The sequence below is a fragment of the Megalobrama amblycephala genome, linkage group LG19, assembly GCF_018812025.1.
Source record: "Megalobrama amblycephala isolate DHTTF-2021 linkage group LG19, ASM1881202v1, whole genome shotgun sequence".
Taxonomy (NCBI): domain Eukaryota; kingdom Metazoa; phylum Chordata; class Actinopteri; order Cypriniformes; family Xenocyprididae; genus Megalobrama; species Megalobrama amblycephala.
The window spans coordinates 39,634,196-39,922,553 of NC_063062.1; the positions used below are offsets into that span (position 1 = coordinate 39,634,196).

General features: G+C 39.5%; 4 protein-coding genes and 1 long non-coding RNA gene across 5 annotated transcripts; 3 read left to right on the plus strand and 2 right to left on the minus strand.

The window, feature by feature from the left end:
- The first annotated feature begins 12,394 nt into the window (after positions 1-12,394).
- LOC125254181 (NACHT, LRR and PYD domains-containing protein 12-like) lies at positions 12,395-60,035 on the plus strand. Its single transcript, XM_048168654.1, has 8 exons — positions 12,395-12,619; positions 12,697-12,834; positions 12,998-13,048; positions 14,333-16,127; positions 16,504-16,671; positions 21,167-21,340; positions 28,604-28,650; positions 59,031-60,035. The coding sequence occupies exons 1-8, from the start codon at positions 12,550-12,552 to the stop codon at positions 59,555-59,557; spliced, it is 2,970 nt and encodes a 989-aa protein (XP_048024611.1). The 5' UTR covers positions 12,395-12,549; the 3' UTR covers positions 59,558-60,035.
- Positions 60,036-79,544: 19,509 nt separating this feature from the next.
- LOC125254180 (NACHT, LRR and PYD domains-containing protein 12-like) lies at positions 79,545-124,809 on the plus strand. Its single transcript, XM_048168653.1, has 8 exons — positions 79,545-80,024; positions 80,170-80,232; positions 80,438-82,247; positions 82,517-82,690; positions 82,788-82,961; positions 90,741-90,914; positions 122,993-123,039; positions 123,184-124,809. The coding sequence occupies exons 1-8, from the start codon at positions 79,769-79,771 to the stop codon at positions 123,711-123,713; spliced, it is 3,228 nt and encodes a 1,075-aa protein (XP_048024610.1). The 5' UTR covers positions 79,545-79,768; the 3' UTR covers positions 123,714-124,809.
- Positions 124,810-132,791: 7,982 nt separating this feature from the next.
- Positions 132,792-139,203, plus strand: LOC125254862. The gene is made up of 10 exons (XM_048169705.1): positions 132,792-132,869; positions 133,208-133,479; positions 133,567-133,716; positions 134,361-134,440; positions 134,556-134,914; positions 135,547-135,649; positions 136,604-136,766; positions 136,851-136,948; positions 137,134-137,287; positions 138,389-139,203. The coding sequence occupies exons 5-10, from the start codon at positions 134,803-134,805 to the stop codon at positions 138,419-138,421; spliced, it is 663 nt and encodes a 220-aa protein (XP_048025662.1). The 5' UTR covers positions 132,792-132,869; positions 133,208-133,479; positions 133,567-133,716; positions 134,361-134,440; positions 134,556-134,802; the 3' UTR covers positions 138,422-139,203.
- On the minus strand, positions 139,064-140,759 carry LOC125254863. The gene is made up of 5 exons (XR_007181771.1): positions 140,712-140,759; positions 140,191-140,282; positions 139,728-139,838; positions 139,310-139,584; positions 139,064-139,201 (listed from the first exon to the last, which is right to left on the minus strand). It is a non-coding gene; the product is annotated as an uncharacterized LOC125254863 (long non-coding RNA).
- An 18,145-nt stretch (positions 140,760-158,904) lies between these two features.
- Positions 158,905-238,424, minus strand: LOC125254787 (MAP3K epsilon protein kinase 2-like). Its single transcript, XM_048169610.1, has 11 exons — positions 238,411-238,424; positions 238,212-238,263; positions 195,548-195,619; positions 192,183-192,307; positions 191,987-192,083; positions 190,243-190,349; positions 173,573-173,656; positions 173,402-173,469; positions 173,213-173,296; positions 173,024-173,078; positions 158,905-160,153 (listed from the first exon to the last, which is right to left on the minus strand). The coding sequence occupies exons 3-11, from the start codon at positions 195,609-195,611 to the stop codon at positions 159,110-159,112; spliced, it is 1,728 nt and encodes a 575-aa protein (XP_048025567.1). The 5' UTR covers positions 195,612-195,619; positions 238,212-238,263; positions 238,411-238,424; the 3' UTR covers positions 158,905-159,109.
- Positions 238,425-288,358: the final 49,934 nt, after the last annotated feature.

The window sequence follows — 288,358 nt, forward strand, 5'->3', positions numbered from 1 at the left end:
TGTTTAGTTGGTAATGAAGTTGAAAGACTGAATGTATTTTGTGTCAAAGCAATGATAAATGATCCACAGTTTATCCACATAGATTCTGTTGTGATCGTTGTGATTTATAAAAAGCTTATAAATCATACTAAGTAATGTTTTAAAATATAAATATGCAGAAAGTTTTCTGTGATGGGTAGTTTTAGGAATAGAGTTAAGAGACAAAGTGTCTATCGGTTCATCAGTCAATCATGAAAGCAAGTGATGAGCAGTGCTGATTGAAAACGTCTCGGGTTACTTGTGTAACCCTGGTTCCCTGAATAAGGGAACGAGACACTACGTCATATGACGTTGTGGGAACCCTCTGCGTATTGCGTCGTGAAGCACTCTTGTATCTAACCAATGATGAGACGAGACGTCAGAGGCGGGTGACGTCACGGACCAGGAAACTATAAAGCATACCCAGAACAAAGAATGCTAGCTTCTGGATTATGGCTGAAGCAAGATGCTCACAGGTATGCCGGGGGTACGGAAATGTTTCCAAATGAGCTCCACCACCTCGGGGTGGAGTCTCCACTCTCCAGGCCTTGGCCCCTGCCTCGACAGGGCAGTCCTGGTGGCCACAGAGAGGCATTTGTGGCTAAATCTTTCCGATCTGAGAGACAGAGACAAAACTGCTCTCATGGATTCTCCACTCTCTCGTACGGGCCTCTTCGGCGTCGCCGTAACATCGGTCATAGAGAGGTTCCAGGAGATGAAAAAGCAATCAGCGGCATTCCAGAGATTTCTTCCCCGCCGCATCATACATCCCCCCCGAGGTTGCTGATTGGGAGCAGCCTCAGCCGTCCACGAGCTCCTCAGTGCGCAGAGAAAACAAAAAGCCAGTGTGGCCACCCACACTCCCCCGCAGAAAGCTTGGGGATTGGGGCGGTCAGCACAGGCGAAGCCTTCGAGGGGTAAAACTGATCTGAGGACCGTTATTATCGCCAAGAAGGCTTCAAAGAGGTCCTGACGCCTGTGGTCCACGACCTACGAGGGCAGCCTCCTCCGGAGAGGGTCCTGTATTAAAATATCAAACACCCGTCCCTCTTCGGCGCCCTCAGGGGGCCGTTATGCCAACCCTGCCACCCAGTGTGCGTCAGGGCGCAGCGGTCTCCACGACCCTCCGAGGAGGGCCGGTCATCACTTGATTCGTCTGTTCTCTGCCGGTGCGCCGTTTCAGAGCGTCGAATCAAGTGCTCAAAAAACACCAGAGGCCAGTCTCAAGAGACTGGTTCCCTTAGTAAATTTTCTGGCGGAATGGAAACTTCTACCGAACATATCGAAATGGGTGCTGCTCACTATAGAAAAGGGTTACAGAATACAGTTCGGGTCTCGCCCGCCCCAGGTTCAATGGGGTCCTTCCCACAGTGGTGACCCCCGAGCAGTCTTTGGTGATGGAACAAGAGGTTATGACGCTCTTGCAAAAAGGAGCAATAGAAAGGGTTTCTCCTCCCAGCAAGCTGTCAGGGTTTTACAGCTGTTACTTCATTGTTCCAAAGAAGGATGGAGGACTATGTCCTATCGTAGATTTACGTGTGCTAAATCGATCTATACAAAAGCTCAAGTTCAAGATGCTAACACTCAAACAGATTATCCCACAGATCAGGTCCGAGGACTGGTTTGTGGCGATAGACCTGAAAGATGCTTACTTTCATGTGTCCATCCATCCTCAGCACAGGAAGTTCCTCAGGTTTGCTTTCGGGGGCGAAGCTTACCAATACAGGGTTCTTCCTTTCGGCCTATCCCTATCACCCCGCACATTTACGAAGTGCTTGGATGCAGCTCTGGCTCCACTGAGACTCCAGGGCATCTGCGTACTGAATTATATCGATGATTGAGCTATAATCAACCAATCGGAGCATCTAGCAGCTCAACATTGAGATGTTGTTCTGTCTCACATTAAGAGGCTTTGGCTGAGGCTCAGTGCCAAGAAAAGTGTTACTGGCACATAAATCGTCTGGAAATGATGCTTTAATTAAATGCTTTAAATGATTGCTTTAAAATACTTCCTCCCAGACCTGAGGGGCCATCACGTGTTGGTTCGCACAGACAACACGTCGGTGGTCTCATACATCAACCACCAGAGGGGTCTGCGGTCTCGCCAACTTTGCGACTTGGCCCGTTGGATCCCTCTGTGGGCCCAAGGGAAGCTTCTCTCACTGAGAGCAGCATATATCACCCTGTTGCCCTGTCGAGGCAGGGGCCAAGGCCTGGGGAGTGGAGACTCCACCCCGAGGTGGTGGAGCTCATTTGGAAAAATTTCGGTCAAGCGAAAGTCGACCTGTTTGCTTCGGGAGAGTCAATCCAGTGTCCACTGTGGTTCTCCCTGACACATCCAGCACCACTGGGTCTGGATGCCATGGTGCAGACGTGGCCGAGGCTACGCCTGTACGCATTTCCCCTGTTCGCTCTGCTCCCGGGAGTTCTGGAGAAAGGACGAAAGGAAAGGGGTCAGTCTAATATTGATAACCCCGTACTGGCCAACCAGGATATGGTTTTCAGACCTAGTGTCACTCTTAGACGGCTCCCCAATGGAGCTTCCTCTCAGGTAGGACCTCCTCTCAAGCGGGCGGCACGATAATTCATCCTCACCCAGAACTGTGGAAGCTGTGGGCCTGGCCTCTGAGGGGGCCAGACTCATAGATGCTGGTCTCCCAACTGAGGTTGTGGAGACCATTCTTCGGCCTATTGACTTGGCCGTCTCCTTGGTGGCCTGGAGAGCTAGATCAGTTGCCTTCCTAATCTCTTGAATACATTCAAATGTGGCTTCCCTGCTCTCATCTCTCTCCCCCAGCAGGTTGGCTTGATATGCCTGGAGGATCGACATGGTATGGAGACATGCCTTCGCCTGACCTGCCGCCGAACTGGTCACTACCTCCAAGACCTCCTCATATGCTGGAGATGAGGATGGTGGGTCCTCATCCCCAGTCTCAACGCTCATCACATCAACCTCCTCGAAGGAGGATAGATGAAGCGCTGGTGTCTCTCTCTGGGGGGAAGAAACCGCAGCGCATGCTTCTGCCACCAGAGGAGAGACACTGGATCTGGCAGGTGAGGGCTGAGATAAGGTTGGGCCCGTCTTAAACCCCTCTACCAGATCCATCTGTGAACCCTACGAATGGAGCCGCCACTGTGCCTCGGCAGCGGGGGGGCCCTATCCGCAGGGAACACTGGCCGCGGCACCCTCTTTTTTATCAAAAAGTGCCCGGCGTGATCTCAAAGTTCTGAGAGTGAGCTTCTCACAATGCATGCAGACAGCTCCCTCGAGAGCTGCCTGGGCATGCTCAACTCCCAGACAAACAACACACATCTCATGTGTATCCCCACCCGTTATGAATCAAGTGCAGGGATGAACACACTTGACTGTGGCAGGAGGGGCGTGGTTCAGCGGAGTCTGCAGCGGGAGAGAGAGGCAGGAGAGCCGCGGTGCGTGAGTGGGTTAAGCGCAAATAATGAACACCTGTCTCATTTCAGTAATTGGTGTGGATAGAGTATTTAACGCCAGGAGAAGCAGGAGCGTGTGTGAGAGAGAAGGACTACTGACTGCTGCACTCCCGGATGAAGAACGGAGATTATTGTTTATGTCGTTTGATCACACTGTGCCTGTTTGCACACCTTTTTGTTGTTTTGAAGCCTAATAAAGCAGTCGGTAGTCAAGCCGACCCTGTCCTCTTCCTTCCTTACATCGAACATTGTTACACTGGTGCCGAAACCTGGGAAGGAAGACGGAGGCCGTTGTTGTTTTGAAGCCTAATAAAGCAGTCGGTAGTCAAGCCGACCCTGTCCTCTTCCTTCCTTACATCGAACATTGTTACACTGGTGCCGAAACCTGGGAAGGAAGATGGAGGCCGCCGCCATGCAAGCGTCCTTAGGTGCGCCATTTGCGGAGTTAATCCAGTCCCTCGCGGTCCTACAACAGGATCAACATCAGACCCTGCTGGACTTACGCCAAGACCAAGAACGGAGGTTCCACGCGGTCCTACAAGCCCAGCAGGAGGACTGCGAGAGGTTCCGGAGCTGGATGGACCGGGGGATTTGGCCGGAAGCCACGGAACATCAAGCTGTGCCGGCCCACCTGCCACTCAATAAAATGGGCCCTGCGGACGACCCGGAGGCATTCCTTGACTTGTTTGAAAAGACGGCCAAAGTCTGTGGGTGGCCGAGGGACCAGTGGCCCATGCGCCTGGTCCCGCTGCTCTCCGGGGAGTCCCAGGTTGCGGCACAGCAGCTTCCGGTTCAGAATCTCCTGGTCTTTGACAACCTGAAGAGGGCCATCATCCAGCGGGTCGGCCGGAGCCCTGAACAACACCGCCAGAGTTTCCGATCTCTGGAGCTGAGCGAATCCGGCCGGCCCTTCCTGATGGCCCAACAGCTCCAGGACTCCTGCCGCAAATGGCTGCTGGCTGAGGGAAGAGACGTGGAGGGAATCATCGACAGTCATCGGCCGGGTTGGACCCCGCTCCTGTTTCTCTGCTCCCTCCACATCAACCGCTTGGCCACTCTCTGCCACGGGAGCGGCGGGGAGGTCTGGGCCGGCCTGCTGGCGTTGCGGGGACCTGGATCATTTTGTGGATAGGTGCCCTGTTATGGAGGTGGGGACATTAGTCCGGGTCCCGGATGTCCCGGAGGGTAATGCAAGTGTGCAGGCGGGAGAGACTGAACCGGGACCGCTGGGTACTGCCTCAGGGGAGCAGAGCGAAATCGGAAGACTCATTCTTTCGGAGCGCGATGATTTTCCCCTGGAGCAGTCTCAGGATGAGACGCTGAAACGCGCATTTGAACAGGTCAGCACTATCGACGGTCAGCCTCTCCATCCTGGACAACCGCTTACTTATCCATATTTTGCAATTATAAAAAATAGGTTGTATCGAGTGACCCAAGACGCTCAGACAAAAGAAGATACAACCCAGTTGTTAGTTCCAAGGAGCCGCAGGGAAATGCTTTTTCAAGCAGCTCATTCTAATCCAATGGCTGGTCATTTAGGACAGGGATCAACACTAAATCGCCTCATGACCCGATTTTTTTGGCCGGGCATTCACGAGAATGTGCGCAGGTGGTGCCGCGGCTTGTCGTGAATGTCAGTTGGTAAACCCACCGGCCACCCCAAAAGCGCCTTTGCGCCCCCTCCCATTAATGCAGGTCCCCTTCGAGAGAATTGGCATGGACCTCATCGGGCCATTAGAGCGATCAGCAAGAGGACATCGTTTTGCATTAGTCATTGTGGATTATGCAACACGATATCCAGAAGCAGTGGCTCTCCGCAACATTTCCGCTAAGAGTGTTGCGGACGCACTGTTTTCTTTAATCTCCCGAGTGGGGATTCCCAAGGAAATCCTCACTGATCAGCGTTTATGTCACGGACGTTACGCGAACTTTATGAATTATTGGGCATTAAATCGATTCGTACCAGCGTCTTTCACCCACAAACAGACAGGCTGGTCGAACGTTTTAATCGCACGCTTAAAACAATGATTCGTAAATTCGTACAGGAAGACGCCAAAAATTGGGATAGATGGTTGGAACCCCTGTTGTTCGCTGTGCGAGAGGTCCCGCAAGCCTCCACGGGGTTTTCCCCCTTCGAGTTACTTTATGGTCGTCAGCCCAGGGGGGTGTTAGACGTCATAAGGGAAGCTTGGGAGGACGGACCTTCTCAGTCAAAAAACGAAATTCAGTATGTGCTGGACCTGAGAACAAAACTCCACACTTTGGGGCGGCTCTCTACGGAGAATTTGTTAGAGACTGCCATAAAAATTCCTCGGGACCTTAGCAGCAATGGGTGAAACAAAGAGAGATCACAAAGATCCATCCGAATCCATTCAAAACTATGTTTGAAAACCTTAGAACTGATGCAAACTACACATCCATTTCATACTTATTCACAGAAATAAGTATTCTCAGTGACAGCTATTTGTAGTGCAACCTCTGATGCAAATGCAGCTGTTAATGTACAATTGAATGACAGTTCAATCTTTTTCCATCATGTTTATTCTCTATTTGTTTAGAATATTGCCAAAGGTATTCTGGTGGTGGTTTGGAAAGTGAGAAATGCATTGGTAAACTTTAAAGACACTGTAAAGACTTCCAACTTTGTGCTTTATGCAAATGAGTTCCACAGGGGAGAGAAGGGTGGGCCACACTGTGTGTGTCCCCTCTGATGCCAGCAGCCAATCACAGCAATTGAATGGAGAAGCGCCAAAATGCAATCTCCTCCTCATCGGAAAGGGATAAAGGTACCCTTTCAACAGACACTCCTTGTTCTGAGTCTGTCCTGCACGAGGATAGACACAACAGATACACCGTTCTGAGTCTGCCCTTCAAACAGGGAAAGACATAACAGATATTGTTCTGAGTCTGCCCGTCAAAGGGGAAAGACACAACAGATACACCTTTCTGAGTCTGTCCTGCATGGGGACAGACATTAACAGACACAACACCGTTCTGAGCCTCTGGTCCATCCAGAGAGACAACAACAGATCCCGTGATCTGAGCCTACAGCTTGTGAGGCAGCAACAGAGACGACCACGTTCTGAGCCTCTAGCTTGTGAGGAAAGAGAAATCAACTAACACTACGTTCAGAGTTTCCGTCCAGCGAGACAGTAACGACATCTGCAACAAGGTTAAGCTCAGGAGAGCAAACCTTCACTTCAAGGTACCTTCATCTGCGTGTTCCAGATTGTTAAGGACCTTCTGCACCTACACCAGGGCCTCATCTGCGTGTTCCAGATTTTAGGACCCTTTGGTGCTCCAGGAGATCAGCATCCCACAGAGCTTCGTGTTCAAGACTGTTGAAACAGATTCTGGCTCCTCTCCCCACTGCATTGTCACCCAGCACAACCAGTGGAAGACGTCACCGTCATCGGACTCAACCAAGTGGAACGTAAATATCACTTAACCAAACCTCTTTCCAGAGACCTTGGCATTGTTGTATATTATCAGTATATAATTTCCTAATTTCCATTAGATGTAATATAGCTGATGTTAGTTAATAACAAATAATCTTTCGTTTATTTGTTTGGTGCATAATAAGGTTCTCCACCTTATTATTTTCAGAGAAACAGTTTATCTTTCCATAAGATAGTGTAACTCTTCCATAGCCACACCCAACTTAATCACTTGTTTTCTATGTATCTTATGCACTTTATTCCTTTATCATTCATGGTATTCATTTAGTAGTTGTGTTAGTTATTCTTGTTTATCTTTTTGTTAATAAAATGTATTTTATTACACTTGTGTCTTCCTTGTGCTGATAATACAGAAAAGGTTCTACAAGTTAGCAATATCACCAATCTTTCAGATAAATCAGCTGACCACTTTACGTTAATTCTAAATGAATGAAGACCCCTTTTGGGAGTGTTCTCATACTGCCAAGGTAACAGACCTTGACTGGTGCCCTGAACTAGGGAAAAAGGGGGAAGTGGTCATCTGATGTACTCATAACCACACCTTAAGAGACGTGTGATCCAAAAATCACAACGTCAGCGGTGACTTGAGTACCAATCCCTATTTTACTTTGTGTCCTTTGATGGACAAAGTAAAAATCACTACATAGGAGGGGAGCACGTCAAATTTACCGCCTCAATCTCCTTAAAAAATGGAATGAGGGAGAATCAGTGATGCTGGCGACGGTGATTAGCGGAGAGGATGATCTCGGGCCAGAGGCGAATAAAAAAAAAAGAATCTCTCACGCTGGCCCCAGGAGGAGATCATCTCTCGCCCTCGCAGCTCATTGATTTAACCAAATTACAAGCAGAGTTTGCGGACGTGTTTTCTCCCCTACCTGGACGTACAAATCTCATTCAGCATCATATCGAGCCGGCCATATCGCTTACCTGAACATAAGAAAAAAGTAGTTCAGGAAGAATTAGGTGCGATGCTTGAAATGGGGGTAATAGAAGAATCCAACAGTAACTGGGCGAGCCCGATAGTTTTGGTTCCTAAAACAGACGGCTCAGTTCGGTTCTGTGTGGATTTTCGCAAGGTGAATGCTGTGTCAAAATTCGACGCATATCCAATGCCACGGGTTGACGAATTGCTTGACCGGCTCGGTACGGCTCGTTTTTATTCGACATTGGACTTAACAAAGGGTTATTGGCAGATCCCCTTGTCTCCATTATACCGAGAAAAAACAGCTTTCACGACGCCGTTTGGATTACACCAATTTGTTACACTTCCCTTCGGGCTGTTTGGGGCACCGGCTACCTTTCAGCGACTGATGGACAGGGTGTTACGGCCCCATGCTGCGTATGCTGCTGCCTATCTGGATGATATCATTATATTTAGTAATGATTGGCAGCGGCATATGCAGCATTTGAGGGCTATCTTAAGGTCGCTGAGGGGAGCCGGGCTCACGGCCAACCCGAAGAAGTGTGCAATTGGGTGCGTGGAAGTAAAGTATCTGGGCTTCCACTTGGGGCATGGACAGGTGTGTCCCCAAATTGATAAGACTGCAGCTGTTGCGACCTGTCCGAGGCTGACCACTGACGTCTCATCTCATCATTGGTTGCTTTACAACGCAATATGCAGAGGGTTCCCACAACGTCATATGATGTAGCGTCGACAGTTCCCATGAAAGGGAACTGCATTTAACTGAATATTGTCACAGGTGGTTGCAGCAATGAGTCATAACCCTTAAATAAGCAGTAATTAGGGTTTTTTTTAAAGCAAAAGTCATAGTTAATAGTGAGAATTGGACCCTAATCTAAATTGTGACCCAATAATCTCATAACATTATTTATGAAGTCAGAACTGCAGAGAAAATGTTTTCATAGTACATCTGAGCTTCATTAAAATGACTTTAAATACATCTAAATGCACTTCAGATGCTGCAGTGCAAATATAGATTCTTATTTGATTGATAACAAATCAACGTCTTGTTATTCTAATTGCATTTATTGAATACATTTAATAATTGGCATGAAAGGGACTCATATTATAAAAGGTTCAAACATTTGCCAACAACAACAAATCATTTATCACTTTGAGAAGGGCAGTTTCGGTGCTACGCAGACCTATAACCAGACTGAAATTTGTCATGAATCGACACATGATGATAGTGGGATACGAGACTGGAGCAGGAGCTGAATCTAGAGGCTGAAGACAAACAGATGATGTTAGTGGAGAGAGATTTATGTTTTACAGTGCAGAGTTACGGTGTAATTCAGTCCTGACTACAAGGTTAAGACATAAGTTAGGTGTATGCCAGGCTAAAGACACAAGTCTATATTCAAGACTTAAACTGTGAGAGTGTGTCTCAGTCCTGAACATTGCCAGAAAGCCAATAACATGTAATATTATAATATTGTAATGTCATTACAAATGCAGGAAGACACTAGTTAATGTGAAGATGTTCATTCATCAGGTGTTAATTTCATAAGAAGGGGTCAGGTGGCTGGAGAGAGTTGAAAGCTAGGAGAGTGAGTTCAAGAGCCAGAGCAACAAGCTATATTCTCTTGTGTTTTCTGTGTGTACAGTGTGGGTTATGGCCATAACAGTAACTCTGCAGGGCTGGATTTCCCGAAACCTTCTTAACTCTATGTCTTTCTTAAATTATTCCTTAAGCTGTACCTTAAAGGTCCCATTTTTCGTGTTTTTTTGAAGCTTTGATTGTGTTCATAGTGTGCAATATAACGTGGTCATGTTTCGCGTGTAAAAAAACACAGTATTTTTCACATAATTTACTTATCTGTATACCGCTGTTTCCACTGTCATAAAAACGGGCTGATGACTTCCTTGTTCTATGAAGTCCCTCCTTCAGAAATACGTAACGACTTCTGATTGTGCCAGCGGTTCCTGTGTTGTGATTCGACAGCAGCTTAGCGAACCTTGCCCGGAAAGGTCACGCCTCTTACCATAACGTGGAGATGCACGCGCTCAGTGTTATTGTAAACATGTCTTTAATTTTACCCTATCAATTTGAGCCGGAATCAGACCCGGTGATTGGACTGCGGGATGAAAATAACAGCGTTTCGACGACATGGCGACAAACACACTCTACAAACGCAACTCTTGTGTATTCCTGTGGGCGGAGGTTAGTCAAAAAACTGTTTTAGTGACGTCATTAAAGAAGGAAGTAGAGGGATGTAGTCCAAACTGGCTGTTCGATGTAGGCGACTTCTGTTAAATAAAATATCTCGCTTGGCATTGAACTTTGAGCTTTAAAATTTTACAGATTTTATTTATACTCTAACAACAACATTAAACACTAACTAAAGTTTGAAACATGGGATCACGAAGAATGGGACCTTTAACGTTAATACGTGTGTCCCAAAACGTTCTTAGTTAAGTATACCTTCTGTAAGTCATACTTTCGTGAGGATGGTCTGAAGCACTCTTAGCTATACCTTATCACTGTTGACAGTCAATGTGAATATAATTCTGAAGCTATAATACACCCAGTGTTTGATTAGGATTATGGCAAAGAATAAAATGCAAAGATTCACTGCTAAATTCAAATGTGTTTTAGCGCTGATCCAGAGACAGACGCACACTCCGCGCTTGTCGTGCATCACAACTATTCAGTGTTTTAAACCTCATTAGGTTTATTTTAGGTTTCAGACATTTAAATACACATTTGAATTAAGTAGGCTACTGCATAAAAAAGACATTTATAGTTTGTTAAAATCAAATTCCATACACTGATGTCTACAGAAGCTGCAACAATAACCCTTTCAATTATATAATTTGAGTGTTTTATTTATATCAGATAAACATTGTTTATGAAACAATAAAGTTTACTCTATTCTTCTCCCAGTTCACCGGCCACATACTTTATGTATTTTGGGGAAGATTTCGTAAATCCGACAGCTGTGAATTGCCGTGCAAACTCATTGCGCGACAAAACACATTCACTTCCACATATTTTACAATTGGAATATATCATAAATTCATGATATAGTTAACAAGTTTTGAATATTTTCAATAAAAAATTACAATATAAACACGATACCTACATGTCTGCCAGCTGACGCGTCTCCAAGGAATTAAAACGTTGTTCTAAATAACGGCCGCCTTAAATTCACGCTGATGGAGGCTCCGCACCCCCAGAAGATAAATTACAATATAGATTTAGTTTCCAATGTGGATTACTTTTATAATATCCCATGAGTCCTGATAAATGCAATTTCTACTTCTGAAGTGCTTCTTTTTATAAAGAACACTGATTTCTCACATAACGCAGTGAAGTAGCCCCTGTATAGAGTGAATTATTGATTCTCGAGCCATCGATATCAACCAATTTAGCACCGCCGCCATGGACAGCACCTGGTAATGTCACACTTAAAGTACACATGAAATCAAAATCGACCCTATTAACTTTACTAGTGCATATTACTAGTCTTGTGGTAAGCAATTAATCCATGCAAGTTAAAACACAGAAAAAAATAGTTTGTCGCGGTAATCTTTAATCAAAATCTGAAAAGGTACTTCCGGTCTGGAATGGCGTTCCTTCTCAGATGACGTCAGTTTGACGGCTTGGGCTGAAAACACGTAAATCACTCCCCTGCAACCATGTGTCTGCTATGAGGGAGATATGGAGAGGAGGAGCGCGAGATATGGAGAGGAGGAGCGTAAAACTCTGCCCTCTATTCAATATTCTGTTTCACTTGGAAATACGTCACAACACTGGAGAAAAGTCGTTTGCAACTTCTGGTTCACGTGGACTTTAAGAAGATGTAAACTCCTAAGGGATAGTTCGGGGAACACGCCTAGAGACGGTATATCTTCAGTTAAGGTCTACCTTTAGGGCCGTTACATAGTCAACGCGAGAAACGCGAGCAAGCAACGCGAGCAACGCGCTCCCTTTCATAGTCTAAACAGTGGACGCAAGCGTCACGGGCGATGCGTGTATGCAATACACCGCTCACGCAACAGGGGGTAGTAGAGTCGGGTGATATTAGTAGAGCGGGTCACGTGATATTCAGATCAAAATGGCAACTGAAGAGGAGTGTATTCTGTTGCTGATTTTACATCGGCGGCAACAAAGGCAACGCAGAGATAGACGGTGGTATGTTCGCCCTTAAAAGTTCGCATATTTTTTCCTCTTCGCCCGCCATTGTATTCAAACCTTCTTCTTCTGTAAACACAATATACTTGAATTAATGTACAATACTTGCAATGTCGCCCCCACCGACAACGCATAGTATTGCGTGCATCGGCGCGTTGCGTATCAAAAACTAGGACAACACATTTGGCTACGCACCGACGCATAATGGCGGCCGAAGCGTAACGATGCGTAGCCTCGGGGACGCGTATGCGTACAGATGCGTTGACTATGAAATGGCCCTTAGAGTAGAACTGAGTTTAATTTTCACCTGGTCTCGATGAAAAATGGAGTTGTGTATATAATAATACTCCAACTAAATATTTAGTTTGACCTGTACAAGTAGTCAACATTTTCAGTAGGTTCAACACCTTCTTTTACTATTTTAAAAAATATTATTTATTTATTTATTTTCAAATAGTACCTTTATTTTTTGAAAGTGCCTGGTAAAAGTGGACCTTTTTCTTTGTGTCCAACAGCAGTAAAGGACGATGGCTTCCGCTGAACCGCACTATGACACACCAGATGAGCAGGAAGAAGAAAAGCTGAAACACAAGGAAGGTAATAAAGGAAAGAATATCAGTGAATAATATTAAAGTTGTCATTTAAGAAATATCATTAATCTCTCTCTATTCTAGTCCAGATGAGCAGCAGCGCTAACTGTGGAGTCGGTGTTGATGTGAACGCTGAAACAGGAGCAACTGTAAATGCTCCTTTACTCACTGGAAACACCATGACAGGCCCAGTGACCTTCATCTACAACTCTGCAGGAAATGGTATCAATATAACAGTGCTTACTGAGACACAACTAATGAAGTTTGTTTTATGGCATTATCGCTCATGGGCAGACATGCTTTAGTTACATGACAGTCTTTTTATTTATCTCTATATTTTGTCTTTCATTTTTGACTCCTCTCCTCCTTATTTTTCTCCACACAGAGACACAAAAAGCCTCAGAGAGAGAGCCAGAGAAGAACACAGTAGATCAAGGTACAACAGTCATATCTTCTCACACTGCACTGACAGATTCTGACCGACACCAACAGACACGTTTGTTGGGTCTGGTTGGATCATTATGTTTTCCCCTGTTGACAGTGGCTGGTGTTGGTTTTCATCAACTGAACATGTTCAATCAGTGTTTATCAGGATGTGGAATGTTTGAGCAGGGACATAATGTTATGCAGCTCACACACAGTGTTGAAGTATACATTACTAGAATAAGTACTTACAAATTATTAACTATTCGTTTATAATTTGTGTATTGGGCAGTGGACATTTACACTGAAGTCTCACAGCAGACACGCCCCTCAAAACAGAGTGTTCAAATCAGAGGGCTATATTCAGGAAAGGAAAAATGCCTTTTATGTGCACCCCAGGAAACATTATAAAACAATAAAACACCGCAGTTCATGACCCCTTCAATCAGGACAAATCATGCTGGAACTACAGCTTCATGTCCTGATTGGTGTGCTAGCTGTCAATGGCTTGATATATCAAAAAACTTTTAATAACTTATTGGCTTAACAATTATCTGAGTCTGATGGAGACAATGTACTGAATGCTCTGGAAGGAATTAAAAAATAATTTAGAAACTTTTAAATGGAAACCGAGGTGTTAGGGGTTGGAGATATACCAGCAGACATGGTTAACCATAGAACTTAGTCAAGCAGTAGAGATTTTGAGGTTATCTATTGGAGTTACACTCAGATGAAATTTTAGTGAGCCAAGAACTTTTTTTAAAAAAACAATTATGTTAGGCTAGTAGCAATATTGGTTGCAATTGGTGTTGAAAATTAAATTAAACGGTTAAATTAATCTCTATAATTTAATGTAATTTAAATGTAATTGAAATATTTCAATCAAAACAACCTTATCTTAAACAAAAATAACTAGATTGTCATACATATTGGTAGCGAGAAATAAAATGACTCATATTGTGATATGATATGATGTAAGATTTTGATTGCTCACCCCTACAAGGTGTGTATGTAAGTTGACATAAGTTAAGGCATTTCCATGACCACAAATGTAGTCAACTTAATCATAATCTGTGTAAAACTGCATTTAAACACTGTTACAGTATAAGAATGATTAATTTGAATATAGTACAAAACACATTTTACAAGTTACCACACATGTGCAGAAGTTATTTTTGTAATGGGAATCACAAATATAGAATTAGAATTCAATATAAAATTAGAATTCAAATATAGTTTTTATTATTTATTGAAAATGTGATAACTTCATGGGGATTTTTTCCCCTTTTTTGTGCAGAGGACAGTAAAGCTGCTCATCATGATTACACAGCGACCAGCCGCAGACTGAAGATCAAATTAAAACAGGAGTGTGAGCGAATATTGGTTGGTAATTCTCAGACGGGTCATCAGAAATACCTAAACGATATTTACACTGATCTATATGTGGTGGAGAATGAGACTGGAGGAATTGTGAGTGAGCATGAGGTGAGACAGATCGAATTCAAACAATTTGATGCCAAGGACACACCGATCCAGTGCAATAATATTTTTAAAGTCAATAATGGTCGACGAAACAGAAAAGTGCTGACAATGGGCATCGCAGGGATAGGAAAAACGGTGTCGGTCAATAAATTAATCCTTGATTGGGCTGAAGGAAAAGAAAATCAGGATATTGCCTTAATTTTTCCTCTTCCGTTCCGTCAGCTAAATTTGATCAGAAATAATTTCAGTCTAATGGGACTGCTTCACAAATACTTCTTTAATGATCCTAAAGAACTGCCCTGTCTTCCTGAAGGTGATGGAAAAATCATGTTCATCTTAGATGGGCTGGATGAATGTCGCTTCCCTTTGAGCTTTATACAGGATGACAGATTTACAGATGTTCACAAAAAAACAACAGTGAGTAAAATGATTACAAGCCTAATCAAGAAACATCTTGTTCCCTCTGCTCTCATCTGGATCACATCCAGACCAGCAGCAGCCAGTCTGATACCCCGAAACTACATTGATCAGGTGACTGAAGTGCGCGGATTTAACGATGAACAGAAAGAGCAATACTTTAACAGAAACAGCAGTCCCGAGGTTGCTGGAAACATCATCAGTCACATCAAGAAATCCAGGAGCCTGTACATCATGTGCCATATCCCCGTCTTCTGCTGGATCTCTCTCACTGTTCTTAAGCCTCTATTGGCTCGAAAGAGTGATGACAAAACACCAACAACTCTCACAAGGATGTACACAAACTTCTTACTTACTCAGCAGCAACAGATGGAAGAAAAATACAGTTATAATCCTGAACCTAAAGCCAACGGCAGGTCTTTTGATCAGGTTATTCTGAAGCTTGGGAAACTGGCCTTTCAACAGCTGGAGAAAGGAAACCTGATTTTCTACAAAGAAGATCTTGCGAAATGTGGACTAGATGTCAATGAAAAGACGATATTCTCTGGGTTATGCACTCAGATCTTTCAGGAAGAAAAGGCTATTTCAGCAAGAAACGTTTACAGCTTCATACATCTCAGCATCCAGGAATTCCTTGCTGCTCTTTATGTGTTTTTGATTAGCCAAGAAAAGAAAATGAACCCATTTCTTGAATCCTGGAGAGAAAAACTGAAATGGAATTTCTCCAAAAAGCCACTGTTCAAACTTCATAAGGCTGCAGTCAACAAGGCTGTACAAAGTGAGAACGGACACCTGGACCTTTTCCTCCGGTTTCTTCTGGGTCTCTCACTGGAGTCCAATCAGAGTGACCTGAAGGAACTCCTGCCAAAACTGAAACTGAAATCAGAGAACGTTGAAGACACAGTTGACTATATCAAACAAACAATAGAGTTGGAGAAATCAGTAGAGAGGACCATCAATCTCTTCCACTGTCTGAGTGAACTGGAAGATGACTATGTGGAGGAAATCCAGAAGAATCTTAGCTCAGGAAATCTTTCAGCACAGAATCTCTCCTCTGCTCAGTGGTCTGGTCTGGTGTTTGTGCTCCTCATGTCAGAAGAGACGCAAGAGAAGTTTGAACTGCAGAAGTACAGAAGATCTGATGAAGCACTGATGAGACTACTGCCAGTGATCAAAAACACCAGAAAAGCACTGTAAGAGTCTTCTTTAAATTCATTTATGCGAAATTAACATGGAAAAGATACCTTTTATCGCGTGTTGCAGCATCGTGTCTGGTTATGAAAGGGTTTTTTCAAGTTATCTATGCTCTAGATCAGTGGTTCTCAAACCTGTCCTGGGGACCCCCCACCACTGCACATTTTGCATGTCTCCCTCATCTAACACATCAAATTCAACTCTTGCAGTCTCTACTAATTAGCTGATGACTTGAATCAGGTGTGTTAGATGAGGGAGACATGCAAAATGTGCAGTGGTGGGGGGTCCCCAGGACAGGTTTGAGAACCACTGCTCTAGATTGTAAACACTAACTAATAAGCATCAATATTGCTGTTTGTTTTGTTCTCTACACAGGCTGCAGTGGTGCAATCTGACTGTTCAGTGTTGTAAGAGTTTATCTTCAGCTCTACAAAACTCTGCCCTGAGAGAGCTGGACCTGAGTAACAATGATCTGCAGGATTCGGGAGTGAGGCTGCTCTCTGATGGATTGAAGAGTTCAAACTGTCAGCTGGAGATACTGAGGTAAATTGTTTTACATATGCAATTAAAAATATGCACACATTCGCTCTTATTTGTATGATTAATATGCTGAAATCATTTCATCATATTCAATTACAAATTACATGAATAAATAATCACATAAGTATATATTTTTCAATTCAAAACAATGACATTTTAACTCCCTCGGGTCGGCGGTCACGCCGGCGTGATCACCGCGTTTTTTTTCTAACCAGTGTGAAAGAGACTCAAAATACTCCGTCAATGTTGCACATACAATTAAGAGCTATACACCATTTTAATCTGTGGAATATCTTCTTTTATTTGTGTACACTCAGAGTAAAAACACAATGTTGTGCTTTTTGTTAAATAAAGAAAACTAACATGATGCGTGATCTCTCGTCTCCCTCTGAATGAAGTCCAATCTGATAGTTCTCAGAAAATGAACTGTAACTTAGTGAATACTAATCACAAAAAAATTAGACTTGTGTCTAAAGAAACGTTGAAATGTCAGGTTTTAAATCGTGTAAGTCAAATCGAAGACAAACCTTCTGTGTTTATGTAATCTGTATGAAAAGAGAGCCGTGTCAGAAGTCCTTGATTCAGCTCATTATCCGCTAATGCGGCCACGCCCACAGAGTCAGCGCTATTCAGAGGCAAATTCAGTCAATACATGCATACATCGTCTCAATCGTGTATTTATTGTCTTGAAAAGTGTTTTGAATAGCCATAGTTAGCAATCTCTGGCCTCTGTTAGTTCAGTTATTTCCTGGATTGCCAATTCTTCTTTAGCATTGGCATTTGTGGATTAAAAGTGCACAGAGTGCCCTCCGGCTGCAAGTATGAATTGTAAACACAGTATCCAGCGTTCACAGTGATGACAATAAATAATGAATAAATACTCCTCTGTATAGAAAATTGACATAAACATGAGAATCCATCAATACTTCTCCAAATGTGCATGCTTTTAAGCTAAAAGCCTATATGAAATGCCATAGAGGTAACATAACTGTTCAGACACTTTGTATCATAGAAATGCATTATATTTTAATAATAGAATACCATTATTTTAAATTGTAATAATATTTCACAGTATTGTTGTTTTTTCTGTATGTTTGATCTACATTATGATGGGCTTAAGACATGATTAACAGAGGGTTTTTTCACAGTCTATCTGACTGAAAGGCCTCATTATTTATGCAGGTCATTAGAGCTCTTTTATGCGATTCTTTTGTCTTCTCAGGTGAGAATCACCCATTATTCATGAGGATTCACGCCTCCACGCATACTGTGTTTCTTGACCAAAGATGTTTTAGAAAATTTAAATCTCTCTATTGTTTTATATGAAGGAGTAGGAATGATAATTTTTACATAATTTTGAAGCAAAAACTCTAGTCTACAACCTCCAATACCCAGAAGTCTTGTGAACACAGATTTAATATATATTTTTTGGCTTTATTTCAGTGACTTAAGTTTTTTGTTTTTTCAATAACCACGCATAAACATTATTCCTTCAAAAATACAAACATGTACATACATGTTCCTCGCATATTATTGTAGCCTAGTTTGTGCTGAATACAGTGTAATGACACTTTTTCCATTAACACTCTGAGGTCTGAAAACGCGCCGGTGCGTTTTGCAGGTTTTTTTTCACATTGCAACAAAACAGACTTAAAATACTCCGTCATTTTTTGTCATAGAGACATAAGTAATATATAAATTGAAACTATAGAATATCTTCTTTTATTTGTATACACTCAGAGTAAAAACACAATGTTATGCTTTTTGTAAAATAAAGAAAACTAACATGATGCGTGATTTCTCCTCTCCCTCTGAACGAAGTCCAATCTGATAGTTCTCAGAAAATAAACTGTAACTTAGTGAATACTAATCACAGAAAAATTAAACTTATGTCTAAAAAAACGTTAAGATGTCAGGTTTTAAATCATGTAAGTCAAATCGAAAACAAACCTTCTGTGTTTATGTAATCTGTATGAAAAGAGAGCCATGTCAGAAGTCCGTGATTCAGCTCATTATCCGCTAATGCGGCCACGCCCACGGAGCCAGCGCTATTCAGAGGCAAATTCAGAGGCAATACATGCATTCATCGTCTCAATCGTGTATTTATTGTCTTGAAAAGTGTTTATCTGGATGTAAAAGTCATGGTTAGCGAGCTCTAGAAGACATGCAGTTAGTTCCTGTTTTCTTTTCTTCTATAGATGAATTTTAGATGAGTTTTTGTTTCTTTAGCGCCCTCCGGCTGCAGTATGAATTGGAAACTCCATTCATGGAATAGCCTCTTCTTCTTTTAGATGAATTTGTGGACTAAAAATGCACAGAGAGCGCCCTCCGACTTCAAGGATGAATTGAAAACACCAGCGCTCATAGTAATGACAATGAATATTAAATAAATATAACTCCTCTGTATAGAAAATTGACATAAGCATATGAGAATCCAATATTTCTCCAAATGTGCATGCTTTTAAACTAAAAGCCTATATTCAGACTCTTTGCATCACAGAAATACATTATATTTTAAAGTATAATATAAAACCATTACTTTATATTGTAATAATATTTTTCTGTATGTTTCATATATCATGATGAACTTGAGACATCACAGAAGGTTTTTTTCACAGCCTACCTGACTGAAATGCCTCATTAATATGCAAGTCATTTCAGCTCATTACTATCCAATTCTTTTGTCTTCTCAGGTGAGAATGGCCCATTATTCAGTGGTGATTCACGCTAGAGGGCTGCATTGGGTTTGGGCTCCCGCGGGACCCGCGGGACCCAACGCAAATCTCGCGGGAGCGGGCGGTTTTACCTTTGCTGCGGGCGGGAGTGGGCGGTCAGAAAACTTTGCGGGAGACCCGCGGGAAACGGTGGGATTTGGCGTGTAATAGAAACGGAGACAAATGAAGTTGAGAAGAAAATTAAAGCGGCTCTTTACTTGACAAAAGCAAAGCAAGACAAAGCAGACACTTGGAAACAATTCTTAAAATTCGCGCGTTTTATTTTGAGCATTCTCGCATGATCTAGTGCACCGTCGGAGAGGGCATTCAGTGTGTGTGGGCGGATCATGGAAGAAAGACGCACCGCAGACAGTCAGCAATATACTTTCCCTTCATAGTAATATGGAGTAAGCAATGCAAATCCCAGTGATCATTCATTTGTTTAAGTAGGCTACGTTATTTTTATTTATTTATTAGTATTATTTATTTTCTTTGCAATAGCCTGTTAAGCAAGGCATTCTATTTATTTTATTTATTTCGTTTTGTATTTAATTTGTTTAAAGTATATTATGTGTTTATTTAATAAGTAAAAGTTATTTCGTATTGTGCTTTGGCTTATTTACTTAAACTGTTATTTAAACTGCTTGTTTAGTTAATCGTTCGGTGAGTGTGTATGCAGTAGCCTGCGTTTAAAAACTGAGGTGCCGCTAGTTGTGGTTTTGTTAACGGTTAATGTTTTATAACGCTAATAAAAAAATACCCAATGTTTTTTATCACGTGTGGTGCTTTGGTTTTGAGGCTACTTCATCTTATTTAAATGCAATCATGTTTAAAGTCTGTTATTCTGGATGTTAACTTGAACGAATTTAATCTGAGAGTATTTGTTTAGGCCTTTTTTTACAAGTTCTGAGAGAAAGTCCGCGGGAGCGGGCGGGTTTGGACACAAACTTTGCGGGCGCGGACGGGAGTGGAACACGCGGGTTGCGGGAGCGGGCGGTCCTGGTCAGATATTCAGCGGGAGCGGGCGGGTGCGGGTTAAGGAAATCAGTCCCGCGCAGGGCTCTAATTCACGCCTCCACGCATACTGTGTTTCTTGGCAAAAAGTGTCTTACAAAAACTAAATCAATATATTGTTTTATATGAAGGAGTAGGCAGCATAATTTTTACATAATTTTGAAGCAAAAACTCTAGTTTACAACCTCCAATACCCTAAAGTATTGTAAACACAGATTTACTATACTTTTTTTGTCCTTATTTCAGTGACTTAAGTTTTTTGTTTTTTCAATAACCACGCATAAATGTTATTCCTTCAAAAACACAAACATGTACATACATGTTCCTCACATATTATTGTAGCCTAGTTTGTGCTGAATACAGTGTAATGACACTTTTTCCATTAATATGTTTATGAACAACTGAAAAAAGCACAAATGTCAGGGCAAATCTTCTCCAGGCCCCAAATCAGCCTCAGACCCCTGAGGGTTATAAAAGTAGTCACTGGAAATTAGTGACTAATTAAGTTTTTTACACAGGTAAAAATAAATAATGAATAGATGAAATAGGTATAAATGTTCAAATAATTTTTATAATGCAAATAAGTATAAATGTCTGACAACTTAACTACATTTAGAAAAGTAAATTAATACTTTTACTCTTTTACATTTCTACAGACACTTTTATGACTAAATCAATAGAAAATAACAAAACTGCACAGGTCAGTGTGTGATAGTAATGTCTGATTGTCAAACTAATGTCATGTGGACTGTTGCTCTATGTCTTTGTAGATTGTCTGGCTGCATGGTGACAGAGGAAGGCTGTGGTTATGTGTCTTCAGCACTGAGTTCAAACCCCACACACCTGAGAGAGCTGGATCTGAGCTACAATCACCCAGGAGATTCAGGAGTCAAGCTGCTCACTGATAAACTTAACCATCAAAACTGCACACTGGATAAACTCAAGTATGTAGAGCAGGAAAAGTTTGACTTTATTTCTTTAATACTTTTACAGTTCTTATTGAGAAAAAAACAGGTTTAGCTGTAGTTATACTACAGGGCTGAATGCTTGATTCTGATTGTTTAACAAACATTCTAAGGTCTCAACTGCATTATAGCACCATACAGGGCTTAAAAAAAAAAAAATTCAATCGTTCCACTATGAGCAGAATCAATATTTTAACGTTTCTGTTCAAGCGTTCCTTCTATATTATAAACGTTCCGAAACCGGTTTGATTAGGAAAAATAATGGTTAATAACGTTATTTTTATTGAATTTTTTTTTATTTTACAAAGTTAATCCATATTCACCAAAGGAGTGTGTGTGTACAAATCATCATCATCATCATCAGTCCCATGACCTGGTGTGGTCGTCGGGTCGCTGCACTGTTGAACATCTGATCAGGTCCCTCCATTTGTCTCGGTCATGTGCTAGTGCCTGTGTCTCTGCAAAGCTTTTCATGGTCCATTCTGTAATGTTGTCCGCCCACTTCTTTCTCTGTCTACCTCGTCTTCTGCCACCTGGGACACTACCTTGGAGGACTGTTGTGGACAGGTTATTGGCTCTGACAACATGTCCGTACCATTTCAGCTTTTTCTTTCTAACTATAGTAAGGAGGTCCTCATACTGGCCTGCTTCACGCCTGATGACGTTTCTCACTATTTCATTTGTGATGTGGTCCTTGTAAGAGATGCCAAGGATGATTCTATAGCATCTCATTTCAAGTGCCTGGATTCTTCGTTGCAACTCTGCTGTAAGGGTCCAGGACTCACAGGCATATAAGAAGACTGAAAGGACAACTGCATGCAGAAGTCTAATTTTTGTTTTTAGAGAGATATTTTTGTCTCTCCATACAGGTTTCAGCTTTGACATAGCTGCTGTTGTTTGCGCTGTCCTCACTAAAACTTCTGGTTTTGACCCCTCTTCACTGATGATAGAGCCCAAATATTTGAAATGACTCACAGTTTCCAGTTCTTGTCCTCTAACTTCGATCTTGGTAGTGATCTGCTTGTCACTATTTGTCATCAGCTTTGTTTTTTCAGCACTTATCTCCATGCCAAACCTAGTAGATGTTTCATCCAGGTTCTTCACTAAGATGGCCAGCTCAGCTTCACTACCAGCTAGTCCATCAATGTCGTCTGCAAATCGGAGATTGGAGATTGGAGATTGGTGATGATTCAACAACCTGGAGCTCAACACGCTCAAGACAGTGGAGATGATCGTGGACTTCAGGAAAAACCCACCTGCTCTCCCCCCACTCACCATCATGAACAGCACTGTGACTGCAGTGGAGTCATTCAGGTTCCTGGGCACCACCATCTCCCAGGACCTGAAGTGGGACAACCACATCGAGTCCATTGTGAAAAAGGCCCAGCAGAGGTTGTACTTCCTTCGCCAGCTGAGGAAGTTCAACCTACCACAGGAGCTGCTGAAACAGTTCTACTCTGCCATCATTGAATCCATCCTCTGCACTTCAATTACCGTCTGGTTCAGCTCAGCTACCAAATCTGACCTCAGAAGACTACAGAGGGTAGTCCGGTCTGCTGAGCGAATCATTGGCACAACCCTCCCCACTCTCCAAGAACTGTACTTATCCAGAGTGAGAAAAAAGGCAAAGAAGATCACTCTGGACCCCTCACATCCAGCACACTCCCTCTTTGAACTGTTGCCATCCGGTCGACGCTACAGAGCCCTGAGCACCAGAACGACCAGACACAGGAACAGTTTCTTCCCTCAAGCAATCCATCTCATGAACACTTGACAAACACGGAACACACAACACTATTACATATTATTTACTTAAAACACTTATTTATATCTCAATTTGCACACATAATTGTACATACAATTGTCTATAATATATATTGTCTTTTGCTTTTTTTGCACTTTGTCTATCTTGTAAATTTGTATATTATTATTTTATTCTTTTTATTATGTGTCTTGTCTTGTCGCTGTTACTCTGTTGCACTGTGGAGCTTCTGTCACTAAAACAAATTCCTAGTATGTGTAAACAACATACCTGGCAATAAAGCTCTTTCTGATTCTGATTCTGATTCTGATTCTTCCTCCAATGCTGACAGTGGTTCTCTAAGGCCTCACTCATGATGCGCTCTAAGTATATGTTGAAGAGTGTGGGTGACAGAAGGCAACCTTGCCGTACACCTACTGTTGTGCGGAACCACTGTCCCATAGTGCCCTGGGTGATTACTGCACTGCTGGCCTTCTCATACAGCTGTCTGATGGTGTTAGTTATCTTTTGTCCCATGTAGTACTTCTTCATGGTTGCCCATAAAGCATCATGCCAGACTCTGTCAAAAGCCTTTTTAAAATCTATAAAGACATGATACAGGTCTTGTTGGTGTTGCGAGTACTTTCACACAGGACTCTAAGATTGAATATTTGATCTATGGTACTTCTCCCTCTGCGGAAACCAGCCTGTTCTTCCGCAATAATTTCTTCTGCCTGAGGCTGTAGCCTATTCAAGATAATCTTGAGCATCACTTTACTAGCATGGCTGATCAGGCTGATAGTTCTGTAGTTCTGGCACAACTGAAGATTACCTTTCTTGGGTATGGTTATAATTAGTGATTGTGTCCATGTTTCTGGCCATTCACCTGTCTGCCAGATCTTATTGCAGATTTTAGTTAGTATCTCTATCACTGGATCCCCTCCCTTCTTGATGAGTTCAGCTGGAATGTTGTCAACTCCAGCTGTCTTCCCACTCTTCAGTGATCTTATTGCTGCCTCAACCTCTTCTTGGAGAATGGGAAAATTGTCATAATTTAAGGACTCTGGAACCTCAATCACTTCTGGGTCTCCTTTTATCTGATGGTTATAGAGTTCTTGACAGTACTCAGTCCATCTGCTTGTAATGTCACTTGCTTCTGTGAGGCATTTCCCTTCTTTACCTAGTATGGTGCAGACTTTTGATTGTTTTTGTTTGGTTAGGTCTTTCACAATCTGAAATGCTTTTCTGCTGTTGTTCTTTATCAAAGTATTCTCTATTTCTGTGCACTGTTGTCCTATCCAGTCTTCTTTAGCCTTCTTCATGCTTTTTCTGATCTTTTTATTGATTTCGTGGTATTCTGATGCCCCAGTTGTGTGCCTGCAGTTTTTGAGATTTCTCCGAATGTCACACATTTCAAGAATCTCTTCTGTAACCCAAGGTTTGTTCTTTGAGCTATGGAGGCCCATGATGTCTTTGGCCGTTTCATTCATGACTGTGTTGAATGTAGTTGTCATAACTTCAGCATCCTCATCAATCATTAGGAGAGGTGCAAGTCTTCCTTCAATTGTGGCTCGAAAAGACTCACAGATTTTTGGGTCGGTAAGTCGTTCAAGGTTGAACTTAATCCTGCCGTTCTTTGGTTTAGAGATTTTCTTCAACCTCACTCGGAAGTTCATTATCACCAGGTCGTGGTCACTCCCCACATCAGCCCCTGGGAATGTCCTTGTTTTTGCTCTGTTAATGCCAGAACGGAAACGATTTTGGACCAGTATATAGTCAATCTGGTTGTGATGAACTCCATCCGGTGCGTGCCATGTCCAGCGTCGAGAAGCTTTATGTTCACCTAGGGTATTAGCTAATACCAGGTTGTTATAGCTGACAAACTCCAGCAGTCGTCTCCCTCTTTCGTTTGTAATTTCGTTGCAAGAAGGACCACAATGATCTTTCCAGACTTTCCTTGCCTCTTTGCCTACCTTTGCATTCCAGTCTCCTTGGATGATGAGGATATCTGTCTTGCTAACGGTGTATATGATATTCTGGAGCTGCGTATAGAACTTCTCTATTTCTTCATCATCATGATCACTTGTTGGTGCATAAACTTGAATAATTGTGATATTAAAGGGGGATGCTTTTAGTCTGATGGAAAGGAGTCTACTAGAAATGGGGCGGCACTCAAGCACAGATCCCTTGATGGCTTTGTTTATCAAGACGCCTACTCCATATATGGATTTGTTAAGCTCTCCACTATAATATAGTACATGCCCATCCTCGGTTTGATGTTCTCCTATTCCCTTCCATCTGACTTCACAAAGTCCTACAATGTGCCACATGTAATTGTTGAGCTCATGTGTCAACTCCTGGAGTCTTCCTAGCTGTGCCAACGTTCTGACGTTCCAAGTTGCGATGGCAATGTTGTCTCTTGCTCTAATCTTCTTAGAGGTTTCATCAGTAGCACATTTGTCGCCTCCATCCTGATGGACAATGGTAGGTGCGGCCCTTGTTAACCCGGGCGAAGACCGATCCGGTATGGTACTCAGAAAATTGTTCAACATGTTCAGCGTGTCTTGGGCAAAAGTCACCTGGCGGAGCCCATCCCTCTCCAGGCCAAGGAGCTGCCAGAAGGGGATGTAGTACATCATCCAACTGCCTTAGGGGCTCCACTCCGGATTGCATTTCAGGGTTTACTCCCTTAGCCTTTGGCTTACCAAAGCCAACCTGCAAGGCAGCAGGAGACTTGTGGAGGGCGGGAGCGTCCACTTCCCGTGCAGATGAGACAGATAAGACATCTGCCCATCTGCCCACTGCCCACAAATACAGAAATATAAATGGTGCGTGTGTGTGTGTGTGGTTTACAATAGAAAGAGAATAAATGTATAAATAAACGTACAAGTCCCAAGTATAAGACTTTTTTTTTTACAAGTCCCAAGTATAAGACTTTTTTTTTTATGTCGGTTTACATAATCTTTGAAAAAATTATCAAGTTAAATGTTATGAAAGAAATAAAGCATTTAAAGAACAATGGAATCTTATACCATCACCTATTGATTAGAAATGGTAAACTTATTCAAACCCATAACTGCTTGAGGTAATTTACATAAACGCCATGATAGCATAAACATCTAATATATAAACTTCAAATAAAGACATATTTAGTTATTAAAATTATAGTAACATATAGGTACATGCAAAAATCCAGTACAATACAGAATATCAACGCAAGACATTCAAATGCATGGCTCTAATACTAATAAAGGACATAATGACATATGGTATTGAAGACTGTAGTATGCACTGATAACTATTACAGTTCAAAATCACCTTAGAAGACTATTTACCCAATTAATGTCCAGTGACTAGAAGAGGAGTAAAGACGCCAGAGTCATGGATCTGATTTACTCAATGTATTGATTGGTAAAATGAAAGAATTAATTATTTGCTCACAATTTTAACAAAGTGTAAATATGTCTCAAATAAGGGTGTACTTACACTAGGCACGTTGTCTTGAACCAAGCCCGAGCACGATTGTCCCAGAATATAGTAGCCTATATCTATGCAATACATTTGTACGGATTATTACAGAGTTTATTGCTACTACATTTAATCTCATTCTCATCAAACAGCCAGACTAATAAATGGCTCGACACAACCCGTGCCAGGGCAGAGCCTAGACAGAGCTTTCTTCTGTACACGCATAAATTTGTGTGCTGTGAAATACTAATTTATCGTATTAAATATTAATTTACATGGCATCTACTCTAACAACTACTCCTAGCCTATGTATTTGGCACACCGCTGTTTTATTTAGCTGACCAACTCTAAAAATACCTGCTGGAGCTGCGCGACGCACTGGACAGTGTGGAGAGAATGTATTTACAGTGAAGATCAAAGCTGCTGTCAGCAGCTCTTTCTCAGTTCCATGCAACAGAATTGTTCATCAGTTACAATTGTATGGATTCTTAACTTGGACATTTCATCTAGGTCTATTTCTCACCAAACAACCAGATTGACACAAACCCTACAGGCCATTACTTTCTTCTGCCTACACATACATTTGAGTGTGGTGGAATTAGTTTATCATATTAAATATTAATTAATTTACATTGCATCTACTGTCAAAACTACCACTAGCCTATTTGGCACACAGCCTTTTTTTTTTTTTAGCTGATCAACTCTTGAAATCTGTGTGCCAAAAATACGTGACTCACTGAACAGCGCAGAGAGAATGTATTTACATTGTAGTGAAGTTCAAGTGCAGATCAGCAATACACCGAGATTATTTCATTAACACTAAGTATTAATTGATGTCCCTCAAACAATGTTTTATTTTTTCTGCCAGCTAAATTTCTAAAGCAAAGTCACAGATCATTGTGCGGCTCACAACATAAGGTGCAGAGTAGCCTATAGTAGTTAACTGAATTTAATGAAGTGAATGAATCTGAGTTTGAACAAATCGGTTGAGTGATTCACCAGCCATACAGTCTTTTTATTACCGAATGAATCAGTGTTTCGAGTGAATCGATTGGATAAAATGACTCATTCATTAACACAGTGACTTGCTACCACCTACTAGCGATATTTCATTTTGCGTTTCATCTTGTAATTTATTTCGTATTTCTGTATTGAAAGCATTTTGTATAAAACATAAAATTAATGTCATTGCATAATTTGCTCTGCTGTGAGAATGTATTTATGGACCTCTCTGAGCAGCATTAAATTGTGTAAATACATCTAAAAGCAACTTCCGCACAGCAGAATAATAGTCCTCCTCTACTGAAGTTGTACCGATTCTTAAAGGGATAGTTCACTTACCCCCAGGGCATCCAAGATGTAGGTGACTTTGTTTCTTTAGTAGAACACAAATGAGGATTTTTAACTCCAACTGTTGCCATCTGGCAGTCAAATAATGTGAGTGAATGGTAACGCAATTTATGAGTCAAAAAATATGCATAGACAAATCCAAATTAAACCCTGTGGCTCGTGATGACACATTGATGTCCTAAGACACGAAACGATCGGTTTGTGTGAGAAAACGAACAGTATTTATATCATGTTTTACCTCTAAAACACCACTATGTCCAACTGCGTTCAGCACTCGTTTAGTGAGGTCTGATCGCACTCTGACTACGGCAGTGATGTCTCGCGCATATACTTCAATGAGTGCTAGACATCACTGCCATTGTCGCTCAAACGCCACTTTATCTGAGGCCACCGCCATCGCTGGTGTTGAAGACTCCTGGCCAGCAAATGCTGACAGCCAGCTTTCTCAACTTATAAACTTCCAAAAAGACTTTCTTTCCTACACAGCTGAAACTTTAAAATTCCTTCCAAAAACACTTATAAACGATCACAAAGAAAGGAAAGTTTTAGAGAAAAAAGACAGAAACTCACTCATTCCGCAACACACTTTCACGCCACCTCCGCCCCTCCACTCCCAAAATCTGCGCAGAGAGAGAGAGTGTGTGTGTTTACTGATTAACTGTGTCACTGTGTGTGTTTTCTAGTGTGGATCATGGAGGAGAGATCAGGATTACAGCAGGAGTACGCAAATGTACGTCTACACACACACAAAAACTCACACACACACATTCACACTCTGTCTCTCTCTTCAAAACTGAATATTTAACACTTACAGGTCTTTCCCTCAGTAACACATAAAATAACACTTACCCCCAGTTTCTCAGACAAGGCTTAAGCTAGTCCTAGACTAAAATGCATGTTTAAGCTGTTTTAAATGAAAGCAACTAGTCCTGACATATCTTAAGTGCCTTTGATTTGTCTCAAGTTGCACACCAGTAATGTGTTTTCTACTGAACATTTATAAAAGCTACTTAATTACTCTAATTGAACTAAGGCCTTATCCTGGCTTAGGCTAAACCCTGTCTGTGAAACCGGGCCTGTACTCTTCGGCATATTACAGAAAGATCTTAACTTTAGAATCCTATCTTATCTGTTTGGCAATTTCAGTCAGAAATTCATATAGGACAAAAGCTTTTACAGAATCTCTTAAGTGCATTATCTTATCTTAATTTAATTTTCAACACCAGTTGCAACCAATATTGCTACTAGCCTAACTAACATAATAAAAAAAAAAGTTCTTGGCTCACTACAAATTCACGTGAATGTAACTCCAATAGATAACCACAAAATCTCTACTGCTTGACTAATTTCTATGGTTAACCATGTCTGCTGGTATATCTCCCACCCCTAACACCTCGGTTTCCATTTAAAAGTTTCTAAATTATTAATATCTAATTATTAATATCTAGTATCTAATTCCTTCCAGAGCATTCAGTACATTGTCTCCATCAGACTCAGATAATCGTTAAGCCAATAAGTTTTTAAAAGCTTTTTGATATATCAAGCCATTGACAGCTAGCACACCATTCAGGACGTGAAGCTGTAGTTCCAGCATGATTTGTCCTGCTTAACTATGGATAGGAAAAGGGTATTACAGAAGCATCCTAACTGAACAAAAACACTTGAAAACTGTCTTAACTTTAGGACAACCCAACTGATGTCCTAACTTCAAAATTATTTGAAAGCCAACTGTAAAAATCACATAACAATAGTATAAATAACCCTCCGTTATTTAAATAGTTTAATTCTTAGTTTTTAAAAAAAAAATATATATATATATATATTTTTCCTTCATTTGAGTTTATTTAATAGTCACAGAGTTTTAATGTAAAATTAGTACATGTAGTTTTTGTTTTTGTATCTGGTTTTTGTATTGTTTAGTATCTGGTTGATAAGGGCACAAGGTCAGTAATGTTAATTTTATGTGTTTATATTTTGTATATAATTGCCATCGTTATGCTGATTCAGTTGATCTAATTTGATTCATGAGTAAATTGAGGTTGTTTTGTCATATAATCAGTGTTGGGGAGTAGTTAACTACATGTAGCGGCGCTACTAGTTTAACTACATTTTTCAGTAGCTTGTATGTAGTTCAGCTACTTCTAAAACAGTGTAGCTTTTCCAGTAGTTACTACATTTTCCAGCAAGTAGCGGTGTAGCGCAACCAAAAGCTACAAGCTACATTCCGTTTTGTGTTGCGTTCTAATGAGCTCATTCATGAAGCAGCACAGCGTCTTCAGATCACGAACTAAAATCATGCATTACTGCCATCTATTGTTATATAACACATCTTGCGGCTTTATAAGTTCGTCAGCAGTTCATCGAGAAGAGATCGCCTGATTATGTAAAGGACAGGAGTGGGTTCACACTGCACGAATCGATTATTAAAGGTTATAAACATGATTAAAATGCTGTCTGTGCCGAAGACTTCAAGCACATACAGGTGAATAATAGCCTTTTTAAATGGATTATTCTGCTTTATTGCAGTCTATATCAAATGTATGCAAACTATATTATTGCAGTGGTGACCCGCCATAGCCTAATATGTCCCGCCAGTTTTATAATGAACATAAGATCACTAACGCGGTGTTATGAGTCATTGCATTGGCAAAGCATTCGTCAACTGAACAGAAAACAACAACATAGCTTAGTGCGCTGATCTAATAAAATCGGTTGCTCGGAATGTTCACGCGAGAAGCGCATGATTCGCGTAGAGACATTTAAGATGTTAAGTCATTTTACAAATAATTGGAATAAATAATAAAAAAAATATTGATACAAAAATTCTAATATTTTTCTAGTCTGCATTTATGCTTATTTTTATTATTACACATTTTTGTCCCGTGTTATAGTTATGGTAGCAATTTTGAGCGTGAATCCTGCATTTCTAGGCTAGAAATCACTTCTGAAACTGCAGAGTGCAATTGGTCGTCGGTCCTCTCGCATGAAAAACAAAACTTATAATACATTCAGAATTTTAATATATATAAAGCGTGCAAAGAGAGTCAGTGTGAGATATAGGAGTATTGACATTTGAGTAGCCTATAAACATTTGAGTATTGTATTTTTTTATATAGTTTACAAAATAAAACACTATGCTTTGAAATCATAATTGTAGTGCATTGCTTTGTTTAAACCCCAAACATCTTACTTAAACATTCTTCATTAACAGTTATCCAGTTATTTGTAATATGGTATGTCATTTAAAAAAAATAAAAAAACATAAAAAAGTAGTTTCAATGTAGCTAGCTACTTTTTGATAGTAAGTTGTAGAGTATCTAACTACTTTTTCAAAGGGGTAGCTTGACTGTAGTTTAACTACTTTAATTCATGAGTAGCTTGTAGCTTGTCAAACTACAGTTTCAGAGTAGCTTCCCCAACACTGCATATAATAGCAAATTGTTTTGTTTCATTGTCAAATCTATTGAATTTGTTCGTTTTAGCTGTTACGGTGTATTGAGAGTCAATGAACAGAAAAGACCTAAAAAGGAAGACATTCACAGGCATTTCTTTTATTCAAGTGGGCTGCTATAAAGAGCCCTGTCAGAGAATGATGTCACATTTATTAACCCTCTGGAGTCTGAGGCTGATTTGGGGCCTGGAGAAGTTTTGACATGCCCTGACATTTGTGCTTTTTTCAGTTGTTCATAAACATATTAATGACAAAAGTGTCATTACACTGTATTCAACACAAACTAGGCTACCATAATATGTGAGGAACATGTATGCACATGTTTGTGTTTTTGAAAAAATAATGTTTATGCATGGTTATTGAAAAAAAAAACTTAAGTCACTGAAATAAGGCCAAAAAAAATATTAAACCTGTGTTCACAAGACTTCTGGGTATTGGAGGTTGTAGACTAGAGTTTTTGCTTCAAAGTGAAAAATGATCCTGCCTACTTGTTCATATAAAACAATATATTGATTTTGTTTTTGTAAGACACTTTTTGTCAAGAAACACAGTATGTGTGGAGGCGTGAATCTTCATGAATAATGCTGTGATTCGCACCTGAGAAGACAAAGACCTGCATAATGACCTGCATAATAATAAGGCCTTTCAGTCAGGTAGGCTGTGAAAAAACCTTCTGTGATCATGTCTCAAGCTCATCATGGTGTATATCAAACATACAGAAAAAACAGCAATACTGTGAAATATTATTACAATTTAAAATAGTGGTTTTCTATTATATACTTTAAAATATAATGTATTTCTGTGATGCAAAGTGTCTGAACAATAATGTTACTTCTATGGTATTTCATATAGGCTTTTAGCTTAAAAGCATGCACATTTGAAGAAATATTGATGGATTCTCATATGTTTATGTCAATATTTATTAATATTCATTGTCATCACTATGAGCACTGGTGTTTTCAATTCATACTTGCAGCCGGAGGGCGCTCTGTGCACCTTTAGTCCACAAATTCGTCTAAAGAAGAACAGGACATTCCAGGAACTAACGGCATGTCTTCCAGAGGTCGCTAACCATGGCTTTAACATACAGATAAACACTTTTCAAGACAATAAATACATGATTGCGACGATGTATGCATGTATTGCCTCAGAATTTGCGTCTGAATAGCGCTCTCTCCGTGGGCGTGTCCGAATTAGCGGATAATGAGCTGAATCACAGACGTCTGACATGTGTCTCTTTTCATACAGATTACATAAACACAGAATGTTTGTTTTCGATTTGACTTACACGATTTAAAACCTGACATTTCAACGTTTCTTTAGACATAAGTCTAATTTTTTTCTGATTAGTATTCACTAAGTTACAGTTAATTTTCTGAGAACTATCATATTGGACTTCGTTCAGAGGGAGATGACAGATCACGCATCATGTTAGTTTTCTTTATTTTGCAAAAAGCACAACATTTTATGTTATACAAATAAAAGAAGATATTCTATAGTTTCAATTGATATATTAATTATGTCTCTATGACAAAAAATGACTGAGTATTTTAAGTCTGTTTTGCTGCAATGTGAAAAAAATCCTGCAAAATGCGGCGGCGCGTTTCTCGAGTTAAAGTGTTATTTCATCCAAAAATGAAAATCAGCACGTATCAAACTGCCAAAATGAGCGCGTATCAAACTGCCAAAGTCACGTGAACCATTGAAATTTCGACACACTTATGATGTAGTGAAGTTTACTGAAATCGCATGACTTTGGCGCTCCAAACCACTGATTCAAAACAAAAGATTTGTAAAGCTTTCAAGCTTCATGAAGCAGTGTTTTGAAATCGCTCATCACTAGTGTGACAAGCAGGGTGGAAGAGAGCCGTGAGGGAATGGTGTGAGGCCGGTGACATGAGTGATAATGAGCATCAGCTGCGTGTTGCATCGGCCTCGAATCTCTCACGGAGGAGCTCTGGAAGCATAAAAGGAGGAGCGATGACCGTGAAGGACGAGAGAGGACCAGGCCTGGATTTTACTTTTACGGTTTTTATGTTTGTGTGGCCAGCAGACTTCCGTGAGGGTTTGCCAGTATTACTTTAGTTTTGTTATTTTTATATATTAAAGTTATGTTAAACATTCGCCGGTTCCCACCTCCTTCTTCCCATACATAAATGAAATACAGCATGAAATATGAACTAAAATGTGCTTTTAATATACTATCTCTGTATTTAAAAAATGTATTTAGATACCACTTATAGGACATTTGAACTCATAGTGTACTATAAGTGATATCTAAATATATAAACAGTAAAATATTAAAACAGTAATATTGTGAAATATAACTAAATCCAAAATAATGGTTTTCTATTTTAATATACATTAACATTTAATTTATTTCTGTGATGCAAAGCTGGATTTTCAGCATAATTTCTCCAGTCTTCAGTGTCACGTGATCATTATGTGACATTTTTTATGCCGTGGTTTGCTGGGGTGGGGGGATTTCTGTGAAGGACAAAAACAGACTTGACAAACTGATAAGAAAGTCAAGCTCAGTTATATGGTGCTCTTTGCCCTCGGTGGATGAAATTGTGCAAACAAGGATGGTAGGGAAATTGTCTTATATCATGAAGTGTGTATCTCAGCCCCTCCATGATACAGTGCAGGCTATGTGAAGTTCATTTAGTAACAGATTTATCTATCCACGTTGCTCTAAGGAGCATTATAGAAGGTCTTTTTTCCCAACTGCTGTGAGATTATTTAATCAATTGTGATCATGACTTGTGTTTGATATGTTGTGCTTGGTACGGTTTTTGGGGGCAGTTTTTGTATCTATTGTATTTATTGTAGTATGTTGTGCTGCTGTGACAAGTTAATTTCCCCTCTAGGGATTAATAAAGTAATCAATCAATCAATCAATTCAGAAGTCATTCTAATATGCTAATTTAACAATCAATTATCAATGTTGGGAACAGTTGTGCTGCTTAATATTTTTTATAACTTGTGATACTTTTTTCAGGATTCTTTGATGAATGCAAATATTAAGAACAGCATTTAATTAAATTAAAAATCTTTTGTAACAATATACACTACTATTCAAAATTGTGGGGTCAGTCATTTTTTTTTCTTTTTTTGAAAGCAATTAATACTTTTATTCATCAACTATGTGTGAAATTGATAAAAAGTTATATTAAAGTGGAATTGTTAGAAAAGATTAGAGAAGATTTATTTTGAATAAATGCTGTTGTTTTTTTTTTTTTTTTTTTTTTTTACTTTTTATTCATCAATGAATCCTGAAAAAAGTATTACAGGTTCCAAAAAAAAAAAAAAAAATTAAATTAAGCAGGACAACAATGTTTCCAACATTGATAATAACTGAGTATCAAATCATATTATTTATTATTTTACATATTAATTTACATATTACTAAATTAAAATTAATTGAATGTGAAAAATAAATGTTTTTCATGTTATGACCAAACAAAATGTTTATATTTATGTTTGTATTGATACATTTTATATAAATATTTTACATTTATATACATTTCCCAAAATTTCCAGTTAATTCCCATAAAATCTCCTAAATTCCCATAAATTCCTATTAAGTTTCTAAATTGGAATATTTCCAAAATTCCCCAGGTTATAGGGTTAGTTCACCCAAAAATGAAAATTCTGCCATTAATTACTCACCCTCATGTTGTTCTACACCCGTAAGACCTTCGTTCATCTTTGGAACACAAATTAAGATATTTTTGATGAAATCCGATGGCTCAGTGAGGCCTGCATTCAAAGCAATGACATTTCCTCTCTGAAGATCCATAAAGGTACTAAAAACAATATAGTGATGGGCCGATTTCAAAACACTGCTTCGGAGGTTTGCGAATCGAATCAGTGACTTGGATCTCCTATCAAACAGCTAAACTGCTGAAATCATGTGACTTTGGCACTCCGAGTCACACTGATTCAATTTGCAAAGCTCCAAAGCAGTGTTTTGAAATTGCCCATTGCTATATTGTTGAAAAGTCATTATTTTGTTCTTTTGGTGCACAAAAACTATTCTCGTTGCTTTACAATATTAAGGTAGAACCACTGAACTCACATGAACTGATTTAAATATGTTTTAGTAGCTTATGGTTTAGACACTATTACAAGAGAGGTATAAACAGAAAATCACAACATACAGTATGTTGGACATGATCATTACATTATAAAGAGGAGCAATTTTTCTACTGAATTGGGATATTTACTTCTCCAGTGCCCAGTTGTGTAAAACACCTCAAGTTTTTCCCTTAAGTATGAGACTTAAGGCATGGTTTCCCCTTACCTATGGGCATGACTTAAGGGTGTTGCATATAAAGTCTTTGATATAACAAAGACTGTAGAATAACACAAGATGCATCACTCGTATTGTTTTGAATGGGAGAAAGCACATTAGTTTGATCCAGCCTGAAAAATACATTTTTTTTTTTGTCATGATTTGAGCATTTAGAAACAACATTTATGAGACAGTTGTTGTCAGACTTCATTGGTGGTTTCAAATATTAAATTTAATCGAAAGCTTGGCAAACAGCTTTGGAGAATTTGATGTTTCCCCATTCAAAGAGATAGGAGCTGCACTTGAATGTCTGAGAGGCATTTCAGTATTACAGATACAATGTTTATTTTAAGCTTAGTTTCAAATGTTGTTTACTCATTTTGATCGCGGCTACCGCAGCATCTGTATAAAGTTAACTTTCACATAAAACACACACACACACACACACACACACATATATATATATATATATATATATATATATATAGAGGCCCCCTCATTTTTATATGGGGCCCCCCAAACATAAAATTCTGGCTATGCCACTGCTATGAGAAGGGGCAAAGAAAAACAAATTCAAAATTTGAATAACAAATAACAGAAGAACTTAACACTTTAATTTAAAAAAAACACTCTGTCAGAAGATGAAAATACTAAAATACATAAACTCAATCTAGAAATAGATCATCTGTATTCAGATTTAGCTATAGGAGCCTATGTGAGGTCAAGGGCCAAATGGTTTGAGGAAGGAGAAAAAAATACTAGTTATTTTTTTTCTCTAGAAAGAAGAAATTATGCAAGAAACTCTATCTCATCTTTAAAAATAAATGAAAAGATTTCCAGTAACCCTTCAGATGTAGCATCCTTTGTATATTCTTTTTATGAAAAACTATATACTTCACATACTGATGATGGAAAAATAAGTACATTTTTACATACAGTTGAATAATTTGTTCCAGTAGCTTCTAATGATTATAGAGATTTATGTGAGGAAGATATTTTTAAAGCTGAAATTTCTAAAGCTCTTTTTTCCATAAAAAAAAGGCAAAGCCCCAGGAACAGATGGGTTAACTGTTGAATTTTACTGTGCCTTTTGGGAACTGATAGAAAATGCTTTATATGGCATGTATAAAGAGTGCTTAGAAAATAAAGAAATGAGCACAACAATGAAACAAGGTGTTATTAGCTTAATTCTAAAACCTGATAAAGATCCCTTACTTACTGATAATTGGAGACCAATTACTTTATTAAATGTTGACCTTAAAATCTTAGCTTTAGTATATGCAACCAGACTGAAAAGGTTTACAAAACATAATTAGTGAATTTCAAACAGGATTTATGGCTAAACGTCACATTAGTTCCAACATTAGGCTTGTATTAGACTTGTTAGATTATAATCACTTTGTTAATCCAGATGCACTCATTTTGTTTCTCGACTTTTATAAGGCGTTTGACACAATAGAGCACAATTTTTTATTGCTTTCAGCTTTGGTAGCAAATTCATTCAAACGGTTCAAATGTTTTATGGAGGCATTAATAGTTCAATTATTAAACAAACTAATACTTCTAGAAGATTTTTTATTAAGAGAGGGGTAAGACAGGGTTGCCCAATTTCCCCCTTTTTTTATTTTGATTGTAGTGGAGCTGTTATCAATCAGTATAGTTAAAAACCCAGGTTTTTGTGGTATAACATTATTTAATAAAGAAATAAAAATTTCACAATTAGCTGATGATACAACTTTTTTTTTAAAAAGAGTCAAATCAGTTGGTCACAGTTCCCTCTGTTCCTGGACTCCATCTTCCATGATCCTCCTGTTGCCACACCTGCACTCACTTCCTTGTCATCTCCCATCATCATGGATTTCCTGCACCTGTTCCTGGTCATCTGCACTCCCTTTATAATGGACTCACTCCCTTCATTCCCGGTCTGTTCTTATTGTTAGTTAGAAGTGTTTGGTTGTATGTCTGCTCCTTTGTGTATTAAAATACCCATTATTGTGGATTTCCGTGAATGCCTCGTCTTTACTACAGCCTCACGTAACGTCAGTAAGGCAATTAAATTAGTTCAGACTTTTTCTGATGCCTCAGGTCTCTGTTTAAACCTCACTAAATGTGAAATTCTTCCTGTACACGACTCATCTGAACAATCAATGTTTAACATTCCAGTAAAGGATTGTGTCAAGTATTTAGGTATTTATATATCTAAAGACTTGTCAGTTAGGCAGCAATTTAATTTTAACAACAAAATTAAGAAAACAAAATTGATTTTTGATAATTGGTTACGGAGAGATTTGTCAACTTTAGGAAGAGTTCTGTTATCGAAGGCAGAAGGTTTGTCTAGGTTTATTTTTCCTGGCCTTTCTTTATTCGCTCAGGATTCTACCTGTAAAGAAATTAATAGGTTGCTGGTTAATTTTTGTTGGAAAAACAAACACCACCATGTTAAATCTATATTAGCAGGGAAGAAACCTGAAGGAGGTTTTGAAATGTTGGACTATGTGGATATAAATAATAATTTTAAGATCAATTGGATCAAAAAGTGTATTGGTGATCCTGATTCTATTTGGTTTTTCATTCCTCATAATGTTTTTAAGAAAGTGGGTGGTCTTAATTTTCTTTTATCCTGTAATTTTTTGCCTGCCAAATTACCCATAAAATTGTCTAAATTTCATGACCAAGCCCTCTTAGCATGTGTTTTGTACATAATTTCTCCTCACAGAATGAAAATTTTGAATAACGAATTTATTACAATTAAAGGCAAGAGTATATATTTGGAGAAATTGTTGGATCATGGTTTATATTACTTGGGTGAGCTCGTTGGGAAGTTTGAGAGAATTGTATTCTCTCTAGGCTTCCCCAGGGCCGATGAAGATGAGTGGCTGGATGACGTTCGTATTTGACGTCACTGCGTCCGATTGCGAGCGCTCCTCTGGCCGCTGGGTATGTGGAGCTGCTGTGTTTTTGGGACGCGCTTTTTGGCGGGCTGCAGCTGCCGTGAGTGCGCGTTAAGAAAGGGGCCGCGCGCTGACGGCTTGACGAACGGTTCCTTTCTGTCCATGAATATTGCAGCTCCCATAGACTTTCCATTCTCTCCTGATCTCCGCGTTTGAGATCGGGAGGGCATGGAAAATCCCCTGGCTCTTCAAATTTGGATCTGAGCCAGACAGACGGGAGGAGGAAGAAGGGAGAGTAATGGGTGATCGATTGTAAACACCGTTGCGTTTGTAATCGATCCCCCAGCTATTTTAAGGGCGATTTATATCTATCCCTCTCCTCTTCTTCTTTCACCTCCCATATATATATATATATATATATATATATATATTATTGTGTGTGTGTGTGTGTATATATATATATATATATATATATATATATATATATATATATATATATAGTATGTATTTATATGCATGTGTATATATATATTTTATATCATGCTCAGATATTTCTTATGATCAGACTGATGGCTGGGCCCATAGTTATTATTTCTGTCGGCCCACTTTTTCGGTTTGATAATGAGAGGATCTTTTAGGCTTAAAAGAATCCTAGATTCTATCCTTTTTCTAGAATCTTCGGATCTTCCGTCTTTTAGCCGCAGGAATATGAGATGGGTCTATTTTATGTTTTTAAAATAAGACCTTGTTTTCCTGTATAGTTTTTCTGAGCATGTAGTTTTTCAGGAGGCTGGCCCATCTTGAGCAAGGCTCTGAGACAGGACCAGAGGTCCAGTATGGCCGCTCAGGCACCTCCTCTTTTCAGAGCAGGTGCAGAGATGGCTGGACTCGAGGAGGAAGAAGCAGGTCTGAGGAGGTTATTGATCACGTACACCAATAGCATCTGTGATCAATTCCCTCTCGTTGCGGGGTCAACATTGCATTTGTCCTCGCCCCTTCTTCCTCCGCCTCCTGAGTTTGAGATCTTTCTGCTTGCTCAGGCGGTTCTTTTACCGTTAGGCTGTCGGCTGGCCTTTTGATAATATTTTTTCTAAAGGCCGCCTTCTGGCTTCATAGTGAAAGTGCTTTTAGGCTTAATCCTCTGGAGTCTGAGGCTGATTTGGGGCCTGGAGAAGTTTTGACATGCCCTAACATTTGTGCTTTTTTCAGTTGTTCATAAACATATTAATGGAAAAAGTCATTACACTGTATTCAGCACAAACTAGGCTACAATAATATGTGAGGAACATGTATGTACATGTTTGTGTTTTTGAAGGAATAACATTTATGCGTGGTTATTGAAAAAACAAAAAACTTAAGTCACTGAAATAAGGCCAAAAAAAGTATAGTAAATCTGTGTTTACAATACTTTAGGGTATTGGAGGTTGTAGACTAGAGTTTTTGCTTCAAAATTATGTAAAAATTATGCTGCCTACTCCTTCATATAAAACAATATATTGATTTAGTTTTTGTAAGACACTTTTTGCCAAGAAACACAGTATGCATGGAGGCGTGAATCACCACTGAATAATGGGCCATTCTCACCTGAGAAGACAAAAGAATTGCATAGTAATGAGCTGAAATGACTTGCATATTAATGAGGCATTTCAGTCAGGTAGGCTGTGAAAAAAACCTTCTGTGATGTCTCAAGCTCATCATGATATATGAAACATACAGAAAAATATTATTACAATATAAAGTAATGGTTTTATATTATACTTTAAAATATAATGTATTTCTGTGATGCAAAGAGTCTGAATATAGGCTTTTAGTTTAAAAGCATGCACATTTGGAGAAATATTGGATTCTCATATGCTTATGTCAATTTTCTATACAGAGGAGTTATATTTATTTAATATTCATTGTCATTACTATGAGCGCTGGTGTTTTCAATTCATACTTGAAGTCAGAGGGCGCTCTCTGTGCATTTTTAGTCCACAAATTCATCTAAAAGAAGAAGAGGCTATTCCATGAATAGAGTTTCCAATTCATACTGCAGCCGGAGGGCGCTAAAGAAACAAAAACTCATCTAAAATTCATCTATAGAAGAAAAGAAAAAAAGGAACTAACTGCATGTCTTCTAGAGCTCCCTAACCATGACTTTTACATCCAGATAAACACTTTTCAAGACAATAAATACACGATTGAGACGATGAATGCATGTATTGCCTCTGAATTTGCGTCTGAATAGCGCTGGCTCCGTGGGCGTGGCCGCATTAGCGGATAATGAGCTGAATCACGGACTTCTGACATGGCTCTCTTTTCATACAGATTACATAAACACAGAAGGTTTGTTTTTGATTTGACTTACATGATTTAATACCTGACATCTTAAATTTTTTTTAGACATAAGTGTAATTTTTCTGTGATTAGTATTCACTAAGTTACAGTTCATTTTCTGAGAACTATCAGATTGGACTTCGTTCAGAGGGAGAGGACAGATCATACATCATTTTAGTTTTCTTTATTTTGCAAAAAGCACAACATTTTGTTTTTACTCTGAGTGTATACAAATAAAAGAAGATATTCTATAGTTTAAATTGATATATTACTTATGTCTCTATGACAAAAAATGACAGAGTATTTTAAGTCTGTTTTGCTGCAATGTGAAAAAAACCCTGCAAAACGCGCCGGCGTGTTTTCAGACCTCAGAGAGTTAAAAGAACTTTTGATTTCATCCTTCTTCATGCATTAAATTAAGGAGGGAAAATCTTTGTTCTACAAGCCGCAGGAAGGTTTATAAAAAGTGTAGACCTTGTTTTTCCTGTATAGCTTTCCTGAGCATGTAGACAGTAAAGTTAGAAGGGGTTCTTTTGGGCAAAATAACTTTAGCATTAGGTTGGCTAGTTCTCAAAACATGCAGGCTGCTTTATGGCCGCTATTTTGTAGCCTCCTATGTTAGAGTAGCTTCTCAGCTAATACTTTAGTTTGGTTTGAGTTAGCACTCGTCGCTTCAGTTATTTGTGTGCAGGATGGCTTATTGGCCGCCTGACACTGTTTGCTTGCAGTGCTTCATTTTCTCCTCATATTTGAAGGATTCAAAATGAAGCCCAAGCTTTGCTTGGCCCGGTAGGCCTTAGCTAGCAGCTAGGCTAGAGCTAGGTTTAGGTGTTTGTTTGCTACATTACCCTTATTATTGCTATACCCATGAGGTTGTAAAGTTCCTAGTTCTGGCCTCCTCCTGAGGGAGTTGCGGGCCATATGCCCATTTCCCCTTCGATGTGAAGATGTAGGTGCTATGGCTGAGGTTAACAGCTAAGGTTATAGGCTGTTATTAGCCTTCCTGGTGCTGTTTTTCCCAGGTGGTAGGCCCTTATCTTTGAGGAGATAAGTTATGCAGTGGTGATAGGCCCCACTTTTAAGAACTTTTATCATGCTTATAATGTCTTCACATGAGCCCCTTGAATTATATTCAAGTTTGAGCATACGGTGCTAAATGTTTTTAGCTTTCGGTCTCAAGGGTTCAATACAGATCTCAGATCTGTTTTTTGAAATCATTTATCCTGTTTGGATGGCATGTATTACAAAGCATTTGCATTTGCTTTGGGTTCTAAGCTTTAGCCCTACATACTTTCAATATATGCAGGGGCGGACTGGCCATCTGTGTGATCTGGAGAATCACAGAACTGCCGGGGCGGGCCGGCCCACCACTCGCCACGCACGCAGTCATCATCTGTTTTTTTCCCCCACTAATCTGTTTCACACTCCAGTACTGTAGGTGGCAGCAATGCACCTTTAAGTTGGATGCCAGCTGCACTGGCCGTGGCCACCAAGTAAGCAGCAAAGACGTTAGCCCACCCCCTCTAACCGGCCCGCAACTGATCTCAAAAATAAAACATAATCCGGCCCGCTAAATTATTATTATTATTATTATTCTCTAGTTGCTACCTGTCTGATATGCAAAGAAAAAGTCGTCGTTCTAAGGGGTCATTCACATATCGCGTCACATAAGCGGCCGCGCCGCATTCTCCTTCTTTCCAATGCGCTTTCGCTCCAGTGGCGTCTGTTGTTGCTATGCAACCATGAGCCGCGCTCTCAATCGCTTCTATTATGAGCGCGCTTGCCTAAATTACAGTAAAAGCACTCGACTTTAAGTCATGAGCGCCGATTTAAACCACCGAAACGCGTCCGATGCAGCCATTAAACGTTACCGATGCTCAAACGGCATCTTGGACAAATGTCTCTCAGCTGTGTGAGCACAAGCGCTGTCAGGTGTCTGTCAAGAAACAGAAGAGTGTACAAATGTATTCAGGGATTGTATTTGTTCAGTACAGTGTTGTTCAGTACAAGATTTTAATGTTATTTAAGCTAACATAAAGTAAGGGAAAATACTTCCACTAGATGTTAAAAACTAATAATGTATGTAACAATGAAAGATTTTTATTTTTTTGGCAAAATAAAGTTGATATATAGCTCCAGTTTTTTTGTTTATTTCTGACCCCTCCACGCCACAAGTGTTGCTGGTTTTGTTCCTAAATTACAGATTTTTTATTCTATATATCTTGTTGGATGTGAGAAGTCGCACCAGACTATTTCAATTAATAGTATTATATTAGTAATAGTATTATATAATTATATTACACTCTGTAACAATGAGAGAGACACTGCTGTTTACATTTAGTATGGTAAATAAGATATTTATAGTATAGGTATAAAAAATATTTTAGTAGGCCTAATGAAATTTGAAGTAAATGAGAAATAATGCAAAGGAAGTACATTTTCTGAAATGTTGAAGGATAATATGGCCCTCCTATGAGGTGGCAATCACAGAAACGGCAATTTGAGTTTGAGACCCCTGCTATATGAGTATTCAAGTTAATCTAATATGCTTTTAACACAACATCTAGTCAACATCAGTGCTATTGCTATAATTTGGATGGTATAGTATCATGAGCCACAATTAAAGTCTTGTGACACTCATGCCAGGCGTTATTGTTGTTGTTGTCGAGTTTCCGCACGCCGATTGCTTTGGGCCGGGCCTAGTCAAAGTCCAGGGCCGTTTCTTAGTCCCAGTCCGTCCCTGAATATATGTGAGCTTACTCTAGTGCTGCCACAGGTTAGCGCCTGTTTCTGTGATAGCAGGCTGTGATTAGCCTCTATCTATGAACGTGGTGTTTTGTTGTATTCCCAGGTTAGGGTTTGTGTTTCACTGAGTGCATCACCTGTTGGATTGCACACTCAGGTTGAGTGTAGAGAGACTTATTCTGGTTAGAATAGTATGATCTCTGCTAGCTCCCAGTCGATCATGACCACAGCAGCTGTTTTACATATGCTGTTAGATTGTTGGCTCTCTTTTGGTAGTCTCTCTCTTGATACAGCTTGTTTCTGGGCGCTGTTGGTTTATGATCGTGAGTTTGCCCACTTAGTTTAGCACTGCCTCAGGCTTATGCTCATGTTGTTTGAGGTAGCAGGCCTTGCAGGCCTTCCTTAGACCATGATAGCATATTATGTGTACTGGGTACATTGCCTGTTGGAATGTGTACACCTAAGCTCAGATTGTGTAAGCTAGTTACCCTCAGTAAACTTTAGGGTTTAGTGCTGGTCCCTTTTTTGAGCTCGGGTCTTGTATATGACCACTGGCTGGAGCCACATGGTGCTAAAAGTAGTAGGCCTTGCCAGGCCTCCTTTGTAGCCTCTGTGTTGGCCCAGCCGGGTTGGTTTTGTCTTTTGTTGGTTTTTCCATAGTTGAGTCTTGTCTTATGACTCACGCCACCATCGCCCACGCCCACGCCCACCTCTGTATGAGTAGGCCCTAGGTCAGGCCTCTCGTAGAGTTCTGCGGTGCAGTGTGTACTTCTCTTACCTAAGGGTTTTCTCAAGTACTTGGCCTGCTGGCTGGTTTTAATCATGAAGCTACCACTGGCTGATGCCATGTGTTCATGGAGGTCGAAGGCCCCAACAGGGCCTCCTTTCAGTCTGCATGCTGGCACAGCGTTGTGTGAGCTTCTATGTGACTCATCACCATGAATGGGTCATGACTGCCACTAGCTGACACCACGTGTGTACAGGTTGTAGCCTTCGCAGGCCTCCTATGTATCACGCTGGAGTTTGGCTTTGTACTCCTCTTGCTTAGAGAGTAAAAGGTGCTTTTACTGAGTACATTTTCTGAGTGGCTTGCCTCTCAAGGTGAGTTTTTGTGTTAAAACCAACTGTTTGTCTGATTTTATGCATTTGCTTCCTTGAGCTTGGTTTCCTTTAGCTCTAGTTGAGCTAAGTAGCTATCTTATTTATGATGATATGATATGATATGATATTATACTTGTCTGAAATTTTTCTTACATCACAGTATTTTCCATGTTTGCAACAACCATCTTTTACACAACATCACTTAATCCACACAGACAAAAAAAAAAAAAACATCGACCCTTACTGCATCCCACTACACAACACAGCACATTTACAGTACTCTTGATTTATGATTAAGTGTCTTATTTAGCTCAAGGATCGCCTGATGCACAAACAAATGTTTCAGTTTAAATTTTTTGAATCTTGGGATTCTGTACCTCCGATTTGATGGTAATAATTCAAACTCATTATGCAGGACATGATTAGGATCAGAAATTATATTATTAACCAATCTTAACAGATTATTATAAGTTGTATCATATAACTTCTCTAAAGGCTGGCCAACAATCCTTGAGCAGATTTTTAATTGATTAAACAACTGTGTTTTTAACTCCCTGAGGTCTGAAAACGCGCCGGCGCGTTTTGCAGGATTTTTTTCACATTGCAGCAAAACAGACTTAAAATACTCTGTCATTTCTTGTCATAGAGACATAAGTAATATATCAATTGAAACTATAGAATGTCTTCTTTTATTTGTGTACACTCAGAGTAAAAACACAATGTTATGCTTTTTGTAAAATAAAGAAAACTAACATGCGTGATTTCTCCTCTCCCTCTGAACGAAGTCCAATCTGATAGTTCTCAGAAAATGAACTGTAACTTATGAATACTAATGACAAAAAAATGACACTTATGTCTAAAGAAACGTTGAAATGTCAGGTTTTAAATCGTGCAAGTCAAATCGAAAACAAACATTCTGTGTTTATGTAATCTGTATGAAAAGAGAGCCATGTCAGAAGTCTGTGATTCAGCTCATTATCCACTAATGCAGCCACGCCCACGGAGCCAAGGCTATTCAGACGCAAATTCAGAGGCAATACATGCATTCATCGTCTCAATCGTGTATTTATTGTCTTGAAAAGTGTTTATTTGGATGTTAAAGCCATGGTTAGCGATCTCTAGAAGACATGCCGTTAGTTCCTAGTTCCTTTTCTTCTTTATATGAATTTGTGGCCTATAGGTGTACAGAGAGCGCCCTCCGGCTGCAAGTATGAATTGAAAACACCATTCCTGAAATGTCCTCTTCTTCTTTAGAATAATTTGTGGACTAAATGTGCACAGAGAGCGCCCACCGGCTGCAAGTATGAATTGAAAACACAGTATCCAACACTCAAAGCGATGACGATAAATATTACTTCTCAGTATAGAAAATTGACATATATATATATATATATATATATATATATATATATATATATATATATATATATATATATATATATATATATATATATATATATATATATATATATATATATATATATAAGAATCCATCAATATTTCCCCAAATGTGCATGCTTTTAAGCTAAAAGCCTATATGAAATGCCATAGAGGTAACATAATTGTTCAGACACTTTGCATCACAGAAATACATTATATTTTAAAGAATATAATAGAATACCATTATTTTAAATTGAGCTGAGACATGATTAAAGAGGGTTTTTTCACAGCCTACCTGACTGAAAGGCCTCATTAATATGCAAGTCATTTCAGGTCATTATTATGTGATTATTTTGTCTTCTCAGGTGTAAATGGCCCATTATTCATGCAGATTCACGCCTCCACGCATACTGTGTTTCTTGACAAAAAGTGTCTTACAAAGACTAAATCAATATATTGTTTTATATGAAGGAGTAGGCAGCATAATTTTTACATAATTCTGAAGCAAAAACTTATAAAACTTACTTTTTGGCCTTATTTCAGTGACTTAAGTTTTTTGTTTTTTCAATAACCACGCATAAACATTATTCCTTCAAAAATACAAACATGTACATACATGTTCCTCACATATTATTGTAGCCTAGTTTGTGCTGAATACAGTGTAATGACTCTTTTGTCATTTATATGTTTATGAACAACTGAAAAAAGCACAAATGTCAGGACATGTCAAAACTTCTCCAAGCCCCAAATCAGCCTCAGACTCCAGAGGGTTAACTTAACAGACAGACTTTTATACCAAATAGAGTTGCAATTGTTACGGTACACAGGAGGCAGACACAGATGTAACAGGTATTGGTAGTTTTATTGACCACAGTAGAGCAGAGGATAACACACAGGTGAGTGAACTGGTTGAAGATGATGCAGAACTAATAGTATGAGGGATAGTTACTGTCCTTTCCGTTGCAGGTAGAGATACGTTGGAGATTAGAGATCGCTGGAGTAACTTGGAGCTGGCTGGAGTAACTTGGAGCTGGCTGGAACACACCCACACAGCAGACGAGGCACACAGAGGGAAGGAGACACGCTGGAGACAGGTGAGTATACGAAGAGGAGTCCTTGAGGTAAGCATTACAGGATGTATATGCGAACGAGACCGGACATAGAGTGCTGTGTGCGTGTGTGCTTTATAGTGCTGTTGATGAGTGGAGTGATGAGGTGCAGGTGGCGGTGATCAGTACTCTGGAGATGGTGCGCGCTGTGATTGGGTGATGTTGGAACCTGACGTGTCTGTGACAGTACCCCCCCCCCTCCACAGCCCGCTCCAGAGGGCCGAGGACCCCGACGCCGTGGTGGTCGTCCTCTTCCCCGCGGTGCTGGTTTCTCAGGGTGACTGTCGTGGAACGTCTGGAGTAAGCTGGGGTCCAGGATGTCGTTTCTTGGGACCCAGGAGCGTTCCTCGGGACCGTATCCTTCCCAGTCCACTAAATATTCCAGCTGACCACCACGACGCCGGGAGTCCAAAATCTCATGAACCTCATACGCAGCTCCGTCCTCCAGGATGAGTGGAAGGGGGGGTTTGGCGGGAGCCACGTCAGGTCCTGTGGGAAGAACAGAAGGGTGGTGAGCTTTCAGCAGTGACACGTGGAAAGTGGGGTGTATACGATACCCTTGTGGGAGTTGGAGTTGGTAGGTGACAGGGTTGACCTGCTTGAAGATGGGGAATGGGCCAATGAACCTGGGACTCAGCTTTCTGCAGGGCAGACACAGTCTGATATCCCGGGTGGACAGCCAAACCATCTGACCAGGCTGGAAGACCGGAGTGTTGGAGCGTCGAAGGTCGGCTGCCATCCTGCGTCTGCGCAGGGCTCGTTGCAGTTGATGGTGTGCTGAGTCCCAGACCCTCTCGCTCTCTCGGAACCAGTAATCCACTGCCGGAACGTTGGAGGGTTCCCCGGTCCAGGGGAACAGTGGGGGTTGGTAGCCGAGTACGCACTGGAATGGTGTGAGTCCTGTAGTCGACTGCCGGAGAGAGTTTTGGGCGTACTCGGCCCAACCCAGGAACTGGTTCCAAGAGTCCTGGTGGTCATGACAGAAGGTACGGAGGAAGCGGCCAATCTCCTGCACCTTCCTTTCCGTCTGCCCGTTCGACTGCGGGTGGTATCCGGAAGTCAGGCTGATGGCCACACCTAGGAGGGAGTAGAACGATCTCCATACTCTGGATATGAACTGGGGTCCTCGGTCAGAGACTATGTCTTCTGGTATTCCGAAATATCTGAAGACTTGGTTGAAGAGTATTTCGGCGGTCTCCATGGCAGTGGGTAATCCTGGGAGTGGAATCAGACGGCAAGACTTTGAGAAACGATCCACAACGACTAGGATGGTGGTATTTCCTTCTGAGACAGGGAGATCAGTGATGAACTCCACCCCTAGGTGTGACCATGGGTGATCTGGAACGGGCAGTGGAAGGAGTTTCCCAGCTGGCAGATGACGAGGACTTTTGGAGATGGCGCACTCCCGACAGCCCTGCACGTACCTTCTGACATCCGAAACCATCCCTGGCCACCAGAAGCGTTCTTTTAGCAACGAGAGGGTTTCATTGACCCCCGGGTGACCAGTGCCAAGTGACGTGTGAGCTGAGTGAATGGTGGGAGTGCGTCGTGTCCGAGGGATGTACAGCAAGCCGGGTTCGTGGAGGCATTGGAGGAGGGGATGGTCTATTCTGACCAGGTAATAGGACTCACGATGAGAGAGCTTGGGATGATAGGTTCAGGTTCTTCGGTCTTTTCCTCAGGAGCATGGAGACGGGAGAGAGCGTCCGCTTTAACGTTTTTGGTACCTGGACGGTAGGAGATGGTGTAATTGAATCGGGAGAAGAACATGGCCCAGCGAGCTTGTCTTGGGTTCAGCCTCTTTGCTGACCGAAGATATTCAAGGTTCTTATGGTCTGTCAGCACCAGGAATGCATGTTTGGCTCCCTCCAGCCAATGCCTCCACTCTTCCAAGGCAAGCTTAACAGCAAGAAGTTCCCTGTCACCGATGGAGTAGTTGACTTCCGCCGGGCTGAGCTTGCGGGAGAAGAAGGCGCATGGATGGAGTCTACTTGGCGTCCCCTGCTGCTGCGACAACACCGCTCCCACTCCAGTGATCGAGGCGTCCACTTCAACGACGAACTGTTTCTCTGGATCTGGATGGACGAGTAAGGGAGCAGTGGTGAAGGCTTCTTTAAGGTGGTTGAAGGCGTTGGTGGCTGCCGGGTTCCAGGACAGAGACTTGGGCTTATTACGGAGCAGGCTGGTAAGTGGATGGGTGATGGAACTGTAACCTTTGATAAACCGTCTGTAGAAGTTGGAGAATCCGAGAAAGCGCTGTAGTTCTTTTATGGTGGTGGGTTCTGGCCAGTTGGTGATGGACTCCACCTTCCTCTCGTCCATCTGGATGCCACTGTGATCTATGTTGTAACCAAGGAATGAGACGGAGGGTTGGTGGAAGGAGCACTTCTCTGCCTTGAGGAACAGGTTGTGTTGTCGAAGACGGGTGAGGACCTCCGCAACGTGTTGGCGATGTTCGGCCTGGCTCCGGGAGTATATGAGTATGTCGTCAATGTAGACTAGGACGAAGCGGTGGAGAAACTCCCGGAGCACCTCATGTATGAAATCCTGGAATACGGAGGGGGCGTTGACCAGACCATGCGGCATTACCAGATATTCGTAGTGGCCAGTAGGGGTGATGAAGGCGGTCTTCCACTCGTCCCCCTCACGTATCCGGATGAGGTTGTACGCACTGCGGTCCAGCTTCGTAAACACAGTGGCACCACGGAGATGTTCCAGGGCCGCTGGGACGAGAGGAAGGGGATACCTAAACTTGACGGTTATCTTGTTGAGTGAGCGATAGTCGATGCATGGCCGCAAGCCTCTGTCCTTTTTAGCCATGAAGAAGAAGCTGGAAGCAGCAGGGGAAGTAGACGGCCTGATGTAACCTTGAGCGAGGGCTTCCTTGATGTAATCCTCCATGGCCTTCTCCTCCGGGATGGAAAGTGGGTATATCTTACCCTTTGGCACTGGTTCACCCGGAAGCAGGTCGATGGCACAGTCCCATGGCCGGTGTGGAGGCAGCTTGGAAGCCCGTTGCGGGCAGAAGACATCGCTGAAGGGGGCGTAACACTTGGGGATGTCGACGGAGCGTTGTTCGACTGGACTTTCGATGGATGTGGCGCAGAGAGAGAGGTCAGGCGAAGGAGATGGTGGAACAGGAAGTTCAGCCAGACAGCGAGAGAAGCATGTGTCGCCCCACTTCAGGATTTCGCCCGTTTTCCAGGAGATGGTGGGGTTATGCTGCTCCAACCAGGGGCGCCTTAGAACCACGTCAGCGGTGGAATCCTCCAGAACCAGCAGATGTATCTCCTCTTGGTGTAGTAAACCAACTTGGAGTGTTACTGGTCCAGCCACGGTGCGGACGCGCTTACAACTCGGGTTTGCCGGTTATTGAGTTGATCTTGTAGATGGTCGGAGACGGAGAGGTCTTGAGACGTAGCTGCCGGCAGATGGCGCCGGAGACGAAGTTGCCGGCTGACCCTGAGTCGAGGAGCGCGACCACTGAAAGGGAGACAGTAGCGGCAGTAAGATTGACGACAGTGGTGAGTGGTTTCATTTTATGAGTAGCAGGAATAATGGCACTCACCAGGGGTCGAGGTGGTCGCGTGGGGCACGCTGCAATCACATGCCCAGGACCTCCACAGTACAGACAGAGATGCAGGGTCAGCCGACGGCGGCGCTCTTCAGAGGATAGACGAGAGTTTTCTACTTCCATGGGTTCTTGGACTGGTTCTGGAGTGCTGACGGGTTCGGATCGGCAGAGGAGCATGTTGGAGAGGGACTGGTCCTGGTGCTCTTGGATGCACGCCTGCATGCGAGTGGCGCAGCGAATGGAGAGCTGGATAAATTTTTCGAGGCCGATGGAATCCTCGCATGCAGCGAGATGCAGCCGTACCCGAGGATCTAATCCTTGACGATAAGTTGTTATCAGGGCTTGTTCATTCCATCCGCTGAGTGCTGCAAGCGTTCTGAAGTGCAAAGCATAATCGTAAATAGACATTGACCCTTGTTTCAAATTATAGAGCTTCTCACCAGCTGAAGAATCTGTGATCGGTTTCCCGAACACTTCCCGGAAGTGGGAAATAAACGCCGAGTAGGATTGGGTTACAGCGCCCTGCTGGGACCAGATGGAATCGGCCCATTTCAATGCTTTGCCGCTGAGCTGAGAAATGATGAATGCAATCTTGGATGTGTCACTCGGGTACAGGTGCGGCTGCATCTCCAGGACCAGTGTGCATTGCAGCAGGAATCCGCTGCAATCCTCTGCCGATCCTGAGAAGGGTGCCGGTTTGGCCATGGGACTGGCGTACGGCGGTAGAGAAGGAGAACTGCTGGCATTGGAAGTGGTGTTCGCTGGTGCAGGTGAAGGGACAGTGACTGGAAATGGCGGTGGTGGATTGATGGTAAATGTACGCCGAAGCGCATCCACCAGTTCCTGAAATGGATCCGGCTGGCTCATACTGGGTCTGCGGTGTTGGTCCGGTCTTCTGTTACGGTACACAGGAGGCAGACACAGATGTAACAGGTATTGGTAGTTTTATTGACCACAGTAGAGCAGAGGATAACACACAGGTGAGTGAACTGGTTGAAGATGATGCAGAACTAATAGTATGAGGGATAGTTACTGTCCTTTCCGTTGCAGGTAGAGATACGTTGGAGATTGGAGATCGCTGGAGTAACTTGGAGCTGGCTGGAACACACCCACACAGCAGACGAAGCACACAGAGGGAAGGAGACACGCTGGAGACAGGTGAGTATACGAAGAGGAGTCCTTGAGGTAAGCATTACAGGATGTATATGCGAACGAGACCGGACATAGAGTGCTGTGTGCGTGTGTGCTTTATAGTGCTGTTGATGAGTGGGGTGATGAGGTGCAGGTGGCGGTGATCAGTACTCTGGAGATGGCGTGCGTTGTGATTGGGTGATGTTGGAACCTGACGTGTCTGTGACAGCAATATTGCAGTACACTCATTATTACAGACATAAAGAACAACAGAAGAATCTGTTTGCTTACGCCAAAAGACCTAAGATGGCGAAGAAAATAGATTCTCTGCTTTGTTCTTCTACAGAGAGCATCAATGTGATCTTTCCATGTTAACATATCATCGATCAATAAACCTAAATACTTATAAGTTTTAACTTGCCTGATTTTACTTTCATGAATAAAAACAGGCATTATATGAGTATCCGATGTAGACCCAAATATAATCTCTTCTGTTTTACTTGTGTTAATGACAAGATCATTGTTCTCACACCACTCATGTAAACTAGTCACACCCTGTTGATGGAACCCAGCACTGTCCGAAACGTTCAACGCAGATATTAACACGGTGTCATCAGAATACTTTAAAATATACTGATTTAACTTGTCAGTTCGACAGTCATCTGTATACAAGGTGAAAAGTATGGCAGAGCTAACACAACCTTGAGGTACTCCGACATTTGTTATGATAGTAGATGACAACGTTTTATTCACTTTAACTCTCTGAACTAACTTTTACCATCTGAACTAAGTGCGGAAGTATCAGACTTTCAAGACATTTCACAATTACTGAAGTAAGGGCTATTGGTCTAAAATCTTTGTATTCTCTTGGACATGGAACTTTAGGTAATGGTTTTATATATGCGGTCTTCCATAACACAGGGACAGTATGTGTGTCAACTGAAGCTTGAAATACAGGTTGCCACACCGGAGCCAATTCATGTGCAAAGTTCTTTAAAAGGCTTGCACTACATCCATCTGGACCAACGGATTTTTTTGTATTTACAGATTGAAACATTTTCCTAACATCCTCAACCTCAATAACAATTCTATTCAAAGATGATGGAACCAAAGTATCTATTATTTCATTATATTTAGCATGTTTACCTATTGATTCAAATCTTGTAAAGAAGGTGTTTAATTCATTCCCAAAATAAAATTCATTATCAATTACAATAGATTTATTTGAAGATGCCAATCCAGTCATTGTTTTCATAATGTCCCAGACCTTTTTAGTATTATTAGACTTAAAGGCTCCCTCTAGACGTCTCTTGTGAACTTCTTTTGTTTCCTTTAATTTCTTAACTCTCTTTCTGTTTGTTTAAGTACCCTAATATCTTTATTCCTAAATGCTACTTTCCTCAGATTTATAATATCTTTAATATCCTTAGTCACATATGGCTTGTTATTTGGATAAACTTTAATCTCCTTTGTAGGTATGACCAACTCTACACAGAAATTGATATAGTAATTTAACACTGTAGTTCTTTCATCAAGTGAACCTTCCTGAAAAATGTCCCAATTTGTCCAGTCAAAACAAGCTTTCAGTTGTTGTGTACTTTCGTTTGACCACAGTCTAATCAGTTTCTTTTCTGGTTTACTTCTTTTCAATTTAGACCTGTACACAGGAATCATATATATTACATTATGGTCAGAGTTTAGAATTGGAGGCATACTCTGACACATAACATTCACATAACATGTCATTCACATAACACTTATCAAGAATAGTATTATTTCTTGTTTGAGTCTTTACACACTGTTTGAATCCTGGCAACAAAGTCTCCAGTTTGCACTGGTTTAAATCACCCAGCACAATCACGGGCGCATTCTGAGTGGCTGATCTGTAGTGAACATAGTCCGCAATCAGGCTGGCTGCCTAAGATGATTTACCACTGGGCGGAAAATAAACCACGAACAGCAAAATACAACCGAATTCTCTAGGCAGATAAAATGGTCTTAAAGTCATGCCGAGAATTTCCACATTGGGATCACACATCTTGTATTTAACTGAATAAGCTTGACACCATTTCTCGTTTATATATACACAGATGCCGCCTCCTTTACTTTTACCTGAAACTTTGTCTCTATCAGCTCGTACCAATGTAAATCCAGGGACTTCAAAGAGCGAGTCAGGCATTGAGGACTGCAACCAACTTTCTGTAAAGCAGAGCAAGGATGCCTCACGAAATTCATTACAGTACCTTGTGTGTGATCGTATCATATCCACTTTGTTGTTTAGAGAATGTAGATTACTGAAGACGATAGACGGCAGAGGTGGCCGATTGAATCTCCTTCGCAATCGACTCCGAATACCACCTCTTCTTCCTCTTTTCTTTCGTTTTGTCCTCACTAACTCGGGAGGAATATCTTCAAATAAATCTCTGACTTGAGCTGTTCTCATTTCTTGAGTCATCGTAAAGTTTAGCTCCAGCAATCTTTCCCGGCTGTATGGGCGTGCAGACGGCATTGTGACGCCGCATGTTGTCAAAATTCCACGTGCAGTTGGAGATTACATCGCCAAACATAGTCCAAAGAGGCCTATCATCCACAGAATCCAGATCAAGAGTACATTTCTTCCAACCTTCATCTTTTTACTTTTACAGGGCCACAACCAAAACCAAACACTTAACAAACCACAAATAAACATTAGACAACCAAACAAACTGCAAACATAGCATACTGAGACGCAGTGCAAGTTTGTTACTTGGTTCTATTTTGCTCCTAGAACTTCAGTGGCCGCTAGCTGACGCCACATATCACGGGTAGGCCTTAAGGGCCTCCTTTGGGTGCATGCTGGCATGTACCTTTTTGAGTGTTTTCTCTGACAATTTTACTGAAAACAGTAAAAAAGGGATTTGTGTCGCTGGCTGGCCAGGGCCTGGGCTGACTGATGACCTCCTTTGTAGTTGGTCTGTTTAGTCTGAACCTTGATAACACTGCCACGAGCTGATGCCACGTGTCTGCTGAGGTTATAGGCCCATGTCAAGTCAAGTCACCTTTATTTATATAGCACTTTTTACTAATGCAGATTGTGTCAAAGCAGCTTTACATTGATAACTGGTACATAATTTTGGCTGCACAGCAGCTCTTAAAGAATAGTGTCAATGCAGGCAGATCAAAGCACTGTTGAATAAATGTAAAGAATACTGTTGAATATCAAATGTCAAGTCAAATGTAAAGTGTCCCCAACTAAGCAAGCCAAAGGCGACAACGGCAAGGAACCCAAACTCCAACAGGTGACATCAGGTGGCAAACAAGTGGCAAATAGGTGTTAAAATAGAGAAAAAAAACCTTGGGAGAAACCAGGCTTAGTCGGGGGGGCAGTTCTCCTCTGGCGAACAGTGCTTTGTTACGAATCAGGTTGCTATCATAAGTCTGATAGGATCGCAACCCCCATGGGGTCTTCTTTAGCGTGTGATGGCATACGCTGTACTCCTCTTGCTTAAAGAGTAGAAAGGTGCTTTTACCGAGTACACTGCTTGTTGGATTGTGTTGGACGGGCTGTTTCATGGGCACTCACAGCTACCTAATTACTTGGTTGGTCGTGCGCTTAGCATGCTATGTTTTCAGTCGAATAGCCTTATGGGCCATCCTGAATACCACCATATGAATTGGGTTCTTGGTGTGATATTAGTTCATTTGTAAGAACTTTAGTTATGTTGTAGGCCCCTTCCGGTCGGCCTCCATGACTATGTGCCTACAGTATGGTCTGTCTGTTAGGTTGAGCTTCGTACTTCCCTTTGGGTTGATTGCGTAATTGTGCTTAGCTCCCTAAGCTGGTCATTGGTTGTAGACTTCTATGAAGTCTCCCATTCAGACTAGCCCTAGGCTGGTTTGTACTCCCCTGTATCAGGGTTTTTCTAGCGCACAGCCTCCTCAGTGCTTTAATCAGACACTGAGTAGATCCTAGGACGAGTGGACTATACTCCCCTCAATACGAGGGTTTATAGCGCTCAGCTGAGTTCCGCTTTTCAGGATGCCCGTCTCTGATTGTGGGTTTGAGTTGCTTACTGCTCTTTCGCAGTCGCTCTTATCTGCTCTCTTCTTTGAAGAATGTGCTTTGGAGATTCAGACAGGGCTGGCCCAGACTATATTTGGCTTTCGTTAGATTAGTACGGCCTCCTTGGTGGCGTTGTGGGTGACTTCATTCCCCTCTAGTGACTGGCTGGGGTTCAGTTTGGTTTCCTGGCCACACTCCCTTTAAGGGACCATTTCCCATGGATTGCTGGTCCCAGATGCCTTGAGCAGCCTTGGAAGGCCTCTTTTAGGCTCAGCTTGGACTGTTGACCATGGGGAATGTTGTCACTGACAGCCTTGGGGAGAGTTGCTCCCGGGTTTTCTCTCGAACTGCCGGATGTTTGTCCAGACATTTGGCATGCACTCTCCTCCAGCATGGGTATATTGTTCCCCATAGCGGTAAACGCAGAGTTCAGTTCCCTTTCGAAAGGGAACGTCTCAGGTTGCGCATGTAACCATGGTTCTCTGAGAAAAGGGAACGAGACTCTGTGTTACACTGCCATGCTTCGGGTTGCCTGCTGAACAGTCCCTCAAAGACGAGTAGGTGTTGACTGCTTCCTCAGGTGCTCCCTTTATACGTCATGGTTCGCGCCGTAATGACGTCATAGGCTGTCGCCAGCCAATAGGATTGGAGTGGTGTGATTCTTGGCATTTTGAACACCTGTCACGAGTGACAGTTCCCCATAGCATATGCAACCTGAGACGTTTTCTGTAATGAACTCATTCTTTTAATGAAGTCTCTTAAACTTGTGAAAAATGTAAAAGGTAATTCTACTGTTACATATTATGAGTCTGTATTTGGCGTCTTGTGAATGTCTTTTTTTTCCCCTCTTCCATTTATCTTTGGAGCTTTGTCGTTAGTGCCTGTTTTTTTGTACTGTTTACAAGTTCTTAATTAAAAAAAAAGTGAGAAACAATGCTGTGTTGTTGCAAAGTGCCGAACGAGCAGAAGTTAGCAATAGGCCGGCGGATATGACAGGATGGAATAAAGCCGCTCATACCAGCCTCCTGTGTTTCTGCTGTTGCCTCATAACGCAGTAGTCCAGTGCCGGAAGCTACACACTGTCAATGATCAAGACATGTCAAGACAACATCTGTTTTGCAAACCCTTCCATGTTGCGGTTGTTGTTGTTTTTGGCGTATTCCTACGAACGCAACGTCATTGCCATAGAGATCAATGCAGATATTCCAGAAAACGAAAAAGCGCCATAGACACAAAAATCAGATCTGAACACTTGCGATACACAGTGTGGACATTAAAATGTTTATATCAGATTCCAATCGGATACACAAGTAATCAGATTTGGACGGACAGTCTGAACAAGGCTTAAGTGTTTCAGGACAGCGAACCGGGTTTTTCCGTTATAAAATTTGTTAATACATGTTTATGTGCATTAATATGTTAATCAAGGTTCAAGGTTGTTTTATTTATATAGCACATTTAAAAACAGCAAGCATGGCTGACCAAAGTGCTGAACAATAAAGCGAAGGGAAAAAAAAGAAAGTACAAAGTGAAGCATACATTCACACAGTATACTCAAACTGAATTAAAAGCTAAAGAAAAAAAGTAAGTTTTAAGAGAAGATTTAAAAATAGTTAGAGACTGTGCCGATCTGATAAAGGCATGTAGACTGTTCCACAGCCTTGGACCAGCGATAGCAAAGGCTCTATAACCTCTCTGCTTTAATCGTGATCTAGGGACACAGAGAACTCTCTTATCACCAGATCTCAGATTTTGTGTGGGATTGTAGGGGTGGAGTAGCTCAGACAGATAGCTTGGTGACTGGTTATTTAGGGATGAAAAAATAAAAAGAATTTTAAACTCAATTCTAAAATGTACAGGTAACCAGTGCAACGATTTAAAAATTGGGGTAACATGAACAAATTTGCATTTTCTTTTGAGAAATTTTGCAGCGCCATTTTGCACTAGTTGAAGGTGGGCAATAGAGGATATGGACATTCCATAATAAAGAGAATTGCAGTAATCCAAGTGAGATGTAATAAGTGCATGGATCGCAATCTCTAAGGTTTTTTCGGAGAGCGCGGATCTAATCTTAGAGAGGAGACGTAGCTGAAAAAAAAAAGAGCTAATCACAGAGTTTATTTGTTTTTCAAAAGTGAAGTTCTGGTCCCAAAAAACAGTCTTTAATGCAGGATGAGGTAAAAGAAGTAAGGTAGTCCAGGTAGTCCGATGTTTTTGCTCCCAGAGCTATGATGGGGGCCAAAGAGTATAACCTCAGTTTTTGATTCGTTCACAAACAAGAAATTTTGAGAGAACCACAATTTCAATTCATCTAGGCATACAAAAAGAGATTCCAGAGCAGCATTTGAGTTACGTTTCAGGGTTAAATAGATTTGGGTATCATCTGCATAGCAGTGAAATGATACACCATGTTTTCTGAAGATGGAGCCCAGATGAAGTAAATACAGAGAAAAAAGAATAGGTGCAAGAATTGAGCCCTGTGGTACTCCACAAGAGAGTTGAGTATAAACACTTAAAATTAAAATGTTTTTCATATAAAGCGGTCAATCGTGTCTCGTTAGAAGACTTGGATTGAACCTGCTCGCTCCTTGTAACACTAAAGGTGAAGTTTTCCAAAAGCTTATAAGTTTTCCTATATTAAGGAAAATTGCACTTAAGGTGCTTTATGCAACCGAGCACAGACATCCTTCTACTCCAGAAAACAAGTGAAACAAAACTATGAAGGCATACTACTTTTTTATTAGTGGCTGCATATGCAAGTTGTTTTAACTTCTGACAAAGGGGTCACTGCGCACACACACACACAGACATTCACATTATCTGCCACTTTTCCCTGTGTTTTTCAGTCAATTTCTTTTTTTGTAAGAAAATTATCTATATTTAAAACTGTATAATCTAAAATAACTAGATTCTGGATTTTACACTATAAAATTAGGACAACATTTTCAGTATTTTTTTTTTATATATACTCATTTTAATTAAATACAAGCAGCAAAAAAACTTTACAGTATAGCTTGAAAGATCTGACACATTGATAATTCCTGATTGTGATGTGTTTTATCTCCATCAGATTCCCATCAGTTCACTCTGGATCTGAACACGGTGAATAAACGCCTCCGTCTGTCTGAAAATAACAGAGTGATTACTGACACTGGCACACTCCATTCGTATCCTGATCATCCAGACAGATTTGATCATCTGTTTCAGGTGTTATGTAGAGAGAGTGTGTGTGGACGCTGTTACTGGGAGATTGAGAGGAGTGGAGATGATGTGTATATATCAGTGTCATATAAGAGCATCAGCAGGAAGGGATCGGGTGATGAGTGTGTGTTTGGATATAATAATCAGTCATGGAGTTTGTTCTGTTCTTCAGACAGTTGTGTATTCACACACAATAACAGAGGGACTAAACTCCCTGTAAACTCCATCATCAGCAGGAGAATAGGAGTGTATGTGGATCACAGTGCAGGAACTCTGTCCTTCTACAGCGTCAAGAGAAACACAATGATCCTCATCCACACAGTCCAGACCACATTCACTCAACCACTCTATCCTGGGTTTGGGGTTGGTTATAAATCATCAGTGAAACTGTGTTGATGAATCAGATCAGTGGTAGAAACTGTCTACAGTCTATTCTATCTAAATGACTGAATCGCTCATGACATAAACAAGTCAGTATTTTTAAAGCTAAAGTCTTCCTGTACATGTATACAACACAAACATCCCAAACATTTAAATTTTTTTAAATTTAAATTAAATTCAGCAATTTCCCCTGCTTATTAAAAGTTATGTTCCTCTTCAGTACAGTAGCCGTGGGTGAACTTTATCATTCAACTGAACGGTGCACATCCATTTCAGACACAGCCGACATTATGTTCTTTCTCCATCCATGCAGTAAATGCACATCCCTGAACTTCTCAGGTAATATCTATGGTTTGACCCATTTGAGAGGCGCCCAAAATCAGAGTTTAAATGCACTGATTAAAAGTGTGACGTGCGATGCCGTGCTCACTGACATGAATGCGTGAGAATTATGGTCACCCTTGACTCAATAAACACTGTATTTATATACAGTGGCATGAAAAAGTATGTGAACCCCTTGCAGAATCTGTGAAAATGAGAATTATTTTAATAAAATAAGAGGGATAATAAAAAATGCATGTTATTTTTTGTTTAGTACTGTCCTGTAATATTATGTAAATATTTTACATAAAAGATATTTACATATAGTCCACAAGACAGCAGTGACTGTATGATTTTGAGATTCATCTTTTCACACTGAGGACGACTGAGGGACTCAAACTCAACTATTAAAAAAGGTTCAAACATTCACTGATGCTCCAGAAGGAAACACGATGCATTAAGAGTCGGGGGTGAAAACTTTTGAACAGGATAAAGATGTCCTCATTTTTCTTATTTTGTTTAAATATTGTTGTTTTTCATTTAGTACTGCCCTTCGGAAGCAACAGAAGATACTTGCATGTTTCCCGGCAGAAAAATTAAGTACAATTTACCTTGATATTTGAAATCAAAAGTTTTCACCCCTCGACTCTTAATGCATCGTGTTTCCTTCTGGAGCATCAGTGAATGTTTGAACCTTTTTTAATAGTTGAGTTTGAGTCCCTCAATTGTCCTCAGTATGAAAAGACGGATCTCAAAATCATTCAGTCACTGCTGGAAAGGGTTCAAATATGCAAAAAATGTTTGAAAACTGATGAATCTGCAGGAGCTGGAGGATTTTTCTGAAGAACAGCTCAGTTTAACTGCTCAGAACAAACAAGAGACTCATGAACAACCATCACAAAACACAAAAACAGTCGTGGATCATCAGGTGACCACACACAGTATTGAGAATCAATGCTTCACATACTTATGAATGGGGTTATTTTAATAAATTCAGCTATTTTTTTATAGTCTTGTGGACTATATGTAAATATCTTTTATGTAAAATATCTTACTCAGGACAGTACTAAACAAAAAATAACATGCATTTTTTATTATCCCTTTTATTTTATTAAAATAATTCTCATTTTCACAGATTCTGCAAGGGGTTCACATACTTTTTCATGCCACTGTATAATGGTTAAGGTTCTGTGTATTTGAGGAGCGAAGAGTTCAGCATTTGTCATCGAGTCATAGCAAGTACTAAATAGTCTTAAATATCCTGTGTCTCGCACTTCTGTCTTTAATAACATGAAATGTGGTCAAATAAAAACACCCACATAGCTTCAAAAAACTTCATAATCTGTAAGTTGATAAAAATGTAATGTGATGCACTTCCTGCCTCAGATTCGGCCGTTCCAATGATGGACAAAACACACACGTCCAACATTTGCTGGTGAAACACCTCGTAACTCGCATGCAAGTGTTTGACCACATATAAAGCCACAATATCAACTTAAGCCCTATTCGGACGGGATTAGTGCTAAGTGCCTATTACCATCATAATCCAATCAGAATTTAATTAATAAATCAAACCTGTTATTTATAGTTTATATATTTATATTAGGCCTATATGTGTTTTCGCACATTGTATCAGAAAGCAACACATACCCACATAACGACAGGGAGGCGACGGCGGTGTGTAAATCGAGTTACCCCTCTCGCTTCTGCTAGTTTTACTGAGATGTCTTGTCCCGTGCGAATTAGCCAATTAATATTACAGACGTCCTGAGGTAAAATTGCATTACTGCACATCTCCATGTAAAACTAATCCTGTCCGAATAGGGCTTTTGACAACACAGTGTTTTTCTATTTTCCTGTGTTTTGGATTTTGATGTTGATATTGCTATTTACCTGTTCAAAGATGATATTTACTTGGTTTTGAGTTACTGCCGTATAATAATAATTGCTATGTTTTTACTTATGTTATTTACTTCTGAGTTAATACCATATATGCTTGCATGAAATGCTATGATGTGCAAACTGCAACTCAGAATGATGTTGCATCTTGTGTGTAATTGAAATAAGATGAGCTGTGCATAAAGTTGTGAAAGTTCATGTAACCAACCACAAAGGTTAACAAGAGGGTACATGAGGGTGAAGAGAGCATGTTACAACCTTAAGTGGAGGTGATCCAGATAACAGTGTAAACGACAGAGGAAGAACATCTGGCAGATTAATTATGAGTTACAGAGACTGGTAAGATTGCAACAGGAGGTGTTGATCAATTGATCAGTAATATATAGAGCTTTTTAGCTTAAGATGATTTAAGTTTTATTTAGTTTTTTTGTGTTAACTGCTTTGTATTGTAATCAATAAAAGAGATATTTTATTTGTACAACTGCCTTGAGTGAGACTTTACTACAAACTGAGCCTCGATAAAGATCAACCACAAGGGAGTCTTCTGTGTCATTCCTGAAGGAGTTCAACCTGCCGGCGGGCGAGTATCTTATGGTTTAGACTAGATTGGACTAACCTTACCCTACCTGAACAATCCTAGGGTTAAAGGTCACACCGACTAACACCTGAAGTAGCTTTTTTTTATTCATAAAGTAACTGTAAATGATTCAACAGTGTTTTTGATAGCAGCATGTATTTCTAAGCAGTAAAAATAATGACTAAACAATGGTTAAATTAATAATCAGCTCAACAATATATTAGGGCTGGACGATATGGACAAAAAAAAAATCTCATGTCTCTATTTTTTGGCTGAATGGTGATATACAGTATATAATACGATCTATATTTTACTATTTTGATTTAGAAAAAAAAATCTCTATTTAAAAAAAAATCTTATTTCACATCCTGCCCAATGTCCTACAAACAATGTTCATATTGAAGACTATAACAAATATAGTGAATATAACCATGTAGTCTACTTATTATGTGCAAAAAAAAGGTCAAATCACATTACATTCTAACATTGTAACATTACAGTCTAAAAATAAACATGCTTTATAAAGCAGAAGTTACATTCACTACACTAAAAATGATAATAAATAAAAACAAAAGCACATACTAATTATATAGGGCTATTTTTTTATTACTCCATTACAACAGTCACTTTACAGTTACTGCTATCAAAAATATACTCATTTGTAGTTTTAAAATTCTACATATGGCACATTTATTGTTCAAAAAATATTTTAGCAAAATGAATATTTACGCTTCTATTGCACGCTTAAGCGTTTTCCGCTGACCCGTCGAGGCATGGACTCCTCTAGACCCCTGAAGGTTGTGCTGTGGTATCTGCACCAAGATGTTAGCAGCAGATCCTTTAAGTCCTGTAAGTTGTGAGGTGGAGCCCACGTGTTTCCCAGGTAAGCAACACAAACGGTCATCCACGTGATGTAAAAGAAAACGTGATTCATCAGACCAGGCCACCTTCTTCCGTTGCTCCGTGGTCCAGTTCTGATGCTCACGTGTCACTGTTGGCTCTTTCAGCGGTGAACAGGGGTCAGCATGGGCACCCTGACTGGTCTGCAGCTATGCAGCTCCATACGCAACAAACTGCGATCACTGTGTATTCTGACACCTTTCTATCAGAACCAGCATTAACTTCTTAAACAGTTTGAGCGACAGTAGCTCGTCTGTTGGATCGGACCACACGGGCCAGCCTTCGCTCCCCACGTGCATCAATGAGCCTCGGCCGCCCATGACCCTGTCGCCGGTTCACCGCTGTTCCTTCCTCGGAGCACTTTTGATAGATACTGACCACTGCCATTGGTTTTGGTGTGTGATATACTTATTATTCCAAATAAAAAAGGAGTTAGGAGAGAAGTTATGTTTGAAAGCCAAACACCACGTCAAAAGGACTTGCCTGTGAAAATTAGATAATCAAAGAGGTTTTTTGTTAAGATCAACTGCATTTAAGAAAATGAATACCACCAAGTTGTTTAAATAAATAGTTGAGGGAAATATTCCACATAGAGCAATTATTTTTAATATTTTTTTTGACCAATTTATTTTAAATGTGCTATTCAAACCATTCAAACCACCCTGATCATATGGATAGAATAATATGCTTTTCTTTAAATAACAACTCTTTAGTAAATGTCTTGGGTACAAATAGAGTTTGGGAGATATGCAGATCTTGACAAATCTTCAGATTTAGACAATAAGACAAGACCATAAATGGACAAATCTCTCTGCAACCAAGAGTTAAACCTTTTTGTCTTTCTGTTGAGAATCTGATTAATGTGAAGAGATCACAATAAGATTCATCTTCAGAAAGTTTTACACTAAGATATGTGACTACTTTTGATATAATATCCAGTTATAATATGCCTTCTGAAGCGATGCATGTTTGTGCAGTTTCGTTGTTTTAGTGCAGTGGTGTGCTGTGGGATTTTTTTTCTTGCCCTGACAAGAAAAAGGTTGGGAAACAGTGACTTAACCACTATATCACTATAGCATGCAGAGTTTGTCTTACATGCCCAAAGCCCTGCGTAAATTACAAAGCTCTTTGAAGCTTCCAGACAACACAGTGCATTAGTGGAGTAAGAGTTTGGTTTTGCTGTTAATGGTTTTCATTGTGTGGACTGATTTCTCTTCATTGTGTTTTAGAAACCCTCATCGAAAACAAAACCAGGGTGAGTTTGGATCACTTCTGTGGGGTTCTCAGGGGGTTGTTGGTTGGCACAGGCTCTGGACTCAAACCAAAAATAAGCTATATAATCTTGTTTTCAGTTTGGACTAAGATTTTTACTTACCCCACTGGCAGATTATTTTGCTTGTTTTAAGGAAAAACACCTAATTTTAACTTATTTTTCCTAAAAACAAGAAAATAATTTATATTTGTCAAGAAAATGCTTCTTCATCTAAGAATTTGTAGATATTTAGACTGGAAACAAGACAAAAATTCTAAGTAAGAACAGCATTTTTTGCAGTGTAATACACTGAAGAAACTCTTGCGCAGCTACCGAGACTTTTATTGTTTTTCCCAGCAATATATAGGACACAAAAAATCTACAATACACCCCCAAATTCCTATAATATATGCATGATTCTTACTTTAAAAGGTGTTGTTTTTTTGCCCCGCAGATGAGTCGTTTGAATTTGATGACACAAGGCGTCATTCATGGCAACGCTGTATCAGACCTGCGCTCACAGAAACCAATTTTTAAAATTATTATTATTATATTTCTTTAATTCAGTCTAAAACAGGTCCACACAGGCCGATTCTAATTTAAAGAAATATTTTAAAAAATATATAAAAGTATTTCAGTAATTCAGACCTTTAAATGTGCACTGGCACTGCATTTTTACCTATTGTTTTTCAAAGAAATCTAAGAAACCAAATGTAAAATAACACGGCATACAGTGTTATAAATGAATAGATCGATGCTTATTAAAGCTAACAATATTCAGATTTAGAGCTGTGACTGATTTTCTCTTTTCATTTTGTTGCTTGATTAACATTGATGGCACAATCGTCAGAAGGTGACTGCTGTCACTGAAAGATATTACACATTGGATTTTCTCCCAGCGGTTCATGTCCACTTAAGATATAAACTGTGTTTAAGTAAACACACCCCAAGCTGGTCATTTCGACACATTTGTGTGTGTATTTGATTGTTTGGAAGTGAACCCGAAGCCAAAAGTGTAATTTGTTTGTATGTTTGCGAATGGTTTTGGTGTGCGCACACATTTAGCCTGAGGAACAGAACAGGATTATTGTGCTTTCAACGTTTTAAAGCCTTGATAATAATAATAATTATCAAACATGTCCAGCAATAAAGACTGCATTTTACAACAATCACTGGTTGTGCTGATTCTGACATTAAATTTGGGGTTATGGAGGAAGGAAGATGTAGATGTGGTACATGACCTATACCAGAGGTGTCCAACCCTGCTCCTGGAGATCTCCCATCCTGCAGACTCCACTTCCAACCCTACTCCAACACACCTGTCTGTAATTATCAAGCAACCCTGAACACCTTGATTATCTGGTTCAGGTGTGTTTGATTGAGGCTGGAGATGAACTATACAAACAATAAACTCGTTTGAGATCCGCCTCGTCTGAAATGTAGTCGAGAGTAAAGCCGAGTTCAGACTGCACGATTTTAGCCCGCCGACAGGTTTTGAGAAATCGCCGACAAATGCCCGAAATCACAGGCAAATCGGTGCTCGTTCACGTGAGTGACAATCACGCAGTGTGAATGAGCAAAGACGCAATCTGAGAGAATCGCCGACGAGTCGCCGACACCCGTGAGATATTTGGCATGCTAAATATCTGGACCTGTCGGCGATTCAAAATCCTGCTGTGTGAAAAGTGTTCTGACTGAAAACTACATCGGCGATGACCGACAGCCAATGAGAGAGCAAGATACATAGCAGCGGGGAGTTCGGGGAGGAGTTATAGCATGGCTTCGTTTCAGATAAACATTACAATTCTATCAAACAGAAACAAAGCACAAACATTTGCTTGACCATCCAACAGCAGCACATTGAAAAGTTATGTATTTACCTCCAACTCTCATTGCAGAACACACAATCCAGTTTCCCCAACCATTTCCTCCTCCATATTTTTCTTTTCTTTTTGTTGTTTTCGCTGCAAAACAGCGCACCGGCAATTCATATTGCAAGCTTCTTGCAGGCTACCGTTTTTAATAATAATAATAATAATAATAATAATAACTCCGGTCTTGCACGCGTGATATCACGTTGTTTCCTTGTCACATCTCACGTGGGTTTGGTTGTGAAACAGTTTGTGTGCCAGACAGAGTTGTCGGCGATTCTTCCTATTGTAAAGTCATGCAGTGTGAAACCTTCTGTCGCCGACCCATCGTGCAGTTTGAACACAGCAGCGACTGAATGCTGGCCAAGATAGTCATGCAGTGTGAAAAGAACTGTGACCCGACTGCTTTGGAAATCGTGCAGTCTGAACTCGGCTTAAGAGACTGAAGTGAAGGGAGGAGTGAAAAAAGTAGCTCTTGTCTGTTTCTTTTTTTCTCATCCATGTCAAATTAGTCGAATGTTTTCCCAGCAGGTAAATACTCATGTGACCATCAGCACAAGTTAATGTCATTACATGAATAATCTCACACTTTACATTCAAATAAATGATCGGGGCGTTATTGTTACATTTAAAATTTAGCAGTATCTCATTTAATGTAGTTATTATACTACTGTCATTTTCTTCTTAAGAAACAAAAAGATGCTTAAGATGCAGCTTAACTCAATGGGTTGTGAAGCATCTGCACGTGTATTTTCTTTCTTCTTTTTTTTTTAAAGGTGAAAGGTCACGCAGGCTACCATTAACATGAAAAGTGCATTCAGGATGGTGTGCACATGGAGAACAGAATGACATTCCTCTTAAAAATAATGAGCGTTTTAGAAATAAAACCGATGAACCTTGTGTCCCTCATGAGACGACTTCTTCATCTGTGTCTTCGGCTGAGTCCTCTAACTTGAAGACTGTCAGGATTTTAGTCACTCTGCTGACAGAAAGGTTGTTGCTGCCCAGAAAAATGTGCTCATGGAACTTGTCAGCAAACCAAAGGGAAGTACAGGAAAATATCTATAGAGGGAAATAAATCGATGGATGGTGACCGGGTTTAGACAGATTTTATACACAGATTCTGTTTTGCTGAGAGATATACTCAGGTGAGAAGTACAAAAACTTCATGCTGTTTTCAGGTGGCTTAATGCTGTGCGATAACCTAATTGGAGTTCACATTGACTTTGCCAATGATATTCTGTGACTATTTGTCACTCATTTTGGACAACTACATGGCTCAAAATAATTGTTCTTACTATATTCACTGCAGAAGATGTAAAACATCATGGCATCTTTGACAACTTTAGTGCTTTAAGGACGAGGATCACCTGAATAAACTGAAGAAACTCCTGTTTAAACACACGTCCACTGAACCAAATTGTAAAGTCTCACCAAAATGCAAAATTGCAGAAAAGAAAAACCACAGTTGTTCAAAAAAACAAGAAAACCTAACCAGAGTTCCAGATGTATGTTATGTTCGCAGCCTCATACACTGAAAGATCAAAGAACAAAGAACCTCTCAGTCCAAGCAAGCCATAGCGAGACCAAAGCAAGTCTAATCTGGGATCAGCACAGCATGATCGTCAAGCACAGCGCTCAGATCCAACAAATCATCTTTCTGCCCACATTTCAGGATAACTTCTACATTGGGACCAACATCGATCTCTGAAAAGCACCTCTCTAATGATACAACACAAAGCTCTAGTCATCTGATCATCACCTTCATTCTGGCCGTGTGATTGATATTAGCCTTCTGAACTGTTTCTGGGACACAAACTCTTTAAACAGCACTGTTGGAAAAACACACAGTTTTTAACTTTGCATGTGCAACATCACTGAACATCAAATGTATTATGTCCTTCAGCATAAGAGGTTATCAGTGTGACATTCAACAATTAACCCCGTCTGTCCACATTAACCTGAGTGTACCCAAAACAATTGTGAAGAGCGGACAGAGCTTTTGTCCAGTACTTGTGCAGTTTCGCATGCTTTTTCAAGAAGCTTTTTGTATATATTATTATGTCAGTGCTGTCTGTCTCTGTTTATCCGTCTCTTCAGTGTTTGTCTCTTTTTACCTGTAATATCAGAGATGTCATGTGAGGGTGTTTTGAAGACAGACAGTGATTCTCCGCATAGTTTCACTCTTATGTCACGAGTGCTTTTGAGAGAAAGATCTGTTATAACATGTTTAAGTTCTGAAGTAAACTCCTCCTCCACAGTCTTTTATGAAAAAACAGAATTGAAAGGAGTTTCATGATAACTTCTGCTCAAGACACAAGTTCAGTGGAGGAACAAGAAAGATCCACATCATCATCATTCATGGTTAGTAAATACTATTTCAAGTGTTTTGTGGTTGTCAAAACATTTGATAACTCAACAGAATTTCATTAAGTTTAGAGAAAACATGTTAGCATGTTTATATGGTACAGCGTCTGGTGGCTACTGTTATTATTAGTGCTTTACACATTTCATGATTTCAATTCATAAGCTTGATATTTGATTCTTGATTTAATATCGATTCATTTGGATGAATATCATACATGTTAATTTCCTCAAGGAAAAAATCTCTCAACTAATGCTATAAACATACAGTGAGCCTGTCAGCTGGTATTATTATTAAAGGTTAAAATGATCAACTTAACTAACTAATATGTGGTTTTAATAATAATATAATGTTTTTAATGCTATGAGTAAAAATATAATATAGTGCACATATTTATCCTCTCTAGGGTTCATTTTTCTAACTAACTAACATGCTGGTCATTAACAGGCTTTCCTGAGGTAAATGTAACGTTATCTGACATTATTTACAAGCTGTATTATTGACATCTTTCTGAGGTTGAAACATCGATTCATAGATTACATGAGACGTGATACATTTCAGTAAGTTTTTCTGTGTCATTCAACATATTTTCTGATATTTGTTTAACATGCCGCTTGATCCGTCGCGTCACATTTACAGTAAGAGGAAATAAACAGTATTTACAGTTGGAGATTTGTAATTTTGAAAGCTGAGACTTTATTTCATATCATAGTAACCTGCTCTGTCTTGTCTGTCGGTGTCAGTCTCCTCTTTGCTTTGCAAGTTTTCACTGTGTGAGAATATGGTTGTGTGGCGTGAGAACAGTGTCAGTTGTGTGAGTCTCACTGAATGCCTGAGAGTCGGCAGCCCTGGCTCTAGTGATGACTGCATGCTTTCGAAGCATCTGCTTTGTGAAGCTTTGAAACCTTTGCGAATCATTTGTTTCGAAGCAGTGGTCAGGAGCACGTATCAAACTGCCAAACTCAGATGATTTCAGTAAACAGGGTGTTGGATTTGAGGGTGAAACAGACACAAATGAATCTCGCAGATAATTTGTTCAAACACAATATTTCATATAATTCTGAATCAACACTTGATTTCTAATAACTCAAAGGATGGCATGAATGAAATCTGTAAAATGTATCATATTACTAGTATTTTTAAAGAAAGCATGTCTAATCTGTACTCTCTGAAAGTTAAGAGACCACAGATAATGTAATTTATGATGGGGGAGGAGAAAAGCCACCTCTGAAACAAAGATGATACCTAATGATGCCTGATTGGTCAGAACTCCTCAAAGAGGTTAAACAAACTCCTCAGTTTAAAAAATTCAGGATAGATGAGCAGACAGGACCATGAAAAAAGATAATGAAGAGTAGACGACCTGATCAAGACAGATCAAGTTCAGGGCCCGTATGTATAAAACTTCTCAGAAATGCTCTTAAGGATAGTCTTAAGTTTTGACTTAAAGTGTCAAAAATGTCTTAGTAAAGAGTAGGACTTTTCTAAGAGTAGGAGACTTTTATAAAGAAGCTAAAAGCAACTTTCAGTAAAGTATAAGACGGATTCTTAAGTGCTGACTTAAGTGTTGTGAACTAAGGACTACAATGATGTCAACTCAAAATGGCTCTCAACCTCTGAATCAGCCAATAGCGAGTCTGGAAGGGTGAAGTCACAGCAGCACAGCACCAATAATTCCATGTTATTATGAAAAAAAAATAATTGAAAATGACACTGAAATGTTTTAATATTTTAATTTCTTTTTAAAAATAGCTTTGCATTGTGCAAAATTATCACAAATGAGTATTGATGGTGTGGACTCTTTTTCTATTGATATATGTCTTCTCATTTACAGTTAGAGCAATGATGTGTCATGAGTTCATCAACGGCTCCAACAACTGCAGGGAAGCCCACAGTCAACATAAAAGTGGCTTTCTTTTGCTGAATGGTTTGATGATCAGTTGGAAAGTCAATGAACTGCCATAGAGTAGAGGCCAAATGTGATGTCCAGCCATATGAAACTGACATCTTCAACCTTAATTCAAATATTTAAAAAAAAATGTGTTAAAAGATGTAAGCATATTGTGTAGCTGTGCTTGGAGTCAATTGTTTATGTGTGATAATGAAATGAATTTTCAAATTATATTTTAAATTATTTTTGGCCAGGCTGTCATGCAAAGTAATTATAGTTCTGATTGGTTGTTCATGGTCATGTGTTTCTGAGTTCTGTTCTGTCATTGGTTCTCTTGTTCCTTGTGTCACTTGCTCATTGGTTGTCTTAGTCATGTGTTCTTTAAGTTCTTGTATTTAAAGCCATTGTCTTCCCCATGTTAGTGATGGGAAGTTCGGATCATTTTACCGACTCGGACTTTTGAGTCTCGTTCAGCAAAATGAACGAATCTTTTTTCGAGTCATTTCGTTCATTTTAGCAAAATGTAATTAAAATGTTACGTGTTACTTCCCCAACACATCTACTACTTATGCAAACGTTGATCATACTACAAACAATATAAAACTACTATGCTATAAGATTCAGAAATGATTAATTAATTCTTTACCTGGGTCTTCATTAAGATTTAAGCTCACCTCACCTCTTGTCTGACAAGTCTTCGGGGTAAGTCATTCCTTAATGACATAACAGGCAGCCCCATACACTAAACCAATGCAGTCTGAGATGGAAAGAGAATTGATTAGTTCGTTTCACGAGTCTTTCAGGTTTTGAGTCGTTCCTTAATCACGTGACAGGCCCATACCCATGATTAAGGAACGACTCAAAAACCCGAAAGACTCATGAAATGAACTAATCAATTCTCTTTCCGGCTCAGATTGCATTAGTTTAGCGTATGGGTCTGTCACGTGATTAAGGAACGACTCAAAAACCCGAAAGACCCATGAATGAACTAATCAATTTCTTTCCGGCTCAGACTGCATTGGTTTAGTGTATGGGTCTGTCACGTGATTAAGGAACGACTCAAAACCCGAAAGACTCATGAAGAGAACTAATCAATTCTCTTTCCGGCTCAGACTGCATTGGTTTAGTGTATGGGTCTGTCACATGATTAAGGAACGACTCAAAAACCCGAAAGACCCATGAATGAACTAATCAATTTCTTTCCGGCTCAGACTGCATTGGTTTAGTGTATGGGTCTGTCACGTGATTAAGGAACGACTCAAAACCCGAAAGACTCATGAAGAGAACTAATCAATTCTCTTTCTGGCTCAGACTGCATTGGTTTAGTGTATGGGTCTGTCACATGATTAAGGAACGACTCAAAACCCGAAAGACTCATGAAGAGAACTAATCAATTCTCTTTCCGGCTCAGACTGCATTGGTTTAGTGTATGGGTCTGTCACGTGATTAAGGAACGACTCAAAAACCCGACAGACTCATGAAATTAACTAATCAATTCCCTTTTTTTGGCTCAGACTGCATTGGTTTAGCGTATGGGTCTGTCACGTGATTAAGGAACGACTCAAAAACCCGAAAGACTCATGAAATGAACTAATCAATTCTCTTTCCGGACGAATCACCCCCCCGAGACGACTCGTTCTTCCTGAGTCACATTAAAGATTCGTTCAAAGTGAACGAATCGTTCAAGAACGACACATCACTACCCCATGTTCCTTTGTCGTGTATTGTGTTAATGTAACCCTGCTGTCGGTGAGTCAAGTCAAGTAGTCTGTTCAAGTTCAAGTCTGCTCATTATCAAGTCTGTTCATGTCAAGTGGTTGCTCTGTTTGTTTGTTCACTCTTTTACAATAAACTGCACTTGGGTTCATCATCTCACCTTCAGTTGGACTGGATCATTACATTCATTTTTTGTGCTCCCTTGTCATTCGTTCATCAACTGCGCTTTATTTTTCGTGAAGTATTTTGTTGCGCATCAGCTGTGATAAACAAACATCCGCTCTCATTACATGTGTAACAGAGGCCAGACAGTGAGAGTTTTTCAGGTAAACTACTGCACACTGACGACTGCTAGAGAATGAGGTGTTTAGCGTCATTGTTAGTGCATTCGCCTCACATGACAGCAGTGATCGGGTTGGGGTTTGAGACCAACTCGGAGCAGGGTGGTTAGTATTGGAGTGTGAGTTTTGGAGGCGGAGGAATGAAGAGAGGTGTGTGTTTGTTTGGGTTGATTTCAAATAATCAACAGTGTTCAACAACAAATTTGAGAAATCGCATATAGCACCTTTACATGTATTAAAATGCATTAAACATATTAATTATTGTTTTACTAATATTTAATACATTTATTTAAAGTTATTACATTTCTTATTAGGTCAGTTACAAAAATAATTTCAAGAAAATCAATTTTATATAACTTTATCTCCTCTTCTCTGCTGCCCTCTTGTTACTGTGTAAGATTGAAAATATCCAAAGATATTTTAAAATGAACAAAGATATTTACTTTACTGTTTCAGCCCCCTCTCTCTTGCTACAAGGTCCATTTGGAAGACACAAATGTGCTGATAGTGATCAAGCCCTATAGGCCAAAATGAATGTACATCGGGGATCTACAAATGGTCACACCTTTAGTACAGTGGGGGAAGTTATAATCTTCTGATTGGTCAGTTTGAATGTCTCACATTTGGGTTTCAGTCACATGGTCAAGGAAGGGATAAAAGAAGATTGTAACTGTTGCTCTCTCTCTTCTTTCTTTGATTCTTGGCTTTTCTTGGGCACTCTCTGGCCCTCTCTCTCTCTCTCTTTCTCTCTCTCAGGTAACTTTTTTCATACATGTTGTGTACGATTAATGGTATATGATTTTATCATCTCATACATCTATTTTGTAATTATTTTAAGTGTAACCATAATCAGATATTCTCATTAAACCCTTTCAATTACAAATGATGTGCTAACAAGTTTTGATTTAGTATTAAAGGTTTAGTTCACTTTTAAATAAACTTTTGCTGATAATTTACTCACCCCCATGTCATCCAAGATGTTCATGTCTTTCTTTCTTCAGTCGAAAAGAAATTAAGGTTTTTGATGAAAACATTCCAGGATTTTTCTCCTTATAGTGGACTTCACTGGGCACCAGACGGTTCAAGGTCCAAATGACAGTTTCAGTGCAGCTTCAAAGGGCTTTAAATGATACCAGACGATGAATAAGGGTCTTATCTGGAGAAACGATTGGTCATTAAAAAAAAAAAAATTAAAAAGTTTAAGTTTTATAAGCACAAATGCTCACCTTGCTCTGTTCTGCGTTTGTGACATCACGTAATGTTGAAAAGGTCACGCTTGACGTAGGCGAAAGTACAGACTCAATGTTTGAGTTGAACTAAGTCAAACGCCATTTACAAAAAAAGGTAAAACAAATAATGGTTCTTCCATTCTGTGTTGTCAGTGCCATCAGACTGTCATACCCTTCTCCATCAGAACAAAAACACCTCTAAAGGGGGTCGCACAACGGTGGAAATCCATTTTGTCCAGTAATGCAGCGAGATGGAAACAGGGACTCACCGACTGATTCTAATGGCGGGATTGAAATGGTCCAGTCGTGGCAGCATTGAGATTCTTCCTCTGTTGGCAATGGTTGGCATTTGCCACGTGCACCACCACGTCTCGTTAGATCTTCGTCTGCTCGATGCTTGAGAGGTGTGTGTCGCCGCAGCAGTCTCTTCCTCTTGTGTATTCCGGTTCAAAAAGGTAGGGCAGGGCGAAAAACTCATCTTCTCCTCATCCGACATTGTTGTTTTACTTTTTTTTGTAAATGGTGTTTGACTTAGTATTTGCACGTTCAAGTTGTAAACACTGAGTCGGTACTTCCACCTATGTCAAGCGTGACCTTTTCAACGTAATTGCGTGATGTCACGAACGTGCATCACAGAACGGAGCAAGGTGAGCAGTTGTGCTTATAAAACTTAAACTTTTTAATTTTTTTTTAAATGACCGATCATTTTGCTAGATAAGACCCTTATTCATCATCTGGTATCATTTAAAGCCCTTTGAAGCTGCACTGAAACTGTGATTTGGACCTTGAACCGTCTGGTGCCCATTGAAGTCCATTATAAGGAGAAAAATCCTGGAATGTTTTTATCAAAAACTTTAATTTCTTTTCGACTGAAGAAAGAAAGACATGGACATCTTGGATGACATGGGGGTGAGTAAATTATCAGCAGAAATTTATTTAAAAGTGAACTAATCCTTTAACATTAATGTGCTCCCTATTGCAATACAATATTGTCACACTATAACAACGCTCTCCCACATATTTTGCTATTGTAACTGCGCTTATTTCCGTCTTTGGTATAAGTTGCAGTGGGTGGTAATAGACAAGAAACGTACAGTTTCCTACTATCTTGCTGATAAAGTTTCTTTAGTCGCTCAGCAAACCTTACAGCCTGAACCCCTGTAGGAGTTCCACCCTTACAACTGTCTGACTGACAATCAAACCATGCGGCAAAAGAAAGCCACTTTTATGTTGACTGTGGGCTTCCCTGGAGTTATTGGAGCCGTTGATGAACTCATGACACATCATTGCTCGAACTGTAAATGAGGAGACATATATCAATAAAAAAAGAGTCCATACCATCAATACTCATTTGTGATAATTTTGAACAATGCAACGCTATTTTTTAAAAAATAAATTAAAATATTAAAACGTTTCAGTCGTTGTCTTTTACAATTATTTTTTTTATTATTACATTAAATGATTGGTGCTGTGCTGCTGTGACTTCACCCTTTCAATGCTCGCTATTGGCTGATTCAGAGGTTAAAGGCGGCCATTTTGAGTTGACATCATTGTAGTCCTTAGTTCACAACACTTAAGTCAGCAATTAAGAATCCGTCTTACACTTTACTAAAAGTTGCTTTTAGCTTCTTTATAAAAGTCTCCTACTCTTAGAAAACTCCTACTCTTTACTAAGAATTTTTTTACACTTAAGTCAAAACTTAAGACTATTGTTAAGAGCATTTCTGAGGCCCTTATGTATAAAGCTGCTCAGAGTAAAATTTTAGTCTTAACCTGTTATCCTGCACCCCCGCTTTTGGAAAATCCCAAGAAATGACATACCCAAACTAAAACAGATACAGTTCATGAACCCTTTGCACTAAAAGCATAAGTAAGGTCTCATCTGAAAGCAGACACTTTGCAGTTTATAGTAAAGTCATAATTATTTTCACAATGAAGAAAATAATTAAATAGCTTCAAAGTTTTGAAAAGTTATTAGAAATATATTTTTTAAATAAAAGTGAAGTTGGCCTTTTAGCAATCTATAGAAATGCACTGCAGCTAAAGCCAAATGTCTGTCCATGTTATATTTCAAATCTGAAGATGATAAGTTTAAAACTCTGAGTTTTATTAAATGTTTTTCAAGACCATGTCATGTGATTTTATTTAGAAAAGACTCTAAAATGTTAACTGATGTTTATTGTCATCTATTCAAGTGTATGGTCTATATTGTGTTTGTGGTGCTAACTGCCCCATTCAGTTTCAGTCTCCCCTAAACACATTCACACCTCTCCAGCCTGCTCATGGCTCTAATTATTCTTTTCTTTTGTCTATATTATAATTAGACTGACAGTGTACTATTCAAGATTTAATCCCTCATTTCTTTCACCAAACTTCTCACTTCACCTTCTTTGAAACTGTATCTAATGCCCTTCTTGAAAAAAAGAGAAAAAAAAAAAATCAGTGAGCTGTACAATTCAAAATTATTTATTTGCATTAGCTCAAAACAGGTGCATCTCTGGGCTCGTTAGCATTCTATCTTAGCACACCAACAGAACACGAAAATGTATAAGATTAAAACCACGTTTTGCTACAAATGTACAAGTCAAGTGTTTTAAATAACCTTCTGTGATGTGATGTGCCTTCGGATCAAAAATCAGACAGAATATATATAATTTTAGGCTATTCTGCACAATGAGAAAAGCTATCTCGATTAGCATTGCATTATAGATATAATATACTATTACGAATACCTGACATGGCATGAAGAACACAGATAAACCACATATCGTCACAATTGTGTATTTATTACTTTCAAAAGTGTCGCTCTGCACATAATATCCATGATTATAGCATAGGATTATAGAGACAGAGCGACACGCGTCATAATCTGAAAACCACGCAACACGCAAAACAATCCAACCATCTCCATTGACTTTGTATTGCGTGAGGCTGCCTCTTTGTCATTTCTGCCTTATAACAAAAAACAACAATGTCTAAAAGCTGCTGTGTGACATGGTGTACAGCAAACAAGCTAAAAAACCCAGAAATAAGTTTTTATAAGCTGTCGACCCAAAAAAAACCAAATGTTTAAGGACACAAAAGTGTATACAGGCAGTGAGACAGAGCGCAACAGGGCATATTACTATAAGAAATACACTGGAGGGGAACGTAATCGGCGACAGGTGAAATAATTATTTGACATGGTTAAAAATAATGAATGGTTTGTTTTTGTTTGTTTGTTTAGCATATGTTGTCGCCGATTACATTCCCCTCCAGTGTATTTCTTATAGTAATATGACCCGTTGTGATAATTGTGATAGTTGTAATCATAACGGTGATAATCGTAACTGTGATAATTTTGCACAATGCATAGCTATTTTTAAAAATAAATTAAAATATTAAAATGTTTCAGTGTTTCCTACTTTTTAGTTTTCTAAGAGCAGGAGACTTTTATAAAGAGGCTAAAAGCAACTTTTAGTAAAGTATAAGACGGATTCTTAAGTGCTGACTTAAGTGTTGTGAACTAAGGACTACAATGATGTCAACTCAAAATGGCTGCCTTTAACCTCTTATTAACCACTTATTCTTAAAAATATTTTTTCTCATATTTTGATAGTTTAAGCAAAATTGTTTGCGATTAACAAGAAACTCTTGTTTGTATTTACTCTTGTGTACTGTATGTTCATTTTTTGTGCTTCCTTGTCATTCGTTCATCATCTGCGCTTTATTTTTCGTGAAGCATTTTGTTACGTGTCAGCAGTTGCTAGACATCCACTCACGCATGTGTAACAGAGGCCAGACAATGAGAGTTTTGCAGGTAAACTACTGCACACTGATGACTGCTAGAGAATGAGGTGTTTAACATCATTGGTAGTGCATTCGCCTCACATGACAGCAGTGATCGGGTTGGGGTTCTAGACTGACTCAGAGCAGGGTGGCAACTCAGAGGTTAGTATTGGAGTGTGAGTTTTGGTGGCAGTGCAATGAAGAGAGGGGTGTGTTTGTTTGGGTTGATTTCAAATATCAACAGTGTCCAACAACGAATTTGAGAAATCGCATATAGCACCTTTAAATGTGCTAAAATGCATTAAACATATTAATTATTGTAGTTATTACATTTCTTATTAGGTCAGTTACAAAACGAATTGACAATCAAGTTTATATAATTTTATCAACTCCATGTCATTGTTACACTTTTAAAGAATGAGGCGGTGCTCTTCCTTTGTGCAACACATTTATTTCTGTATAAAAGTATGAAAAAGACAGGTTAGATCAGGAACACTCTATGTAGCGTGTACACTCGAACTCACTCATTACATACTGAGCGCTCTTTCACTCTACTAGCGTCAGCTTTTCTAACAGTATCAAAAATAATGTCTCAAAGTGCAAGTATTTATGCATATTCATGACACTGACTGGACATACCATCACGCTATCCTTAAAATGACCTTTTCTAAACCCATTAACACCATAACACAATAAACCTAAACATGTTCAATACTCACTTTTACGCTGTGCAGAGGCAAGTATAGTGAATAACATCATTATTAGTGAATAAAGTATCACATTACACTCGGTTAACATAAATACAGGCGAGTTACGTGCAAACTCTATACTCAAACATTGAAAACTACAACTCAGTATATAGCTATATTACTCCAGCATTTTTAATTGTATAAACCTTTCTTATTGCTCTTTTTATCATTTTATGAATTACTTTAATCACAGTTTTAACCCAATACCAGTTTCTACATTTTAACATTACATCTTCAGCACATAGATAATAAATTCATTAACACACTGAGTCTGATTTCTTATTAATAATACACCCTGAAATGCTCTTTTTTCAGTTAATGGCTGATGGAATGACTCTCCATAAAGTTAACACGTGAGTGGGGTGATTATAGGCCTATTCACACGTGTGCGTTTTAGCTTCACTTTTTTAACACTACACACAACCATTTCAGGTTCTTAAACATCGATTTAGTACATCACCCATCACTTGTCTCACATTTTTTGTGTGAATCATGGTATTTTTAAACACTAACTATACTCATTTTCACTCCTGCAGAAAGTTACGATCTTTTATCAGGATTGTTAATATGATGGTTCGCCATTTTAGGTGCAAAAACTCTGAACCACCGTAACATTGAACATCTCAATATATTTCTCGCAAGAACTACAGTTTTATACGCACATAATACTGTTGTGATTTGCTAGAGGGTGAATTTTCGTCAGCTTACCTGTATAAAAGTATGAAAAAGACAGGTTAGATCAGGAACACTCTATGTAGCGTGTACACTCGAACTCACTCATTACATACTGAGCGCTCTTTCACTCTATTACCGTCAGTGACCAATCCTCAGCCTAGTGTAATGCTTAGGGTGCCCTCTATTGGTGAAGCTGAGTTTCACAACAATAACACTTTTTCTAAAAATACATCGCAGCAGTATTATCATCAATTGTCACCGTAATTCTTATTATCAGAACTCCATTACCGAAATCAAAATTTAAAGGGGGCAATATTTATGTGTGTCTCTTAAAGGCGCAATAAACACTCAGGGCTACATCATCATATAACTCCAATACATCATATCTTCATTGGAAAGTGTGTGTCTCCTCTTCTCTGCTGCCCTCTTGTTAATCTTAACTTGGTTAAGACACCTCTCCAGCTCTCTTAAATAATTTAAGAGCTATGATCTAGTCTTGACACTTAGCAACCTTTATGAATCACACTTATTCTTAAGTCTAAGAATAAGAGTAAAATTACGTCATTCTTAGAATTTTGACACACTTAAGACTAAAATTTTACTCTGAGCAGCTTTATACATACGGGCCCAGATCTTTTTTTTCATCCTGCAGCTGTGAATCGGTGAAGGGAGATGGCGCCTGTTGAAGAGCTGCTTGAGAAATCGCTGAATGAACTGCTAGAAGCTGAACTGAAGACGTTTCAGTGGCACTTAAAAAATCATGAGCATATATCAAATTCTGATATGGAGAATGCAGATAGGTTAAAAACTGTGGATAAGATGGTGGCATGTTTTGGACAAGAAGAAGCTGTGAAGATCACGGTGGAGATCCTGAGGAAGATGAACCAGAATAATCTGGCTGAGCAGCTGGAGAACAAACACAAGCCAGGTAACGTTTAATTCTCTGTGACTGTAATGTGATTGACTGTTTACCAATGTGATGGTTTGACTTAACTTTTCTCTTTACTCTGCTGATGTGTTTTTGTGATTTATGTTTCCCAGTGTGTAATACTCTCTCTCTCTCTCACTAACAGGTCAGGCTGAAGGCAATATAAAGACATCTGCCGCTGTTGGAGCTCATTCAAAAGAGAAATGGGGTAAATAACAATCACTGCCTGTACATGGAAACAAGAGAAAATATAACAGCAAGCAACAATTGCAGGGCCAGAATTTATTCAAGTACTTATAAGATGTGTGTGTAAATACTGTTGCAGGAAGATTAATTTGAATATAGTAGATGCATGAATTTATGAAAAGCACATTCACTTAGTCTTTGCTGTTTTTTCTCCCTCTTTCTTAAAGGCTCCACTGCAGATGCCAGTCAAGCTACTCCCCATGATTACACAGAGACCAGCCGTAGACTGAAGAACAAATTAAAACAGGACCACGAGAAGATATTAGTTGGTAATTCACAGACGGGTCATCGGGAATACCTGAACGATATCTACACCGATTTATATGTTGTGGAGAATGAAACTGGAGGAAGAGTGAACGACCATGAAGTGATACAGATCGAATCAAATCACAACCGATTGACTGCCAAAGAGACGCAAATCAAGTGTAATGACATGTTTAAAGTCCAGTGTAATACAGGTCAACGAAACAGAAAAGTGCTGACAATGGGGATCGCAGGAGTGGGAAAAACTGTCTCTGTGAATAAATTCATTTTTGACTGGGCTGAAGGAACAGAAAATCAGGATATAGTCTTCATATTTCCACTTCCATTCCGTAGATTGAATTTGATTAAAGAAGAGTACAGTCTCATGGGACTGCTAAACAAATACTTCTTTAGGTGTCCTGAAGAACTGCCCTCTCTTCCTGAAGTTGATGGTAAAGTTATGTTCATCTTTGATGGGCTGGATGAATGTCGCTTTCCTTTGAGCTTTAAAGAAGATGACATATTTACAAATGCAAATGAAAAAACAACAGTGAGTAAGATAATAATAAACCTTATCAAAAGACATCTGGTTCCCTCTGCTCTCATCTGGATCACATCCAGACCAGCAGCATCCAGTCTGATACCTCGTGATTACATTGATCAGGTGACTGAAGTGCGTGGATTCAACGATGAACAGAAAGAGCAATACTTCATCAAAAACAGTCCTGAGGTTTCTGAAAAAATCATCAGTCATATCAAGAAATCTAGGAGTCTGTACATCATGTGCCATATCCCTGTCTTCTGCTGGATCTCTCTCACTGTTCTTCAGCCTCTACTGGCTAGAGAGAGCATTGACAAAACACCAACAACTCTCACAGAGATGTACACAAGCTTTTTAATTTCTCAGCAGCAACAGATGGAAAAAAAATACTGTGACCCTAAATCGAAAGCCAATGCCAGGTCTTTTGATCAGATTATTCTGAAGCTTGGGAAACTGGCCTTTCAACAGCTGAAGAAAGGAAATCTGATTTTCTACAAAGAAGATCTTGAGGAATGTGGACTAGATGTCAGCGAAGGGTCTGTGTACTCTGGTTTATGCACTCGACTGTTTCAGGAGGAAAAGGTTTCAACAAGAAATGTGTACAGCTTCGTACATCTCAGTGTACAGGAATTCCTTGCTGCTCTTTATGTGTTTTTGATTAGCAAACACAAGAAAACGAACCCATTTCTTGAATCCTGGATAGAAAAACTGAAATGGTATTTCTCCAAAAAGCCACTGTTCAAACTTCATAAGGCTGCAATCAACAAGGCTGTACAAAGCGAGAATGGACACCTGGACCTTTTCCTCCGGTTCCTTCTGGGTCTCTCACTGGAGTCCAATCAGAGTGACCTGAAGGAGCTACTGCCAAAACTGAAACTGAAAGCAGGGTACATTGAAGACACTGTTGACTATATCAAAAAGACAATACAGATGGAGAAATCAGTGGAAAGAATCATCAATCTCTTCCACTGTCTGAGTGAACTGGAAGATGATTCTGTGGAGGAAATCCAGAAGAATTTTATCTCAGGAAATCTTTCAGCACAGAATCTCTCCTCTGCTCAGTGGTCTGGTCTGGTGTTTGTGCTCCTCATGTCAGAAGAGACTCAAGAGACATTTGAACTGCAGAAATACAGAAGATCTGATGAAGCACTGATAAAACTGCTGCCAGTGATCAAAAACACCAGAAGAGCACTGTGAGGATCTTCTTTGCATTAATTTATATACACTTTTAGTTTTTTGTATTTGGGCCTTCTTTTTACATGGGTGGCTTGTTGGACTAGACTGTTCAGAAATATTCATAAATGCAATGTGTGTGATAATATAAATACTGGTTTGATGTTTTATGAAGAGAAATTTGTTTTAGTTTGCTTTCATCATTACAGTCAAAAGTTTTGTCAAGCTCTAGTTTATAAATGCTACCAAGTAAGCATTACTGTTGCCATTTGTTTTGTTCTTTACACAGGCTACAGTGCTGTAATCTCACTGCTCAGTCCTGTGAAAGTTTATCTTCAGCTCTACAATCCTCAAACTCTGTCCTAGTAGAGCTGGACCTCAGTAACAATGACCTGCAGGATTCTGGAGTGAATCTTCTTTTTGATGGACTGAGGAGTCCAATCTGTCGGCTGGAGATATTGAGGTTTAAGTTCAAATATTTATTTATTTGCAATAAGTTAATAATTAAAAATGACCCTAAAATGTATTCTGTATGCAATAACATTGTTTTAATTCTTCAGATTTCCAACATGTAATCTCACTGCTCAGTGTTGTGAGAGTTTGTCTTCAGCTCTACAATCCTCAAACTCTGTCCTGAAAGAGCTGGACCTGAGTAACAATGACCTGCAGGATTCTGGAGTGAAGCTTCTTTCTGATGGACTGAAGAGTTCAAACTGTCAGCTGGAGATAATGAGGTGAATGGTTTTAAAATGATTAACTATGCTATAATCAGAGATGGACCTAACCAATAAACGAAGTGGCCGCTTAGGGCCTCAGGGAATCAGAGGGCCCCATCTGATTTGGCAAAACATATTTAGCAAATGATCCAGGGCAGATTTGTGTTTGCACTCTGAAAACTGTCAAAGTCAACATATCTGTTGATTTGTTGAACACAATGGCTGATCAGGGGCATTTAAGTTCATCAGAATCCACTCGCAGTTCAAAATGCCAGAGTTTTTAATCAGTGCTTACCTTCAGTGCTTACCTCCTCACTCCTAACTATACTTGGGGACAGTACTCTGGGTTTGGGCCAAATTCCAAACTCGGAGCCCTCCCCCTGGACAGCACATTAAATATATATATCCTTTACTTTATCTGATTATATGCAAGTGTCAAGTAGTGAATTATGAGACAGCAAATTGAAAATATTTTATTTCAGCAAATTATATGCTTACAAAAGTAAAAGAACTGGTATTTGCTTACTAAGTTTGCCCTGGCTATAAAAGTGCTATCACAACGTTTACACTTGAGCATATATACACAAACATTTGTAAGTGACATTGTAATATTGGCAATTGGCAATAATAAGTTTTATATTATTATTAATAATAATATAATATTATAATATAATAATATTTATATTATTATTATATTATCACCATGCACAACAAAGACAATACTGTTTTCTGTAATTTCAAACAGGTAAATATACGTTTTGCATTAAGATGATGTACAGTTGTCTATGCACTTATGCTGATAACACAACTATTATATATATAGCTATTATATTATCATTATCAATCAATAATGCCCATACATAACAAAGACAGCAGATGTTGCTGATGTAAACACAATTACATCTGTAAAATATTACGTCTGTGCACTTGGTATGAGTAAGTGTGCCCTTGTGTGAGGTGCCAGTAAAGGCGAGCATGATGCAGCCACATTCCTAAACAAACTGTCCAAAGTAAACTGATAAATTAGTGGGTATGGACGCACAATGTATGTATATGTCTGTTGAGGATGTGCCATAGGATGGACAAATATTTATTGATTGGCCGTAGACCTTGAGTATCTGTTGATTAGCCATATAGAGTACACTCATTTAGTGCATTTAAAACATTAGGCATAAGGCTGTATTTTAGCATAAGCAGTGTCATAGGCTAACCCAAACCGAACATTTATATATAAAAATATAATGTCTACTGTTTAGATGGTATCATATTATTTTGCCGTAGGCTAAAATATATTTGCACTAAATCAGATCATATTTACACTTAATCAGATATTTACAAACAAGCTACACACGCAGTGTCATAAGCTTACCAGAAATTAGAGAAATACATTACAAATAAGTTTAGATATTTGTAAGGCAATATTTCCTGTAAGCTGAAAAAAGCAAGACAAAACTAGGCAAAATATAGTATGAAATTTATATGAGTTTTATATTATCAGAAAAAAGATTTATATAACACCAAACAATATCCTCGTCAGGATCAATTCGGTGTTCAAAATGCAACTGTTCGTTGTCTGAGTTGCAATCTTCCTCTGAGGAAAAAGTAAGTTCTTCCTCATTGTCTGGAAAGTGGGGTTGGGGGTTGGGGTTGGGGGTTGGGGGCTTGTGCGATGCATATAGTTCAGCCAAACTATTGACCATGTGAATGGTGCCGGGGTGTGTAACATAATGAAGGGAGAAGTAAAAGACCTCTCCTTGGTTTCGAATAAACCGAGAATATTTATTTTTGGTTTGACTTAATTTAAAAGTAGACATTCAAAGCATAATGTAGAAGTATCTCTCGTGTCTGTGTGGCAAGTATTTGCTGAGTTTGTTCATTTTCAGACGTATTTCAGAATTTACCTCACTGAGAGAGAAACATCTGATTGCGCATCATGTTTTTTCCCTTTATTTTATGAAAAGCACTACGTTTTTTGTGTGTACACAAATAAAAGTAGATACTTAACAGTTTCAAATGATGTATAACACTGGTATGTATGACCAAATTCGACGTAGTATTTTCAATCTCTTTCACACTGATGAGAAAAAAGCGACGTGGTATCACCGGCGCGACCGCTGACCCCCCTACATTCACTCTTATTTGTATGACTCTGTCAATGTTTCTTGTCTAAATGTAAGTATATTTTTAATTCAAAATGACATTTGAAGAAAAAAGTAACAGTGGTGTAATGTAACGAAATAATAATACTTCGATACAGTATTTAAGTATTTTTAGGGAGAATCTGTACATCTGCATTTTCGTTACTTATTACAAAATAAAGTCGAAAGAACACAGACTGCAAGCATGTGCAAACAAGTGCTCGCACAACCGCGGTTGATTTAATTTTCTGGGTTGCGGCCATTGCTGGAGTGCGCTGCCATTATACAGTACGAGAGCGACCTCTAGAGGCAAAATAAAAACTATCACTCATGCCTCGTAGAGTTAGTCTTGACACATGACGTGAGGCTGTTGCTCTACACAGAGCAGGACACTTCAAAAACGGATTGAAACAGACAACAACCAAACGGTATGTTATACAGTTTACACTACAGTACATATTTTCATATCATTATAAAGTAATTAGTTTGTTGACTAGATGCTGCATTAGTGGAGAACAGTGATATGTTTGCCGTCGAGGTTGAGAGGATGTTAACTTTAGTAGTACCTCAAGCGGTTAAAACAATGTGACAAAAACGGTAACGCTTTAGATTACAGCCCGGAAAGTACTGCGTAATTACAATGAATTTACAGCATAACTATCGATAATTATAGTGTAACTATACAGTAAGTATGTGTAAGTATAGGGGAACAATATGTAAAGTATTGGGAATAAAGGGGTAACAACCAGGAAAATAACAAATTATTTATACTGTAAATATTTTATAACTAAGGGGTATGTATGACATATAACTAAGGGGTAAGTATGACATTACGGGCTGTAAATTAAAGTGGAGCTTGTTACCCTCTTATTTCATGTAGTTATAGGGTAAATATGACATTACGGTCCGTAAATTAAAGTGGAGCTTGTTACCCTCTTATTTCATGTAGTTACAGGGTAAATATGACATTACGGGCTGTAAATTAAAGTAGAGCTTGTTACCCTCTTATTTCAAGTAGTTACAGGGTAAATATGACATTACGGGCTGTAAATTAAAGTGGAGCTTGTTACCCTCGTATTTCATGTAGTTACAGGGTAAATATGACATTACGGGCTGTAAATTAAAGTGGAGCTTGTTACCCTCTTATTTCATGTACAGTAGTTACAGGGTAAGTAATTAATAAAATGCAAAAAATCTGATATCACTGACTCCAAAACTTTATTTGAAAAACAACTTTATTAAAAACAGGTCTACAACACTTATTATTCATTTTTTTAAATCAACTTCATTTCAAACTCTAAAGAGTTACTTTCCTGACAGAAAGTAACAAGTTTTGTCCGTTTTTTGGTTGTTGTTTCTCGCTTGGCTTCCTCCTCCTCTTGTTTCTCAGCTGATGAATCTTAAGAAGGAATCTCATTGCTGTTCTGTATTATAAGAAAATATAGCACACCCCGAAATTTTCTCATGGTTTAGGCTATTCATCTTTTCGCTTCTGACCAACTGTCACCAGCGCCTGCATGAGAGTCGACTTTGCGTTTGACGAAGCACATTGAAATGAGCAACGTGAAGCTTTCATGACGTTCTCGCGGGATATTCGTGTGAAACTCGCACAAGAACTGCCGTCTCTGTTATTCTGTCTTGTTTGTTTCTCATTCTCATTATCTGTTATTCTGTGTATTTTGTTGTGAGCATTACTAAAAAAAAAAAAAAAAAAAAAAAAAAAAAAATGACGGCATCCAACATCTGCGTGAGTTTCTCGGCACACTTACGTCACGCTTCAAGTTACGTCAAGCATGAACTCTCAACCCTTGCATGCACGCGCAGGAGACAGTTGGTCGAAAGTTTTAAAAATATTCAAATATTTGGTATTTTTTCTTACAAATATGTATCGTTTCACTTAAGAAGACATCGATTCATCCATTAGGGTCGTATGGATTACTGTAGTTATTGCTGTATGTGCTGTTTGATGCTTCGACTTTTAGGAACACGTGAGCTTGCATTATAAAGCGTTCCCAGATGATTTATTTTTTTTCCTAAAATCCTTTTTGTGTTCATCTTAAGAAGGAAAGTCGTATACATCTCAGATGGCATGAGGGTAAAAGATGAGTAAACGGTGAGCACATTTCCGGGTGTACTGTATTTTCTTATAATACAGAATAGCAAATAGGATTCCCTCTTAAGATTCATCAGTGGAAAGAAAGAAAAAGAGGAACAAGAGGAGGAGAAAGCCAAGCAAGAGAAACAAATAAGAAGTGTTACAACTTTAAATCTGTTTTGAAATAAGTTGTTTTTCAAATAAAGTTTTCCAAGTGATATGACTGTTTGCGTTTTTATTTATTTATTTATTTTTTATTAATTACTTACCCTGTAACTACATGAAACAAGAGTGTAACAAGCTCCACTTTAATTTACGGCCCGTAATGTCATATTTACCCTATAACTACATGAAATAAGAGGGTAACAAGCTCCACTTTAATTTACGGCCCGTAATGTCATATTTACCCTATAACTACATGAAATAAGAGTGTAACAAGTTCCACTTTAATTTACGGCCCGTAATGTCATACTTACCCCTTAGTTATATGTCATATGTACCCCTTAGTTATAAAATATTTACAGTATAAATAATTTGTTATTTTCCTGGTTGTTACCCCTTTATTCCCAATACTTTACATATTGTTCCCCTATACTTACACATACTTACTGTATAGTTACACTATAATTATTGAAAGTTACGCTGTAAATTTGTTGTAATTACACAGTACTTTCCGGGCTGTAATCTAAAGCGTTACCACAAAAACATATGTCACGATTTAATGTCACGATTGTTAGCATTCATTTGCATTAGTTTATATCCATTTGTTCGTTGTTATGCATTCATTATCCAGTGAAGTTGAATATTTAAAATGTATTCTCATCATACAGCGACAGAAGCATAACAAATCAGAAATGTATTAGATTTCAGTTCTTTTATCGGCACTGTGACACATATTTTGATTAGACAATCAAGTTTTCTAAAATAGAGCCAAAGAATGGGCGAAAGAATACATATAATAGACCCATGCTATGTCTTTGTGTGTAAAGATGGTAATTTTTAAGCATGACTGTTTGGATTTATATGTAATGGTAACACTTTACAATAAAAGTCCATTTGTAACATTAAATAAGGTTAATAAAACTATTGTTCATCTTTAATTTCAACATTTACATTTTAACTTTTTAAAGTTGTCTTACATTAGTTATAATGCACTATGAATTAACATGAACGATCAATGTATAATTAATATTTTAGTATTTTTTATATTTAAAAATTACAATAAACATTTAGCCTTTTTTTTAATTCAAATAAACAAAATGTAAGAGAGTTAAAACTTAACACAATCTTCCTGCTCAAACTGTGTATAGAATAATTTAAGATTTTTTTTTTCTCCTTTTGTATTTTAAATTTACTTGTACTTTTACTTTCAATACTTAAAGATGCCCAAGAATGATTTTTCACAAGATGTAATATAAGTCTAAGGTGTCTCCTGAATGTGTCTGTGAAGTTTCAGCTCAAAATACCCCATAGATTTTTTTAAATTAATTTTTTTAACTGCCTATTTTGGGGCATCATTAACAATGCACTGATTTACACTAGGCGCCGCCCCTTTAAATCGCGTGCTCCCTGCCAAACGAGCTCTCGACTATTACAGTGCATTTACAAAGTTCACACAGCTAATATAACCCTCAAATGGATCTTTACAAGATGTTCGTCATGCATGCTGTATGCATGCTTCGAATTATGTGAGTAAAGTATTTATTTGGATGTTAACGTTTTATTCTGAGTGAATTTGAGGCAGTGCTCCGTGGCTAAAGCTAACATTACACACTGTTGGAGAGATTTATAAAGAATGAAGTTTTTATGCATTATACAGACTGCAAGTGTTTAAAAATGAAAATAGCGATGGCTCTCTTGTCTCCGTGAATACAGTAAGAAACGATGGTAACTTTAACCACATTTAACAGTAAATTAGCAACATGCTAACGAAACATTTAGAAAGACAATTTACAAATATCAGTAAAAATATCATGATATCATGGATCATGTCAGTTATTATTGCTCCAACTGCCATTTTTCGCTGTTGTTCTTGCTTGCTTACCTAGTCTGATGCTTCGTCTGTGCACAGATCCAGACGTTAATACTGGCTTGTGTAATCCCTTGAACATGGGCTGGCATTATGCAAATATTGGGGGCGTACACCCCGACTGTTACGTAACAGTCGGTGTTATGTTGAGATTCGCCTGTTCTTCGGAGGTCTTTTAAACAAATGAGATTTATATAAGAAGGAGGAAACAATGGAGTTTGAGACTCACTGTATGTCTTTTCCATGTACTGAACTCTTGTTATTTAACTATGCCGAGGTAAATTCAATTTTTGAATCTAGGGCACCTTTAAGTATGTTTAATTTTGTGATAAATTATTTCCCGCTGGACACGCACGCGCACACACACACACACACACACACCTGGATACATACCCCATTCACTCTCCATTTCCCTCTCCTTAACTGCTGTTTCTGCCGTCGGCAAAGCGGGTGCACACGCCGGGCTGATGGCTCACGGACATTCCTCCACAACACATTTTCCCTCAGCCCAGTCTCATGCCCGATCATTTTACACACACACACTGTCCATGTCTTATCTTCGTTCAATTGATTGTTTGCCTGGGTTTAGTCGGTTTTTCGGTGGGTAAAGGCTGATTTATACTTCAGCGTCGGACCTACGCCGGAGCACCATAGGCTATGCGTCTGTTTTCATTTATACTTCTGCGTTGTTGTCTGCGCCGACGTGCATGCAGACCACTAGGAGGCGGTGTCCGCGGTCATGTTGAGTATCAAAACAAAAGCCAAAGAAGAAGCAGCTCGTCAGAAGTATAAACCAGCCTTAAATGCTGCATCGGACAAACAGAGCACACGGAGGGTGCCTGCTTATGACGTAACGGTTGGTCGTGCCAGCGCAGCACAACCGGACGCCGGCTAAACCATTGTCTTGTGTGTGGTGGGGCGAGATTATGTGTAAAATATGTGTTGAAAATGTACATGTTTCTGTGTTATTGAGGACGATGAATATATTTATTTGAATTGTGAGAACTATTGCTTAAGGTTGATTTAATGAGTGAAATGCCTCATTTACTGGCACTGTAAATAAAGTACACCCTGCACGGAAGTCTTTTTTTATCATTATTTTTTTTTCCATCCCTCACGGACTCCTGTTACTGTTCCCCTCCCTGAAGCGAGTAGTGCCGCTCGCTTTACTACAAATAAAAAAAAAAAACTTTTCATACTCAAGTACAAGAAACATCACAAACTTTTACTCAAATAACATTCTAAACAGTGACTTTAACTTCTACCAAAGTCATTTTCTGGTAAGATCTCTATACTTTAACTCAAGTATGGTTTTCGAGTACTTTGTACACCACTGAAAAGTAATGACTTGAAATTACTGCTGGTTACTCGTCAGTGTTTTTAAACAATTAAAAGAAATTAATACCCAATAAAAGGCTAAAATAGAGAATGAATCTAGAGAAAGTAACAGCTGCAAATACAAACTCCACAGGTCAGTGTGTGATTGTCATGTCTGATTGCCAAACCTATGTCATGTGGACTCTATGTCTTTGTAGATTGTCTGGCTGTATGGTGACAGAGGATGGCTGTGGTTATGTGTCTTCAGCTCTGAGTTCAAACTCTTCACACCTGAGAGAGCTGGATCTGAGCTACAATCACCCAGGAGATTCAGGAGTCAAGCTGCTGACTGATAAACTCAACCATTCAAACTACAAACTGGGTAAACTCAAGTATGTAGAGCAGAAATAATTTTGATTTAAAAAACTCCCAAAACAGCATTACACCCTTCACTTATTAACAAACAGTTAAACTTAATTTGTTAGATGTATTTATTAAAAGTTCTTATTGAGAATTTAGTAATTTAGTTTAGTTTTAGCTCTAGTTATACTATGGGGCTGTTGAATGCTTCATTTTATTGGCTGATGAACATTCTAAGGTGTGCAATTATTTCCAGTAAACACACAGCTAAAGTAGTTCCAGGCAGGTCTTGACTGCATTACAGTTCCAGATCACTTCAAAAAATTATTTCAGTTATTTCAAAGGTCCTGACAGCCTACAACAACAAAAGAACCAAAACCCACAAATACATTGACCAAACAAATAAATATAACAAACAGGGTGTAAATCACAAAGCATTTCTGTTATTTTCCTACAAAATAATGTTTTATTCACTTTCTCCCACTCTCTTCCAAACAAATGCAAACAGATTCAGTACAGACACACAGGGCTGGGTGATATAGCCTAAAAAAATAACATGATAACATTTTTTATATCTGTCGATATCGATAAATATCACGATAAATGTCAAATCTTTATTTCTTTCAAATTTAAAAGCCTATTTAAGTGAAAGTTGTAGAAACCAGACCATTAATTGTGGTTTTAAACTACTCTTTATTGCCAACATGACAAACAAAAATCTTAATATGAAAATGAGTTTCTAAGATTCTGCATGTTCAAACAGGTGATATTTTTTTCTAGTCATGAAACAGGTTTGTGTTGCCTGACTTTGATTGCACATATCTTTGGCACAAAATTATTAATATTACATGTTTTGTCTCTCTTAAAAATGCACAATTGACATTAGCTTGAGTTGACAGTGGTAGTACCTTGAGTTAGGATGCAGATGTAAATTTATGTTCATTAACAAAAACAGTAACATCTGTAGAAATTGTAACAACCTCATTTTTATATGGTCAAATTTAAGTATTTTGGCTGTCTGAGTTTTATTAAAATTAACCATTGTTTTTCCATAATATCATGCATAACAGTTTAAATCATGCACATAGCACCTCACTACCATAGTAAAATAACTAAATGGTTTCTATGGAATTTGTATGAAAATAAATTTTAAAATAAAGTTTGTTTGCCCACATAGTCTTTAAGATATCAGGTTATCTTATTTGGTTTGCTCTCCACTGATGAGGGGCTCAATGAAGCAGCTTTAACTCAAGCTCTGATATACCCCCACTGTAAATAAATATAGGATTACAAAGGGCAAGGTACCTAAGATGAAGGTGCAGTTTGGGGAGGTAGAGGGGTCCTGGAACACCTTTAAACTGAAAACAGAAGACTTTTAATGCATTCTTGCGGTTCATTTATGTGTTTAGTCTATAGGTATGCGCATGTATATGAATGTGTATGTGCCCAGATGCTTAGTCTTTCTTACATATTGATATTACTTGTCTGGCCTGCATAATACAGAAAAATAAGTCATTTCCACAGATCCATGCAAACTGGAATAACTTTAATAGTGTTTTATAGGGAAAGGGAAGGAGGCTAATGATATGCTTCCTAATGATATCTCCCAAGGGTAGCATGTACAGAGTGAAAAGCAACGGTCCTAGTACTGAGCCTTGTGGTACTCCATATTGAACTTGTGATCTATATGACATCTCTTTGTTTACTACTACAAACTGATAACGGTCAGATAAGTATGATTTGAACCATGCCAATGCAGTTCCACAAATGGCAACATCTTGTGATCAATAGTGTCGAATGCAGCACTAAGATCCAATAATACAACCACGATCTGATGATAAGAGCAAATCATTTGTAACTCTAATAGGGTCTAAAAGATGAATGATCGGCACACGAGAATGAAGTCAAAAAAGCTCCAAAAAATTTATTGTCCAGAGGCCATAAAAAGTCCAAAAGTGCAAAAAGTGCACTCTGCACTTGCACTTTTTGCACTTTTGCACTTTTTATGGCCTCTGGACAATACATTTTTGGTGCTTTTTTGACTTCATTCTCATGTGCGGATCTTTCATCTTTTTGATCTTGGATTTATCTTTTTGATCTACGCACTACCAGAAACTGTATAAGCATTGGTTTGGACTGTGATCTGGACCTAAAAAAAAATGTTCCCTATCCGGGAAATGTGCCCAAAATGTCCGGGATTCAGCTTTTGCTTTCTACATTCGCGAGACCACAAAGCTGTCTGATGTCTGACACAAACACACCTGACGTGTGCGCATGAGCCACCTTTCTGACAGCGCATGATCCCTATGTAACAATCCACTAAATATTATAGCGGTGGTACACTATATAAAAATGAACGTCTGTTTCGTCAAGCGATGCTTATGAATAACCCACAACAAACAATAAAATATTGATAAACCCCTGTGTATTTACAAGGCCATTTTCAACAACCCAACCCACATCATTAACAAACATCCAAGCACAAGCAATACAACACGATAGAAAATTGCACTAGGGAGCTTGTGTGTGTGTGTGTGTGTGTGTGTGTGCGTGTGTGTGTGTGTGTGTGTGTGAGTGTGTGTGTGTGTGCGCAAACAGTCCAGAGTAGCATGAATACAAGATCAGTCTCACCAGAAGGCATTGTCCGATAGCAGAATCTTTTTGTTGTGTCCAAGTGTTCAAAGTCCTCACAGGCGAGTCATCCAAGCAAAAATAGTCCAAAAAATATACTCCACATCGAGACGGCAACAACAGTTGCCAATGAGGAACAGCCAGTACAGTTTATCCACCACCAACAGTTCACGACTCAGCGTCAAAACTCGCGCTCCCTTTCTTTTCCCCCTTATACTGTCATCTCCTGCCTATATACAGGTGTAACAGTGCTTACTTCCGGACTGCCGGTGTAGACTGACGTAATCAGTTACATACATCTCGCGATAATCAATGTAGGGCTCACACACAGTAATACATAAGGGAAAATAAAATCATACAGGAGTTAATAAAATGTTCTAACTTTTACAGGAGATCGCCCGTACCATAGTTTCATATTAACCACATTCACAATATCAATATTTGGTGGGTTTCCCAAAGTAACTGTGTAATTTATTGGCCCTGCTTTGTTCACAATAACAGCTGGTCCCTCCCACTTGGACGCTAGCTTAGCAGAGAATTTTGCTGATGTGGATGAAAGTGGATGAGTCCTGATCCAGACTAGGTCTCCAGGTTGAAAGTGCGCATCCTTCCGCCTGGTATTATAATACCTAGCTTGTCTGTTTTGTTGTGCTTTTATCCTTGTTTTTACTTCCTCTATCATACTCTCGTATCTTTCCAACAGTTTATATGAGGTGTCACAGATCCCTTGTCTCCCGGACTCCATTTCCCATCATCCTCTTGTTTCCACACCTGCACTCACTTCCCTCGTCATCTCCCCATCATCACGGATCACCTGCATCTGTTCCCGATCAGCATCACTCCCTCCCATCTGAATTGGTCAGATGCTCGCTTAATTGACCTGTTTCTGAACGGACTGGACGAGAGCACTATCCGTTTTGATGAACCTGACGATTATGTTTCCTTAAACGATACTATTAATTTAATCTTGTATTTAAATTGCTCCAAATTCGTTGTCGAAGAGGTTCAGGATTCTAAGTGCTTATCTTGTCCAGTCCCTCCAGAAACATGGGTGGCCTGGCCGGTTCGTCAGTCTCCGTCTTCCTCCACATACCCCTCCAGTGAATTGTTCCACTGTATTCTGCCGGGCCCACAAATCTCCGCTGGGTCCAGTAAACCCAAGAGGAGGAAGAGGAAGAGGAAGAAGGGCAAGCTTTCTCCAGTCTCTTGCGAGCCCTCTCTAGTCTCCTGCGAACCCGCTCCAGCTCTTTCCGAGCCTGCATCAACCCTCGACGAGTACGCTCCAGCCTCTCATGAGCAGCCAAAGATGCCAGCCATTGAGGAGGACTGGTTAATAGACTTCTGGACCGAAGCTACTCCAAATCCCATCGACTATGCTCCAGCCCTCACTGAATCCACTCCATGCTCCTTCGCCGAGCCAGCCACTCCATGCTCCTTCGCCGAGCCAGCCGCTCCATGCTCCTTCGCCGAGGCAACCGCTCCAGTAGCTGCCAACGAGCCAGCCGCTCCAGTAGCTGCCAACGAGTCAGCCGCTCCAGTAGCTGCCAACGAGCCAGCCGCTCCAGTAGCTGCCAACGAGCCAGCCTCTCCAGTCTCAGCCGCCGAGCCAGCCTCTCCAGTCTCAGCCGCCGAGCCAGCCTCTCCAGTCTCAGCCATCGAGCCAGCCTCTCCAGTCTCAGCTGCCGAGCAAGCCTCTCCAGTCTCAGCCGCCGAGCCAGCCTCTCCAGTCTCAGCCGCAAGCTTCTTCATCCCTCTTCAAGCCCTCTGCTCCAGCCGCCGCCACCGCCGAGCCCTCTGCTCCAGTCTCAGCCGAGCCAGTATCTCCAGTCTCAGCCAAGCCAGTATCTCCATTCTCCGCCGAGCCCACTCAAGTACCCATGGGTGGGGTACATGTGGGCGCCACACATGTGGGTAGGGCTCCGCCATGGCCGCCCTCGGATATCGACCCACAATGGCCGCCCTCGGACATTAACCCTCCAAGGCCGTCCAAGGCACCTGACCCTACATGGCTGTCCAAGTCACCTGACCCTCCATGACCGTCCAAGGCACCTGACCCTCCATGGCCGTCCAAGGCACCTGACACTCCATGGCTGCCCACGGCCCCTGACCCGCCATGGCAACCCACGGCCTCTGACCCGCCATGGCAGCCCACGGCTCCAGACCCACCATGGCAGCCCACGGCTCCATACCCGCCATGGCTGTCCTCAGCTCCAGACCCGCCATGGTTGCCCTCAGCTCCAGACCCGCCATGGCTGCCTTCAGCTCCAGACCCGCCATGGCGGTCCGGACTCATAGACTCATCCTGGAGATGGACCGGCATGAGGTCTCCAGGACGCCCACCCCCCCTCCCCAGTTGTTACATCTACGGCACGAGGACGCGGCTACCGGGAGGGGGAGGTACTGTCACAGATCCCTTGTCTCCCGGACTCCATTTCCCATCATCCTCTTGTTTCCACACCTGCACTCACTTCCCTCGTTATTTCCCCATCATCACGGATCACCTGCACCTGTTCCTGATCAGCATCACTCCCTATATAATTGACTCACTCCCTTCACTCCTTGTCTGTCCTGAATGTTAGTTAATGTGTTTTGGATGTTGTGTTTCTCCTTTGTGTTAATAAATACCTATTGATTGGGGATCACGTGACGCTTTCATGGGCCTAGACGCACATTAATCAAGCTCCGCGCATAGCTCTTTGTTTTCTGCCTTTTAACTTTCTTTTTTGACACCTGGGGTAGTCTTTTTGTTTTCTGTTGTTTTGTAAATGTCACACAGTCGAAAACTGGCGTATTCTTCACCCTCATCCTCTCCTATAAAGAAGAAAACTAAATCAGCAGCCGCGGTAGGCCGAGCGAATATGGAAGACAACATGGCGATCACTATAAAACGTTTTGAGGACATATTGAAAACTGAATTAGCGGCAATGCGCGCCGAATTCACTGCTCACATGACCACATTACAAAATTTGTGCTCCAAAGTGGACTTTTTAACCGGGTGTAGCGAAAATTAACTCAAAGGGGAAATATTAATAATTATTCATAACTCATTATGATTATTAATTATGATTAATTATGAATATGCAAATCCGTTAATCAGATTAACTGGACGTAGCTACATTAAAATTAACATTACAATCAGTTAACCTGTTCGTCCAGTGAACGCTCAGTGTTGATTGTTTATTCATTCTAAGAAATGTCAATTTCCAAGTTATGGAAAAATAATATTTCTTATTGTACTGTACTACTCACGTAGTCCGGATCTATCACTTAAGAGGCAATTCATTAGCAGACGGAGTCAGAACCAAACGTGTATTGTGCACAATCTTTATTAACTAACTCACAAACACATAACTAAACTAACAAACACATAACATAACATACATAAAGGGTCACACACACACACACACACACACGCAAGTCAGAATGAGTAATGATAGTGTTGAACCGGAAGAGATGCTGTTACTAGAGCTACATGAAATGTCAAAGGCAATCTGGAAAGGACTCATCAGTTTCTTTTAGCAATAGCAAAGGTAAAGTCTTTACAAATCAATACTAAATCGCTGTTTAGCATTAAAATGTACAATACTTGCAAGATGCCTTTAGGCTGAAGAGCGTCGGATCTGCAGGTTGAGGATAACTCTTGAAGTTATCATCTGAAGTTGTTGCCAGTCTGTTGGGTGATGAGCACATGGCTGGGTGTTGTAGGCCAGGGGCCGGCCGCAAGGAGATTTGTTCGGTCCAGAAGCAAGGAAGAAGAAGAGAGGGAGTGGCACTGTGTGAGGGCAGGTTGTGCTGTCCAAAGGGGTGACTAGCTGTTGTAGGAGGCAAAGGTCCTGTTGGTGTCCTCCATTCATTCCAGGTTTGTCTGAGTCGGTGGCAGTAACCTTGGGACTTTCAGATCTGCCCTGCTTGGTGTCGGGGGCAGCACTCAATCTGCATTCAGGCTTCTGGGTCTGAGAAATCCTTTATGCAGACTGGCTTCAGCTGCTGATAGTCTAATTGGAGTTTTTCTGGCTGTTAAGTCAAAACTCATAGTGAATCTGGTGGGGTGTGATCCAGAACAGAGAGCCTGTCTTGGTGGATCACACCAGTCAGGGACTCTGGAATGAAAGAGAATGTCTATTATGTTGGCATTGGTGCTGTGGTCTCCTAAGCTGCAGGCTCTGGCCCCTCCCCCCTTTGTGAAGGGTTGGGGGAGCTCTCGCTGCTGCTGCTGCAAAGTCCATCAGGTTGCAAGTTCCTTGTGTGGTCCATTCTTAGTTGTTCGGGCTGTTTCAGTTCTTTTCGGACCACAATGTGTTTGTTTCTCACGCTGCTGAATTGTGGAGTCAGTGTTTGACTTTCAGTTCTGCATGCGGGTCGCCTTCAAGGGCCTTAGCTTTAGTGTCTCTTTAAATTCAAACCTTACGTTCCTTACGTTCTTTAACTGGCAAAGTTCAACAGCTGTCAGAGCCTCCTGAGGACTGGTGACCTCCCTCACTTGCTCTGCTCTGTCATGGTTCTTGCATCTGTCCTGTGTCTTCTCATGCTGAGTGGGTTGGTTCTCTGTGGAACTCAGTGACTTGCAGCGTTCGTTCAATTACCTCCTGTTGGAAGCCCGTATGAGCATGGGCTAAGGAGAGGATGAAGCTCTTTGTGGCTCAGGTCAGGTGTCACGTGTGTGCTGGTGCTGCCGATCTCGCTGTCCCTTGCTCTGCGGTTGCAGGTTGTTGACTGCTTTAGCTGAAGGGCAACCATCACATTGTTCCGCTGGGTCTCCAGGGGGTCCTGGATGGCAGGGCTGGATGTACTGGGCAGACAGGCACACTTATGGGGACATGAGAGAAAGAGATAGCACAGGCAAATGCAAGTTCGTACAGCTATGTAGGCCGTATAGGGAGTGACTAGCTGAAGTGGGGGAAGCCAGCATGAGACTAAGGTGTTTAACTATCTTGGATGACAGCTGTAAGCTGTGTTGACTGATGACGGGGCTGGTACACGTCATTAAACTATTACTCAGAGTACAGATGATTCCTTTCCAGAAATTATCACCATAAGGTAAAAGAATAGAACAAACTGGTAGAGGGAGAGAGAGAAAAAAAAAATGAAATAAGAAAAGGGAAAGGAAGGAAAGAGGTTTTTTTTTTTTTACCCATTTAGTCTTGCTAGGAGATATGGTTAAGCAGGTGTCACTGGTTCAAGTGATGACCTAATCTCTAGACTAACAGAGAAAGACCAGATGCCTTGAGGTCGAAAGGAGAAGAAACAACTGGAAGAGTTTCTAGTCCTTTCCGGAGCCCCAAGTGCACTGGATGGTGGCCGTACTTCATGTACTCAGCACTAAGGAGTGAGGAGGGGGAGCTGAGAGATAGGTGTTAGCGTAGTAATAACCTATAACTCATTATGCCTCATTAAGGAAACAACAGTTTCTAGAACTACTGTAATCCTATAGAAAAAGGGAAGAGGGTGATAGTAGAATAACACAAAAAATAAATAAAATAAAATAAAATAAAAACAGAAGGTCCCTTTAGACCTAGGGAATGTGAATACCCAGGTTGATTTAATTAAATGCTAAGTTTAATTAAATCCAACTTGGCCAAACAGAGATATAGAAAGAAAGTGAAGGAAATAAAATGACACGTAGAGGAGGAATGAAGTTGAACAAAATAAAATTAGAATTTCCTAGTAGATTTAGAAATCTAAAAGGAAAGTTAAACAGACAAAATTGATTTAATTAAATTTTCAAATTTTAACCAAATTCAACTTGGATGCATAGGGATAGTCAGGTGAACAAAGTATTAGCATGAAGTAGAGATAGGCAACTAAACAAATTGATTTAATTAAATTTTAAATTTAATTTAAATTCAACTTGACTGAATAGAGGTACTCAGACTTGACAACGTGAGTGACGCCACATACGCACACACACGCGCACACATACAAACGGTTTAAACCAGAGATGGGTGCCTTTTGAGGCGTGCCTTGTGAAGCTTTGGAACTCAAATGAATCGTTTGTGTTGCATCAGTGATTCGGAGCGTGTGTCAAACTGCCACAGTCACGTGATTTCAGTAAACAAGGCTTTGTGATGCGTCCTAGCAGTTTCAAAGTGTTTCAATAAGCGCTACAGTTTACTGAAATATCATGTCTTGACAGAAACCTCAGGTTTAAGGATATTAGATGATTCATTGATCACATTTAATTGATAACATTTGTGAATGGTTTATTAAAGATGTCTCATATTCGCTATTCGTATTCATGTGTCTCTAGTATTCACTACGCTTACTGTTCTGACTCGCAAAGGGGCGCTTTGAGCGGTTCGAACAGTGAATCGTTTGTGACGCAATTGATTCATTTGATTTGGAGCTTCACAACGCATTGTGTTCCCATCAGCGGTTCAAATCAAAATCCCTCCTAAAGGGAATCCCAAAGTCTATAAAGTCTTTGGCTTGAATGCTTCATGCTTGCACATGTCTAGGTGCTAGCAGGGTGCTAGCAGCTTTTAGTCGAGGTAAAGGGTTTTAACTCGTAGGGTATACGCGTAGGGTTTCTATAGAGCTAGATTCGGCTACGCGTGATTCGTTGTTTGCACAACAGTCTGTGATGTGGGTGTGCTGCTATCAGACTTTCAGAGGTGTCTGCTCTACACGCTCTGTTGTCATGCGTTGCCAGGAGACCAATGCCAGCCCGCAACACGATCAGAATGGAGCAGAATTCTAACCGCGTTGCAAGCCCGCATTAAGAACTCCAGTGTGGTCACGCATAACTCACAAATCACAACAGCACATCACTTCACAGACAGTGGTGATTGCTAGTTAGCTACGCTAGAATTTACACCACAGGTTTGTTGCGTGTGTTTCATATGTGCGGTCCCGCGCATGAATATGAATACAGTGACGGAACGAACAGTAAAAAGGCCTTTAATCGGTGACTGGGGAGTCTCGCCCAGAACACCATTACAAACGCTGTAGTGAGATTTCTTCGTCACACAGGTAAATTTATGCTGCTTAATCTGGAATTCCGTCATCAGAAAAAGGCTTATGCATTTACAGCTGAAAGTGGGGATTTCTTCGCCCAGATTCAGGTTAGTTTATTTGTTCGTGCTGCTAATCTGAGATTCCATCGTCAGAAAGACTTATGCATTTAAAGCTGAAAGTGGGGGTTTCTACGCCCAAATTCAGGTTAATTACTTTCGATACCCTTTTGTACGCGCTACTAATCTGCGATTCCGTCGTCAGAAAAGTTTTACGCTCATTTAGCAACTGAAATTATGATTTCTTCGATAATTTCAGGTTAGCTTCTTCATACAATTTAAACATGCCTTATAGCATCGAGGAACGTTCTGCCGTTCAAGAGAATGTGCATTGAAGCCCCCAGTTTGTGCATGTATAAGATGTTAACAAAAATTATGCCAAAACACATGATTGATTACTGGTCCATCTGCAAACAATTGCTTAAAATGATGCCCGCATTCTCCACCAAATATGTAGCGAAAATTAACTCAAAGGGGAAATATTAATAATTATTCATAACTCATTATGATTATTAATTATGATTAATTATGAATATGCAAATCCGTTAATCAGATTAACTGGACGTAGCTACATTAAAATTAACATTACAATCAGTTAACCTGTTCGTCCAGTGAACGCTCAGTGTTGATTGTTTATTAATTCTAAGAAATGTCAATTTCCAAGTTATGGAAAAATAATATTTCTTATTGTACTGTACTACTCACGTAGTCCGGATCTATCACTTAAGAGGCAATTCATTAGCAGACGGAGTCAGAACCAAACGTGTATTGTGCACAATCTTTATTAACTAACTCACAAACACATAACTAAACTAACAAATACATAACATAACATACATAAAGGGTCACACACACACACACACACGCAAGTCAGAATGAGTAATGATAGTGTTGAACCGGAAGAGATGCTGTTACTAGAGCTACATGAAATGTCAAAGGCAATCTGGAAAGGACTCATCAGTTTCTTTTAGCAATAGCAAAGGTAAAGTCTTTACAAATCAATACTAAATCGCTGTTTAGCATTAAAATGTACGATACTTGCAAGATGCCTTTAGGCTGAAGAGCGTCGGATCTGCAGGTTGAGGATAACTCTTGAAGTTATCATCTGAAGTTGTTGCCAGTCTGTTGGGTGATGAGCACATGGCTGGGTGTTGTAGGCCAGGGGCCTACCAGCCTTGCGGCCGGGCCTAGAGAGGCCGGCCGCAAGGAGATTTGTTCGGTCCAGAAGCAAGGAAGAAGAAGAGAGGGAGTGGCACTGTTCGCTGGTTTTTAACCTCTGGTCAAAGTCACACCTCTCAGTTGTTGACCGGACCAATGAAGATGTTGTAATTCTGGGTGGCAACACCCCTCCTGTCAGGGCTTTTACAACCCAGAAAGATTAACAAGCTGAGTTCTTGAATCAGAACTATTAAATATTCTTTTAATACTGATGTGTTGCACAGGTATGGATGTACCGCATACACAAACATTTAAATCTTCCCACTACGAACGTATAGACACTAAACATGGCATGATTGAAGTTACCGTGCAGGTCATAACATTTAACAATCATCAAACATGTAAATACAATGAGTACAATACAACATCAGTAATAATGGATACCATTTCCTGAGAAGGAATCATTTATAGCACAGTCTGTCTATACATTAATGCCATAGAGTCTGTGTTCTGTGTGGAAAATGCAGGGAAGATGCAGATTTTCTGTGTCTCTACTCTGTTCTCCATGCGGCAACCACATTCCTCAGCGCAATAAACTTGTAACTGAAAACTTCCCGGGGGATGGGGACAGACTCCAGAGTGAGCTTAAAACTATTGGTTAACTAACCAATAATTGTGTCTGATTTGCCTCAGTCATTACACGGGGAACAGAGAGAGCAGAAAAGAGTGGTCAACGAACACACCAGGCGTCTGGATGTCCTCGAGCAACAAGTGACAGATCTGCAGGATCGCAGCAGACGCAGTAATCTCCGGGCTGCTAGGGTTACCTGAAGGGGCCGAAAAAGATGATCCAGTTGGCTTTCTGAAACGGTCCCTACCGACCTGGATTCCATCACTAGCGGGCAAAGAAATCGAAATCGAACGTGCGCATCGAGTTTACTCCAGAAGCATCAACTGATCACCCCAAGCCGCGAGTATTTCTTTTCAAACTGCTGCGCTACAACGACAGGAATCTGATTCTAAACGAAGCCAGACGCCACGGGCCCATAAAAACCAAACGACGGCGCAATGCTGAGCTTTTTCCCCGACTTCTCTCCCGCGACGGCAAAGAAGCGGAGCTCCTTCACCATAATAAAGAAGGAATTGAAAGAGGCAGGTCTGCAGAACTTTCTTCTGTATCCAGCCACGCTGAAGATTGTTTTGAAAAACGGCGAGACGAAACTACTGTACTCCCCGGAGGAAGCACGTCAATTCCTAAGCTCAATTCCCCGACCTCATTCTTCAAGGATGGATACAGAAGAAGAAATTGTTGTTAATGAATGACTCCTGACAACCTTAAAGCTACACGTGATGGTCACCTACTTCCTTTTTTTTTGTGTGTGTGTGTAAGCTAGGAGACAAGGTATCACTGAATTTACAGTTTTGTTCCTACCTGCTTCCTCTATAGAGATTTTTTTTTTTTTTTTTTTTTTTTTTTATAAAACCCCACTTCATTACTGACGTGAACTGAAGTTAATTTACTCAAGTTACCTTTATAGCAAGGCTAATTGCGGTGTATTAATGTTGTACAGGTTGTCATGTTGCTGTCACTGACATTGACAGGGGAGGGTGGCAGCCTGGGGTTTGTTTTTACCCCGGTCTGCGGTAGTTCTATTGGGTGGGCTTGTTTTATGTTACAGGGCTGTTTCGGTGGGTGAGGGATTGGTTAAAGGTAGACTTAGGATAATTCATTTGCAGTGGTATTTTTTTGACTCATTTGTCCAAATCATCTTTTTGTTTGATACTTATGACTGAACTGAATATACTAAGTTGTAATATAAATGGTTTAAATGGCCCCCATAAACGTACTGGTTTTTTAGAGTTATTGCGACAAAGAAAGGTTGACATTGCTTTAATCCAGGAATCTCATTTGAGGAAAAATGATGTTCATAGATGCAACAATAAATTTTATGAGGTGGTCTCTTTTGCCGCTACTGACAATAAAACTAAAGGAGTATTAATAATTGTTAAAAGAAAGTTAAATATCTCTATTCTAGATAAAAAGGGTGATGAGGATGGCAGAATAACTTGTATAAAAACTTTAATTGATAATAGGAAGGTAGCTTTTCTCTCCGTTTATGCACCATGTAGTCCAGACCCAGCGTTTTTCTCTGAATTATCTACCTATCTCACTGATCTAACAGACTTTGAGATAGTAATGGGAACAGATATGAATGCTGTAATGTCCCATGACCTCGATAGATCTGGTGGCAAATTTTCTTATTCCCAGACTGTTTCTACTGACCAGCTCAAAGAGTGTATAATCTCTTTTTCATTAGTGGATACGTGGCGTTTATTCAACCCATCCCAAAAATTATATACATTTTTCTCAGCCAGGCACAAATCATACTCGCGGATCGACTACATTTTTGCCTCCTCTACATTGACCTCATTGATACGTGATGTAGACATTTCTCCCTTATCTCTTTCGGATCACAGTAGTAATTTTTTGAAAATTTCAATTACCCAGCGACCTCCGCGAGCCCCTAGGTGGCGCTTTAATACTAATTTATTAAAAGATGAGGTTTTTTGTGACCAATTCAGAGCTAATTTGTGTGAATTTATTGACATCAATAAAGGCTCGGTAGATGACCCTCGAACACTATGGGAGGCGACAAAGGGCTTTATAAGGAATTTTTCGATTTCATATGCTTCTTTTCACCAGAAAGTTCGTCGTAAGAAAATCTCAGGTCTGGAATCCAAACTTCGGTCACTTGAACAGACAAACCAACATTCTTTTTCGGATAGTATTGCAGCTAAAATTGAAACGGTTAGGAAAGAACTTAATTTATTATATAGATACAGAGCTGAATTTCTTATACAAAGATCTAGACAAAACTATTATTTTCATGGTAGCAGACCAAGCCATTTATTGGCTTTAAAGCTACGTAATAGCGAAAAATTTGCGAATATTACAGCAGTGAAATCTCAAACCGGTGAGGTTCTGACTGATCAGAAGTGTATAAACGACACTTTCCGCTCCTTCTATTCTGAACTATACAGCTCCAACTCTAAATGTGAATCTACCTCTTATACTTCCTTTCTAACTGCTCTTAATCTTCCACATCTATCTGAATCAGACACTGAGTTTTTAGATAGATCTTTATCACTTGTTGAATTAGAATCATCTGTCAGAGGTATGAAAAAAGGGAAATCCCCAGGCCTAGATGGCATACCAGCTGAGTTTTATTTGACCTTCTGGGCCGAGTTGGGTCCACTTATGTTAGATATGATGCAATATTCAATTGATCAAGGATCCTTTCCACAAAACATGAACATGGCTATTATATCTCTTCTCTTAAAAAAAGATAAAGACTCTACATCTTGTTCTAGTTATCGCCCACTTTCTCTAATTGGTACAGATGTTAAAATTTATGCAAAAGTTTTAGCCCGCCGTCTAGAAGGCTTTATGACCAAACTTGTGCATCATGATCAAACAGGGTTTATTAAATCTCGCTCTGCCTCAGATAACCTGCGAAGACTGCTTCACATAATTCATACAGCAGAACAATTGACATCTCCCTCCGCAATACTATCTTTAGACGCAATGAAAGCATTCGACCATTTGGAGTGGAACTATCTATGGGCAGTCCTAGAGCACCTAGGTTTTAGTTCTAACTTTATAAATATGATTAAAATCTTGTATGCTAACCCCTCGGCTTCTATTCTTACTGGCCAGGTATGTTCACAATCTTTTCCGATTGGAAGAGGCACTCGTCAGGGTTGTCCTCTTTCACCCTTACTGTTTGCTTTATCTTTAGAACCCCTTGCTCAAGCTGTACGTCAGTCTGAACTTATTCTCCCTATATCGGTTAAGAACACCTCGCACCACATATCTTTATTTGCAGATGACATTTTGCTTTTTTTAGACAATCCAGTTCAATCAATCCCCCATATTTTAAATTTATTTAATCAGTTTAATATTCTGTCTGGGTATAAAATTAATTGGACAAAGTCATATCTACTCCCTCTTAATTTCTCTATTGGATCTGTGATGTTTTCTAGTTGTATTCCAGTGGTGCACTCATTCAAGATATTTAGGGGATAGATATCTATCCTTCTTTGCAGGATATCGTCTCAAAAAATTTAAATAATAACTTGGCCAGAGTCACCTCAGATCTTGCCAATTGGACGCACCTTCCTACTTCTTTCCATGCAAGAATATCTGTTATTAAAATGAACATCCTCCCTCGTGTTAATTTTTATTCCTCTATGATTCCCTTACCCCCACCTGCTGGCTATTGGAAAAAACTTAATTCAGTAATTTCTCATTATATTTGGAATGGTAAACGTCCCCGAATCAAGTTATCTACTTTACAGCGCAGCAGAGCAGATGGGGGTTGGTCCTTCCCAAATTTTAAGTTATATGCTGACTCCTTTACTCTTCGTGCACTGTCAGCCTGGTTTAAACCAAATATGTCAACTTCATGGTGGGCTATGGAAGAATCTATCGTTTCTCCTTACAATATAATGCATTTGGTTTTTGCTGGCATCTCAGTTAGACAATGTAAACTTCGTTTTGGCCCTATCCTAACACATTTTCTCTCTACTTGGAGAACGGTGACCAGAAAGATAGAACCAAATTTGACATGGCATCGTCACTCACCTCTGTTCCATAATAATAATTTTTTATCAGGAAAGATTCCATTTCATTGTCCACAGTGGGTTAAATGCAATGTAAACTGCTTTGGTGACATCTTTGATGACAAAGGCCTGAAATCATTTCAAGATATCAAGGCTCTTTTTGATATACCAGGAACCTCCTTTTTCATGTATCTTCGCATTAGATCTGCGCTTCGCGCATATGGAGTTCCCTGGGATGCACAATTGCCTGTACATCCCTTACGAAAGGTGATTCTTCCAACTGATAACTCTGTTATTTCTGCCTCAGTTATTTACTCTTTTCTTCTCAAAAATTCATACAAGCCACTTTCCATATCAACTGTTTGGTCTAAGGATATCAGTGGTGACACACATACTTTATTTACTGATCAAATCTGGGAATCGATTGCATTATCCTCAAAAAACCCAAATCATCAGATGATCCATTGGAAACTACTGCACAGACTCTACCTGTCTCCTTTAAAACGTTTCCATATGCATCTTTCACCTTCTCCGAACTGTAATCTGTGTCCACAGAGAGCACTAGGTACATATTTACATTTTTTCTGGGAATGTTCTGCACTCGTTTCTTTCTGGTCTCAGCTTGCTCATGACATATCATACCTGTTAGATAAAGATATGGTTTTGTCTCCAGAACTTTTCTTCCTATGTAACTTCTCAGAACTACCTTTGTCTTCTCAACAGAGAAACTTACTTTTAGCTGCTTTCACTGCGGCTAAGAAAATGTTAGTCAGTCGTTGGATTCCTCCACATACGATGAGCAGGCGTGTATGGGCCCTATCTCTGCTGGATATCATTTCTTTGGAGATATCAACAGCTCGCATACATGGAGCAAAATCAAAGACTTTAAAGTCTTGGAGTGCTACTTTTGATGTTGTTAAATCCTTTCTTTCTTCTTTTTGATGTAAATTCTTTCTGTATTTTATATCCATGTATTTTATTTATTTATTTATTTATTTTTTTGTAGTATTATTATTATATATTATTTTTTTTTTTTTTTTTTTTTTTTATTAGATAGTTCGCTCTATACTTTTGCCACTGCAATGTTTTATAATTTCTTAGCACAGTATAACTAGTATAATAGTCTACCTGGTGGGTGGGTTGATGGGACTTTGCATTCTGATATGTTGTATCTTTTTTATTTAAATGATTATTTCAATAAAAAAACAATTGTTCACAAAAAAAAAAAAAAAAATACCTATTGATTGTGGAAGTCCGTGAACGCCTTTTCTCTACAGCACCAAACCATAACATGAGGGTTGATCAGGTACAGGTGTCCTGTGTACCAACCTTTCCAATGGCCCCTGAAGCTTCCTGCCCAGCATTAACTCCGCTGGAGTTTTTTCCCGTGGTCTCTTGGAAGGCTGAGTTAATTGCGAACCTGAACTCAGGTAACCATTGGTCCCAGGTTTGATGATTTTGACCAACACATGATGATATCATGGTTTTGAGTGTCCGATTTATTCTTTCTGTTAGATTGGTTTGTGGGTGGTAGCTGGTGGTAAGTTTTTGTACAATTCCCCAAGTTTTGCAAAGGTCACCCAAGATGTTAGATGTAAATTGAGAATTCTTACCACCTTCTGAGTTTTACTATCTCTCTGGGGAAACACTTCCACCCACTTGGTGAAGTAGCCAACTATGACCAGCAAGTATGAATTTCTCTTTTTGCTCACTGGAAGTGGTCCCATGTAGTCTATTCCTAGCGTATGTCCCGGTTCTGTTACTTGTTATCATGCTTGTATTTCTGGCAGATTTCACATTCCCTCACATATGTCCAGACATCTTTCCGCACTGAAGGCCACCATGCCACTTCCAATAGTCTCAACAACGTTTTGAGTCGTCCAAGATGACCTCCCAACGGATTATCATGAAAATAGTGAAGAAACCCAGGAATCAAGGACTGAGGGATGACCACGTGATACTTTTCTCCAATCTTACCTGGTACTCTTCGATATACAGTTCTTTGATGTTCTTCAAAGTAGATCTTTTGGCCCTGTACACTTCTAGACTTTTGATCAGTTTGCAGGTGTTTGATAGTAGAGTCATTTTTTTGAGCTTGTGAGATTTAGAGGAGGGAGTGAGGTATATTGGAGGAGCATTTTGAAGACAGCATGGCCATAAAGCGTGTTCACTTTCCGTAGGTTCATGAGCTCGACACAAAGCATCGGGTCCCAGGTTTAAACACCCTTTCCTGTGATTGACATGAAACTGAAACTGCTGCAACCGTAGAGACCAACGAGTAAGTCTAGAAGATGTTTTAGGGCAATTGAAAACCCATGTTAGAGCTGCATGATCGGTGTAAACATCAAAAGGCCTGCCTTCAAGGTAGTGTTTCCACGTTTCAATGGCCCAGACGACTGCCACACACTCCTTCTCTGAAGTCGAATAATTTAACTCTGCTCCCCAAAGAGTTCTTGATGCATATGCCACTACCCTCTCCCCTTCCGGGGTTTGTTGACTCAGGATGGCTCTCATTCCTACCTCACTAGCATCAGTATGGACTTGAAAATCTTTATTAACCCTCAGGGGTCTGAGGCTGATTTGGGGCCTGGAGAAGTTTTGACATGCCCTGACATTTGTGCTTTTTTCAGTTGTTCATAAACATATTAATGGAAAAAGTGTCATTACACTGTATTCAGCACAAACTAGGCTACAATAATATGTAAGGAACATGTATGTACATGTTTGTATTTTTGAAGGAATAACGTTTATGCGTGGTTATTGAAAAAACAAAAAACTTAAGTCACTGAAATAAAGCCAAAAAATATATATTAAATCTGTGTTCACAAGACTTCTGGGTATTGGAGGTTGTAGACTAGAGTTTTTGCTTCAAAATTATGTAAGAATTATCATTCCTACTCCTTCATATAAAACAATAGAGAGATTAAAATTTTCTAAAACATCTTTGGTCAAGAAACACAGTATGCGTGGAGGCGTGAATAATCATGAATAATGGATGATTCTCACCTGAGAAGACAAAAGAATCAGATAAAGAGCTCTAATGACCTGCATAAATAATGAGCTCTTTCAGTCAGGTAGGCTGTGAAAAAACCCTGTTGATAATGTGTCAGCTCATCATAATGTAAATCAAACATACAGAAAAAACAGCAATACTGTGAAATATTATTACAATTTAAAATAATGGTATTCTATTATTAAAATATAATGCATTTCTATGATACAAAGTGTCTGAACAGTTATGTTACCTCTATGGCATTTCATATAGTCTTTTAGCTTAAAAGCATTCACATTTGGAGAAATATTGATGGATTCTCATGTTTATGTCAATTTTCTATACAGAGGAGTAATATTTATTCAATATTTATTGTTATCACTATGAACGCTGGATACTGTGTTTACAATTCATACTTGCAGCCGGAGGGGGCTCTGTGCACTTTTAGTCCACAAATGCCAATGCTAAAGAAGAATAGGCAATCCAGGAAATAACTGAACTAACAGAGGCCAGAGATCGCTAACTATGGCTATTCAAAACACTTTTCAAGACAATAAATACACAATTGAGACGATGAATGCATGTATTGACTGAATTTGCGTCTGAATAGCACTGGCTCCGTGGGCGTGGCCGCATTAGCGGATAATGAGCTGAATGAGCTGACATGGCTCTCTTTTCATACAGATTACATAAACACAGAATGTTTGTTTTCGATTTGACTTGTACAATTTAAAACCTGACATTTCAACGTTTCTTTAGACATATGTGTCATTTTTTTTTTTTTTGTCATTAGTATTCATAAGTTACAGTTCATTTTCTGAGAACTATCAGATTGGAGTTCGTTCAGAGGGAGACGAGAGATCACGCATCATGTTAGTTTTCTTCATTTTAGAAAAAGCACAACATTGTGTTTTTACTCTGAGTGTACACAAATAAAAGAAGATATTCCACAGATTAAAATGGTGTATATCTCTTAATTGTATGTGCAACATTGATGGAGTATTTTGAGTCTCTTTCACACTAGTTAGAAAAAAAAAACGCGGTGATCACGCCGGCGTGACCGCCGACCCGAGGGAGTTAAGATCGGGTTGGATGAAGACAGGTGGTTTCTGAAATTCCTGTTTGATTGAGTCAAAACTGGCCTGACATTCAGAAGTCCACTCCCATTTCACTTCTTTCCTTTTCAGATGATTTAAGGGTGCAGTGATATCCGCAAAATGATGTATACATTTGTGGTACCAACCCGCTAGCCCCAAGAAGCGTTGAAGGGATTTTAAGTCTTGAGGGGGTGGATACTGGGTGATAGCCTGGGTTTTTTCAGGATCTACCTCCACTCCTCTTTCTGAAACGATGTGCCTGAGGAATTTCAACTGCTGCTTGAAAAAGTGACACTTCTTCATGTTGAGAGTGAGGTTAGCCTGTGTAAGTCGTTGGAAGATGGTATTCAAATGCCTGATGTGGTCTTGAAGTGTGTGTGAATATATAATTTTGTTGTCTATGTACACAAAGCAAAAGTCACCTCTTTATTTCTGCCAGGAGGACATCAGCTTCCCCAGTTCTTCATGATTGACTGTATCCCAGGAAGGAACAACATCTATGCTTAAGGTAGTGTTGGAGGGTTGCCAGGCTGGAGGTAAGGCGAAGTACAATGTTACAGCAGCAGAGGGATTAGTGTTGACATCCTTCAGAGTTACTGACGGTGCTAAGATGGTTGAAGAAGGTAAGAAAAGGTAATGAGTCAACCCTTTTTCAGACTCCATATCTCCCTTTTACTATATCAAGGATGTCTCTAGCCGCTCTCAGAAAGTCCAAGCCAACAATTAGAGGGAAGGCCAAGTGAGTATCTCTCATAATATATGTAACCACTGTACACCTCTTGTCATGCCATTGATAGTTGACTGGGCTTTGTCTGATAGCCTGGTGTACATTCCCATCAGCCATCAGGAAATGTTGAGGAGTACTCGGTACCACAGAAGATTTATCTTCACCTAACTGCCTCCACAAACTTTGCTGCATCAAAGTGTAAGTACTTCCTGTATCTATTACTGCTTTTACTTCTGTCCCTCTTATGTTCATAGGTACACGGAGGAAAAATGAAAGTGAATGTGCCTGGGCAGTGGACAATCCTGCCATTACCTTGGCGGTATTACGTTCATTGGGTTTTTTCCCTTCTTTGTCCTTGAAGTTCTGACCCCCAACCTTCTGCCAATAGTCCTTTGTACTCAAACAATCCTTCTCCACCATTGAACCAATCTTCACCAGATGTTCCACCGTCCTCGCAGTTCCCCTCAAACAACCAACTACCCTGGGATTGATGTTATTAAGTATACGGCTCACTATCTCATGCTCAGGCATATCTGGCTTCCATTTAAGGCACAGGGCTCGGTAATCGTAGGCAAAATCTCGTATACGTTGATTTGGTTGTTGCACCAAAGACTTCAGCTTATCTTCTACTTCTGAAAGATAATCATCTGGCAGAAATGCATTCATGAAAGCCTTTTTAAATGTTTGCCAATCTGTTACCTTACTTCTTTCCGCTTTCCACCAACTGTGTGCAGGTCCCTTCAGAACAGAGCTCAAAGTTCCACAGAGCTCCGCATTAGGAAGTGGTCGAATATCCAAATAGTTTTCACAGTGCTCGATGAAGTTAAGCACATCAGATGTTCCGCAAGAATCCCCAAAGATGGGAAACTCCAGCCTTATGGGGGGTTGAGTGCTGAAAGAAGACACTCTTGTAACTGCTGACAGATCAAGCCCACTAGCCTGTGGAACAGACACTAAAGAAACATCATGAGTTAAATTGGCCGATTTATTTATTGCACTTCTTGCTCTTGGGGTTGGTACTGGCGTAATGGAAGTAGGCAATGAAGAACTTATGTCAGGATGTGTGTACAATTGAGAGAGAGCAGGGGTACTAGTAGGACGTAGCTCTTTTAGTCGTTTTTCCCAATGAGCATCTCTCCGCAATAAACAGTTTGTCATATCTCTTTCTAGCTTTGCCAAGCAGTTGCGAAAATAATCATCCAAGTCTGCTAGGCTAGCGTCCACAGCCTGTCTATAATTATTTTTCCTACTTAAAGTGCTTTCTGCCACTTGTCTAACATCATGTTCTATTGTCTGTACTTTGGTATTAAGGGCCAATAAATCCACTTTTAGTTGAGCTATTTCTGCTTGCCTTGTTTGATTTACATTATCATTCACAAGATAACTTCCATTAGCTTCACAATCATCAGTACCCTCATCCTCATGATCAGAAATATAAAGAGAACTTAACAGAGAAGTTATTTCGGCAGCAGGATTATGTCTTCTTACAAAAGAATCTGCAGTAAAATCTGTATTACACCCCTCATTAGTGTTATTCATTGTATTTACAAGTATAGCTTGATCATTCTGGTCATACCTATTAACCCCATTATGTGGCCACGCAACACCTAAAGTTTTTTTTCATGCCTTATTATACTCAAATGTTTTGTTAAAATGTCTGTCTTCACAAGTATTCATGTAAACACAGTCAGTTATGTCTTAAATGAAACCATTGGGAAAGATATTGGATGCGTGTCAATAGAAATCTGTGATTAGGTCTTAAAGTGACAGCAGCCTAATACAGTAAACCTGCTGCTGTCTGTCAAACAACAAAAGAAAAAGAGACAATCACTCACTGCAATTGACTTTTCTAACTTTAGTTTATTATGAATCTAAAGTCAGGAACACACCAAGCCGATGCCAACGAACTAGTGGCATTGAAAGCAAACTGTGGGGTTGGCTCACGTCGGCAGCATCTGAGTCCAAAGTTGCCCTGACACACCAAACCAATACTCCACAGCCGACAGTCAAGTAGCACATCCGTTCTGCGCCTGTGTAAGATGAAATGCCTGTCTGAACCAGCAGGTGGCAGTAGCTAAACAGCCAATCAGAATGATCAGATGGACCGATGAGCTCCGACGCCGATTCAACATGTTGAATCAGCCGGAAAAAAGCTGACGAGGACTAACTTCAGCCGACACACTAATAAAACTTAGTCGGCCAACGAACAAAAACTGCCTGACAGACGACCGTTAGCTTGGTGTTTTCCTGCCTTTATGAAAATGTATATTTAATTCATGTGAAGAATATTCTGTTTTAGTTTTACATTTGATTTTGCAGTTTTGAAAGATCTTTATTTCTTACTTGAATGCTATAACTCTGATGGTCAAGTTGTAGTGATGCTTTCTTTTCCCAGAAAGAATGTGAAACATATTGTGATGAGTAGGGCGGGCGAGAGCCGTAAGGGAACGGCACGAGGCCGGTGACGTGAGTGATAATGAGCTTCAGCTGCGAGGCGCACCGGTCTTGAGTCTCTCACAGAGGAACTCCGGAAGCATAAAAGGAGGAGCAACGACAGTAAAGGACGACAGAGGACCAAGCCTGGACTTTATTTTATGTTTTATTATGTTTGTATGGCCGGCAAACGTCTGTGAGGGTCTGCCGGCCATTAGAGGATCAAGTATCCAAACTGCAAAACACCATAGATGCCCTTCAGCAATAGGTGAAACTTCTTGGCATTAAACTGGAAGACCAGGAAAATCGAAGTCGTCGCAGTAATGTGCGCCTCGTCGGTCTACCTGAAGGCGCCGAGGGCTCGGATATGGTGGGTTTCCTTGAGAGATGGCTGCCCGAGGTACTGGGACCGGAGTCTTTTACCAACCTGATAACCATCGAACGAGCTTATCGTTTACAGGAACATCGAGATCAAAATGCTCCCAGAACACTTATTATGCGCTTCTTGAATTCAAATAATAAAGACAAAGTGTTACAAATCCTGCGGGCCAAAGGCAAGATAACGTACGACGAGCGTGAAGTGAAGTTTTTCCAAGATATCGCCAGAGAAACACATCTGAAAAGACGGAAATACTACGACGTTAAGCAACAGCTAAAGGCCATGGACATTCGTTACGGAGTAATATTTACAGCGAAATTGCGCATCACTCATGCAGGACGAGACCGCACATTTGAGAGCCCATTTGAGGTGGAGAATTTTATTTGCAACCTCAAGGATACACACCGATAATCCATCAGGCAGGAAGGCCGAATACAGAAGAACGGAGCCGTCATGTAACGAAATCTTTCTCTCTTTTCTTACGAGACTGGTAACGTATTTAGAGCAAAAATAGAATTGACTGACTTTTCAAAGACACTTGATGGATGATATTTAGTACAGTTGTGTTCAGTGACTTCTAAGTATCTATATTGTTTTTCAGTTATTTTCATTATAATTTGTTGTATATTCAGAAGCTGACTGATTGTGGTTACTTCAGTTGTTATTATAGGCTGTTGTTCAATTTCTAATATGACCAGCCGTTTGTTGATGGGAGCGTGTAATGAACGAACATGCTCTTGATCCGCGTTATGCTGCTCCTAGCAATAGGATCGGTGACACAAAGTGTTGAATCTTTAGATTTTGTGTTAGGGGTAAATTGCTGGCCAGTTCAGGGTGCCAGTACTAGTAAAAGCATCCTGTGTATGTTTTACTTTTTTTCAGTCATGGGGCAAATTGCATTTTATTGTAAACAGGCTAAGGGACAAGATTGTAATATTACGCAGTTCTCAATCTATGCACTTATATTGTAATGGGTTCCATTTCAGAGTTAAAAACATAACATTGTGGAATGTGAGAGGTTTGGGGAAATTACCTAAATTTAAGTAAGTAATGACCAGAATTTTACAAAATCCATCAATTGTATTTTTGCAAGAATGCCATATTTCTTCAAATAACACAACACCAATACAAAGGTGCTGGAAAGGCCAAATTTACTCAGCTTTATTTTCTCCTAACTCTAGGGGGGTAATGATTTTAATACACAAGTCAGTTCCATTTCAAATATCCAGAGTTTTACAGGACACAGCAGGTCGTTACATAATAATACAAGGCTCTATTCTAAATGAAAACATTATTTTGGCAAATTATGGCCCTAATACAGATTGTCTGATTTTTTTTTTTTTTTGAAAAATTATTTCTTTTAGTGTCCTCTTTACCAGGAAAATTGCTAATTGCTGGAGACTTTAATTGCACAGTATCTCCTAGTCTTGACTGCTCAACAGGTTTAGATACAACACGCACACAATCTAGGAAAAAGATATGTGATTACTTAAAAGAACTCAATCTGTGTGACCCGTGGTGAAGGTTATACCCTAGTAAAAGATTCTTGTTGTTCTACTGTGACGAAGGGTCATTCTCGTATTGACTATTTTTTAATCTCTAATGACCTCTTTCCAAGAGTAACACTGTGTCAGTTTGATTCTATTGTTATCTCAGATCATGGTCCAGTTTCTTTGGTTTACAAATCAGTAAGTGATATGAATGAAACTCGTCGCTGGCGACTTCATCCAAGATGGTTACATGATCTGGATTTTATAAAATTTATTGGAGTACAGATAGATAATTTTTTTTAAAGAGAATAAGAATGAAACTTCAGTTTCTATAAAGTGGGAAGCATTCAAGGTATATATTCGAGGTCAGATAATTTGTTATACAAGCTCAAAAACTAATAAACTTAAATTGGAATTAGATTTATTGGAAAAAGAAATTAAACTTGCAGATGAAAAGGCTTATTTAGACACTTCAAATACTATAAATCGCAAACTTCTTAAACTTAGGGCTCAATACAACACCCTTTCCATAACAAAAGCTGAAAATAAGACTTAAGTCTTAATAAGACTGAAACAATCTTTCTATGAGCATGAAGAAAAGGCAGGAAAATTATTAGCATGGCAGATAAAAAAAATGGACACAGAAAAAGCCATTAGTAGTATTCAAACTGGGAAAACAACATCTAATCCTTTAGAGATAAATTATGCTTTTGTTTCATTTTATAAAGATTTATATAATTCTGAGTCAGCCCATTTTATTGAAGATCAAGTTCGATTTCTCAATGATCTTCAGTTCCCACTCATATCAGAAGAAGATAAAACATATTTAGACCGTACATTAGAAGCTGAAGCTATATCAAAGCTGAAGAATGGTAAATCTGCTGGCCCTGATGGTCTACCAATCGACATATATAAGCTTTTTAAAAACAAATTGGTTGGTCCTCTAAAGGAAATGTACGCAGAATCATTTCAAAATGAATATCTACCACCTACGTTGAGGAGTGCCTTAATTACTTTGATTTTATAACCTGATAAGTCTGCTACCAAATGTGAGTCATACATACCTATCTCTCTACTTAATACAGATGTAAAGATCATTGACAAAATCTTGGCATCAAGGTTAGAAAAATGCCTACCATCTGTAATAGGTATAGACCAAAATGGATTCATCAAGAATGGTCAGGCTAGTCATAATATTAGATGCGTTTTTTGTTGAAAATTTTGTATGAAAAAAGAGAAGCCCCAGACACATTCACTTCAATTAAATTCAATTCAAATTTATTTGTATAGCGCTTTTCACGATACATATCATTTCAAAGCAGCTTTACAGAGAATGGATGTCAATATTACAATTTAAAGAATGCAGTTAGCAAATAATATAATATAGGTAATTAATTTACAATCAGAGTTAGCAGTTTAACTGAAGGTAGAAGCAAAGAGCTCCTGGAAAAAATGAATTACATTAACAATAATTAGGATATAGAAATTGGCATTGTGCATGTTGATCCAGATGATTGTGTCTTCTGAAGTCCTCGCAGGAGTTGGCGCCGTCTCTTCATAGGTGTTGGCGCCGTCTCTTCATAGGTGTTGGTCATCTGAGGTCTTCTTAAGAGGCTGGATCCAAACTGAAGCTGATGTCCTCTCTAGTCACCTCAGGGCGGGTGTCCCGAGGTAAAACAGAAAAGCAAAAGAAGAATAATTAGCGTAGCTGCTGTTCATAACTTTAAGCAAAGACAGTCATGTGCAATTGATCTGATATGAGATGCATTATGTGAACGCTTGGCTAAAGAGATGTGTCTTTAGTCTAGATTTAAACTGGGTGAGTGAGTCTGAGCCCCTAACATTATCAGGAAGCCTATTCCAGAGTTTCAGAGCTAAATGAGAAAATGCTCTCCCTCCTTTAGTGGACTTAGATATCCTAGGTACAACCAGAAGCCTAGAGTTTTGTGATCTTAAAGAGCGTAAAGGATTGTATGGCGATAGAAGATCAGTTAAGTACACAGGAGCTAAACCATTTAGAGCCTTATAGGTCATTAGCAATACTTTATAATCGATACGGAACTTAATGGGTAACCAGTGTAGAGATGATAAAATTGGTGTTATATGATCATATTTTCTTGACCTGGTAAGAACTCTAGCAGCTGCATTTTGTACTAATTGTAGCTTGTTTATTGAAGAAGCAGGACAACCAGTTAATAATGCATTACAGTAATCTAGTCGAGACATCATGAAAGCATGAATAACTTTTCTGCATCAGAAATAGATAACATATTCCATATCTTAGCAATGTTGCTGAGGTGGAAGAAGGCTGTTTTTGTAACATATGAAATATGATTTTCAAAGGACAAGTTGCTGTCTAATATAACACCCAGGTCTTTAACTGTCGAGGATGGAGTAACAGCACATCCTTCTAAATGCAGATTGTAGTCTGAGAGATTCCGTGTACAGGTTTTTGGCCCAATAAGTAATACTTCAGTCTTATCTGAATTTAATAGAAGAAAATTACTAGTCATCCAATGTTTTACTTCTTTAATACATTCTGTCAGATTGGATAATTTAGAGATTTCATCTGGTTGTGATGAAATATATAACTGAGTATCATCAGCATAGCAGTGGAAACTAATTCCATGTTTTCTTATAATATTGCCGAGTGGCAGCATGTATATTGAAAATAGCAGAGGGCCTAACACTGATCCTTGCGGCACTCCATAGTTTACTATTGTTATCTTAGATTTTTTCCCGTTTAAATAGACAAAATTGTGTTGGTCTGATAGGTACGACCTAAACCACCGTAATGCCTGTCTCTGAATACCAGTGTAATTTTGTAGTCGATCTAGGAGTATTTTATGATCTATAGTGTCGAACGCAGCACTGAGATCAAGTAACACTAGTATTGAGACACAGCCCTGGTCAGAAGCTAGAAGTAAGTCATTTGTAATTTTAACAAGTGCAGTTTCTGTGCTATGATGAGATCTGAATCCTGACTGAAATTTTTCATAGATAGCGTTTTTTTGCAAGAAGGAGCACAATTGGGCCAACACCACTTTTTCTAGTATTTTAGACATAAATGGAAGATTTGAAATGGGTCTGTAATTTGCTAATACATTTGGATCTAATTGTGGTTTCTTAATGAGAGGCTTAATAACTGCTAGCTTGACCTAGAGATAAAGACAAGTTGATAATATTGAGAAGAGGCTCTTCTGCTACAGGTAACAGTTCTTTCAGTAGTTTAGTGGGTATTGGATCTAATAATCATGTTGTTGGTTTAGACGCAGTAATAAGTTTATTTAGCTCTTCCTGTCCTATAGTTGTAAAGCACTGCAACTGTTCTTGAGGGGCGATAATTGAGGCTGAATCATAAAACTCTGTCAAAGTTTGTACATTTACAATTGTATTTCTGATGCTTTCAATTATCTCAGTAAAGAAATTCATAAAATCATCACTGCTAAACTGTAATGAAATGTTTTGTTCTGTTTATTTGTTAATCTAGCCACTGTACTAAACAAGAACCGTGGATTGTTTCGGTTATTTTCTATGAGTTTGCGGAGATGCTCAGCCCTGGCTGCTTTTAGAGTCTTTCTATAACGGGACGAACTGTCTTTCCACGCGATTCTGAAGACCTCTAAACGAGTTTGTCTCCATTTGCGTTCTAGATTACGAGTTTCTCTTTTCATAGCGCGACTAATACTGTTGTACCAAGGTACAGTATTTTTCTCTCTAACCTTTTTTAATCTCATCGGTGCAACAGTATCTAATGTACTAGTGAAAATGGTGCACATGCTGCTAGTCATTTTCTCGAGATCATTTGTGTGTTTGGGTACGATGAGCAGCTGAGACAAATCAGGCAGTTTATTTGTGAATTTATCTATAGTTGTCGGGAGAATTGTTCTGCCTAGTCGATATCGTGGCGCAATTTGACAAATATCATCAGTATGCAGTACGCAAGTTACGAGGTAGTGATCAGAGACGTCATCACTTTGTGGTAGAATTTATATATCAGTAGGATTTATTCCATGTGATATAATTAAATCTAGAGTATGATTAAAACGGTGAGTGGGTCCAGTGACGTTTTGTTTGACCCCAAAGGAGTTTAGTAAATTTGTAAACGCAGCCCCTAACGCATCATTTGTATTGTCTACATGAATGTTAAAATCTCCAACAATCATCACTTTATCGACGTTAACCAATAGGTCTGAGAGAAAGTCTGCAAACTCTTTTAGGAAATCAGCATAAGGCCCTGGAGGTCTATAAACGGTAGCCAAAGCAAGAGATAGTAGCGACTTTATATTTATATCTGAGAGTGTAACATTTAGCATAAGAATTTCAAATGAATTAAACCTGTAGTTTGTTTTCTGAGTAACGTTCAGAATATCTCTGTAGATTGTTGCTACACCACCGCCACGGCCAATCGGACGGCATTTATTTTTATAACAGTAGCCAGGTGGACAAGACTCATTAAGACCGAAATAATCATTTGGTTTAAGCCATGTTTCAGTAAGGCAAATTAAATCAAGACTATTATCTGTGATCATTTCATTTATAATAACCACCTTAGGTGTCAGCGATCTAATGTTTAGTAGCCCTAGCTTTAGAGAATGTTTTTGTTCAGTAATTTTGCAAAATTCTGGTTTGATCACGATCAGGTTTTTTCTAGATCCTTTATTTTTATTGTTATTGCTAAACCTCACTATTCGGGGAATAGACACAGTTTCTATAGACTGCATTACACTCACATTTCTATCAATTAAGTAGGCAGAACACAGACTGTGATTTGAGGTTTGACTTACTAGTCATATGATGCGAAGCGTCTTGGAGATGTTCTTCGACAGAAGATCAGCTCTGATTCTGCTGGGGTGCAGGCCATCAGCACAGAAGAGCCTAGGACGCTCCCAGAAAAGATTCCAATTATTTATAAAGAGCAGCTTCTGTTCATTGGGTCATTACTACGTTGGGTAAATATTTTATACTTTAAACCAATAGCTGAAGTTATGACTAATAATACAATATCAAAACCTTTTAATATACACAGAGGAACAAGGCAAGGATGTCCTCTGTCCCCATTGCTCTTTCTTTTAGCACTGGAGCCCTTAGCAATTGCAATTAGAAGCAACTCTATCATTAAGGGCATTAAAATTAAATATCGTGATCATCGAATAGCCTTATATGCAGACGACTCCATTCTTTTTCTAACAAGACTTGAGAGATCCATTCCAGAGTTGCTCGAACTGATTGACAGATTTGGAAAGTTCTCCGGCTATAAAATTAATAATACCAAATCATCAATACTTTTTTAAATACCCAAGAATTACACCAAGACATCAACCATTCATTTAAAGCAAATAATCTACTGAACCTTTTATGTCCACATCGGTACGTCGGAAGCGGTCCGGACACGATGAAAGACTTAAACCACCAATTGGGCATCCATTTATAAATGCAGTCGATGGCTTTAAATATTTAGGCATAATCATTACTCCTACAGTTGACAGGTTAGTCCCTGCCAATTATAACCCAGTCATTGCCAAAGTCAATGAATCTGTTGACCGATGGTCCTCCCTACCAGTCTCACTGATTGGCCGTATAAACATTATTAAGATGAATATTCTACCAATTTTTTTGTATTTATTTCACTCTATTCCACTTTCCCCTCCATTAGGTTTTTTCTCTAGTATGAAAAAAAAAAATTAACCAAATTCATTTGGAATAATAGACGTGCAAGGCTTCGCCTAACATTGCTATATCTTCCTTATGACAGAGGAGGTTTACATTTAACCAATTTGCAATGGTACTACTGGTCTGCCACCTATTGGTTTTCCTCAAAGCCACAGTTACCCTGGGTAGAGATAGAATCAACAGTTATAAATGAAATGAGTATGGACCTGTATTTATACTCGGACTTGCATAAGAATCTAAAAAAGGCTACCAAAAATCCATTTGTTAAAAATACTTTAATAGTATGGAATGATGTTCAGCACATACTAGGAGAAGTTCCAACTCTCTCTTACTTTTCTCCTATTTGTGGAAACAGGGACTTCAGACCAGGGAATAATGATTCTGGCTTCAAACAGTGGGCATTAAAGGGTATCCGTAAGGTTGGGGATTTATTTGAGGGAGACACATTGATGACCTTTACAAAAAATTTGGAATCCCAATGACACACTTTTTTAAATATTTACAAATTCGCAGCTATATCAATGTTAAGCAAAATGATTCCCTATCTAGACCTTTACCAACAGAACTAGAAAAAGTTGTTTTTTGAGGATCTTAGTACAAACCAAATTTCACAGTTTTATTGCAAATTTGTTAACAGCTCTAAAGAATCATCTGAATCCAAGAGAGTCACTTGGAGTACAGATCTGCAGTATGATCTTTCAGATTTAGAATGGAGCCAGATATGTATCAGAGCCCAGAATTTGTCAATTAATGCTAGATTTAAGCTGATTCAATTTAACTGGGTAATGCGTACTTATGTAACCCCTGAAAAGTTAAATAAGTTTAACCCAAACATTCCAGACATCTGTTTTAAATGCCAAAAACATAAGGGTACATTCTTTCATTGTATCTGGGAGTGTGAGGTGATTAAGACGTTCTGGCAAAAAGTGGCAACAGTAATTTCCTCAATAATCTCAAAACCATTTCCAGTGACTCCTGAAATATGTGCTTTGGGTTTAATTCCTTATGGACATTTGTCCAGTTCTTGCAAGATGTTTGGTAGCATTTTACTGGAAGAACATAGAAGGTCCATCTATTAATCATTGGTTGAAGGATCTGGCACATTTTCTTTTAGTATAAAACTACTAAACTTACCTTAGTTTACTGAGTACTTCAAAGTGTACTTTCATAAACTAAAAAATGTACAAGTATTTATCTAGAACTATCAGCATATAAATAAGTTCACTTGTAGCATTGCAAACAAAAAATGAAGTAAACTATACTACTTAAAAGTATACTTTAAAAAAGTGGGCCATTTTAGCACACTTACAAGTATACTACTAGAACAATATTAGTATTCTTACTAGATAAAATACACTTAAAATATACTTGAACATTACTTGAGTATATTTCATAAAATGAACTTGAAGTATACTTATTTTTGTAAGGGAATAAAACATGAGAACAAGGGTATGAACTTGCAACAGAACACATTTTTTATTCTATATTTGAGTATTAAGTTTAATTCTAAAGAACTCATTCAGGATATGTCTGTGTGTCATTCGGTCTGGAACCAGTTATCACTTTTTAGACAATTCTGCAGCTGAATAATGTATGGAATATTATATTAACAGATATTAGATTATCCAAATAAAAAATACCCTTTAGCAGCACAGATGTGACTATTTCTCTGGCTGTATGCAGCTTTAATTCGACAGTCGACTGTGTACAACTGCGAACTGTGCAGTACACGACAGACCCACTGATAACTTTATTCCCATTTAGCCCTATACTGTATCTGAAGAGCCTCTTGTAAAGTGTGTGTGTGTGTGTGTGTGTGTGTGTGTGTGTGTGTGTGTGTGTGTGTGTGTGTTTACTGAGTTTACTAATGAACTGTGACACTGTGTGTGTTTTGTAGTGTGGATCATGGAGGAGAGATCAGAATTACAGCAGGAGTACGCAAATGTATGTACACACACGCGCGCACACACACACACACACACACACAGAAGAATCCTAAATCAAGTTAAGATTTACTTCTGTAATATTAATTTGTCATAAATGAACTTGTCAGACCTGAACTGAAGACTTGTGTTTTATCTCCATCAGATTATCATCAGTTCACTGCGGATCGGAACACAGTGAATAAACACCTCCAACTGTCTGAGAATAACAGAGTGATTACTTACACTAACACAGAGCTTCAGTCGTATCCTGATCATCCAGACAGATTTTATTATCATCCTCAGGTGTTGTGTAGAGAGAGTGTGTGTGATCGACGCTGTTACTGGGAGATTGAGTGGAGTGATGGTGTGTTTATATCAGTGTCATATAAGAGCATCAGCAGGAAGGGTGAGGGTGATGAGTCTGTGTTTGGATATAATGATCAGTCCTGGAGTTTGTACTGCACTCCCTCCAGTTACTCATTCAGACACAATAACAGAAAGACTAAACTCCCTGTAAAGCCCATCAGCAGTAGTAGAATAGGAGTGTATGTGGATCACAGTGCAGGAACTCTGTCCTTCTACAGCGTCAAGAGAGACACAGTGAAACTCATCCACACAGTCCAGACCACATTCACTCAACCGCTCTATCCTGGGTTTTGGGTTGGTTCTGGATCATCAGTGAAACTGTGTTGATGAATCAGAACAGACTGTAGAGAGATTCTACCCATAATACTTTGAGCTTATAATAATTATATTATAGTAAAGTTTTGAAAAATCTGCATTTTTTGAATTTTTTTTAATGGTGGGGGCAGAAATCTAAAATCCCTGGGTGTAAATAACCCTCAATTAATTAATAGTTTAGTTTTTTTTTTGTTCACTATATTAGTATAATATATTATGTATATTTTAGTATTAATTGTTTTAACAAATATTTGTATTATTTTTTCTTCCATTTGAGTTATTATTCCTATAGGGACTTGTGAAAAATGTCACCATTGAAGGTCAATTATGCTGAATTGAGAATTGCAACAGGAACTTACATCATCATCCAGTGAAAAAAACTGTACAATGTAATACAATTTTCACCTTTTCTATGTGTAAAAACCCTTTAAAGTGTAAGTTCACTGTCATTAATTTCTCACCCTCATGCCGTTCCATAAGACCTTCATTCATCCTCAGAACAGAAATCAAGTTGGCCTGCGTCTCAATGTTCATACTATCCATCCTAAGTAGTATGTGACATTAGTAATATTCAATACTATTTAGGGCGGATAGGGTGAATAGTATGCACATTGGGATGCAGGGTTGGTCTTTTTGAGTTTTCAGGGTGGAGTCAGGCGGCAGGTGTAACGGGTTGCCTATGATGAGTGGATCCTGATTAAAGGATCTGTCTTTCCAGAGGGCTTTGGATCAGTGTTTGGGTTCCTGTTTGACTTGAGCTTGACCTCTCTCCAGCACCAGTTTTTTTGTCGTCGTTATTTTGTTTGTTAGTTTATCATGTATTCTTTCTTTAAATAAAAGTGTTTTTGAGTTGAGCATATTTTTTGTTACTCTGTCCTGAGCCAGGAAGTATGTAACAGATACTCTTGATGAAATCCGATGGCTCAGTGGGGCCTCTGTTGCCAGCAAAATAATTTACACTTTCAGATGCTCAGAAACAGGCATGAAAACGGGTCAGGGGTGAAAAAGGTGAGAAGGATATTATCCCTCTAGGGGGGTCGGGGGGCATGGTCCCCTGGAAGAAAAATGTAAATATTCCATATTTTAAAGCATCAATCTGATGCATTTTGAGATGCTCACTGATTCTTGAGACATGGGACAAAACATGTCCAGCAATTGTAACTGCTATTAGGTTTAAAGATGAAAATATTTTCAATTGTAAATGTTATGAGGGATTAATAATAGAATGTATTTAACACAATTATCCCCTTCAATTTAATTTTATCATTATTATAACAAATCTATGACACTTATTGTCTTCTCACTACATCTAAAACAGTGTGTCCACAGAGAAGGGTTCAATCATTCATATGCAATAAAATGGATAAAAACGTTTTTTTTTATGATGAAAAAGCTTGTTTTATCAAAAGCAACACTTAATAATATATCATGTCAGAGCAAAGTTTTTTTTTCAATGATACATGCATGTTTTATAAGATTTCAAAGTTGTGTCCCCATTTTGTCAACACCGTCAGACATTTATTAAAATGTAATAAAATCAAGGAATATCAGGGGCAGCTGTCACTCTGAAGGACCCTTTTACCACATTCCACATCTGTAGAGTACATCACTGTCAGACAGGCTCTGGTAAGTTTTATAGTTTTAGAGTATTTTAAATCTTAATGTTAATATTTCCTGTGTCACAACCATGATGAGTCAACACCCTCTTCCAATTTCTGAGGAAATTATTTGAAATTTTTAGATCATTCTATTCCCCTGAAGTAGGTTCTATTAGCATCTAGCATCAACAGAGAAAACAAAATGGCTACTCCATGAAATCCATTTGTTTTGTGAAAGAAATGCCTTGTGTGTCAACACCGTCAGATTTTCTGTCTGACGGTGGTGACAGGCAAATGATGGAGTTGACACTCAACATAAACTCATATTTCTGTGGTTTTCAAGTCATTTTTAATTATATTAAATATAAAATAGTGTTTATTCTAATATTCTAATAAAAATATTGTTTATTATAATAATGTATGAATACTAAATATGTGACCTGACAGCATATATTGCTTTTGTGGATTGATAGTCATCACTTCTAGCAGAGCTAGGGATGAAGGAACATAAAGCTAAGGGACCACAGGGCTTATGGAACATAATAAGGAACATTGCATAGTATAGGAAAATATGATAAAGATATTCTTGTGCTCTTTTTGTGTGTTTTAGTTCAGCATGGCTAGACATCTCTCATTGGAAGAGCGTAGACGAAGGGACAGAGAGTATCAGAAAAAACAAAGAGAGAAAATCAGTGTACAGCCAGAATTAAAGGAGGAATTTTTAAGAAGGGAGAGACAAGGGTGGAAACAGAGTTGAGGAAGGAAAACTAAAGCAAATCAAGGATTTGAGTAAGAGAGAACAGAGGAAAAAGAGAAAGAAATGGAAGCATAGTCAGCGAGAATGAAGAGCGCGAAGACAGATAGACACTCAACCCTCACAACGGAAACACCTCCGGATAGTCCATCAAATGACTTCAATGAGACACCACAGACAAGCAGGCAGGCTGCTGCAGGGAAAAGAGAGAGGGTCAAAACAAGGCAGAGACATTCTAGAGAAATGAAAAAGCTAAAGACCAAACTCAGCAAGGCCCAAAAAGAGAACAGTAAATTAAAAAAGCAGATAAGGCGCATAAAACAGAAGACAACACAGGAGATCACACTGAGTGAATCGCCAAGAACCACCACAGAGGGAATGATGTGCAATAGAAATAACAGCTCCCCTTCAGTAAAGAAAACTCTGCTGTTCCACAATGTTCTAATTAAAGAATTCAATGAAGGAAAACAGAGTGCAGAGCCACTTCAGAGATGTTATGTAAAATCTAAGAACCTTCACTTGTCAGGCATGATTCTTAAAAAATACCGGCTGCTATACAAAATGAGGCAATTCGGTCTGACATACAAAACACTGAGGCAAAAGAAATCCAAAGTCAGAAGACCCAGTTACCTGCAAACAATCACACAAACAGTCCAAAACTTCTTTTGTAATTGTGCACGTATGACCACTGACAAACAAGACACAATTACACGAAATAAGAAAAAGCATCAAAGAATGGTCCTCTCAGACACAATGATAAACCTCCACAAAGAGTTCACCAAACAACACCCACACATTAGTCTGAGTTATTCATCTTTCTGCACTCTTCGCCCTTTCTATGTCACAGCACCCAAGCCATCTGATCGAAAGACCTGTCAGTGCCAATACCATGAAAATGCAAAGATGATGCTTGAGGTCTTGAGAGAACATGGGGTTACTCAGAGTAGCAAGCTCGATGATAGTTTTGAGCTTGTTTGTTGCTCTCCTCCAAGTGAATCATGTCTCCTGCGTGTTTGTACTCGCTGTCTTCACAAAAGCACACCTATTACAGCACAACAAGAGCTGATCAATGTTGAGTGGCAGCAGTGGGAACGGGTAAAGGACCAAGTGGCAGGCGAATCTCACCACAACACTAAACTTGTGACGCATACTGGCACCATAGCAGAACTCATACGGCTGTATGAAGACCTGTTGCGCAATGAGACAACAACACATGTGTGTTTGGTTAAAAATCAGTCCAGAGAGTACAGGAAGATGATAGACAACTGTGATGAAAAGAGTGTAATCGTGCATGTTGACTTCGCAGAAGCATGGAAATGCAAATATAGCTCTGAGGTACAGTCATGCCATTTTGGTCAGAACCTCCCCCAACTCAATCTACACACTGGCATGTACTACACAAAAGATGAAAAGGCTGGGTTTTGCACTGTGTCTGAATCCAAGCGTCAGGATGCTGCTTCCATTTGGGCATACATGGATCCTGTCCTCAAAACAATAAGACACAAGTTTCCTGGTGCTCATACCATCCACTTTTGGTCTGATGGCCCAAGCAAACAATATAAAAACAAGAAGAATTTCTCTCTCTTATGTGATGTCCCTTCAAGATTTGGTTTCCAAAGAGCGACTTGGAACTTCTTTGCCACTTCACACGGCAAGGGAGCACCAGATGGCATTGGAGGGACAGTCAAAAGAACTGCAGATTGTCTCCTTCTGCAAGGCAACAATGTTACAAGTGGGATAATATTCTATGACATGGTGGGAAAAAGTCTTCCCAACATCCAACTCTTCTATGTCAAAGATGAAGAAATTACATGCTATGATGAGCTCATTCAACCCATGAAACCTGTGCCTGGAACACGAAAAGTTCATCAAGTTATTCCTGAGGAGAAGAAGATCTTTTGCAGATCATTGTCCTGCTTTTGCTGTGAACCGAAGATTTGTCAGTGTTTCACTCCAGCCATGTTTGATCTCAATGAGCATGAAAAGGTGATGAATTTGAAAAGGCATGCTGAGAACACAGGTGGTAGCAGTGCTTCTGCTCAACAGAAGGAAAAAGGACCTGTTGCCATGCTAATGGAAGAAATGGAGCAGGACAATGATGAAGTTCCTAAGGGAGTTTACACAAAGATAGCAGAAGATCATATTAACAGTGGAGACTGGCTTGCTGTGATATATGACAAGAACTGGTGGTTGGCAAAAGTCATCACTATGGATACACATCACCAAGATGTTAAGGTGGAATTCTTCCATCCTAATGGTCCAAGCACTCAGTTTCATCCAAAACGAGGAGCAAAGGATGTGTGCTTCATTCCAGTCCAAAATATCCTGGTGAAGCTGACTGAACCATCGTCTCAGAGGCGTGCAAGCAGCACTAGACATATTTTTCACCTCTCACCTGAGGTGATGGACTATATAGAGAGGGAGCACATTCAGTTTCTGATGTTTCAGTAGTCAGCGAATACAGATAAAAGCAGCAAAGTGTATGAAACAATGAACATTTTTTTTTTTTTTTTTTTTGTTCCATCCAGTTGTTCAGTAGTTTAATATTAATTTGATAGCAGACACACTGGATAAAACATGCATTCTGATCAAATGTGTCTGATCATTTTGGATCATTTGTTAAGATGTTATATGTTAAGATGTTTAAATGTGAATATTAAGTTTATGGTAAAATTGAGATTAGATAAAATGTAAATGGATAGAACTAATTGTTTTATTTGTTCAAATAACTGTTAAAACTTACCATACATACTGTTCCGAGATGCGAGAAAATAGATAATGTGTGTTCCAATGATATATAAAAAAGACTTAAATGTGAATCTTGAATAAAAACTTTATAAACAATAACATGCTCACCGTTTGTTGTGTTTGTTTTAATACAGTAATTAATTGATTCAATGTATTTGATAGTTAAATTGACAACAAATTCAAGTTTTCATCACCACCGTCAGATGTGTCAACTTCGTCAGATGACTATCTTGAGGATATTTCATTATGATATTTTATATTTGTTGATGAATTGTTGGTCATATGTGAAAATGTAATCTCTCTGCTAACATGACAATGTGTTTTGAAATGTTAAAAACATCTTGATTGCTGTTAAAGATAAAGTTAAAGTTACATTACACAGTCCGATTTAAGAAACACAAACGGAAATCCTTATAATAAATATATTTATACATATTAAAAGTATTTTTTTTGTGTGTGGCCTCTGTTTGCCTTTGTAAAAAATAGTTTACTATACTTCTTATAGGTCTTGCATAATGTGAGTGGAAATTAATTTGTGTTTTTGGTGTCTGACGGTGTTGACAGTATAAGTGTTGGCAAGGTAAAAAGCACATTTTATTAAAAAAGAAAACTTGGGAGGTTGTATCAAAGCATAGCTTAGTACATGTAAGATACATAAATGTAGTTTAATTTGTCTGAGTATACGGTTTTATTTTTTCAATATTTCACCCTGTTTTGTCCCACTTCTCAAGAATCAGTGTGCTTTTTTTGCCAACCTGGGGAGAGCTGGAGAAACTTAACTTCAGCCATGAGTCAAAAATTATTATGGCCTCCTTACTAAGTATTATGCAAGCCATTTCATGCCAGCCTGTCACTGGGTCTAACATTTACAGTATATTTGGGGGAAGAACCTAGCGCTATGATTAGTCGAACTCTTCTTATTTTGCTGTTGCTTGATTTGAGTACTGCGCGTGCACAGAGGCGTCACCAGGTTTTTGCGTAGTTTAGAGTGACAAATCGTACCAGCGTACTTTGAAGTCAAAATGCCTATCCGCTACGCAAATTGCATACAGGTTGGCAGGTCTACTTATTGATAGAACGGTGGACCACTTTACCTTCTGCCTTGTCAGTCCCCTCACCTCAAAATCTACCTTCTCAAAAACGGTAGCGTTAGCTAATAATTTTCCTCCGGAGCTTTAGCTAGCTGGCTAATGTTGTGTTCTCTCCTGCTGTGTTCAATGACTCAATTCATCAAGCTGTAGCTAACGTTAGCTAAGTCTATGTCAACAGAGCTCCTGGGTAACTTAACTTAGATATACCAGAAAATATTAAAATTATTGAAACCATCACTCACCAAATTCAGTCAGGTAAATCGCCGAGGCCAGGCGTGCTTTCAGCTTCTGATGGTGGTCTGCACTGGTGAAGCAAGGCCCTTCGCGTTAATATTTCCATGCACTCGCGCTCCCTTCTGGCACGCACACCTGTTCGCAGTTCACTGAATCTCACGCGCCCTTCTGGTATGCGCACCTGTTCACAGTTCACTGAATATGAACCCCCCCCCCACCCAAAAAAAAATTTTCTCATCGAATCTACGTTTCAAAACGGCGAATTTCACCGAAAGGTGAGGGATTTTCATGTATGCAGATAGGTACTAAAAACATATTTAAAACAGTTCATGTGACTACAGTGGGTCTATCATAATATTATAAAGTGATGAGAATACTTTTTGTGCACCAAAAAAACAAAACAACGACTTTATTCAAGAATATCTAGTGATGGGTGATTTCAAAACACCGTTTCACTGCCTACGAATCTTTTGTTTCGAATCAGTTGTTCAGAGCATGTTTCAAACTGCCAAAGTCACATGATTTCAGTAAACAAGGCTTCCATACATCCTAAGTGTTTCAAAATTTCAATGGTTCACCACTGGGAGGCGTGACTTTGACAGTTTGATGCACGCTCTGAAACACTGATTCGAAACAAAAGATTTGTAAAGCTCAAGTCTTTCTATCACATTCTTCAGATCACACTTGAAACCATCACCCACCTGAATTGACAGCATGTGCTGCCCAAAGAAGTTGCATTTGTAACCAGTCCCATGTGATGGGATGTGGACTCTCATATACACACTCGTTGTGTGTGTATATGTGTAAAACCTTCAACAGGTCTCTGGCTGACTCTCCACCCAGTGGACAGAGGAAATGACTGGACAAACGAAGAATAAATATTAGGATGCAGCATGTATTGTGCGACTCAAAAACATCTTTGGCTCCGTGAGCCACCAGACATCCTCCTCTCAGTATAGCTTAGCGTTGACTAAGCTTAAAACTTGACATATCAGTTTAAACAATAAACATATCAGAACAATAATAAATATACATGGATTACACAATGACATACCTGGACAAACAAAGAATAAATATTAGGATGCAGCATGTATTGTGCGACTCAAAAACATCTGTTAGAAAATAATAACACATAAGCAATGCGAGCATACAAAGAATATTAACTTCGACAAAACGGCACATCAGTGTAATCCCACATTGTAAATCAAGTAAAAAACACCCCAAAGAACACTTTTTGACACGAACATAAACTAATATTTTGAAATTATACTACCTTTAGCTCCGTGAGCCACCAGACATCCTCCTCTCAGTATAGACCTTATTTACCAGAGAAACAAGCGCGCCGCCATCTTTATAAAATTGTCTTTGAACTTCCGTTTTGCGGTAGCTCTGTACATTTCTATGGCATCGCTGTCAAAGAATAATTAGTTGGTTAAGTGGATTTACTTGTAGAGTTAATGAAAGTTATCATGAGCATTGTTATGTTTAAAGCAGATGTCTTAACAAATGTCAGTAGGTCGGGAAGATTTTAAAACGAGCAGTTCATTCATAAATGTAATATCGCTGTGGAAATACAAACCGGAAGTCAAAAGACAACGAGCGCAACGCTGAAAAGGGGCGGGGCTACATAAGGTCTATAGCTTAGCGTTAACTAAGCTAGGAGAGAATGTGCCCAAAGTTAAGATTTTCTTAAAGGGGCAGTATATGGAGTCAAATTAATGCCTTAAAGTTTTGCAAAAAAATAAAGTTTTGCAAAACTAAAAAAAGAATTGAGCAATAAAAAAATGTTTTGCAAACAAAAATAAAGAATTGCAAAGGAAAAATAAAGTATTGAGCAGAAAAAAATAAGTTTTGCAAACAAAAATAATAAATTGCAAAATAAAATAAAGTAGGCTAGTGCAAAAATAAAAATATAATCAATTACAAAAATCAATGACAGCTGTAATCCTATTTTATCTTTGCCACATATTTTTCATGCTCAAACCTACTAAATCATTTGCAACGCTCATTTTATTCTGCGTTTCAGTCAAGCGTGCGCTCACCATACCGGTTTTCCTTTGCGCTGCACTTTTCTGTGCGGTTCTCTTTATGGCACTGGTTTGACGTGGGGGTGGAGTCAAGAAACGGGGGCACGCCCCCGCGAAACACGTCATCGGCAGGAGACGCACATCGCAACAGAACAGATCAAGTTTTTAAGAAATCAAGCTCAGTGCCTGCTTTCTTAATTGCTCATGTATTTCAAACAATCTTATGCTTAAGGAATGATATGTATATAGTCATATAATCTAAGGAAAGGGGAACAAAGTAAAATGCAGCATTTCCATAGATGAGCTGTTTCATTAATAAGCAGTTACTAACCTCTTCTGTGATCACCACAAGCTGTATTTTGGTAATCATAGTTATTGACAAGCTAGCAGTAGTATTATTTTTTCGAAATATTCAACACAAACCTTAATTCCCATTGTTTATGAGGGGCCAATGGATGTGACTTGGGTTTTATTTCTTTGAATTAAAATCTTATATTAGGATTTGTATTGTAATGTTGCATCCTCCCATAATCCTAATATAATGTTTTATCTTACATGTATTTACATTATCATTTCTGTGTGTTCTAATTTTGTGCTCTTTTTTTTTGTGAACCCTTTTTCTGTTTCATGTTTTCTGTAGTTATGCAAGCTTTTTGAAGCTGAATTTCCCAAATTGAGATCACTCGCTGGAGGGTGGCTGCTTTATAAGGCACCAGGTGCATTATATTAAATACCAGAGCAGACACAAGCATGACAACACATAACTGTTTTAGTGCAAACTGTACAAAAGTGATATTAGTGGTATTATAGACACAGGGTTACAATTACACATTTTCTCTAGCCATCCCAAAGCTTTCACATGTACATACCCTGTTAGAAAAAGTAATTATTTTATAATATTGCACAGTCAGGGAAGTGATAGGGTATGTTTAAAACTCGGGGCACTGCTCGTTACTAATAATTCTTTAGCTTCCACTTTATGAGCATAAGCCTAATTGTACTGTACGGGCCCCCCTAATACTTGATGTGTTGTAATGTATATTTGAATTGGCAGGTGGCAGTGGAAGAAGGCGGCTCATTGTTGTCCCTCCAGACTCCGAGGGCTATACTGGCAACCTTATCAAAATGGCAACAACCACTGGAAGAACGGCACTCTACATGGTCCCTCTTCAAGATGAGTTATGTCTCGATCCACTTCCATTCTCAGCAGAGGAGTTTGCGAAGATGCCAAAGGTGGAGTGTCGGACATGTAAAACAACAATGCCATTACCAGTTTTATACTTGCATGTCCAATCCTGTGGTGGCACATAATCAGCTGATGATGAGGTATGTTATTTATACAATAGAGCAACTGTCGACATTTCCATAAACTTTGGTATTAGGCAGCATATATACCCAGTTTTGTTATTTCAGATTGCTGATGCTGAGGACGATGATGATGATGAAGAACTAAAAATAGTTTCTGTGACAGCCAGTACTGTGTCCACTGCCACCCCAACTTCTAGTCCTGCACCTATCAGTCCTCTGCGACCCTGTTCTCCTACACCCACCACAAGTTATGAGGTGACATGAATCTGTAATATTAAAAGTTACCAAATACTCATATAAATATGTATTTTTTCCTTATTCACAAACATTTAACTAAGTGTTATCCTAAATAGAAGTAAAAGTACTTAGTTTAAGAGTTTTCTCTTAAAACCTATTCACAATTCTGCCGAGACCAACTTTTACCAAGGAATAGAGAGAAGTCTTTAGCTGAGAGGGTTGAACGTGTTGCTATGGATGATGTTATCACACTTACTAATGTACTAACTGTGACCACAGTGATTGGCTGACGGAGGAGGAGTCTCAGTCAGCGATTATAATCATAAAAAACAGTAAAAGGTATTATGTTTCAGATTTAGGAGCTGGTTTTAGTGCTCAAATGCTTTGTGAAATACTCTTGAAGCAGAAAATGTAGGAGTCCTAAATTTAGTACTGACACACCCATTATTTTTCAGAGTTTCTCCTAAATCTGCCAGTTAGGAGCTACTTTTAGCCCTAAGATGTTTTGTGCACATGGCCCCATCATTTTTGCACAATATTGCTTCCATGTCAATAATTATAGAAGACTGGGATTAGCGATACATCAATTAATCAACGCAAATTACAGAAAGCTTTTACTTGCCATGTCATATTTCATTGTTTGTTTTTTCTTGACGTTGTAGGATGAGGGACAGTGTCCCATCTGTTTAGAGATATTTACACACAGACAGTTGCCCATTCATGCAAGTATATGTGGCGATAGGTAATATTTTATGCTTTCTAAAAGCATTTCATTGCCAATCATTTTTTTATGGGGTCATTGAGTAACATGTTCTGTGTACTGATAACTAGAATATAACCTTTGGTTAAATTCTCAGTGCATTACAGACGTTTGGTGCGAACAGTCCTACATCTGCTACACCTGAACACCACAACCAAAGCTCAGACCTCCAATGGTAGAGTGTTTTAATCAATGCATGTAAACACATGTAAGAATATACAATTTGACTAATCTGTTTTTCTTTTCACAGTCCAGACGATATACTGAGGTTGTTGGCAAGCAGGGTAGATGCCAGCAAGGATTTCAACATCTGCGTATCTCGCACAGACTTCTTTCAAAGAGCTATGGTACAGTGGCAGCGTCAAAAGAAAGGGACCCCTGGCAACACTTTGCCTGTAACGTTTTTGGGGGAAGCAGGTGTTGATTCAGGTGTCATTCGAAAAGAATTTCTTACAAGTAAGTCAGTTTCTCTGTAAGGATTTTTGCATTCATGAAACATTTTTAAAAATAAGAAATTATTTTTATTTTTTCTTGGCTGATTTTCTGTTCTTGCTCTAACCCTTTAATTTACATTATTCCTGCCATATAATGTATCTAAAAAACACAAGATGTTAATAGCTTGTATTTTTACTTCCTGTATGGGTTACCAAAATATGTGAATTGTATAAAATACAATATCAGCAAAAACTTTCAGCCGATCTGCCTGTGTAGGACCCCTTGTCCTACCAAAAAAAATCAGCAACCCATCTCAGTATAGCTTTTTTCTCACTATTTGCTACACTTAATTGTTAGGGTGAGTTGAGAGCATGGAGGTGGCCTTTAGGGAGACTATTAGGGAACTGAAAATATAAAAGATTGTGTGAGGAGGATGATTGTTTGGCTAGGCTGTGAGGTTCAACTGTAACACTTTCCATTATGGAAGTGGAGGAAGAGGAGAAGAGAACCACATTTAAAACACTTTAAACTTATACAATGACAAAGTGTTATTACTCTGTGGTTGTATAAATTCAAGATTGTAACAAACTAAGTAATGAACAATCAATAATCAACACGTGCTTTAGAGAAATGTGCAAAGAAATCATTCATAGATTTGATTGATGAGATTGAGAAACGCCTCTTTGAGCATCGAGGACACCAGAGTGGGAAGAGCCCTATCTACTCCTTAAGTGATCTGGAGAAGGGGTTTTTCAGGTGTTTTATGGTGGGTAACTTTTACCTTAACACCTTTAACCTTATTATTTATTATTCTCAGGTTAGGTTGAGTAAGTCAAATCTGACCTAAATCATAAGCATTCAAACAATACTTACAATGTGTTCAGAAGACTTCTCTGTGGTCTGTTCGTGCTCAAGGGTTTAGTAATAAGAATATCGGTAGACAATTATTTGCAATTAATGTAGTAATAGTTTTAATTACAATTTAACAAAAGTAAAGGCAAACAAAGGTTATTAACAAAGTTATCTAAACAAAGCAAAGTTTCAATCAAAGGTGTAAAAGCTGGGTTTCTCGCGTCGAGAGACACTGCTCAATCAGTATCTGTCTGGCCAGTCTTCTCATCAGTCTTTTATACTCAAACAGTTCACTGCCGATGTTAAATTCTCTTCTGCTGTCATCAGTTGGAGAGCTGCCAAGTCTTCCACCATCCTTTTAAGGTGTTTCTGACGTAGCCTGCTTTTCCTCCTGTTAGCTCTCCTCTTGGCTCTTCTCCTCTGTGTCCGTCTCGTTTTTGTCTATAAAACATGCCTTATCTACAACATTACAATTCTCTTGTATCTAATACATAAATGTTTTCTACTCTATGTTACTTTAATATACTATACACCACAGTTTCATAGTTAACATATACTGTAAGTAAAGTAGTCATATACAAATTACTTTAACATGGTTAAGTATATGTGCATACATAATGTCATTAGTTTGCTTTTCTACATTACATCATTTTAATACATTTTAATGCATCATCACTAATTGGTTTACATAAACTACTACAAAGCCAAAACAACTTTAAACAAAATAGAGTAATTGCATAATCATCATATTCATCAACACAGGTTAGCAATTTTTTATGCGTTTTACCTGTTGTATTTACATGTTATTTATGTTTTAACAGGCTTGATCTTTATGTATGTTTGTGCTTTCTCTTTCAGGACTGCAGGAGAGGTGTTTTCAGTCAGTCTTGCTCAGGGTGGACCAGCCCCCTGTTTCTTGAGACAGTGGTGCTTTGACTATCTTTCAGCAGGAGATTTGGATGAAGTAAATCTCAGTAAAGATGATGTGGATGATGCTGAACTTTTTGAACTGATTCAAAAGGTAGAAAAAAAATTATCAAAGGCTGATTAAATTTGTATTAACTTTTTTTAAATGTATATACAATAATACATTTCATTATTTCAGGTGGAAGAAGAAACTGATCTCTCTGCATGGACTGATGCTATAATTAGTTGCGGTTTCACTGGGATCATTAAACCGGAGAACAAAGAGGCCATAATAAGGTGAGAAATAGAAAAATTCATAGTTTTAGTATTATTATATTCAAACATGTATTAGACCACACATAGGCATATGTTTCAGCTAATAGGGCAACAATGGATTTATGATACACACACACCAGTGTCTAGGATTTACTCAAAAAAAGAAAACTTTATGCAAGGCTTTCTTAAAAATGTGTGTATTTCAGATCTATTGTGCTGCATGCAACCCTGCGTCTGATCCCTTTGCTTAAGCAACTCAGAAAAGGTCTTCAAGTGTACAATTTTGTGGACATCCTGGAAGAGCATTTAGGATTGTGCCAACATTTCTTCGTCCTCAGTGTGGTGGACGATGACTATAAGGTATCACTCATAGTAATTTTTTTATTAATTAGTAATCATTTTTTTCTTGATTTATTCTTATTGAATGTGGATATTTATGCTGAGTTCAAATAATAATTAAGTTGGCTTGAGAGAGCCAACTTACTGAAATCCTATTGTCTTCTGACCCTAAAATTTCTGACAACTCTGTCTCCTCCAAGAGCTTTAACTCTACAAACTCGGCTCAGACCTTCAGACTGTTCTGACTTGGTGTGCTGTATCTTTTCTAACTGATCCGACTTAAGGTTTTCCTAAAAATGATGATCAAAACTAAAAAAACAATTCCCATTGGCTTTCATTGACAGAACGTTCAGATGAGCCAAGACTGTTCAAAATTCAAATTCTGACAGTTGGAGAGTCTCATCAGACTCCATTAGCTGCCATTCTATGCACTATTTCTTAACAACTGACACTCACTTACCTTCCATTCTATCTAATATTTCTAATCTAGCTGTCGATCTATCACTGTGTGGGTGGGTGGGTGAGTGTGTGTTGCGTGTGTGAGAGAGAGAGAGAGAGAGAGAGAGAGAGAGTGAGTGAGTGAGTGAGTGTGTATCTATCTTCTACTCACTCGCATCAAACTTTCTGGTCTGGCTTTCTCAAGCCAACTTCAAAGTTTGTCTCGACAAACTTTTTTTGTCTAGTTGATGTATAAAATACGAGATAAGCATTTTTAGCAATTGTGCTCTCAGTACCTGAAAATGCATATTGGTTGTCATCCCATAGGCTGATGCAGATTTTATCATGCAGAACATTCTGCCAAAACTATCCGAGAAGGGAACAATACGGGAGACCTGTGAAACAGCCATCATCAACTTCCTGCAAGATTTTCTCCAGGAAATTGAAACTGCTGGTATGTATGACATGATTTCAAGTTTCTAATGTAGTGTAGATGCTTTTAAGAAAAGACAAATGTTTTAAAATTCATGTGACATCACAATGAGCAATAGATAGTAACAACTGTCATACAAGCTTTTTACACTGCCGCTTGGTTTTTTGGTGATTTAACGGAAAAATGTTTTGGTCAGTTATATTGTAGAATCACTTTTGATTCATTGAGTTAACATGCTCTTTTGCTTGCAGTTGATAACCCTGATGGAGACACCCTTCCCTTAACTGTCCCCCTGTGTAATGCAATGGCTTACTGGCCAGGGACACAAACCACTTCTCATGTCAGAACGTCAAGAATTCAAAATTGCTTTGCATTTTGATCATGATTGTCAGCAGAGGATGCCTGCACACCGAATCTGCTACCCAGTTGTAAGTGCCTGTGCCAGAAAAATTACCTTTCCTGTAGCACACATTGACAACTACAATTCATTCAAGGAAATCATGCTGCAGGCTATCAACTCTGATTTTGGATTTAACAGAGTGTAAATTTAGGAGTAGGATACAATTCCAAATGAGTCCGGTGTATGTTCAGGGCATAGAATATTTCTATATGCTGTTAAATGTTCTTATTGTTACCCTAACACCAGAAAGAAAACAGGCAGTCTATTTTGTTAATAAAATTAGTTTTTTTTTATTCTGATTCCATAAATATATATTTGGCATAAGTACACTTTCTGCAATTAATTCTGAAATGTTTTTACTGTTCTGTTTAAAACTATTTTATTAAATGTTTATCAAAAGCTCCTTTGTTATTGTGTCTGTTTTGATTTGTTCACAGGGTGTACACATTACTGTAATTTAAGAATGAAGGATCACAAAATGTAATGCTGCTAAATATTTGTCCCTGCCATAGTTTTGTGATTGTGAGGTTGGGTCAACAACAGCTTGCAGCTGGGCCTTTAATTCCTCAGTTAATGTGCAATCAACTGGAGGAACCACAATTCCTCTGGATGGCTGGTCAGGGATTCTGGTCGTGTCCCAGTCAGAGTCTTCATCTTGAGCATTCTATAAAAAAAATAGATAATGAACATGGTATATTTTATTGCTACAATACATAGAAATGTACATGCATGCGGTTGCATAAATTACATGCATTAAAATTATAGACAATACCTCAGATTCTGGAGGAGCAACAGGGTTTTGAATAAGCCCGATTTCCCACATTTGGTTGGGGCTTCGATTGCCTTCTGTGCGGAAGTGGATGGTTATTCCATCCACAAGTGAAGGAATCAAGGCTGGCCTGCAGGCGTGGCAGGAACACATAATGACAACAAAACATGTGGAGGCTGTTTGCTGGATCTAGTAACCCTTCCTCCTCGAGGGTGTGTAAAACATCATAGAAGATGTTGGTTACAGCCATCCATATGTCGCGCCAAAGGCGTTCAATACTGAGAAATGCAGACAAAATGTGTAATACTTTGATTAACAGCACCTTATTGAATGAATACATGTTGAGTACACCGTTATCCTTAAAAATAGAATGTTCATATTTAGCTCAGGGTATGACTATAAAATTAATCTTTATGCTTACCGCTGGTTATGCACGCTTTTTCCTGACAGGAAACTTCCCCTCCCACAGCCTCGCACAGAAAACATACACCTAGCGATCTCCACATTTTCTACTCCGTGGTCTCCTCGAACTCTAAATGCAGAAAAAAAAATGTAAAAGAGCAAAGCTGTTTTAGAAAAGAACACCAGTCTAATAAGAAAACCCATTAACCCTTTAATGTTTGTAAAGATAAACAGCAGGGATGTATTATTGCATGTAATGCTTCTGAACTTCACAGAAAAACATGGAAGTACATGGAACATGAAATTTAAATCATGATGTACTAATTATTTGTGTTTCAGACTTCCCCTCCTATCAGGCACACCTGATTGTAGTCATCAGCTTATTAATAGAGACTGCAAGACCTAAATTGGTTGTCTGATGAATGAACAGGTTTGAGAAGCAATAATCTATTCAACAAAAAAAAAAAAAGCAAACTGTTTACCTTAACGGATACCCATGCATCTCCACTGACTGATGGAAAAAACCAAGGGCAGTCGATGCTTTGTTATCTGTTGCAGCTCCAAGGTACATGATCTGAGGTAAATTATCAAATGTTATATTTATGTCAGGGGTGTTAGGCCAGCAGAGTTTAGTTCTAACCCTGCAGTTGCATGAACTGCTAGGACTACTCTTAGAAGTTGGCCATTCATTTTTTTGTTAAGACATGCGTAGACTGAATGCCCCTTGACTCCTTGCTAGATGGTCGTACTACTAAAGACAAAGTCTTAACATAAGGGTTATGTTTATGCAACTGGACCCTGTACTATTCAAATAAGGCTGAAGATCTTGATTAGCTGGATCAGGTAGGCTACATTTAATTAAAGTTGAAAACTAAACTGCAGGGGTGTAGCCCTACAGGAACTGAGTTCTGCATCCCTGATTTGTTTATTCCATCATTCATTTAATATGTACATTTAAAACAATACATTGTAGTAAAGATATTAATAAAAAATAAATAAAAACCTTCCTGGAGTATCCATCAATGGCACCGAATATCACAAGGCCATATCTGGAAAAAGATTATATATAGATATGTTGTAACTAAGGATATTGCACAGCAACAAAGTAGCAAACATATACATATATATACATATACATACAAATATATGTGCATGTATATATATATATATATATACAGTACAGACCAAAAGTTTGGAACCACTAAGATTTTTAATGTTTTTAAAAGAAGTTTCGTCTGCTCACCAAGGCTACATTTATTTAATTAAAAATACAGTAAAAACAGTAATATTGTGAAATATTATTACAATTTAAAATAACTGTTTTCTATTTGAATATATTTGACAAAGTAATTTATTCCTGTGATGCAAAGCTGAATTTTCAGCATCGTTACTCCAGTCTTCAGTGTCACATGATCCTTCAGAAATCATTCTAATATGCTGATTTGCTGCTCAATAAACATTTATGATTATTTTCAATGTTGAAAACAGTTGTGTACTTTTTTTTTTCAGGATTCCTTGATGAATAGAAAGTTCAAAAGAACAGCATTTATCTGAAATACAAAGCTTCTGTAGCATTATACACTACCGTTCAAAAGTTTGGGTCAGTAAGAATTTTTATTTTTATTTTTTTGAAAAGAATTAAAGAAATGAATACTTTTATTCAGCAAGGATGCATTAAATCAATCAAAAGTGGCAGTAAAGACATTTATAATGTTACAAAAGATTAGATTTCAGATAAACACTGTTCTTTTGAACTTTCTATTCATCAAATAATCCTGAAAAAAAATATTGTACACAAATATTTTGTACAATTGTACACATTAAATGTTTCTTGAGCAGCAGATCAGCATATTAGAATGATTTCTGAAGGATCATGTGACACTGAAGACTGGAGTAACGATGCTGAAAATTCAGCTTTGCCATCACAGGAATAAATTACTTTGTGAAATATATTCAAACAGAAAACAGTTATTTTAAATTGTAATAATATTTCACAATATTACTGTTTTTACTGTATTTTTAATTAAATAAATTAAGCCTTGGTGATCAGATAAATCTTCTTTCAAAAGCATTAAAGGGTCATGAAACCCTAAACCAAAATTTCTGAGATTTTAACAGAGGTATGTGTGTTGAACACCATTGAAGACAATGTTAGCATCTGTTAGATTTAATAGTAGGGGGAAATGGTTAAATTTTAGTTTTTATACGCTGTTTTCGTCTTCCGGGTTTAAAATCTTCATCCTGTCCACGTCACAGGCTGTGACGTGGCAGAGCACGATAGTACTTTGATGACTCATAGGTGTTTCATAATTATTAACGAGACTGAGTTTTTTATCCAATGAGAAGACACTCTCTTAATTATTCATGACACCACGTGGATCTTTCCAACGACAGACATGTCAAGCAAGCTGTGATATCACGCAGTAGATGAGTGAGGCAATCATGGGACGCAAGTGTTTGTTTTCGTGGTGCAAAAGTTCGAATGGGTTGCATATGTTTCCCCGCGATGCTGCCAGGGCTAGACTCTGGCTGCGGGCGGTTGGTTGGCCATCAACCACGGACACATCTACACACTGGATGCGTGGCGTGTCCGTTTCGGCTCCCATGTTAACAGGTTAGAGCTTGCACACTGCCTGGTGACGCGCGTTTCAGGAAAACGTCTCGGAAAACGCGTGCATGCTAGAAATAGAACCGATGCCTATTTTTCACGCGACATACAAGCGTCTTGGAAGCGTTTCCATGCAAACCTGGGGTGCGATTCCCGAAAGCATCTTTGGTGAACTATGGTCGTAAGTCCCATTGAACTCTATTGGTAACGACGGAACTTACGACCATAGTTCGCTTTGGGAAACGCACCCCTGAATAGTCGATATGCATGGGCTACTGGCGATGAGAGTTTTCCCCCTCTCCTCTCCTCTCCCCTGCCGTACCACACCCACTCCCCTCCCCTCTTCTCACAGCCACCACGCCCATTTAAGTTGCATTTTTCAAAAAGATTGTGAGCTAGACTTGAGCTGAAAGAGGGGGTTTCATGACCCTTTAAAAATCTTACCGATGCCAAACTTTTGAGCTGTACTGTACATATATATATATATATATATATATATATATATATATATATATATGTGTGTGTGTGTGTGTATATATATATATATATATATATATATATATATATATATATATATATACACACATACATACACACATTACATATATATATATACATATATACACACACACGTAAACAATTGTATTAATGGCTAGATGTATGATAGAATCTGACCTTTATGAGCTTGTGATTCGTGTCGATGTGAACCAGATGCAGTGGGCCCTGAACGGAATAAGTTCCTTCGGACAACACATCTCAGCTGTGTCATTCTTGCAAGTATTCCAGCAGAGTCCACTCGATGCATGGAATCCCACACCCTTGTCCATGGCACACGGTGACCCAGTGCTTGCAACCGTCCTTTCATCATCCGGTGGCCTAGGTGTGGACTTTCAGCTTTTACAGTACTAACAAGGTTGTCAAGATCCTCGTCTGAGATTCGTTGTATATGTGTCTCTTACAGAAATACCAAACTCATTAAGACGGCCGATTCAATAGTTCCTTGTTGACACACCGAGAAGCTGAGCAATACAGGGGACAGACAGATGCATACTCACAAGATTTACAAGATGCTCTCTGGATATAAGAAACTTTGGACGTCCCCTCACTCCAAATTGCACTTCCAGTGCAGCTATGGGTACACTGTTGTTTTCAAGCTTGGGTCTCCACTATGTTTTTTAGGTTGGATAGTTCATTGAGGAGTCCATCTGGGATTGTAATTTGATTATGGATTGATGTGATAAAAATAAATTCATGACTGCATATAAATTGCAAGTAATCTAAGTCCAGTGGCTGGCGACTCACTGCATACTGGAGTTTGGAGAGCAGTCTCTCCATTACCATACGCCCCAATTCAACCCTGGTGGCATCATTGTGCCCACCTGACCTACAAAATAAATTGTCTTCAATTAGTTATGAAATATACAAAACACTAAAGGACTTTGCATGATATTTTTGAGTACACCTTACAATATGAAAAAGACAGCCAAGTTTGTTATAATTTAGTTATTTCTTTATTTATATAGTTAATTTTTGGACACTACGTTTGGTTTACACATATTTCATTTCTGAATGTGTAATAATATAATAAAACAAAATATACAATACAATACAATGTGTCTGCCAATTTAATGTGCCCCGCAACCTCTCCTGTCCATCTGTGGCTAAGCTTAAGTAAACATTTTTAATTCGACTTATAAACGAACATTTTCACGTGTCAAAATTTATCTGCATCTTGCAGTTGTTAAACATTTTATTTGGGACATTTCTAACGTGTGAAATTTTTCATTAAGGCAATGTATAAACTTCCAGGCAGGTTGGTGTGTTGAGGCAAGTCGGAGCTAACGTAAACAGTGGTCCCTCCAGGACCGAGTTTGGACAGTCCTATTCTATCGCATACCGTTTAATGCACATCAACATCGAGATGCATAGTGTTAATAATAATCGCATTTAGAAAAAAAAACAATGCACATTTTAACGATAAATAAAAGGAAACAATCACTTTTACATACCTGGAATCCTCCCACTTGCCTCTGCTCTGCCATGCTTGATCTGTTCTGTTGCGATGTGCGTCTCCTGCCGATGACGTGTTTCGCGGGGGCGTGTCCCCGTTTCTTGACTCCACCCCCACGTCAAACCAGTGCCATAAAGAGAACCGCACAGAAAAGTGCAGCGCAAAGGTAAACCGGTATCGTGAGCGCACGCTTGACTGAAACGCAGAATAAAATGAGCGTTGCAAAGTGATTTAGTAGGTTTGAGCATGAAAAATATGTGGCAAAGATAAAATAGGATTACAGCTGTCATTGATTTTTGTAATTGATTATATTTTTATTTTTGCACTACTTTATTTTATTTTGCAATTTATTATTTTTGTTTGCAAAACTTATTTTTTCCTGCTCAAGTACTTTATTTTTCCCTTTGCAATTCTTTATTTTTGTTTGCAAAACATTTTTTTATTGCTCAATTCTTTTTTTAGTTTTGCAAAACTTTATTTTTGTGCAAAACTTTAAGGCATTAATTTGACTCCATAGCAGTACACTTCATTACAAAATCACAGAGATGGAAACTTGAGTCTGCGACTTGGACTCGAGTCGCACTTAAGTTGCAAAAATAAACGACTTGTGACTTGACTCGTGAACAAATACCCGAGACTTGACTCGAGACTTGACTTGGACTTGAAGACAGAGACTTGTGAAAAATACAAGTCTTTTGGCATGACATTCCCGATTACGTTCTCCATTTACTACCCCACACGATAGCATGAAACACCACATTTTACCATCTAGTCATTCCCAAATATGTGCTGCAGCAGCGAAACATCTCTAAACACACAAAGCCATCGACCTCATTTCACGCATCTGAAGGCACGCAAATTCATCACCCATTAGAAAACAAAATAAAAACAATAAAGCCAAGCCTTACCTTGTGATAAACTTTCATTTATTTGAAAAGTCATTTTATTTGAAAAGCAATCAATTAATGTATAAATCTTAATTTCAAAAAATTGACCCTTATGACTGGTTTTGTAGTCCAGGGTCACATATAACAAACAAACAAAAAATAAATTAATTAAAAAATAAATTAATTAACAAATAACAATATATAATATATAACAATATAAAATATTATGAAAGCAAAAGCACTAAACAAGACCAATAACCTTGATTTATTAACCCATTAAACACAGTATACCCCATTTCCCCATGATATATGTACTTACAAGTCATTTGCCCACTGGCAACTATAGTTGCTGCTTGGACTTTTGACTAAGTATACAAAAAACTATAGATCTCTTGTAAGATTTGTTTTGTTTGGATGATTCTAGAGACCCTCATGATTACATAGATATATATATGTCAACAAAAAATTCTTAATATTAACATGAAAATTACTTTTCTTTGGGAGGGTTTGCCTTCAATATGCTTCCTGGAAGTAGGGTTTGGAAGTTGACACCCCATGTCACAGGAAGGAAGTGAATATCTTTTTTTTGTTCTTGAAATCCTTTATTTGGATGTTTTCTTGCATGTCATTGAGAAATAAAACATGGAAAACATCTAAAAAAAAACGTACAAAAGGAAAATGACAACCATACACTGCGGCAACTATAGTTGCCGGTGGGCTAAAATGGGTCACTGAAGTGACCTGAAATAACTGATAAGCTGCTTTGAAAATATGTATTGTGAAAAGTGCTATACAATAAATGTGAATTGAATTTTTTTTTTACCAGACTCATACATTTGTCATGCATTTAACTGGATGTAATCCCTGTGTTTCCCATTAACTAGACTGTGACGACCCGCCACAGCTTCATAATGAATCAAAAATATATTTAAACTTCTCATTATAACATATTAATCCTATATATCTAAAAAACTAGATCAACCAGTTACTCGAGGCAGTAAATATTACCTGATGTCTTATAAAGGAGCCAACCACCAGTTACCCCACCAAGTTTGGGATACAATTTGATGAGTTTAATCGCATAACTGTTAAAGATAACAGGATTAATCACTTTAGCTGCTATCACTGTTCTCTTTATGACCATTCACAAAGATAATTACATGAACAGGTTCTTCTTGACATTAGGTGTAATAGCTGTACCTCCTGATGGGTCATATTTTCATCTAGAGAGGCAGTTCTGCGTCCTAGTCCTGCCTGTGTATGGAGCAGTTGATCTGGACCACGAGGGGAGCGTCACATTGGGCCGCAGCAGATGAACATGACCTGAAATGGGTTTGGTTTAATGGGCACAGGACATGTTCCAGTGAAGCGTCGTTTCCCTCTGCGATTTGAGAATAATCCAGGTAAGGACCTGTTTTAAAAAATGTAACATATAGTTCAGAACAGACCAACAATTCATAAACAGGAAAGCAATAAACAGTTTTCTCCTGACCTGGTCATTTTTGTTTGATCATAGAGACCATTGGTGGCAATGATTCAATCTACTTAGGCCTACGATGCTTTTGAGAAATAAAGCCCTGGTCCTATTTAATTATAAGACGGAGATTAACGGATATCGTGGCAGAGGTGTAACTTTAAATTTATAATTGGCTAATTTAAATTTTTTTTTGGGTTGTATTTAATGGTGCAATATAAATAAAATTGCCGTTGCTGTTGCCTAATGTAAAAACCAGCCATCAGTTTAGTATCCTGTCATTAGTGACGTATCCAAACAATACACTCATTTTATAGTTTTTTTCTACTAAAACTAAAAGCCAACTGTGAGTAAATTCTGGATTTATATTTATCATGTTACCTTTGGAGTGGAAAAAGCAGCTTACGTGTACACGGGGTAAAGAGAAATCGCTGGATGTTTGTCTTAATCAGCCTTTTCCGCATATACTGACCCAGAAAATCATAACTTGTACTCACCACTCGCTCCATTTTGGCAAATGTTGTTTTGTGAAGGCCCCTCCTCTCTTCCCTGTTGTTCTGGATCTTGTCGACATGCGCTTGCACCACCTGCTGGTGAGGTCGACTAACAGCGGATGGAGATCATGCATCGGCAATCTACTGCTTTTCCTGCAGTTCCCGGATGTGCAGTGTTGAATATTGAACAATTGAATTTGTGGAAACGTATTTATAAAGCAAAATATAATGGAGTGAAATTTGTGCGTTGAATATTATAGGTTGTATTTTCAAACAGACCGAATATTTTGGAAGTGAAATCTGAAAGGTGAATATGGACAATTGAATTTTTTAATAATGAAAATGTGTTTGAAATGTTTTTAAGTGAAATATTCACAGCTTAAATATACGACCATGCTGAATTTCAACCCATAAAAATTCAAGCCCTAAAAATACAATGCATTAAAGCAGTGGTTCATATAATGCACATTTTTTTCAAGTAGTTCAATTCAACAAGCTTTTTTATTTCAAAAACGTTTGGCATTATTTTATTTCCATATTGGTCTATGTAAACTTCTGACCCACGAGAATTGTGATATAATGAAATATATCTAAGGTGGTTTAAAAAAAGAGTTTTAATGAGTTCAACTTAAGTGTATGTAAGCATAAAAATTCACGAGTTCGTGTGCCCATATAATCTTAGCGTAAGTGGTAAACAGATTTAGCTTGCTGTCTGCTATAGAGGGGCTCGGAAAGAATATCCTACTCGAGCTCCGATTGCCCCCCTTTAACAGGCAAAAATAGTACAAAAGGAGGAGAAGGGGAGGAGGAGGGATGCCAAAAGAACTAACAACAGGAAGAGGTAAGATGCTGGTTTTATACCTCGGTATTAATTTGAAGATTAGATGGGCGTACTCCTCCCGAAATTACGTTTATTAACTTCACTTAAACTGTAAATAGTTCATTAAATGACCCGTATTCATTTTCTATGTAATTTCAATCATGGTTGAGTGTTTCTTTGCTGAATCTTTGAAAGAAATGTATTTTATCATTAATTTATTCCAGGTATTCCTTAAATATCTTGTTTTTGATTGTCAAAAATCATTATGTTCATTTTTTCTTTCTTTCTTTATAAACAAACACAGTTTTTGTATGTCTACATCAATTTTACACACATGGGTCAAAAATGACCCGTATTCATTTCCTGTGTTATTTCAATCATGACTGAGTGTTTCTTCGCTGAATCTTTGAAAGAAATGTAATTTGTCTTTTATTTATTCCAGGTATTCCATAAATATCTTGTTTTTGATTTTCACAAATCATAGCTTTTGTATTTCTACATCAATTTTACACACATGGGTCAAAAATGACCCATATAGAAACCTTTGCAAATTTTTGCAAGTAGGAACATATTTACTGCAGACAACTATTCATCCGCCACACATTTCACGTCTCAACATGGCTGCTTTTGTATATTTGATGAATGAAAGTCATATTATATTTCATAGGCTATATATTATATTTCATAATCTTTATTTTTTTGTCATAAACCAATGCTACTGGTCACCTTTTACATCTATCAGTGTTCCTAAAAAGTAACAGTTTTGAACAAGGTTTCTGTCCAACAGTGAAAATATATAATAAGTGTATTTGAATTTGAATATTTGAATATTCTTGTGCTTTTGATTTTCTTTATCTAGAGTGTTATTGGCTGGTCCTCAACAGAACTGAGGTGGATGATGACATCACTGTAAAAAAAGCTAAAAGTTTACTTTGCGAACAGCCGAACACAATTTAAATGTGTATGTGCAGGTTGCGCATACACAGTTACAGAAATCTGGTGGAAATTATAAAAAGTTACAAAAATCTGTATGCTGACCCTCACGTACACATAAAACGTGAAGTATACTTTGGCCTTTAGAAAGATAATGACACACAAAAAAAATTCATTCAAAAAGAAAGGAAAAATTTAAATAAGGATTTTTTGAGTAATACCTGGAATGATGAAATTAATTTATTGTAATATATGCAATATAGAAAATAACTCATTCAGGTCACTTTAGACTCATGTTGTATATGTACAAAACTGTTACTTTTCAGGAACACTGACAGATTTAAAGGGTGACCAATTGCATTGATTTATGACAAAAAATTAAAAATTATGAAATATATAGCCTAATAATATTGAATATAATAAGACTTGCATCCATCAAATATACAAAAGTAGCCTTGTTAAGATGTGAAATGTGTGGCAGATGAATAGTTGTCTGCAGTAAATATGTTCCTACTTGCAAAAATTTGCAAATATTAAAGATTTCTATATGGGTCATTTTTGACCCATGTGTGTAAAATTGATGTAGAAACTGCGTTTGTTTATAAAGTAAGAAAGAAAAAATGAACATAATGATTTTTGACAATCAAAAACAAGATATTTAAGGAATACCTGGAATAAATGAATGATAAAATACATTTCTTTTATAGATTTAGCAAAGAAACACTCAACCATGATTGAAATAACACAGGAAATGAATACGGGTCATTTTTGACCCATGTGTGTAAAATTGATGTAGACATACAAAAACTGTGTTTGTTTATAAAGTAAGAAAGAAAAAATGAACATAATGATTTTTGACAATCAAAAACAAGATATTTAAGGAATACCTGGAATAAATGAATGATAAAATACATTTATTTCAAAGATTCAACAAAGAAACACTCAACCATGATTGAAATTACATAGGAAATGAATACGGGTCATTTTTGACCCATGTTGCGCATTAGAAGGGTAGTGGTAGAAAAATGATTTTTATTCAAAAAGTAAGAAAAAAAAAAATTAAAATGAGGATTTGTGATGATCAAAAACGAAGTTAATTGAGGAATACCTGGAATACTGAATGATGAAATTAATTTCTTGCAAAGATAAAGAAAATAAAAACTCAGCCGGGTCATTTTTGACCCATGTTGTGCATCAAAGGGTTAATGTAATCTTGAGGTGACAAAATGTGATGTTATATTTGGAGCTGTTCATGTCCTCGGGCTGGGAATTATGTGTTTCTATGGCACCATTATCAATGCCTAAATGAAAATGGCCAGTCCGCCCCTGACTGCAACATACGCTGGTCAAGCACATTCAACATGGTTGCAGGACTTCTCAAAGTGAAAGACTCAGTCTCACAAATTGCAAACAGCATGGGATGGGACAGCTTACTTCAAAGTGAGTGGCAAAAGCTTACATCTTTGCATGAGCAACTGCTGCCTTTTGCAGAACATACAAAAACCCTCCGGAGTGACACTATGTGAATGTCCCTGCTGGTCCCAGACCTCTACATCTTCTGTACTGACTTTGAAAAGAACACGACATACAGAGACCTTTCCACTCCTGCACATGAAATGAAAACCAGTGTGAAACAGCGTTTTGCTTGGCTCTCGGATCCAACCAATGAGAAGTTCTCACCACTTCTGCAGCTGCTTTGTCAACCCTGCTGTCTGTGAAACTCTAACTGATGACAATATTGACCTGTTGGCTGCATAACCTGATATTGCTGAGTTCAACATGTTCCTGGGTCAACATTATTGTTGATCCTGGAACAACATTCAAATCAACCAATCAGATTTGAGGATTTAGGCTTAAAATCATGAATTGGTGCTTCTACATCAGTGTTATTCATCTATCATTTCCCTTTTTGGGATAACTTATGGGTAGGGTTAGGTTTAGGGGTAGGAATAGGGTTAAGATTAAATTTTCAGACTAGAATGTTGTTCCAGGATCAACAAAATATGTTGACCCAGGAACGCATCTAACTCAGCAATATCAGGATGCGCCCTGTTGGCTATGCCAGCTTTTCAAAACATAGGGTTTTCAGTGTCACAGTTGACCTCACTAGAGATCGGCGAAATAAAGCAAGAGTCACATTGGAACGAAGTGCTTTCCTTAAAATGAATCGAACCTAATATAGAGCTGTTATATTGACTGCCACTGATAGCACTTCTGATAGCAGCAATATATACATTCTCCTTGAATGTTTACAGGTATGTTAGTTCATGTGATATTGACCTCTACTGTCAATGCTGAAAATAAGATGAGTTGATTTTTAGTTCCATGCATTGTTGGCATTTTAGCCCAGTAGATTTTATTTTAATATTGAATTAGCACCAAAATAATATTTTGTTGTTCTGTTTTGTTGAGGTATAAGAAGGAAGGGGCATTAGCTGTTTTACATATTCCTTATATATAAATAAACTGTTTTTTATTAAGAGAACTGTTGAGTCAGGTATTTTTCAGGTCATACAGTATTTGAAATGGCATTACTGTCAAATACAGTTTCTCTTTTTAATATTTTGTAGTTGCACTTTTGCTTTAAATAATTAAGAAAGTCATATGCAAGTTATAAACAATGCATAAATAATTTTTGGTCTTTTATAGAAAGGCTATATTCCATATTTTTAATGACACTTGGTTTTATTTTTAAGTTAGAATATATTGCATATTACAATAGTTTTAATGACACTTAAATTAAACCCAATATATTTTAGTCAACTAAATCTACAGTAGATATTCAACTAAAATCTTATCCTATTTAGTCAACTAAAACTAGACTAAAACTAAAACAAAGCAGATGACTAAAATATGACTAAGACAAAAGACTATGATTAAAACTAAATTAAAATCTGCTGTCAAAATGAACACTTAGATTTTGGGTCTCGCTGATGTTCATGGTTGCAGGATGATGAAAGAACAGACAGGAATTGAACAGCTTGTGAATGAACAGTAATTGTGACCAGGATAGGAGCTTCAGAACACTGGAATTGTTATCGAGGGCGTGAAAGTTCTCACAGGTGTTCCCAGGGCTTGCTGTGTCCTTCTTGGTTTGACCTATGCATTGAATCTGCATTATCCCAGGCGTCTAAAGTATACCTTTGAGGTAATTCAGAAACTTCTCCTGGAGCTGGATGCTTCAAAGCTGTCAAACAGAGTCCGGTCACTCAGGTCTAAACTGCTGTCTTAAAATAAGCTTGATGCTTCAAATCTGTTGTAAGTCCAATTGCAAAAGTTTACACTGCTGTTTTAAAATGGGAATGTTATTCGTTTAACCGAATAAGTCCAGTTGTTCAAATCTACATTGTCAAAATAAGAACCTGTAAATGTAATAACATGTATGGTGATAAAATGCAATGTATTTTTACATAATTTTATGTTAGTATTTAGGTAAAGGTTAAATACTAGTGAAAATGTTATATATATATATATATATATATATATATATATATATATATATATATATATATTGTAACGAAGCCGGACTCAGGCAGAGATCCATTTGCAAGCTTTTATTTACAGTGAGCATAGTAGTACAGGCTGGGTCGAACAGGGGCAAACAGGAACAGCAAGGGCTAGGCAGAATCGTAGTCAGGGTACAGGCAGTAGATCGAGGCAGGCGGATATCATTCACAGGGTCAGGACAGGCAGCAACGGGTCAATAAACAGGAACAGGCAAGATCAGACACAGGCAGACAGGAAACAAGGAAACGCTCAGAATTGTCACTAGGAATCAAGACTTCGTGGTGAGGTGGTGTGTGTATGAGTCCTTTATAGTCCAGGTAATGCGTATCAGCTGGGTGTGGTGATTAGTGTGGAGTGTGCATGGCTGTATGTGGCAACAGGTGATTGGTGGAGTGAGTGCATGTGATTGACAGGGGGGATGATGGGAAATGTAGTCCGGGAACTGACAGGATTGTAACAGGAACAGATGGTGATCGTGACATATATATATATATATATATATATATATATATATATATATATATATATATATATATATTATCAATTAGAATGTCACTTTGGCAATTGTAAATGCTGAATATGGAAAATGTTTAAAGTTGTTTATGTTTATATTCAGTCATTACTATGCAAAAGTCATACATGTGTTGACCATGTAATGTGCTTTTGTACGGTTGTAAAATGCATATACTTTTATTGATTCATTCGTAGTAAATGCAGAGACGAGAAGCCATCACATCAGCATTCTTCTCTTAATTTTCTTGCTAATTTCCAGGAGTACTACACACTGAAAATATGTCAGAGCCATGGTTGTGTCTCAAGATGCACACCAGTAATTTATTTATTTATTTTTAGTGTATGTTTATAAAAGCTCATGAAGGCTGGAAATGAAAAATGCCTTATATTCAGGTGTGCATAATTATTAGGTTTTTTTTTCTTTTACAGAAAAAAAGACATTTAACTCAGACTGAAAAGTCAAACATTAAATTATTTATGATTTTTTTTCCCCTCGATCCCTCAAGCGCAGCTGATGACACTTTGAAGTGACGCTTGAGGGATCAAGAACATTCAATCCTCATTTCCTTTCCTTGCACCGTCCCCTCGCATCCTATGGGGGTGGAGCTGAGACGCGAGGAGAGGAAACAAGGATGCACAAATAAGAAATGAGAAGCACCCTAGGTCTCGGCTCCTAAATTATTCAAAATTGCTGGAGAGGTCTCCTAACCAGTTAGGATGCCAGCAGGGAGCTTTCCAATGAAGATCTAATGTACTGGAGTTAAAAGATGACAGGGAGTTGATAAAACAATAAAAGCTTGATCGTCAAGGTATTCTTTTTGTAACTGACCTAGAAAGAAATTTAAAAACTTCAAATCAATGTTCCAGCTGCAGAAATGAAAGGAATACTTACATTTTTGGTGACCGATGATGACTTGTGCCCTTCAGTTCATAGTAAGCAGGCTCTTTTAAAGCACTATTGTAGCACTGACCACACCAAACATACAGTAGTGGCCAGAAATGATTTTTATTATTATTATTATTATCCAACAAATCTGCTTAAAACATAAAAATATAAATATCAAAGAAAGCACACATTGACTACAGCATAATCAGTTATATATATTTCATTGGTCCGCTCTCATTTTTCATGTGTTCATAATTTCTTTGTATGACAGGCTGGCCTAAAATTATGTCAGCACAATTTGCCATGTTTTATTGAGTTATCACAAATAAAACAATCGACTCCAAGCACAACACAATATGCTTACAAAATCTTTAAGACAGTTTTAATAATATTTGAATAAAGGGTGAATATGTTTCCTAGGCCAAACATCACTTTTGGCCACTACTCTATGGCAGTTCATTGACTTTCCAACTGTTCGTCAAACTATGCGGCAAAAGCAAGCCACTTTTATGAGGATTGCTTCCCTGGGCTTCCCTGGAGTTGTTGGAATCATTGATGAAACTCGTGTTCACATCATTGCTCTAACTGTAAATGAGGACACATATATCAATAGAAAAGGATTCAACACCATCAATATTAATGTGAAGATTTTGCACAATGAAAAGCAACTTTTTAAAATAAATTTAAATATTAAAGTTTGTGTCTTTATTAATGATATTATTATAAAGACATTAGATGACGGATGTCATGCTGCAGTAACTTCACCCTTGCAGGTTCACTATTGGCTGATTCAGAGGCTGAGGGCGGCCATTTTGAGTTGCCATCATTGTAGTCCTTAGTTTACATCACTTAAGTATCGCCTTAGCAGCACTTTAGAATCAGTCTTACACTTTGTTGAAAGTTGCTTTTATAATATAGCTTTTATATAAAAGTTTATGAATTATATTATTTATAGCTTCTTTTTAAAAGTCTCCTACTCTTAGAAAAGTCCTACTTTTTATTTTTTGACAGTTAAGTCAAAGCTTAAGACTATACTTAATAGCATTTCTGATAAGTTTTATACATACTGGCCATGAAACAGGAAGTTGTTTTAACTCAGGCATACAATATCCGATCTGCTCCAAACTTCATGTTTGATAAGAGTCCTGACCTGATGACATCTACATGGCAATATTCAGTTGAAGTCAAAGCGGCACCTGCTGGCAGCAGGAAGTGTGGCACATCAAAATGATTGCCAATTTTCTCCTATATTTACCCACATACATGCAAGACAATGCTGTATTCCTAAGGCCACTGGGTGCAAGGGCCCTTTCAACTGTGATTGCAGCTTTAAATTTTTATACAATTCATTAATAGTAGACATTGGGGTTTACTTTTTCACTCCATTTAGTAAATCAGTTGTTCCTGTTGCTTGTCTTCATTAAGGGACCAAACACAGAGGGAAAGTTGAGGAATTTTATGCACAGATCTTGGATCATCACCAAACACTTTGTGACCAAGGTTTCCCATGTTTCCCTTCAGTTGGTGTAGGTTACTACTCAGTTTTTACATCAGTTCATTAATTCATTAGTTTGCAAAAACAACATACTCCTTTTGTGGTTTGCTTCATGTTTATTAAAGATGCATATATCTGATATAGTGAAACAAACAAAATGTGTCTCATTATTTGTAAATCATGCTCTGTGTCAGGATTAATTAAAGAACAATTAAGAATACAGTCAAGTAATACAGTAACAGAAATCATTGTATTTATACATTAATCTGAAAGAGGAATATTGTCATCTGTAGTTTGTATCAGAAAACAAGAATATTTCTCTTGGAATTATTTTGATTCAAACATTTTTGATTTATATATTTTGATGTTCATACATTTACCCACAAATCATTAAACACACAAAAAACAAATGCTTAAACTAACAGTAATCCATACAAATAAACCATAAACAAACTGTGTTATAAGCCAAGTTTCCATCCAGGTTTTTGCACTGTTTTGTTATAGACAAATCAAATATGCACAAAAATATATTTGCAAAATTTGTTGTTTCCATCCAGTTGGCCTTTTACCAATAAAATGCAGTGTGTAATGACACCATCCCTAAAAAAATGCATTGTTGCGTAAGTTTTGTTATATCGCTAAAAAAATCTGCCATTGACCCTTTTCCAAACATAATTTTGCCTATATTGCAAATTTGCATCCCAGAAGTGTCATGTTTGTGATTTTTGTCATGTAGCCTAGAACGGTTTCCGATCATTAAATTGAAACAGACTCACGGTTTTATGACAGCACTTTTATTTATTCAGATACAGAAGTTCTGTATTTTATTTTACCTTTCTTTTTGCTAGCATTGAAAACTCCAACAGTTTTCCTTAATTTAACAGACCCCGCTTATTTTTGTCGAGCTGCAGAGATTTTCAAGACAGTATTTTCCTCATCCTTACTACGGAGAAACAGCGCTTTAACGGGACCAACACTCAAACTTGCGGAAGCTGTAACCTATGTAGGCTAATTCTGTCATGTGACACCACTTTTGTTTGCGTTAAAGCCCCTTTTCTCAAAAAAGTGTTTCCAAACTCATTTTCATGACATTTGAACTATCTATATAGATTTTATGCACTAAAAATATACGGGAAAAGATTGTCGACATTTGAGGCATTTCTGTCAGTTTTATCGCTAAACATTTTAAAGTGCTAAACCTTTTTTGGCAAAAAAAATAAATAAATCCTTGGATGGAAACCTGGCTATAGAAAACATTGGGTCTCAAACATTAGTTTCACTGTACACTGTGTCTGTATTAGAAGGTGTTTATTGTGGTTCAGAATTAATGTTATTGTATGTTTGCTGAGGGTAAAAGGAAAGCCTGTATATGGAGATGATTTTGGGGTCCTCATGCAACTTACTTATCTCAGGTGTGCTGTCACTCATTTAGAAATACAAAATTAACATTAAAACAAAATCATGTATGTATGCACAGACTTTTTTTGTGAGGAGTTCTCCTTTATACATAAATAGAATTAATCCATGCAATTATTAGTAAATCAGACCCATTGTCTTATGTATAATATAGTAGTCAACATTTGAAGTGGATCAAAAAACTTCCTCAAAGTTGTCCTAAAACCTTCTTAGGACAACTTTGATTAACTTCTTGGTAACACTTTACAATAACAGTACATGAATAATCATGAACTAATACCTGAATTAATAGTTACTTCAACATGAACTCAAGATTAGTTAAGATATGAACTAATGAAGAGTGATCCTTAACTACGACAGGAGTCATAAGGATTCATGCATGAAAACAGAAGCCTTAACTACGCGTTAATACATGTTTGATAATTAATGCATTAATTAACATTTAGGGGTAAACTAAATAAATCAGCCTCCATAAGAGTAAACAAGAAGTACTCTGAATTTGAATTAAACGTGATTTAATACTGTCATAATTTACACTGTAATATCATAATCTGCCATCTGCAGCTTTGTGACAAATAATTGCAATGGCACATGATTATTTAGCCATTAATTACATAGATCTGTCTAATCAAATGTGGAAAATAGACTAACTACCACTAATAAATTTAATTTGATCTAAACCGTTTTCTGATGTTTATAGTTCATTTACATTTAGTCATAGCTAAACAGTCATAGTTTATTCCCGGAACTAAAGTATGTAGGGTTTGTTTCTGGCGGGACACTCATTAGTGGCGCACTTTAGGTGTTCTCTTGGCGTTTGTTGTGTTGCTGGCATTTTAAACTAATAAATGTTGACTGCTTTGGTAAGCCGAATTAATAATTACAGACATATTTATATGTATGTTTTATTGGGATTTTCAGGAGGTTATGTGCAGTTATTAACTGTATTTGTATTTTTATTTTTTAATTTTTATTTTTTCTGTTTTATTTTTACGTTTAAATGTATATGCTTTGATTAGCATTAGCTTGTGCATGCGCGCGATTTTACATGTAAATGTGCCTTATGTGTGTCTTTACAGGTATGTTTATGGTCCATATATGTTTAATTATATAAATAAAAATAAAATACAAATACTGTTTATTTGAGTTTTTTTATACCGGGGTGTAAAGGAATAAGGATGGCACTCTATAGTGTTTATTCATATATTAGTTAATGATGTGTGATATGTGCATTATGTCATGACTTTACTTGAGGGGGCACAATCATAATTAATTCATTATTAACTAACCATATACTAACATCAACTAATGGTTTGTTAATACATACTTATGTCATAACTTTACTTGAGGGGGCACATCGTAATTAATTCACTGTTAACTACTTACCAAATTCAACTTGTGATTTATTATTAACTTACTATCAAATACACTTGTACTAACACAACTATATAAGTACTCAGCCCAGTTAAGTGATGTTGTGTGACTTTTCAGAAAGTCAGAGAATGGAGGTACAGTATATGATCACGGCCTGCGTCTGGATGGAGAGTGAACTTCTGAATCTGAATCCAGCAAACGTTCCCTGACCTTAGTTCATGTTTCCTGTTTGGTTATTTTTTTGGGAACCGATTCCTCAGGAACTGTTGTAAGTCACAGTAGTTTAGTTTGGTAGGAAAGAATATCACAAAACATATTAAGACCTTTTAAGATAAATTATTAGTGTATTTAGTATTTTATATGTTTGATAAGGAGGATCAGTGAAAATGACAAACTAATCATGTGCCTTTCAGTGATGTTTATAATGAAGCTGCTGATGTCAGTTGTTTAAATTCTGACAATAATAAATTGTTTAAATTTATTTCAAAGTCCAAATATTTATTATTCCTTCTTATGGAGGCTGATTTATTTCGTTTACCCTAAATTTTAATTAATGCATTAATTATCAAACATGTATTAACGCGTAGTTAAGGCTGCTGTTTTCATGCATGAATCCTTATGACTCCTGTCATAGTTAAGGATCACTCTTCATTAGTTCATGATTAGTTCATATCTTAACTAATCTTGAGTTCATGTTGAAGTAACTATTAATTCAGGTATTAGTTCATGGTTATTCATGTACTGTTATTGTAAAGTGTTACCAACTTTTTTGATCCACTTCAAATGTTGACTACTGTAGATAATAGCACAGCTTACAAAATAGAATGACTGCAAAAGTGTGACTTCATACATCATGCATCTTTCTATTGTTTGACTCTATGTAACACATTTAAATAATTTTCTGTAAAAAACTTTTTCTTCACTTAAAATCACATAAATCAGTAGGATTTTGGTTGAGTATTAAGTGTATATGTTTAAACTCTCTAAATCTCTGCCACATTTGGCCAGTTCTTTTTTAGTTCCTCTCTTGATTCTTTAATTACTTTCAAGACGTTGCAAAGCTCTTTGTGTGCTTTCCTCATCTGAGCAATGGCCTTGAGTACAGGGGATGTGACGTTTTCTGGATCATCTGTTCTCCACTGCTGATTCATCTGGTGAATCTCTCTGGAATCTTTGACTATGAAGGCGACGTCAGCAATGACTAAGACTGAACTCAACACACCTGACGCTGCTGCCACTGCTCGTCCAACACCAGCAGCCTGGACAGCAATTCTGCCGAAACTTGCCAACATTCCAAGAGTAATGAATTCTGTGATGCAGGCTACTGTGGTTCTGCCTATTCTCCATGCTGTTTGAGCATGATCAAAATTTGAGTTAGGGACAAAATCATTGAACTTTGTAATTTTTCTCAGTAATTTTCTCAGTGTTTTCAGTGAATTGAGAATTGGTTCACTTGCAGTTTTGTAGTCCTGCTGAATTTTTTCAAAACTCTTACGGAGTGATTTTTGTTTTACTGAATTGGTAATGTTGGACGCAGCACCTGTTGCACCACCTGCTACTCCAACACCAATACCAACACCTGCTACAATCAGAGATATTCCAAATGTGAATGGTGAGAGAATTGCACCAACCAATGCAGTGATTCCTCCGGCTGCTCCGATCACTGCTCCTGTCAGACTGCCTGCTGTGGCTTTATAATGTATTGACTCTAGTGAATCTGTTGTTGTTTCCCACTCCTTAACTGAGGTCTCAAAGTTTTTAAAGTGTTTGTTGTAGGCCTCATCAAAGGTCCTGATGGATTTCATCAAGCTTTGTTGCAGAACATCTGGAATTCCTTTATTTTTATTCACTGCATCTTTCAGGAATGGTTTTGCTAAAATCTCATCAACTGAAGGTCTGTCATGATGGTCACAGCTGAGCATTTCTTTGATTAATGTCTGTAGATTGTTTGAGTATGTATTTGAGATTTCAGGTTTGGTTCCACTCAAGCTATTGGCGTGAACACAGCGACGCTCTATGATGTCTGACTGTCAGATAAAGGAAAAATAAATAGAAGACTGATTAACCTCTAGATCCTACGCAAAAGATATTTTCACTAAAAAAAGACCTGGGCCCTCATTTATCAATGGTGCGTACGGACAGATTTGTGCGTAGTGAGTGCGTAAGAACAGTTTCACACAAAGTGTGGGATTCACCAACTTGTACTTGTACGTAGAAATGTGTGTAAATATAAGCACACCTCTGAGCATGCTTACGCAGATAATCTAGTGGTAGAATAGTGACACTACACACAAAAATCATTTAAGAGTGTGACAGTATGCATTAAGTAATCCACATGTTCTGTGTTTCCTTTAATTATAAAACACTCAATTTATCAATTGTCTAGTTTTACACACAATGCGTTATTGGTGTCAAACCCTACACTGTAAAAAAAAAATATATATATGGTGAAGTAAATACTACAGAAAAACAAAAACAAATGTAAGTTATTTAGTAGTACTCAATTTAAGCTTGTAGAAATTAAAGTGTAAATATCAACATTATAAAATTAAGTAAAACTACTCAACTTTTCTGATACTGGTGTTCCCATCATGCACTGGGCCTTGAATAATTAATGAGGTCAATTTTTCGCTGTTTTCCAGCTATTTTTACACTGTTTTATCATTGCTTTTGTGGTTAGGTTTAGTAACTTGCCATTTTGTGACATTTGGAGTTCATTTTCTACTCAAAATGCCACAATCACACTCAAAAATGTTCCATCGAATGTTACCGTCACTGTTTGTTGTGTACCAAGTATTGAGGTCTCTGTGTTCAAGTGTAGCATTACTTCCAATATGTAGATATGGTGTCTACACAATAGCTGTAATATTACTTGCTTTGATGTTTCTAAGTAAAGCATACACATTATTAGCATGGGTTCATTGAGCGTTATTTTGTGTGTGTAAAATGTATTGCAAAAGAATTTTCAACTAAATAAAAAATTACTTATAATTTTACTTATCTTAGCTAAGTAGAGTAACTTAAATCCATATTTGAAATTTACTTAAATAGTCTGTGTGCAAAAACTTGCAAAAGAAAAATTAAGTAAACTTTATTTTACTTTGCAAACAATGCGCTCCACAGAGAGCGTGTTTTCCAAGATCATGCTGATCTGCTTGGCAAGAGCTCTCTTTGCCATTATTGCGGTGAGGAAAAAACACAATCACGTGATATGTAAAGGGAAGTGTTGTCACCATATATGGTTCATTGGAGGCGTTTCCGAATGCTAATGACCGTGAACATGAACGAGCATGGTACTTACGCACATGTGGGATTTATCAACAATGATTGCTTACTCATGTGCGTAAGAACTGCGTGCGCACGTTTGATAAATGCGGATTTTCTTGTACTTAGGCACATTCTAAATTTCATTTGTTGGACAAAATATAGAACCTTTTCTACGCACTGTTGATAAATGAGGGCCCAGTATTTTGACTGAATCTGTAAGAACTGCAGCAATGAAATCTACCTCAAAGCTAAAAATACTTGCACAGTTTTTCTGTCAAATGGATTTACTGGAATGCAGGAAGGTAGGTTTCCCATGCAGTCAGTCACGTTCAACGTTATGTCAATACTGATGTAATGGGATCTCGCCTGGGAGCCCAATCACCTCCAAGTGGTACAAAACGAGCCAATGGGAATTGGCCAGTGAGATTTACATGTCGAGCCTCATCCACCTGGCTAGGGGTGTAACGATTCACTCGTTTTCTCGATGCATCGATTACAAATCCTGACGATGCATATGCATCATTCTTGAAACATGTTTTTTGAATCGTGAATCATTAATTTCGGCCAATAATCAATGTAAAATGCTAAGAATCGGATTAATCGCGATTCTATAGAGATTCAGTGTTTTAAAATATATAAACATTAAATTACTACATGTGCGAATTGATGGGAGACGTTGTGCGGCGTCATTCGTGCCCTCACAGCTCTCCTTCACAGACACGTGCTGCACTCTTTACCGCCTTTCACTGGATTGCGCTCGCGCTCCATCCGTAGCTCTCATTGAGAAGCCCACGTCACCGTTATTTTCTATAAGATAAAATACATACGTTTTACAGAAGTGGGTCATACCATTGACATTACCTGAGCAGTTGGAAGTAAAACCCAGCTTATTCAAGGGCGCGCATTTATTGGATGGAGGGACCAAACACATAATGTAAGTGTCTAAATGCATACACACTGTTCCAATGAATGACAAATGAAATTTAACTTAATGTTGTTAAACTGAATGTGTGAAGGAAACTGCTGAAATAACTACAACATTAACAACACTGAAATAAGAGTGTGCAGTTTATCTATCAATCAGATGCACATTAAAGTTGCATTCGTTACTATAGCAACAGTAGAAACCCAGTGCGTTATCTTTCAGAATCATCATAAGGAAAATGATCAGTATAAAGAGAACAAAGAGGGCTTTTATAACTATTCCATGAAGAAAAGTTAGTTTAGGATTAGTTGGGAAAGGGCAAGTTGGGTAGTCTCTCCATGTAAGCATTAGTATGTTCAATGTACCTGTAACACTTTAATAAGGTTGTGTAGCCATTAACACTATCCTACACTATAGTTAACATGAACTAACAATACTTTTAAAGCCTTTTAAAATTTTGGCTTATATACATTTCTACAAATGCCAATTTTTAGGATATTAAAATAAAATTATGTAGCATCATTATAACTAGCATGAACCAACATTAACAATGGACAAGATTTTTTTTTGCCTCACTCTCTGACCTTTTGAAGTCCGCTGTGTAATTTGCCCCCTGACTAAGACACATTTCCATAACCCTATGAATGCATATAAAAATGCAGAATCGAATTAATCGAATCGCATCGAATTTTAATGTGAATTGTTTCTAATCGAATCATTCTGAATTTTCAAAAATCATTCTTGAATCGAATCGAACACCTATGAATCATGAATCAAATCGATTCGCTTTCTACCCAAAGATTCACAGCCCTACACCTGGCACATCTGGGAGTAAATATGACTGGCATACTCACATTCATTCATACTTTTACTTCGGATCCCAACGGTCACAACTGATCGCTTTTATGCATTCACCTACACCAGAAGTGCACATTTCTTCAAGAGAAAGCAAAAACAGCTATTTTAATTGCTATTTGGAGTTCTCCTTAACAGCAATTTTCATTGCTTTCTGCCTCAAAGCTCGTGGGGATTCTCGGCTGGTGTGAAGGTACTGACACAGGCAGCGCAGCATCTCATCCCTGAGCGTTTCAGCTGTCAGAGCAGCCCCTAAAGAGCAGCATGGGTGTTCAGCATCTTTTTCAAGATGCCTTTTCACTCGTGTGTTTCTGGATGCGGTCATTTCCTGACCTCATCTGACGGCTATGATCGCTGTCTCACATACCTGGGCAAACAGCATGCTGAGTCTGCGCTCGTGGATGGTACGTGCCCTCACTAGGAGGGCATGTCCATGTTTGTGTTGCTGGCCCCTCACGAGGCACCTCACATCTCTTTCGGCACTCCGGATGAGGATCTGATGCTAACAGTGATTGTAAATTAATTGCCTAAATTATTACATTATTTGCTAACTGCATTCTTTAAATTGTAATGTTAACATGCATTCTCTGTAAAGCTGCTTTGAAATGATGTGTATCGTGAAAGGCGCTATACAAATAAATGTGAATTGAATTGAACTGAATTGAATTGTCAATCGCTGCATCGGAAAGTGGGCTTTTGTCCTCTGGAGAGGATGATGACGCCGAGCTTCCGCCCTCTGTGGTGGTCATTCAGGCGGAGTCGGATTCATGCCCAGGACACCGTGGGATTTGGGCTCGAGTGGAACCCTCCACTGTGTACCGAACGCTTGTGGTTTGACAGTTGGTTCCTTGGTGCAGTACGTGGTTCACAGCCATGTGCCATTCTTCCCGTAGGTGCATGAGGAGGTTTAGAAAATGTGGAAGGCACCTTTCACTGCCAGGAACCGTTCTTCTGCCTCCTCCAGGCAGGTAAGATGACAGCAGCTTTGGCTGCTAAGGCTTATTCTGCCGCTGGACAGGCGCAGCCGACACACTCTCACGACAGCTTACGCTCCCGGGTCTGATTTGGAGCCGATTCGTTTTTTTACTCACTGACCCAGGGGACCCTCAGCATGGGTGAACTGGCACACAGCTGACCCCGGGGCCTACGCAAATACACGTTTCCCCGAGTGAGCCTTCTCGCACAGACTCTGTGCAAGGTCAGGGAGGACGAGGAGCTGGTTTTGCTAGTTGCACCTTACTGGCCCAACCGGACCTGGTTCCCAGAGCCGATGCTCCTCACCATAGCCCCTCCCTGGCAGATTCCCTTGAGGAAGGACCTGCTTTCTCAGGGACGGGGCACCATATGGCACCCACGTACCGACCTCTGGAACCTCCACGTGTGGTCTCTGGACGGGACGCAGAGGACTAGTTGACACTATCACTTCAGCTAGAGCCCCCTCGATGAGGCGTGCTTATGCCCTGAAGTGGAGCCTGTTCGGTAAGTGGAGCCTGTTCGGTGAGTGGTGTTCTTCCCACCAGGAAGACCCCCAGAAATGCCCGGTCAGCTCTGTGCTTTCCTTCCTTCAAGATGGCTTGAAGTGGAGGCTGTCACCCTCCACCTTGAAGGTCTATGTGGCCGCCATCGCAGCATGTTATGTCCTGTTTGTTTTTCCTCTAGTGTCTTGTATTGCCAGTCCTAACCTGTTATTCGTTACAGTTGCCTGGTAACCCACTTGTGACCAATTGGTTAATTGATGACACCTGAAGGAAGCCATTTTAAATCCAGGACACCAGCTCTCACTCTCTCTCTCTCTCTCTCTCTCTGGTTTTGCAGTCAACACTGCCTATTCAACAGTCCCCTTTTTCTTTTATAATTTAATAAATCTTATCTTTAATTGGTAGATTTTGGTCTCTGTGTCCTTTATGTTGCTTCCCTAGAGCCAGGGTTGTAACATAATGGGGGCTCGTCCAATTTTGTTGGTAAAAACCATTTGTTTTTTTCTTTTGATACTTTGAAATTGTATATTTTTCCCCTTTTGATTGAGAGCTGTTGGTGAGTATGGTTGTTTGAGTATCTTTATTTAATGTGCATGAGTTTCTCGGTTAGGTAGGGTGAGAGTTCCAGCTGGGTTGAAGATTCAATCCTTCCATCGGTTCACTCTTTTGTTGTTTTTCCTTTTTTATTTTCGAGGTTATTGTGGGTGGAGACTTGTTCTCTGTCGGGGGTAAGCAGTTCACAACTGTGTGACCATTGATTATATGGCCTACAGTTGTTGAGTTTTTGCTTTTAAAGTCGCCTCGTGCCCGGTACACCTCAGAAGATAGATAGGAGTTAGAAAATTATAGGCAGGTATCCGGGTGTCTCTCATGTGTTTTATGTTTGGGCTCAACAACCATGCTCACTTTATTTTGTTTATTTGTAAGGGACTGAAAGGGTAATTAAGTTAGGTGAGTTAAGCATTTTGAGGCACTTTTGGGTTTTTTTTTTTTGGTCCATGATCCTAACTTTAGTGTGTTAGCAGCTTTTGTGTGTAAGTTCCTTTGTGGACTTTAGTGTAGACTAATGCCCAGTATTTAGGTATTTGTGATTACTGACAAGTTGCATTGAAGTGTTTTCTTGTCTGAGGTGAGTAATTTTCTATGTTTGTAGTTTGCTGGGATTTCTAGTTCTACTTCTGTGTTTAAAGCTTTAAAAGCTTTGTTTGAGAGAGCATTTTTGCTGCTTATTGTTAATTTTGTAGCTGTGTGCTATTGTGGACCTATTGTGTTGGCTGCATTTTACTGTAGTTAGAGTTGAGTTTAGTAATGGCTTCTATAGAAGATTTCCTTAATGAACCTTAATTCAGAGTTACTTGAGTTTTTCACAAAAACTCTTGCAGTTGGCCTCTCATTATGATATTCCCATCACAAGTAGTGAGAAGCGACTGAAGGATAGTGTGAAGGAAATTATTAGAAGTGTTTTGATTGATAATGGTGTCTTGAAAGTTAAGGAGGTTTTTGCACAATCCATGATTGCTCCTTTGTCTGATGCTGCAATTGAGCTTAGGCTCAAGGAGCTAGCATTACAGGAGAAACAGCTAGAAGCTAAGGAGAAAGAGAGACAATTTAGAGAGAAACAAATGTATCTTGAGCATGATCGGTTTCTTAAAGAGTTGGAGTTAAAAGCTGCCTGTGAAACTCCTAGAGGTGATGTTTCCCCATTTGATGTAGGAAGCCATATTAGGTTAGTGCCTCCCTTTTCTGAAAAAGATGTTGAGCGATATTTTTCTCATTTCGAGCGTGTGGCAACCACATCAAAGTGGCCTAAAACTGTGTGGACTTTGCTCTTACAAAGTGTTTTGGTGGGTAAAGCTCAGGAAGCTTATTCTGCTCTAAGCCTTGAAAAGAGTACTAATTATGATGAGGTTAAAGCAGCTATATTGAAGGCATATGAGCTTGTTCCTGAAGCTTACCGCCAACGCTTCCGTAGTTGTACCAAATTTGCTCACCACACTTATGTTGAGTTTGCAAAACAGAAGGAGAATCTGTTTGATCGGTGGTGTACATCTCAGAAGGTGGAAAGTAAGGAACATCTTAGACAACTCATTTTGCTTGAATTTAAAAACTGTCTGCCTGAGGTTGTATCTGTTTATTTGAATGAGCAGAAGGCAGTGACTTTAGAACAAGCTTCAATCTTGGCAGATGAGTTTGTTTTGACCCACAAGGTAAATTTTGGTGACAAACAGGCTGAGTTTCAGGGTCAGAGTAAGCCCAATAGGTCTCGGTTTGTAAGGTCTGTGCCCCTTGCCGCCTCATCTGTCAAGAAGATAACTAATGATGGTTCAATTTCAGAAAGGGCTTGTTTTATTGTAAGAGACCAGGTCATCTTATTGCAGACTGTCCAGTTCTAAGCAAGAAACAGAAATCTACAAAAACTGTAGCTTTTGTAAGTCCTGTGCCAAGTTTTCCATTGGCATCCTCTGTTGCTAATGTTCCATCCAAGAAAGGTGAGTTAGCTGGCTCCTCATCATTTTTGATGGATGGTTTTGTGTGTCTGTCTGCTGACCCTGAACAGAGACAAGCTATCAAAATCTGGAGAGATACTGGAACTTTTCAATCTGTGATTCTTCATGATGTCTTGTTTTTTAATGATGCATCAGCTCAAGGTTCAGAGGTACTTGTCAGAGGTTTTGGTGGAGGATTTTTGTCTATGCCTTTACATAACATTAATCTCCAATCGGATTTAGTCTCTGGGGATGTTGTTGTTGCACTCTGTTCCCAGATTCCTATAGATGGCGTGTCCTTTATTCTAGGGAATGATTTAGCTGGGGGTAAAGTGCTAGCTGTCCCTGAACTAACCTGTACTGTCCATAAGTCAGATAGTCTAGATGAGCTTGAATTGGCATTTCCAGAAATATTTCCTGTTTGTGCAACTACTCGTGCCATGTCAACCAAGAAACATGTCGAAGGTAAGCCTTCCAATAATCAATCTGTTATTCCACTTTATGATACTTTCATGGCCCAAGGTGATATGAACTTGACAGGGTATGGAAAGATGTTTCCATCTCGTGAGCAGTTAATTGTTGAGCAAGAACAAGACCCTACATTGTCATCAATGTTTGAAGATGTAGCGTCAGATGAAGCACTATCAAATGTAGCTTCTGGTTATTTTATTAGTGATGGGGTTTTGATGAGAAAGTGGACAGATCCAAAAATGTCAAGTGAGGATGACTGGAGCAGCGTGTTTCAGGTAGTGGTTCCAGAAGTTTATCGGTCTGACATTTTGTATCTTGCTCATGATTTTTGTCTATCTGGCCACTTGGGTATCAGGAAGACTTTGGATCGTGTGTTAAGGCATTTTTTCTGGCTTGGAGTGAAATCAGATGTGGCTCAGTATTGCAGATCGTGTCATGTTTGTCAGATTACAGGTAAACCTAACCAGTCTATTCCTGCAGCTCCACTACATCCTATTCCTGCGATTGGAGAGCCATTTGAACATGTTTTGATTGACTGTGTTTGGACCTCTCCCACGTACCAAGTCAGGTAACCAATATCTTCTCACAATCATGTGTGCAGCGACACGGTTTCCTGAAGCCGTCCCATTGCGTAAGGTCACAGCCCCTGCCATTTCTAAAGCCCTTATTAAGTTTTTCACAGTGTTTGGGCTACCAAGAGTTGTTCAGTCTGATCAAGACTGATCAAGGGTCTAGTTTTATGTCTCGCCTCTTCTCCCAGGTGTTAAAGCAGTTGTCTATTCACCATAACATCTCATCTGCGTATCATCCAGAATCTCAAGGTGCACTTGAGAGATTCCATCAAACACTCAAGACAATGCTGAAGACCTACTGTAAAGAGTTTGAGAGAGACTGGGATGATGGCATTCCACTACTCCTCTTTGCAGTTAGAGAGGTTGTTCAGGAATCCCTTGGTTTCAGTCCAGCTGAACTTGTTTGGCCATACTGTGAGGGGGCCTTTGAAATTGGTAAAGGAGAAGTGGTTGGATGTTGAGTATTCTACAACTACTAACCTCTTGGACTATGTCTAACTTTCGTTTCAGGCTTAGTAGGGCATGTGAACTGGCCAAAGAAAATCTAAAAGCGGCTCAGGGGAAAATGAAGACTTGGTATGACCGAAAGGCTAAACATTGTGTGTTCTGTTCAGGAGACCAGGTGCTTGTGCTCTTACCAATACCGGGTTCTGCATTGCAGGCTCAATACAGTGGTCCATATACCATTGATCGGCAAGTTGGTGAGTGTAACTATTTGGTTAAGACTCCAGATCGTAAAAGGAAAACCCGCATGTGCCATGTGAATTTATTAAAACCTTATTTTGACCGTAATCACACAGCTGTTACAGAGGTCAAGGCCTTGGCTGTACTTGATGTCCCATTTGTTGAGACCGAAAACGGTGTCGCTGTCACTGAAATTGCCAAATTCTGAAATTCTGGTTGATTTGGACTCTCATTTGTCCTTTCTTAATCTTTCTGAGCGCTCTGATAGTATTCAGTTAATTGGGCAACATATGGCCTTGTTTTCTGATGTTCCAATTTGTACCAACGTGCTGGAACATGACATTGATGTGGGCCAAGCTGTCCCTATTAAACAACATCCATATAGGGTCAATCCAGTTAAACGCCAACTTTTGCGTAAGGAGGTAGAGTATATGTTAGATCATGGCATAGCTGAACCAACCTCTAGTGCTTGGAGTTCACCATGTTTATTAGTTGAGAAACAGGATGGGTCTTTACGTTTTTGTACAGATTTTCGCAAGGTGAATGCCATCACTAAACCTGATTCATATCCTCTTCCACGACTAGATGATTGTATTGACCAAGTGGGTTCTGCATCTTTTGTAACTAAGTTGGACCTGTTAAAAGGATATTGGCAGGTTCCACTTAGCCAGCGAGCTCGTGAGATCTCTGCTTTTGTGAACCCCGATGACTTCTGCCATTATAACGTTATGGCATTCGGGATGCAAAATGCACCCGCCACTTTTCAGCGCCTGGTCAATAAGGTGTTGGAAGGAATGGTAGGTTGTGAGGCATACCTTGATGACATAGTTGTCTACAGCGCTACTTGGTCTCAACATTTGGACCAGCTTCGTGATGTGTTTAAGCGGCTGACAAGGGCAAATTTGACTTTGAACCTTTCTAAGTGTAAGTTTGGACAAGCTACAGTAATTTACCTGGGCAAAGTGGTTGGCCATGGTCATGTGTCTCCAGTGGGAGCAAAAGTAGAGGCCATTGTGAACTTTAGTGTACCATCATCTCGAAGGGAGTTAAAGCGCTTCCTAGGTATGGTAGGTTATTATAGGAGCTTTTGCAAGAATTTTGCCACTGTTGCTGTACCTCTAACCAATCTGCTTAGTCCAAAGGTTCCTTTTGTGTGGACCGAGTCATGTCAGGTGGCCTTTTTGAAGGCACTGTTGAGTAGTTCTCCTATCCTTGCTGCTCCTAATTTTGACAAGCTGTTCAAGTTAGCTGTGGATGCTAGTGATTTTGGGGTTGGTGCTGTTCTTCTCCAGGACGATTCAGTAGGTGTTGAACATCCTGTGTGTTTTTATTCAAAGAAATTCGATGTCCATCAGAAGCACTATTCTACAATTGAGAAGGAAGCTTTGGCCCATATCCTTGCTTTGAAACATTTTGAGGTGTATGTCTCATCCAGTGTCCCGCTTATTATTTACACTGACCATAATCCTTTAGTGTTCCTCCACAGCATGAGAAACCCTAACCAGCGCTTAATGGGGTGGAGCCTGTTTTTGCAGGGCTATGATCTTATATTCCACCATATTCGTGGGAAGGATAATGTTTTGGCAGATGCCCTGTCAAGGTCGTAAGTGCTTGTTTTATCTCATGTACATGTTAATGTTGCCATAGGTTATCCTATAGCAACATTTTAAGGGTGTGGGTGTTATGTCCTGTTTGTTTTTCCTCTAGTGTCTTGTATTGCCAGTCCTAACCTGTGATTCGTTACAGTTGCCTGGTAACCCACTTGTGACCAATTGGTTAATTGATGACACCTAAAGGAAGCCATTTTAAATCCAGGACACCCGCTCTCACTCTCTCTCTCTCTCTCTGGTTTTGTAGTCAACACTGCCTATTCAACAGTCCCCTTTTTCTTTTATAATTTAATAAATCTTTAATTGGTAGATTTTGGTCTCTGTGTCCTTTATGTTGCTTCCCTAGAGCCAGGGTTGTAACACAGCACATCACAATGTGGTTGGTGGAAGGGCACTGGGAAAGCATGATCTGATCATCAGATTCCTGAGAGGCGCCAGGAGGTTAAATCCTCCTTGGCCTCACCTTCTACCCTCTTGGCACCTCTCGGTCGCCCTGGCGGGCCTACAGAAAGCTCTCTTCAAGCCCCTTGAGTCACGTGAGCTTAAACATCTACTCCTCAGCAAAACATGAATGAAAGTGAGTATGCCTGTCCTATTTATACCCAGATGTGCCGGGTGGGTGCGGCTCGGCATGTAAATCTCAATTCCCATTGGAATTCCCAAACCTCGTTTTGTACCACTTGGAGGTGATTGGGCTCCCAGGTGAGATCCCATTACATCAGTATCAACGAAACTTCTCTGTTCCCTCCTTCAGGCAATGGGGGTTACAATAGTAACCTAGACATTCTCCAAGCATCTGAGATACTGCCATTATTGATTTAGTCTGTCTCAATTCAAGTCTGTCTCCTTATGTATTCCCAGACTGACTAAATGATGTGTATTCTGTGTATATCTCTTGCAGAAAATACATCTGTTGGACATTTTTGGTCCCCATGAGGAAAGCAGCTTAGAAATCATACTAAGTAATGATATTTGAAAATTTACACAGTAAATTCTTTAGTGTTAAATTAACAGTGCTCTGTGTTCATATGAGAACTACCAGCAGGATATTAAAAGTAACATTGAGGCAGTGTTAAAGCGATATTTCACCCAAAAGTGAAAATGTTGTTCCAAACCTGTATGTGTTTCTTTGTTCTGAACACTAAAGAAGATATTATATAGTAAAAAAAAAATTGGGAAGTCAATGGGTGCCATCAGCTGTATGATTACCAAAATTCTTCTTTTGTGTTCAACAGAAAAAAGACACTCATACAAGTTTGGAACAAATTGAGGGTAAGTAATGACAAAATGTTTATCTTTGGGTGAACTATCCCTTTAAGGCAAATTCACACCACACAGAAAAAACACTTAACAACATCTCTCAGGGCTTTTAGCTCAAAAGCATGCACATTTGGAGAAATATTGAAGGATTCTCATATGTTTATGTTAAATTTCTATACAGAGGAGTAATATTTATTCAATTTTGACCTAAAATGCACCATTTTAATCATTACGAGCACTGAATACTCTGATGCACTGTTTTCAATTCATACTTGCAGCCTGAGGGCACATTTTGTCCTCAAATGGAATTGATGAAGAACTCTCAATATCATATAGTGACTGTAATTTGTTAATATGCGTCAGGAGTTATGAATATGAAGAATGTGTGACATTCCAGGAACTAACAGGGGCTTCCAGAGATCGATATAACATGCAAATAGACACTTTTAAAGACAATAAATACATGATTGCTACGATATATGTGAAATGTTTTATTTAAAAACATTTAATTAAACATGTGAATTGGCCTTAAGTGATTGAGTGATGATTGTTTGATTATTGAAGATACATGGGGCCTGTACAATGATTGTAGTTGAACGAACTCAGGGTTACTGGATTAGGCTACGTCTACGTTAATCTAGAGACATTTGAAAACGGAGTTCTCATTTAAAAACACTACGTTTTCAAGCATTTTCCAAACACTGAAGCGTCTGAAAACGCTTAAATTACCTTACTGAGCATCTGTAAAGCATACTAAAAGCTCACAAGATGATGCAGCGAGAGTAAATATAATAAAGTTCTCAAGCTATTCTTCTGGCTTGATCACATTTTGTTGGCATATGATCACATCACTCACTGTTGCTCTCAAAATTGGGGTTAAAAACATTGTCATGTTTTGCCGTGCAGGACACCAAATGTGAGTAAATTCTCTGTTTACCATTCTCTGTCACCATTGATAAGATTTATATGCTGATTCTTGTTTTCTGAATGATGCACCATTTCTTGAAAAAAAAAAAAAGTCTGTCAAAACAGACAGTTTTGCTGTGTAGGCCTATGTTGTACATTTCAGCATCTATGCAAACAGAGTTTTGTACCTGAAGAAGTTTTTTTTTGTTTTTTTTTGTTTTGTTTTGTTTTGTGTTCATGGATATGATGTAATGCACTGTTATGAATGGACCATATGTCCAGGCTCTTTCCCTGTCTATGGCCTAAGACACTGGGATAGACTCTACATTGGTTAAGCAATTAGAGATTTTTTTTTCTTTTTGAGAAGAGAAGAGTATACTCACCCACACATCCAGCATGCAGAGATCATGGATCAACCATCCCAATGACCATATGTCACTACACAATGTCAGTATAATTTAGTTAGTTTCTTATTTAATGCAGTAAATTGTGTTGTTGTGAACAATTAAAACCTTCATCTGAATACCCAACTTTCAATGTATGTGTTACCATATCTTTAACAGGAAGCATACCTTTTGTAATTGTGTCTGTTTTGATAGATTTCTGGGCTGGTATAGAGCTCTGCACCCACAATTGATGTTGCATAATCATCAGCACTGAAAAATCAATAATCATCATTAAACCATTAAATTATCAATTTCATAGAAGTGATAAAATCTATTCAAAAATTATATTTTTGAGTTTATTTCAGTTTATTTAACCTTTTCAGTACTTTTGAGCATCCAAAATCTCCTAGATTGATGTAACCATCCTCGGTAAGAAAAACATTCTAGAATAACAACAGGAAATTTTAAAATCATCACATGAACACATAAATGATCAGATTTGGCTTGCATGTTGATTAATTATTTTTGAGCTTTGCCAGTGCATACCTGAGGTTTTATATCTCTGTGGAGAACATTGTTTTCATGAAGACACTGCAGAGCCAGACAAATCTGTACAAACCAGTCAAGAATCTGCACACAGATGATATGAGAAAGCACTGTACATTCTAATTTACTCCATACATTGTATTTGGTTTAATTTTCAGTGATACCTTTGCCATTAGTCTACCGAAAAAATGGGTTCATGTTTTACAGTACACATAAATTCAGTCGAGATTCAGCCCCCTTCTGGCACATGCAGCATGGAATGATGGTTAGAACAATAATTTAGTTATAACAAATAAACAATAATTTAGTTAATGTTTTGAGCTTAACTATTGGAAACACTAATCACCTTTATGGTGACTTCATTTGAAACAGTTCGGAAATTTTTGGAATTACTCCTGTATCATATAATCTTGCAAGTATACAATCTGATTGTATAGCTTTTATCATGCTCTTAGCCAAACGATTAATATTGCTGAAGTGGAAGGATCAGAGGCCTCCAACCCCAACAAAATGGATCGTGATGTCCTCTTTTTCCTAAAGTAGGGGGGAAAAAATCAAACATTCTATAAGAGGTTCATCTACGTCATCTCATTCTATAAGAGGTTCACCACGTCTTGGTTATGTATGTAACCTTAGTTCCCTGAATAGGGATGCCTCTGCGTCAAAACGCTGTGGGAACGCCTCTGCGTGATTGCGTCGTGAAGCACGTATGAAATCAGTCCAATGGAGTGATGGAACGTCATAGGCGGGTGACGTCCCATGTGGAAAAAAAAGTACATTTCAATAATGTACCTAAAGTGCTCTATTTTCGCGCACTAAGTTTGTACTTGATATACTAAAAATTATTTTTTGGTACTTCTTAAGATAATCTTAAGAACATCTAAGTGTACTCAACTGTGCTATTTTGAGACACCATGAAATATGAATTTAAATGTGCTTTTAATATACTATCTCTGTATTTAAAAAATGTATTTAGATACTACTTATAGTACATTTGAACCCATAGCACTTTAAGTACATTATAGAAATGTACTTTTTTTCACCTGGGGTTCCCTTTCAAGGGAACTCGTGCTGCATCGAAACGCTGTGGGAACGCTAATACCCACGTCGCCATATGAGCAAGTGACCGTCTGTGTGAAATCAATGCGCACACTAAGACGATAGCACCTGCGCCAGTTGAGGTCCAGTTCATAGAATCTCAAGAAGGTATGCAGTGAGGACCAGACTGCCACATCACAAACTTCTTGGAGAGAAACTCCTAACAATATCGCTTTGGAAGCGGCCATACTCCTGGTCGAGTGAGCTCGAACAGCCAATGGTGAAGGCTGACCAGCTGACTCGTAAGCAAGTGAGATGGCCTCGACCACCCACTTGCTCATCTTCTGTTAGATGCAGGGTGACCTTTTCTAGGTGACCCGAAACAGACAAACAACTCTTCCGATTTCCTCCACAGGGCAGATCTGTGGACATACGCATCTAATGCCCTCACAGGGCAGAGCAGATTCAATTTCTCCTGGTCTGATGTCTGGAAGGGAGGAGGACAGAAGGCCTGTAGTACGATAGGTCTTACAATATTAGTAGAGAACTTAGGAATGTAACCCGGTCTAGGGTGCAGAAAAGCTTTAACCATTCTGGGTGCAAATTCCAGGCACGAGGGAGATACCAAGAGTGCTTGAATGTCTCCAGTCCTCTTGAGAGATGATATAGCAATCAGAAAGATAGTTTTAAGGGTGAGAAACTTCTTAGCAGTCTTAATTTTGACAGCAAATTTTGATTTAGTTTTAGTCATAGTCTTTTGTCTTTTCACGAAAGAGCAAAATTCAGTACTTTTCAGGGATTGACACACTTATCATTGAGGTACTATTATAGTTTTTGTTTCAAATTTTTTATTAGATTTGATTTTTTAGTTTTTCTGCTTTCATTGTAATTTTAGTTAAAAGTTTTAGTAATTTTTTGTGTTTATGTCTTTTAGTTTTTGCTTTTAACCCTCTGGAGTCTGAGGCTGATTTGGGGCCTGGAGAAGTTTTGACATGCCCTGACATTTGTGCTTTTTTCAGTTGTTCATAAACACATTAATGACACAAGTGTCATTACACTGTATTCAGCACAAACTAGGCTACAATAATATGTGAGGAACATGTATGTACATGTTTGTGTTTTTGAAGGAATAACGTTTATGCGTGGTTATTGAAAAAACAAAAAACTTAAGTCACTGAAATAAGGCCAAAAAAAGTATATTAAATCTGTGTTTATAAGACTTCTGGGTATTGGAGGTTGTAGACTAGAGTTTTGGCTTCAGAATTATGTAAAAATTATGCTGCCTACTCCTTCATATAAAACAATATATTGATTTAGTTTTTGTAAGACACTTTTTGTCAAGAAACACAGTATGCGTGGAGGCGTGAATGATCATGAATAATGGGCCATTTACACCTGAGAAGACAAAAGAATCAAATAATAATGACCTGAAATGACTTGCATATTAATGAGGCCTTTCAGTCAGGTAGGGTGTGAAAAAACCCTCTGTAATCATGTCTCAGCTCAATTTAAAATAATGGTATTCTATTATATTCTTTAAAATATAATGTATTTCTGTGATGCAAAGTGTCTGAACAATTATGTTACCTCTATGGCATTTCATATAGGCTTTTAGCTTAAAGCATGCACATTTGGAGAAATATTGATGGATTCTTATATGTTTATGTCAAATTTCTATACAGAGGAGTAATATTTATTCTATATATCATCACTATGAGTGCTGGATACAATTCATACTTGCAGCCGGAGGGCGCTCTGTACACCTTTAGGCCACAAATCCATATAAAGAAGAAGAAGAACCAGGAACTAACTGCATGTCTTCTAGAGTTCGCTAACTATGGATTTTACATACAGATAAACACTTTTCAAGACAATAAATACACGATTGAGATTATGTATGCCTGTATTGACTCATAATTAGCGTCTGAATAGCGCTGGCTCCGTGGGCGTGGCCGCATTAGCGGATAATGAGCTGAATCACGGACTTCTGACATGGCTCACTTTTCATACAGATTACATAAACACAGAATTTTTGTTTTCGATTTGACTTACACGATTTAAAACCTGACATTTCAACGTTTCTTTAGACAAAAGTTTAAGTTACAGTTCATTTTCTGAGAACTATCAGATTGGACTTTGTTCAGAGGGAGAGGAGAGATCACGCATCATGTTAGTTTTCTTTATTTTACAAAAAGCACAGCATTTTGTTTTTACTCTGAGTGTACACAAATGAAAGAAGATATTCAACAGATTGAAATGGTGTTTAACTCTTAATTGTATGTGCAACATTGACAGAGTATTTTGAGTCTCTTTCACACTGGTAAGAAAAAAACGCGGTGGTATCGCCGGCGATACCCTCAGACCTCAGAGTGTTAAATGTCTATACGTTTTTATTTCTGTTTATTTTAATACATCAGGTTAAGCTAAAGCTTAGAAACTATGAAATAAAATAAGTTTACATTTTTATATGTTTATTTCAAGTAATGAAGATTTCTTTGGTTTTAGGTTTAGTTAACTATAATAACCCTTATACTTGTAAAATATATTGAATAATGTGTCAAACAATATTCTTAGTCTTTCCTTACTGTGACAGAATATACAGTAGTTTACTATGAATTAAATAGAAATTTAAAAAAATTAAATACAGTTTATTGTGTAAACAAAATAACAATGACCAGGAAAAAATAATTATAAACCATACTGAAATACACCGTGACTCTTATTCTGAAATGTCTGCGGTCTGCACTGTAGCAGGCTGCTCATGAGGGTGATAAATATGCATTCTTACAACCGTCTAAAACATATTACCATATAAAAATCGTGTAGTAAACATTGTCATAATTCACCAACATTAGCTTATAAGCAATCGCTTGGCATAAATATCCGCTATTCAATCAGATGTGCTGCTGTGTGAGCCTGTAGAGCGCGCAACAGCGCCGCGTTTCCCACGGTTAGATCAGCACATTACACAATGTGCACATCTTCCACACAGGACAGCAGTCCTGACTGGATATCTTCCCAAATCGTCCCTCTCTTTCATTTTCGTCTCGTTTTTATTCGTTGATGAAAATTAGAGTAGATTTTAGTCATAGTTTTAGTCATTCAAAACGCACTTTTATTTAGTCATCGTCTCGTTTTCGTTCCTGAAAAAGTGTAAAATTATTCGTCAACGAAATTAACACTGCTTCTCAGGAACTTCTTCAATAGGTTTGAAGGGAGCCACAGAGAGGCCTTGGAACACAACGGCCAAATCCCAGGCCGGCACCCTCGTGCGAACTGCAGGTCTAAGTCTCATAGTGTCATGAAGGAAACGAGTAACAAGTGGGTGTCTCCCCAAAGATACACCACTCAAAGGAGCATAGTAAGCAGCTAAGGCTGCCATGTACACCTTTATTGTGGAGGGGGATAGCCCTGTGGAAAATCTTTCCTGCAGAAACTCCAGCACTGCACCGATGGGGCAGTTAACTGGGTCCCACTGGTGATTCTCGCACCATGAAGTGAATAACCTCCATTTCAAGGAATAGAGTTTCCTCGTGGAGGAAGCTCTGGAGTGGAGGATGGTCTCAACAACCTCAGCTGAGAGACCTGAACTCATGAGCTGGGCCCCCTCAGAGGCCAAGCCCACAGTTTCCACAACTCCGGGCGGGGGTGAAGGATCGACCCACTCGCCTGAGAGAGAAGGTCCGTCCTGAGCAGAATCTCTATCAGAGAGCCATCTAGAAGGGATATCAGGTCCGAGAACCATACTCTGGCTGGCCAGAATGGGGCTACTAACAACAGACTGGCCCCATCCCAGTGAACTCTCTCCAGAACTCTCGGGAGCAGCGCAATCGGGGGAAAAGCATACAAATGTAGCCTCAGCCACCCCTGTACCATGGCATCCAGCCCCAGAGGTGCTAGGTTTGTAATGGAGAACCATAATGGACAGTGAGTCATCTCTCGAGATGCAAACAGATCCATGTTGGCTCGACCAAAGTTCTCCCATAGGAGCTCCACCACCTCGGGGTGAAGTCTCCATTCCCTGGGCCTCGGCCCCTGTCTCGACAGGATGTCTACTCCCAAATTGAGGTACCCTGGGATATAAACCGCCTTGATTGAGCGCAGCTTCCCTTGGGTCCACAGGAGGATCTGATTAGCCAGTCTGTATAACGGGCGCGACCTCAGACCCCCCTGATGGTTTATGTACGAGACCACCGATGTGTTGTCAGAGCGAACCAGTACATGATGGTCTCTGTGGTCTGGAAGGAAGTGTTTCAGAGCCTGAAATACTGCCAACATTTCCAGGCGATTTATATGCCAGGAGAGATGATGGTCCTGCCATTGACCTCGAGCAGAGCGACCACACATGATCCCCAGCCCGTGAGGGATGCATCTGTTGTTAGCGTGACTCGACGACCAAGAGCTCCCAACACAGGTCCCTGGGACAGAAATCAAGGATGTTTCCATGTGACTAAGGCACAAAGGCAGCGCTGTGTGACCTTGATCACACGAGAAGGATTCCTCCTCGGAGAGAACCCCTTGGTTTTGAGCCACCACTGTAATGGTCTCATGTTCAGCAGGCCAAAAGTTGTCACGTTGGACGCTGCTGCTATAAGACCTAACAGTCTCTGAAACTGTTTGACAGTGAGTAGCTGGCCTAGCTTTATGTCTGTTACAGCTGAGAGATATCGATGCTATGCAGGCAGGCGACAGACGAGCTCGCATGACAATCGAATCCCACACCACGCCTAGATAAGTGGTTCTCTGAGCTGGAGAGAACACACCTTTCTTTGCGTTTAACCTCAACCCCAACTTTTTCATGTGTGCGAGAACAACATCTCGATGTTGAACCGCCATCTGCTCTGACTGAGCTAGAATCAACCAATCGTCGATATAGTTTAGAATGCGGATGCCCTGCATGCGCAAGGGCGTCAGTGCCGCATCTACACATTTGGTAAAGGTGAGGGGTGACATGGATACATGGAAGTATGCGTCTTTTAGACCTATCGCGACAAACCAGTCCTCGGACCTGATTTGTGACACAATTTGTTTGACTGTGAGCATCTTGAACTTGTACAGAGCAATTTAGCTGGCTCAGATCTAAAATGGGACGCAACCCCCCATCCTTTCTTGGAACAATGAAGTACCGGCTGTAAAATCCTGACTCCCTGCCGGGAGGAGGAACCCTTTCTATAGCCTCTTTTTGCAGCAGAGTCTCTACTTCCTGTGCCAAAACCAGAGCCTGCTCGGGCAGAACCCTGCTGAATCGAGGTAGGCGTGTTCTGAACTGAATAGCATATCCCTTTTCTACTGTCTGCAGGACCCAATGAGATACATTTGACAGATGTTTCCATTCTGCCAGAAAATCTACTAAGGGAACCAGCCTCTTGAGGCTGGCCTCTGGTATGTTTTGGGCAGCCAGCACAGTGCCCTGGAGCGGCACACCGGCAGGGAACAACTGGCTTGGCTGCATCAGAGAGCGCGAGCCACCCTCGGGTGACTGGCGGGGACCCTCTACGCACCCCAGCATTGCGGCGAGGTTGGCCGAGCACCCCCCTGAGAGCACCAAAGAAAGACGGGCACCATATGGAGTGGTAAACGGCGCCTGACTTCGGAGAGGACCACCCTCAGAGTCCTGACCCTTCTGCTGTCAGGACTTTTTCGACGAAGCCCTCTTAGAAGCAATGACGGTCCTCAGATCCACCTTGCCCTTTGAGGACTTCGAGGACCACCTCCTCAGAGGGGAAGCATGGATGGCAACACTCTGCTTCTGCTGTTGTTTGTGTGAGGAGCTCGTACTCTGCTTCGGCTGCTCCCGCCCTGGGAGCACCAGTCAAGGAACTGTTGTGAAGCTGCTGCTTGTTTCTTCAACTCTAAGAACCTCTCGTGACAGCTTTAAATAGCGTAACTTTAGAGGCCAGAAGGGTTGAGCGGAGCATCCAGGAGAAAGGTCTTATCTCTGTCTTTGATGTCAGTGAGATTCAACCATAAGTGCCTCTCCGTGGCCACCAGGGCTGCCATAGACCAGCCGATGGATTTGGCCGTCTCCTTGGTGGCATGGAGAGCTAAGTCAGGTGACTGACGCAACTCCTGAATGACATCCGCCCCCACTTCTTCACTTTCCCCCAGGTCTCTTAGGAGGTTGGCTTGGTATACCTGCAAGATGGACATAGTATGCAGGCACGCCGCAGCCTGACCCGCGGCCGAGTATGCTTTGCCCACCAGCGCAGATGTAGTTTTAAGTGGCTTGGTGGGCAATGCCGATTGAAGGGAGAGATGGCTCGCAAGCATCTTTTATGCCTTTGGCATCGCCCCATAACCGTGCTTTTTCATACCTAATACATTGCTGTATGTGGATGTTTGTGGTGTGTAAAAACCATATGAGACTGGTCTCTTCCACAACCTTGACACTTTGGTGTGGAGGTCGGGAAAAAAACGTTAAGCCCCGACGTGGAGGTTGAGCTGATCTAGATGGTAAATATTGTTCATCTAATTTGCTTTTAACTTGCAGTTCTTGTTTCTTGGCTGGCCAATCAATGTTTAACTTGGCCACGGCATGAGTTAAAACCTCCATAAGCTCCTCACTTGCAGGAGACTGAAGTGGCGAGTCTTCAGTCTCTCCTGTTGCTATACTAACAACACCCAATTCCTCAGAACTGGATTCCATTAATGCAGCTGCCTCAACCCGAGCGGAGGAAACCGCAGCGCGTGCTTCCTGACTCTGAATTGAGACACCAGATCTGACAGGTGAGGGCTGAGATAGGGCAGCGCCCTATATATATATATGCTTGTGAAAAACAGACAACAATAAATAGGACACACGATTTCAAATATAGCGCTTGCTGAAGGCACAGAAGCTGAATGAATGGGGTTTCGGGTAGGCTTTATAGTTTCCTGATCAGTGACGTCACCCGCCTATGACGTTCCGTCACTCCATTGGACTGATTTCATACGTGCTTCACGACGCAATCATGCAGAGGCGTTCCCGCAACGTTTCGACGCAGCGCAAGTTCCCTTGAAAGGGAACAAGTTTAATAAAGCTTGGGACCCTTTTAAGCAATATGTCATGGAACGTGTTTTATTGTTGGACGTAGACGTAGTCTTTGTTCCAGCATTTTTTCCCCTTTCAATAAAATTTTTTTGATTATACACAGACTTGGGAGGGTTACTTTAAAAATGTATTCCGTTACAGTTACAAATTACTTCATAAAAAAAAGTATTCAGTAACGTAATCCAAGTACCACAATATGAAAGTAATGTAATCTGATTACTTTTGGATTACTTCAAGGTCACATATATAAAGAAAGAAAGAAAGAAAAGTAAGGTAAACTTTACTGTAAGGAGTCAACTTTGCTGTAAATAAATTGCATTTTTAAATTTAATTTTAATTATTTCTTCTCAATTTCTGCAAGTTTTTAAATGTTACATGTTCCATACATTTGAATGGGTCTCAACAATCTTTTTTTTTTTTTTTTTTTTTAAATCTGATAAATTATATTTTGCAATATTAAAATGGGTGTTGTTTGCACATGCACCAGCGGGTGGCTCACATGAGTCATCACTGGCAACAGAACGTCTCGGGTTACTGATGTAACCCTTGTTCCCTGAATAAGGGAACGAGATGCTACGTCAATGACGTGATGGGAACCCTCTGTATGATTGCGTCATGAAGCACCTCTGTATCCAACCAATGATGCGACAAGATGTCAGAGGCGGGTGACGTCACGGACCAGGAAACTATAAAGCATACCCAGAACAAATAACGCTAGCTTCTGGAATATGTCTGAAGCAAGACGCTTACAGGTATGCAGGGGGTACGGCAACACGACGTAGCATCTCGTTCCCTTACTCAGGGAACAAGGGTTACATCAGTAACCCAAGACGTTCCCTTTCGTGGGAACTATGGACGCTACGTCAAACCCAGAGTAGGAGTTATGTCTAGGTTATAAAACCTAATGAACGTGTGCTGGGATGACCATCCAGCTGCATCACATATATCATTTAATGACACTCCTGACATTAACGCTTTAGAAGCGGCCATACCCCTTGTAGAATGAGCACGAACAGCTAGAGGACATGGCTGTCCGGCTGCTTTGTAGGCAAGTGAGATGGCCTCGACCACCCACTTGCTCATCCTCTGCTTAGATGCTGGGCCCCCCTTCTTGGGGGACCCATAACATACGAACAACTGGTCTGTTTTTCGCCACAGGGCAGCTCTGTGGACATAAGCATCCAAAGCCCTAACTGGGCAAAGCAGATTATGTTTCTCCTGATCCGAATTTTCGAAAGGAGGAGGACAGAAGGCCTGGAGTACAATAGGACCCAGAACATTTGTAGGGACCTTTGGCACGTAGCCAGGTCTAGTATGCAAGAACGCCTTAACCATACCAGGCGCAAATTCCAGTCACGAAGGAGCAACCGATAGTGCCTGTAGATCTCCTATTCTTTTCAGAGATGATATAGCCAGAAGAAATATAGTTTTTAAAGTGAGAAACTTCCCTGACACTTATTCTATTGGTTCAAAGGGAGCCTCAGCTAACCCTTGCAACACTATAGTCAAGTCCCATGCTGGAGTCCTTGAACGTACCACAGGCCTCAGCCTCAGTGTACCACAGAGGAAGCGTATGACTAGGGGGTCTCGACCCACCGAGGAACCACCCACAGGAACATGACAAGCTGAAATGGCTGCTATATATACCTTCAATGTTGAAGGAGATAAACCTTCTGAAATTTTTTCTTGAAGGAACTGAAGCACAAAGCTGATAGGTGACTCGACAGGGTCCATATTACGTTGACTACACCATGTAGAGAACAGTTTCCATTTGTACATATACAACTTCCTCATGGAGGGAGCTCTGGATTGAAGGATGGTCTCCACAACCTCGGTTGTGAGACCTGAATCTATGAGCCTTGCCCCCTCAGAGGCCAGGCCCACAGCCTCCATAGTTCTGGGCGGGGATGGAAAATCGTGCCGCCCACTTGCGACAGGAGATCCTGTCTGCGAGGAAGCTCCATGGGAGAGCCGTGTAGTAAGGATATTATATCCGCAAACCATATCCTGGTCGGCCAGTACGGGGCCACCAGTATCAGATTGACCCCTTCCTGGCGAACTTTCTCCAGAACTCCCGGGAGCAGTGAGACCGAGGGAAATGCATAAAGACACAGCCTTTTTGGCCACGTCTGTAGCATGGCATCCAGCCCTAGAGGTGCTGAGTGCGTCAGAGAATACCACAGAGGGCACTGGGTTGACTCTTCTGTGGCAAACAGGTTGACTTGAGCTCGACCGAAATTTTTCCAAATAAGCTCCACCATCTCGGTGTGGAGTTTCCATTCCCCAGGCCTCGGGCCCTGCCTCGACAGGGCGTCTGCCCCTACATTTAGATGCCCTGGGATATAAGCTGCTTTTATTGAGAGGAGCTTTTCTTGGGCCCACAGGAGAATCCGATGGGCCAATTTGTAGAGTTGAACAGACTGTAGACCCCCCTGATGGTTGATGTATGAGACCACCAACGTGTTGTCCGTGCGAACCAACACGTGATGGCCCCTCAAGTCTGGGAGGAAGTGTTTCAGTGCAAGAAACACCACCATCATCTCCAGCCGATTTATGTGCCAGGAGAGCTGATGGTCCTCCCATAGACCCTGAGCCGAGCGACCACTCATGATCGCCCCGCAGCCCGTGAGGGAAGCATCCATCGTAAGCATTACGCGACAACGAGAAGTCCCCAACACGGGTCCCTGGGACAGGAACCAGGCGCTGGGGTAGTGACCGTGCGGGGAGGAAGCGCTCATCAAGTTTACTTTTAGGATTCATCTCACTCCTCTCCGTGGGCCAGTCTATTTTCAGTTTATCGACTGCCCTAGTCACTACCTCCAGCAGCTCCTCATAAGCTGGACATGAGGATGGCGGTTCCTCATCACCAGCCCCGACACTCTCCACATCAACCTCCTCGGAGGAAGATACGTTGAGCGTCTGTGTCTCTCTCCGGGGGGAAGAAACCGCAGCGCGTGCTTCCCCCAGCAGAGAAGAGACACTGGGTCTGGCAGGAGAAGGAAGAACCCTGTATTGGTAAGCTTCGCCCCCGAAAGCAAACCTGAGGAACTTCCTGTGAGAAGGATGGATGGATACATGAAAGTATGCGTCTTTCAGGTCTATCGCCACAAACCAGTCCTCAGACCTGATTTGTGGGATAATCTGTTTGAGTGTAAGCATTTTGAACTTCAACTTTCGTACAGATCGATTTAGCACCCGTAAATCTATGATCGGATGCAACCCTCCATCCTTCTTCGGAACAATGAAGTAGCGGCTGTAGAAGCCTGACATTTTGCTGGGAGGAGGAACCCTCTCTATAGCTTCTTTTCGCAAAAGCGTCATAACCTCTTGTTCCATAACCAGAGACTGCTCTGGGGTCACCACTGTGGGAAGGACCCCGTTGAACCTAGGCAGACGAGAACCGAACTGTATTCTGTAACCCTGTTCTATCATGAGCAGCACCCATTTCGAAATGTTCGGGAGACGTTTCCATTCTTCCATAAATTCTACTAAGGGAACCAGTCTCTCGAGACTGGTCTCTGGTGTTTTTTGAGCACTTGGCTCGTTGTTCTGACGCGGCGCCCTGACGCACACTGGGTGGCAGGGTTGGCAGAACGGCCCCCTGAGGGTACCGAAGGGGAACGGATACCAGATTTTTTAATACCTGAACCCCTCCGGAGGGGGCTGCCCTCGTAAGTCCCGGACGGCTGGCGTCAGGACTTTTTCTTTGAAGCCAGGCGAAGCCTTCCGGGGGTAAGGCAGATCTGAGGACCGTCATTGTTTCCTGGAAGGCTTCGCCTGTGCTGACCGCCCCGGTCCCCAAGCTCTCTGCGGGGGAGCACGGGTGGCCACACTGGCTTTTTGTTGCGCTCTATGCACTGAGGAGCAGGCTGTCGGCCGAGGCTGCCCCCGCTCAGCAGCCTCGGGGGGATGGACGCAGCGGGGAAGGAATCGCTGGAAGGCCGCTGATTGTTTTCGTGTCTCCTGGAACCTATCGACGACAGATGATACTGTGTCGCCGAATAGGCCCACAGGAGACACCGCCACATCCATGAGGATGTTTTTATCTCTCTCTTTCATATCCGACAAATTGAGCCACAGGTGGCCTGGAGAGCTAGATCTGTCGCCGGAAGAAACCGCAGCGCGTGCTTCCACCAGCAGAGAAGAGACACTGGGTCTGGCCGGTAAGGGAAGAGATAAGGCAGAGCCCGTATCAACCCCCTCTACCAGATCCATTTGTGATCCCCACGAATGCACGATCGGCAGCAGCGGGACCCGATCTGCGGGGAACACTCGCTGCGGCACCCTCCTCGAAGAGCGCGCAGCGCGACCTCAGCACTCTGAGAGTGAGCCGCTCACAGTGTACACAGACAGCTCCCTCGAGAGCTGCCTGTGCATGCTCAACTCCCAGACATATCACACACATCTCGTGTGTGTCCCCACCCGAGATAAACCGAGTGCAGGGAGGCACACACTTTGTGAACTGCTGCTTGGTCTTATCCGCCATTTATATATATATTGTCTTATTGTGCTTTGAAACTCTTGTCCTCAGACGAAGAGATCACTGTGTGATATATAACAGGACAAACAACACCAAATGAGACATACAAGATAACAGAGAGCGCATGCTGAAGACAACAGAAGCTAGCGTTCTTTGTTCTGGGTATGCTTTATAGTTTCCTGGTCCGTGACGTCACCCGCCTCTGACGTCTCGTCGCATCATTGGTTGGATACAGAGGTGCTTCACGACGCAATCATACAGAGGGTTCCCACGAAAGGGAACAAGGAAATGCTGTATAATCAAGCAGCGCTTAATATGGTGTTATGACAAAATAATGATTTATTTAGTTTTAAATGAAGCCATTGTAATCCTGATAGTATTCCCCCTTTTTTCAAAATGTAACTGTAATCTGATTACTATGTTTTTTGACATAACTGTAATGAATTAGTTATTGGATTTTTGTATCCTGATTACGTAACGCCGTTACATGTATTCCGTTACTCCCCAACCCTGATTATACAGATTGTGCACTTTCATTGTTTTGCTAAGCCACACTTTTGATTACATATTTATTTGTATTTTTTTTGTTGTAATGTTGTAATGTTATGTTGATCTTGTCTTTTGTTTTGTTTGTTTTTTCTTTGTAATATTGTCCTAAAACATAAATAAAGCTAAAAAAAAAAAAAAAAAAAGAAAGTCAGTCTGGTTAATTATAAGTAGGCATGTGACGGTATCAAATTTTCATGTTGCGATAATTGCTGAAGCTTTTATCATGGTATTGAAATAAGTTGCAAAAAAGTGTTGTTATACTATAACAGGTTTAAGAACACTTTCTTATAACAAAAACAACTCTGAACATTTAAATATAGTTTCGCAATACACACAAAAAAAGTAACATTTTTCAAACAGATTAAAGTGCAAAAGAATTATAAAGAACAACAGGCAACACTTTACAATAAGTAAAATTATTTAACGTTAGTAGGCGATTTATTTTCATACCTTAAAGTCCCGTGAAATCAAAATGAAAGTTTTTTAGCTTTCAGTACAAATATGTTATAATAGGCTGCTGTACTCCAAAACAATGACAAAATTCACATTTAAGAGATATAAGCACTCAGAACTTAGTCTCTCACTTCCGCTAAAATGGATCACAGATTTTCTTGACATCACATCACACTTCAGATTCTAATCAGATCTTCAGTCCAATCATAATGCTCTCTAGAATCTGAAGTCCCGCCCCTCCTACACTATCAACAGACACTGAAGCTGCGGCTGAAACTGGTCATTTACTAGTTTCTATATGGTGAATGGCACATAGTACACTATGTGGAGAATAGTGAATGATTCAGTGTAAATATGCTTTCCTTTGACACGAATTAAGTCTGTTTTTTCGCGTTAGTGTCACGTGAACCGCCGCAGCACAAGCACTCTGGTCCAGAGACACAAGAGCATAGAGCGGATCATATGCACGAGTCACCGTGGACCACAAAACATATTGGACCCATTTGAATACTACAAACAAAGCTATATTTTAAAGCAATATGGAGGAGATTTGGAGGAGAAATGGTTAGAAATTAGAAGGAAGCCAAAGCTTTGAGCTTTGATATAAATGCGAGCTGTGATATAAATGAAACGCTATTGGCTATTTTAAAAAAGGGGTGGGGCTGTTTAATATGTCCCACCTTGTCTTCCTGTTTCAGTTGAAATTATGTCAACAGATTGAATAATTCCAAGACACTTTAGCGGGCCTTTAAACATTTATTTTAAAAAATTATGTTTGAAAATAAATAGCTTATTAAATCAAGTATTAATATAAGTATTCGGTGCTGTGTTGAACAACATTGCGAATACAAAAATAACAAATGGCTGTTTGAAGCATTTTAAATACTGTAGTAGCACAGCTGCTTTGTTTACGGGGTTTCTGGGGTAACCACAGCATTTCTGATGTTCCATCAGCGCCCTCTGCTGTCAGAGAGTGAATGTGCACTTTCATTCAGCGCATCTCCTTTACTCGTTCCGCCATGTGCTTCTCATGCATGTAGGGCTTGTTTACATCTGAGTGCTTGTGTCCCTTTGATACAGCATATAACAGCGTTTATACGGTCGATGGGGTAAGTATTCTTAAAATGTATTATAAAAATTTGAATAATTCAAAATAAATACATTTTCACTGTATTTTGAAGTGCCTACAATAACAATATCGTACATATTCACAGTGTTGGGGAAGCTACTCTGAAACTGTAGTTTGACAAGCTACAAGCTACTCATAAATTAAAGTAGTTAAACTACAGTCAAGCTACCCTTTTGAAAAAGTAGTTAGCTACACTACAAGTTACTATCAAAAAGTAGCTAGCTACATTGAAACTACTTTTAATTTTTTTTTTTTTTTAAATGACATAGCTTATTACAAATAACTGGATAACTGTTAATGAAGAATGTTTAAGTAAGATGTTTGGGGTTTAAAACAAAGCAATGCACTACAATTATGATTTCAATACTGTTTTATTTTGTAAACTATATCAAAAGATACAATACTCAAATGTAGCCTATATCTCACACTGACTCTCTTTGCACGCTTTGCTACCATAACACGGGACAAAAATATGCAATAATAAGAATAATAATAAGCAATGTAAATGCAGACTAGAAAAAATATTAGAATTTTTGTATCAATATTTTTGAAATTCTTTTCCAATTATTTGTAAAATGACTTAAAATCTTAAATGTCTCACTGTACAGTACATTGCTATTCTTATTATGGTGGAGCCGTTGTTTACACATTACATCTGCACTTTACTATAGCACTCTCACTTATTTCAGAAGCACCCTCAATGATTTGATTCTGGAAACGGACCTGCACTTAAACCGAACCAGAACTTAAATTGGATGCACAGAAAAATGCAGGTTAAACTCACAGCACATGCAGTGATGAAGATTTGAGACGCGAATCGTGCACTTCTCGTGAACATTCTTGTACCCGAGCGACAGATTTTATTAGATCAGGCTTTGCCATGTGATAAGTGCACTAAGCTATGTTGCGATTTTCTTTTCTTTTCAGTAGACGGATGCTTTGCCAATGCAATGACTCAAAACACAGCGTTAGTGATCTTATGTTCATTATAAAACTGGCGGGACAGATTAGACTATGACGGGTCACCACTGTAATAAAATAGTTCATATACATTTGATATAGACTGCAATAAAGCAAGACAATCAATTTGAAAATGCTATTATTCACCTGTATGTGCTTGAAGTCTTCGACACAGACAGCGTTTTAATCATTTGTTTATAAATTAAGGGCAACCTTCACTAATCGATTCGTGCAGTGTGAATCCACTCCTGTCCTTTACATAATTATCAGGCGATCTCTTCTTGATGAACTGATAAAGCCGCGAGATGCGTGTTATAACAATAGATGGCGGTAATGCACGGTTTTAGTTCGTGATCTGAAGACGCTGTGCTGCTTCAATGCACTGCAGAACACAAAATGGAATGTAGCTTGTAGCTTTTGGTTGCGCTACACCGCTACTTGCTGGAAAATGTAGTTAACTACTGGAAAAGCTACACTGTTTTAAAGGTAGCTGAACTACATACAAGCTACTGAAAAATTTAATGTTGGTAATGCTGTTTGTGGAGTTGTTTAATCAGATCTTAAGAGATTTAATGTCTTTTATTTTTCAGTTGATTTCAACTAAGGCTGTGGCTGAAGTCAGTGTTAGTTCTTGTGTTTCTGGATGTCTTTTTTTTCTGTTCTCTTCTTTCCTTTAGCGATTCTGCTTGTTAACAGGCTTGAGTCTGAGATGACTCCATATTTACTCTACACAGATTCTGTGGCCAAGATAAGGTCCAGTTCTGGCTTGTTTCTTTGCTCTCGGCTGACGTTGCTATGGCCTGCTTGTGGCCCAGATCAAACAGGAGCGGTCTGCCCCAAGCGCCATCATTCCACACCGCATGTGGGCCAGATCAGTATTCCACATGTGCCAGATGTGAGCTAACACTATGTTGTCTTCTGGGTGGGTGTACAATTAGAGGTTGTTGAATGGTCACAATCTGTTGTTTGAGATGCTAGATTGATTGCATATTTGCCCAGAGTGCATGATGTACATACTGTAAGACACTCACCTGTTTTTCTTCAAAAAACCCTTTCTTTTTCTGAGTTTGCATCTTCTTGAAAAGATCTCCTTCTGCACAGTACTCCGACACAATGTAAAAGTACCCAGATTCTTTATCTACAAAATAAATAAATAAAGTTAATTCATTGGTCACCACAATGGTAAGTACAAACCAAACATTTATTAAAAAGAACTTCCTTAGACATCTGACAGAAATAAAGGTTAGAAATCTGGTTAGTAATAAGTGAAGCTGGTAATGCTGTTTGTGGAGTTGTTTAATCCTCCTCTGCTGAGATCTTCAGAGATTTAATGTCTTTTATCTTCAGTTGATTTCATCTAAGGCTGTGACTGAAGCAGGTTGTAGTTCTTGTGTTCCTGCTCATCTCTTTTTCTGTTCTCTTTCTTTCTTCAGCAATTCTGCTTGTTAACAGGCTAGTTAATGCTTAGATGACACTATAAATAATATATAAAGATTTTGTGGCGTGGATAAGGTCCAGTTCTGGTTTATTTATTTTTTGTTCTTGGCTGACATTGCTATGGACTGCTTGTGGCCGAGATCTGGCAAATAAGAGTGGTTCGCTCAAGTGCCATCATTCCACACCGCATGTGGGTCAGATCAGTATTCGCGTGCCAGATGTGGGCTTGATCTGGGCAGATACTATATTGCTATCTAGGAAAGGTACCTTTGTACCTTATTTAAGGTGTATATTAGTACCTTAAAGTACATATAAGTACCTAAAGTGTGCATATTTAATTTAATTAATAATACATCTTAGTACTTTTTGAAAAGGTTTTGTAGTTTTGTTTCTGAGAGAGTAGGACATTATTAAGCAGTATGCAATAACAACATTGAGTGTAAATGATAATATTTATTAAAAAGGGAGAAGAACAAGTTTGGGAAAAGGTGAATTTGAACTCTGGTTGATCACATCAAAAGTTACTGCCACACATCCTACTTCCTACACCGCTGCTGCTGTTATCAGATGGGTTTCTTTCGTAATTTGTCCGACTCAACCTGACATTGGTGGGTGGAGTTACTGTAAATAGCCTAGGTGTGCTATTTGCATTTAAAGGTGCTAAAGAGGATGTTTTGTTTTATACATTTTTGCAATATTACTTGAAACTGTCTTTACTAACTGATAAAAGACTATTTATTAGGTGCACTGAAAGGAATAATATTAATATACATCATCTGTGCACGAGGTAGGGCCTTAAAAACATCAGCCAATCGTTTACACGATCATCGCGTAAACGATTGGCCCTCTGGCTTGTCAATCACTGCCGTGACGTTCCTTGTGAGAGATGCGCGGCTGCACACTCCAGTAACTTTCCACACTCCACAGGCGCCATTTGCAATACTTTTGTCAGGAGACAGGAGTAACAACTGCAGATTATGAGTTACCTGCGGTGAGTCCGACATAATGAATCCACTAACACGACACAGCGAATGCCGGTGGTAAACAAACACTCGTGTTCTAATACTCGTGCATGAGTTTTGGGAGGCGTTCCCTCTAAATGAGCTGTGAAGGAGGGGGGTTGTTCTTACGCATGCGCTCATTTCAAAAACTCAGTAACAGTCTTTGGATTCTCAGTCGACGAAAAAATCCTCTCTATCACCTTTAATGCATAATTAGACACTCTTTTCATGAAAAGGTTTCACATTTTCTAAAAAAAAAAAAAAAAAGAAGTTTAATTTACTTTTAGACTGAAGGTGCATTGTAATGCCTGTCTTTCCTAAATTTAAACAGACACACCTTCAAAAGAGCCTTCGTATCCAACAATATATCCATGGTGCAGATTCTTCAGAATGTCAATTTCCTTTTTGACAGCATCTAGATTAAAATTCTTATTCTGTGAAGAACAAAATCAATCTATGTTTAATCTATGTGATGTGTATCTAGGATCTTATTAAAATGTTCAATTCTGTAATCAATTTTTGATTGTACTTACGTCTCTGTAGTTGATCTCTTTGACCACAAAGGAATCTTCATCTGGATTCTTCACCAGAAACACTCTTCCTGAATTCCCTTGTCCAAGTTCTTTTATTATAGTGTATTCATGTTGTTTTAATACTTCTATAATCAAGATTCAGATTGGAAATTACCATCAACAAAAATAAATTCTCACAAAATGATTAATAAAATTATTTGCATTATACTACAGAGTACTGTTTGATTATTTATTGATTTTTTATTTTTGCTATTTGATCCTTCGCAGGGAGTTTGATTGACAGGCGATCTAACCAATCATAACACCGAATCTGCCATTATGTCCGACAAAGCAGTCAGGGGAGTTAGTAGATTACGTCCGTGGACTTGAACCTGAAAAATGGTGTGTACTGACGTCTTTCCGCGGTTGAAACAACATTCCTTATGATGTTCATTCATGTTTATTTGATGATATAAACTAACTAGTAGAAAGAGATGATCTGTTCACGAGCTGCTTGAGCTGAGGAGCTAAAGCGATCTGTCACGACACATTAAAGAGCCACAAAAAGGTATTTATTGTTTAAATTTCTTTAAAAATTACAATATTTGAAATTTGAGAGTTTGTTTCAAATCGAAAGTAACCTTCTCTGTCTTGTCTGTCAACGCATTGTCAGTGTCCTCCTTGTTCCGTATGTACCTTTTTCACTGCGTGAGAACATGATGTGTGGCAAGAGAACGGCATGGCTTGTCGGACAAAGCAATAGTAACTAAAGGGGATGGGTCTTTGCGAAGGGTCTATTATGTACTGTTGCAGCATTCCACTCGCAATAGTTGTCTTTATCTACATGAGGGAAAGACTTTCTGGCTCAGCTGGGACTCAGACCAGGGACTTTCTTGCTGCGAGGAGACAGTGTTTCCCACTGAGCTGCTCTTAATACAAAATAAGTGATGATTGGGCATTTAGTAAAAATCAACTGCCAATAAAAGGCATTAAATCTCTCAAGATCTGATTAAACAACTCCACAAACAGCATTACCAGCTTCTTTTATAACTAACTAGACTGACTTTATTTCTTTGACGTCTACAGAAGTTCTTAGTGAGAATTAACAGAGATTTAGATGTGGATATTTTATTGTTTTGTTTGACATTATATAATAGTGATCAGTGTTTGCTTTAGTTGGGCTTGTGACCCTTGACTATTTGACTTTTCTCTTAAACTGTGTGTTTATTATGGCAGGAAAAGTCAAAAGAAAGCATTTAGGTGATGCTGGTTAATTATTGATGATAACAACATAATCATCCTCTTGATGGAGTTCCTAATCTTTGGAATGTGTTATTAATTTTATATTTTTGACTATAATGGCACTGTGATTATGCAGCATGAGATCCAGGATTTTAAAAGCATGATGATGCACAACCATTTTGATCTACTGGATCTTTTATACACACATCAACATCAAGAATCAGTGTATAAATCTCAACATTGGTAACAATCAAAAGCTTCATTCTGCAATGCATCCTGGGTACCACCACAGCCAGCAGCCATATCACCCTGTAGCCCAAGACTGGTTTCCCACTGAAGCTAAGCAGGGCTGATCCTGGTTAGCACCTGGATGGGAGACCTCCTGGGAAAACCAGGTAGCTGCTGGAAGAGGTGTTGGTAAGGCCAGCAGGGGGTGCTCACCCTGTGGTCTGTGTGGGTCCTAATGCCCCAGTATAGTGACGGGGACACTGTACTGTAACAAGAACCTTCCTTTGGATGAGACGTTAAACCGAGGTCCTGACTCTCTGTGGTTATTAAAAATCCCATGGCACTTCCCGTAAAGAGTAGGGGTGTAACCCCGGTGTCCTGGCCAAATTCCCTCCATAGGCCCATACCAATCATGGCCTCCTAATAATCCCAATCCATTGAATTGGCTCTTTCACTCTCTCTCCTCTCCACCTACAGCTGGTGTGTGGTGAGTACACTGGCGCCGTTGTACTGTGGCTGCCGTCGCATCATCCAAGTGGATGCTGCAAACTGGTGGTGGATGAGGAGAGACCCCTGATATGATTGTAAAGCGCTTTGGGTGTACAGTAGTATATATGAAATCACTATATAAATGCCTCATTCATTCATTCATTCATAGTACAAAACCCATCCATGACTCCCAGCATGCATTGTGCCATGAACAAATTATACACCTGAATTGTCCTGTTATTTTATTTAATTCTTACTATTTGCTTTTATTTCTGCTGTTGTTTTGTTGTAACTTTTTAAGTTGCTTGTTTTGTGATGTAGAGTTGATCTGTTTATCTAGTTTACTGATTGTCACCATTGTTGAGATTCATACACTGATTCTTGATGTTTTTGTGAACTGCAGCATTTTTCATAATAATGTTCAGATGCTTTTTTTTTTACTGTAGTATTGTAACATTTGATAAGGGAGCATGCTATAGATGAGATCAGTGAATCTTTTTTTTTTTTTTTTTGCCATAACAAATGTGCCTTATAAACACACAGTTACAGTACCCAGAGAAAATGTTAAAAAGTCAAGGGTCAAGAGGCCAACTAAAGCAAACACTGATAACATTCTATTAATGTAAGGAAACTGAACATTTTTATGTTTTTGGAACATTACAAATCATTGTTCCTAAAATGTTGAATTGTTCATCAAAAAGGGCTGGTTATGCATTATTTGGCTGAGACATGGGCCAGTTATGGCTCATGTATGGCTCATGTCGGTATTCCAGATCTGGGCCATCACAGAGCTGTTATTTTTTGCTGTATGTGGGCCGAGAGTAACTAGTTGTGTGACCCGGAGCTGGGCCAGACAATAATTGTGGGCCCTTGTTATCATAGTCTTGTTTGACTTAAAGCGGTGCTGACATAAAAATAGCACGAGAGTGATTAGAGAGCACGATTATCTTCTGTTTGAAATGTTATAAACAATAGCAAATGGAAATAATTAGCATAGCTGCTGTTCTACCTTGCAAAATTTTCTTTATATTGTATTCATTATGATCACAAATTGCAATTACTAGTTTGATAAGATCATTGTTTCTGCCTAAATGAATATACAATGTTAGCTAACTGCATGTTTGTATTATCTAAGTCTTCAGGGTGTGCAATGTAAAAAATTTAGAATGGAATGTTTACATTTAATGTAATTTAGAAATATAAAATTTTGTAAATTAATTGACAGTCCTGGCCTTCATTTTGAATGAAGTGCAGTTCATAAAAATTTGCAGATAGTAACTATTGTGACAGTAATGTTTTAATGAATTGAGCATGTTTTTGAGAGTAGTCTTTTGTTTTTACAAAACCGATGCTTAAAAAAGGCTTTAGTTTAGATCTGTGAATCACAAAATACCCTCTTAATCATTGTTATAGAAATAGATGCTCACCTTCTCTTGCTGTTGATCTGTGATCGTAATTCATGAGTTGAGTGTCTTGTGCTGAAATATTCATTTTTGATGCTGTAAGGAAAATGTAACAATAGGTTAAAATGCAGTATTTAAAGAAGCCAATCTGTGTTACACAATACAGCACATAGCAATACTTTTTAATTGCAAAGTGGAATGTGATTATTTGCAGTTGATTTTACCAAATGCCCAATCAGCACTTGATATTTTAAATATTGTTGCCATGGCAACACGTCAAACATTAATAATATTCTTGAGTGTTTTTAAAACTCTTAACATGCTTCAAATTGCATGTAACTCGACACACACATCAATATTGTCAACCAGTAGACATGGACAAAGACATGGACAAAGCCATAGAAATGGGCGTGGTGGAGGGGCTCAGTAGCGCCACCTTTTGACAAAAGTGGGGGGTTAGCAGCAGGAAGTGTGTCACTTTCAGCATGCTTTGAGATCACCCTCTTATTTTTACCCGAGTTGCTTCAAACTTCATCAGAATAATGTTAAAACATGGCAGATGTAGTCCTTTGAAAAGAATTGTGATATCTCAAACACTGTTGCCTTGGCAACGCATCAAACTTTAATATTCATTTTGGATACTTTTGATACTCTTAGCATGCTTCAAATTGTATGAAACTCGACACACATCAGGATTGTTATCCAGTAGACATGGGCAAAGTCTTAGAAATGGGCAGGGAGGAGGGGCTCTATAGCGCCACCTTATCTAGTGTTAGCGTCAGTTCTGGCAGGTCACGTCAGTCAAGCTTGCAGCAGCTGACTCCCAGGTGACTTATGTCTACCTATAGGAATACGACGCCTATTACGGCATGCAGGGCCGTTTATAGCCTTTTTGGCACCCTAAGCGAGATCCCTATTGACCCCCACCCCAACAGACACACACACACACATACCACGCAATATGTTACGTTATCAGCCATTATTATTCAGTAATAAGTATTATTATTCAGTAATACACAGTTCCCACTTTTCAATAAAACAACTATGCACATCCATTTTCAAAGGAAGTAACTGGTAAACAACTACAAGGACTTAAAACAAATTGATCTTGGCATATTTGAGCATGTTTACTATTTTCAATAGCTTTAAAAGTGGACATGCCTAGACTTAATTGCTGCAAAAGCGTCAATAACGTCATCATAGGACATCTGCCTGGAAACATCCCTATTTATGCTCATACAATCAGACATGGCATTGTCACACCATTTTGAAACAATTCTTTATAGCTAAAGCTGTAAACAAGAAGTAAACACTTACAGTTAGGACTGGGGCTTGCCTCTGATGATTCTCTTCCTACAGTAGCAACTGCCTTGTGATTCTCTAAAGATGTGTTGAGTGCACCTATCATGTACCATTAATATAATCACAATGCCTGTCTGTCTGTGACTTCAATTGCACGATTACAGCATAAAGAAATGCATTTATTTGATATTATATGCTATAATATCCCAGCTAACAATTTTGGTTCCCAAAACTTTCCCAGAACAAAGATTCTAACGTTCCCTGTTCGTTAGCCAGGAAAGTTTTCTTTGCGTAAATAGAACGTTCCCTTTAGGTTACAAAAAAAAGGAACCAATAGAGAAAGTTCCCAGAACGTTCTTTTTTGGTTCCCCCAAAAAATAACCAAGCGGGAACCATAATGAAATGTTAAGGGAACGTTCTGTGTTTACTGGGATTCTGCTGCGTGACTTATCCGTCCTGTGCTGATATGCAGTGTCATGTTTTGCTCATGATGATGGAGCTACTAATTTGTAGTAGAACAGAACAATTAACCAATTAGTAACATACCTGTATATTTCTTTTTCTTTTTCTCATCCTCATTTTTATTTTTACGATACTGAACCCCTGATGTACGGAGCCCCTAAAGGGACATGGTGGTAGAAAAAAAAAATGGGAAGGAAAGAAATTTTACTTGGTGGTGGAAAAAAAATTTAGGATGGGAGGATTTTTTTTTCAAATCTTTTGCGTTCCCTCAAAAAAATTGCATTCCCTCGCAAAGATGTTTTGCGTTCCCTCGCAAAGATTGCGTTCCCTCGCAAAGATGTTTTGCGTTCCCTCGCAAAGATGTTTTGCGTTCCCTCGCAAAGATGTTTTGCGTTCCCTCGCAAAGATTGCGTTCCCTCGCAAAGATTGCGTTCCCTCGCAAAGATTGCGTTCCCTCGCAAAGATGTTTTGCGTTCCCTCGCAAAGATTGCGTTCCCTCGCAAAGATGTTTTGCGTTCCCTCGCAAAGATGTTTTGCGTTCCCTCGCAAAGATGTTTTGCGTTCCCTCGCAAAGATGTTTTGCGTTCCCTCGCAAAATCGTTCCCTTGCTGTGAGCTCGGACAAACACTTCCTCTTTAATGTCCCGCTGGCTGGCAGTAGTGTTTTAGTTAGTAACATACGTTAATAATGCACACAAATAATGCGCGGCTCATAGAGTTTGAACTTCTTGGACTCAAACATGAAGAAATGCAGTCAGTGCTTATGTCAAGCAGTTCGGTTGGTAATATATTCACAGATTCGAGCTTCCCGGATTAATAACTCGTGAGCTAAACGTTGTTAAAACACAAATGCAGCTATTTCCAATCATAGTAGCCTAGACAACAAGCTACAACAACCCAGTTTTCCTCAAATGTGTTTTATAATAAATTGGTCTCTAAGAGCAGGCAGCGGAGATACACGCCTGAAGGGACCGTCTGAAAAGTGCAAAACCCGAAACCCTTTTGCTCATTTTATATTATGAAAAATACTCAATAACTTCACTGTAACACACTGTACTGGCACCAAATTCAGTTCATACATCACTGCTCTCCTGCTGGTTATAGGTACTACAACACTTAGTTTGGCAAGTAGCACTTAAAGGCCTTCTTTACACAAATGATGTTGGTAAACAGCTTACATACAACAGCTTTTGCATGATAATGGCTTACTGGATTTGATGGCATTACAATTTATTTAATATTTTTACTAATAACAGTTAAGTTATTATTATATTATCTTATTTAATAATTAATAATCATAAACGTTATGCATTTTTTTTAAATCAAACTAAGTGTTGGGTTTTGCACTTTTCAGACGGTCCCTTCAGGCGTGTCTCTCCGCCGCCTGCTCATAGAGACCAATTTATTATAAAACACATTTGAGGAAAATTGGGTTGTTGTAGCTTGTTGTCTAGGTTACTATGATTGGAAGTAGCTTCATTTGTGTTTTTAACAACGTTTAGCTCACGAGTTACTAATCCGGGAAGCTCGAATCTGTGAATATATTGCCAAATGAACTGCTTGACATAAGCACTGACTGCATTTCTTCATTTTTGAGTCCAACAAGTTCAAACTCTATGAGCCGCGCATTATTTGTGTGCATTATTAATGTATGTTACTAACTGAAACACTACTGCCAGCCAGCGGGACATTAAAGAGGAAGTGTTTGTCCGAGTTCACAGCAAGGGAACGATTATAACTTTGCGAGGGAACGCAAACATCTTTGCGTGGGAACGCAAAAGTTTTGCGTGGGAACGCAAAACATCTTTGCGAGGGAACGCAATCTTTGCGAGGGAACGCAAAACATCTTTGCGAGGGAACGCAATCTTTGCGAGGGAACGCAAAACATCTTTGCGAGGGAACGCAAAAGATTTGGAAAAAAAAAATCCTCCCATCCCAAATTTTTTTCCACCACCACGTAAAATTTCCTTCCTTCCCTTTTTTTTTTCTACCACCATGTCCCTTTAGGGGCTCCGTACTGATGGCTTTGACCTTTTCATGATGATGAAACTAAAACACTTAATCCAGGTAAACATGAATGACGACGTTCCCTGCTGCCTTCTATCTCGTTTCTCTACTCTCTTCCTAAGAGCACCGGCCACTATCACCAGGAGACTTGTCACTCAGATAATACACAAGTAATCATAATTCCTCGAAGTGGCAAAAGTACGAAATAATAATAATAGTAATAATAATTTTTATTCAGTTTTATTTTAGTAGTGTTTATATATATATAAATCTCTTGGTGGGGCGGGGGCTCTCACTGGCGCCCCCCAGCTGTTTGCGCCCTAGGCGACCGCCTGGTTTGCCTATGCTTAGAAACGGCTCTGACGGCATGTATATATAAGCTCCTCAGTATTATCAGCAGCTATTGCATTTCTCAGGAGCAAATTAAATGGCGAATTCGACAGGCAAACAGCATCATCTCACTAGGAATTGTGCAATCGGGAATTTAGCGAGAGGGATTCGTGCATTTCACCTCTCATTCACCGCATTGATCATAAGCCGACTGATTGGAAATGACTGAGTTAACGTTAGCATTGCTTCTCGCATCGCTGCAATTAGACATGGACTCGCAGTTCAGCTGGATCTGTCCTCCCCCTCATCGAGAAGCGTTTCAAGACAAGATCAAACATCCACGTCACAGCTGGCTATTTCACTCAACTTCATCTCTGAATGTTTCCACGAAGCTAATGTAACTGGTGTGAAATATTTATTGATTTAATCTAACTTGTTTTGTTTATTCCCTTATGTATTTTTATTATTAATTTTTATCTTTTTCTTCTCTTTAATTGTTTATTAATGCTTTATATTTGTTTACATTTGTAAAAAAAAAGATTGGTTTAATGAACTTGACAAAAATTTTGTTCCTATATAATCGTTCACAAGTTATGTGAAAATAACACTAAAGTAGCAGAACTTTTCTTTGGGAATTTGTTGGGGGAGGGAATGTTATCGGTGGAATGCACCTGTGGGGTTTCCTCTTGCACGACATGCCATTGCCTCAGTCTACTTCTGTATGAGGCAGATGACGCTATAGATGTGGTTAAGGTATGGTAAATGCAAATCTAATCAGGTCATCCCTCTACTTATTTCTTTAGCAGAGGAAGCAAAAGCAAGCACAAGCACCAGTATCTAAGCAATCAGGTAAGCTATAAGTTAAGTAAGATAAGTGAGAATACTTGAGATGTTGAAATGTGACCCGGATGCGCCAGATCTGCTGCAGCCGATCACTGGGGTTTGACAACGCTGGATCACAACGCTTCTGCAACTGACAGACAAAAGATCTTCATCGTTGACGTTCTAGTGGTGGTGTCTGGACATTGAACTAAACTAAGTAACTGAACTCTTGTGCCACATTACGCACACATTGGACTTTACACTTTGAGCACATTGAACTGTTTTCCTTTTTCTTTTCTTTTTTTCTCTCATTTCTGCTTGTTTAAGCAAACAGTAATTGTGAGGTAGTCTAATTTTTTCTTGTTTATGCTTTTCATTACCTAAAATTCGCAATATGGCAGAAGGGGGATGGAACGAAGATTTAGTGACGCCACACATTGGCAGGGGGCGTGGGTTGTTTGGGGTATCCGAGCCTGTAGTTGGCAAACCACGCATCTTGGTCTATGATTCTGCGACTGATCCGACTGTGCTCAATAATGAATCAAGTAAACCAAAGTCTTCCACCCCTGCCAATGCTGGTCCTGACAACGTTATGCAGCAACTACGCAACCTCATTGGTGAGCTCGGAAGCCAGATAGGTGACTCCATTGTCACACGGTTGTTAACAAACCAGACTTCAGCATCACCTGGTTCCGTTCCTTCGTTTGAGCAGCAACCCTCTAGCACAATGCCCCTTTCTACGAGCCTTGATCTGTCCAAATTAAACCTCATAGTCAAAGCTGACATTAAAGAACCACAAATGTTCAGAGGGGATGGTAGTGACAAATGTTCCATCTTAGAGTGGATTGAACAGATGAATGTGTATTTGTCCAAAAAGGGTTGCAGCAAGGCCAACGGGGTAGAAGAAATACTGAACCATCTCTGCGGCCATGCAAAGAGCATTGTTAATGTTAAGCTAAAAAGTAGCCTGGTTGTTGTACTTAGCCCTGAAATTGTGTACGAAGTACTGCAGCGCTTTTTTAGTGAGAGTCCTGGCTTGTGCCAGCCGCTAGCCAATTTTTACGCAACCCATCCGAAGCATAACGAGCACCCTGTTGACTATTGGGTCAGGTTAAACGAGGTGGCTGAGCTAGCAGATGCTCACCTGCAAAGATGTGGTAGCAAGATGGAAAATATGAGCTCAGAGATTGCAATGATGTTTATCAGGATCTGTCCCAATCTTGAGCTTTCCAATGTCTTTAGGTGTAAGCCCATAAGCAAATGGTCAGCTGAGGAGGTCCAAGAGGCCATCGACAAGCATGAGAGAGACTTTAAGTCATGAAAACCTCTTCCATCTGTGCCGAAAGTTGCAGTAAATCAGGCTGCTGTTGCCGAAAAGCCAGTCAGCATGCAGGTAGCAGTAGGAAGCGAAAGTGTAGGTGTAACCTCTGCTGCGTGTACTGCAAGCCCACACCCTAAAACAAGTAAAGCCACAGAATTGGGCACTTTAGAGCGTGTACTGAAAATGCTATAAAGGGTGTTGGAACGCACAACTCTACCTGTTTCAGAACCAAAGTCTCGTACGTCACCGTGGTATCGAGCATCCCCATGTGCAGTGTGCGGAGACCGATCTCATTCAACCCGTTCACACTGCATGAGAGAAAGAAGATGCCTTGATTGTTTAGAGTTTGGACATCAACGTAAACAGTGTCACAGAGTTGTTGGCCAAGGTGCAGCCCAGACCAGTGATGGTCAGGGAAACTAGACCACTCACACTGGGGAGAGGGCAGTGTGAGTGTTGAGAGTCAGCCTCTCACCAGTGAAGATGATCCAATGGTCGTCTATAACAACCATTTGAGTCAAGTGGCAGTATCATTTTGTTCCAAAACATCACGAAGCTGGAAAAAGCTGTCAGTTTGTTTTATACCAATGTGTTGGTGAATGATACAGTCATTTGCTAAGGCCTGTTAGACACGGGTTCTATGGCATGTACTATTAATGAGGAAATCGAGCGCAAACTGCTGGATACATGCGGGATTCATGAGTCTGGGCAGCCCCATGCCGATGTTTTGCTTGTAGGGTGTGGCGGTGTTCGGGTCAAACCCAAGTGTATCCACCAGCTAAAGATGTGTGTGTATGGATTCTCAGTCGTTGTGCCTACCTTGGTTGTACCAGGGCAAAAAGACCAGTTAATTGTTGGTACTAACGTCATCAAGTATGTTCTCAGTCAACTTAAGCAGTCCCAAAGCTATTGGCGTGTTATGAACCAGCCAAACTCAACAGGAGAACCAGAAATTCAGCGATTTTTGAGTATGCTGTCTGGGCATGACAGATGGGAAGGTGGTAGCATCCCAACCGTTATCGGTACCACTAAGCTCACTCAAGCTGTCACGCTTTTACCTCAACAAGAGCACCTTGTGTGGGGCAGACTCCCGACCAGTTCCATCATTTCTGTGGGTAGTACTGTGTGTGTTCAACCATCTAAAGCACAAACTCATAAGAAAGGTGCTCTTGTCGGGCGTGTTGTAGCCACATTGCCTGGTGATAGATGGGTGCCGATTAAGTTGATTAACCTATCCAATAAACCTGTCACTATGAGACGTAACACTAAAATAGCAGACGTATCTCCTGTTTTAGCAGTTGAAGACCTGGATGTGCAGCCCGAACACTGTGATGGGGAGAATGTGAACATGCAGAGCCAATCCATCTCCTCGAGCACAGACGCAGGGGTTAGTTCTTCCTATGGTATTCGTGAGGCACTGCAGAAGCTCTGTCTCAGTGATTTTGACATTGAGTCCTGCGAGGTGACTCTATATTGGAAAGACTAGCTTCTGCAGTTGATTCAGAAACATCAAGATGTGTTTTCTAAAAATAAGTTACTGTGGCAAGGCCAAAGAATTTGTCCATAGGATTCACCTGCATGAGAGAAAGAAGATGCCTTGATTGTTTAGAGTTTGGACATCAACGTAAACAGTGTCACAGAGTTGTTGGCCAAGGTGCAGCCCAGACCAGTGATGGTCAGGGAAACTAGACCACTCACACTGGGGAGAGGGCAGTGTGAGTGTTGAGAGTCAGCCTCTCACCAGTGAAGATGATCCAATGGTCGTCTATAACAACCATTTGAGTCAAGTGGCAGTATCATTTTGTTCCAAAACATCACGAAGCTGGAAAAAGCTGTCAGTTTGTTTTATACCAATGTGTTGGTGAATGATACAGTCATTTGCTAAGGCCTGTTAGACACGGGTTCTATGGCATGTACTATTAATGAGGAAATCGAGCGCAAACTGCTGGATACATGCGGGATTCATGAGTCTGGGCAGCCCCATGCCGATGTTTTGCTTGTAGGGTGTGGCGGTGTTCGGGTCAAACCCAAGTGTATCCACCAGCTAAAGATGTGTGTGTATGGATTCTCAGTCGTTGTGCCTACCTTGGTTGTACCAGGGCAAAAAGACCAGTTAATTGTTGGTACTAACGTCATCAAGTATGTTCTCAGTCAACTTAAGCAGTCCCAAAGCTATTGGCGTGTTATGAACCAGCCAAACTCAACAGGAGAACCAGAAATTCAGCGATTTTTGAGTATGCTGTCTGGGCATGACAGATGGGAAGGTGGTAGCATCCCAACCGTTATCAGTACCACTAAGCTCACTCAAGCTGTCACGCTTTTACCTCAACAAGAGCACCTTGTGTGGGGCAGACTCCCGACCAGTTCCATCATTTCTGTGGGTAGTACTGTGTGTGTTCAACCATCTAAAGCACAAACTCATAAGAAAGGTGCTCTTGTCTTGCGTGTTGTAGCCACATTGCCTGGTGATAGATGGGTGCCGATTAAGTTGATTAACCTATCCAATAAACCTGTCACTATGAGACGTAACACTAAAATAGCAGACGTATCTCCTGTTTTAGCAGTTGAAGACCTGGATGTGCAGCCCGAACACTGTGATGGGGAGAATGTGAACATGCAGAGCCAATCCATCTCCTCGAGCACAGACGCAGGGGTTAGTTCTTCCTATGGTATTCGTGAGGCACTGCAGAAGCTCTGTCTCAGTGATTTTGACATTGAGTCCTGCGAGGTGACTCTATATTGGAAAGACTAGCTTCTGCAGTTGATTCAGAAACATCAAGATGTGTTTTCTAAAAATAAGTTACTGTGGCAAGGCCAAAGAATTTGTCCATAGGATTCACCTGTCTGATAAACGGACTTTTAGACTTCCGTATCGGCGTGTTCCTCCAGCTCAGTATCAGACACTGCAAAAAGTGCTCTCGGATATGGAAGAGCAAGACATTATCCAAAAGTCTTGTAGTGAATGGGAAGAAAAGCGGTGATCTTCGTGTTTGCGTTGATTACCGCTGGCTTAATGCCCGGACCATCAAGGACGCTCACCCCTTACCTCACCAAGCAGACTCCTTGGCGGCCTTGGGCGGAAACGCGATCTTTAGTGCGATGGATCTCACCTCTGGCTTTTATAATATCGCAATGGCCGAGGAGGACGAAAAGCTTACGGCCTTCACAACGCCGATGGGGCTGTTTGAGTTTAATCAGTTACCGCAAGGGTTGTGCAATAGCCTCGCCAGTTTTACGCGCTTAATGACTAACATCGGCGATCAAAACTTCCTGACGTTGCTTTGCTATCTGGATGACCTACTCGTGTACGCCCCAGATGAGACCGAGACCATTAAGAGACTTGAGTTAGTGTTCAGTAGGCTCAGAGAGCATGGTTTAAAGTTAGCGCCCAAAAAGTGTCATTTCCTCTGGAGGAGCGTGCAGTTTTTAGGTATGTCATTGACAGTTCAGGGGTTGCGACCGACCCAGATAAGGTCAGTGCTATTGGAGCAGTGACGGAGTCTGATTTAATGATGGAGGATGGGGTGACCCCATCCCAAAGAAAGATCAAATCGTTCCTTGGTATGGTGCTGTATTACCAGAGGTTCATCCAAAATTGCTCCACCATCGCAAAACCTCTGTTTGCTTTGACAGCTGCGCCAAGGGGCAAGAAGCCTCCGGAGAAGGGTGCTGCTGCGTTCAGAAAGTTGAGTCCTGATGACTGGAAGGAAGAGCACAGTAGAGCCTTCCAGCAGTTAAAAGCTGCTCTGATCAATTCTGTGGTACTCACACATCCTGATTTCGGTCGCCCATTTATTTTGTCCACTGACGTGTCCATGGACGGTTTGGGTGCTGTGCTATCACAGGTCGCAGAGAGTGAGACTAGAGCTCGGCCGATCGCTTTTGCAAGCAAAGCCCTTACACACGCTCAGGCGAAGTATCCTGCTCACCGCTTAGAGTTTTTGGCTTTGAAGTGGTCCGTCTGCGACAAATTCAGCCACTGGCTGAAAGGCCATGAATTTGTTGTTTGGACGGACAACAATCCGTTAACTTACATCCTTACAAAGCCTAAACTCGACGCGTGTGAGCAGAGATGGGTTTCCAAGTTGGCGCCCTATCGTTTCAGCATCAAGTATATACCTGGCAGTAAGAATGTAGTGGCCGATGCTTTAAGCCGTCAACCCTTTGTCCATAACCGGGTCAGTCAGAGGATGCTGAATGAGCCTTACTGTGTGTTGCTTAGTGAAGCAGAGCAATTTGAGAGAGACACAGTGCAGGACGCATTCAGGCTTAGTGCTGGTATCCAGAGTGCTGAATTTCCTCCTTGTGTAACACCAAGTCGTTGTCCACTTTCCAGTGCTGAGGTGTCTGCAGTGTTGGAGGGTCACAGTGACTGGGAAGCAGGAGTTGAGTCAAGGACAATCTCCTGGATTGCCCAAGACACCCAACATTTATTGCCTTCTGGGCAGTGCCCATTACCAGTCTTCTCATTAGACGAATTGTGAGACAGACAACAAAATGACCCTTGTCTGTCCAGGGTCTTGTTTTAGGTCAATAGGGGCAAGAGAGCCTCACGTCGTGAGCGTGCTGGTGAGACGGATAAGGTGCTCAGAGTCTTAAAACAGTGGGATAAATTAAAGTTACTTGATGGTGTGCTGTATCGTGTAAGCAAAGATAACTTGACAGGAAAGAAACGGTTGCAGTACATTGTCCCATCTTTAATTACGCAGGTGATGACAGGTGTTCACGACGAAGCAGGGCACCAGGGCCAAGGTAGAACTATGCACCTGGCCAGACAAAGGTTCTTTTGGGTCGGGTTGGAACAAGACGTTCGTAGGTACATTAAGTGTTGTAAGCGCTGCGTCGTTAGTAAAACGCTCGAACCCGAAGGCAGAGCCCCATTAGAGAGTGTGAAAACATCAAGTCCAATGGAGCTAGTATGCATTGATTTTTGGACCGCAGAAAGCTCAAAAGGTCGGAATGTGGACGTGCTGGTTGTGACCGACCATTTTTCTTGGATGTCTCACGCTTTCCTGTGTCGTGACCAGTTCGCAAGGCAGGTAGCACAATAATTGTGGGATCGTTATTTTTGTGTGTACGGTTTTCCTGACAGGATCCACTCCGATCAGGGGGCCAACTTTGAAAGCCAACTGATTCGAGAGTTGCTGCAGGTTGCCGGAGTAAAAAAGTCACAAACAACTACTTATCATCCAATGGGAAATGGGAGCATTGAACGGTTCAACAGAACCTTGGGCAACATGATCAGAGCACTCCCGCCAAGGTCCAAAGAAAAGTGGTCACAGTTGCTTCAGACCCTAACCTTTGCATATAATTGTACCGCACACAAATCCACTGGCTACGCTCCCTTTTTCTTAATGTTTGGTAGGATCCCAAAGCTACCGGTAGATGTAATGTTTGGCAACATTGAGAGAGACTGTGACATTGTTGATTACGACAAATACGTGAAGAGATTAAAAGCTGACTTAAAAGAGGCACTTATTGTTGCTCAGAAGAACATAGACTCTAGTCAACAACGTCCGACAGAGTTGTACAATCAAAAGACGAAGGGTCGTAACATTGAGTTGGGTGATCAAGTTCTGCTGGCCAACAAAGGTGAACGTGGGAAGAGAAAACTGGCAGACAGGTGAGAGTCCACGCCTTATAGGGTAGTTGCGTTGAATCCCCAGTGCCACATTTACCGCGTACGTAACACCAGAACGGGTCAGGAGAAAACTGTTCACTGCAATTTGTTGTTACAAGCGAATTTCCTGCCACTTGAGTTGGGAGAACCTGAATTATCTGAGTATAGTGGCGGATCTGTCCTTAGCAGTAGAAGTGTGTCCATGGATGATGTTGGTCCTGCATCCGAGTTGTGTTCTTTGTCTGATCAAGTTGCCAGTTGGGTGGAGACGAGTGCAGCTTCTGAGGATTCTCAGAGGTTGTCCAGTAGTCCTGATAGTGCTGCATCATTGAACGTAGTCCCTGAGTCATCGGGACAGGAGCAATCGGTGTCAAAAGATGATTGTACTAAGGAGAGCAGCAATGTAGTCAATCCACATGAAAGTTGTGATTCTCACAGTTTGCTTTCTGAGGCAGTTCTCCATGATGATAGTCATGTTTCACATGCTGAAGTTGTTGGGAGTTCGGACCAGAGTGGGTAGGATTGTGAAACCCGTCAACAGATTGATAGAGAACATGACTCAATCTATCAAAACTCTGAATCCAGTTGGTGGGGTTGTAAGGTCTTTATTGAAATAAGAATGTACTGCATTAGAACTTTTTCTTCTATCATTTTGAGTTGTAGAATTAAATTTCTGTGTGTTAACACTCTGAGGTCTGAGGGTATCGCGGCTATACCACCACGTTTTTTTTCTTACCAGTGTGAAAGAGACTCAAAATACTCTGTTAATGTTGCACATACAATTAAGAGTTATACACCATTTTAATCTGTGGAATATCTTCTTTTATTTGTGTACACTCAGAGTAAAAACAAAATGTTGTGCTTTTTGTAAAATAAAGAAAACTAACATGATGCATGATCTCTGGTCTCCCTCTGAAGGAAGTCCAATCTGATAGTTCTCAGAAAATGAACTGTAACTTAGTGAATACTAATCACAAAAAAATTAGACTTATGTCTAAAAAAACGTTGAAATGTCAGGTTTTAAATCGTGTAAGTCAAATCGAAAACAAACATTCTGTGTTTATGTAATCTGTATGAAAAGAGAGCCATGTCAGAAATCCGTGATTCAGCTCATTATCCGCTAATGCGGCCACGCCCATGGAGGGAGCACTATTCAGACGCAAATCAGTCTGTCAATACATGCATTCATCGTCTCAATCGTGTATTTATTGTCTTGAAAAGTGTTTTGAATAGCCATAGTTAGCGATCTCTGTCCTCTGTTAGTTTGGTTAGTTCCTGGATTGCCTATTCTTCTTTAGTGCTCAGGCATTTGTGGACTAAAGGTGCAGAGCGCCCTCCGGCTGCAAGTATGAATTGAAAACACAGTATCCGGCGCTCATAGTAATGACAATAAATCCTGAATAAATATTACTCTTCTGTATAGAAAATTGACAAACATATGAGAATCCATCAATATTTCTCCAAATGTGCATGCTTTTAAGCTAAAAGCCTATATGAAATGCCATAGAGGTAACATAATTGTTCAGACACTTTGCATCACAGAACATTATACATTATATTTTAAAGTATATAATAGAATACCATTATTTAAATTGTAATAATATTTCACAGTATTGCTGTTTTTTCTGTATGTTTGATTTACACCATGATGAGATTTGAATCATGATCACAGAGGGTTTTTTCACAGCCTACCTGACTGAAAGAGCTCATTATTATGCAAGTCATTTCAGGTCATTATTATGTGATTCTTTTGTCTTCTCAGGTGAGAATCACCCATTATACATGAGGATTCACGCCTCCATGCATACTGTGTTTCTTGACCAAAGATGTTTTAGAAAATTTAAATCTCTCTATTGTTTTATATGAACAAGCAGGCAGCATAATTTTTACCTCATTTTGAAGCAAAAACTCTAGTCTACAACCTCAAATACCCAGAAGTCTTGTGAACAAAGAATATATTTAGAATATATATTTTTTGGCTTTATTTCAGTGACTTAAGTTTTTTGTTTTTTCAATAACCACGCATAAACGTTATTCCTTCAAAAACACAAACATGTACATACATGTTCCTCACATATTATTGTAGCCTAGTTTGTGCTGAATACAGTGTAATGACACTTTTTCCATTAATATGTTTATGAACAACTGAAAAAAGCACAAATGTCAGGGCATGTCAAAACTTCTCCAGGGTCCCAAAAATCCTCAGACCCCTGAGGGTTAATGTATCTCAGTACATTGTTGATCCAGATCAGAGATGAAGTTTCATCTGAGATGAATGGTGTTTAAGGCACCTTTTGCGGGTGATTGCAGTAGGCCTGATCAACCTGCCGTACTCGCCTTCCATGCAAGTGGGAAACATACTTTGTTGCACAATATCCTGGATAACAGTTGGTCTAATGGCTCCAGTGTGTACTATCCCTGTAATATTCAAAATTTGTGAAGTTCAGGGGGGAGAATGTAACTGGTGTGAAATATTTATTGATTTAATCTGACTTGTTTTGTTTATTTCCTTATGTATTTTTATTATTTTTTATCTTTTTCTTCTCTTTAATTGTTTATTAATGCTTTATATTTGTCTACATTTGTAAAAAAAAAAAAAAAAAAAAAAAAAAGATTGGTTTAGTGAACTAAACAAAATTTTGTTCCTATATTATCGTTCACAAGTTATGTGAAAATAATGCTAAAGTAGCGGAACTTTTCTTTGGGAATTTGTTGGCGGAGGGAACGCTATCGGTGGAACGCACCTGCGGTGTTTCCTCTTGCACGACATGCGATTGCCTCACCCTGCATCCCAATGTGCATACTATCCACCCTATCTGCCCTAAATAGTATTGAATATTACTAGTGTCACATACTATTTAGGATGGATAGTATGCACATTGAGACGCAGGCTCAGTCTACTTGTGTATGAGGCAGATGACACATGTGATTTTCGCTTCTACCCGGAAAAACATACTGGTATGGTGATGTTTCTTATTTACAACACATATTTGTTGCCGGAAGAATGTGATTGACTTATAGTAACATTTGATTATGTTAGCTATGATGAAAATGTATCGTTTAATGTGTTACTTGATTTAAATGATGTATATCATGACGCTAACTAATTAGCATCATATGCTTAGTGTGTACTAGAGTGGGAAAAGCTGTCGCCCCGTTGCTCCACTGATTATTTCTCTTAATTACAGGTATGTTGATCAATCAGTTCTGTTTCAAAAAGAAAAGAGATTTAGTTGACTGATAATGAATGTATATGGTACAGAGAGTGTGTTACGGGAGAAAGAATAGGATTTAATTGTTTATGCTGTCTGTGACGCACTTTGTGCGGCCTGCACATGGTACGGTGCTGAATATATCCCATGTTTTATTCCATTTTTGATGCGTAATGTGAGGAAATATGGGTTTATATGATATTATAATTGTTTATTTGTTTTTATTATAGGATGTTATATCATATACATATTTGAATTAATGCATATGTTAATAATGTAATATAGATGTCGTATTTAATATACTATTGTAATATACTAATTATTTTATATTATACACTACTGTAATATGTTTATTGTAATAGAATAAGAATATTGATCTGATGTATAAGAAAAACAAGATATTTACATATTTATAAGCAGTATAATTGACTTACGTTTATATAATTATTTTCTATTATTGTATTTATATCAGTCTACTTGTGTATGAGGCAGATGACGCATGTGATTTTCGCTTCTCCCCGGAAAAATAGTTTCTCCCACTCTGGAACACACAGTATGTCGCCCCGTTGCTCCACTGATTATTTCTCTTAATTACAGTTACAGTGCTGAATCTCATCAAGTGGTCGTGTGGTCCTTGTGTGTGTGTGAGTGTGACTGGTCCAGACACGCTACACTAAGCTAAGTTCCTTTTAATGCTCATTGTTTTAAAGCTAACTCATGATGTGGTAAAGATATCACTGTTGCTTAGGCTTCTAGTCCTTCTCAGTACAAATGTTTTTGCAAAGCTTTTGCGATCATATTTGGCGATGTGCGTTACTCATCTGTTGTCGTTGGCAACCGGCTAGATCACTGCGCATGCTTATCGGGTCGCTTTCGTTTGTATAGCAACATCCACGCTGGTCAGATCGCCTGTGTTTAAGCGCTATACATCGCAGATTCAAGCAGCTTTGCAGTAGAGACAGAAAAACAAAGATTCATGGTGCAAACGCTTTTCTGCTGTGGCGCAGCACATAGTAAACATTGTTTTTCTTAAAGCTATAGTGCCATTGGAAAATGCTCGTTCTTAAAACTATAGTGGCTTTTGGAAATGCTCGTTCTTAAAGGTCTAGTTGCTATTTAGAACAAGCTGTTCTTAAGGCTATCTAGCTGCTATGGAAGGCAAATATATATAAAAAAAAACTGCTTGTTACCGAAGCTTCTAGTGTCATTGCTTCATACTATAAGCACATACTGTGGTAAGTTTATTCAGGTACATACTATCTAAGCTGTTGTCTTAGACTTTATGCTGTTTATGTTATCCGATCATATTGCAACATTCTGTGTTAAGTGAGCAACTTCTGTGGCTTGAAACTTATCAGAGTATTGTAACATGCTTTTCTTTATATACACAGAGGTTTCTTATTCAACCCTAACAATGTCGAAACTTGATGGTCCTGTAAGGAGTGTGATATCATGGGAGTTGCCGTCTTCTCTTCCACAGCCAAAGAAATCAGCCCGACTGGAGCAGAAATCCTGCTCGTGATGAGGAAGCACTGTATTTCATTTCTTAGCTGCACGCTGAATCTAACTCCGAGCTATTGCTGCGGGTGTAGGCTTCCCCGACCTGACTACCACTAGTTTAATACTAGTCTGTGATTTACAACATGCTTGTTGTATCAGATTGCTGCTGCTAGGGGTGTAAGCTTCCCCCAATAGGAGAGAGAACTTTTTTTATATATATATATAATTTTGTATTAGGCAATGGGTGTATGCTTTCCGACTAGATTGCTGCTAATGGTGTAAGCATATATAATATATAAAAATCGCTAACTAAATGCGCTACAACATGCTTATTGTATGAGATTCGCTGCCGCTATGGGTGTAAGCTTCCCCCATTTATAAAAAAAAAAAAAAAAAAAAAAAACTAAGCTAGGCTAGGCTCATTCCTCATTCAGGTAACTGCATTTTAAGGAAACATGGCATTCAGATTTTCGCACTCAGTTTGTGTTGGGGGATATCAGCATATGGTTTGTTTTGGGGGTTTATTGTTGCTCTGTTCTTGCCCAGAACAGAACCATACCACCAATACAAACTCTATGCATTATCTATCATATTTGACGATAGTGGCCCTGACAGAAATCTAGCGTTAGCCTCAGTTCTGGCAGGTCATGTCAGTCAAGCTTGCATCAGCTGACTCCCAGGTGACTTATGTCTACCTATAGGAATACGACGCCTATTATGGCATGTATATATAAGCTCCTCAGTATTATCAGCAGCTATTGCATTTCTCAGGAGCAAATTACCCTCCTCCATCCCCAACTCCTCCTCTCTTCAGTCAGGATTGGCCTTATTATTTCCCCTGAATCAGACTAACTCTCGAAATATGTGTATGTTAAATCATGACATTTAATGATATCTGCATGTTGGTCCTGTTCTGTTTACCCTAGGGGGTTTATTGCTGCTCTCCCTGCTCTTATCCATGCTAGGCTGCATGGATGCGCATCGAGTTCTTGCCCAGAACAGAACCATACCGCCAATACAAACTCTATGCATTATCTATCATATTTGATGATAGTGGTCCTGACAGAAATAGTGCAGTAAATGTAGAGTGAATATGACATAGTCCTTTTATGTTTAACCGTTTTAACTGCCTATTGCCCACTGTGCACAGTTGCCCTGAAGCCACCAGGGTGGCGGTGTCACCGGGCTTGGGCCTGTGAATTTTGGTTTGCCACCGGGCTTGGGCAATCGCTGGTCGTTTATATCTGTGATTTTAAGAGTGGCTAGGTGGAAAACACTGTCTCCTCACAGCAAGAAGGTCCCTGGTTCGAGTCCCAGCTGAGCCTGAAGATCGTTCCCTCACAATCTATACTTTTGATCTGGTTTCCATTACAATTCAAAAAGATGTGTGATTAGCAGACACTAATGGATGGATCCGTGGCTGATATTTTGTGTTGGCTTTTTGGTTAAAGACTGGTCTCCTATATGGTTCACTGAAGACTGACATTAGCTATCACTATTAAACATGTTCTGGCCCAGTTCAGGGCTGGTTATGAGTTATTATTTGGCAGAAATATGGGCCAGGTATGGCTCATTTCTGTAATCCAGATCTGGGCCATCATTCTTTGCTGTATTTGGCCCAAGACAAACTGGTTGTCTGACCTGGAGCTGGTCTAGACAACAATTGCTATGTGGGTCATTATGTGTTACATAAAATGAAGAGCTTGCCTAACCCTTTTTGCACAGTTTGTAATTCAAATACTGTTGGGACCTATATGCATATGTTTTGTATATGAGTGTCAACTCATGGAAATTTTGGGACAAGGTTTTCCAAGTCTTTTCAGTGTTATTTTTTGATATGGTTATCTCTAAACATCACAGTCTTTGCTTATTGAATGATAATGCTGACTTTAATCTCAATATTAACCAACGTAGGATCCTCCACATTGCTGTAACTGCTGCCAAAAAGATCAGTTTTAAGAATTGGCATGCACCTAGATTTCCAGCAATAAATAGCATTGTTAGAATGCTCAACAGCGAGAATCAACAAAGCCAAACCAAAATCTTTTAGGGTGTGGACAGCATTTATTGATAAACTATCCCATATAATATCTCAATAGAGAAATTCTTTTATAAGCAAGGATGAGGAACTAATTGATATCCTACAGTGTGTGCTGGCACTTTTAACCCTCTGAGGCTGATTTGGGGCCTGGAGAAGTTTTGACATGCCCTGACATTTGTGCTTTTTTCAGTTGTTCATAAATATATTAATGACACAAGTGTCATTACACTGTATTCAGCACAAACTAGGCTACCATAATATGTGAGGAACATGTATGTACATTAGGGGTGCAATGGTTCAAATTGCTCACGGTTCGGTTCGTATCACGGTTTTAGGGTCACGGTTTCGGTACGGTTCGGTATGTGCTATGTTTAGGGAAAATAGGACTACTGTCAAATAAAAATAAAGAAAATAAGAACAAACAATCAAACTACAAGCAACATCACATAAAAGTACAATAAAGCAAATATTCAAATAAAATAAACAGTGCTTTTCAGGTATTTCAGGTATCTAACAGTAGTTTTCAGGTACAGAAAATGGATAAAGTAATCAAATATAAAATAACACTGCATATTATCTTTACTGTGTAAAAAAAAAAAAAAGAATCATTATTGAAGTTACAAAAACTATTCAGTCAAGAGCAGTGAGTGATTTCTTTGTTATTTTTGTTGTTTGATTTAACATTAAAAACAGGCAGCAGGAATAGTTTTTTTTCCCCCTTTAAGACATGCACGATCCAGTACATATACCGTTACACATGCGCTGTCTTTCTCGACTTATATACGTTCACTTAAGACATAACCGACTATGTTTGCTTGGATACTCGCCAAGATGGGCATGTTGACATAATTTTTGTATGAATTTGGCCGCTGAAGCGCAAGACTTGAAAGAGAACTCAGTATTTGCGCGCTGACTGAAATAAGTGTGTGCGCGCTTCGGATGAGCGCACTCAAATCTTCTCACAGCGCGTGCGAGTTCTCTTTCGCGTCTTGTTCTTGAAGGTTTAAATCAGCAAGGCTTAAATGAGTTTAGTTTAAACACAGATAGCAACGTGTGCTGTTCAGGTCTCACCTGCGCTCACACGCTATCAACACCCGGGTGATGACGGCGTAAATGACTGGACATTAGAGCATACGGCACTCACAGTTAACAGTTTACAAAGAGTGTTTTGTCCACGCTTTTTGATTAACGTCGTTGTAACGTTTTGCGCATCCATCGACTGAAACATACATTATCTGAACTCTGTCTGTCTGCTTTCCACGTTGCTATTTTAAACAAACCATATTAACCAATAGATGCGTCGTCATTCAAGATGGACCGTGGTGCAAGTGCGTACCGAACCGTAAGTGGAAAACCGTACGGTTTGATTTTTTTACCGAAAACCGTTGCACCCCTAATGTACGTTTGTATTTTTGAAGGAATAACGTTTATGCATGGTTATTGAAAAAAAAAAAAAACTTAAGTCACTGAAATAAGGCCAAAAAAAGTATATTAAATCTGTGTTCACAAGACTTCTGGGTATTGGAGGTTGTAGACTAGAGTTTTTGCTTCAAAATTATGTAAAATTATCCTGCCCACTCCTTCATATAAAACAATATATTGATTTAGTTTTTGTAAGACACTTTTTGTCAAGAAACACAGTATGCATGGAGGCGTGAATCATCATGAATAATGGGTCATTTACACCTGAGAAGACAAAAGATCCGCATAATGAGGTGTAATGACTTGCATATTAATGAGGCCTTTCAGTCAGGTAGGCTGTGAAAAAACCATCTGTGATCATGTCTCAAGCTTATCATGGTGTATATCAAACATACAGAAAAAACTGCAATACTGTGAAATATTATTACAATTTAAAATAATGGTATTCTATTATATACTTTAAAATATAATGTATTTCTGTGATGCAATTATGTTACCTCTATGGCATTTCATATAGGCTTTTAGCTTAAAAGCATGCACATTTGGAGTAATATTGATGGATTCTCCATATGTTTATGTCAATTTTCTATACAGAGGAGTAATATTTATTCAATATTTATTGTCATCACTATGAATGCTGGATACTGTGTTTTCAATTCATACTTGCAGCCGGAGGGCGCTCTGCGCACTTTTAGTCTACAAATTCATCTAAAGAAGAACAGGAACCAGGAACTAACGGCATGTCTTCCAGAGGTCTCTAACCATGGCTTTAACATCCAGTGAAACACTTTTCAAGACAATAAATACACGATTGAGACGATGTATACAAGTATTGCCTCATAATTTGCGTCTGAATAGCGCTGGCTCCGTGGGTGTGGCCGCATTAGCGGATAATGAGCTGAATCACGAACTTCTGACATGTCTCTTTTCATACAGATTACATAAACAGAGATTTTTTGTTTTCAAATTTTTTTGTGATTAGTATTCACTAAGTTACAGTTCATTTTCTGAGAACTATCAGATTTGGACTTCGTTCAGAGTGAGACAAGAGATCACGCATCATGTTAGTTTTCTTTATTTTAAAAAAAGAACAACATTTTGTTTTTACTCTGAGTGTACACAAATAAAAGAAGATATTCTATAGTTTCAATTGATATATTACTTATGTCTCTATGACAAAAAATGACAAAGTATTTTAAGTCTGTTTTGCTTCAATGTGAAAAAAATCCAGCAAAACGCGCCGGCGCGTTACCCGACTCCAGAGAGTTAATTAATATTAATATTTTTTATTAACAAAAAAATATAATTTTTCTTCTACTGAGGCAAACCCTGGTTCCTTTCAAGGTAACTCACTCTGCATAGGTATTCCGCAGCAAAGCTGAAGAGACGCTTGTGAGCCATCTTTCACCTCAGTCAGACACGTTCTCAAACCTGTCCCGGGGACCCCTTACCACTGCACATTTTGTATGTCTCCCTCATCAGACACACCCAATTCAGCTCTTGCAGTTTCTACTAATTAGTTGATGAGTTGAATCAGGTGTGTTAGATGAGGGAAACATGCAAAATGTGCAGTGGTGAGGGGTCCCCAGGACAGGTTTGAGAACAACTGCCTTAAGGCACCTGCATTGCCCACCAAGGCTCTCAGAGTTACATCATCTTTGGTGGTAAAGTGTATTTGGCAGCAGGTCAGGCCACAGTATGCCTGCACACAATGTTAATTCTGCAGGCGTACCAGGTCTGCTAAAAGACATGAGTGAGAACGAGGAGGTCAGCGCTGATGTAGTTCGAGAATTGAATCCCCATCTCTCCAGGACATCAAGGAGATGGCCAAGACAGTGGCCCATTCTATGGCAGCCCTGGTGGAGAGGCATCTTTGGCTGAACCTCTCAGGAAGGAAAGGGAAGGAAAAGAGCTTTCTCCTGGACACCCTGCTTTCTCCTGCTGGTCTCTTTGGTGACGCAGTAAATTCTGCCACCGAGAGGTTTCAGGAAGCTAAAAAGCAGGTGGCAGCATTCCAGAAATTATTGCTTCGCCGAAGTCATGTATCTGGGGCTACTGGGCAGGAACAGCCCCAGTCGTCTACCAGCTCCAGTTGTCTACCAGCTCCTCGCACAGGGCGAGGAAGCAGAAGCAGAGCTCTCTGGCGAAGTGTAATCAAGCGAATTACTTTTTCTCCCGTTACAACGCCGTTACCATTACTGACAAAAAAAATGCTGCGTTACTATAATTGAGCTCACTGAAGCGGTTTTCATCTGAGTAGGCTCTCTCTCAGCCATAGGACCTGCAAAGTTTTTTTCTCTGGTGTGTGCTGCGGTTAGTCATACACAAATATAATTTTAAACTAATAATAATGTATGATGCGCTGTGTGTGTGTGTCTCTGCCTCTTTTCCGGTGCGAAGAGGTTCCAAGCGAGTTCTTACCCGAGGGTTACTCGCTCCAACCGAGGAGGGCTCTAGAACAGTCAAGCCAGTTATTCCCTGCCGGTGTGCTGCTTCAGGGTGATGTGCTTACTGTTTGAAATACACTAGAGCACGTGTCAATTACAAGGCCCACGGGCCAAACACGGCCTGCCACGACTTTTAATCAGGCCTGCAAACTAATTCTGGTAATCACTTTAATGTAGCCCGTGCGCTGTTTAAAGCTTAAGTCCATAACTTTTGGTACTCTAGCGATTGACGTAGCGATAAACTACATGCGTCTTGCGGAAGAACGTTGTAGTCGGAGCTACTTATCTGTTTATGTCTATGAAGAGTCATGCAGGTACTGTGCTACTCCACAGTGGTACGATGCAAACCAGTCTAATATAGTCTAAAATGCTATCTGACTTTAAATGTGGCTAGCACAATGGCTAAAAAGAAAAGAAAAGTGCAGAGTGTCTGGTAAGAGTTAAAAAAATCCTATTTGCTGAGGATAATAATACAATAATAATAAAATAATACAATATCAGATACCATTTGTTGTCTATATATCATGTGGTATTTATATAGTCACACCAAAATATTTTTGATATATTTTTACTAGTGGGTGCAGGACACTATAGTTCATTTATGTAAGTGAGGATAACAAAATAAAGTAAACTGTGACAAATTTTACCCAAAAATACTTCATACAATGGACTACCAGTAAAATTAATAGTGTTATAATTTTTTTCTGACACAGTTTAACTCTGAGATCTTGTCATAAAATTGTTGTAAACTATCCTGAATAAACTGTATTAATTAATGAAATGTTCAAGGTGTCTGAATAAATTTTGGTTTGACTGTATCTATAATTTGTTGACTATTTTGTTTTATTAAAATTATTTTCTGAAATTAAAATTGTTGTTTTTAAAGTACTGTTTTATGCAGCTATGGTGGTCAGAGACCTTATTTCTTGTTTTGATAAAGATAAAAAAGCCTGCTGGGTTCACACATCTTTGAACACACAAATGTGTTCCAAATGTGTTACAACTCAAAATTAAAACCTCATTATTATATAAATGTGTTTTTTTTTTTTTTTTAATACAGTTATTAATACACTGAAAAAATAATCTAAATATTATATCCGGCCCCTGATTTTATTCACAACCCTCAGCATGGCCCTTGCTGAGTTTGGATTTGACAGCCCTGCACTAGAGGTTAGTCTCAAGAGACTGGTACCCTTAGTAGATTTTCTGTCAGAGTGGAAACATCTAACAAATATATCTGGCTGAATTCTGCAAACAATCGAAAAAGGCTATACCATTCAGTTCAGGTCTCGTCCACCCCGATTCATTGTCACAATTGGGGGGGTTATGTCCAATTTTAGATCTGTTCCTATTGAATTACTCTGTAGGGCAGCTCAAATTCAAAATCCTTACTCTTAAGCAAATCGTGTCACAGATCAGGTCCGAGGACTGGTTTGTCACGATCGATCTCAAGGACGCATACTTCCATATTTCCATCCTTCCACATCACAGGAAGTTCCTGAGGTTTGCTTTCGGGGGCAAAGCTTACCAATATCGGGTTCTTCAGTTCGGCCTAGCGTTATCACCCCGCACATTCACCAAGTGCATGGATGCAGCTTTGGCACCACTTCGTCTACAAAGCATTCACATTCTGAACTACATCGACGATTGGTTAATATTAGCCCAATCGTAACAGTTAGCGGCTCGGCATCGAGATGACGTTCTCGCTCACATGGAAAAGTTGGGGTTAAGGTTAAACGCCAAGAAGAGTGTGCTTTCTCCAGCTCAGAGAACCACTTTTCTGGGCGTGGTTTGGGACTCTGTTGTGATGCAGGCACATCTTTTGCCTGCTCGCATAGAATCAATCCTTTCTACCATAAACCAGATAAAGCTAGGCCAGTCACTCACTGTGAAACAGTTTCAGAGACTGTTGGGGTTGATGGCAGCAGCGTGTCCAACGTGATACCTTTTGGCATGCTGTACATGAGATCCCTGCAGTGGTGGCTCAGAACCAGGGGGTTTTCTCAGAGAGGAAATCCTTTCCGCATGATCAAGGTCATGCAGCGATGCTTACGTGCCTTGGACATTTGGAAGAAACCCTGGTTCCTATCCCAAGGGCTGGTGTTGGGAGCTCCTTGTCTTCGCAAGATGTTAATGACAAACGCTTCCCTCACGGGTTGGGGGGTGATCCTAGATGGACGCTCGACTCAAGGTCTTTGGAGCGAAAACCACCTCTCCTGGCACATCAAGTGCCTGGAGATGATGGCTGTTTTTCTGGCTCTCAGGAATTTTCTCCCAGACCTCAGGGGCCACCATGTTTTTGTTCGGTCAGACAACACATCGGTGGTCGCCTACATAAATCACCAGGGGGTTTGTGGCCACGTCCACTTTACAAACTGGTGCATCAAATCCTCCTGTGGTCCCAGGGGAAATTGTTGTCACTTCGAGCAGCACATATCCCCGGGATCTAGAATATCAGAGCAGGCGTCCTGTCGAGGCAGAGGCTGAGGCCCGGGGAATGGAGGCTCCACCGCAAAGTGGTGGAGCAAATATGGAGGGTATTTGGCCGGGCTCAGGTGGATCTGTTTGTGTCTTGAGAGACTTCTCACTGTCCACTCTGGTTCTCCCTCAAGCATCCAGCTTCTCTCGGTCTGGATGTCATGGCACAGACGTGGCCGAGACTTCGTCTGTACGCGTTTCCCCCAATCGCTCTGCTCCTGAGAGTTGTAGAGAGAGTTTGCCGGGACCAGGTCTGGTTAACCTTGATAGCCCCGCAGTGGCCGGGCAGAGTGTGGTTTTCGGACCTAGTGTCTCTCCTAGATGGCTTTCCGTAGGAGATTCCAATCAGGAGGGATCTCCTGTCCCAGGCGGGGGGCACAATATTTCAACCTCGCCCAGAACTATGGAACCTGTGGGCTTGGCCTCTGAGGGGGCCCAACTCATAGACTCTAGTCTCTCAGCTGAGGTTGTGGGTACCATCCTTCACTCTAGATCTCCCTCCACAAGGAAGTTCTCTCTAGTGTTGACGAGTCACACTAGACAGGCATTGGTCATTATGGCTGCGTGGGTATTATGTGGGATACTCGTATAAGCACACACAAGTGAATATTAATGAATGCAAGCAAAAACTGAATTTAACCCAAGAAAAGTCTAAAATAGTGGTAAACTGCAAACCAAAAAAAGGCATATGCATATATATATATATATATATATATATATATATATATATATATATATATATATATATATATATATATATATATATTTTCTATATATATATATATATATATATATATATATATATATATATATATATACACACACACTACCTAAGTTTGTATGCATTTTGTTTTGTGTTGCACTGGAACATATAGAGTCCCCGCAACAGCGGTAAGCGATAGATTGTAGCCCTCATCTCTGTTAATATGTTTTTATTACTCAATCAATCAAGCAGTGGTTGAGAGAAAATTATATTGCAATTTAAATATTTTAAATAAAAGGTCGTATTAAAGCTGATTAATTACAAAAATAACGTTATTGATTTCTAAACCCTTTGCAGGGCTCTTTTCATCACACAGGCACAAATTTGCTCTCCGTTCTGCTGTCATTGTTCGCACTTTTAAAACCTCTGCTTGCGAGTTGAAAAGTGACCAAATTATTGTGCCAGGTCATTCATTCTAGATATTATACCGCCCACTGGATTCAAAACTTTTCAACTCAAGCAAACAATGACAGCAGAACAGAGAGCAAAGTTTTACCATTAAAATTTAAACCATTTTAAAATCACTTTTTATTTTAATCTTTACTTAATTATGCTCTCTGTTTGTTTGTTAGATTGAGTAATAAAGACACACACAATATTTCAGAAACATATGTACATAGATCAATGACTTCAAAAGGAAAACTACAGCAAAACTACTATCAATTTCAAAAAAAAAAAAAATTAAAAAATTATTCAGAGTAGCATATTGTCCATGACCCTTACAAAAAATAAAAAATATCACAGATGAATGGGCCTACAGCCACGGTTTTAGGAGGGAGGGAATTTTGCAATTATTTTCTATGAAATATTGACATTTATGAATAAGCGTTTTGGCACACCTAGCTGAGTGGCATTGTTCTGTAATAGGGTTTTAATTCTGGCATGAATGGCTTTATTTCAATGACAAATTTCAGGAGTGCATTATTGTGACGCGAGAGCACATGTAATGCGCAAGCACGAATCTCTCCACTCCTGCTCGATTTCCTTTGCTCTCGCACAAAACTGGATGTGCGCTCTCAGATATACAGTGCTCTCTTATGAACTTCCTTTCCTCTCTCTGTGAATCTCTCCATGCTCTTGCACTACAAACTAATTCATCTCTCGGGACACAGCTTCAGTTTGGATCCAGCCTCTTAAGAAGACCTCAGATGACCAACACCTATGAAGAGATAGCGCCAACTCCTGCGAGGACTTCAGAAGACGCAATCATCTGGATCAACATGCACATTCCCAAATTTCTATATCCTAATTATAGTTAATATGTTATTCATTTTTCCAGGAGCTCATTGCTTCTACCTTCAGTTAAACTGCTAACAGTGATTGTAAATTAATTGCCTAAATTATTACATTATTTGCTAACTGCATTCTTTAAATTGTACCATTAAAATGCATTCTCTGTAAAGCTGCTTTGAAACGATTTGTATCGTGAAAAGCGCTATACAAATAAATGTGAATTGAATTTAATTGAATTAAACTCTGTCAAAAGTTATCAACCAGTCAGAATAGACGACTGATCAATGAAAATGCTACATGGAATCTTATTGGCTGAGAGTGAACTGTACCTGGAATTATTTTGACAAAGATGGATATTTAATTTCTTTACAATTATAATATTTAATAATATTAATAAAATGTTCTCTGTGGTCATCTTGGAGGTGTGTTTGGGGTAGTTATGTTGGAATACTGCCCTGCGGCCCAGTCTCCGAAGGGAGGGGATCATGCTCTGCTCATTCATGGTTCCCTCAATGAACTGTAGCTCCCCAGTGCCAGCAGCACTCATGCAGCCCCAAACCATGACACTCCCACCACCATGCTTGACTGTAGGCAAGACACACTTGTCTTTGTTCTCCTCACCTGGCTGCATAAATTAGGTCAGCCGGAACCGGAAACACTTCCTATAACACCAGACGTACTCATTACATCAGAAAAAGAATGGCATCTACGCTAATATTAGTCTTTCTGTTTATCCCGAGGTTTACCGTAGTCAACCGGATCCGGGCCTTATCCAGCTGAGACCAAGGACCGGTGCCCTGACACGACCACAATGCAGCCCTGAAGTATCAGCAGAGATCAAGTCACTAGATTCACACTCGTGCGCTGCGTTGCTGATAAACTGGATGTAATTTAAGTTCTGTTGCTTTTATATGAAAATAAACATAATGAACAAAGTACTTGTTATTTATTTCCATTCGAAGGATGTGTGTATCAATCATTTTTACTTTAATTATAGACATGTGTTTATAGACATATTTTCTTATAAATGACAACAATCACATAACCCATAGAGAGATCGCAGTGTCAGAGAGTTTGGGAATATTCATACATTATTTTTACTCATAAAAACATGATATTAGAGTTTTAAAATCAAACATTTTAAAACAGATCAATACATCACTGTTGTTTAAACCAATAAGCATAAAGCTGTGTCATCAGCAAGTCGTTTCCCATCATGCTTTTGGTCAGCACAGTCGGTGGAGAGCAACTGCGCTCGACTTCAGAATCCGATGATCCGATGGCCCACACAGCAAAGATATAATAAAATATTTACAAAAATGTGAGGGGTGTACTCACTTCTGTGAGATACTGTATATTAATAAGCTTGCAGTTTGTCTAACTGCATCCCATTACAGGTCAAACCCTACTGAACGATTTGTACAAAACCAAAAAATTTGCCAATATCATGGACCAAAACATTACTGTACATTTAAATATTAATTTAAAACAAAAGATTAAACAACTAATATAATGTTATAAATCAGTCTATTTAGAAATGTGTAAAATGTTATAAAAGCATATACAGGTGCTGGTCATATAATTAGAATATCGTGAAAAAGTTCTTTTTTTTTATTGTAAATTATTTTTAAAAATGAAACTTTCATATATTCTAGATTCCCTACATGTAAAGTAAAACATTTTAAAAGTTTTTTTTTTTTTTTTAATTTTGATGATTAGAGCGTACAGCTCATGAAAGTCCAAAATCCAGTATCTCAAAATATTAGAATATTTCCTAAGATCAATCAAAAAATGGATTTTCAAAACAGAAAAGTTCAAGTTCTTTAAAGTATGTTCATTTGTACACTCAATACTTGGTCGGCAGCATATATTACAGCAAATGACTTGCTCCTAGCACAAATTACAGCATCAGTGAAGTGTGGCATGGAAGTGATCAGCCTGTGGCACTGCTGAGGCACTATTGAGCCTTCAGATCATCTATATATTGTTGGATCGACTGTTTCTCATCTTTCTCTTGAAAATATCCCATAGATTCAGGGGTCAGGCATGTTGGCTGGCCAATAAAACACAGTAATATCATGGTCAGCAAATCACTTGGAAGTGCTTTTTGCACTGCGGGCAGGTGCTAAAGTCCTGCTGGAAAAGGAAATCAGCATCTCCATAAAGCTTGTCAGCAGATGGAAGCATAAAGTGCTCCAAAATCTCCCGGAAGATGGCTGCATTGACTTTGCACTTGATAAAACACAATGGACCAACACCAGCAGACGTCACGGCCCCCCAAATCATTACTGACTTCAGAAACTTCACACTAGACTTCAAGCAGCTTGGATTTACTTTTTTCTGAAAAGAGGACTTTCGACCACTGTTCACTGTCCAGTTCTTTTTCTCCTTAGCCCAGGTAAGAAGCTTCTGATGTTGTTTCTGTTTCAGAAGTGGCTTGGTAGTCCTTTTCCTGAAGATGTCTGAGTGTGGTGACTCTTGATGCGCTGACTCCGGCTTCATTTGACTCATTGTGAAGCTCTCCCAAGTGTCTGAATCGGCTTTACTTGACAGTATTCTCAAGCTTGCGGTCATCCCTGTTGCCTGTGCACCTTTGCCTACCCAATTTCTTCCTTCTAGTTAACTTTGCATTTAATATGCTTTGATACATCACTCTGTAAACAGCCACCACATTCAGTTACTCTCTTTGTGGAGGGTGTCAATGATTGTCTCCTGGACCACTGCCAAGTCAGCAGTCTTCCCCATTAGTGTGGTTTCAAAGAACAAGAGATACCCGGAATTTATACTGTAGGGATGGTCATTTAATGAAACTCAAATGTAAATATTCTAATATTTTGAGATACTGGATTTTGGACTTTCATTAGCTGTACGCTCTAATCAACAAATTAAAAAAAAAAAACTTTTTAAATGTTTTACTTTACATGTAGGGAATCTAGTATAAATGAAAGTTTCATTTTTTTAAATAATTTACAATAAAAAAATTAACTTTTTCACGATATTCTAATTATATGACCAGCACCAGTATATAAAAAAAAATGAATTCATTACAAAATAATTTGAAATTAATTAAGACTTTTTTCATCCAGTGTTAATGATTCTATGATACATCAGATGCATTTTAACAGTCACCGGTCACCACCTACTGGCATAAAAGTGTAATAGATACAATCTTTAATGAAGCATAACAGTTTCAAAGGTCATTTAATTATTTTGATTGATGAAATCAGTGTATATTCAGACTATAAAATGTTATTGCAATCTGTTATTCTTTAATGTTTGCAACAAAGAAGTAGCAATTGTGTATTGCTGAAAACACTTTGTGAAGCTGTTAAAAAACATAGCTTACATGACCACTGCTTCAGCGGCAAAGCAAAAGCAAATATTCTGGTATGATCGTAATTTCAAAGGTTTCAACACAAGTACACAAAACATACGACCACATTAACTTTAAAAACCTTTTTTGTTTGTTTGTTTTGATAAATTGTTCAGAGGGGTTTGACCTGCAATGTGATGAAGTTATTTCAATCATCCAAACACCCTGGCACATTCTGCGTAAATTTGGGTAAATTTGATTAATATTATTGAATTATAAAGAAATTATATATTCACCTTTGTCGAAATACTTTGTGTAGTTTACTTTCAGCCAATAAGATTCCATGTAGCATTTTCATCGATCAGTCGTCTATTCTGATTGTTTGATAACTTTTGACATTGGTTATTCCAGAAGCTAATTAATTTGTAGTGCAAGAGCACTGAGAGCTTTGCGAGCACACAGGACACAGTTTGAGCGTGCACACACAATATCTGAGCAAGAGGAGAGGCAGTTCATAAGAGAGCACTGTATATCTGGGAGCACGTGTCTAGCTTTGTGTGAGAGTGTGGGATTACAAATTTAATAATCTGTTTAAGATCTGTTGATCCTACATACTGACATCACCTCACATGAATTACTAAGGTGAATTTAGCATTTTAGTTAAGGTAAAGATAATGACATTCTAAGGAGATCAAGACAGGCAGCTCAGGGGTGTGTGACATAAACCTTTTGCACTTCCTTACCATTTGGCATGACAAGCTCAAGATACAGCTGTGCTTTTGTCTCCATGATAATGTAAAGGTATGGGCGATACTGTCAGACTGATTGGATTAGCACCTACGCATTTGAATGACACAGTTATGCTGATTAGATCATGGCTGGGAAATGTAGGGAATGGGCTGATCCCTCCCCCTTGAATGTATATGAACTACCAAGTACAATGCCTTAGTTAGACTTGGATGACTGCAGCGACAATAAAGAGTAACTTCTGCTTGAATGATATCCCAACGTCTCCTGGTCTCTTCTTTGACGAGGAAAAAGTTTCCAACAAGAGCAAGCGGAAAGATTCGAGCTCGCACATTGCATGGATGTGCTCTCGAGTCACAATAATGCAGCTGTCACACCTGTCTTAAAAAAATCTGGTCTCGATCCTTCTGACATGGTCAATTACAGAACAATCTCGAATCTTCCATTTCTCTCAAAGCTGCTCGAAAAAGTTGTTGCTGCTCAACTTCAATGGTATTTGTCATCTCACGACCTCTACGAATGTTTCCAATCCGGCTTCTGAACTCTCCACAGCACTTCTCAAGGTTGTCAGTGGCCTCCTTATAGCCACTGACTCAGGCTCCATTAGCATTTTAATTCTGTTAGATCTTTCCTCTGCTTTTGACACAATCTCTCATAATACAGGTCCTTCTAAAAAAATTAGCATATTGTGATAAAAGTTCATTATTTTCCATAATGTAATGATAAAAATTAAACTTTCATATATTTTAGATTCATTGCACACCAACTGAAATATTTCAGGTCTTTTATTGTTTTAATACTGATGATTTTGGCATACAGCTCATGAAAACCCAAATCTCAAAAAAATAGCATATTTCATCCGACCAATAAAAGAAAAGTGTTTTTAATACAAAAAAAAGTCAACCTTCAAATAATTATGTTCAGTTATGCACTCAATACTTGGTCGGGAATCCTTTTGCAGAAATGACTGCTTCAATGCGGCGTGGCATGGAGGCAATCAGCCTGTGGCACTGCTGAGGTGTTATGGAGGCCCAGGATGCTTCGATAGCGGCCTTAAGCTCATCCAGAGTGTTGGGTCTTGCGTCTCTCAACTTTCTCTTCACAATATCCCACAGATTCTCTATGGGGTTCAGGTCAGGAGAGTTGGCAGGCCAATTGAGCACAGTAATACCATGGTCAGTAAACCATTTACCAGTGGTTTTGGCACTGTGAGCAGGTGCCAGGTCGTGCTGAAAAACAAAATCTTCATCTCCATAAAGCTTTTCAGCAGATGGAAGCATGAAGTGCTCCAAAATCTCCTGATAGCTAGCTGCATTGACCCTGCCCTTGATAAAACACAGTGGACCAACACCAGCAGCTGACATGGCACCCCAGACCATCACTGACTGTGGGTACTTGACACTGGACTTCAGGCATTTTGGCATTTCCTTCTCCCCAGTCTTCCTCCAGACTCTGGCACCTTGATTTCCGAATGACATGCAAAACTGAGCAACAGTCCAGTGCTGCTTCTCTGTAGCCCAGGTCAGGCGCTTCTGCCGCTGTTTCTGGTTCAAAAGTGGCTTGACCTGGGGAATGCGGCACCTGTAGCCCATTTCCTGCACACGCCTGTGCACGGTGGCTCTGGATGTTTCTACTCCAGACTCAGTCCACTGCTTCCGCAGGTCCCCCAAGGTCTGGAATCGGTCCTTCTCCACAATCTTCCTCAGGGTCCGGTCACCTCTTCTCGTTGTGCAGCGTTTTTTGCCACATTTTTTCCTTCCCACAGACTTCCCACTGAGGTGCCTTGATACAGCACTCTGGGAACAGCCTATTCGTTCAGAAATTTCTTTCTGTGTCTTACCCTCTCGCTTGAGGGTGTCAATGATGGCCTTCTGGACAGCAGTCAGGTCGGCAGTCTTACCCATGATTGCAGTTTTGAGTAATGAACCAGGCTGGGAGTTTTTAAAAGCCTCAGGAATCTTTTGCAGGTGTTTAGAGTTAATTAGTTGATTCAGATGATTAGGTTAATAGCTCGTTTAGAGAACCTTTTCATGATATGCTAATTTTTTGAGATTTTTTGAGAATTTTGGGTTTTCATGAGCTGTATGCCAAAATCATCAGTATTAAAACAATAAAAGACCTGAAATATTTCAGTTGGTGTGCAATGAATCTAAAATATATGAAAGTTTAATTTTTATCATTACATTATGGAAAATAATGAACTTTTATCACAATATGCTAATTTTTTGAGAAGGACCTGTATTCTCATTTCACGACTCTCTGCTCTTGGTATTTCTGGTACTGCTCTATCCTGGTTCATTTCTTACCTGTCTGAACGTCAGCATTACATCTCTATTCACCAAGCCAAGTCCACTACTGCCCCTGTTTCTCACGGTGTTCCCCAGGGTTCTGTTCTTGGACCTTTACTGTTCATCATCTACATGCTCCCATTAGGTAGGATTAGCCGCCATCATGGCTTCAACTTCCACTGCTATGCAGACGACACCCAACTCTATATTAGTTTTCAACACAATTCTCCTCCTCTCATCAACTCCATATCTGCTTGTATTAATGATATTAATGCCTGGATGACCAGTAACTTTCTCAAACTCAACACAGATAAAACAGATCTACTAATTGTTGGTTCACCGAAATCTGTATCTCGTTTCTGTTTCGACAGTGTTAACATTGCAGGAGTCTTGGTTCAGCCTTCCACCTCCGTTAAAAACCTGGGTATAATCTTTGACTCATCACTCTTCCTTCCTTCCACACATCTCTTCACTCACTAAGTCTGCCTTCTTTCACCTCTGTAATATTGCACGTTTACGTCCCTTCTTACATACCAATGATGCTGAGACACTGGTTCATGCCTTCATTACTTCCAGACTCGACTATTGTAATTCTCTTTTCTATGGTTTACCAAACACAACAATTAATAAGCTCCAATACATTCAAAACTCTGCAGCTAGGGTTCTCACTTATTCAAAGAAATCTTCTCACATTACTCCCATTCAACACAGACTCCATTGGCTACCTGTTCGTTTCCAAATTCAATACAAAATACTCCTCATCACATTCAAAGCATTCATGGTCTTGCCCCCCAGTATATTTCTGATCTCATTCAAACCTACTCTCCTATGCGCACATTAAGATCTTCTGATACTGGTCTGTTGTTCATTCCACGTCACAAACTAGCATCATTTGTTGGTCTGGCATTTTACATCTCTGCCCCACACTCTGGAACTCTATACTCAAACACATTCGAGATCTATCAATAATACATGATTTCAAAACCCACCTTAAAATGTATCTTTTTGTTTCTTGCTTCTCTGACCTCTGATTGTATGATGTTATGTGTTATGCCTTTTATGTTTTTGTATTGTTTTCCTGTCTGCTGTCTTTTATGTGTTTATAATATTGTACAGCGACCTTGAGCTTTTAGAAAGGCGCTATATAAAATAAACATATTATTATTATTATTATTATTATGTGCTCTCAACATTTGTCATTAAATTTAAGGCGTTCCCATGAGCTCTTTTATGTGACTTTGCTACATGCACACATTTCAATGAACCTGTCATTTGACATATTTTTTGTTATTCTGATATTTATTCCATTCAATTTAAGGCACAGACAAGGTGTAGACTGGATGTAGACATCACACAGACATCATGTAAATCACATGTGGCAGCGAAGTGTCGAGTCAGATGTCACGTGTTATTCATGTTTAGTAGTGAAGAAAAAAAAATTCCCCGCTAACACGTATAGCAACACGCTACTCAACACGGCTCAGTGCAGTGTGTCAATGACTACACAATTAACTTCCCCTTCACTCATTCCTCTCAATTAACGTGACATCTGCATCTGTCTTATAACATGACATCTGCGTCTGTGTAATATTTGTGTGTGAATATGTGGGTACAGGTTTATAAAAACCATTACACCCATGCAGGGTCCCCACAAAAAGTACACTACCGTTCAAAAGTTTGGGGTCAGTAAGATTTTTTAAAGTTTTAAAAGAAGTATCTTCTGCTCACCAAGCCTGCATTTATTTGATAAAAAATACAAACAAAAACAGTAATATTGTGAAATATTATTCCAACTTAAAACATTTGTTTTCTATGTCAATATACAGTAAAGTGTAATTTATTCCTGTGATCAAAGCTGAATTTTCAGGATCATTACTTCAGTCTTCAGTGTCACATGATCCTTCAGAAATCAATCTAATATGATGATTTGATGTTCAAGAAACATTCATTATTATTATCAATGTTGAAAACAGTTATTTACATTTGTACGTTGACGATGAATTCTAGGCACGATTCGTCGACCAAAAATGCGTGCAGGTCCCCTACCCTCTTGAGCTAAGCCAATGCAACCAGGAGGACGGTCTTAAGGGACAGTGCTTTTAACTCCACTGATTGCAAATGTTCGAAGGGATGACCCGGAGAGAAGAAAGTACCAGGGTGAAATCCCAAGAGGGTATGGAGGAAGGGCGAGGCGGATTTAGTCTCCTCGCCCCCCTCAGGAACCTGACGATCAGATCGTGTTTCCCCAGGGACTTGCTATCAACTGCATGGTGATGTGCGGCGATAGCGGCAACATTCACCTTGAGGGTGGAGGGAGACAGCCTTCGCTCCAGGCCCTCTTGCAGGAAGGAAAGCACAGATCTGACTGAGCATGATCGGGGGTCTTCTCGGTGAGAGGAGCACCATTCAACGAACAGGTTCCACTTCAGCGCATAGAGGCTCCTCGTGGAAGGAGCTCTAGCGGAAGTGATGGTGTCTACGACCGCCTGCGAGAGATCACTCAAAACCTCCACATCCCGTCCAGGGACCACACATGGAGGTTCCATAGGTCGGGACGCTGGTGCCATCTCGGGACCCGGCCGCGGAGCCAGTGTTGAAGCGGCCTCATATGGAGCAATCCGAGCAGCGTGACCACGGCTGCAGATGCCATATGCCCCAGGAGCCTCTGAAAGTCTTTAAGTGGGGCCGCTGTCCTGCGCTTGAGCGTACTTAGACAGTTCAACACCGACTGGGCGCGCTCCTTGGTGAGGCGCGCAGTCCGGGTGACCGATTCTAGCTCGAGACCGAGATAAGAGGCCTCCCTGAGGTACCGATCGTCAAGCCAGGAAGGACCGGGAAACGGTGAAGGATTCCACACGAGCCTGACCTTCTCGGCCGCCCGGGAAAGCACAGCTGTCAACTCGGGATCGGCCTCGGGCAACGCTACAGTCCCAGAGGGAGGGAGCGCAGCCGAGTCTTCATCTCGGCTTGTAGAGAACACTCAAAGTCTTGAAAGCTGGAGAACACCCAACCGGTTGGCTCCAAAGCGAAGAGAGCAATTGCATCTGCTTCCTATTTATATACACCTGTCGGAGGCGGTGCACATTATGCAAATATCGCACGTCAATTCCATTGGCCTGTTTTAGTTCACTCGAAGCTGATAGGGCTCTCTAGCGATATCCCAATTCGTTGTTCACTACTGATGTACGTCGAACGTGACTGACTGAAAGGGAACTGCCTTGTGTACATTTTAAATGTTTGTGTAACTTAATTACACTAAATAAATTACATTTAATGATTTAAAAAATAAAAAAAGGAGAAGTTTTTTTTTTTTTTGAAGGAACCATGAAGCTACCTCCTATTGCTAAAACAACAATTAAATCAGAGCAGAGGCATGTTTGGCTGCAAGTTCACAAAATTATTACTGCAGGGATTTTAGCAATGAAAAAGATAGGCTACATAATACTAACCTTTATGAAAATAATCACTACATTATAGCCTAATGTTATTAATAATAACATTGAACGCAGTAATACAACGATAACCATCCCGTGGGACGTTTGCCATTATATACTTAAAAAATATCTTAGTCTAAACCTAAAATAATATTGACAAACTATATTTGAAAGCTTACAAAGTTTTCATATTTGTAGTTTTCTGATTTTCAATAAAAATTACATACAGTAATTTATTAATTCGCAACAACAGTCTTGTTTAGACATTTATTTTAAAATGGCAATGAAAATGAAAAATCTTGTTTGCATGTTTTTATATGTTTGTTAAAGGTTAAATTCAAACTAAATACTGCCTTTCTGCCCATATCAGTTCTGAATAGGATGTCAGTTTCATAAATTGTATGGAAATTTATGGAAAACATTATGGAAATAAATGGTTCAGGTCTCTCAAACCATAGGATATATAGAAATGGAAGAGTCCTTATTTAGTCACCAATGGAGTCTGGATGGTGTCTAGTGGAAAAGTTTGGTACTGCGAAAATCTTACTAAAAGCTCAATTTTTTAGATTTCAACTTAAAATTTGAAACACAACTTAAATTTTTGATTTTTTTTGCAGTAAAACAGTTTTGTAAAATATACATTTTAAATACATTATAAGAAATTATTGTCACAGATCCCTTGTTCCCCTGGACTCTAATTCCCATGATCCTCCTGTTTCGTCACCTGCACTCACTTCCCTCGTCAGCTCCTCATCATCACTCATCACCTGCACCTGGACTCTATTAACATCACTCCCTTTATATGGCACTCACTCCCTTCACTCCTTGTCCGTTCTCTGTTTTGTTAAGGTGTCTGTCTGTTGTTCCTTGCCGTTGTTTGAAGTAAAGTGTCTATGATTGTGGAAATCCGTATCTGCCTCATCTCTCTACCAGCCACCCGTAACAGAAGAACGGACCTTAAACGTTGGATTTTCACAAACAAAAATGGAGACTTTCCCCAGCTCCCTGGCTCCTGCTCCTCCAACGCCTCTCACTCATCTGTCAACCGGCGATCGCCTCATCGGGCTCCTGCAGGTTGGTCGTTCGCTGGAGAGGTATGTGGAGGAGTTCGTTGAGCTCGCTTTTCTGTCTGACTGGCCTGATGCATGTTTAATCTCCCTGTTTCTGGATGGACTAGATGATGACACTATCCGTTTTGGTGAACCTGATTATCGTTTCTCCTTAAGCGAAACTATCAATTCCATTTTGTGGTTAAATGGCTCCAAATTCTTCGTTGATTGGGTTCAGGATGAGTGTTTGTCTCTAGTCCATCCAGAAACACGTTTGGCCGGGCCAGTCAGTCAGCCACCGTCTTCCTCCGCATACCCCTCCAGCGAACTTCCTGCCTGTTCCATGCTGGACCCATACTCCTCTGCTGGGTCCAGAAGGCAGAGGAAGAAGAGAAAGCCCAAGTCCACTCCAGTCTCTGCCGCCGAGCAAACAGCTCCAGCCTCCGCTGAGCCCTCCCCAGTCCCCGCCGAGCCAGCTGCCGTTCCTACGGGAATCCTCATAGTATTTGAGGGGATGGACTGGCCCTCTGCTCCAGCCACCGAGCCATTATCTCCAGTCTCAGTCGAGCAAGTTTCTCCAGTCTCCGCCGAGCGAGTCTCTCCAGTCTCCGCCGAGCGAGTCTCTCCAGTCTCCACCGAGCGAGTCTCTCCAGTCTCCGCCGAGCGAGTCTCTCCAGTCTCCGCCGAGCGAGTTTCTCCAGTCTCCGCCGAGCGAGTTTCTCCAGTCTCCGCCGAGCGAGTTTCTCCAGTCTCCGCCGAGCGAGTTTCTCCAGTCTCCGCCGAGCGAGTTTCTCGAGCGAGTTTCTCCAGTCTCCGCCGAGCGAGGTTCTCCAGTCTCCGCCGAGCAAGCAGCGCCAGTCTCCGCCGAGCGAGGTTCTCCAGTCTCCGCCGAGCGAGTTTCTCCAGTCTCCGCCGAGCGAGTTTCTCGAGCGAGTTTCTCCAGTCTCCGCCGAGCGAGTCTCTCCAGTCTCCGCCGAGCGAGGTTCTCCAGTCTCCGCCGAGCAAGCAGCGCCAGTCTCCGCCGAGCAAGCAGCGCCAGTCTCAGCCGCCGAGCCCTTATCTCCAGTCTCAGCCGCCGAGCCCTTATCTCCAGTCTCAGCCACCGAGCCAATATCTCCAGTCTCAGCCGCCGAGCCAATATCTCCAGTCTCAGCCGCCGAGCCAGTATCTTCAATCTCCGCCGAGCCCTCAGCTCCAGCCGCCGCCGAGCCCTCAGCTCCATGCTCCGCCGCCCAAAAGCCCACTCCTGCCCACAGAAACACTCCCTTCCTCAGACTCTTAAAGACTCTCCTTAACCTCCCCAAGTATTTTTTTTGGGGGGGGCCTAGTACCTGTGGGTGGGGAACTCCTGGGCAGGGTTTCGGGAGCACCAGAGCCCAAAGCTCCAGACCCTCCATGGCAGCCCGCTGCACCTGACCCTCCATGGCAGCCCGCTGCACCAGACCCTCCATGGCAGCCCGCTGCACCAGACCCTCCATGGCAGCCCGCTGCACCAGACCCGCCATGGCAGCCGCTGCACCAGACCCGCCATGGCAGCCCGCTGCACCTGACCCGCCATGGCAGCCCGCTGCACCTGACCCTCCATGGCAGCCCGCTGCAACTGACCCGCCATGGCAGCCCGCTGCACCTGACCCTACATGGCAGCCCGCTGCACCTGACCCTACATGGCAGCCCGCTGCACCTGACTCGCCATGGCTGCCCACGGCTCCAGACCCGCCATGGCTGCCCATGGCTCCAGACCCGCCATGGTTCATGGATCCGCCCTGGAGACCTCCGTTCCTGTCCGCTCCTCTCCCTGCACCTGCATGAGGTCTCCAGGGCGCCCACCCCCCTCCCGGTTGTTCTATCCACGGCGCGAGGACGCGCCTACCGGGAGGGGGTAATGTCACAGATCCCTTGTTCCCCTGGACTCTAATTCCCATGATCCTCCTGTTTCGTCACCTGCACTCACTTCCTTCGTCAGCTCCTCATCATCACTCATCACCTGCACCTGGACTCTATTATCATCACTCCCTTTATATGGCACTCACTCCCTTCACTCCTTGTCCGTTCTCTGTTTTGTTAAGGTGTCTGTCTGTTGTTCCTTGCCGTTGTTTGAAGTAAAGTGTCTATGATTGTGGAAATCCGTATCTGCCTCATCTCTCTACCAGCCACCCGTAACAATTATATTTTTACATTTAACATTTCCCTAAACTAAAAAACTTTTTTTTTTTCTTTCACTTCCATATTTTTTCTTTCACTTCTAAAGTAATCTGCCATGTGTCCCCTTTATAAGGAGACCAAACTTAAGTCTGTGTTTAAAATTATTAAAAATTTAAAGATTTAAAACAATTTAAGTTGGGGTCCATTCCCCAAAAAGGGTTAAATCTTATATTTATACCATTAAATCAGTTTATGTACGTAAGGGGAGACGGACAGCAGCAGGTGCACAACAAATACAATAAACACACCCCATTGTCAAAATGTTGGTCACCACGGATCTTATAGTGCTTTATAATTAAAAATGAGGGATTGACTGATAGAATTAGTTTTACTTAATTAATTTCTGTAATGGCAGTAATGAGTAATGAGAGTAATGGCATGCAAAAAATAAAGTAATGGCATGCAAAAAAATGTATATGATAATTTGTGTAAATTAATATTTAGCTACTATTTGAAATAAAAAGCTAAACATAAGCTTGGTTATAAGAACTTAATTGCTCATTTAAACAAATGTATAATTAAAGATCATTCAAAAAATAATGATTAATGAATGAATAAAAATAATATAGATAGAATGATTAAGTATATTGAATGTGCTGGAAACCCCTTGCAGCAAACACAGACGTCACATTCTGGCAGACAAATGAGTGATGTGGCAGACACAGACGCTTAATGGACACATCTATATGTCATTAGTTTCATTTTAAGAAGTAATAAATCTGCATTTATGAACTACACAGATGGTCATCATATAAATATGGCGGACTGTGTGTGACTGGGTTTATGCAAATAGGGCAGAGATCATCATTATGCGGTGGGCATGGCTTGTCCTATTGTGATGTCACAGTATGAAAAAAACTTTTAGACACTGCTTCTTATTTGTGGGGTGCATTTTTACCATTAAATTGTGGTTGGTTACACACACTGCAGACACACACTAGTGTTTAAACACCATTAAAACCTGGTTCCCTGGTTCTTCTGGTCAGATTAAGAATATCTTTAACATTTGGGTTTAAATGGACATTTCCCAGCGTTCTTTTAACCAAAGATGAAGGTTTTTCTTCCTTTATGAATCTGTCACTGTCACTGAACAGCAGCAGAGCTCGACATTATTTTTTAATGTTATTTAACATACATTCTGAAAAATACTTTGCTTGTTACATATATGTGCAACATTTCAGCTGAGAATTGCAAATGTTAGCTAGATTGTTCATTACTTGTCTAGCAATGTATGTTTATGCTGGATATAATTAAATAATGGCTCGTATTGGATTTCAAGGTGCACTGTGGGACTTTTTAGGAGTGAACATAAAACCCAGGACACACTGCACGATTTTTGCCTGTCCCAGACGAAAGACTGACATTATGAAACAATCGTGGCGATTTCTGTAATTGTAGCTCCTAATTGGGGCCTACGTTGTACAGTGAGAGAGGTTCAAAAATGACTATTATCACAGTCTTGCGACCAAAGATAGCCTGCAATAATTTTCAGACAGTGTCAGAAATTCTGCATGATCATCTCACAGTGACCAGCCAATGAAAATGCAACATGAAATCAGCTAAAACTTAAAACTGCTTACCTCAAGCTCTTTTCCCTTTCTCTTTCGTTGCTTCCTCTTTTTTCAGCACACATAAAATCACAACTGCTAAAGTGTGATTCATCATGCTCTTTTTGTTAACCACTAGCGCATGCTGATGACATTTTATTCTTCTATAGAAACTTGTGTGTCATCATTGTACAGTCTACATACATGTCGTACCCAAGTTTATTAGATCCAAGTCACACAGAGTGATCTATAAAAGATTGCTGAAATCACACAGTGTGTACTGGGTTTTAGGGAGAGGATACATATGTTCTTGCCTGGAAGTTGTGGTATATTCACAATTTCTCACCACACAGATCTCTTTTGTGGAATAGCACTGACATTACTTTTTTATTACTTGGTTAAATAAAGGAATAAATTGTTTCCTTTCAATCTTCGATGATTCTGGTAATGGCAAGATAGCACTGCTAATGGCTGACTCAGTGTGGAGCTCTCCAGTCCGTTTAGCTGTTTTTGTTTTTTGGTTCTGTGTTTAGTCATTCTTTTCCTGTCAGTTTTACCAGAGACAAACAATTGAACATAAAGCAACACACAGCAGACAATATTTTTGATGATTCAGACATTTGTTGAAGGTTTTAGGTGGAGGGGCAGTGGCCCTGTTAAAACAAGCAGTCAGACAGAAGCACGTCGGCGCATTGGTTAAGCTCCGCAAACACGGCTTCCGAACCGTGCATCCATCTGGTGAATCTTTGATCTCTTCCTTACAAAATGGATGGACTATTACTCATCCACACATACAAGGACTTTTTAAATCTGCTGCACTGTGCTTCATTGAAACCTGGTTGAATGAAGCTATTCCATAAGATGTGTTCTCCTAATCTAAAAATGCGCTTCATAAACTGTAAACTTTTCTGATTTAATGCTGTTATATAACTTATGAATAAAATGCACCAAATCGACATTTAAACCAATGCTCTCATTTCAAGCTTGAGTCAGGAAATATTCACAACTGAAAATGCCATTGTCTCATTTAACCATGATTATTGAATAAAATAAGTTCTCAATGTCCATTAATTGTTTTTAATTGAATGATTCATTTAAGTAAAGAAATTTTACTTCTCTGTAGAAAGTGTTAATGTAAATTCAGCTTACCTGGAATCTGTAACAGCTGCTGGACTGAACCTCACAGAAGATCTCAAGTTATCTGCTGATTAAAAAAAATAATGTAAGAATAAATGATTTTATTATTATAATTTTTTACCATACTTTGTAATATTTGGACATAAACAAAAACAATAAATAAACATATAAACAAACAAATAAGAAGTATGAATATTCTTGCACACAGTACCAAGGGCTTTCTATGAGATTCTGGTAGTCCTTGACTGAATTTCTGATCTATTTATGAAGGAACTAAGTCCCTCCCAGTCGAATCTAATAGTTGAGGAACAACACATCTTCATACTGTGCATGCTTTCAGAAATATGCTCTGACACCCATACCTCTCCTGTTTGTGAAGTAGTTCCCTTTCAAAAGGGAACTTGCACTGCATCCTGAGATACGTATGGGGAACGCCATCGTGTGACTGGTATCTTTTTTTTTTATTTATTTTTTTTACTTTTTTATTATGCAAACAGACAATTACAATATTTACAGTTGAGAGATTAAATGCAAAATACAAATACAAAGACCAACAAAACATACATAACAGCCAGTAAGATTTGTGTATGTGTGTGTGTATAACTGTAAGTGTAACTGGGTGTAGGAATGGAAATATATGAATAAAGGAGCATGTAGGGAAGTACAACAGACATAACCAGAGTTATTTAAAAAAAAAAAAAGAAAAAAAAAGAAACATATATATCAATGAAATAATAATAATAAAATAATAATTTTAATGACAATAATGATGATAATAATAATAGTATTACACAAAAACTGGAGAATGGAGGATGAGGAGGGTGACAAAAACAATAGTAATAATAGCAATAATAATAATAATAATAATAAATTCAAATTGTATTAGCAATAGTAGTAATGATAAACATATTCACAAATATACTAATTTCATCCAGAATGAGGGGGAGGTTAAAGGATCAGGAAGAGGACAAAATAAAAAAATAATAGTAGTAGTAATAGCAATGATAATAATAATAATAAAATAATAATAATGGTAATATTTATACAGTACAGCCATTAGTAATAATAATAATAGTAGTGGTTGTAAAAGCAATGATAATAATAATAATAATAATAATAATAATAATAATAATATTGATACAGCTATTAATGATAAGGTATTATAAAGCTGCCTCAGATCCCCCTCATGGCCATGGCATTGGATAGACCCCTGTCAGCGTCATGTTGCAGCGGGCTATCAAGGTGAGGTGCTGCGGGGCCCAGGGTCCCAATATCCACACTTATCTCCGGCCGTCCCACACATGCCATACCCTGTCTGTGTTTTTTTTTTTTTTTTTTTTTTTTATAAATATGGCTGCTTTTGTCGCTAAACTCGTGATAGGCATATATTTATGTCTACTAGTGTATAATGCATTAAAAAAGCATGGCGTGCAGCATGGAACCAGCCCAGTGCAAAGCCCAGGCCTTACCCTATGTGTGTGCTTTTTTTTTTTTTTTGCTTTTAACTTGTTTTAAGCTCCAAATGAATGTGTGTGTGCACCTCATCTAATATGTAAAGCATTAAAACAGCGAGACATGTGCTGAACCAGCCCGAGACAAGAAAGCCAAGGCGAAGGTACAAGCTGGAGGGCGAAAGCCCAAGGCCCCCAGCCCCACATCACACTATCCCACAACTAATCTGAACCGCACATGGCAGGGACTGGTATGCCACAGCCAACCAGGGTCCAGAAGCAGTGAAAAAGAGAAAGAAAGAGAGAGAGAGAGAGAGAGAGAGAGAGAGAGAGAGAGAGAGATTTAAATGTAATCTTATAAGTACTTTATTTATATTTGATATAAGTCGGTGTTGCTACCTCTTCCTGACCCCCTTCCCCCCAATCATGTGTGAATATTGATGGTGTATCATTGAGGATGGCTTCAGACAAAGAAGGTCTGTGGATTCATGACTGTTGGAAGTTAAAGAGAGATGACCAAGAAGGATGTAATTCTGATGTATTATTTTGAGTGGAGGTAGACAAGTTTTCCATGGAGATGTTGTCACAGATCCCTTGTCTCCCGAACTCCATCTCCCATGATCCTCCTGTTTCCACACCTGCACTCACTTCCCTCGTCATCTCCCTATCAGCACTCATCATCTACACCTGGACTATCATCATCATCACTGCCTTTATAATGGACTCACTCCCTGTCCGTTCTCTGTTGTGTTTATCGTGTGTAAAGTGTGTTTATCTCTCCTTCGTCTGATTAAAATACCCTTTATTGTGGATTACCGGGTACTGCCTCTTCCATACAGCACCACACGTAACAGATGTACTCTAATAGTAAATTTTTCCAGGTTGTAATGTGTATGGTGTTCCTTTTTTTTTTTTTTTTTACCTTTATTTATATAGCGCTTTTTACAATGTAGATTGTGTCAAAGCAGCTTTACATTGATAACTGGTACATAATTTTGGCTGCACAGCAGCTCTTAAAGAATAGTGTCAATGCAGGCAGATCAGAAGCACTGTTGATTAAATGTCAAGAATACTGTTGAATATCGAATGTCAAGTCAAATGTCAAGTGTCCCCAACTAAGCAAGCCAAAGGCGACAGCGGCAATGAACCCAAACTCCATCAGGTGACATCAGGTGGCAAACAGGTGGCAAATAGGTGTTGAAATGGAGAAAAAAACCTTGGGAGAAACCAGGCTTAGTCGGGGGGCCAGTTCTCCTCTGGCGAACAATGCTTTGTTACGAATCAGGTTGCTATCATAAGTCTGATAGAATCGCAACAATCAAAGTGTTTTTTTCAGTTCCATCCAGTTGAGGATCGTATTCATCACGCCGGTATGGACGGTTTGTTGAGGAACTATGGCACTGGCTGTCGTGTCGATGAGGCCTTCACAATGGATGATCTAGCTGACTCAATCTCTACTGATACTTCAGGGCTGCGTTGTGGTCCAGTTGAGGATCGTATTCATCATGCCGGTATGGACGGTTTGTTGAGGAACTATGGCACTGGCTGTCGTGTCGATGAGGCCTTCACAATGGATGATCTAGTCGACTCGATCTCTGCTGATACTTCAGGGCTGCGTTGTGGTCGTGTCATGGCTCCGGTACTTGGTCTCAGCTGGATACGGCCCGGATCCGGTTGACTACGGTAAACCTCGGGATAAACAGAAAGACTAATATTAGCATAGATGCCATTCTTTTTCTGATGTAACGAGTACATCTGGTGTTATAGGAAGTGTTCCCGGTTCCGGCTGACCTAATTTATGCAGCCTAATAATCCTTTAACGGATTTGAAAATATAAATTGATAATGTGTTATGTGTATGCCAGGTTAAAGAGATGCGTTTTTAGTCTAGATTTAAACTGACAGAGTGTGTCTGCTTCCCGAACAATGCTAGGAAGATTGTTCCAGAGTTTAGGTGCCAAATAGGAGAAGGATCTACCGCCTGCGGTTGATTTTGATATTCTAGGTATTATCAGCTGGCCTGAATTCTGAGATCGCAATAAACGTGAAGGACTATAATGCATTAAGAGCTCACTTAGGTACTGGGGAGCTAAACCATTTAGTGCTTTGTAAGTAATTAGCAAGATTTTAAAATCTATACGATGTTTAACAGAAAGCCAATGCAGTGATGACAGAACTGGGCTAATATGGTCATACTTCCTAGTTCTAGTAAGAACTCTAGCTGCTGCATTTTGTACGAGCTGTAGTTTATTTATCAAGCGGGAGGAACAACCACCCAGTAGAGCGTTACAGTAATCTAACCTTGAGGTCATGAACGCATGAACTAACTGTTCTGCATTCTTCATTGAGAGCATATGTCGTAGTTTAGATATATTTTTAAGATGGAAGAATGCAGTTTTACAGATGCTAGTAACATGGCCTTCAAATGAAAGATTGGTATCAAAGAGCACACCCAGGTTCCTAGCTGACGACGAAGACTTAACAGAGCAGCCATCAAGTGTTAGACAGTATTCTAGATTATTGAGTGAAGAAGTTTTCGGTCCAAAAATTAGAATCTCTGTTTTTTCTGAATTTAGTAGTAGGAAATTACTGGTCATCCAGTTTTTTATATCAGCTATACATTCTGTTAATGTAGCGAATTGGTAAGTTTCGTCAGGGCGCGAAGAGATATAGAGCTGAGTATCATCAGCGTAACAATGAAAACTAATGCCATGCTTCCTAATGATATCTCCCAAGGGTAGCATGTACAGAGTGAAAAGCAACGGTCCTAGTACTGAGCCTTGCGGTACTCCATATTTAACTTGCGACTGATATGACATCTCATCGTTTGCTACTACAAACTGATAACGGTCAGATAAGTATGATTTGAACCATGCCAATGCAATTCCACTAATACCAACATAGTTTTCGAGTCTATTTAGAAGAATATTGTGATCAATAGTGTCAAATGCAGCACTAAGATCCAGTAACACTAATAGAGAGATACAACCACGATCTGATGATAAGAGCAAATCATTAGTAACTCTAATGAGAGCAGTCTCAGTACTATGGTACGGTCTAAATCCTGACTGGAAATCCTCACAGATACCATTTCTTTCTAAAAAGGAACATAGTTGTGATGATACTGCCTTTTCTAGTATATAAGTCGGCCTGTAATTGACTAATTCTCTAGGATCAAGTTGTGGTTTTTTAATAAGAGGTTTAATAACAGCCAGCTTAAAAGTTTTTGGTACGTATCCTAGTGATTAAAGATGAATTAACAATATTAAGAAGAGGATCTATGACCTCTGGAAGCATCTCTTTCAATAGCTTAGTCGGTATAGGGTCTAACATACATGTTGTTGATTTTGATGATTTAACAAGTTTAGACAATTCTTCCTCTCCTAAAGCAGTAAATGAATTGAATTTTTCTTCAGGGACACTACAATGCACTGTCTGACACAATACTGTAGTAGACGGTTGCATGGTTATAATTATTTCTCTAATATTATCAATCTTGCAAGTAAAGAAGTTCATAAAGTCATTACTGCTGTGCTCTTTGGAAACATCAGACGTTAAAGCTTTATTTCTTGTTAATTTAGCCACTGTATCAAATAAATACCTAGGGTTGTGTTTATTTTCTTCTAAAAGTTTTGAAAAATAGGCAGATCTAGCAGTTTTTAAGGCCTTTCTGTACTCAATCATTCTCTCTCTCCATGAAATGCGAAATATTTCTAGTTTTGTTTTCTTCCAGCTGCGCTCCATTTTTCTAGCTGCTGATTTTAGGGCCCGAGTGTGCTCATTTTACCATGGCGTTGGATTAATTTCCTTAATCTTTTTTAAATGCAAAGGAGCAACTGAGTCTAATGTGCTGGAAAAGACAAGAGGCAATAGTTTCTGTTGCAACATCGAGGTCTTCTAAGCTGTCTGGTATGCTAAGGCGATGAAACTGATCAGGAAGATTATTTATAAAGCGATCTTTAGTGGTAGAAGTGATGGTTCTACCATATTTATGGCAGGGAGGCAGTTTAGCCTCTTTAACTAAATGTAGTATACACGAGACTAGATAATGATCTGAGATGTCGTCACTCTGCTACAGAATTTCAACGGCATCAATATCGATTCCATGTGACAATATTAGATCTAAAGTATGATTACGACAATGAGTGGGTCCTGACACGTGTTGTCTAACACCAATAGAGAGTTTAGAATGTCTTTAAATGCCAATCCCAATGAGTCTTTTTTATTATCTACATGGATATTAAAATCACCAACAACAAGGACTTTATCTGCAGCTAGTACTAATTCTGATAGAAAATCGGCAATTTCTTTGATAAAGTCTGTATGGTGTCCTGGTGGCCTGTATACAGTAGCCAGCACAAATGTCAACTTACATAATGTTACGTAAAGCACCAAAGTCAGGGGCTCTGGCTCCCGGCAAAGATGTGACTATGGTGGCTGGTGTCTCTATTTTCACGTTCCGTGTAATAGAATCGCCAATAACTAGGGCACTTTCAACAGGATTCTCAGTGGGTGCATCACTGAGTGGGGAGAACTTGTTTGATGTTCTTAATGGAACGGAAGAGTGATGTTTTCCGCGGCTAGGCCGCCTCACCGTTACCCAAGTGCCCTGCTGCACGGGCTCTACAGCCGGAACCGAACAATGTACAGAGTTCACTAAGCTAGTCGCATCCAAAACAGTATCTGAAGCCCCTGCAATCTTACTATCCTCGATTAAAGTTTGGATGCGTGTCTCTAATTCTGAGATTCTCTCTGTCAGCCTGACTATTTCCCTACATTTATGACATGTAAATCCCTCGTCGCTGACAGAGAGAGCTATACTGAACATGTGACAAACTGAACACGAGATAACACTGGGAGAGGATGACATGACTCATCGTGTTTGTAGACTGATCCGAGTTTGTAGACTGATCCGAGTTAATCGATCTGAGTCCTTGATTTCCAGTTCATGAGGATAGTTTTCTTGGCGATAGTTAGAGCCACTCGGAGTAATTGACTGTTTGTACTGTTTAAATTGATTATGGATATGTCACCTAATATACAGAGGGAGGGAGACAGCGGGATATGACATCCCATAAGGTTGGATAGTGAGTCAGAAACGTTTTCCCAGAATTTTTCAACTGAGGTGCAATGCCAAATAGCATGTAAATAGGTGTCTGTGGTGTTTTGTGTGCAATGTGTGCATGTTTCTGAAGTAAAACACGTTTTAAATAATTTCCATCCAGTAAGGTGAAATCTATGAAGTACTTTATACTGTATAAGTTGTAAGTTGCCATTTTTTGTCATGAAGTAGATATTTTTTCAGATTTGTGTTCAGAAAGCAGCATTGGGAGCAATAGATAAATCTGATTCCCATTTAGCATTGGGTAGGCTTAATGTGTTGTCTGATTTGGATATTATTTGATATATTTTGGAGAAGAGGGGAGAGAACAACCAGTGAAGCACAAACATAGAGCACATTCATTATACAGAATAATGAATATTAATATATGAGCACGAAGAAAATGACAACAAACTCTCAAGCACAAGGGAGAAATGCTTAAGAATATTTAATAGGGCTAATAATAGGCTACTTTGATTACGTTTACGAGCACTGCAGTCTCAAAATCAATCTTTTGTCTATTAGAAAAATCGTGTCGTCGCGTTCAGATACACCACTGTATCAGTGTCCAGTTTATTATTTAATAAAGTATAATTCATTTTATATAATTCATATAATTCATTTGAAGAAGACTTGATGAAATATGTGTGCATAACTACACCGTGCTGGTTAATGTTTGGTGCAGGAGAATGTGTGAAATAAAAACTTTAAACACGGATACTTTATTCTGTATGAGCTATGTCCCACGTGGCTAGTGTTATTAAACTCATCGCGGAGCTCTGCGCTGAAACCGATCATATGCGCGCTCCGCATGTATATCATAATAACAATCGTATTTTTCATGTGTTCGTATTCAAACTCCAGTTCTGACTGCATTGCGAGCAAAATACAAATAACACACGTGCTGCTGTGCTGAAGGAAACATACGGCTTGCGTGCTGGCGTGTAAGCCAAACATATTTGATACAAGCTGAATAAATGCACCTAAATTTATTATTTATTAACTATTATTTTATTTAACAGTTGTGTAAATCATTAAATCAATGACTGAATGCACTGTTACAGAACATTAGCATATTAATATGCATACAATAGTTATTTTTGATCTCATGATAAAGACCACCATAACTTGAGTATTTGGCTTTGGCCATCCGCACTTGCAGTACCTGCGCGGTTATTTGTTTAAGATAACTACAAACTAACAGAGCGATTACTCATATAATATAAACACTAGAAAAACATAGTCAGCGATTTCACCTCAGTTAGCTTACCCATCAAATCAGTAAACACAAATTTTCACTTCAAAGCATGTTGGAACAGTATTGAAAAGTGGCAAGGCTTTATTGGATGCTCACTATCACCAACTCCTGTCACACAACAGAATATGCATAGTGATGTGAACCTGAAAGAGTATAATAAAGTAGCACAGTTCCTCAACAAACCGTCCATACCGGCATGATGAATACGATCCTCAACCGGATGGAACTGGAATAAATGCTTTGAATGTTGCGATCCTATCAGACTTATGATAGCAACCTGAATCGTAACAAAGCACTGTTTGCCAGAGGAGAACTGGCCCCCCGACTAAGCCTGGTTTCTCCCAAGGTTTTTTTCTCCATTTTAACACCTATTTGCCACCTGTTTGCCACCTGATGTCACCTGATGGAGTTTGGGTTCCTTGCCGCTGTCGCCTTTGGCTTGCTTAGTTGGGGACACTTGACATTTGACTTGACATTTGATATTCAACAGTATTCTTGACATTTATTCAACAGTGCTTTTGATCTGCCTGCATTGACACTATTCTTTAAGAGCTGCTGTGTAGCCAAAATTATATACCAGTTATCACTGTAAAGCTGCTTTGACACAATCTGCATTGTAAAAAGCGCTATATAAATAAAGGTGACTTGGTGACTTGACTTGACTTGACTTGACTAAAGTATATAGCCCACTACTACTATTTATAATAATAATAATAATAAAAAGAATACATTGCATATTATACATTATTGTTACATTTGGTTGTAAAGAGCAGTGAGGAAGCAGGATTTAGATGCAGCATTTGTTTTTATGAAGATAACTGAACTCAAAAATGTAGGAAAACAAACTATAGTAAGCTATAGTTATAGAAAACTAGACGTGACAATAATATATTAGCTATTCTTTATATACTCTTTCAGGTCACATCACTCTTTCAGGGTTACATCACTAAGGATGCTGTCACAGAGTCACAGCCAATTCCCACCAACATCCACACATCGTCACTGGATCTCCACGCTCCACCCACTCATTCACAATCTCCTGAGTACTTGCACCTCATCACCCTTGGACTATATAAAGCCATTTACTTCCCTCACTCATTTGTCTGGTATTGTCTACTGTGGCGAGGAGGGCGTGGTTCAGCGAGGTCTGCAACCGGAGAGGATAGCGGGAGACGCTTGGTAAGTGAGTGGGTTGAATACAAATCACGAACACCTGTGTCTCGTTCTAGTGATTGGCGCGGAGACGGGATAAGACGCCGTGAGAAGCAGGAGTTGGTGAGAGAGAGGGGAACTGCTGACTGAGGCGCGTTGCTTGGAGTGAAGCCCTTGTGGATTGTGTCTACCGAATCTGGAGTGAAGCCCTTTGTGGATTGTTTCTGTTGATGCTGTTGTGCGTTGCACAGTCTTTCTGTTGAACTTTATTCTCAATAAAAGCTCAGTCAGCAGTTGTTCGCCGTCCCCGACCGCTTCCTTCCCACACACACGAACTTTAATAGTACTACACTGGTGCCGAAACCCGGGAAGGAAGACGGGAGTACGCCGCCATGCAGACATCGTCCTCCACCCCATTTGCGGACATCATCGCGTCCCTCGCGGTCCTGCACCAGGAGCAACAACAGGCCCTGCTGGGTCTGCGCCAAGACCAGGAGCGGTGCTTCCAAGCCATCCTCGAGACCCAGCAGGAGGACCACGAGGCGTTCCGGAGCTGGATTGACCGGGAGGTTCCTCGGGAGCCCCGCGGGCAGCCGGCTGTACCTGCCCACCTGCCCCTGAATAAGATGGGCCCACTGGACGATCCAGAAGTTTTTTTCGAGCTCTTTGAGAGGTCCGCCGAAGCAAGCAAATGGCCGCGGGACCAGTTGTCTATGAGATTGGTCCCGCTCCTCTCGGGTGAATCACAGGTGGTGGCACAGCAGCTGCCAGTCCAGAACCTCCTGGTCTACGACGACCTACGGCGGGCCATCATTCAGCGGGTTGGTCGGACCCCGGAACAACACTGTCAACGCTTCCGTTCTCTCGACCTGGGGGAGTCCGGCCGGCCCTTCGTGATGGCCCAGAAGCTCCGGGACTCGTGCCGCAAATGGTTGCTGGCTGAGGGAAGCGACGTGGATCTGGGGGGGGGCGGGACTCACTGCTGCCGGGACGGACCCCACTCCTGCTTCTCCCCTTTCTCCGCGTCGGTCATTCAGCCCACTCTCTGCCACAGGAGCGGCGGGCAGGTCTGGGCCGGCTTGTTGGCGGTGTGGGGACCCGGATCATTGTAGCAAATTAGCTCAAAATAAATATGAATAATTAATCATAACTAGTTATAATTAATTATTAATATTTTAATCAGCTAATAAAATTAACTCAATGTAATAAAATTAATATTACCATCAATTAACCTGGTGTTTAATGAACACACAGTGTTAATTGTTTATTAATTCTAAGAAATGCTCATTCCCAGGTTATGGGAAATAACAATCTTATTCTACTAAAAGCCTGTAGTCAGGACCAACATGAATAGGGACTCCCGTATATGAGCGCAAAACACGGACAACCTTACGTGTGACATGAACAAGACTTTATTAACTAGACTAAACACTTAAACTACTCTAACATTCACACACATACATGCATACAGTTTACCAAGAGAGAGAGAGCTAAAGCAGAGTACAGGAAGCAAGAGGTTACAGCATTGTTGGACATTTCAGCAGATCAACAGCCTTGAGCAAACCACCAGTTTAGTTTTAACAGGCCCTTCTTTAAAAGGGGTAAGGATACTCAATGTATCCGATAATGAGACTAAGTTCGATACTTGCATGTCTCTCCAAGTTGAATTAAAACTGTCCTGATGCAATTTGTGGAGGCTCCCGTTGAATCTTTGCTGATATTGTCTTGATGAAAGAGAACCAGTTGGATTCAGAGGATCTTTGGTGAATGGAAGGTCTAGGCCGAGGCCTGGCACAAGCTTGGGGTTCCTTAGAAGCTTCTAGCTTCTTAAAGCATCATCTTGACGTCAGCATTTGTCAGTAAAAGAAAAGAAGAGGAGGACGAGCAGGAAGAGCGGGGGTTCCTTGTGATCAGTGAATATAAGGGGTGAAGATGTCACACCCTCTTGAGGTGTCTGAGCCAATAAGGAGTTCCCCTTTCAGAGGGAAGTTTTACGAGTCTTTGTTCTGTAGCAAGATATTAGCATAAGACACTGGATTGGATGAATGAGAGAATAACCTTCTAGCTTCCTATAATTCTAACATGTCACAGAGTTAGTAACATGTAACATAAATTACCAAATAGGAAATTAAAGTCGGAGTCCGTAGATACCAAACATGCTGCCAATGTGATCTCAGTTAACTATACATTTGCAACTATGGAACATTAATACCAAAATAGTTCAAAAGAGAGAATTAATACATAGAATAAAGCCTATAAAAGGAAAGTCATGAGATGGGAAAATTTGATACATGTTTATACATTTCCCAAGTGGTTATATAGAGAATACATAGGATTAAGAGAGTTTATTTGTCCTTCTCAGGAAGAATGAGTCACTAGTCTCTCCAGAATTCTTCTGGATCATAAAAGTACCATATAACTGTAACAGGACACCTAGGTTGGCCTGTGTGCTAGCAACATTGGGATGCTGGTTACAGTTTTAGGGGGATGAGTTCAGAGAACTTTGATAGTGAGAGTGAGTTTATGGGTAATTCATTAAATACAATGAATAATTGTGTGGCTGATTGGTCCAGACATTACATCATTTTGTGGATAAATGTCCGGTTATGGAAGTTGGGACCATGATCCGGGTCCCCGACCGTCCACAAACTGCCCCTGGTCAAGCAGGTGAGTACCAGATACCTGTGAGTATCAAGGGGGGGTACCTATCAGGCCTTGGTGGATTCGGGCTGTAACCAAACCTCTGTCCATCAAAGCCTGATTTCATCTGGGGTATTGGATACAGGCCGCATGGTTGGGGTTAGGTGTGTGCACGGGGATGTGGTGAAATATCCTGTAATGCCCGTCATAATTAAATTCAGGGGACAAAAGCATAGTGTTGAGGTGGCAGTTAACCCGCACCTCCGGCATCCGATAATTTTGGGAACAAATTGGCCTGCGTTCAGTCAATTATTGGGATGTTTATGCTCGGATGCCTCTTGGGAAAAGAGAATGCGGGGTAAGCAGGTGCGAGTGCAGGTGGGAGAGACTGATCAGGGACCAGCGAGTGCTGCTGCAGGGGAACAGAGTGAAACCGGAAGACTAATTCTTCCGGAGCGTGATGATTTTCCCCTGGAGCAGTCTCAGGATGAGACGCTAAAACATGCGTTTGAAAAGGTCGGCGTGATTGACAGTCAGCCTCTCCAGCCTGGACGTCCGCTCGCTTACCCATATTTCGCGATTATAAAAGATAGGTTGTACCGAGTGACCCAAGACACTCAGACAAAAGAGGATACAACCCAGTTGTTAGTTCCAAAAAGCCGCAGGGAAATGCTTTTCCACGCAGCTCATTCTAATCCGATAGTGGGGCATTTAGGACAGACGGCGACACTAAATCGTCTCATGACCCGATTTTTCTGGCCGGGCATTCACGAGAATGTACGCAGGTGGTGCGCGTCTTGTCGTGAATGCCAGTTGGTAAACCCACCGGCCACCCCAAGGGGTTTTCCCCCTTCGAGCTTCTCTTCGGACGCCAGCCTCGCGGGAGGATGGACCATCTCAGGCCAAAAACGAAATTCAGTATGTGCTGGACTTGAGAGCAAAACTCCACACTTTGGGGCGGCTATCAATGGAGAATTTGTTACAAGCCCAGCACAGACAGAGCCAGCTGTATAACAGACGATCTAATTTACGCAAATTTGCACCGGGAGAGAAAGTACTTGTATTGCTCCCTACTTCAAGTTCGAAATTACTTGCAAAGTGGCAAGGACCCTTTGAGGTTACACGGCAAGTGGGCGAGCTCGATTATGAGGTGGTACGGTCTGACAGGAGGGGGGCACGTCAAATTTATCACCTCAATCTCCTTAAAAAATGGAATGAGGCAGAATCAGTGATGCTGGCGATGGTGATTAGCGGGGAGGATGATCTCGGGCCAGAGGCGAATGTAAAAATTCAATCCCTCGCTCTGACCCCAGGAGGAGATCACCTCTTGCCCTCCCAGCTCACTGATTTATCTAAGTTGCAAGCAGAGTTTGCAGACGTGTTCTCTCCCCTGCCGGGGCATACCAACCTCATTCAGCACCACGTTTAGACGGAGCCGGGCGTGGTTATTCGCAGCCGGCCGTACAGATTACCTGAGCACAAGAAAAAGGTAGTTCAGGACGAATTAGAGGCAATGCTTAAGATGGGAGTAATAGAAGAGTCCAGCAGTAACTGGGCGAGCCTGATAGTTTTGGTCCCCAAGACCGACGGCTCGGTCTGTTTCTGTGTGGACTATGGCAAGGTGAATGCAGTGTCGAAATTCGACGTGTATCCAATGCCACGGGTGGACGGTGCGGCTCGATTTTATTCGACACTGGACTTAACGAAAGGATACTGGCAGATCCCTTGTCGCCTTTATCCAAAGAAAAGACAGCTTTCACGACGCCGTTCGGATTACACCAATTCGTTACACTTCCGTTCGGGCTGTTCGGGGCACCGGCTACCTTTCAGCGTCTCATGGATAAAATTCTCCGGCCCCATGGTGCATATGCGGCTGCCTATCTAGATGATATTATTATCTATAGTAATGATTGGCAGCGGCATATGCGGCATGTGAGAGCCGTCCTGAGATCGCTGAGGGGGGCTGGGCTCACGGCCAACCCGAAGAAGTGTGCGATTGGGCGCGTCCCCAAATTGACAAGACAGCAGCGATTGCAACCTGCCCGCGCCCCAAGACCAAAAAGGAGGTTAGACAGTTCCTCGGGCTGGCGGGATATTATCGAAGGTTTGTACCTAATTATTCGGCCCTCACCAGCTCGTTGACTGATCTAACTAAAAAGGATGCGCCAGATACGGTCCAGTGGACGGAGCTGTGCCAGCAGGCCTTTACCCAGGTGAAGGCTGCTCTATGTGGCGGGCCATTGCTTCACTCCCCTGACTTTTCTCTCCCTTTTCTGTTGCAGACTGACGCGTCGGACAGGGGGCTGGGTGCTGTCCTGTCCCAGGAGATAGAGGGTGAGGAACGGCCGGTGCTGTACATTAGCCGTAAGCTCTCTAAGAGAGAAGCTAAGTACAGCACCGTAGAAAAAGAGTGTTTGGCTCCCCGGCCTGAGTCGGGCGGTGGGGGTATGTGGTGAGGGGGGCGTGGTTCAGTGAGGTCTGCAACCGGAGAGGATAGCGGGAGACGCTTGGTAAGTGAGTGGGTTGAATACAAATCACGAACACCTGTGTCTCGTTCTAGTGATTGGCGCGGAGACGGGATAAGACGCCGTGAGAAGCAGGAGTTGGTGAGAGAGAGGGGAACTGCTGACTGAGTCGCAGCGCGTTGCTTGGAGTGAAGCCCTTGTGGATTGTGTCTACCGAATCTGGAGTGAAGCCCTTTGTGGATTGTTTCTGTTGATGCTGTTGTGCGTTGCACAGTCTTTCTGTTGAACTTTATTCTCAATAAAAGCTCAGTCAGCAGTTGTTTGCCGTCCCCGACCGCTTCCTTCCCACACACACAAACTTTAATAGTACTACATCTACATACCGTGTTCCCATTCTATCGTCTTCTGTCTCCAGTCCTTCGTTCTCTGTGCTCTCCAGCATCTACAAAAGGACATTACCCAGTTATTCTACCAGCTAAGTGACTTTTCAAAGTGCTTGTTCCATTACTCACCTACATCCGCTGTCTGCCTGTGTTCGTGCCTCTGTTCAATAAACTTGTGTGTTTCACTTACCTCTCTGCCTCCGTCTGTGTCCTGACAGAAGACCAGAACATCATGCAGAGCACCTCGGACACAGGCGGGGGTCGCACCCCGGACCCGTATGCCAACTTGGTCGACGCGGTGCGATCCTCACTGCTACAGCCATCCACAAGCACTTCACCTACAGTCCCTGCTGATCTCATTCACGTCGTCCACCAAACACTTCTTCAACCAACACCCACCGGTTCTTCGCTAGCTGCCTCTGTCAGTCCCATGGCCCGACCAGTGACATACTCCAGCGCGGCAGAGGATTGCAGTGGTTTCCTCCTACAGTGCTCACTCTATCTAGAAGCCCAGTCTCAACTCTTCTCTTCTGAGTGCACCCGGGTGGCATTCGTCATCTCCTTCCTCTAAGGAGGAGCGCTACAATGGGCTCAACCCCTCTGGGAATCCAACGTCTCAGTAACAGCCACCATCACCACCTTCTTCAGCCATTTCTGAGAGGTATTCGGCCAAAGTACCGCCTACCTGTCAGTACATGACCAGATCTTCAACTTACGTCAATGAAACTGTGAGAATGTATTTCGTATGCTAGTGGCTGGAACGAAACGACCCTGATAACAGCCTTCTGCCAGGGTTTGAATCCTCACGTAAAACACTTTATGGTCGTGTATGATGACACAATGGGGCTCAAAGCCTCAAAGCTTAATTTAAAAAAAAACATCTGTGTGGCTCAACGCTTCTCAGCGATGAGTGCTTTAAGAACTGTTTATCTCCTGTCAGTAAATTTTCTTTGAATCCCCGCTCTCCTTCTCCTAACTCCAATGTTCTTGGAGCGTTCTCCAATTCGATTGAAAGCCCTGAAACAGACCTCAAAGTGGAAATTCCTCCTGAATACCGGGCGTTCCAGGATGTGTTCAGCAAGCGGTTGCCTACGCAACTTCCACCACATCGGCCATGGGACTGGGACTACTCTAACTAAGCGTAGAGTTTACCCATTGTCCATCCTGGAACAGAAGGCCATGGAGAAGTACGTACATGAGGCTTTAAAACAGCGTTTCATTCGACCACCAACATCCCCTGCCGCTTCAAGCTTCTTCTTCGTGGCCAAGAAGGATGGAGGCTTGAGGCCATGAATTGACTACTCAAGTCAAGTCACCTTCATTTATATAGCGCTTTTTACAATGCAGATTGTGTCAAAGCAGCTTTACATTGATAATTGGTATATAATTTTTCCTTTTAAAGAATAGTGTCAGTGCAGGCAGATCAAAAGCACTGTTGAATAAATGTCAAGGATACTGTTGAATATCAAATGTCAAGTCAAATTAAATTAAATTAGGGCTGCACGATTAATCGTATTTTATCACGATAACGATATCTGCTTCTCTCGATTGATTTTAAATAATCGTCACGATATTGGCCCGCTCTATGAAAATGAACATAATTTGGAAATATTGGAAGTAATATTAGGAATTTCGCTGTTTTATCTTTTGGAGTTCCTAAAGGTTTTACCAGTTTTCATAATGTTGATCAGCTAGAAATGATTTTTCTTTGTTTTACGAATTTGCCGGGCAATTTGAATCTGGTTTGTCTTATTGCAAACGAATTGTGTTGCTTTAAAATCTAATGTGAATACATATTACAAAGCGCTCACCAAAACCATGTTTTGTATTGATTTACCATCTAACGAAGTTATCATAGTTGGTTAAATTTAAGTCTTTGTGCCACCTACAGGCCTTTTGGGTGAAGTGTAGGTTGGTAAAGAACTTGCAAAATAGCCATAGTTACATTACTCTTTTGATAGAATAAACATGATTAATAATCGTGATTATAATTTTGAGGAAACTGTGGCACTGGCTGTCGTGTTGATGATGTCTTCACAATGGATGATCTAGTCAACTCGATCTCTGCTGATACAGGGCTGCGTTGTGGTCGTGTCAAGGCACCGGTCCTCTGTCTCATCTGGAAACGGCCCCGAATCCGGTTGACTACGGTAAACCTCGGGATAAACAGAAAGACTAATATTAGCGTAGATGCCATTCTTTTTCTGATGTAACGAGTACATCTGGTGTTATAGGAAGTGTTCCCGGTTCCGGCTGAACTAATTTATGCAGCCTAATAATCTTTTAACGGATTTGAAAATATAAATATATAATGTGTTATGTGTATGCCAGGTTAAAGAGATGCGTTTTTAGTCTAGATTTAAACTGACAGAGTGTGTCTGCATCCCGAACAATGCTAGGAAGATTGTTCCAGAGTTTAGGTGCCAAATAGGAGAAGGATCTACTGCCTGCAGTTGATTTCGATATTCTAGGTATTATCAGCTGGCCTGAATTCTGAGATCGCAATAAACGTGAAGGACTATAATGCATTAACACTCTGAGGTCTGAGGGTATCGCCGGCGATACCACCGTGGTTTTTTTCTTATCAGTGTGAAAGAGACTCAAAATACTCCGTCAATGTTGCACATACAATTAAGAGTTATACACCATTTTAATCTGTGGAATATCTTCTTTCATTTGTGTACACTCAGAGTAAAAACAAAATGTTGTGCTTTTTGTAAAATAAAGAAAACTAACATGATGCGTGATCTCTCGTCTCCCTCTGAACGAACTCCAATCTGATAGTTCTTAGAAAATGAACTGTAACTTAGTGAATACTAATGACAAAAAAATTACACTTATGTCTAAAAAACGTTAAGATGTCAGGTTTAAAACATATAAGTCAAATCGAAAACAAACCTTCTGTGTTTATGTAATCTGTATGAAAAGAAAGCCATGTCAGAAGTCAGTGATTCAGCTTATTATCCGCTAATGCGGCCACGCCCACGGAGCCAGCGCTATTCAGACGCAAATTCAGTCAATACATGCATTCGTCATCTCAATCGTGTATTTATTGTCTTCAAAAGTGTTTTGAATAGCCATATTTAGCGATCTCTTGCCTCTGTTAGTTCCTTGATTGTCACATGATATGCCTCTTCTTTTACTGAGGCATTTGTGGACAAAAGGGGCAGAGCGCCCTCTGGCTCAAGTATGAATTAAAAACACAGCATCCAGCGCTCATAATGATGACAATAAATATAGAATAATAAATATTACTCCTCTGTATAGAAAATTGATATAAACATATGAGAATCCATCAATATTTCTCCAAATGTGTATGCTTTTAAGCATATTAAGAAATTATGGTCAATATAAGATTTTAAGAGTCAAAATGTGAAGCTTGAGTCTTAGATCTTTTTAATGATGTATAGTTTGTCAACTGCACATCAACATTTAGGCTCTATAATATAACAAATATAGTAGCCTATATGAAATGCCCTAGAGGTAGGAATGTTCAGACGCTTTGCATCACAGAAATACATTATATTTTAAAGTATATTAAAATAGAAAACCATTATTTGGTTAGAGACTTGAGACTTCTTTTAAAAACATTATAATGGCAATGTGTTCAATCTTTTGACTGGTACTGTAATTTAACATAGGCCTATACAAAATTTTCTTCATATCATGTGCAATAATACGTGCATGCATGAGATCACAAAAATCATGTTTTTTTTTTTTTTTTGTCCTGAGTGGACTTTAATCCTGTTATCAGCATGATCACAGAGGGTTTTTTCACAGCCTACCTGACTGAAAGGCCTCATTAATATGCAAGTCATTTCAGGTCATTATTATTCAATTCTTTTGTCTTCTCAGGTGAGAATCACCCATTATACATGAGGATTCACGCCTCCATGCATACTGTGTTTCTTGACCAAAAGTGTCTTAGAAAATTTAAATCTCTCTATTGTTTTATATGAAGGAGTAGGAAGGATAATTTTTTACTTCATTCTGAAGCAAAAACTCTAGTCTACAACCTCCAATACCCAGAAGTCTTATGAACACAGTTTTAATATATATTTTTTGGCCTTATTTCAGTGACTTAAGTTTTTTGTTTTTTCAATAACCAAGCATAAACGTTATTCCTTCAAAAACACAAACATGTACATACATGTTCCTCACATATTATTGTAGCGTAGTTTGTGCTGAATACAGTGTAATGACACTTTTGTCATTAATATGTTTATGAACAACTGAAAAAAGCACAAATGTCAGGGCATGTCAAAACTTCTCCAGGGCCCCAAAAATCCTCAGACCCCCTGAGGGTTAAGAGTTCGCTTAGGTACTGGGGGGCTAAACCATTTAGTGCTTTGTAAGTAATTAACAAGATTTTAAAATCTATACGATGTTTAACAGGAAGCCAATGCAGTGACGACAGAACTGGGCTAATATGGTCATACTTCCTAGTTTCCAGTTTTTTATATCAGCTATACATTCTGTTAATTTTGTGAATTGGTAAGTTTCGTCAGGGCGTGAAGAAATATAGAGCTGAGTATCATCAGCGTAACAATGAAAACTAACTCCGTGCTTCCTAATGATATCTCCCAAGGGTAGCATGTACAGAGTGAAAAGCAATGGTCCTAGTACTGAGCCTTGCGGTACTCCATATTTAACTTGTGATCGATATGATATCTCATCGTTTACTACTACAAACTGATAATGGTCAGATAAGTATGATTTGAACCATGCCAATGCAATTCCACTAATGCCAACATAATTTTCAAGTCTATTTAAGAGAATATTGTGATCGATAGTGTCAAATGCAGCACTAAGATCCAGTAACACCAATAGAGAGATACAACCACGATCTGATGATAAGAGCAAATCATTACTGCCCTACAAAGCAAAAAGGCAGTAACTACGCAGAGTGCAGAACTGAGAAAAATGACTTAAAAGTTATCCTGTCATCCAGCCTAAGTAGTTGTAGGTAGATTATTGGACATGTTGCTGTTATGTTACTCCAAAACGACACACATTTCAGATAAGATGTTTTGTCACATAACAAAGGATGCCTTGAATGTCATGAAAATGACAATAACTAATTTTTGACCAAAAATGCAGTTACTGCCTTTTTGCTTTGTAGGGCAGATTAGTAACTCTAACGAGAGCAGTCTCAGTACTATGGTACGGTCTAAATCCTGACTGGAAATTCTCACAGATATTATTTCTTTCTAAAAAGGAACATAGTTGTGATGAAACTGCCTTTTCTAGTATTTTTGACAGAAAAATAAGATTTGAGATCGGCCTGTAATTGACTAATTCTTTAGGATCAAGTTGTGGTTTTTTAATAAGAGGTTTAATAATAGCCAGCTTAAAAGTTTTTGGTACGTATCCTAATGACAAAGAGGAATTAACAATATTAAGAAGGGGATCTATGACTTCTACTTTTACTGGGAGTTCAGGTGACTACTGTCACCTGAACTCCCAGACAGTAAAATTCAGCTATCCCCTTCCTCTGGTCCCAGTGGCTTTAGAACAGCTACGGGGAGCTCGTATCTTCTCCAAGCTGGACCTGCGGAGTGCGTATAACCTCATTCGTATACGCCGGGGAGAAAACAGCCGTCATTAAGTCACCTTTATTTATATAGCGCTTTTTTCAATGCAGATTGTGTCAAAGCAGCTTTACAGTGATAACTGGTATATAATTTTGGCTGCACAGCAGCTCTTAAAGAAAATTGTGTCACTGTCCATCTTAAGTAAATTCAGTATTGATTCATTCCGATGTAAGAATCAATAGTTATTAATTTAGTTAATTTATATATATCAGCACTGGAGTAAACAGTGATGTCATCATCCAGCTCAGTTCAGTTTGGGCAGTTTGTTGAGGCCTTCACAGTGGATGATCTAGTTGACTCAATCTCTGCTGACACTTCAGGGCCGCGTCATGGTCGTGTCAAGGCGCAGGTCCTCAATCTCACCTGGATACAGCCTGGATCCGGCTGACTATGGTAAACCTCGGGATAAACAGAGAGACTAATATTAGCGTAGATGCCATTCTTCTTCTGATGTAACGAGTACATCTGGTGTTATAGGAAGTGTTCCCAGTTCCAGCTGACCTAATTTATGCAGCCTAACAATGCTAGGAAGATTGTTCCAGAGTTTAGGTGCCAAATAGGAGAAGGATCTACAGCCTGCGGTTGATTTTGATATTCTAGGTATTATCAGCTGGCCTGAATTCTAAGATCGCAATAGACATGAAGGACTATAATGCATAAGTAATACTGGGGAGCTAAACCATTTAAGTGCTTTGTAAGTAATTAGCAAGATTTTAAAATCTATACGATGTTTAACAGGAAGCCAATGCAGTGTTGACAGAACTGAGCTAATATGGTCATACTTCCTAGTTCTAGTAAGAACTCTAGCTGCTGAATTTTGTACAAGCTGCAGTTTATTTATCAAGAAAGCAGAACAACCACCCAGTAGAGCATTACAGTAATCTTGCCTTGAGGTCATGAACACATGAACTAACTGTTTTGCATTTTTCATTGAGAGCATACAGTGGCATGAAAAAGTATGTGAACCCCTTGCAGAATCTGTGAAAATGAGAATTATTTTAATAAAATAAGAGGGATAATAAAAAACGCATGTTATTTTTTGTTTAGTACTGTCCTGAGTAAGATATTTTTCATAAAAGATGTTTGCATTTAGTTCACAAGACAAAACAATAGCTGAATTTATTAAAATAACCCCATTCATAAGTATGTGAACCATTGATTCTCAATACTGTGTGTGGTTACCTGATGATCCACGACTGTTTGTGTGTTTTGTGATGGTTGTTCATGAGTCTCTTGTTTGTCCTGAGCAGTTAAACTGAGCTCTGTTCTTCAGAAAAATCCTCCAGCTCCTGCAGATTCATCAGTTTTCAAGCATTTTTGCATTTTTGAACCCTTTCCAGTAGTGGCTGTATGATTTTGAGATTCATCTTTTCACACTGAGGACAATTGAGGGACTCAAACTCAACTATTAAAAACGGTTCAAACATTCACTGATGCTCCAGAAGGAATACCCTTTCAGTGCGTACTCGGCTACCAACCCCCACTGTTCCCCTGGACAGGGGAACCATCTGACGTACCATCGGTGGATTACTGGTTCAGAGAGAGCGAGAGGGTCTGGGACTTAGCCCACCATGAGCTACAACGTGCTCTGCGGAGGCGCCAGATTACTGCTGACCATTGTCGCTCTGAAGCTCCCGTCTACCAGCCAGGACAGAAGGTTTGGCTGTCCACCAGAGACATCCGTATGCGCCTCCCGTGCCGTAAGCTGAGTCCCAGATTCATTGGCCCATTCACCATCATCGAGCAGGTCAACCCGGTCACCTACAAACTACAGTTACCACCTGAGTATAGCATTCACCCCACATTCCATGTGTCTTTGTTAAAACCTCACCACCCTTCTGTTTCCTCCACAGAGCCTGGTGTGACCGAGGATGAGCCCCCCCTTCCACTCATACTGGAGGATGGAGCTGCCTACGAGGTGCATGAGATTCTGGATTCCCGGCGCCGTGGTGGTCAGCTCGAGTACCTCGTGGATTGGGAAGGCTATGGTCCAGAGGAACGTTCCTGGGTTCCACGTAACGACGTCCTTGATCCCAACCTACTAGACACATTCCATGCTGCTCATCCCAACAGACCTGCCCCTCGTGGAAGTGGAAGACCACCACGACGTCGGGGTCCTCGGCCCTCAGGAGCGGACCGTGGAGGGGACCCAGGAACAGACACACCAGGCTCCAGTACCCACCAATCACAGCGAGCACCTTCCCCTGAGTACTAATCACCGCCACCTGCAGCTCATCATCACGCCAATCACCTCCACTACTTAAGACACTCACACACTCAGTCACATTGTCCGGTCTCGTTCGCATTACAGGAAACTTACCTCTATGCTTACCTCAAGGACTCTAGTCGATACCTACCTGTCTGCAAGGTGTGTTCATGTTACCTCCTGTATTCCAAGTCTGTGTGAGTGTTTTCAGTCAACGTCATCCTCGATAATCTCCAGCGATCTTCCTGCAAATACAAAGGACAGTATTACCTTCCATTCATTCATTCCTCTCAACTACCATTGCCATTTACTCACCTGTCTGCTGAATCCTCTATGTTTGTTTAAAATAAACCACCTTAAGTTTTACCTGCTGTCTCCGTCTGGCTATATTGTAACAATGTTTAAATAGTCCTATGTTATGTTTTAAATGAATTTACTTGATTATGAAAAGTGAACAGCATGAGTAAGATGCATCATAAGATGCACAATATATTGGGAGTCATGGAGTGGGTCAGACATGATTTTGACCACTTCATTAAGTTTTGTTTTGTAGAAAGCCTTTCTTTAAAGTGAATTTCGTTTTGTAAAAATTGTATCTTAATTTTAATCAATGTTTCATCAACCAATTGCCTGGATTTAATAAATAAGAAGCAAATATAGCAGACAATATAATCATGGCAGGCGCGGGCGCGATCACTGGCGCGTGAACTGGATCGCGGCTAAATGAACCGAAACGCGGGTGCTTGCCTCACATACATGAGAAATATATCTATAGAAAGCTTGAAATATCTAAAAACGAAAAGAAATAGGCTACTCTGATTACATAGCCTAATCCGAATGAAATGTGCATTTTCTCTCTAAGCGCGTCCACGGAGATGGTGAGAGTCATGTAAACTTCATCTTCGCAGCCGACAATGATTCAGAAGACATTACTTTATTAAAAAACAATTAAAATGTCTCCTTGCTGATTTGGTCACATTCATAATCATTAATTTTGCCGGTTCTTTATGGCAGCTTTATGCGTGCACTATAGCCTATATTACAATCATTATTATGGTTTATTCTCTCCAGTATTTAAGAAATTAAATTAATATAAATGTGATTAGTCAACTAATGGCTTAAATTAATAATGTTTCTGGAGGTGCTTCAACAGATTGTAGTTGCTGTTTATCGCAGTAGATAGGACCTTCGAACCAGAAAGACAGCTTACATTTGACTAAAAGGTTTTTGTCTTTATGCTCAACTAAAGTGAAATAATGAGCATATTTCCACTTTGAGAAACTCGTCTTGCTCTCGACTTGACTCGCCATGACTGCCGCACATACTTGAATAAACGGAAACACGCCCACAGTGCATCTTCGTGTTTACATCCACCAATCCTACAATGCGTCGCTGCTGTAAGCAGGTTAGGCTGTAGGCTACACTTCAGCCAAAATTAATTAATTTAAAAAAGTAACGGACAACGCACCATATGGTAACAGTAACGGAGTTAATTTATTTAAAAAGTAATGCGTTACAGTATTAGTTACTGTCAAAAGTAACTGCGTTACAGTAACTGCTGAGTTACTGCCCAACACTGCTGAGTATTTTGATACTGAAGTAGTGCACCGTGTGTGTCGTGGACTTTTTTATATCAACGTGAATAACGGTGATACGGAGGAGCTGTGTGCCTGGACATCCAGGTAGCGCCCTGAATCGCCGAGGGGTTCAGGGTTCCCCTGGCAACGAGGGATCGGTGAGGAAGCACGGACGCGATTATCGTTGACGCACGGCAGCAATTAACGTTTCCTAATTCAGGAGGACTCGTCGCTCTGGATTTCAATATTATCCATCTGCATTACCGGAGACTGCACTTTCAGGACCTCTAGTATTTGAGAACCGAAAAAAGTGCCACCAAGGCAGTATTTCCACCCAATTCTAACTAATTTGAGTTTTTTTTTAAAGGTTTATAACACCCAAATACTACTTTCATTCTTGCAATTAAAACTGCTTTCTAAGAGCTGAATGTTGAGTAAATATTGTGACTAGCTAGCATAATATAATAACTCATCAAGTAAAATAAACAAGGAATCATGGTATAGCCTTTTCAGTCAGATCAACCACATTTTCAAGTACAGAGGGAAAACACAAGGATGACTCTAGGGGTATATTTAAGATTGTGTATATTTTTATAAAATAATATATTACAACAGTTGAACACACATAAACAAATTTGTTCGTGACGTGAACCACACAGAAAGAACTTCAGCGACAACATCTTCACTGACTCCTGAGAGAGAGAGAGAGAGAGAGAGAGAGAGAGAGAGAGAAGTGAATGAAATAACATTTAGTTGAACTTGTTCAACTCTAATTTTAAATTTCATATTTAAAAGATCTTAGTGACCACAGAGCACACACATTATATACGATACAAAAATAATTATATCAATCTTCATAACAATTAATGTTCATATTACTGTTATTGCATACTGTTCAAAGATTTGGAAACATTTTTTGATGCTGTGGGAACAAAGGTTCTCAAGAAAATAAAACTTTCATGTCAATAAAGCCTATCTGAACTGAGAAAAATAAATAAATAAATAAGAGAGATGCAAGAAATCTGAATAGAAATGTTATTGACATGACTTTTTCTTACCTTTAAATATTTAAAGCACAGATTGTGAAGTATGCAGCAGCACTACCTACCAATGGATGGATGTCCTCCCCTCTTTTCTCAGTTGTTTCTCTATCACTCTATTAAATTCTTCCACTTCACTGAAATAGTAAATGGATAGTATAATCACTGCTGGGTTAACAGAAATGCTGTTAATGCTTAAAAAATGATACATTTGACACTGTGTAAAACATTTTTAATTTGTTCAAAAACACTATAGTATTTACTATAGTATTTTTTATAGTATTTTTTGACATAGGCAGGCTGACAGTGAGCATGCACGTGACAGTTAAAACATTAACTATTACTTATTTTAACTTACTTACAATGGAAAAACATTGAGTGACTAACAAGATTTTACAACGAAGTGCTACAGGTTATTGTACTGGCTAGGAATAATAATCATACCATATCACTAAGTCAACACAAGCTTGCCAATTGTGCTACAGTTTTGTTAAATGAATATGCTAACAAATTTGTTTTACAGCATTAGAAGCTAATATATGATGGCTATAAAGTGTATTCAAGACTATTTAGCAACTCACGATCGCTTCACTTCGCAATTAAATGCATCACAATTGTTTTTAATGTTAAACAAATAAAATTGATTCACATTTGATACTCACACTGACTATCGTCCATCTTCCAGAAAAACATGTGGTCACTGGTCCTGTAATTCGGTAGGTGGCGTTGTATCTAAACATCTAGGGTCCTAGAAATGCGGTCCTGAAAATGCAGCCTCCGGTTGTGCAGGCAGATGCTACTCCTGGATTTAAGGTACACTACAAGTTTGTTTGGCTCTTCAGAGTGAAGCGGCCAATTCTGTTATGTTGTGGCCACAACGCACGCGAGCAACGGTACAGGCCTGCAACGAGGGTGTGCGTGATTGTGTGTGAGTGAGTGGGCCCACGTGAGATAAAGTGTTAATCTTATAGCTGCTATATTTTATTACATGTTCAATTTGATTTCTTTTTTCAAAAGGGCATATAAATGTGAACTGATCTTATTGTGCATTTGAATTGAGTTCATAGCCTATTTATGGACATTTGATATATTATTATTTGAAAAGTTATACTCAATTTGGTATATTCTTATTCATCTGTGGGTTGTTAAATTCTAAAAGTGCATTATTCACAGAGATTGTGTATCACTACCAATATTTAACTGCCCTTCTGTGAAGTCATTTTAAAGTAGACAGTTAATTGTATTCTCATCTTTCTAGTTTCATATTTTTTCACAAATTTCATTTAAATTCTAATTGGCTTTAATAAATTCTGTATTTGTTTACTTGAATTGATCTCAGCAAGTTTACTATTTGATCTGGGTAACGTGTAAACTGATTATTTATTTTGTGGTAATTCACATTCACATAAAAAGTTTGGTTATATTTAAACTTAAATGGTGTAAAGAGAGGTCCCAAATTATTAGTCATAAGACTATAAAGTTCGAACCCGAGTGCTTGCCCTAAGAGCTCAGGTACGTCACATCTGGGAGGGAAGAGAGCGCTACATAAAAAATAGAGATAATAATGATAAACAAATGATAAAGCTTGGGTTGTTAAATATTAGATCACTTTCTTCAAAAGCACTTATTGTAAATTATATTATCACAGACACTAATCTAGATGTGCTGTGTTTGACAGAAACCTGGCTAAAACCAGACGATTACATTACTTTAAATGAGTCTAGCCCTCAAGGTTATGATTATCGACACAATCCTCGACAGAAAGGCAAAGGGGGAGGTGTTGCTGTAATTTATAGTAATATTTACAGTATCAGCCAGAAGTCTTTCAAATATAATTCCTTCGAAGTGATGGTACTTTACGTAACATTATGTAAGTTGACATTTGTGCTGGTTACTGTATACAGGCCACCAGGACACCATACAGACTTTATTAAAGAAATTGCTGATTTTCTATCAGAATTAGTACTAACTGCAGATAAAGTCCTTGTTGTTGGTGATTTTAATATCCATGTAGATAATAAAAAAGACTCATTGGGATTGGCATTTACAGACATTCTAAACTCTATTGGTGTTAGACAACACGTGTCAGGACCCACTCATTGTCGTAATCATACTTTAGATCTAATATTGTCACATGGAATCGATATTGATGCCGTTGAAATTCTGCAGCAGAGTGACGACATCTCAGATCATTATCTAGTCTCGTGTATACTACATTTAGTCAAAGAGGCTAAACTGCCTCCCTGCCATAAATATGGTAGAACCATCACTTCTACCTCTAAAGATTGCTTTATAAATAATCTTCCTGATCAGTTTCATCGCCTTAGCATACCAGACAGCTTAGAAGACCTCGATGTTGCAACAGAAACTATTGCCTCTGTCTTTTCCAGCACATTAGATTCAGTTGCTCCTTTGCGTTTAAAAAAGATTAAGGAAATTAATACAATGCCATGGTACAATGAGCACACTCAGGCCCTAAAAACAGCAGCCAGAAAAATGGAGCGCAGCTGGAAGAAAACAAAACTATAAGTATTTCGCATTTCGTGGAGAGAGAGAATGATTGAGTACAGAAAGGCCTTAAAAACTGCTAGATCTGCCTATTTTTTTTTTTTAAACTTTTAGAAGAAAATAAACACAACCCTAGGTATTTATTTGACAAAGTGTCTAAATTAACAAGAAATAAAGCTTTAACTTCTGATGTTTCCAAAGAGCACAGCAGTAATGACTTTATGAACTTCTTTACTTGCAAGATTGATAATATTAGAGAAAAAATTATAACCATGCAACCGTCTACTGCAGTATCATATCAGACAGTGCATTGTAGTGTCCCTGAAGAAAAATTCAATTCATTTACTGCTTTAGGAGAGGAAGAGTTCTCTAAACTCTTTAAATCATCAAAATCAACAACATGTATGTTAGACCCTATACTGAAAGAGATGCTTCCAGAGGTCATAGATCCTCTTCTTAATATTGTTAATTAATCTTTATCACTAGGATACATACCAAAAACTTTTAAGCTGGCTATTATTAAACCTCTTATTAAAAAAACACAACTTGATCCTGGAGAATTAGTCAATTACAGGCCGATCTCAAATCTTACTTTTCTGTCAAAAATACTAGAAAAGGCAGTTTATCACAACTATGTTCCTTTTTAGAAAGAAATAGTATCTGTGAGGATTTCCAGTCAGGATTTAGACCGTACCATAGTACTGAGACTGCTCTCATTAGAGTTACTAATGATTTGCTCTTATCATCAGATCGTGGTTGTATCTCTCTATTAGTGTTACTGGATCTTAGTGCTGCATTTGACACTATTGATCACAATATTCTTCTAAATAGACTCGAAAACTATGTTGGCATTAGTGGAATTGCATTGTCATGGTTCAAATCATACTTATCTGACCGTTATCAGTTTGTAGTAGTAAACGAAGAGAGGTCATATCAATCACAAGTTAAATATGGAGTACCGCAAGGCTCAGTACTAGGACCGTTGCTTTTCACTCTGTACATGCTACCCTTGGGAGATATCATTAGGAAGCATGGCGTTTTCACTGTTACGCTGATGATACTCAGCTCTATATTTCTTCGCGCCCTGACGAAACTTACCAATACGCAAAATTAACAGAATGTATTACCGATATAAAAAACTGGATGACCAGTAATTTCCTACTACTAAATTCAGAAAAAAACAGAGATTCTAATTTTTGGACCGAAAACTTCTTCACGTAATAACCTAGAATACTGTCTAACACTTGATGGATGCTCTGTTAAGTCTTCGTCGTCAGCTAGGAACCTGGGTGTGCTCTTTGATACCAATCTTTCATTTGAAGGCCATGTTACTAGTAAAACCGCATTCTTCCATCTTAAAAATATATCTAAACTAAGACATATGCTCTCAATGAATAATGCAGAACAGTTAGTTCATGCGTTCATGACCTCGAGGCTATATTACTGTAACGCTCTACTGGGTGGTTGTTCCTCCCGCTTGATAAATAAACTACAGCTCGTACAAAATGCAGCAGCTAGAGTTCTTACTAGAACTAGGAAGTATGACCATATTAGCCCAGTTCTGTCGTCACTGCATAGGCTTCCTGTTAAACATCGTATAGATTTTAAAATCTTGCTAATTACTTACAAAGCACTAAATGGTTTAGCTCCCCAGTACCTAAGCGAGCTCTTAAAGCATTATAATCCTTCATGTTTATTGCGATCTCAGAATTCAGGCCAGCTGATAATACCTAGAATATCAAAATCAACCGTAGGCGGTAGATCCTTCTCCTATTTGGCACCTAAACTCTGGAACAATCTTCCTAGCATTGTTCGGGAAGCAGACACACTCTGTCAGTTTAAATCTAGACTAAAAACGCATCTCTTTAACCTGGCATACACATAACACATTATCAATTTATATTTTCAAATCCGTTAAAGGATTATTAGGCTGCATAAATTAGGTCAGCCGGAACCGGGAACACTTCCTATAACACCAGATGTACTCGTTACATCAGAAGAAGAATGGCATCTATGCTAATATTAGTCTTTCTATTAATCCCGAAGTTTATCGTAGTCAACCGGATCCGGGCCGTATCCAGATGAGACAGAGGACCGGTGCCCTGACACGACCACACTGCAGCCCTGAAGTATCAGCAGAGATTTAGTCAACTAGATCATCCATTGTGAAGGCCTCATCGACACGACAGCCAGTGCTACAGTTCCTCAACAGACTGTCCATACCGGCGTGATGAATACGATCCTCAACTGGACCACAACGTAGCCCTGAAGTATCAGCAGAGATCAAGTCAGCTAGATCATCCATTGTGAAGGCCTCATCGACATGACAGCCAGTAGCACAGTTCCTCAACAAACCGTCCATATCGGCGTGATGAATACGATCCTCAACTGGATGGAACTGGAATAAATACTTGAATGTTGCGATCCTATCACACTTATGATAGCAACCTGAATCGTAACAAAGCACTGTTCGCCAGAGGAGAACTGGCCCCCCGACTAAGCCTGGTTTCTCCCAAGGTTTTTTTTCTCCATTTTAACACCTATTTGTCACCTGTTGGAGTTTGGGTTCCTTGCCGCTGTCGCCTTTGGCTTGCTTAGTTGAGGACACTTGACATTCGATATACAACAGTATTCTTGACATTTATTCAACAGTGCTTCTGTAAATCTGCCTGCATTGACACTATTCTTTAAGAGCTGCTGTGCAGCCAAAATTATATACCAGTTATCACTGTAAAGCTGCTTCGACACAATCTGCATTGTAAAAAGCGCTATATAAATAAAGGTGACTTGACTTGACTGAGGGGCTTTTCTATGTTCCACCGGCCCACCGTCAGCCCCTCATGGACTTAGCTCACACCTCTCAGGGTTCTGGACACCCAGGCAGTTCACGTACCCTCTCGCTCCTGCGGCAACACTACTGGTGGCCTTCCATGACTCAGGATATCTCCCGCTACATCAGAGGATGCTCAGTCTGTGCCGTTTCCAACACTCCTAGGAAGCTCCCCAAAGGAAAACTGGTTCCCTTACCCATACCACACAGACCGTGGTCACACCTTGGGTTGACTTCATGACAGACTTACCTCCATCTAATGGGTTCACCTGCCTGCTGGTCATGGTGGACCATTTCTACAAGGCATTTAAACTTATTCCCCTCAAGGGCCTTCCCACTGTATTTGAAGCCGCTGAAGCCCTGTTCCACAATGTATTCAGACATTTCGGCCTTCCAGAGGATATCGTCTCTGACCGTGGACCTCAGTTCATTTCCCGTGTGCGACAAGCCTTCTTCAAGCTCCTAGGAGTGTCGGTCAGCCTGTCATCTGGATACCACCCTCACAGACTGTCACAGCCAACGCCCACCAACATCCACGCATCGTCAACGGATCTCCACGCTCCACCCACTCATTTACAATCTCGTTTACAATCTAAAGAAATATATCAATTGAAACTATAGAATATCTTCTTTTATTTGTGTACACTCAGAGTAAAAACAAAATGTTGTGCTTTTTGCAAAATAAAGAAAACTAACATGATGCGTGATCTGTCATCTCCCTCTGAACAAAGTTTTGACATGCCCTGATATTTGTGCTTTTTTCAGTTGTTCATAAACATATTAATGGAAAAAAGTGTCATTACACTGTATTCAGCACAAACTAGGCTACAATAATATGTGAGGAACATGTATGTACATGTTTGTGTTTTTGAAGGAATAACGTTTATGCGTGGTTATTGAAAAAACAAAAAACTTAAGTCACTGAAATAAAGCCAAAAAATACATTAAATCTGTGTTCACAAGACTTCTGGGTATTGGAGGTTGTAGACTAGAGTTTTTGCTTCAGAATGATGTAAAAATTATGCTGCCTACTCGTTCATGTAAAATAATATAGAGATTTAAATTTTGTAAGAAACTTTTTTGTCAAAAAACACAGTATGCATGGAGGTGTGAATCATCATGAATAATAGGTCATTTACACCTGAGAAGACAAAAGAATCGCATAAAGGACCTCTAATGACCTGCATAAATAATGAGCTCTTTCAGTCAGGAAGGCTGTGAAAAAACCCTCTGTGATCATGTCTCAAACTCATCATGGTATACATCAAACATACAAAAAAACAGCAATACTGTGAAATAGTATTACAATTTAAAATAATGGTATTCTATTATATACTTTAAAATATATTGTATTTCTGTGATGCAAAGTGTCTGAACAATTATGCTACCTCTATGGCATTTCATATAGGCTTTTAGCTTAAAAGCATGCACATTTGGAGAAATATTGATGGATTCTCATATGTTTATGTCAATTTTCTATACAGAGGAGTAATATTTATTCAATATTTATTGTCATCACTGTGAGCGCTGGATACTGTGTTTTCAATTCATACTTGCAGCCGGAGGGCGCTCTGTGCACTTTTAGTCCACAAATTATTCTAAAGAAGAAGAACCATGTGACTCTCCAGGAACTAACAGAGGCCAGAGATCACTATAACATCCAGATAAACACTTTTAAAGACGATAAATACATGATTGAGACGATGTATGCATGTATTGCCTCAGAATTAGCGTCTGAATAGCGCTTCCTCTGTGGGCGTGGCCGCATTAGCGGATAATGAGCTGAATCACAGATTTCTGACATGTCTCTTTTCATACAGATTACATAAACAGAGAATTTTTGTTTTTGATTTGACTTACACGATTTAAAACCTGACATTTCAACGTTTCTTTAGACATAAGTCTAATTTTTTTTTGTGATTAGTATTCACTAAGTTACAGTTCATTTTCTGAGAACTATCAGATTGGACTTGATCACGCATCATTTTGTTTTTACTCTGAGTGTACACAAATAAAAGAAGATATTCCACAGATTAAAATGGTGTATAACTCTTAATTGTATGTGCAACATTGACAGAGTATTTTGAGTCTCTTTCACACTGGTAAGAAAAAAACCGAGGTGGTATCGCCGGCGACCCGAGGGAGTTAAACATCAGCTCAAGGCCTTGTAATAATGTCTACTTGAGGGTTGGACAGGAGTGAGAGAGGGGTAGAACAGGTCACCCATCTAAGGGTGTTTAGAAAAAAATTGTTTACTGAACTGATTCTGTAAATTGTTCATGTAAAAAATAATAAATATATTGATAAAAAAAAGGTTCAATTTCATCTTGATAAACAAGCTGTGGATAGGCATCGTGAACTTTTTGGAGAGTATCATGGGTAAGACAGAAACTTCTGGTAAGCAACATAGTAAGAAAAGTGGTAGTCATGAGATATTAATAAGAAAATCACAAATACAACACCCTTCAGTCTGATTATGATAGTCAATTTTTGCTGCATCGTGAAATAAACCAGGAATTTGGTTTTAAGTTAAATAAGTGTTAATAAATACATTTATTAAGCATTTATAACATGTGAGTTAAATACGGCTCACTATTTGAGTTAAAAATGGCTCACTATCAGGTATTGCGTTAAAGTTGCCCTTTTTATTCATGCAGTTATAAGTGCATTATTAATGATTTATAATGCATTTGTAAATGACTTATTACTCATTAACAAACACCTTTATAAACCCTTTACAAAGGGAACCTTAATGTAAAGTGTTACCGAAAAAAGTCCCTACTATCTCTTGCTTTTGGCTACCGTTTATAGACCTCCAGGGCCCTATGTTGATTTCCTAAATGAGTTTGCGGATTTTCTCTCAGACCTATTGATCAACGTCGATAAAGCACGGATTGTTGGTGATCTTAACATTCATGTAGACAAAAATTATGTGTTAGACTACAATAATACATTGGTATCCAGAGACCTATCAGACTCATACCTATCAGACTGTTACCATTTTGTATATTTACACGGGGAAAAATCTAAGATCAGTAAACTATGAAGTACCGCAAGGATCAGTGTTAGGCCCTCAGCTATTTTCAATATATATGCTGCCACTCGGTAATATTATACAAAAACACGAAATTAGTTTCCACTGCTATGCCGATGATACTCATTTATATATTTCAACACAACCAGATGAAATCTCTAAATTATCCAAATTGACAGTGTGTTAAAAATATAAAACATTGGATGACCAGTAATTTTCTTCTATTAAATTCCCCCGTGGTGAAAATCAAGTTTTTAATGTTGTTCATATGTTTATGTGGTGTTTTTAACATGCTTTAAGACAAACCATGTTCAAATTCATAAGTCAACACCTGTGCTGAGTATTTTCCCTTTAAAACTGCAGAAAACCAAAGACAGTCTCAAACCCGCTGGTGTTTCTGACGTCACAAACTACCTTGTAACCAATCACGTCAATGTGCTGGCTGGCTTTAGCATAACATTAACTGACCGTGCAAGGGAGTCTCAAAAGAAGGTTATCTCAGTGTATTTTTCTGTTGATATGAAAATCGGGTAGATTTAGCAATATGGCAGGTGAATGATGCATATTAAGATGTTATGATTAACTAAATGGATTTCTCCACTGATGTTCTGAGTTGTTCAAAGCCTTTCTAAGGATACTGATTGTTAGAATGCAGCTGACTCGTGAATGTGAACATGGTTTGTGTAACATTAGCAACACATTATTAGCGGTTTGATAACAAACCAAAGGCAAGCAAAAGGCTAATCATATTAATTACCGTTGTATCCCACGTTGTAAAAAGAGATACCACTGTGCAGTGTTTACCTCACTAAGTTGACCGAGTGGATCTCGTCGAAGCTCGTTCAAGTGAGTGGAGGTGGGGCTAATTATCTATCATATTCATAGATCCATGTATATTAAATGAGGCAAGGGTGTAGAGTTACATTCAAGCTATTTTAAGGTATTAAGATTTTTTTTTTTTCACAGGACAAAACATTTAAAAATGCAATTTTGGTGATCAAAGATGAGTTTTAAGGGATAAAATTACTGACTACAGGGGGACTTCAGATAAGACAAAACAGACAACTTCCATTTAGAAGGATGTACTGTTACTTCATCCTTGGCAGTTAAATACCTGGGTGATATATTAGACATCAACTTGTTTTTTGAAAATCATATTTCATATGTTACAAAAACACCCTTCTTCCACCTCAGAAACATTGCTAAGATACGGAATATGTTATCTATTTCTGATGCAGAAAAGTTAGTTCATGCTTTCATGACGTCTCAACTAGATTACTGTAATGCATTATTAGCTGGTTGTCCTGCTTCATCAATAAACAAGCTACAATTAGTACAAAATGCAGCTGCTAGAGTTCTTACCAGGTCAAGAAAATATGATCATATAACACCAATTTTATCATCTCTACACTGGTTACCCATTAAGTTCCGTATCAATTACAAATTATTGTTTCTGACCTATAAGGCCCTAAATGGTTTAGCTCCTGTGTACTTAACTGATCTTCTATCGCCCTACAATCCTTCACGCTCTTTAAGATCACAAAACTCTGGACTTCTGGTTGTACATAGGATAGCTAAGTCCATTAAAGGAGGGAGAGCGTTTTCACATTTGGCTCCTAAACTATGGAATAGCCTTCCTGATAATTTTTGGGGTTCAGACTTACTGTCTTAGTTTAAATCTGTCACGTAAATAATGACGGATGCAATAGCAAGTTAATCTCTTTTATTAAGAGCTTCACACACAGAAGGTCAGTCACAGATAACACAACGAACACAGCAGGAGAGTGGTGACGCAGGGACCTCGATGGGCGATGAGAGTCCAGATGAATGGTGACTGGTGAAGTGCGTCCGTGAAACAGTGCCGTGTAATCCGTGGGTGAAATCCAGAGAACAATCCAAACGAGGAAACAGGGAACAGGAAACAACGACGAGAAATCCAGTCCAAGGAACAAACAACACGAGCAAACACGAGACAACAACACCAGGACTCCAAACAACGATCTGACAAACAAGAGACGAAAGACAAGGCGTATATATAGGCAGGTGTAATTGCAACCAGCTGCCGCTGATCAGATAATCAGCGGCGACGCCCACACAAACAATCAGGTGACACACTACAGAACACACAGACACCAGAATGAGACAGCGGATTCATGAACCGTGACAAAAGATTAAAGATGCATCTCTTTAGCCAAGCATTCACATAATCCATCTCATATCCTTGTACGCCAGTTATATCAGATCAATTGACCTGGCTATCTTTGTTTTGCTGAACAGCATCTACGCTAATCATTCTCCATTTGCTTTTGTTTTATCTCAGGATGCCCGTCCGGAGGTAACTAGAGAGTACATCACCTCCAGTTGGATCCAGCCTCTTATGAAGACTGCAGATGCCTCAACACCTGTGAAGAGATGACCCCAACCTCTGCGAGGACTTCAGATGACACAAACTCTGGATCATCATGCACCATTCCAGATTTTGCTATATATCCTAATCATTGTTAATATGCATTCATTACTTCCATGAGATTGTTGTTTCTTACTTCCATGAGATTATTGTACATGTACATTTCTGAAATTACATAACTTGGACTGTCACAAATCAAGTCTCTGTGGCTCCCTCCGATCGCCGCCAGAGGGCACCATCATCCGAATATTGATCTCCCCCCTTGGACTACATTTCCCATCATCCTGTACCTGGCACTGATTACACTCACACCTGTAGCCAATCTGTTTGCTAGTGATGGGCAGATCGAGGCTTCGCGAAACACTGAAGCAGTTAAAGAAAATGTGCTGTAATGTGTTGAGGCTTTGAAACAATCTGACAACCGTCTCCACGGTGACCCCCAGTGGTCAGAACAGTGTAAATGCAACAAAACTCAGGCCAAACATGCATTAAAAACATTCTTTACAAATGTATTGCAAAAGTTTTATTGAAAGTAAAATCTATCAAATGCAATTAACTAATAATCTAATAAGATTAAATATAGAGTGTCTGTATAATGTGTTTGTGGCAAGGGGGGCGTGGTTTAGCGAACCCTGCAGCGGGGGAGAGCGTCAAGAGAGGCGCGGTGAGTGAGTGGGTTAAGTGCAAATAACAAACACCTGTCTCTTGTTGCAGTAATTGGCGTGGAGAGAGTATAAACCGCCAGGAGAAACAGGAGCGAGTGAGAGAGAGAAGGACTGCTGGCTGCCACACTCCAGGATTCCTGTGTTTATTTTAGTTGGAGTGATTTTCTTGATTTATGACCGTTTTGTGCCTGTCTGCACACTTTTGTTTTTGTGTTGAAAATAAAGAGCAGTCAGCAGACGAAAGCCGACCCTGTTGTCTTCCCTCCTACAAACTCGAACATTGTTACAGTGTTCTTTTATCAATTTTCATTGCTCAAGATAAACAGGCCTATAAGAGATTAATAACTACCATTATTAATTTTAATTATTCTAATGTCTAATTAAAACATCTACAAATGTATAAAACTAACATCGTTCAATAGTTCTCAGTGAATCTGCATGATTCATGGGTTCACTTTATCATCGCCCTCTACTGGTGAACCATTGAAATTTCGAACTGTTTTGAAACCTTTCGAAACAGTGATGATGTAATGAAGCCTCGTTTACTGAGCTGCAAATGGATCCTAACTAGGGCTGGGCGATATATCGCATGAGATTGTCACGCGCATTTCGTCAGTTCCCTGATTGCCGCTAAATCGCCATCACCTGCTTTCAAATGGAGCGCCATTTAATAGACAGAACCGTAGATCACCTACAAGCGACGCAATATCGCGTTCATTATCGAAGGCGATTCATCTGCGATATGAACACGATATTGCGTCGCTTGTAGGTGATCTACGGCTCTGTCTATTAAATGGCGCTCCATTTGAAAGCAGGTGATGGCGATTTAGCGGCAATCAGGGAACCGGCTTTACTGACGAAATGCGCGTGACAATCGCATGCGATATATCGCCCAGCCCTAATCCTAACTCTGTTGACTCAGCGTTACAAGGACACAGTCCCCTCTGATAACATATTACTCTAAATTGTAATGTTGACATGCATTTTCTGTAAAGCTGCTTTGAAATGATGTGTATTGTGAAAAGCGCTATACAAATAAATGTGAATTGAACTGAATTGACATCATTTCCGCATTTTAAATGACTGTTGTTGCTAGCTGCTAAGGCATGAAATGTGTTAACTTACCCTTGAATCATTTATCCTTATTTTTGTAATTTTTTTAAGTTTATTTTTATTTATTTATTTACTAATTTATAATTCAATAATGTTTTATTTACAGTCTGTGATTTCAACAAATCTGATAGTACGCTATTGCTTTGAAAATATATATATATTTTATTTTTTTTTATTTACACAATTTCATGCATTTGGGAATGTGGATGAAACTTGTGCTGTTGAACTGATTTGTAACAATTTAAAAACATATGCCATCAACATAGGAGAATACACCAAGATATTTCTAAATATGCAAATTGATGTTTGAGGTTTCAAAATAAAACTTTAAACCCTCGCTTAGATTTATAGATTATAATTACTGAAATTATGTGGTAATCTTTAAAGTTGTTGTTAATAACTGAAAATAAAATGACTGTCTCCTTCAGTAGGTAATCCATGGCACATAAAACTACCTAAGAGAAGGGGTACGGCGTCACCACAGGCGCGTGACACAGACATCTTGGAGAAGTACGTCTCACCACAGACATGACACCAACCATTTTAACAAATACGTCTCATCACAGGCGCATGATACCAACAGCTTTGAGAAGTACATTTCACCACAGACACGTGACTCTATGGAAGGCCAACAGGGCCAAAACATAGCATGGCATTTACGGATTAACACATAATTCAAGAAAAAGCAAACATAAATTTGTCTCCAACTCATATACATATACCATAACTTTAACCACAAATACATGAATCAGAGGGGATGGGGGGTTATAGACCACTTACTGCTATTTACAATTTTTCTTAATCAGTTTCTTTAAATGAGTGTAGTTGCTCTCAAAACAACACAGCACACTAAACACACTCTTATGTTGGCAAAACAGTTCAATATTCACTACATAAAGAAGCACTGTAGTTCATTCTAGTAATGCATTTATTAAAAGTAAATGATATCATCAAAACTACAGGTGCATTATCTACTGATTTAATAACATTCAGCTATAGACACACAATTACACTAATGAAAATACATGTTTATCATAAAAGTTTTTCAATGAGGGGTTTTTAAGTTTTTCCCAGTACCCCAAGAAATGACATAGCCTGCTCTACACAAACATGCAGCAAATGTTTATTGTTGTAAAGTACTGCAGTCACTGACCTTTATTGATCACGCCTCTAATTTATATCTGCCCAGAGAATTTCATCTACATCACAGAAAATTCTTATCATTCATTATGGAAGGAAAAATCATTATGGATGTTGAATCCATGGTTCTCAACATCTGCAGGCCTCTTTCATTCTTGGTGGTATTGTTTAACAATGACATGCTCTTATTCTACTGAAAACAAACTTGGTCATCCACCACAGCATTCTTAAACTCCAATTCTAAAAGATGTTTTGAAATTTACAGAACTTGCCACTTTAAAACTAGAACTACTGGGATTCTATAACTGGGTCAGTGACAAATATGGTGCGGCAAGATGAGAAATTAAAAAATCTTTTAAAAACCTGTTTTAAAAGCATGCATCAGGTACGTTAAAATGTATATAGTGTGTCTAAGTTGATTTTATGTTGATAAAAATGACATTTGCACAATTTTTTACTAAAGTTAAGAATGAATGTACCTAAAAATGTCAAATGGTGTAACCGCCAAAGAATGAGAAATATTAAATATTTTATCCACCTAGATGACATGTAAGCTCACTTATAGAAATATATACTTCAATTTAAAATATCAAATGAAAAATAATTTTATTAGAGTTATCTCTAAATGTAAATTTTAATGTGTTTTTGCAATATTTGGTGGGACACATGCTGAAAACACATCTGTTTTCTAAATAATCTTTGACAAATTATGTTAAAATTGTTTAAAATCATGTTATTACACTAAACTAGATGATTACATTTTATTCCACATTAATTTTTCTGTAAATAATTATATTTTTTATGAAAAATACTGGTTACGCCAATTGACACAAACCAGTTACACCACCTGACCATGTTGCTTCTACAGCCAAAGGCCATTGTTTGTTGAACAAATTGACACTGAAAATCAAGCATGACAGTCAGCAAGTTAAGTGGTTTCAGTGATGAAAAACAACATCTGGCAACAAGAAATAATCATAGTACTGAACAGTGAAATCATGTCTCATATATTTTACAGTTAAAAGGTTAGTTCACCCAAAAATGAAATTTCTGTTATTAATTACTCGCCCTCTTGTCATTTCACACCCACAAGACCTTCGTTCATCTTCAGAACACAAATCAAGATAATTTTATCTCCCATAGAAAGCTACGAAATTACCCCTTTCAAGGTCCAGAAAGGTACTAAAGACATCGTTAAAACAGTCGACGTGACTGCAAAGGATCAACCTTAATCTTAATGGTTCAACCTTATTATAAAGAGACAAGAATAAATTTTTTGTGCAAAAACAAAACAAAAATAGCATCTTTATTAAACTATTTTGTCTCTTCCCTGTCATTCTCCTATGCTGTTGACATGGTAAACACAGTGCAGAAACTCCAGGTTTTACGTCAGAACACCGGCTCATTATTGGCCGGGCCTTGCGTCAGTCTCACACGCATGCGCTGTGCTGATCACGTGATCAGCTTTGGCCAATACTGAGCTGGCATTCAGACATAAAGAAGGAAGCCTTCACTGTGTTACTGTATCACCTGTGTGAGGATAATGACAGGAAGAGAAGAGATTGTTGAATAAAGTCATAATTTTCATTTTGTTTTTGCGCACAAAAAGTATTCTCATCTCTACATAACATTAAGGTTGAACTACTGCAGTCACATGACTGTTTTAACAATGGCTCTACAACCTTTCTGGACCTTGAATGTGGTCATTTTGTTGCTTTCTATGGGCGATTAAAAAAAAACCTCTCAGATTTCATCAAAAAATATCTTAATTTGTGTTCTGAAGATGAACGAAGGTCTAACGTGTGGAACGACATGAGATTGAGTAATAAATGACAGAAATTTCATTTTTGGGTGAACTAACCCTTTAAGGAACAATATCTGATAACAAGAAATCATCAAAGTGATGATTTCTTAAGAAAAAAATATCTGATAGCAGGATCAGAATTCACTTGTGCTCTGTCCACTGTTTCCTAGCTTGAAACTATATCGATTTATCGATTGGGGCAAGAGGGGCTCTGTTATGTCGTTTTAATTATAAAATCTTAGAAATTTAATGAATTGTATTTTATAGATGTAAATTGTAGTCTTTGGTTAAATGCACAATATGTAAGACTTTTGGATTAAAATATCAAAAAACCACTTGGACAATGTTATATATTTTGTTGACTTGTGTACTTATATTATGCCAGATGTTTCCAAGAATGTTTAAACCTAGAGAAATAATAACCAGGACACGAGCCATGTCCGTGCGTCGCCTATCAATGACATGATACTCGAGTTAATCTCGGTTTCCGGTTTTATTTTGTCGAAACCACAGAAACACCAAAGACGCTTTAATATATTATGTGTTTTATTAGACAGATGAGCAACTGTTTGGATACATTTGTCGACAGAAATCTAATCATATTATATAGATAAACACGTTTAGTCTTATTGTTTAAATCTTGTTTTCTTGATTTACTGTGAGTACCATGTTTTACCATGCCTAATATGGATCTAGTTGACTGCAGTGTGCAACAAGTGTCTCATAGCAGCTGCCGAGCGAACGCACAGAGTAGCATTATAACAAATTTGAACACACAAATGTGTCTAATATTTTAAAACAGAGCTGCTTTACATCAGATACGTTTGACCTGAAGAAGCAGAAGCAGCAACTGCGGCATAATAAAAGCTGTTGACGATACGTTTGACGCACTTGTCTTTCATTAGCAATCACTCTATGATTTTATATTGCTTAAGTGAATGGAATAGAAATATTGAAGCTAAACATTTCAATGTTAAACATTAATGTTCTAAACATTAATGTTGTGCAACATAATTATATATTATTTTACTGAATTACAGAGCTTTAATAATAAAGTTGTGGATAAAGCACCACTTTCTCAAAAAATAAAACATTGAACATTTGAAAATAGTTCCAAATAGTAGTTTAGTTTATATTACATCTTTAATCAGCAATATAAACTAGTGATTTTGACTAAATTTGCCCCTAACAGAAAGGCTTGTAATAGAAGTCAAATGGTGTAACCGGTTACACCATTTGACATTTCAATTTAAAATCAAATTTGACAGGTTTTATCATGGACACCTATGTAAGCACATGGCCTTGGTGGAAATATTTCAAATGTAATTTTTAAAGTTAACACACATTTTTATAATAATGATGAATTATCAATGTATTTATGGGGTCATACCATTTGACATGTATACCTAAGAATACCTAACCATACCCTAAAAATGTCAAAATATCTCATATTTTAAAGACAGTTACTAACCTTTGCATGCAGCATTAAGTGTCACCAGGGGTCCCTCTTTGTGATATAATTTCCTGTCACATGGTTTTCTTGCACAATATTAACAAAATGGCTCCTTGAGTGGTGGTTACACCACCTTGACACTTCAGGAATTTGACTTGACTCCAATGATTCCCCAAATTATTTATAATATTCAGAACAATGGTGTTAAATTTATTTTTATTTACTATTAAATTATTCTAATGTAAGATTATGCCAAACTACCTTATATGGTGTTTTATTGAGAATTTCACCTTTTTTAAATAAGATCAATTATTTGATACCAAGTTTTTACGGTTACACCACATTGACATTTTTGCAATCAATCCCCAAATATTCTCTCAAAATTGATTAAAACCAGAAATTTTAGACTTGGTCCTCAAAAAAGAGAATGTATGTAAGTAAGTTGTTAATTTATTTTGCAATTTTTACACTTTTAAATTTAACTAAAACTATGAGGACACAAAAAAATGAGCGTCACGTCATTGACCCATCTACTAGAATGGCCATAGCAGTCATTCTGACAGTTCACGCTATAGACTGAATATTATTTTTGTCATGTCATATTTACATTCAAAGCTTCTATGTGGAACAGCTAGTTCGTGCATTCATGACCTCAAGGCTACTGTAATAGTCTACTGGTTGGTTGATAAAAAAAAACACCATAATAAACACCATGATAAACACCATATTAGCCCATCGTATAGATTTTAAAATCTTGTTAATTACTTACAAAGCACTAAATGGTTTATCTCCCCAGTACCTAAGTGAGCTCTTAATACATTATAGTCCTTCACGTTTATTGCAATCTCAGAATTCAGGCCAGCTGATAATACCTAGAATATCAAAATCAACCGCAGGCGGTAGATCATTTTCCTTTTTAACACCTAAACTCTGGAACAATCTTCCTAGCATTGTTCGGGAAGCAGACACACTCTGTCAGTTTAAATCTAGACTAAAAACACATCTCTTTAACCTGGCATACACATAACACATTATCAATTTATATTTTCAAATCCGTTAAAGGATTATTAGGCTACATAAATTAGGTCAGCCGGAACCGGGAACACTTCCTATAACACCAGATGTACTCGTTACATCAGAAGAAGAATGGCATCTACGCTAATATTAGTCTCTCTCTGTTTATCCCGAGGTTTACTGTAGTCTGCCAGATCCAGGCCATATCCAGATGAGATGAAGGACCTGCACCTAGACATGAAGACAACCCTAAACTAAATTATCCCTTGCAAAGGCCTCCTTTCCTTTCCCTATGTATAGATAAAACATTATAAAAAATTATTCCAGTTTGCATGGATCCGTGGAAATGACTCATTTTTCTGTATTATGCGGGCCAGACAAGTAATTTGCCGATGTAACTTTGTAAAAAAAAGACTAAGCGTCTGCACACATACACATTCACACGCGCATACTTATAGACTAAACACGTAAATGAACGGCAAGAATGCATTAAAGTCTTCTGTTTTCAGTTAAAAGATGTAATTTAGGTGGCCCCTAAGTTAATAAATAACAGAAGTGATTCAATCAAAAATCTACTTTAAAGCCAAAACCATCAACAATCCTTTTCCTATTATCACTGTGAAGCTGCTTTGAAACAATCTGTGGAAACAATTTATTTTGATATTCTATTTAAAATAAAATTACATTACATAATAAACTTTATAGGCTATATTATTGAATTATTTATACGCCAGTTTCTGAATGTTGATTGATATAAATTATGTAGACTACTAGTGTAGATAATGCAATTTTCAGAAACAACAAATAAAACGGAAAAGAAAACTCAAACAGGAAACTTGTAGCTAGTTTTATACTCTGGTAATTTTATAAATGCAATTTACTAATGTATAATATTGGGGTGTCAACTGATTGCATGACATCAGGTCAGAGTGTTGACAGCTCCGTGAAATAGCCTGGAAGTGCTGTGGTTTTGCTGTATTATATACTGAAAAAACGAATAATATTTTAAGTTACTTCCATTTTTGAACAAATAGAGTAGTAATTTAAGTCATAAATACACAAGCCTGATTTTTGTTTTAATTGTCAGAATCTATCGTAGCTTACATGACAAATAAAAAAGTCACAAACATGATGCTAGCTTAAAATTATAATTTAATGAATAAATAATTAATTAATTAGTGCCGGGCGCACTCCTGCTGACAGCTCTTTTGTTGTAGTCATAGTGGTTTTCAAAATTTAAGTGCGACCCTTTTTTTCTTTTTAAATTAACGCAACCCATATACACCCATTTACATGGAAATGCAATCAAGTCAAGCCAAGCCAAGCATAAGAATACTAATATATAACTATTTAATGTTAGTAACAGATTCATTGTTTGCTGCATGATTAAAATGATGGTTGCCAAACTATTATTTATTATGTAAACTAGGCTTTAGCTTACTTCAGGCGCATTCCAAAATCCACAGAAAAAAAATCAGAAAGGACAGTTCTGTAATGTATGTTGTGGGGTGAGCTTGTTAAATTATATTTTTCAAACTAAATTGCTTTATTTGAAAACTGAGACAAGCATAAGACATACATTAGCTATGTTTCCATCCACCTATTTTTATGTTTTGGGATATTACATACAGTGACTTCTCTTATAGTGATATTTAACACCAGTTTATCAGAAAGTGATCATTTTCTTCTCTTTTGACTTACTGAACTGAATGGAAACATTGCTTTATTCACAATTTTTTATCCAATATTCCAATTTTACGTACAAGTTAAACTCACAACTTTAGATGCAAACATAGCTACTGAGGCAGGCATAAGTTCCTTTCTATCTGTTTGTTTTAGGTGTTTGTTTTTGCAATTAATGTAATTGTAATGAATGAATTTATATATGTTGCTGTGCTTTTAATTTGCCATAATTTAAGTCTAAATCAAATTTACAAATGAATACAGTAATGAAATCAATACTGATTAAAGCAGCTTTGCATCTAACTAAAGTGAAGTTTATTAAATGGATGCTGTCTTATTGGGAGAATAAAAACCTTCCCTATACACCTTCCCTTTACCCTACCCAATAAATACTTTTATTAAATTTTATTAAACACTTTATTAAACACTCGTCAGGCAGTCTATTTCCACTTTTAGAACATAATTTTCATTTTTATTGAAAAAAAAAAAGTCTTTCTAGGTGTAGTATGTGATGTGAAAATGGAGAAGAGCGAGCGCAGCAAAAGGCGGATTCGAACCCACATTGATCACATTAAAAGCCAGGAGTGTGATCCTTACTCACTACTGCTGCACCACTAAAGCATTTGCCAAGAAAGGACACTATTTGCACTTAGGGTAAATAGGCACTCCGTTATGGTTTCTATAGCATACTGATCATCTGTTTGAGCCAGTCGGGTGCTTTCACAAAATACCCTATTGCAGTCCAAAAGAAACTGTCTCTGCGCCATGTGCTGCTGCTACTACTACTTTATTCCTCACTGCCAAAAGTTTTGGGTTAAAAGGAAGTTGTGCTCATTGTTACCATTACGTACATACAGAGGGTGCACAATCTCATGAAAAAGTACAATAAAACGAAGGTGTGCATCACCACATTAAGGATTACAAACAGTTACGACAGGCAGTGTCAATGTGGCACAACACCTGTTTTAATTGAAATATTCATGATATAGTGACCCAAGAACCACGCTGAGCCTACTGCATCAGTCATCATAAGCCAACAACATTGATGGAAGGGTGATGCACATGGAAGAGACACTTTAGCAGGATACCGAATAGATAGATTTTGAGTGTAATTGTTACGGAACTGAAACTCAGAGACAGAGTAATAAGGTGAACAGGTTGTTTTATTGACAGCACTGAGTGTAATGGCAGAAAACAGGTGAGTAGACAATGCAATGATACTTTCAATGAATGGGGATGGATAATAGCTGAAATGTCCTTTCTTACAGATGCGGGGAATCGCGGATGCCTGGACCGATGGATGGCTGAAGCATACACCTCGCTGACTAGACTTGTAAATTTGGAACAAAAGGAACAGATCTGTAAGAACCACTTCTTTTGTTGTACTCACAGTTACACGTCGGTTTCACACATTTTGGCCCTGTTGGCCTTCCATATGACACCAATGTCTTTGAGAAGTATGTCTCACCACAGACACATGACACCAACCACTTTAAGAAGTACATCTCACAACAGACACATGACACCAACCACTTTGAGAAGTATGTCTCACCACAAACACATGACACCAACGAGAAGTGTCACCACCACAATAAATTAATATCTTACCCTCATGTTTTTTTTCTTCATCTTTCCTTTGTTATCTTTCTTAACAAGCATTAACTTTTTGGTCCCACTTTATAATAAGTGGCCTTAACTACTATGTACTTTTAAATTAATAATTTGATACAACACACTTATTGTGTACAAACCCGATCCCAAAAAAGTTGGGACACTTTACAAATTGTGAATAAAAAAGGAATGTAATAACTTACAAATCTCATAAACTTATATTGTATTCACAATAGAATATAGATAACATATCAAATGTTGAAAGTGAGACATTTTGAAATGTCATGCCAAATATTGGCTCATTTTGGATTTCACGAGAGCTACACATTCCAAAAAAGTTGGGACAGGTAGCAATAAGAGGCCGGAAAAGTTAAATGTACATATAAGGAACAGCTGGAGGACCAATTTGCAACTTATTAGGTCAATTGGCAACATGATTGGGTATAAAAAGAGCCTCTCAGAGTAGCAGTGTCTCTCAGAAGTCAAGATGGGCAGAGGATCACCAATTCCCCCAATGCTGCAGCGAAAAATAGTGGAGCAAAACCAGAAAGGAGTTTCTCAGAGAAAAATTGCAAAGAGTTTGAAGTTATCATCATCTACAGTGCAGAATATCATCCAAAGATTCAGAGAATCTGGAACAATCTCTGTGCGTAAGGGTCAAGGCCGGAAAACCATACTGGATGCCTGTGATCTTCGGGCCCTTAGACAGCACTGCATCACATACAGGAATGCTACTGTAATGGAAATCACAACATGGGCTCAGGAATACTTCCAGAAAACATTGTCGGTGAACACATCCACCGTGCCATTCGTCGTTGCCGGCTAAAACTCTATAGGTCAAAAAAGAAGCCATATCTAAACATGATCCAGAAGCGCAGGCGTTTTCTCTGGGCCAAGGCTCATTTAAAACTGTTCTGTGGTCAGACGAATCAAAATTTGAAGTTCTTTTTGGAAAACTGGGACGCCATGTCATCCGGACTAAAGAGGACAAGGACAACCCAAGTTGTTATCAGCGCTCAGTTCAGAAGCCTGCATCTCTGATGGTATGGGGTTGCATGAGTGCGTGTGGCATGGGCAGCTTACACATCTGGAAAGGCACCATCAATGCTGAAAGGTATATCCAAGTTCTAGAACAACATATGCTCCCATCCAGACGTCATCTCTTTCAGGGAAGACCTTGCATTTTCCAACATGACAATGCCAGACCACATACTATCGTAAATTGGAACAGCTTGATTACCGTAGCCTAACGTTAAAATGGCGCTGCGAGTCGTCGTCATGGAAGAGCTGATTTGTTTTAACTTTTCCAAACCTATACTAACGCTACCTCAAAGCATTTTCATAATCATTCCCCAAAAAACTTGTAAGTATTTATCAAAAATATTTTTAGACAAGAGAGAGAATATGATCCAAAGTTACTCTCTTTTGCGGACATTTTGTGTCTCACAGTTTCATGTGAAGCTTACGGGGCATGTATTTTCAATAAATAAATAATTGGATAAATTTTAGTGATATGATTACTGCTTAAGACTGTGGTCCTTATCCTGTTACTCATGAGTAGCGACCCCCGCTCTGCACATTTTGAATACAGGGGTTTGTTCTATTTATTCGTAAGCTAAGTGTCCTATGAAGTTGACTTCACAGGATATTCCACCATGAATGATTCCAGTTCAAAAGGAGCATATGTTCCATTCAAAAAGTGCGCGAGACGTGTCTACAAAGAAGATCTCACGATCACGATTATATAAAATCCAACAAATTATAATACTTGATGTGGCAATTTTATATAGAAAAATACAACAAATAAAAAGCACATTTTCAGTCTTCACTCTTATCGATTAGCTTTTTCAAGTCTAATTCTGAAGCATTTGAATATTGGTGTCAATTTTTTTTTTTTTTTTTTTTAGATTAGAGCAAATATGTAAACATAGAGTGAATGCTTAGAAATATAGAAATGGCAAAGGGCATGTTTGTAAATAAATTCAATGGTTGAGATGAGAATGATTATGCATGTGCTGTGCTTAATCGAGTACTGCTATTACATTTCAGTAAATGTTAGTCATGTTAGCGAAGGTGATTTGCAGAGGAGCTCAGAAGTATGTTAAGGTCCCTGAGACTGATGGGGAATTGAACTATCACCAGTTTTCACCAGGAAGGTTTGAATACTTCTTTGGTAACATATGGACGTAATAGGGCATATGAGCTTAGGTGCATCATAATGTATTATATTCATTTAATTGTAAATACCATTATTAACTACAGAAACTTTTCTGACTTCATTCTTATCCCAACATAGCTGCAAAAAAATTTGGCCTGCCAACAGATTTAGAGGTGATTTAGAAGGATTCATCAGGGACTGTGGTTGATGCCAACATATTCAGTGAACTCCTCCTGCAAGGCAGTGTCACTCTCATAGCCTGTTTGGATGATGGTGTGTACAGTTTTACTGTAATGCTATGACAGTGTTGGTCCAGCGACTGTTTTAGACACATTTTTTCATAAATTATTTGAAGTTAAAGTATGAAAACTGTTTAATTTGACTTTGTGAATTTGTTTTACCCAAAAATCTAGACACATCTGATGTCCTAATGTCATCAATGCATCAGCACAGATTACTGACAATCCCCCGAGAAATAAAGCAAGGATGACAGATGACTGTACTACTACTGACAAACAAGCAGCAAAAAATGTAAGTTATGTAAATGTTATCAAAATTGTTACCTCTTGCCTTGTATACTGATTAGTCATTATCCAAGCTTTAAGATAAAGCACAACTATGACCTCTTTACCAGGGTTCTGATCATATTACTGCACAGCACTTATAGGCTGCTGGTCTTGTTGCATAGCATTTGCTGTCAAGGACAATTTATTTCTGTCCTTAATATTTTATTATATCTATAGATGGACCAGTCGACCAGCCATAAACCAGACTTTTTGTTGTTGTTGTTGTTGTTGGCCGTGTTTTGAAAATACAACCCTGTGCACAAACTACATTTTGTGTGACATTAAAATTACAGTATGTTATTTCAGCAAATAAAAAAGTTAATTGCACAAAAATAGCCTCTTTCCTGAGCTTGAAGTACAAAACATAAGAAGTGTTCAAATTGGACCCACCCACCATCCTAACAAGCAATTTTTGCTCGGTAGCGATTAAAAAAAAAAAAAAAAAAAAAAAAAAAAAAATTGTAAATGCAGTTTCGCAGCAAAAATTTTCCCCATATATAATAGTCTGGATTGTAAGAATGTACAGGGAGACTTTGTTTACAAAAACGATCTTGATAGCCAATGTTTTCTAAGTAAGGCTGTATAACTTCCTATTAATTTAATATGAGTGAGTATACTACAGAATACTAATATGCTGGAGCTGTGGCTTCATTTTGTTGATGTCCTGAGTCATTGCCATATCTTTCATATAGTTGTAACTGAGGGTTTACTCACACTCTACTTCACTTTGTGTCTACAGCCCCTTTAGCTGTGACTACAGGTGCTGGTCATATCATTAGAATATCATCAAAAAGTTGATTTATTTCACTAATTCCATTCAAAAAGTGAAACTTGTATATTATATTCATTCATTACACACGGACTGATATATTTCAAATGTTTATTTCTTTTAATTTTGATGATTAGAACTGACAACTAAGGAAAATTCCAAATTCAGTATCTCAGAAAATTAGAATATTACTTAAGACCAATACAAAGAAAGGATGTAATGGCCAACTGAAATCTTGGCCAACTGAAAAGTATGAACATGAAAAGTATGAGCATGCAGCACTCAATACTTAGTTGGGGCTCCTTTTGCCTGAATTACTGCAGCAATGCGGCGTGGCATGGAGTCGATCAGTCTGTGCACTGCTCAGGTGTTATGAGAGCCCAGGTTGCTCTGATAGTGGCCTTCAGCTCTTCTGCATTGTTGGGTCTGGCATATCGCATCTTCCTCTTAACAATACCCCATAGATTTTCTATCGGGTTAAGGTCAGGCGAGTTTGTTAGCCAATTAAGAACAGGGACACCATGGTCCTTAAACCAGG

Bases quoted from the DNA above. Each gene is read 5' to 3' on its own strand.
- LOC125254180 (XM_048168653.1), top strand. From the start codon at position 79,769: ATGGCGCCTGTTGAAGAGCTGCTTGAGAAATCGCTGAATGAACTGCTA. The intron at 82,691-82,787 runs GTTTAAGTTCAA...TTAATTCTTCAG, and splicing joins TGTCGGCTGGAGATATTGAG to ATTTCCAACATGTAATCTCA. The intron at 123,040-123,183 runs GTATGTACACAC...TATCTCCATCAG, and splicing joins TACAGCAGGAGTACGCAAAT to ATTATCATCAGTTCACTGCG.
- LOC125254787 (XM_048169610.1), bottom strand. From the start codon at position 195,611: ATGAATATTTCAGCACAAGACACTCAACTCATGAATTACGATCACAGA. The intron at 192,308-195,547 runs GTGAGCATCTAT...TCTTGATTATAG, and splicing joins CAGATCAACAGCAAGAGAAG to AAGTATTAAAACAACATGAA. The intron at 173,079-173,212 runs GTATGCTTCCTG...GACATTGTGTAG, and splicing joins AACAGACACAATTACAAAAG to TGACATATGGTCATTGGGAT.
- LOC125254862 (XM_048169705.1), top strand. From the start codon at position 134,803: ATGGTACAGTGGCAGCGTCAAAAGAAAGGGACCCCTGGCAACACTTTG. The intron at 135,650-136,603 runs GTGTTTTATGGT...TTTCTCTTTCAG, and splicing joins CTGGAGAAGGGGTTTTTCAG to GACTGCAGGAGAGGTGTTTT. The intron at 136,949-137,133 runs GTGAGAAATAGA...TGTGTATTTCAG, and splicing joins AACAAAGAGGCCATAATAAG to ATCTATTGTGCTGCATGCAA.
- LOC125254181 (XM_048168654.1), top strand. From the start codon at position 12,550: ATGGCTTCCGCTGAACCGCACTATGACACACCAGATGAGCAGGAAGAA. The intron at 12,620-12,696 runs GTAATAAAGGAA...TCTCTATTCTAG, and splicing joins AAAGCTGAAACACAAGGAAG to TCCAGATGAGCAGCAGCGCT. The intron at 16,672-21,166 runs GTAAATTGTTTT...ATGTCTTTGTAG, and splicing joins TGTCAGCTGGAGATACTGAG to ATTGTCTGGCTGCATGGTGA.